The following is a 267,285-nucleotide window of genomic DNA, read 5'->3' on the forward strand; positions in this document are numbered from 1 at the left end:
GGCCAGGCCAAGAGCCCTCAGTTCTCCTTTGGCCAGCCCAGCCCAGGTTTCCGGCCCTTCCCCCTGCTTCATCATTCATGTTCCAGTGGGGCTGAGGGAGGTGTTGGGAAGGTAAGAAGCTGTCTAGCTGCCAGGCTTGTGGGTGCTACCAGCTGAGCATGGGGTCCCCGGTCTAGTCCTTGGCTGGGCTTTCATTGCAGTATCTTCAGACAGGTCGGGATGAGGGATGGGGCTTTGCTCTTGGGAGGCTGCCCTCCCTCTGTGGCATCCAGGAGCTGCTGCAGGTAACAGGAGGTGCCGAGCAGTACGTGGCCTGTGGCCTGCATGCTGAAGAGGGCCCAGCGGAGAGCTTCTCTGGGTGGGATGAGAAGGCACTAGGGTCAAAACACAAAGAAAGCCCCTTCCTGCTTCCCCTAAATGCCTGCTCCCCCACGCTGCGTTCATAACTTCATAAACTGTAGAGTGATGTGCAAACAGAACAGATGCTGCCCTCCCTCAGCAAATAGGACAGGGTCTACAGTGTTACCTGCAATCGTACCTTAACTGAGACGTCCACAACCTCCCTCTTCTCGTGCAAAATTCAAGCTCATTTAACAAGGCCTTTTATTTTTCTAATGCTACTTTGGGCCAGCCAGACTGATCTCTGTCACATGACTCTGCCCTTCACAACCTCTGCTCTAGACAGAAGTGTTTCCAAGTCATTTGTAGTCTAGCTAATTTTCAGAGTGCTGGACGTGAAGATCTCCGTGTCTGGTGTTGCAGTGTACTGAGGACAGAACTCCAGTCAGACAGGCCTGAGTTCTAATTCAGTTTCATTAGCTGTGGCAACCTTGGCAAACCTCTATAGCTCTGAGCTTCGGCACCCTCATCTGTAAAATGAGATCATACCATTTTGATCCCACACAGGGTTAGGAAGATGAAATAACATAAATCACTTAACATAGGACCTGATATGTAGAAGAGAAGGGGAAACGTAGGATCAAGACTAGCTGGTTGAATGCTTCACTACTTTAACCAAATTCTTATCCAGATCTGTTTGAAAGAGATAGGTGAGGCTCACTAGGGGTGTCTAGTCCTAGGGGGGATCAGGGAGAAGAAAACAAAAGGAAAATAAATTCTTTCTGGCTGATATTAAAACTTGTCTTCTATTAACCTTCATTCAGTAAAGGAACTTATATTATGGCTGAGGTGGAGGAGGGCAGAAAGACAATTAGAATCATAAACATCTGTACATGAAAATACTTAAAAAATTTAAAGGTGAAACCTGAGAAGTATACCCATTTCTCAAATTAGAGAACTGAGGCTTCAAACCAGCTGTCTGGACATAAATAGGAATGAAATTCTGACACATGCTACAATATGGATGAACTTTGAAAACATTATGCTAAGTGAAATAAGCCAGACACAGAAGGGCAAGCATTATATGATTATACTTACATGAGTTGCCTAGAATAGGAAAATTAACAGAGACAGGAAGTAGAACAGAGGTTAGCAGGGCTGGGGGAAGCGGGTGTGGAGAGTTAGTGTTTAATGGGTACAGAGTTACAGTTAGGGATGATGAAAAAGTTCTGGAAATAGAGGCACAAGTAACTGTTGCACAACACTGTGAATGTACTTAATGTCACTGAATTTTATACTTAAAAAAAAAGTGGTTAAAATGGTAAATTTTATGGTATGTGTATTTTACCACCATTAAAGAAAAAACACTTGCTGATGCCCCTAAGTCATTCCACTGATTCCAGCTTGCTGTTGTTTTTTGTTTTTCTTTTGGGACCAATATGCCTACTGTGTTTAGCTCTGAGGGTCCCACTTCCCCTAGATGGACTGAGTTTAAAGGCTGAAACTTCTTGCTCTAGATTTTGCAATCTGCAAACTGCTGGCAGCAAGCCCAGATCAAGAGAGGTATAAGATATGGTATAAGAGGAAAATGGAACTTCTTGCCATAGAACGAGGCTCAAGCCTGCCGCTCAGTGTTATCTCTGGCAGGCAGAACCACACGGCCTCAGGTCCCTCATCTGCAGACTGGGAATGCAGAGAATAAACTCGGAAAGCCAAGAAGGTCTGGTATGCTCTAGCTACATACGTTCTGGCAGAACTCTGGAAGGAGTAGGATTTCTCAGAAGCCCCTGAGAATGAGGATCATATGTATCTTCATTCATTGTACAATTATCTGAATTATTGCTACGTACCAGCATTCACCAAGGTATTGGAGGCAACAGCAATTCTTGCCCTCATGGAGCTTGTTCTGACATCTTATTTATCTCTGTGTCTCTAGCTCATAGCATAGGGCCAGGACACAGAGAGTGCTCAGTAAACACTAAATGAAGCAACTGGGGAGGAGTAGCGTCTGTCAGAAGTAACTGGCAAGAGGCCAGCTTTGTGGTTTTCGACTATTTAGATGCCTCTGCCTCAGTGGCTACATCCGCCTAATGAGGTAAGAATTCTCTAGAGCACCACTGGAATAGCTGAATTTGGAAACCACTACCATAACAGTACTTGTCTTATGATTAAACATATTCCCATGCTTCCTGTGATACTTGATTAGACTTTCAAAAGTAAAGTAAAAAGTTTCTTTTAAAGTTCATTAGATGATACAAATGACTATTGTCCATAGACATACAAATTAATTCCGTTCTATGGAAGGACAGTTATTTCATCCCTCCCACCCCCATGGAAAAATCCAATTTTGTATTTATAAATAGCTCAGCATTCTTGTTGGATCTATGTATGGGTGGGATTTTGAACTGATTGTAACTTCTTGCTGGTTCTCTCACTAGTTGAGTTCAATAAAATTTTTGACACATGTTCATTTTTCAAAAGATTAGAAGACTACTTAGGAAAACTTGCTACTTTAGGTGAAAAATAATTAGTTGTTATAGTGGAAGGTAATTAGAAAAGCTAAATGTATCCAGGTTCCACCAGCAGGAGTATATGTATCCCTTTGGCATATACTACTATAAACTAAAGCATGAATTCAGCCATAAAGTCCTAGACAAATGCTAATTGTCATGCTTTTTCAGCATCAACACCAGGCCCAGGCTCCGAGAAGTCTGAGGTGCATGGGGGAAGATAGGGCCTCTCCCATTGCTGTGTACCCAGCCTGTACCCAGCTAATCCCAATTCACTTACTTCATGACGCGTCTGGCCCCGTAGCAGCGCAGATCATAGGAAAGGGAATATGTGCCATAGAGAGTCGCCTTCACGTTCAGGCAACCAATGAAGTCCTGTGGGTTCACCTTGTACAGGTCGAAGGTTACTTGGGCCACATCGATCTTCTTGGCAGGCTTACGGGAGAGGGACAGTTGGTACCTAGTGCCCTGCATCAAGACAAGCATGTGGTTGGCACCCCTCAAGGATTTCTCCTAAGCTCCCAGTATTCTCCCTGACAGGTGGGACGTCACCTGCTCTGATGGGGGCTGCCATTTCTGCCCCTTATTGAGGACCATGAACACGGTGTCATCTGCCAGGGATTGGAAATACTCTTCTGTCTCTACAGTTGTGCCATCTTCCTCCAGCACCAGGAAGAAAGGCTTGTCTGCCAGCATCAGGGTATCCTGGACCTGGAGAATAAGGTAAGTGATGCTTCTGCCATCACATGTAGCCACAGAGCTGGTATGGGGAAGACCCACATCACACACCTCAGCTGGCACACCTCACACACACACTAGTGGGCCGGGATTTATGGGATGGGACGGGAACCCAGGGCTCTTGCTGTGGGATCACCATCCAAAGAACCTATATTATGGTATCCCTTGTTATCTGACTTCATGGTTAATATTCTAGAATAGTGCTGTCCAATAAAAATATAATGGGAGGGACTTCTCTGGTGGTCCAGTGGTAAAGAATCCGCCTTGCAATGCAGGGGATGCGGGTTCGATCCCTGGTCAGAGAACTAAGATCCCACATGCCACGGGGCAACTAAGCCCACGTGCCACAACTATTGAGCTCGTGCACCTCAACTAGAGCCCGCATGCTGCAGACTATAGAGCCCACACACCCTGGAGCCCGCACGCCACAACTAGAGAAGAGAAAACCCGCATGCCACAACTAGAGAGAAGCCCACGCACCACAATGAAAGATCCCTCATGCCTCAACGAAGATCCCGCGGGCCACAACTAAGACCCGACACAGCCAAAAAACAAAAAATAAATCTTAAAAAAGTATAATGGGAGTCACACATGTAATTTTTAATTGCGATATAATTCACATGCCATAAAATTCACTCTTTTAAAGTACACAATCCAGTGGTTTTTAGCATATTCACAAAGTTGTGCAACTACCACAACCATATAATTTCAAAACATTTTCAACCCCATTTTTACCCCAAAGAGAAACCTAGCCCCATTAGCTGTCACTCCTCATTTCCTAGCCCTTGGCAACCTCTCCTCTTCTGTCCATCTCTGTGGATCTGTCTATTCTGGACATTTCATATAAGTGGAATCATACAATGTGTGGTCTCTTTAGACTGGCTTCTTTCACTTAACAAGTTTTCAAGGTTCATCTATGTTGCAGCATGATTCTTTACTTTTTTATGGCTGAATAATATTCTACTAAATAGATATACCACATTTTTAATCCATTCTTCAATTGATGGACATGTGGGTTGTTTCTATTTTTTGAGTATTATGAATAATGCTGCTATGCACATTCATGTACAAATTTTTGTGTGACATGTCTTTTCAATTTTCCTGGATATATACCTAGGATTGGAATTGCTGAGTCATATAATAACTCTATGTTTACTCTTCTTAAGGAAATACCAAACTGTTTTCTGAAGCTGTTGCATGATTTTACATTCGCAACAGCAATTTCTCTACATCCTCACCAACACTTGTCAGTCTGTCTTTTATTTTAGCCATTCTAGCGGTATGGAGTGTTTTTGATTTGCATTTCCCTAATGACTAAGGATGCTGAGCATCTTTTCATGTGTTATCAGCCATTTGTACATCTTCTTTGGAGAAACATCTACTCAGATTCTTTGCCCATTTTCAACTGGATCGTCTTTTTATTGAGTTTTAAGAGTTCTTTATATATTCTTGATACTAGACCCTTATCAGATATGTGATTTGCAAATATTTTCTCCCATTCTGTGGGTTATCTTTTCATTTTTTTTGATAGTGTCCTTTGATGCACAGAAGTTTTTAATGTAGATAAAGTCCAACTTTTTTCCCTTTGGTTACTTGTGCTTTGGTGCCATATCTAAGAAACCAAGGTTATGAACACTTATACCTATGTTTTCTTCTAAGGGTTTTATAGTTTTAGCTCTACATTTAGATCTTTGATCTGCTTTGAATTAATTTTATATGTAGTATGAGGGAGGGATCCAACTTCATTCTTTTGCATTTGGATAGCCCATTGTCTCAGGAATATTTGTTGAAAAGACTATTCTTTCTCCATTGAATAGTCTTGGCATCCTGTTAAAAATCAATTGACCACAGATACATGGATTTATTTCTGGACTCTCAGTTTTATTCAGTTGATGTATGTATTATGATGTATGTATTATGGGCTGAATGGTATCCCCCCAAAATTCATATGTTGAAGTCCTAATCCCAGTACCTCAGAATGTGACTATATTTGGAGATAGTCTTTAAAGAAGTAATTATATTAAAATTAGGGCATTAGAGTGGGCCATAATCCACTATGACTTGTAAGAAGAAAAGGTGTCTTTATAAGAAGGAAAGATGGGCTTCCCTGGTGGCGCAGTGGTTGAGAATCCGCCTGCCAATGCAGGGGACACGGGTTCGAGCCCTGGTCTGGGAAGATCCCACATGCCGCGGAGCAACTAGGCCCGTGCGCCACAACTACTGAGCCTGTGCATCTGGAGCCTGTGCTCCGCAACAAGAGAGGCCGCAATAGTGAGAGGCCCACGCACTGCGATGAAGAGTGGACCCCGCTTGCCGCAACTGGAGAAAGCCCTCGCACAGAAACGAAGACCCAACACAGCCAAAAATAAATAAATAAATTAATTAAAAAAAAAAAAGAAGAAGGAAAGATTAGGACAAGTTACTCCCAACCAAGTGTAGGGGGAGCATGGAAATGGGGAAGGGTGTCATTCTTGCCCAATGTTACTACCACCCACAAGAGCTGTGTGTCCTTGGTTTCCTCTCTGGAAGCTTACCTGATCAATAATTTTTACTTTTTTTTTTGACCGTGCCGAGGGACATGCGGGATCCTAGTTCCCTAACCAGGGATTGAACCTGTGCCCCCTGCATTGGAGCAGGAAGTCTTAACCACTGGACCACCAGGGAAGTCCCACCTAATCAAAAGTTTGAAGAAAGTCTTCCACAGCTGTTAACAAAGCTTTGCGTGGAAGGTCAATGTAGGAGACAGATTGAAGGAGAATTGCCCTGCATGAAGGTAAGGGAAGGAGATAGGGAAGGGAATCTCTAAAATCTTGCACAATACCCCAACTTCTGGGCACTTCTACAAGTTTAAGTACTACTGGAAAAGGGAACCTAAGGGTCCCTCCAGTAAGAAAAATAGACTCCAAAAATACCACTGACCTATTGTTAGTATCAGACGGTAATGTACTGCCCTCCCCCTGTCAACAGACAGACAGGACTCCAGGTGGGCACTACAAGCCCACTGGAGTGCCATTAGAAAGGAAATCTTTTCACCATCTAAGCCATGAACTCCACCCCTGCTGAGCCCCTGGCTCATGATGCAGAGGCAGCTGTTGGGGCCGGCTCTCAGCCAAGGTCCCCAAAGAGGGCTGTGCAGAGACAGGCCCATTCCTACCTTGAGGCGGAGGTCCTCAAGGCTGTGTGTCATGATGCCCTTCCGCACACTCCGGTCAGCACTGCTTACTCTGCAGGGCCGGGCCCTGGGGGCCTCCGGGCTGGGCTCTGACAGCAGCTTCTGGGTCACCACCGAGGTGCTGACTGCCACGTATCTGGAGGCCATATGGAGCATCAGAATGAGCTGTCTGATGCCTCCCAGCCCTCAGCGCACAGCAGGGTAACTTACTCTCCTAATCCTCCAGGCTGAGCTCATCATATTCCTCCTCCCCTACCACCCACCAGACCTGCTCTAGATAGTCTTCCTCAAAAGCCTGCTGGATTGCTGCATCTTTTTTTTTTTTTTTTTTAAATATTTATTTATTTATTTATTTTGGCTGTGCCAGGTCTTAGTTGCGGCACGCGGGATCTTTAGTTGCAGCATGCGGACTTCTTAGTTTTGGCATGTATGTGGCATCTAGTTCCCCGACCAGGTATTGAACCCATGCCCCCTGCATTGGGAGCGCGGAGTCTTACCCACTGGACCACCAGGGAAGTCTCTGGATCAGTGCATCTTAAACTTTAGTGGACACATCAGTCCCCTGGTGATCTTGTTAAAATGCAGGTTCTGATTCAGAAGGTCTGGGTAGGTTCTGAGATTTTATGTATGTAATGAGTTCCCAAGTGATATTGACACTGCTGGGTTTCAGACCGTGACAAGTAGCCAATGATAGAAGACTACCCCACATTTGCCCAATTACCACTTTCCTCCTCTCTTAGCCTCATTCTTCTCACCTGTAATGTGAGACAAAGTGGCAAAGCTGAGGTCAATATAAGACAGTTTTGAACTCAGATACACGCTGTAGAACAAAAGGAGTGCAGTGAACCTAGATTTTGGAGTCAGGCAGACCCAAGTTCGAATCCTGGCTCCACTACCCATTTGCTAGGTGACTGAGAGAGCCCACCCTGTGCCTCTGTTTCCCCATCTATTAATTTGGCATAATAATCCCCACTTCCCAAAGTTGTGGTGAGGTTTAAATGAGATCAATAATGAAAGCATCAAGCAGTATCTACCTCTTTCTACTCAATGTGTGATATGGGGGACTTGGGGTGGGGAGAGACAGCAGCATTAATATCTCCTGGGGGCTTGTGGGAGGGGCAAATCTTGGGTCCCACTCCAGACCTCCTGAATCAGCACCTGCATTTGAACAAGACGCCCAGGTGACTTATGTGCCCATCAAAGTTCAAGAAGGTCTGCCCTACAGCTCACAGTAGCTCCCCTTCCCTTGCATGCTTGGCTCTCCTCACCTGGAGAGGGACCTGGGGTAGAGAAGGCTGAGGGACTTCATGGCGTACTCCATCCTCGTCAGCTGGACAGTGTTGGGCCTGGGAAGGAAGCAGAGACAGCTCCTTAGGTGGGGATGGGAGGGTTCCCTCTCTCTTGTCTTTTGACACAGAGCAACCCAACCTCCATCCATCAAGCCTCTGCTCTGGTCTCCTCTAGCAACTCACACACACACCTCCCCCAGCCCTACCCCTGTCCCACCCATGTATGCCACCGTGACCAAGCTGGAGACCCCCTTAGTGCCCAGGCTCAGCCCTGCTCCGCAGCCGCTCCTCCCTCCCCGGCACCACTCACTCCATGTTTCTCTGACCCTGGCTCTGGTCACACTGATCAGGGTTCACAAGTCGGGACTGAAGAGGCCCTGCCTGGTTAGTTCCTGTCCTGGGGGCAGAGTCCACTTTACGCTGGCAGGAGGCGAGTCACACCACCTTGCACTGCTGGGGACCTTCCCTGACCTGTTACTCAGAGACCTCCCAGGCCAGGCAACCCAGCCTAAGCCTGCTCTCTCCAGTGGGTCCTTGAGCAATCTGAACCCCTCCTGAGGGTTCCTGCTGGCCAGAGACTCTCTACCATGATGGAACCGTTCTATATCCGTTCTCTCCAATACTGGAGCTGCTAGCCCCACACGGCGATTGAGCACTTGAAGTGTGGCAGTACAACTGAGGAGCTGGATTTTTATTTTTATTGAATGTTAACTAACTTAAATGTACACAGCCACTGTGGCTCAAGGCTGCTGGCAGCCATCTGGGCACTAGCCGACGGCCCTGGGCTGACCTGCCCGCCCTTCTCTCCTGAGCCTGCTCGATAAAGCTCCTGCAGGCTCCAAGCCCTCCTGCAGGCAGTTCCTCCGCCTGTAATGCCTCCCTTGGCCCAGGGCTAAATGTTTGCAGCCCTGAAGCCCGAGTTTCACTGTTTTCCACGGCTCGGAAAGCCTTCTTAGACGGCTCACGGAATTTCCCCTTCATCTTTGCCCTTCCTTCTTCCTAGCCAAGTGGGCCTCAGTGTCTGCTTCTGCCATAGCAGCCCCGCTCCTTGGGTGCCCCGCCCTGAGATGTTCTCCCTTTCCCAGCCCCCATGCAGACAGGGCCTGCCTCAGAGCCAGGGGCTCAAGGAGTGCATGCAACGAAGTCCCCTCCCCAGTCTTTCCTTCTGACAATGCAGGGGACGCCCCAGGCCAGCCTGTCTGTGAAAGCCCTCTCCCCCACTTAGCACTACCCACATCAGCTTGCTTCAGCCTCCCTCCTCACTCCCAATCGCAAAACTCCACCCAGCCCCACCTCACCGGTTCTCTAGGAGCCAGAACCAAACCAAAACAAAAAACCCAGAATAAGAAACTCCTTACCTCCTAACCTTCCAATACTGCCCTGCTCAGCCCAGCCCTCCCTCCATTTTATTTCCTGCTCCCAGGGCAGCCCCTCCCCTGGCCTCCAGCCCCAGCTGGAAAAGAGCACAGGCACTGAGTGTGCAGCTCTCACCCTTGGGATGTCAAGCCAGCCTCACTTCCAGAAAAAGCCAGAAAGGAGGGGTGGAGGCATGTTTCGAAAGATCTGGGGCAGGGTATGGCCCAGGACATGGTATTGGGCACAGAGGGCACAGGAAACAGGCAGGTGTGCATGGTGGTCCCAGCTCTACCCATGTTAGCTGTTGGAGTGTAGACAAGTTCCCTTAACCTCCTGAGCCCCAGTTTCTCTCACCTTTTCAACAGAGATAATGATTCCTGTCTTAATGATCCTGACCGAGGTAAGGATTTGTAATAATAAAAGTAAAGGGCTTTGCAACAGAGATACTTAATAGATAGAAACAAATATTGGTATTATTGATAATATAATTATTTAATAATAGCAGATAATTTAATAATAATAATAAAGACTAGCTGAAATGTGTAGTGGTTAAGAGTGTAAGATCTATGACCCAGCAGTTCTACATATACATAGTATTTGGAGTTATATATATATCTCCAAGGGAAATGAAAATCTATGTCAACACAAAAACTCATACACGAGAAAGTTCATAGTGTTATTCACAACCGGCAAAATGTAGAAACAACCCAAATGTTCGTCAATTGATGAATGGATAAAAAACTGTGGTATATCCATAAATGGAATATTATTTGTCAATCGAAAGGATCTATGCTACTACAGTACATGGACAAACGTTGAAAACATTATGCAAAGTGAAATCACAAGGGATTTATTATGCAAACATTATGCAAAGCCAGTCACAAGAGATCACATACATACTTGTATCATTCCACTTGTATGAAATGTCCAGAATAGACAAAACTATAAAGACAAAAAATTAATTAGTGGTTGTTTAGAGGGGCTGGAGAGTGGAAGGGGAATGGGGACTGCTAGTGGGCATGGGGTTTCTTTCAGGGGAGCCCAGAAAAAGTTCTAATCTAGTAATCTAAACACAATCTACTTTGATGATTGTGCTAAGCCTATTTGGAGGTTGTACAACCCTGCAAATATACTAAAACCATCGGATTGTACACCTAAGCGTGTGTGGTATATGGATTATATCTGCATAAAGCTGTTTTTAAAAAAAAGAGTTCAACCTCACCTTTCTTTTAGAGTTGGGTTTTTCACACTACTGCATCAGAATCACATGGAAGGCTTGTTAAAAATTAGCTTGCTGGCCTCCACCGCAGAGTTTCTGACTCAGTATGTCTGGGGTGGGGCCTAAGAAAGTGTATTTCTAAGAGTTTCCGAGCTGATGCTGACACTGTGGCTACTTAGGGACCCTATTTTGAAAACCAGCAGTCTAGCACTAGCTGTGTGATGTAACTCATCTAAGCTTCAGTTGGATCTAACAAATGGGCATTAAAAATAGTTCCTACCCCACTGGGTTGTCATGAAGATTAAATGAGATAATCGTGAAAAGTACTTGATATAAAGTTTAGTGCACCCATCAGGCTCAATAAATAGCTATAATCATCATCATCATCCTCCTCCTATTACTTATGTCTAAATCCTTCCCTATAAAAGCTTTCAGGCAACCATCATTCATTCACTCAACAAATACTTATTAGGCACTTACCGTGAGCCAGCCCTCCTAGGGTCTGAGAATACAGCAGGAAACAACACAGCCTTGTCCCACACTTCAAGGAGCTGACATTCCTGGAGGAAGGGGGAACTCAGACCATGAACAAATATGCAAATAATCAAGATAATTTCAGATAATGATGTTCTGGGAAGAAAACAACACAAGGTGATATGATAGCAAATGGCTGGAGAGCTAGATTGGCCTGTGGGCTTAAGAAAGGCCTCAGAGGTGAGCTTTCAGCTAAATCCTGACTGATGAGGAGTCAGTCTTTTCAAGACCTGGAGTGTCTTGGTCTGTTTGGGCTGCTATACAGAATACCATAAACTGGTGGCTAATAAGCAACTTATTTCTCATAGTTCTGGAGGCTGACAAGTCCAAGATCAAGGTGCTGGTAGTTCTGGTCTCTGGTGAAGACCTTCTTCCTGGTTCACAGAGAGTTGTCCTCTCTCTGTGTCCTCACCTGGTAGAAGGAGCAAGGGAGTCTCTTTGATAAGTACACTAATCCCGCCACCCCCAAATCCCACCTCCAAATATCATCACATTGGGGATTAGGTTTCAACATACAAATGGGGGCAAGGCGGGGGCGGACACAAACATTCAGTCTATAGTGTTCCACCCGGGACTGGAATCCAGTCTTTTGAAGTCCTGGGGCATTCAAGGTAAAGGAAACATCAGTGCAAAGGATTTGAGAAGAGAATGAGCAGGGTGAGGAGACAGGAACACAAATCACTAAACTTCAAGACAGACCAAGAGCCAGAAGAGAAGTACCAATACTTCAGGGAGGAAGTTCTGGGGAAAGGGTTGGGGCCCCTGCCTTGGACATTCATGCCTCAAATATTTATTGAACATCCAACATGTGCCTAGTGTCTCATGATAAGCCAATGGATGACTCAGAAGCAGTCTGACTCAGAAGCCCTGATGAACATCATGGAAATCACACACAGAAAAGAAAAGGATAAGCACAAGCTAAAGCCAGAGAGTGTCTGTGGGGGATGGAGGAATGCTTGGTGAACCTGAGGATTCTTCACAGTGCTTAGGAGAAGAGGATGGTTTTGGCTCATTCATAATTTATGTATTCAGCAAGCATTATTTATTTATTTATTTATTTATTTATTTATGGCTGCGTTGAGTCTTCGTTGCTGTGTGCGTGCTTTCTCTAGTTGCGGTGAGCAGGGGCTACTCTTCGTTGCGGTGCACGGACTTCTCATTGCGGTGGCTTCTCATGTTGTGGAGCACGGGCTCTAGGCACGCGAGCTTAGTAGTTGTGGCACACTGACTCAGTAGTTGTGGCTTGCGGGCTCTAGGGCACAGGCTCCGTAGTTGTGGCGCACGGGCTTAGTTGCTCCGCCGCATGTGGCGTCTTCCCGGACCAGGGATCGAACCCGTGTCCCCTGCAGGTGGATTCTTAACCACTGCGCCACCAGAGAAGTCCTGATGACTCGGTTCTTACCCCTCTCTTTGAGGCGCTCACCTCTGGTCTGGGAGGCAGATGTCTGAGCATGGTTCTCAAATGCTGAAATGCATAAAATCATTTGAGCACCTTGGAATAGAGACGGACTCTAGTTATGAAGCAAAATTGAGAAGCCAAAAAAGAAAAGACTATATATTCAACCTTACGAAAAAACTATTCTACATGTTAAAATTGTAACACCATGAGTAAATCAAAAGACGTACAATAAATAGGAAAAATATATGGCAACTAAAATTATAGACAAGAGGTCATCTCTCTCTCTCTCTCTCTCTGCCATCTGTATATAAATTAACAAGACCAACAATGCAGTAGAAAAATGGACAAAGGATACGAACACAGTTCAGGGAAATGAAATACAAATGACTCAAACATAAAAAGATACTTCAGTTTTTTCAGATAACAATTTTGAAATTTTCTTATTTTATGTATTTTTTTATTGTGGTAAAATGTACATAACATAAAATTAACGATCTTTAAGTACACAGTTCAGTGGCATGAAGTATATTCATACAGTTGTGCAACCATCATCACCACATTCCTTGGCAACCACTACTCTGCTTTCTGCCTCTACCTAATTTCTTTTTCTTTCATGGCCTTGACATTTCTTAAAAGTATATCCAGTTATTTTGTAGAACGTCCCTCAATTTGAGTTTATCTGTCACCTCTTCATGATTAGATTCAGGTTAAGTATTTTGGGCAAGAAAATCACCTCAGTGCTGCTGTGTCCTCAATATTAGCAGGAGGCATAAGGAGTCAGTTTGTCTCACTCCTGGGCAAGTTAACTTGATTACTTAGTTAACGGGGTGCGTGCCAGGTTTCTCCACTGTAAAGCTACCGTTTCTTCTTGCAAAGATTAATCCGTGGGGAGATATTTTGAGACTTTGAGTGTGAAAGATGCACGCTCTTGGGAAAGTCACAGATCCCTTCCAGGCATCAGTTTCTCCATCTGTGAAGTGGGAACAGAGACGTCTTAAACTCGAATTAGAGTTAAAGAAAGTGTAAGTGCTCGAGAGGGTGGAGTATCAGCTCCCGACCTTGGCAAAAAGAAAAACGTGCCAGAGCTTAATTTTCTGCGCGCTCCAAAGGCTGGGGAGAGACGGACAGCGCGGGGCCGAGAAGAAAAGCATGTGCGTATGTGTGCGCGTGCGCAGGGACGTGACTACAGAGTCGGTCCTCCGGAGACAGAGAGGCCGGAAGTTGTCCTCACAGAACCGCTCGGCTGTTGGGTGGGCGGAGCTGCGGCGGCGGCGTAGGGTTGGCAGGCATGTTGGCGCTCTAATCGCCGCAGCTGGTCGGCGTGAGGGGCTCCAGGGCTCTGGGCAGGGAAGATGGCGTCTCGGGCAGGCCCGCGAGCGGCCGGCACCGACGGCAGCGACTTTCAGCACCGGGAGCGCGTCGCCACGCACTACCAGATGAGGTATGAAGTGAGGCGAGGAGCTCGCAGGGCCTGGAACGCGACGCCGGCCCGGCCTCAGGGTCTTGCTCCCCAGCCCGTTCTCGCGCACCTGCCAAGTCCCCTCCTCCTGCGACGGCTCGGGGCCGGCCCCCAATCCCGGGAAGTCCCGTCGCTCCTGTGCGCTCCACCCCTTGATCCCGCTGTGCCTTGAGGGGTACGGCCCCGCCTGGGCTCCGGTGTCTCGGCGATGCTGGCCCCGCTCTCCGATCTCGGGAACCTGATTTCTAATTGAGCCTCAGTTTGCTTATCTGGCAAGGGAAAATTAATCTACCTTTTCGGTCTTGGTGATGAGTTAGTGAGCCAATAATCGCGTAAAGAGCGTAGCATAAGATCTAGCACGTAAGTCCGCCCAGTACGCGGTAGCTGTTATATTTTGGGTTGTTTTGGGGATTTGGACCTTGAAGTCCAGACTTTCTCTGCCTCAAATGAGTTTTATGAAACCCCCCACGTAAGGGATATTTCTACATTCGTTTATTCGTTCAACAAATATTTATTGAGCTTCTACCCATCAGGCATTGTGCTAGGCCCTGAGGATGGAATAGCGAAAGCAGCCCTGGTCTTTGTATTCATGTTATACCTTCAATAAAAAAGTTTATTGACAAACAAAACTGGTCCCTGCCTTCATGGAGCTTGAAGTCTACAAGTGACTGATTCCCCTCCTGCCCCACCTTTCTGCACTTTCTATAATGAATATTTTAAAAAATAAAAATTTTTTAGAGATTTTCTTTACTTAAATGCATTGAAATTTCCCAGAATCTTTTCCACGTCTTAATGACAAGCTCTTTGAAACCTCACTTTATTCTTGTCCTTAGACCCTTGTCTAAAGGACACCTCACAACTTAAAGCCAGTGTTTTCATGCCTGTCTAGAGCAGAAACTCTGCTCTATGAAGGTGTGAAGGGGATATATTTAGGGCCTGAGAGAATTCAAAGAATAAGAGAAAATATGCTTACTTTAGATGAAAAATGTACTCTAGCTGGAGAAGTACGGGCAGCCTGAGTTGGTTTCCTTGCTGCCAGTACCTCCTTCCATAGGCTATCCTCCTATGCTACAGTCAGAGTTCTCGTTCATTTTTTTTTTTTTTTTGGCCGCACCATGGGGCTTGCAGGACCTTAGTTCCCTGACCAGGGATTGAACCCGTGGCCTTGGCAGTTAAAGCCCAGATTTCTAACCACTGGACTGCCAGGGAATTCCCCAGAGTTCTCTTTCTAAACACAGCCCTGAGTTACTCTTCTGTCTTTAAAGTGACTCAGTGATAGTCCTTGCAACTTCATATCCTGCTACTCCCTTCTCCACCACAATGTAGTCCTTCCACACCCAACTGTTTGCTCTCCTGGAACACAAATGCTTATGCCTTTTTGCCTGCGTGCTGTTACCTCTGCTTGGAATGTCCATCTCCACCCACGTCTCAGAGCCTAGCTCAGGTAACACCCTTGTCCAGACAGCCTTCTCAGTCAACTCATCTCAATCAGAATTCATTACTCCTTCCTGTGATTTCGTATATTTTGCAACATAGATTTACTAGAGTTTTTCCAGTTCATTTTTTAATTAACTTTTTTCTTCCTATGTACCTTGTTCCCAGCCTCCAGGCAGGAACTATACCTTATTCACGTCTGTTTCCCAGTGTCCAGTATAGTTGCCTGACATGGAGTTGGTGGTCAGAAAATTTTGAATGAAAGGTACTTCTCCCTCTGCTCTGCCCCACAGTGTGACCCTCAAGTATGAAATCAAGAAGCTGATCTACGTGCATCTGGTCATATGGCTGCTGCTGGTTGCCAAGATGAGCGTGGGGCACCTGAGGCTCTTGTCGCATGATCAGGTGGCCATGCCCTATCAGTGGGAGTACCCCTATTTGCTGAGCATTGTGCCCTCCCTCTTGGGCCTCCTCTCCTTCCCCCGCAACAACATTAGCTACCTGGTGCTCTCCATGATCAGCATGGGGCTCTTTTCCATCGCTCCCCTCATATATGGCAGCATGGAGATGTTCCCTGCTGCACAGCAGCTCTACCGCCATGGCAAGGCCTACCGCTTCCTCTTTGGTTTCTCTGCCGTCTCCGTCATGTATCTGGTGTTGGTGCTGGTGGTCCAAGTGCATGCCTGGCAGTTATACTACAGCAAGAAGCTCCTAGACTCTTGGTTCACCAGCACACAGGAGAAGAAGCGTAAATGAAGCCTGCTTGATGAACTACTGTGTGAGGTGAAGCCTGGGCCTCCCATCCAGTGGAGTGAGAGGGTAGAGGAGCTGTTCTAAAACCTCCTTCGGTGACTTTGGCAGCTGCGATGTTGGCAACTAGTGCAAACTAGGCCCAAGTTCTGCAAAGCCCCTTCTGTTGCAATCAGCTGGTAGCAAAACTATGTTTAATTTACTCCTGGTTGGTGGAACTGGGTGATCAGCAGCTGTGAAACAAATTTCAGCTGGTTGAAGTTGAGATCCTTCTGAGTTTTTCATCCTTGCCTCTTGGTCATTGTCTCCGCTTCCATCCATCACCCCTTAGCCACCGAGACTGAAGGAGATAGGGAATAAATCACATTCTACTTCAATCTATGAGTCATGGGGCAGGAAACATTTGAGAGGCTGCTCCCCTTGCAGGCTGTGGTCTCTACTGTGAAACGTTTTAATTAAAAAACCTCAATAAAGTTACAACTGCCTTGTCCCCCCTGTGCTTTGTGTTCGGCATCTGATAGAGTGTGAAAAGTGTGTGTTTTTTTTGTTTTTTTGTTTTTAATTTTTATTTATTTATTTATTTTTGGCTGTGTTGGGTCTTTGTTTCTTGCGAGGGCTTTCTCTAGTTGCGGCAAACGGGGGCCACTCTTCATCGCGGTGCGCGGGCCTCTCACTATCGCAGCCTCTCTCGTTGCGGAGCACAGGCTCTAGACGCACAGGCTCAGTAGTTGTGGCTCACGGGCCCTAGTTGCTCCGCGGCATGTGGGATCTTCCCAGACCAGGGCTCGAACCCGTGTCCCCTGCATTAGCAGGCAGATTCTCAACCACTGTGCCACCAGGGAAGCCCTGAAAAGTGTGTTGTTTGAGCGGCCTTAGTCACTAGGAGGTACGTAGAGGCTCCCCGAGAAACCTGGCAGTGGCAGTGGGGAAGTGAACTGGACATAGGAAACTTAAGTCATAGTTGCAACCCTGCAGCTGACTGGCAGGAACTACTGTGGGCCATACATTTAACCTCCACCTCTCAAATGGCCCGTTCTCATTTATCCAGCTTGGGTTATGGGTTCGTCTTTTGGTTGGATATTCATGTTTATCATTCAGTGTTAACAGTGTTAGTTATGTGTCTAATACTGTTTTATGGTATCCAAAAGAATTTTAAAGTATCATGCATATAGAAAATTTGCAATCTAGGTGAAACGTAATATCCATGTGAAACAACTAATGAACACAGTATGTAATGATGTGGGGCAGAGAAGTTAAAAATAGAAGTGGGAAAGAGATCCGTGAACTAAAGGCCCTTTCACACATAAAAGTCTGACACAGTAAATATTTATTGCATGAAAGATGTGTGGCGCACATGTGCTTCCCTCGTGGCGCAGTGGTTAAGAATCCGCCTGCCAATGCAGGGGACATGGATTTGAGCCGGGTCCAAGAAGATCCCATGTGCCACGGAGCAACTAAGCGCGTGCGCTACAACTACTGAAGCCTGCGAGCCTAGAGCCCGTGTTCCGCAACAAGAGAAGCCACCGCAATGAGAAGCCCGCACACTACAACAAAGAGTAGCCCCCGCTCGCCACAACTAGAGAAAGCCTGCGCGCAGCAACGAAGACCCAACGCAGCCAAAAATAAATAAATAAATTTATTTAAAAAAAAAAAAAGATGTGTGTCCCTTTGCTCTTACCCACTTGACTTTATCGTGTCTGGATGATGCCCAGATCTCTAACTGTGGGTCTCTGCCCTTTCCAGAGTTATAGTCATTCTGTTCTATAAACATTAGGTATGGGGCTTCCCTGGTGGCGCAGTGGGTAAGAATCCGCCTGCCAATGCAGGAGACCTGGGTTCGAGCCCTGGTCCGGGAAGATCCCACATGCCACGGAGCAACTCAGCCCGTGCACCACCACAACTACTGAGCCTGCGCTCTAGAGCCCATGAGCCACAACTACTGAGCCAGCGAGCCACAACTACTGAGCCAGCGTGCCACAACTACTGAAACCCACACGCCTAGAGCCCATGCTCTGCAACAAGAGAAGCCACCACAATGAGAAGCCTGCACACCGCAACGAAGAGTAGCCCCTGCTCGCCGCAACTAGAGAAAAGCCCGCGTGCAGCAACGAAGGCCCAACACAGCCAAAAATAAATAAAAACAAAAACATTAGGTATGTACTCAGTCTCTATTAGGTACTGGCAGTACTTCTAGGTACACAACCTTTAGATGTCCTGATTATCATTTCAAACTCTGCATGTCCTAAACTTAACTCTTTGCCTTCTACCTCATATTCATTCCTCTTCCTGCATCCCTGTGTGCAAGTGAGTATAGCAAGAGTACAGCTCTGGATCATCATTAAGTCCCTACTATGTGCCATTATTTTTTTTCTTTTCTTTCTTTCTTTACTTTTGGCTGCGTTGGGTCTTTGTTGCTGCGCGCGGGCTTTCTCTAGTTGCGGTGAGCGGGGGCTGCTCTTTGTTGTGGTGCGCGGGCTTCTCATCGCGTTGGCTTCTCTTGTTGCGGAGCACGGGCTGCAGATGTGCCGGCTTCAGTAGTTGTAGTACGTGGGCTCAGTAGTTGTGGCTCGTGGGCTCTAGAGCACAGGCTCAGTAGTTGTGGCGCACGGGCTTAGTTGCTCCGCGGCATGTGGGATCTTCTTGGACCCGGGCTCAAATCCGTGTCCCCTGCATTGGCAGGCGGATTCTTAACCACTGCACCACCAGGGAAGCCCGATGTGCCATTATTTTTTGAACCACCAAAATTCCTTAATCCTTTTCAGGCATTTCCAAAGTGTGGTCCCAGTGCATCACTCCTGATTTATCTCCTGATACTGTCACTCACACACTGTCTCAGTCAGGAAAACCTCTTATGAATCCCCATATTGGTTCCCTGTTTTCCCAGTTTCCTTAAAAATTTTCCTTTTCTGCTTTTATACTTCTTTATTACTTATTTTTCAAGACCTAGTTTTATACGGTAATTCTGGAGCCTTCTGGCTACTTCACTTCAAGGAATGAGGGTTCTTCCTTTGAATTCACATGGCATTTTAATTTTATCTCTTCTACTGACAGAATTAACTAGTTTACATGTCTTTTCCTCACCCCTTGCTCTGTACCTAGTGTGCAGCATGCACCTTGAATTTATTGAATGAAGTAACTTGTGCTATTGTAGACTAAAGTCAGAGCAAACAACTAGAGTAAAGGGTAGGATTTGGATAGCAGAGAGGTGCAGATGGAAATGAGTGGGTAATGGAGTTATGTGCACCAGGCACAGATTGCTGATTTTTAAAGAACCGGGATGTAAATAATTATTAGTTAAAAAAAGAATTTAAAATTTATTTGATTACTAGATTGGTGCTTTACAGTCTTGTAGTGCTTTTCAAGACCCATTATGAAGGGGCTTCCCTGGTGGTGCAGTGGTTGAGCATCCGCCTGCCAATGCAGGGGACATGGGTTCGATCCCTAGTCTGGGAAGATCCCACATGCCACAGAGCAGCTAAGCCCGTGCGCTACAACTACTGAAACCCACGCGCCTAGAGCCCGTGCTCTGCAACAAGAGTAGCCACCACAACGAGAAGCCCGCGCACCACAACGAGGAGTAGTTCCCACTCGCCGCAACTAAAGAAAGCCCGCGCATAGCAACAAAGACCCAACGCAGCAAAAAATAAAAAGACCCATTATGAAAATTATTGTCAACACGAAAAGAGAGCCGTTTGGTTCATTTTAGTTTTCTGCTTGTTGGCTTGTTGGGATTCTGCTTTTTGGGCTTTCCAATCATTTTTTTCCCCCTTCCTCATGGTTGTAGTATTCCCTGAAGTAAACAAGATCCCCTTTGAAAGGGATCTTGATTTAGTGGGAAGAGCACTGTATTTGGATCAGAAGACAGGTTCAAGTACCAAGATCAGCCCTGCCAAATTCACAGGATTGTTTTGAAGATCAAATGAGGTAAAATCTTGTGAAGGTGCTTTAAGAACTCTAACACTATACAAATGTGAGGAATGGTTATTAATCCCTGATGTTTACAGAGCTAGAGGGTGTAGGCCTTGGAAGAACCCTTAGTGAGCATCTAGTCTATGGGAAAGGCAGCATGGTATAGTGGAAAGAACAGTTTTTGATATTACACTGACTCAGGTTAGAAATCTAGCCAGGCATTTTGCTACCTTTTGCCTTGAGCAAGATATTTGAGCTTCTGTTTTTGATCTAACATATGGGGATCATAGCATCTACCACCCAAGGTTGTTGTGAGGATTAAATAAAATAATGTATATAAACTGTATAGTACATAGTAGGTGCTTAATAAATATCAAAATCCTTTCCCTTGATGAGCAGTGTTGGTGTTCCCGTCTCAGATTGGGGGTCCCTTCCTCTTCTCTTAAGCATAACTTCTTGCATTGGTATTCTGGAGATTGATCCCTTCTGGAAGAGCAGGAATAAGAAAGGAACACTTTTGTACTCTTGGTTTTTGTTGGTCTAATTGGTTGGACCTTTTTGCCCAGGGTGCCCAAACAGTAGGCACAGTTGCCCCAACAGACCTTGGGAATCTGGCATTACAGGAAGAGCCTGGAGACGCTGCTGCATTGTCTGACCAGCGTCCATGCATGGGTAAGGCTTTGTCAGGAAGAATGGCTGCCCAAGGACCCCACAGTGTACTCTACCTGAGCACGCATAGGGGCCTGCCAAGATCTCCTGAGCGCCTGGCTTGCTCCCCACGTAAAGGTTATTGGAGAGTGAAGTCTGGATCAGCTCATTCAGACACAGACCACAGGTGAGATGGGCCTTGGCCACCTTCTAAAAGGACAGGACTGCTGTGCTGCAGGCCTGCCACATACCTCTGTTGCCTTTACTCCAGTTGGCCCCCTCCTATTCCAGCCACAGAAGTACTCCTCCCTTGTTGACACTTGCAAACAATCCCTACTGTTCTAGAAATCTGGTCACTGATAACTCACTCCCGTAAGACCTACTATCCTTTTTTCTTTCCAACTATTACAATTTCTCCCCCCCATGTTGTTAATCCTACCAACTCATCACATCGTTCCGTCTAGTACTTCTTTTTTTTTTTTTTAAAGCCCTTCATGACATCTATTTTTTTTAAAATTTATTTATTTGGTAGCACGGGGTCTTAGTTGCAGCAGGCGGGCTCCTTAGTTGTGGCATGAGAACTCTTAGTTACGGCATGCACGTGGGGATCTAGCTCCCTGACCAGGGATTGAACCCACGCCCCCTGCATTGGGAGCGCAGAGTCTTATCCACTGCACCACCAGGAAAGTCCCCTCAATCTAGTACTTCTGTGGACTACCGGGCCCAGAAACCACAGATCTCCCCAAGCAGTGTGTTCTGCCAGAAAGAGCTAGAAAGACACGGGGGTGAGTCTCAGCTTTCCATTTTGTGTTTGGACAAGTTACTTAATCTTCCTAGTGTTTCCAAGTCTGTAAGATGTTTAGTAAGACTGACCTCAAGGGTTGTAGTACCAATAATATGAGATAATGTGGGCAAAGCACACAGCCCAGAGCCTGATAGTAGGAGTTCAGCAAATTGTGATCTGACCCCCTCCCCCTTCCCCAGGGTGTGCTGGAATTCACCCACTGTGCTTTTTACTTTAAATCCTTTTCAGAACAGGCTCCACAATAAACTAGCAAAACATTAAAATACAGACCTCCTTTTCTCTCTCTTTCCCCCTTTCTTCTTTCTTCCTCTGCCTTTTCCATGGGGTCCTTTTCTTCCCTTTCTATTCTTTATTTCACGTGTGTATGTGTCTGTTATTTCTTTTCTGCTTCTCCTACCATATCTTAGCCAGGGTCAGGGAGCAATTAACCAAATATTTTCACTGTGAGAATCAAATCAGAAGATAAAAGGAGTCAAAAGAGAAAATATTCTAGAATGGAGCCAAGTTTCTCACTTCACACACCCAGCATTAGAAAACACATTATCGGTATAGATCTAAACCATTGTGGACTAGGTGAAATTTAGGGGGAAGACTCCCTAACCTGTCTTTAGTATGGCCAGACCACCCTTTTCTCCCTTCACATCTTGCTGATTTGTTTGCAGTGATGGACTTCAAGGCCAAAAGACAGAACTGTGTCAGGCAGGCCCTTTTGGGGTCCCAGGAGCAGAGGAGCAGTGGGAGGAGAGGCCATAAGGATGGTAGAAAGAGAAATGAACTGTGAGAGGATGGCAGAATTGGAGCTCTTTGGGCTAGAGACCTTGACCAAATCATTCTCCTTTCTGCTTCCTTATTTCTCTCTTTATGAAATGAATAATTCTGACTTACCTGTCTTGTAAGGTGGTTAGGAGGATCAAATATGAATGTGCTTATGAAATGTGAACTAGATAAACTGCTGCTTAGATGAAACATAATTTACATTTATTTAACTACAGAGCACCTATTTCACGACATCCATTGCTAGGCACTGGAAAAACATAAAGATAAGAAAGGGTCTTTCTAAGGAACTCAAAAGCTAGAGGGTATTTTTAGGATAATGGGTACAATGGGGTCTTTAGACAGTGGACCTGAAGACTTAAGAACTAGAATTGGCCTGAACATAGGTATGATCAAGCTACTGAAAGTGCAGAGGGATAATAACAGTCCCAAGATACCTTCACCCAGTAGGTGTGCCCCAAACTTTCTACGGTGTGTGTCACCAAGGTGAGGGCTGAAACAGTTGAAATGCTCCATGAGCAGGAGGAAGCCATGGGACGGCATGGAGGGTCCCCACAGAGAATGGAGCCTCATCAGCATCGGAAACCACAGGAAACCAGGTCAATGCATGGGGCCCACTCCCTCAGCTCCAGGGCTCAGCTATGCGACCTGGGGCTTCCTGAGCAGACTGTACTGATTAGTGGATCCTTGAAGCTGGAGGCCCTTTGGCAGAAGTGCTGGAACTGGCCAACGGGTAGAGAGAGAAAGCTGGACACTAGTCCTGAAAGTCAGCCAGGTGGGAGCCAGGATGCACAGGGGGACGTGTGAGGTTTACATGCATCCTGTAGCGCTCTTTTGTTCTGCCCAGCTCTAAGTGGTGCATCAGTCACCTCGGTCTCCAGCACCCACTGCAGAGAAGTGCTTGATAGCTCTGTCAGTCTTCTAAGTGAGAGGATGAAGCACGTGTCCAGGGGAGATTCAAGGCCAGGAGCAAGCTAAGGGGCGGGTCTGATCTGCAGGGTGTTGCAGGAGTAGGAGGAGTTAAGAAGTGGGTGCAGCCCGCCATCCAGCCCCCTAACCCTGTGCCGGCCTCTTTCCTGTTATTTCTCTGCCAGAGCAGGAGCCCCCTTGCCTTCCAGGTAGGGGAGTAGGGTTCTCTGGGGGGCAAGTGTCCTTCAGTCCCTCCACTTGGAGGAGGAGGAATGTGGCCTGGCCGGCTGGTTGGGATTGAGGAGGAGCTTTGGGGCAGGGCGGGGCAGGGGCAGGCTGAGGCAGGGCTCCTGCTGGCACTGCACTCCCTGCTGCTGCATGGCAAGGCCCTGCCACCCACCTTCAGGAGGTGCAGCCATGCTCTGGATACCCTGACCCCTCGGAAGCCCATGGGGAGCCCCGGACTGGCAGCCCTGCTCCTGCCTCTCCTCCAGCTGCTCGTTGGCCTGTCTGCCGCTGCTGGTGTTGGCTGCCCCTGCCTTCCCAGCTGGAGCACCGTCCGTCTGCTGGCCTCCCACGTGGTAAGGTGTGCCTGCTGCTGCGGGGTGGGGACACCCGGCTGGCACAGGCTGGTAAAGCTCCCCACTCTCCGCCTGTCCTTTCCTGCTACCCAAGTCCCTGAGCTCTGATGGCAGCCTCAGTGTGTTCTCTACACCGGCTTGAAGGGATAGTCGAGGTCCTGGTGCACTGAGGGCCTGGGCAGGGTGGAGCTGGGAAGAAAAGAGCCAGAGTGGATGGGCTCTTGGCTTATGCGGGCCTCGAAATTAGGTGATGTGAGGCAAAGACCCCAGGGAGAATGCTCCTCGTGGGAATACCTACTAATTACACTTCTGTCCTTTCTTTTCCCTACTGGGCCCTGTGCCTTCAGGATGACAGTTTCACTGGTGAGTCGCATTCCCTGCCCTGCTCCTCTTCCCCTTTCTTCCATTCTAATTTTTGGTTCTCAACCTGGGAAGTAGCATAGTATCAAAGAAAAAACACAAGGTGAGCCTGGATTTGCATTGTAATTCTGCCACATACTCCATGCATGGCTTCAGGCAGTGCACAGTTTCTGAGGGGTATAGCAGCACAGTAGAAATGATTATACAATGAAAACAGTTGTCCCTGAGCTGTGGGGAGGATTAAATGAGAGTCAGGTAAATCTCCAGGCACTCTCCCTTAATTGGTCCCTCACCAGTCAGTAATACAACAATGATCCTTCCTGTTTTATGGTACATTTTGTTATACTTTGTAAGGCATTTTCCCACGCATTATGTTACTTGATCTTGACAGCAGCTCCACTTTATGAATGATGAAGCTGAGACTTAGAGGAGTCTGTAAGGTCAGTCGGCCAGGATGTAAGTGGCAGAGCTCAGCCTCGAGTCCAACTTTCCTGAGGCAGGAGGGAACTCCTGGGACCTTACCATTTGATTTCCTTTTCATCTTTCACAGGAAGGTCCGCGCAGATTCCTCGCCATACCCGATGGGCCTTTACCCCCTCCCCAAAGCCTTGGTGTGCTTGGCTCTGCCACTGTCCCTGCTGTTGGTGCCTGCATCTGGTGTCAGATCCTTCGGGTATGAGAAACAGTCCTTTGGGCCATTCTTAGTGGAGATGGGAATTGGGGGAATTTGGGGGGGCCCCTAGGCTGACGTTAGTAAAACTTATCCTACTAGAAGAGATGTTTGTCCTGTTGTCAACCTCAGCAGAGACTTAGGCCCTCCTAAAATAGCATGCACCATGATTGATATTCGTGAGTTCAGTTGTATCATTTTGTGAAGGTGTTTCTCCGTTCAGCTGGTACCAATTCTTGGGATTAAAATGTTTTAGTTCTATGAGTTTACTATTTTTACCTTCTATCTGTAAAGTAAGATCTGTCTTATTCAACTCTACATTTTCATTGCCTAGCTCAGTGCCTGGGCACACTAAATGTCCACACACTGCTTAAGAATTGACAGTTTTTAATTGTTCACTGTTATAAATAATGCTACCATGAACATCTTTGTATATACATAGTTTTTCTCTACTTAAGAAGAGAAAAAGCTTTTTTGATTGTATCATAACTTAGGACTAAAGAAGTTTGCGATCATTACCTTCCCTGATCTAAAATGACTGACTGTCCAACACTGGGTCACATCTTCAGGTAGGGGAGGGGCCGTGAAGGGCTGGATAGTAAATGTATCATTCCCTGTGCAGGTCTTCAGTGGGGCTGGCTCCACCTCCTGGTGCAGAAATCCAAAAAGTCTTACAAGTTCCGGTTCTGTAGGAGGCACACGATGCCAGCATCTGCTCAGGTACTCTCCCTGCCAGTTCCAGCCCTGCCCTACACCCCACAGCCCTTCTCTTTCTGGCTTCTCATTCTGTTCTCCAGCCATAAAAGAGAGATGGAGAGAGTGGAGCTCAAGAAGACTATTCTGTCCATTACGCAGTTAGGGACACTGAGCCTTAAAGGTTGAGCAGCTCGCCTGTGGTGCCCTGGATTCCAGAGACAGGAATAGAAGCCAGAGTTCCTGATTCCTGGCCTGAGGCCAGCCCAGCCTTGCTCTCTGCCTGCAGAGGAAGCTGCTAAGTAGCCGTTGCCTGTCTGAGAAGGGCCATCACATCTCCGTCCCCTCCCCAGACACCTCCCACAAGGGGCTGCGTTCCAAAAGAACCCAATCTGCAGATCCAGAGAAAGGGGACGTTCTCTCCAAACGTGGCTCACAAAGGCTTGGAGGTAGGCACATCGTGTGACTGGAGATGGTGGAGCCAAGTAGTGGTACCTGTGCTGAGGCCAAAAGACAAGGCCACCAAATCCCCCTTCTCCCCAGGGCCTGAGTTCTCCTTTGACTTGCTGCCTGAGGCACGGGTTATTCAAGTGACCGTTCCTCCAGGCCCTGAGGTCAGTGTGCGTCTTTGCCACCAGTGGGCACTGGAGTGTGAGGAGCTGAGCCGTCCCTTTGATGCCCAGGTATGGAGGGCCATCTGCCTGTAAAAGCCAAATCACACAGGGCTGGAGTGAAAGGACCTACCCATTATACAGATGGGGAGACTGAGTCCCAGAGAGAGGTGGTGATTATCCAAGACTTCCTTACAAGTCTGAAGTGCCTAGCATGAAGACTTCTTTGGTCTAGGCAGAGAACGCAGGGGGCCTTGTCTCCTGGCAGGAGAGGAAGGAAAGGGCAGGCAGAGACCTGGGGCAGCCATGAATGCCTAGCAGAGAAATGGATATGGCACTTACCCCCAGTGAGAGGACCCTCAGTGAGATTCAGGTTGCATTAAGAGGACTTTTCAGTTCCCCCAAGAAGCTGTTCTCCTGAGAAAATAACAAAATGGTCACATCTGTCTTGGTACCCTTCCATCTCCCTCTCTTTTGTCACTGCTCCTCAGAGAATGAGATGTCCCCTATTCTTCCAGCCTAGGCCCTGACACTCCACCTCAACCTCCAGTTGTCACGGATGCCCTTGTATACAGTTGGTTCCATTTGAAGGGACTGTTGCTGTGCCCGAGTCCCTCAGTTCTCCACATTTAAAATGGCGATGATGCCTCCCAAGATCACCATGATGCTAGGCTAGCATTTAATTAATTGAGTTGGTGCTTCTAGCACCTAGCACCCTCCCTGGCATATAGTAGGGGCTCAATAAATATATATTCCTTTCCCCATCTCCTCCCCACCCCCCACATTCCATATATTGAGACACCTAGAGCAGATGGTCAGATTACAGGGCAGAGACCCCCTGAGAAGAAATTTCTCAGAGAAAGAAATGTCTCAGATAAGAGGAAAGGTAGGGTGTGTGGTGACCAAGGTCCCAGTTTTCTCCTGCTGTTTTCCAGGGTGCCTCTGCTCTTTCTCAAGCCCCTCTTCTTCTCTTCCTTTGCTGCTTTGTCCACAGAAAATTGTGTCTGGGGGCTGCACTGTAGACCTGCCTTATGAATTCCTTCTGCCCTGTCTGTGCATCGAGGTGAGCAGAGGGGAAGGTGTGGGTGGTCCATAGCTTCACTCCTAGGCCACCCAGATAACACCACTGGCCAAGCATATCTCCACTAAGTCAGGTTTGAAAAGGGCTGGTGTTAACGAGATGCTAGGGAAGACTGGTGCCAGCCTGACAGTGAGCCATACACAGAGCCAGGGATGGAGGTGTCCTGCTGACCATGGCACATTCCTGGGGGTGAGTCCAACCTCAGCCCCACCCAAACCCAGCTTGCCGTTGTCGAGACCCAGCCTCAGCCCACAGAGGCAGAATAGACAGCTGCCTTCACTGGGTGTTCTGAGCTGTCACAGTGGGGGCTCGTGGCCACTGCAAGGCTCCATATGGCCCCAGAAGTCTCATCCCCACTAGCCCTGCATGGAAGTCCTCCTCCTCTCCTTGTAAGACCGAGGTGCCTAGCATTAAGACTCCTTTGGACTAGACGGGAAAGGCGGGGGCCTTGTCACCCAGGAGGAGACAAAAGGGAGGGCGCAGGCAGAGACCTGGAGCGGGGAGCACCTGCCGGGGGATAACACTGGGTGTTGGCCTTTCAGAGGGAGGGGCCCTATGGGGCACTCGGCACCTTAGGAATCGCTGAGAGTGGAGGCCAGGGAAGGCAAAAGTTGAGGAATGTGGACCTCATGATTTGCCTCTTTGTGGGAATACGTTCTCCTCTCCGGGAGAAGAGGATTCAGCCCCTTACTCGCTGATCTTGCTCCTATAGTCTGGGTTCCTCCCTGAGTGCCACATGCCACCCACCATGGCCCACACCCCACACTTCTTCCCCTCCTCGGTGCCCTGCCAGCTCAGGCAGCTTGCATCTGGGCAAGGTCAAGCCAGAATGAGTTTCAAGTCTGAGTGATGTAAGGAAAGCCATTCCTCTGACCCTTCTTCCCTGCTCCCCTGTCCCCACAGGTGTCCTACCTGCAAGAGGACACCGTGAGGCACAAAAAATGTCCCTTCCAGAGCTGGCCTAAAGCCTGTGAGTGCTGCTCATGTGACTCTTGTGCACGCACAGCTTCTCTCTGTCTCTCTCTCCCCCACAGACGTACAGGTACATGCACGTACACACACACGCACTTGCACACCCTCTACACCTGTGTTGGAGCAAGTCCCCAGAAGGCATGCAGGCACTTTCTCTGGGGTCAGTGGGGGCAAGTCATGGGCTACCATGTCTACCAATCAGCCTGCCAATAAATCAGAGCATTGAACATTGTACTAGCACTGTTCAGAAATATCAGAAATATCCACCCCAGGAGGTAATGTCCTGAGAAGGTGGACCAGAGGACCTGGGCTCACATCCCAGCTCTGCCACTTATTCTTCTCTGAGCCTCAGTTTCCTCATCTGTAAACTAATGATACTTGCCCTGCCTCACTTTCCAACTCCTTATGAGGCTGGAATTCAATATTATATGTGAAAGTGACTGGTGACATCTATGTATACTGTTGAGCCCAAATTGCAGAGACAGGATGCTCAAACATGACAAACGAATAGCACAAAGCATCCTATGGTCCAGGGCAGGGTTGTAATTAAGGAATAGGCTGTAGGGCGTGAACTCAGGGGAGGGAGAAGCCCATGACGGCTGTCCGTGAGTAGAAAAGGTCTCCTAAAGGGAGTGACATCTGAGCTGGGCTCAGAAAATGTGCAGGATTTAGAAAGGAGAGGAGGGAGGGGAAAGCATTCCTGACTCTGAGAGGAACATAAGCAAAGATATGAAGATTTCAAGTTTGGGGAGCAGCAAGGAGTTGGCCAGAATGGAGGTGCAGGAAGGAGAGGAGACAGCTAAATAGAAGAGGTAACAGGAGGGGCAGGAGGAGGCATGCTCATTTAGCAGGCACCTAGGCAGACCAGGGCTGTGCCAGGCTCCTTCACAAATATCATCTCCCGATGCTCTGGGGATAGGGCTCAGGCCTCCTGGGCCTCACTCTCTGCCCCTGCTGCCTGCCCAGATGGCTCGGACTTCTGGGAGTCGGTGAACTTTACTGACCACAGCCAGCACAGTCAGATGATCATGGCCCTGACACTCCGCTGCCCACTGAAGCTGGACGCCTCCCTCTGCCAGAGGCGGGGCTGGCATACCCTTTGCGAAGACGTCCCCAATGCCACGGCTCGAGAGTCAGAGGGGGTGAGATGGCCTCCCTAGGACCTGGGTGGGCAGGGCTGGGGCCCAGGGCCCTGCTCCCTAACTCCCTTCTCCCACCACAGTGGTATGTCTTGGAGAAGGTGGACTTGCACCCCCAGCTCTGCTTCAAGGTACAAGCATGGGCAACAGGGGAGGGGGAAGGGTGTGCATGGTGCCTGGAGCTTGCTGACTTGCCATTCTTGGATTTCTCAGTTCTCTTTTGGAAACAGCAGCCACGTTGAATGCCCCCACCAGACATTCGGTGAGCCAATAAGTGACCCTGGCTGGGACCCCTTCCCACCATTTCACCCTCATGCAACTGCGGCAAAGCCAAACTCTGTCCCTGCCCTGACTTCTCTGTCAACTGCAGCCCGGCTCCTATCACCTCCCACAAAGCATCATCTATTACATGATGCCCTTTCCTACCCCCTGGCAGCCCCATCTTGGAACGTGAGCATGGATACCCAGGCCCAGCAGCTGGTCCTTCACTTCTCCTCAAGGATGCCCGCCACCTTCAGTGCTGCCTGGAGCCACTCAGGCTTGGGGCAGGACAGCATGGTGCCCCCTGTGTACAGCGTCAGCCAGGTATGGCCTAGCCAGGGCTTGGCCCCCTCTAGAACCTGTTGATTAGAGCACAGCAGGTGGAGGCAAGCAAATCTCTTACGTCTGGTTATTTATTTACTTGACCAGCCTTTGTTCAGCTGCCTCCTCTGCCAGTCAGTGGGGTCTTTGATGGAGCAGTTTCTAATCCTTTTTTTTGTTTATAAATTTATTATTATTATTTTTGGCTGTGTTGGGTCTTCGTTGCTGTGCGCGGGTTTTCTCTAGTTGCGGCGAGTGGGCTCAATAGTTGTGGCTCACGGGCTCAGTAGTTGTGGCTCACAGGCTTAGTTGCTCCGCAGCATGTGGGATCTTCCCGGACCAGAACTCGAACCCGTGTTCCCTACATTGGCAGGCGGATTCTTAACCACTGCGCCACCAGGGAAGTCCCTCTAATCCTTTTCGATTTTGAACCTACAGGGATAAACAGAGACAAGAGACTGGCCCTCCCACTCCCAGCTGTTCTCTGGCCCACTCGAACTCCCACCACATTTTATATTGATGCCCTCTCTTGAACCAGCTGTCCTCTACCACTACTCTCCTGCCTTCCTCCACAAGGCTCCTGGCAGAAGTTCTCTATCTTTGGGAGGCAGAGCCCCAGGAAGCTGAAGTGCTCTTAGCAGAATACTGTAAACTACTGACAGATTTAACTCTATCATGTGAACTAAAAACAGTTTGACTAGCAGACTCTCTTCTGTGTATCTGACATAAAAACCACCATCAAATATATCCGCAAAACCACAGCACCAAGCTGACTAAGCATAGCTAGCTTGTTTCAGTTCTTTCTTACTTACATGCAGCTTGTTTATTTGTTTTGTATTCTGTGAGGGCTCCCAAGCCTACAGGTGGTAGCAAATGCTTAAGATTTAAGACGAAACCATGCTTAAGATTTACGACAAAGTCATGTGGGATAACTTAAAATTGAGAGCTAAATCCATGGACTCATTTATTTTTGTGAGCTGGGAACGTCATTGAGTTTAACCATGATTTGAGAGCCACTGCATCAGCACCTGCTCACAGCTGGCTGGAGAATGGGGTCTGGGGCAGGGCTGGGGTATGGGGTACGTGGTGGAGGGTGTTCCCAAAGGGTGGAGACTGATCAACTCTCTAACCAGCACCCAGAGCACAGGGTGAAGGCACATCCTGCCTGTAGACAGATGGCAATCAGTTCAGCATGCATTTATTGAGTGCCTACTCTGTTCCCACTCTGTATTAGGCCCTGGGAGACACAAGAAAAGTATATAACACAGTCTGCCCCTAAGGAGTCCATAATGTAATAACAGCTACTACTACTAAATGAATACACATTGCACTGTGTATTTTTTAATATTTATTTATTTATTTATTTTGGCTGTGCCGTGTCTTAGTTGCGGCACATGGGATCTTTTAGTTGCAGCATGCGGACTTCTTAGTTGCGGCCTGTGGACTCTTAGTTGCGGCATGCAGACTTTTAGTTGCCTGCATGCAGGATCTAGTTTCCTGACTAGGGATAGAACCCGGGCCGCCTGCATTGGGAGCGTGGAGTCTTACCCACTGGACCACCAGGGAAGTCCCTGTACTTTGTATTATAAAGGGGGTTCACCTGCATATTCCCATTTGATGCTTTAAGTAACCCAGTAAAACAAGGATTATTATCTATCATACACAAATGAAGAAACTGAGGCTCAAGGAGAAAGGAAGTCTATCTCCATGCAAAGATCCCACAGCTAGGAACCACAAAGGCAATAGTTAAGCCTGACTTTGTTAGCTGTGGTCTCCAGACTCTACAACTTACGTTCTTTCCAATGGACAAGCTGCCCCTTCAGGTGCGTAGGACAGAGAAGGGAGGCAGCATATAATTAGCCTCCTGGTCTGTGAGCTGCTGGAGGACAGAGACAATGTCCATGCCCGCCTTGTCTCCTCAGGGGCTGGCACAGAGTAGGCAACCCAGAGTATGTTTGTTGACGAGTGCCTGACTGCCTGACTAATGTTTATCTGTGCAGCAGTTCAGATCTGGGAACGATCAGCGGGATCTGGGAATGAAGCGTGGGAAGGCTTCTTGTCAGGGGTGGCACTTGGCCCTAAGCCTGGGTAGGGTTTGGGTAGGGGTGGTGGGTAGAAAGGAGGAACACAGCAACGGGCAAAGACTCAGGGGCTGGACAGAGCCAGATCTGCCTCTATGGGGACAGTCATTCTGCTCTTTTTTCCCACAGACTCAGGGCTCAAGCTCAGTGACACTAGACCTCATCGTTCCCTTCCTGAGACCAGGGGGCTGTGTCCTGGTAAGGAATCCTGCCCTCACTCTGCATATACTCCCCTGTCATCTATACCACAGGTGACACATGGGGCAAATCCAGTCCATAAAAATGTTTGATTTGGCCAGCACGGTGTTCAAAATTGGAATTAGTTGCCACCACTTAAATATTGGGAGATGTCACATTTTAAAAAGCTGATTTCTGGCATCTCTTGAAAAAAATCAGAAAACCTGGTGCTTTGTTTCCACATTCAGGCATGGTGATCATGGGCTGGAGCTCAGTGGTGTCTGATTACTTCAGTCAGGGCCTGTGCCTTCCACGTCCTCATGGATGCTCTGGTTAACTTAGCGTTTACTTTTTTTTTTTTTTTTTTGATGTGGACCATTTTTAAAGTCTTTATTGAATTTGTTACAATATTGCTCCTGTTTTATGTTTTGGTTTTTTTGGTCCTGAGGCATGTGGAATCTTAGCTCACTGACCAGGATTGAACCCGCACCCCCTGCATTGGAAGGCAAAGTCTTAACCACTGGACCGCCAGGGAAGCCCCTGGATTTACTTTCTGAGTTTGCCACTCTTGACCTTGTTCTGTGCCCAGCCAGAGCTGGACCAGACACAAACCCTGTGCTGGAGGAATTCCCTATCCAGGGGGATTCCCCTTCACTATCCCCATGCCTTATTCAACTTCCCCTGGGAGGAGGGTTTACCCTGGCTTACAGGGGTTGGGGGGCTCTGTGCCCTCAGGTGTGGAGGTCAGATGTCCAGTTTGCCTGGAAGCACCTCCTGTGTCCGGATGGTGAGTTCTTGGGAGGGGGAGGGGAAGTGAGAGGGAGGTTGGGCACTGAGGAGCCGGGCTTGGCCTCACCCTGCTTGACTCAGTCTCTCATAGGCTCCTGGGGCTCTTGATCCTGGCGCTGCTGGCCTTCACCACCCTACTGGGTGTTGTTCTGGTGCTCACCTGCCAGCACCCACTGTCAGGTAAGCTCACTGGGGGTAACCTGGGGATTCAGACTTGCTTGGCTCCTAGGCCAGTTGCCCCCATCCCTCCCCCGCCCAGGCTCCCTTCCGAAAGAGCCTTGTCCCTGCCGCTGCGCCCAGCTCTCTTACCCAAGGCGGTGAGCCTCAGGCCCCCTAGTGGACAGGAATGGTTAAGGCAGGGCAAAGGTCCTGCAGGTGGTTCACTGCACCAGTCTGTAGGCCAGATGCTAGTGGGGCGGAAATCCAGCCTGCGCTGCACCTGGCGCCCTAGCCGTCTCCTCTTCCTGGGCACCTTTATCTAATTAGCCCAAAGGCGCCCTATAGGCCTGTAGGCTAAAGCTGCCTTGGGTACCCATCCCCAGCGCAGAGGAAGAAAGGGGGGTGGTGGAGTTAACCCTATCATGTAGCCCTGAGGCCTGGGAGGAAAGGGCTGGGCTGTCCCTTAGCCCCCCACCCTGTTCATCTGTTGCTTCCACCCCCAGGCCCAGGTCGAGCGCGGCCGGTACTGCTCCTGCACGTGGCGGACTCCGAGGCGCAGCGGCGCCTGGTGGGAGCGCTGGCTGAACTGCTGCGGGCCGCGCTGGGCGGCGGGCGCGACGTGATCGTGGACCTGTGGGAGGGCACGCGGGTGGCGCGCGTGGGCCCGCTGCCGTGGCTCTGGGCGGCACGGGCGCGCGTGGCGCGGGAGCGGGGCACCGTGCTGCTGCTGTGGAGCTGCGCCAGCCCGAGCCCCGCCGGCGGCCCGGATGCCCGCGCCGCGCCCCTGCGCGCCCTGCTCCGCGCCGCCCCGCGCCCGCTGCCGCTGCTCGCTTACTTCAGTCGCCTCTGCGCCAAAGGCGACATTCCTCCGCCCCTGCGCGCCCTGCCCCGCTACCGCCTGCTGCAAGACCTGCCGCGCCTGCTGCGGGCGCTGGACGCGCGGACTTCGACCCAAGCCACCAGCTGGGGCCGCCTGGCGGCCCGGCCGTGCCTGCGGGGTCGCGTGGAGCTGTGCCGCCAGCTGGAACGCGAGGCCGCCAAACTTGCCGATCAAGGCTGAGCAGAGCTCACCGCAGTCCGATGTCTGTGGCCGCAGGCCTAGGGACACTGGCTGGAAGCCCCGAATGAGGCTTCTACCCTGGAATCGTTGGATGCCTCCTAGGGGCGACTGGCCGCAGAGCCTTACGCTGCCTCCCAGCCCGGGAGCAGGGCGTCACACTCACTGTCCCCGCCCGTTCCCCACGTTCCCCCAGGGTCCAGTCTCTTCCTCATGCTTGTGCTTGAGGGTGCTCTCCCTCCGAACCCCCAGCGAGAGTCTCTCTCCTGAGAACGCCTCTGACCTCAGTGCTGTTGTGAGTCGGGGATCGTCCCACTTCCTCTCTCCGAAATTCCAGAGAACAGTCTGCACGTGCTCCAGTCCAGGCCAGAGGGGTTGGGACAGGGGTTGGGGAGGCAGGAGCTCTGGCAGCTCTGAGTGGGAGGCGGCTGCAGAGGGGGTGGGGGGACAGAAAACCCCTTTGGGAGCCAGGGATCCCCCTTTTCCAGACCGGGACCCTGCCCAGAGTGGGAGGAAGGGAGGGAGGGAGGGCTCTGGACCCAGGGAAGGAGGCTTTCGCCCTGGGTGACGGGGGCAAAGGTGGGACAGTGGAGACTGAGATAGAGGAAGTTGAATAAAGGTGAACATGATGGATAAACTAAGAAACACAAGTTGCTTTTTCAGTGTGCCCAGGGTGCTGAGTTGGGGGAAGGGTCAGCAAGACGCTGCCTGGCGGTTGTTATGCATCATTTTCTGGGCCCAAATCCACATCCATGTCTGTCATATTCTCACAAGCACTGTCTCCCTGGAAATTTCCTTGATCTTCACTGTGATTCTTCAGAGAGAAGAAAGGAAAACACAGGTTCAGAAAGGTGGTGTGGGTCCACAGTCACGCAGCCAGCCCATGGCAACAGCACAAATAGGACCCTGTCTTCCTGGCGCTGGGTCCTGGGTCCCATCACCCCCTACCCCTCACTTGAGCATAGGCCGGGAAGTGGTGAAAAGCTCACGTTATGGTGCCCCTTGTCCCTGTCTTTAGAGATCCTGTCCTACAATGAGGCCCAAGGGGAATGTCTGAAGGGACCTGGGGTGGCCAGTAAGAGGGTCCCCGTGGACACCAAGATCCCAGAGTCACATGGGAAGTGCAAATGCCCCAGGATTGCCTAGGGCCTTGGTTGTCTCGATGGAGCCTTCCTCCTTAGGGACGCCCAGAGTGAGTAAGAGCTCCCTTACTCAGCCTTTAGGCCACCGCCCTCTCCAGGGGCCCCTCCCAGCCAGGTGTCAGCAGAGAAGGAGGAGGAGGGGAAGAGGAGGAGAGGAAAAGAGGGAGGGAGTGAGGCCACCACTCCAGTCCAGGCTGCTGGCTCCCAGGCCTGGTGTTGGTGGGAGGGACCTGTCGGGGCGGGAACAGCCGGCTGCCTGCCCGGAGCCAAAACGAAAGCACTCTGGCAGGGACTGGACGGGAGTCAGGGCTCCTGGGAGAGGGCGTGCGCAAGCGGCCCAGCGCCGGGACCCCGAGACTGGGGAGGGATTCCGGCCCCTCCTGCCCGCAGGCACGCAGCTGAGTGGGAGAAGAGGTGTGGTGTCAGCCCCCCTTCGGGGGGGGGGGCAGGACAGGGCCTCAGGCCTGGGTGCTGCCTGGCACCTGGAAGATGCCTGTGCCCTGGTTCTTTCTGTCCTTGGCACTGGGCCGAAACCCTGTGGTCCTCTCTCTAGAGAGGGTTGTGGGGCCTCAGGACACTGCCCGCTGTTCTCCGGTGAGTCTGGGGCCCCAGGAGTGTTGAGGAAGGCTCAGGGCTCGGACTGCGGCCATTGAGGCCCTAGCCTGGCTCCTGCTGCTGCCATCACTGTCAGAACTGCCCTGGCTGGTCTGTCGGGTGCTGATGGGGTAAGAGAAGAATGGGGAGGGGGCAAGAGCTCGGCCTGAGCTCTTCTGGGAGGGACTTGGAAAAGGGAGCCCTAGAAAGAGGTAGGCGGGTGGGGGGGGGCCTCAGGAAAAGATGGTTAGATTTGGACGCATAAACTCTAACTTGTCTTTACCTCCTTCCCAGGGCCTTTCCTGCCACCTCTGGGGTAAGCAGCCCTACTTTTAGAGAGGAAAGATCTTCCCAGGTGGGCAGAAGGGAGGGGGGCTGTTCTGTCCCATGCCCTCACCACCTTCCCTCAGCCCAGGAAGAGCCCAAAGCTCCTTGGCCCTCTGAGGGTGTCAGGTGCAACCAGATTCTGGGTCTGAGAAGCTTCAGCTCCCACCCCACCCTTCACACACAGATGGTGACGTGCTCTGCCTGCCTGGGAGCCTCGTGTCTGCCCCGGGCCCCATGCTGGTGCCCACACGCCTGCAGACAGAGCTGGTGCTAAGGTGCTACAAGGAGACCGACTGTGACCTCTGTGTGCGTGTGGCCGTCCACTTGGCTGTGCATGGTGAGCCTGTCATCCCATGACTGGGCATGGGTGCATGTGAGTGTGTCTGGAGTGGGCACGAAGACCAGGGAGGGTGTCTGTCAGGAAGCACGGGGCATCCTCAGTATTCTCCTGGAGGACACTGGCCAACGGAACCCCCAGGTCAGACTGGTCTCCCCGCCCACACCCCCGGCCCCAAGCCTGGCCTCTGCTTCCTAGCACTGAGCTTCCTGGAAGGAACCCAAAGCCAGAGCTGGGGCTAGATCTGAGCCTTGCTCTCGGGTCATTCCAGGGTACTGGGAAGAGCCTGAAGATGAAGAGAAGTTTGGAATTGCAGAGGACCCAGAGATGGAGGAGCCTAGGAACGGTGAGGAGAAGCCGGCTGGCCCAACTGCCCCCCGCCAGAGCCTTGCCCAGGGCCCCTGAGCCTGACCGACCCCCTGCCCTGTTGCTCACAGCCTCTCTCCAGGCCCACGTCGTGCTCTCCTTCCAGGCCTACCCTACTGCCCGCTGCGTCCTACTGGAGGTGCAAGTGCCTGCTGCCCTCGTGCAGCCTGGTCAGTCTGTGGTACGCAAAATAATAATGAATTTATGAAGTGCTTTCACATGCATTATCTCTTTAGGTCCTGATTCTGGCAGGGCTGTGAGCAAGTCCTTTCAGTCCTTTATGCCTCAGTTTGTAAAGTGGGAAAAAGAACAGTCCTACCTCGGGAGTTCCCTGGCGGTCCAGTGGTTGGAATTCTGTGCTTTCACTGCCGAGGGCCTGGGTTCGATCCTTGGTTGGGGAACTAAGATCCCACAGGCCACCCGGTGCGGCCAAAAAAAAAAAGAATAGTCCTACCTCATATAGCTGTTGTGAGAATAAAATGAGTTGATATGTATAAAACACCTGGTATAATACCCAACACGGAAGAGTCTCAGAAAGTTTAATTTTTCCTTTCTTTTGTAATCCTCAAAACTACCCCCATGAACTAGACATTATTATTGCCCTCATACTCCAGATAGAGAAGCTGAGGCTTGCAGAGGGGAGGTCTGTGGGCTGAATCCACTCTTCCGGATTCCCTGCCATACTGTCCATGTCTGCCCCACATATACCATGTCTGTCCCCCTGCGGAGCTTCTCCCAGCCTCAGAGGGCTGCTCATGGTTGGGATATATATCTCCACTTGGGCCAGGTCACTCAAACTTTGACTTCCCTCCTGTCCCCAGCCCCCAGTCTATATCGTCTTACCTGGAAAATAATGGGAGATCACCTGCTGGTCCCCCTCACAGGGCAATCATGAGGCCCACTGAGGCACTGGGAGTGAGAACGACTTCTGTGGGAAGGGCGTCCCACATTTGTGCTGGGGTCTGGGGTCTCTGATCACCTTAGCTTTGGCACGTGACCTGGAACAGCAGGGATGAGGCAAGGACTAATAGAGTGAGGGCACTTATCCTGGCCCTGCTGCCACCCCTCCTGAGGGCGTGTGCTTTAGAACTGGAGGCCTTTGAGGACACGTTCATGGCAGAATTGGAGGCCATACAGTATGAATAGTCATTGGTTGGGAATAGGGCAGAGGGTGAGTGGAGCAGACCATGGAGAGGAGCCTCAATTTTGAGCCCTATACCACCAGCCTTCCGCCACCCTCTCCTCACAGGGCTCTGTAGTATTTGACTGCTTCGAGGCTGCCCTGGGGGCTGAGGTGCGAATCTGGTCCTACACTCAGCCCCAGTACCAGAAGGAACTCAATCTCACACAGCAGCTGCCTGGTAAGTGGCCCCAGAGCCTGAGGGGCCCCAAGTGCTGGCCCCTTAGTCTCTCTCCCCACCAGCCACTGCCCTTCTGCTTTCACCCCCTTTCTCGTCCCGGCCTCTCTCAGGGACTCTCACTCCCAGCCACCCATAGTCAGTCCCTCATGCCTCCTCTCCCCAGGTGACATTGCTTCCCAGTGCCTGGGGAAGGTGCTTTGGGCACTGGAATAGATATGGGTGGTATTGAGGGCACAGGGAGCCCTTCCCCGGGCTCCCCATGGGTCGGATTGCCCCCGTTCTTTCTTTGCCCCCAACCCCACTAGAGACTTTTCTGTGATCTCTCCCCAGACTGCAGGGGTCTCGAAGTCCGGGACAGCATTCAGAGCTGCTGGGGTAGGAGCTAGGGCCAGCAGGGCTGGGAGGAGGGTGGGGGTGGATCTGGAGTGTGAGGGACCCTTGGACTGAACTTCAGGTCTGGCTGCCACATCCCAGAGGCTCACAGAGCTCATTTATTCATTCATTCATTTATCACAAAAGAACTGCGGTAGCTCTTACTCAGTGCCAGGCATTTAGAATATAAAGATGAATCTCTCACTTCTTAGAACAAATATTTATTAGTACCAGGAACATCTAGTGGCCCAAAACATTGTCAAGATTACGGTGCACCCCGCCCCCATATATTAAAATAAAAATAATATTAAGTCATAAAATAAGGGCTAAGAAACTCAAGGTTCTGATGATTTTTCTCATGCACTATTTGGACCTTGTTTTGTTCATTTTTTTGTTTTGTATTTTCTTTTTTATCATGGTATAACATACATACAGAAAAGTGTGTAAAGTGCACCAATTTTAATGTCCAGTTCAATTAATTTTTACATATGTATACACTTGCATAACTACCAGCCACATCGAGATAGAAACACTGTGATGCTTTTGAACTCAAATGATTTCAACTTCATTTTCTATTTGGGTTCTTAAACTTAAGCTTGATGCCTCTTTGGTAATTCATTAAAGACTACTCAGAACCAGAGGTTTGAGGATACAGATACACATCATGGATTTCATGTCTTTATTCGTTTGGTAGACACTGATTCACTTATTCAGCAGATATTTATTGAGTCATTACCCTGCTCAAGGAATAGCCGTAGGCACTGGAGACAAACCAATTAAAAAAAAAAAAAAACTGACAAAAATCCCTGCCTTCACAGAGCTGACGTTCTAGCTGGGAGTCAGGGTCAGGGTGGGGGTGATGGAGGACACAATAAACACATGGAGATGTGAAATATGCGATAAGTTAGATGGTTATTAGTGCTATGGAGAAATTTCAGGGAAGGGGGATAGAGAGGTTGGGAGTTGGAGTGGTCAGTGAGCAAAAGACCTGAAGGAGGTGAGGGAGGAGCCATGGGGTATCTGAGGGAAGAGGGTTCCATGTGAAGGGAATAGCCAGTGCAAAGGGCCTGAGGCAGGAATGTGTCTAGTGTGTTTAAGTATTAGTAAGGAGGACAGTGTGTCTGCAGCAGGTTAATTAAGAACAAGAGTGCTAGGAAATGAGGTTAGAGTGTTCACAGCAGCCATACTGGGGAGGGACTTGCAAGCCACTGTAATGACTCTGGCTTTTACTCTGGGGTGATGTGGGGGCCATCAGAAGGTTCTGAGCAGAGGAGAATGATTTATTTTACAGTGGTTACAGGTACTTCTGGCTGCAGAGGGAGAAGCAAGGAGAAGAGCCCTCTCCAGACCCCATACTGGGGCCTACATGGGTTCAGTCCTGGGCTGTGGCTGAAGTCTGGTCTGACATGGAGACACAGGCTCTGCCCTCCAGGGGCCTCCTAGTCTAAGGGCTTTGAAGGAAACTCCAAAGGGGCAGTGGGTGGGTGTGACCCAGGCTTGGGTGTACAGAAGAGGTGAAGGAAGTCTCTCTCTTTGTTTCCTCCACAGCCCTGCCAGGGCTCAACGTGTCTGCAGATGGCGACGACGTGCGCCTGGTGCTGGACGTCCCTGAGGAGATGCGCTTTGGCCTCTCCCTGTACTGGAACCAGGTCCCGGGCCCTGCAAAACCCTGGTGGCACAGAAACCTGGTGAGGCCTCCCCCTCCCCAAGTCCATTCCCACTGCAGGCCGACGCCTGTGCTAAAGTTGCAAGTGCATTATCATAGGGCACCTTTGAAAAGGACACAGCCACCCACACCCAAAGCAAGGAACATTGGTGGGGGAACGGCTGCCTGCCCGGTGTCCTTAACTTTGGCTTCCAGCCTTCCTCTTCCTCATCTTCTTCAACTTCTCTCCTTCTGCTTGTCCCACAGACTGGGCCGCAGAACATTACCTTGAACCACACAGACCTGGTTCCCTGCCTCTGTATTCAGGTAGGAGCAGAGTCCAGCTGGGTGCCCGGGGACGGGGATTAGGGAACTGGTGAGACGGTTGGCCCTCACCTTCCTGGTCTCCCCACCCTCCACACTCCTCTTTGAGGTGGAAACTATGGCTCCCTAGGGGGACTGGCCCTCCCTTGCCCTTTGCTGTCCTATGTTTTCTGCTTGTACATGCCCTGAATGCTCTTCCTGATCCTCTATCCACAGCACTTCTACTTGTGCTTCATGGCCCCCTTCAGATGTCATCTCCCCCTTGAAGCCTTCCACTACTCCTCCAATTCCCTCTTTGTGCTCCCCTGGAGAGTAGAGCGTGCGCCGTGAACTCAGACTTATTTGAATCCTGACTTGCCATTTGCTAGCTGTGTGACCTTGGACAAGTCACTTCACCTCTCTGAGCCTGTTTCCTGTCAGTAAAATGAGAATAAACAGTACCAGTCTCACAGGGCTGTTATAAGGAAGTGTGCCACTTCCAGCTTATATATGTTATAATAATATATTCTCCCTCTGATTATACATTTAATTGGTCATCAGGTCCCATCTGTTTTACCTCTGACATTAATGTCTCTCATTCCCACCACCTGAAATGCCCTCACTTCTTTTCCATACATCCCAATCCTTCCAGTCACCTCTTTCCCAAAGCTTTTGCCCAACCTCCTGGCCTCTTCTATCTCCAAATCTTCTTGCATTTCTGTCTTTTCTTTTCTATTTATCATTTATCACTTGTTTTCTTATTTGGGCACCTGTCTCTTCTTGCATACCACAAATCCTCAATAAATGAGTGATTGATTTATTAATTTGTATACATGTCGTATCCTTACTACAACTGTGAATTTGTAATTTCCTTGAAGGCAAGGAAATGATATCTATTCAAATTTAGTAATTTCTCCAAGCCTTGCATAATAACCGGTATGTAGTGGGTGCTAATTAAGTTTGTTAAGTGAATGAATGAATGAATGAGTGAAACTCTACTGCCTAGCACAGTGATAGGACATATAACAGACACTCATGAAATGTTTGCTGTGATATAAATGTCCTCACTGCCAAGCCCAATGCCTGCTATGTAGTAGGTGCTCTTATACATTTGTTGTATAAATTAATATATTATCTCTAGTGCTTAGAACAGGGCTAAGCCAAGAATGGGTGCACTTAAAAAGTCTATTGGGGACTTCCCTGGTGGCACAGTGGTTAAGAATCTGCCTGCCAATGCAGGGGACATGGGTTCAATCTCTGGTCCGGGAAGATCCCATATGCCGCGGAGCAACTAAGCCCGTGCTCCACAACTACTGAGCCCGCGCTCTAGAGCCCGCGAGCCGCAGCTACTGAAGCCTGTGCACCTAGAGCCTGTGCTCGGCAACAAGAGAAGCCACCGCAACGAGAAGCCCGTGCACCACAATGAAGAGTTGCCCCTGCTCGCCTCACCTAAAGAAAGCCCGCACGCAACAATGAAGAATCAACGCAATCAAAAAAAAAAAAAATTCTATTGGAAGAAAAAATGGAGAATAAATGGACGTGTCCTTAACGCTGTGCTGAGAACCTGTGCTAAGTAGGTTCTCACAAAGTGATTGTGGATTTAATTGTTAAAAGTCCCTATGCCTACCATAGTGCTAAGACACATAGTAAGTACTCATTAAAAATTTGTAGAGTGAAGATGTTGCCAGATGTTGGCATAGGGTTTGCTGGAAGAATAAATGTGTGCAATTCTAGGGCCTTGTAGAGGGCAAAAAGACTTGGGCATATGTTGGTGAAATACATCCTCCTTCCATATCCAGTATCCCAGAGGGATTAGTTCCAGGACCTCTGTGGATACCAAAATGTGCAGATGCTCAAGTCCTTTATATAATATAAAATGGTGTAGTATTTACACATAACCTACTCACATACTCCTGTATACTTGAAATCATTTCTAGATTGCTTATAATACCTAATACAATGTAAATGCTATGTAAACAGTTTCCTGCAGGCAAATCCAAGTTTTGCTTTTTGCAACTTTCTGGAATCTTTTTCCCCTGGGATATTTTTGATCCGAGGATGCGGAACAGCGAATTGGAGGGCCAAGGAGCGCTGACTGTGTGGGCTGAGTGAATGCAACCCCAGGGCTTAGCAGCGTGCTGGCTGGGTTGAACTGACCTGTGGAGCCCCGTTTCCTTTCTAGGTGTGGCCTCTGGAGCCCGACTCTGTCAGGACCAGCATCTGCCCCTTTAGGGAGGGTGAGTGGACCGGCCCTGCCAGGGCGGGAGCGGTGCGGGCGGGACCTGCCGGCACGCAGTAACCAGACCCTCTCCCTGCAGACCCCCGTGCACACCGGAACCTTTGGCGTGCCGCCCGGCTGCAGCTGCTGCCCCCGCGGGCCTGGCGGCTGGACGCGCCGTGCTCACTACCCGCTGAGGCCACACTGTGCTGGCAGGCACCGGATGGGGGCCCCTGCCAGCCGCTGGTCCCACCGCTGCCCCGAGAGAATGTCACTGTGAACGTAAGCGAGGCGGCAGGAGGTTCCCGGGGTTGGGGAAGGAAGGGGAACCTAGGGGCCGAAATTTAATGACCCCACCCATTACCCTCTTTCCACAGAAGGCTCTTGAGTTCCCATTGCTGAAGGGCCACCCCAACATCTGTGTTCAGGCAAGAAAGGGGCGCCAGAGAGCCGGGCTTGGGGTCAGGACCTCCGCGGACTCCCAGACAGTCACTGTCTTCTGAATCCACTTTTTCCTTGGGTCCCTGGAGCAAAGTGGTTACCAGCTTCCTCTTTAGGAGTTCCACTATTTACTTCACCAGTGCCTGGCGTGGGACCCTGGGCACCTCACCTTTCTGAGCATCAGTCTCCTCATCTGTTTAATGGGGATGATAATAGTAACTATTGAATACTTCATAGAGTGGTTATGAAGATTAAACAAGTGCTTCACCTTAGCAACGGGCACAAACTAAATTCTCAATAAATGTTAACTGCTTTGATTATTGCTATAATTATCCTATTTCTCTACCTGTAGAAATCGGTTGCTTTATAATTTCAAAGGGTAGTTATAAAAATATTAATTCCAGATTTATTGAGCTATTATGTTTCAGGCACTGTTTTAGGCTCTTGGAATAGATATGTCAGTGAATAAAACCAATAAATGTTCCCACCCTTAAAGAGTTCATGTTGTAATGGAAAAAGGCAGACAATAGGCATAATAAGTAAATTATACAGTATGTTAAAATTGTATATAAATACTATAGGAAAAGGTGGGAAAGGATAAAGGAGGGTTGGAGTTGCAATTTCAAGAGGGGCAGTCAGATGAGGCCTCTTTGAGAAGGTGGTTAGGTGAGAAGGGAGTGTATAAAGTGTTCTGTCAGAACTGAAAATAGTTAATTTATGGCCGTAAGCCCCTTTAGCACAGATGACCTCACAAGGCTGAGGCTGAGAAAGATGGAGTGATTCCTAATTACTCAGCCTTGAACCCAGATCTGCCTAAGGTCAGGTCCAGAGTCCAGACCCCGCCCCCCAACCCGACAGGCCTCCCCTTGTCTGTCCCTTCCCTTCTGGTTTTTCTGGCCTCCGCTTTTGCTTTTCCTTGTGCCCCTAACCCTGGCCCCTTCTGAGCAGGTGAGCACCTGGGAGAAGCAGGAGCTACAAGAGTGCTTGTGGGCTGGTGAGTGGGACCTGGGGGAGGCTGGGGCAGGGCCACTGCAATAGGGGTGGACCCTGGAAGTGCCAGCTCCTGGGGGTGAAAGTCAGGCATGGGGCAGGGGAGTGGCAGCCCTCAACCAGGTTGGGTCTCACTCAGAGTGGGCTCTCACCCTTTCCAGACTCCCTGGGGCCCCTCAAGGATGACATGCTGCTGGTGGAGACACGAGGCCCCCAGGACAACAGATCACTCTGCGCCTTGGAATCCAGTGGCTGCACTCCACTGCTTAGCAGGGCGTCCACGGTGAGGGATGGGGTACCCTCCTTCATGTCCCTTTCCAGCTCCACTTCAAACCTGGCCTCTAATTTTCACTATTCAATTTCCCCCTCCTCTGTGCCAGGCCCTGTGCTGGTCTCTGGGAATGTAGGGGTAACTCAGACCTGGGCCTTGTTCTCAGTGACCTCTCAAAAGTCTCCCAGACCCTCCCCCCTACTATTCTGCCCAGCTGTAGCCTGGTGGCCTCCTAGGTGTGGTGCCTCTAGGTGACAGCACCCATCCCTTGGCTTGGCAGAGGGCAGCTCGTCTTGGAGGACCGTTACTACAAGATGTGCAGTCAGGCCAGTGTCTTCAGGTGAGTAGGTGGCAGGAGGGCCCTCCCCAATGTCCAAAGGCAACAGGCCTCAAACCCTGTCTTCAACCTCTTCTACCTCTTCCAGTGCCTAGCAGGAAAACTGTCACTCTTCAGGGGCAGGGGCCTCCTCGTTGTCCCTCTAGCATCCACCCACCATCTGTGTGTGCTTATTTTGTGTCCAGCCCCAGGGAAGCTAAGAGTTGAAGAAGCATAGTTCCTGCCCCCAAGTTGCTCATGGCTGGAGAAACCAGCAAAGAGATAACCATTGGGTTAAGACAGCTAATAACCAATGTGCTAAGCTTTGGGTTCCAGGGAGAGCTTCAAGGAAGGGTCTTTTTATGTGGGCCCAGTCTGGCACCAGTAGGAAGGTACAGTCCAGGAAAAAGACACAGCATAAGCAAAGGCAGAGCAGCTTGTGGCTGCTGTGTGTGTGTGTGTGAAATATGCATAGCTGAGGCTGGAAATATGGGACCAGACTTGATGGGTCTTGAACACCAAGCTGGGGGCTCTGGATTTGGTTTTGTTTGTGTCTTACAGCTGTGGGACGATGACCTGGGAGCACTATGGGCCTGCCCCATGGAAAAGTGTGAGTATTACAAGAACTGCCCTTCTTCTCTGTATGAGGAGCTGGGATCTTGACAGGGACCATTCCTGGGGGGAGCATACACAATGGCCTTAGCCTTTCAATCAGAGGGTCATTCCTTCATTAATTCAAACACCACAAGGGGCGCTTGCAGGGATCCCAGCATCACCAAAGAGACATATTCCCTGTCCCCATGCCAGCCACAGAAGCTAGAAAGACATTAGCTAAACAGTCATTTAGGAAGTGTGGGCTATTGAAGCATTCACTATAAAGTAAAAGTGTCCAAAGCCCTGAATGCATATAATGGGGACCTGACTTAGTTCAGGGGAAAGGTTGAAGGTGAACTCTGAAGGCTGAGCTAGATGAAGGGGGAAGAGATGCATTTTTGTGAAGACTCTGGGGTGCTTTTTTGAGGAACTCCAAGGTAGCCAGTGTGGCTGGAGGGTCTTGAGAGATAGGCCTCTGTCATGAGATTAGGATGCAAGGGCCATGTAGGGCCTTGGGAGCCGATGTAAGCAATTTGGATTTTATGTTAAGAGTAGCAGGAGCTTCCCAAAAGGCTATAATCAAATTTGTATTTTTTTTTAATAAATTTATCTATTTTTTATTTATTTATTTTTGGCTGCATTGCGTCTTTGTTGCTGCTGTGTGCGGGATTTCTCAGTTGTGGCCAGCGGGGGCTACTCTTCGTTGAGGTGGGTGGGCTTCTTATTGCGGTGGCTTCTCTTGTTGCAGAGCACGGGCTCTAGGAGCGAGGGCTTCAGTAGTTGTGGCATGCAGGCTCAGTAGTTGTGGCTTGTGGGCTCTAGAGCACAGGCTCAGTACTTGTGGCGCACGGGCTTAGTTGCTCCGCGGCATGTGGGATCTTCCCGGACCAGGGCTCGAACCCGTGTCCCCTGCATTGGCTGGTGGATTCTTAACCACTGCCACCAGAGAAGCCCCCAAATTTGTATTTTAAAAAGATCTCTGGGGGGACTTCCCTGGTGGCACAGTGGTTAAGAATCCGCCAGCCAATGCAGGGGACACGGGTTCGAGCCCTGGTCCGGGAAGATCCCACATGCCGCGGAGCAACTAAGCCCGTGCGCCACAAGTACTGAGCCTGCACAACTACTGAAGCCCGCGCACGTAGAGCCCATCCTCCGCAACAAGAGAAGCCACCGCAATGAGAAGCTCGCACACCGCAATGAAGAGTAGCCCCCTGCTCGCCGCAACTAGAGAAAGCCCGCATGCAGCAACAAAGGCCCAATGCAGCCAAAAATAAATAAATAAATAAATACATTTATTTAAAAAAAAAAAATCTCTGGGGCTGCCATGTTGTAATGAATTAGAGGCAAAAAAGAGTCAGGAACACCAGTTAGAAGACTGTTGCAGTCATCCAAGAGTGAGGTCAAGAGTCCAACAACCCTAGGCTTAGGGGGCAATAATCTTTTTTTAAAAAACATTTATTTATTTATTTATGTGTTTGGCTGCGCTGGGTCTTAGTTGTGGCACATGGGATCTTCACTGCGGCATGCGGGATCTTTAGTTGCAGAATGTGAACTCTTAGTTGGGCATGTGGGATCTAGTTTCCTGACCAGGGATCCAAGCCAGGCCCCCTGCAGTGGGATCACGGTGCCTTAGCCACTGGACCACAAGGGAAGTCCCTTAGGGGTCAATAATCTTAGCTGACATTTGAGCACTTACTATGCCCAGCACTCTGTTCAGTGCTTTATGTGTATTAATACATATAGTCCTCACAGCAATCCTGTGAAGTAGATACTATTGTTATCCCAATTTTACAGAGGTGAACTGAGGCAGAAGGGGAAGTCACTTATCCGAGGTCACCCAAGTAAATGGATCTATGTTCATACACTGACCCTGTGAGCTGTGGACTTCGGGCAAATCTCTTCATTTCTCTGAGCCTCGTTTTTCTCCTTCGTGAAGTGGGGGTCTCTAACAAGCCTGTCTTCTCCCCTGGGTCTCCTAGACATCCACCGGCGCTGGGCCCTGGTCTGGCTGGCCTGCTTACTCTTGGCCGCTGTGCTTTTCCTTCTCCTCCTCCTCAAAAAGAACCACGTGAAAGGTGAGCGCTTCCCGGCTCCCCATTCCCCAGTGGACCTGGGAGCTGGCCAGGAGAAGGCGGCGGCTGGGCTCACCGGCTGCCTCCGCTCCTCTCCCCTCACAGGGTGGCTGAGGCTCTTGAAGGAGGACGTCCGCGCGGGGGGTGAGTGTGAGCCAGCTCCGGGCGGGGGGCGGCCCCCAGAGGGCCGGGCCTCAGGCCAGCTCACATCTCCGCTCCTGCTCTGTTCTTTCCCACAGCGGCCGCCAGGAGCCGCGCGGCTCTGCTCCTCTACTCCGCCGACGACGCTGGCTTCGAGCGCCTGGTGGGCGCCCTGGCTTCGGCGCTGTTCCAGCTGCCGCTGCGCGTGGCCGTGGACCTGTGGAGCCGCCGCGCACTGAGTGCGCAGGGGCCCCTGGCCTGGTTCCACGCGCAGCGGCGCCAGACCCTGCAGGAGGGCGGCGTGGTGGTCCTGCTCTTCTCGCCCGGGGCCGTGGCGCTGTGCCGCGAATGGCTGCAGGACGCGACGTCGGCGGCCGGGGCTCACGGCCCGCACGACGCCTTCGCCGCCTCGCTCAGCTGCTTGCTGCCAGACTTCTTGCAGGGTCGGGCGCCCGGCCGCTACGTCGGGGCCTACTTCGACAGACTGCTGTCCCCGGACGCCGTGCCCGCCCTGTTCCGCAGCGTGCCGGTCTTCTCACTGCCCTCACAGCTGCCCGACTTCCTGGGGACCCTGCAGGGGCCCGCAGCCCCCCGCCCCTGGCGGCTCGCGGAGAGAGCGGAGCAGGTATCCCGGGCCCTGCAGCCCGCCCTGGACAGCTGCTTCCGGGCCCCGGGGACGGGACGCGGGATGGGGCCTGAGGCAGAGAACAGGACTTGAATAAAGGCAGACGCTATTTTTCTACCCGTGTCTCCCACGTGTGTCTCAGTGACCCAGCCGCTGGGCCGAACTGTCCCCCGTATCCGCTATCCCCGCGCCCCTTTAACACCCGGACAGGTGCAGGACGGCGACGCCTCTGGTTGGCTGGCGTGGGGTGACGCAATGGCACATGGCCCGCTACCATTGGCTGTGGCGCGGGCTCCGCCCCCTGGACTGCAGAGCCGGCGGAGGGCGCACGTCTTACGCAGCCGGCGGTAGCAGCGGCGTTGAGGAGCTTGGGCTTGTGGCGTCCGCGGGCTGGGTGGGTTCTCTCTTCCTCCCCCGCGGCCTACGTGGTTCTGGATCCTTCCTTGCCCGCTCGGGGGCCGTGCGTTTGCAGTCTGCAGACCCCGAACCTGACCCCTTCTCTTCATATCCGGATCCGGGCTCCTCCCCCCCTCCCCCAGACCGGGGTTCCGGACTCCTCCCCCCAAGACCGTCCATCCGACGTCTTCTCCCGCAATATTTAGGAATCTGATCCATTCTCCCTAATTCCGCTGATCCAGCCCCTAAGAACCATATCCCGACCCTAAAACAATGGGCTGACTCCTACTCCCTTGCCGAGGATCCAGGCCACCTCCCCCGCGGTGACGAGGATAACTTGTTCCCGTCCAGGAATTGCAGAATAGGCTCCTTTCCCCAACTATCTCCCCTCCCTCTGCCTTACCCCAGTCTAGACCTTCTTTTCTTATAACACAGATCTGGACTCCCAGACCCGCGGCACCTCAGAACCCACGCTTTTCTTTCCCACTTGGCTCCTCCAGCGAACCCTCCCCATGTCCTCTGTCTACAGGTCCCCAGCCTGGGAAAAGATGGCCCCACGGGCCCCGAGGGGCCTAGCCCCAGCTCTGCTCTGGGGCCTGAGCCTCTTCCTTGGCCTCCCAGGACCGGTCTGGGTCCAGCTTTCTCCGCCTCCCAAGTCTTCTTCCCCCACTGAGCCCCATCCATGTCACACCTGCCGGGGACTGGTCGACAGTTTCAACAAGGTGGGTGCACCAGCAGTGTAAGAGGAGGGGGCTAGCTACTATAGCACAGGGGTTGAGAGCTGGGAGCTCTGGCATACAAGTCTGCATAGACTCAAGTGTCCCAGCTTGGTTACTTACTGGTTGTATGGCCTTGGGTAGGTGCCTCTCTGTGCCTCAGTTTACTGGTCAGTGAAATATAAGTGCTGGAATGTGCCAGACACTGTACTTAGCTATTACTAGTTTTCTCCATTTCCAGGGCCTGGAGAGAACCATCCGGGATAACTTTGGAGGTGGAAACACTGCCTGGGAGGAAGAGAAGTTGTCCAAATACAAAGACAGGTAAGGAAGGGGCTGGAGGGGTGGATTTGTATATCTAACATCCCAATCTGTGTTCTGCTGGTGGAAGCCTAGAGACACTTGGGGAGCACTTATTCAACAAATGTTACTGAATACCTATAGGACAGCACTAAACAAGCCAAGCAGAATTCTTTGTTCAAGAAGCTTCTATTCTAGTAGAGGAAACAGTGAATAAGTAAGTAAATAATGTCTTATCAGGTGAAGAACAGTAAAGCAGAATGGTGGGAGGCATGGCATTCAAGGTATGACATTCGAACAGAGACCTGAGGTGCAGAAGCAAACTGTGCGACAGTCGGGGAAGGGTTTTGGACAGAGCGGGACTGAGCTTGGTGTATTTGAGAAGGGGCTGGCTTTGGAGTGGGCAGAAGGGAGAGTGGTGAAGGTGAAGGCAGAGAGCATTGAAGGCCACAGAAAGGCATTCAGATTTCATTCTGAGTGTAGCGGGAAGTCGTTGGAAGGTTTGGAGCAGGAAAGTGATGTGGTATTATTTATACCTATAAAAGGTCACTTACACTAACAGACTATAGGGGGCCAAGGTGGAGGAGCAGGAAGACCAGTTGGGAGGCTAGTGCACAGTCTAGGCATGACAGTAGTGGTGGACCTGGTGAGAAGGGGTCAGATTCTGGGTATATTTTGCAGATAGACTGATAGGACATGATGATGGAATCATTATGGGGTGTGAGAGAAAAAGTAGAATAAAAGGTGCTCACTAGGTTTTGGGCCTGAGCAACTGGGTGAATCATGGGACTGTCTTCTGAGATGGGAGAAACGGGTCTGGGGGGGCCTGGAATCAGACGTTCTCATTGAACATGTTGGGCTGAGATGTCTGTTAAACAGTCAAGTAGAGTTAGATTTAGGAGTCAGGAGTTCAGGGTAGAAGTAGGGCTGGAAACATGAATTTGACAGTTATCAGCGTATAGTCAGTGTATAAAGCCAGGGGAGAAGATGAGATTTTATTGAGAGGAGAGGCCTGAGTCCTAGGCCCTCTAGCTTTTCAAAGTCAAACTGGGGAGAAAGAGGCCTGATTCCTAGGCCTCTAGCTTTTCAAAGTCAAACTGGGGAGAAAGAGGCCTGATTCCTAGGCCTCTAGCTTTTCAAAGTCAAACTGGAATTAGACCAGCTTGTCATTTCTGACCCTTTGTACCTTAGGGTCACCTCTCTGATCCTCAATTTCCTTATCTGTAAAACGGGATTATTAATGCCAATCCTATTTCATAGGATTGTGGTAAGGATTAAACTATGATACATACTAGAAATAAAAGTTTTGTTATTACATAACACTGGTCATTTTCCTTTCCCTCAATGGGGCTCAGTTGCCTCATTTGGGAATGAGGGGATTGACCAAAATAACCCTAAGGGCACTTATAGCTCTATAGTGGTTACTGTTTTTTTGTTTTGTTTTAAATAACCTCCTATATGCCAGGCACTGTGCCAGACCCTTTAAATATATAATATAATACATTTTATGTGTAAATGTATTTTTAAAAATTTTTTTATTGTAGTAGAATGCAATACCATAAAATTTACCATTAGAGACATTTAGTATATTCAGGTTTTGCAACTATTGCCATTATCTAGTTCCAGACTGATTTCATCCCCCCAAAAAGAAACTCCATCCCTATTGAGCAGTCACTCCTCATTCTCCCTCCTGCCAGCCCTTAGCAACCACTAATCTGTTTTCCATCTCTATGGATTTGCTGATTCTGTTGGAATCATACAATATGGCCTTTTATGTCCGGCTTCTTTCACTTAGCATAATGTTTTCAAGGTTCATCCATCTTGTAACAAATATCAGTACTTCATTCCTTTTTAAGGCTTAGTAATATTCCATTGTATGAATAGATCACATTTGTTTGTCCGTTTATCAGTTGATGGACATTTGGGTTGTTTCTACCATTTGGCTACTGTGTATAGTATTGCTATGAACATTTGTGTACAAGTTTGAACACCTGTTTTGCATTTTCTCGGGTATGTATCCAGGAGTGGAATTACTGAGTCATGTGGTGATTCCATGTTTAATTTACGGAGGAACTGCCAAAATGTTTTCATTCCCACCTGCAATGTAGGAGGGTTCCAGTTTCTCCACATCCTTGCTAACACTTGTTATATGATATATTTTTAACCACATCTACCCAGCAGGGGTATTATATTCTGTTGTACAGATGCAGGGACTGAGCTATCTTCCAGCCAACCTACAGGAGAGCCATTGTCCCCATTTTACAGATGAGAAAACACATTCAGGAGAGGTTAAGTTCCTTGCCCAAGGTCACACCAGTAGATTGGAACCCAGGTCTCCCCAAACCAATACCCCTTCCATTGTGGCCTCTGGCCTTTGACATTATCTGGCACGAGGTGGGGAGGGGGGAGATTGTAAGGAGGGTGGTGGGTGGGCTGGAGTGTGTTCCTACCACCCATCCCTGTCTGGTCAGTGAGACCCGCCTGGTAGAGGTGCTCGAGGGCGTGTGCAGCAAGTCGGACTTCGAGTGCCACCGCCTGCTGGAGCTGAGTGAGGAGCTGGTGGAGAGCTGGTGGTTTCACAAGTGAGTAGCGGGGGCCTTCCTGGGAGGGGCTCAGGCAGGGCCGGCTGGTAAGGCAGAGGGTGGCGAGCTAGGGGCTGTGTCCTCATTCAGCGCCTTCCTCCAAACCCAGGTGTGCTGAGGACTTGTTGGGGGGCCCAGGCTCTCACGCTGAGCTGCAGACTGCCCCTCTGTCGGACGGGGAAAGGGCAGCCTTATGGGTCTTACGCCCAAGATGGGCTGTATCACAGATCCTGTGGGAGGTTGCGGGAGACGGCAGCACCTCTGACACTGTCTCAGCCCCCTCACCATCCCTCCGCCTCAGGCAGCAGGAAGCCCCAGACCTCTTCCAGTGGCTCTGCTCAGATTCCCTGAAGCTCTGCTGCCCCTCAGGCACCTTTGGGCCCTCCTGCCTTCGTGAGTTTTTCAAGTTCCTCTTGGGGGATGGAAGGGGACTGCTGGGGCCAGGGATCCAGTCCTGGCTCGGCCCCTGGCTGGCTGTGTGAGCTCAGGCTGCTCATATCACTTCTCTGGACCTCTGTTCTCGCCTGCCTCACAGGGCTGGTGAGATGAACAAATCCATGGGGAACGGCTCTGAAAAAGGATACGGGGTTAGAATGAGTCAGATGCGGCCGTGGTTTCTGTCATGTATTTAAGAAATGCGCCCCCCCACCAGGCATTTCCCATGTCTGGACTAAGGTGACCTTCCTAGGGACGGGCAAGTGCTGCTGAAGGCCCTGTTGTCACCACCTTTTTCTACACACAGTCCTGAGGCAGGAGCTGAACTTAACTACCAGCCCCTTATAGAAAAATCTCTCTCAAAGCTGCAGATATAAAGAGTTAGCAACAAAGATGGTCAATTCAGTTTTTATAAAACAAAAGATTTGTAAATAACCTAACTGTTCCACAATGGGGTGTTGGTTAAGTAAATTTCATACAGTTTTATGACAAAATATTATGATGTCGTTAAAATTGTTTTCTCTCCAAAAATGCTTACTAATATGGGGAAAATGTTCTCTACGTACAAGGTTGTATTTACGATCCCACCCGGTTTGGTGTCTGCCCACAGCCTGTCCTGGGGGTGCGGAGCGGCCCTGCGGTGGCTACGGGCAGTGTGAAGGGGAAGGAACTCGAGGGGGCAGCGGGCACTGTGACTGCCAAGCCGGCTATGGGGGTGAGGCCTGTGGCCAGTGTGGCCTCGGCTACTTTGAGGCGGAGCGCAATGCCAGCCATCTGGTATGTTCTGGTAGGTAGCCAAGAGGCGTGGCTTTGGGCAGGGGCGTGTGGGGTACCTGCCTGCCCACCCTCATACTTCCCCCATTCCACCCAGCTTGTTTTGGCCCCTGTGCCCTCTGCTCAGGACCTGAGGAATCAAACTGTTTACAGTGCAAGAAGGGCTGGGCCCTGCATCACCTCAAGTGTGTAGGTGAGTGGGACCCTGCCCTAGGTCTGGAGGGGTGGGCAGGGTCTTGGGCTTGGTCCCCCATCAACACACACATCTCTGGGCTAGACCAGTCCAGTCCCCATCTGCATAGAGATATCAACCTGGCTGGGAAGGCAGAAAAGTAACCAGGTGCTTACAGTATAGACTGATCGTTTTACAGTGAGAAATGTCTCTCTTCCAATTCAGTGGTAGTGGGGAATCAGGGAAGCCTTCTTGGAGGAGGTGTCACTTGGGTCAAGTCTCGAAAATTGAAGAAGGGTTAACCCAGGGAATGAGCATACTGAACTTGGGGTCTGGAAACCTGTGTTCGAGACGAGGGTAAAGGCTAAGCTGCTGTAACAGAAAGATCCCCAAAGACTGTGGCTTAATGAATTTAGAGGTTTATTTTCATCTCATATCACAGTCTGGAAGCCAGTGGTCCAGACTGGCAGAAAAACTCTGCTTGTCGTAGTCATTAAAGACCTAGATTCATTCTGTCTTACTGGGCAGTCATCCCCTTGGGTGTTGAGGCTGGATCACGGGCACCTCTATGTATCATGACCTGGTATTCAGGAAGTGCGAAAGAGAAGAAAGTGCACGGAGGATCCAAGTCTGTTGTATTAAGGCCAAGTGAAAAGTGGAGCACATCACTTCTGTTTACAACATGTTGGCCAGAACTGAATCACAAGGCCACACTTAGCTGCAAGGCAGATTGAAAAACACAGTCTCTAGCTGGACAGCCCTGAGTCCAGCTGCACCTCTGCATGTGTGCTGGTGGACAGCCTGCAGTCTCAGACACACTGTTTAAGCTTGGGCAGGTCCATTCCCAACAGCCCTGGCCTCAGCTTCCCTGTTAGTGAAATAGGGATTGAAATCCCCACCCTGCCGGCCTCTTTGCAGACATTGATGAGTGTGGCACAGAGCGAGCCAGCTGTGGAGCCGACCAGTTCTGCGTGAACACGGAGGGCTCCTATGAGTGCCGAGGTAAGTGTCTGCTCCTGCGGGGGAGGGGTGTGGGGAGGGTAGGAGGAACTGCTCCATGCCTTTCCCCAAAAACTGCCGCGTTCCCAGGTGCCGGCACCACCCCCCCACCCCGCCCTAGGCCTTTTCTGGAGCAGGGCTTCCCCCAGGCCTGTGGGCAGCTCGCACCCTTGTCTGTCCTCTCCCTTCTCCAGACTGTGCCAAGGCCTGCCTGGGCTGCATGGGGGCAGGGCCTGGCCGCTGTAAGAAGTGTAGCCCTGGCTACCAGCAGGTGGGCTCCAAGTGTCTCGGTGAGTGTCCTGCCACCTGGGAGCACCTTGTCCACCACGAATTGACAGGGGCCGTAATATGGACGGGGTGTGGGAAGGAAGGGTGGAATGTTGCCTGGGTCAGCACAGAGCGCGTGTCAGGATGTGAGTGAGACCGGAGTCAGGGGTGCTGCCTGTGGGACCCTGGCGGTTAGGGCTCTGACCTCTCCTTGGCCTCCGTCAAGACGTGGACGAGTGTGAGATGGCGGTGTGTCCAGGAGAGAACGAGCAATGCGAGAACACCGAGGGCAGTTACCGCTGTGTCTGTGCCGAGGGCTACAAACAGATTGAGGGCATCTGTGTGAAGGAGCAGATCCCAGGTGAGCCCCAGCTCGGCCCCAGAAACCTGGGGAGGGGAGGTCCTCATCCAGGGGGAGGGCAGGCAAACCCCTCCTTCAGGCAGCTGCAGGCCCTGGCCCACCTGCACTGCCACCCAGCCCTCATGAGGCTGCTCTGCGACCCGAACCCCACCTCTGACCCCCTGGGTGGCTTCACACCTCCCAGGGTAGAAAGGAAATCGGACTTGGCGTCAAATCATTCTGTGCCCCCCGAGCCTCTTTGTCATCTGCCCTTGCCCCGCCTGAGGACTGTTGTAGGCCGTGGGGGTGATGAGACGAAGGACAATCACAGTGATGACGATAGTGACCACTTCCACAGTTCCTGTGTGTCACACACTGTTCCAGGCATATTGCATGTATTAACTTATTTCACCCCTAAAACAAATCCAGTGCTGTAGCTATTATTCTCATCCCCATCTTGCATAGTGGAAGCAGGGACACAGAGAGATGAAAAAACTTGTCCAGGGCCCCATGGCAAGCAGGTGGCAGAGCTGGGCGTCACATCCAGGCACTGTGGCTCTGGAGCGGGGCTAGTACACATGCTCTGACCCAACTCTCCCGCGTGGCCTTGGGCAAACCTCTTCACCTCTCTGCGCCTCAGTTTCCCATCTAGTAAGACAGGGATAATAAATGCCCGTCTTGGAGTTGTTCTCAGCAGTAAATGACACTGTGTGCTGGCATGCCAGGCAGGCGTGTGGCAGTGATGATCAGGTGTGTGGGAGGCTCCGGGAACAGGGGATGAGTGACGGGCGCTTCTCTTGCCCAGAGTCAGCAGGCTTCTTCTCGGAGATGACAGAGGACGAGCTGGTGGTGCTGCAGCAGATGTTCTTCGGTGTCATCATCTGTGCACTGGCCACGCTGGCTGCCAAGGGTGACTTGGTCTTCACCGCCATCTTCATTGGGGCTGTGGCAGCCATGACCGGCTACTGGTTGTCAGAGCGCAGTGACCGTGTGCTGGAGGGCTTCATCAAGGGCAGATAATCCCTGCCACACCTGCAGCATCTCCTCCTGCCCAGGCTGACCCCAAGGTCGGGACTCTCCCACCTGGACACTTGAGGCACTTGCTTTCCTTGTGAGAGTGCGGTAAGCGCCCTCTACCCTCCTTATGGAGCAGCCCAGACACCTGGGCCTGGGCAGGTGCGGCCCTTGGGTGAAAAAGTAGCCCTATAGGTGGGTGCCGCGAGATCTTGGCCTTGGGGCACTGGTCAGCCTTCACAGTGTTGTGAATTTTTTTAAAAAGTGTCTCCTCGTTGTGGCTGCTAGTGAGCTTTGGCCCCTACCCAGGATGGGGGGGGGCGCATCCCTTCACAACCCCCTCCTGCCAGCTGCATGCTGTCAGCTCCTGTTCTGTCCTCACCCCCTTGCCCCTCAGCCACTGATTTATTTATTCATCTCAGGAAATAAAGAAAGGTCTTGGAAAATGGAGAAGCTTGTCTTACTACCTGCCCCCACCCACCGTGGGTTGGCCTAAGCTACTGAGAGCCCCTCCACCCTTGGGGAAGTTTCCTAAAACCCTGGGAAACTGAGGGCCATCCTGATGGAGGAGCAGCAGGAGGACAAAGGAGAGGGTTGGCCCTGAAGTAGTGTTAAGAGAAGGGAGATGGAGGAACCAGGCTTAGGAGTGGAACTTTCTCAGTTCAGTACCAGCTATCACTTGCCAAAGGACCCTGACAAATGACTTTCATCTCTGAACTTCACTCTTCTCATCTATAAAATGGGCATGATAACGCTTCCCACTCAGGCTTACTGTGAGAATTAAGGTGATGGATGTGAAAAGCTGAAGACAGTGTACAGCAGATAGATGTTCCATGAAATATTGATAGCCATTATTTCTAAAGCCTCCAAGGGCTGAGGGCCCTTTCCTTTGGAAGTCCTCCCCTCCGCAATAAACACAGGACTTAGAATCACTGGGGGTGGGTATCTCCTCTAAACAGGATCCTGGCATGGCTGGAGGGAGGCTTGAGCCAAGTCCTAAGGGTTTATTTCTTTGGCACAAAGAGGACAGTCTGGACAGTCGAGCCTCATCTTCACACTGGAGAGTCTGGATGGGATGTTAGGGCATTTGGACCCTGTTCCCCATTCCCAAATACGTGCATGTCCACCCTGTATTCTGCATAAGTCACGGCCTCTGTGCAAAATACCCGCTAAAAAATAGAGATATTTTAAAAAACAAAAATCTGGGGGTGGGGGTGGGTTCGTGTCCGGCTGTCTCCGGAGGCTGCAATCAGTTGGGGCCCAGGAATACTCCCGGAATGTTTTTCAAATGCTCAGCATCCCAGAAGGTCATGCCGCGGTAGGGCCATCGAGGGCGGGGCCCTGGTCCTGAGTTTCTGGACCCCCTCAGAGCTCGATGGTGTCACTGGAGGCGCTGCGGGAGTCCCCGGGCTTGCAGCGAGGCTGGATCCCATTCTGGGGCTCCCCGGGCCGGGCGGGACCCGGGGCAGGAGCTGGGGCAGACAGTAGCTGCACCGTGCTGGGCAGCTCATCCAGGGGCAGACTGTCCATCGACGACAGCCCGTGGCGCCAGGGGTTCCAGCTGATCTTGAGCGAGCCCCGTGAGAAGCTGTCCACGGAGCTGCCGGAAGCCGCCCCGACAGGCTCGTCCACTACATGTGGTGGGACCGGGCCGCGCACGCGCACGTCGCTGAGCGACCGGCTGCGGCCGCGGAGGAGCGAAGAACCTGCGCCATCCAGCTCGGCGTCGGGGTGGCTGCCCCGGCGCGGCCGCAGCGCGCCCCCGGGCGGCGGGGAGGCCAGGCCACGGAGGCCGCAGCGCCGGAAGATGCTGTCTCGCACCAAGTGCTCTCGGAAGAGCGCGGCGTCGATGCTGCGGCTCAGGTTGATGGGTGATGGCGGCCGCAGGTCCAGCTCGCTCATCGATGGCGCCGGCCCCATGCTGCTGCGGGACGGTCCCGGGCCACCCAGGGGACCGCGGCCCAGCGACGCAGCCGAACCCCAGGCGCCTGAACTGGGCGTGGCTGGAGGCCCACCCTCCGCCGGGTTGCGCATGAGGCTCTTGCTAATGTCCAGGGTACCTGCGCCGACGCTGCTGGGCCCCGCGTAGCAGTTGTTGGGCCTCTCGGGCACCTCGCTCTTGCCGGAGGGCGTAGGGCACGCCAGGCGCAGCAGCTTAGCCCAGCAGGCGTGCTCTGTGGGCGGCCTGGGCCGCGCGGCGGCCAGAGCGGCCAGCGCCAGGGTGAGCGCCCACGTCAGCTCCAGCAGGCGCAGCCAGAAGTGGACGCCCCACCAGGCCCACGAGAAGTGGCCCACCCGGCCGGGGCCCGGGTACAGCCAGAGCGCGGCCGCCAGCTGCAAGCCACTGGCCAGCAGCCCCAGCGCGCCCGCCACGGCCAGCAGCCTGGGGCCCGGGCTGGCATCCCAGCCCCTCGGCCCGTCCAGCAGGCGGCGACGGCACAGGCAGAGCGTGCCCAGAGCCACGGACGCGCCCCAGGCGCACGATAAGCCCTGAGCCAGGAGGTTGAGCGCAGGCCTCGCCGACAGCAGGTCTGTGGCGAGCAGCCCCAAGCCGTGCGCCAACGCCAGCGCTCCCAGGAGGAGCGGGTTCTGCAGCTGCCGTGGCAGCCCCGCGCCCAGGCCGAGCAGGGTCAGGGCCGCCAGCGCGGTGAGTAGCAAGGGAAAGGGCAGATTGTAGAGCACCAGGCCGGCGCGTAAACCCAGCCGTGCCTGCGAGCCATAGGGGTCGGTGAGCATGTAGGCAGACCGCAGCCCCGACGCCACCAGCACCAGCACCGCCGCCACCAGTGCCAACCGGGGCCCCGCAGGGGCGGCTGCCAGCGAGGCCAGTGCCAACAACGCAGGCAGCAGGAAGAGCACCCCGACCCCGTAGACGTGCAGCTCCCAGGAGAAGCTCAGCACCCGCCGCAGGGGACCCCAGCGCAGGGGAGGTGAGGTGGCGTTGGCAGGGGGGCTGGAGGCTGGGACTGATGCCGTGGAGCTGGCGGAGGGCTCCGGAGGGGGTGGCTGGCCCAGGGCACGCTGCGTGGTGACTCGAATGAGGCCCCGGCGTGACGTCGAGGGGGCCTGGACAGGGGGCGCTGGGGGGTGGCTTTGGGGACGCCCCGGCCACTCCTCGGCTTCATCTGCAACAATAACAATATTAAAATAGCCCTCTGAAAAGTACTTTTGATTTTCCATCATCCTCCGGTGTGGTGAGCAAGTTACTTAACTTTTCTAAGCACATCTGTAAAATGGGGATGGTAATAGCACCCCTCTTCACTGGGTTGTGGTGAGGATTAAATGTTTAGCACAGTCCCCAACACCCAATAAGTGTTAAATGGATGTGACCTATCATTTTTTTTTAACATGCCACCTGCTCTCAACGGGGACTGCATATTAGAATCACCTGGAGATCAACTCAGTCAGAATTCCTTGTGTTGGGGCCTGGGCACTGGAATTTTTTAAAAGCTCCTCTGGTGAACTGTGGGACTTGGAGAATCACTGCACTAAATATACCCATGTATACTTAAGAATTTATATTTAAGAATTTTCTAGCCCTCAGAGTGCAAATGACTTCTCCCAGAGTACCCAGTGAGTAGTAGTTTATTATCCTAAGTTGTTTGAAGTTGTTGGCCATTTCCTTTAAGGAGGTGTTTGTCCCCATTCACTCCCCACCCCTCGCTTATATACCTCACACAAGTTCTTAGGTATTCGAGTACCCGATCTCCCCAACCCCCGAGCCATGCCCTCACCTGGCTGCAGGGCTCCCACAGGGCTCTCTGTTCCGTTTGTAGTTGGGCCAGGGTCCGAAGGGCCAGGGATGAGGGACTTGGGGGTACCTGGGGCCTCCACTGCTCCTCTCACACGCTGGGGGGAGATGGGGTCTGCTCCATTCATTGCTGCTATCTCTGAAATAACAAAAGCAGTCATTGCTTTGCCTGACCCTCCAGCGTTCCCCAAAATCTAATCCCCCAGGAGGGAGGCACAATCACCCTCATTTGCCAGAATGAGGAAAGCAGGACCCAGAGGGACCAGAGGTCACACAGAAACTGGGGCATCCAGCTGCCCTGGAACACTGCCCGTCCCAGCCCTGCTCAGCACCCTCACTTTGATACCCACCTGGCTTGGGCTGCCCATTAGGAGTCTCTGAGGCTGGGGGACCTGAGGGCTGGGGTCCTGATGAGCCCCTAACATCAGGGAGGTCAGTCTGTTTGGGTGAGGGACTTGGAATACTGACTTCCCAGTTCTCCCCACCTCCAGCCTTCTTGGGGAGCTCCATGGGCAGCTCCTCAGCAGGAGGAAGGCTTCTGGCCAATGCCAGGTCTGGCTGGGACCCAGGCTCCTGAGAGGATGCCGCCTCAGCTGGTGATACTGAGCCAACATCAGGAGCTGCTGGATCCTGCTGGGTGAAGAGGGGGCCTTGAGCTGCCTCCTGGAAGTCCTCCTCACTCCCACCCTGTTCTTTCAGCCCTGGCCTCATGATAGTGCCTGGGTGTGGCGCAAGAGTGTGGGGAGGGCCCTTGTGGTCCCAGGGGGATGTCTCTGAGACCCCGATCTTGGCTTTGGCCACAAGACCCTCATCTCTAGGTGGTCGCTGTCCCACTTGGCTTCCAGGCTGCCCTGGGATGGGAGGAACCGTGGCTAGCCCGAGTTGGAGTCTGGGAGTTGTGGGGGTGAAAGTGAGATGGGGGGTGCCCACTGGATAGGGGGCTGGTGCCTCTTGCTCCACAGACTCCTGTGATTCAGGAGGTCCTGTCCAGCCCTGAAAAACTGGCCCTCGAGCCACCTGGAGGTCATCAGTTACTGGGAGTCCTTCTCTCTGCGCCCCATGGGCTGCTTTAGGTCCATGCAGGGCTGGGCCAAGGGAGTCTGTGGGCCTCTCAGGCATCTCCTCAGCAGGGACCTGGGGGACATTGGAGTTCCAGGGGCTCTCATCTCTGGGCTTCTCCCAGAAGAAGTCAAAGGCCTGGGGCTCTGTGCCAACAGGGCCCTTGGGGTGGGCTCCTGGGATCAAGTGTGGTTCCAAGTCCTCAAGTGGCCTGGGAAGGCCCCGGCCCAGGGCAGAGCCAGCCCGCAGGGACAGCAGCAGCAACAGCAGCAGGCGGCCATACACACAGCCCCAGGGGCTGGGAGCCATGGTCCGCTCTGATGCCTGGGCCTGGAGCCCTCAGCTTCCAGTCTTCACGGGATGAGCCTAAAAAAAGGAGAGGGGGATGGCATAAGATGGGTCTCCCATGGCTGCCCCAAAGAGGCTGGTGGGAAAGAAAGGAAGAATCCTCCTCTACCCGCCCCTTCCTCTTCAACCTCTTCATGCTGCCCAGAGTGACCTTTTAAAACTGCATCTCTGGTCATGCCACTTGCCCTAATTCAAAACCTTCAATGGCTCCCCATCGCCCTCAGGAGAGAATATAAGCTCCTCTCCTGGCCTTCCAAGGCCACACCAGGATGCTCACCTATCCCTCAACACCCACGGAACTGCCTGACGCCCCATGCCTTTGCTCCTGCTCTTCCCTCAGGCTGGAATGCCCTCTCCCTTCTCCTTCACTTGCTGAAATCCTATTCTTTTTTTTTTTTTTTTTAATCCTATTCTTGAGGGCCCAGGTCAAATATCAGAGAGGTGGAGAGGGAGAGAAATACTACGCCCGTGCCTTTGAGGAGGGACCTGGGTTTCAATCCCAGTTTCACCATTTCCTGGGTGAGTTACTTTTCCCCTCTGCATCATGGTTTTCCCATCAGTAAAATGGGTATAATAATAGTACCTAACTCAAAGGGGCTCTTATAAGACATAACAAAACACAGGATGGACCAGTCCCATAATTGGAGCTTAATAAGCATTAGAGCCCTTTTACTTTTCCTTTTGTCCAGAAAGCTTTCTTTCCCACCAGCCCCCTTAACTATGTCAGCAAATAATTGGAGGACATACTATGTGCCAAACCTTGGGGATAAAACAGTGAACAAGATTGACAAGATGCCTGGCCTCATGGAGCTGGTGTTCTAGGTAAGAGACAGACAATGAATAATTTTAAATAAGGTGAGCTATGGAGAACATAAAACAGGGTTAAGAGATAGAAGGGGGGGGCTACTTTACACAGGAGTGCTAGAAAGGCCACTCAGGTGACATTTAAGCTAAATGCTGCGTGGGAAGAAGGAGTCAGCCATTTGATGATATCCAGAAAAAGCATCTGGAGGAGGGAACAGAAAGTGCAAAGGCCCTTCAGCAGGAATGAGGAGCACAGCAGATGCAGGAGAAAGGAGCAGAGGGAGATGAAATCAGGAAGGTGGGGCTTTCTCAAAAGCCACGACAAGGCACCTGCATTTTATTCTAAGTGTCCCAGGAAGCCAATGGAGATGTTAAGCATGGGAGTCATGAGATCTGAGAAGTGTCTTAAAAGGGGGAGAGAGGCCAGTGCAGAAATCCAGGTAGGATATGATGGTGGCTTGTTTCAGCTTGAGTATTTCTTTCCCTGACACTCCCTCCACCCCTTCCTGTCACACCAGTCACATAGTATAATAATCTCCTATCTCCCCCACCCTCCTGGGGCTTCTCAAGGGCTGTGTCTGCGTCTTTTATTTCTTGTCTCCAGCCACTGCATATGCCTGGCCCAGGTGGATATTCCTTTATGGTGCCGCTTCCTGAGAGTCCCTAATGGAGCCGGGAGGCAAGACGGGACCCCATGGCCAGGAGAGGGGGCCCAGGAGAGGGGCCAGGGGCTGTGAGAGCCAGTGCCCGGGTGTGTTTATGGGCAGAGGCCCTGTTCCCTTCCCCTCTGGGGAACAGTTGTGCTCAAAGATCCTTGGTGGCTCACAGACACCTGGAGAAGCCAAAGAAAACTCCAGGCGCTCTCCCCAGGGAAGTGTCCAGGTTCACCAAAGCTTGTGGGTAATTTCAGGGGGAATCAAAGACCCCTTAAACCCATTCCCCAATCTGCCTCATTAGTTCATTTCTCAAACATTCACCGAGCTCATGCTCTGCTCCTGGCCCAGGCTAGGTGCTGGGGACCCAAAGAGAAGCCTCAGTTCCAGTGTGGGGAGTGGTGGTGAGCTGAGGGGGAAGGACTGGAAGGGCCCTGACACAGGCACTAGTTAATAATAGTACTTCTGTGTTGAGCTCTTGCCCACTTAGGCTCCTGTGCTAAGCTTAGCTGCGTGTCCTCGATTTTATCCACCCCTCCCAAAACAAGCTGGTGTGGGTATACCCATTTCATAGGGGAAGAAAGCAAGGTTCAGAGAGGTTGAGCAACTCGCCCAAGGTCACACAGGCTGCAAATGGCCATACTAGGGGCTGTGAAACCCGCATTGGCTCATTTTACACAGGGGGTCCGAAAAGCTTTGCAGAGGAGGAGACAGCAGAGTTGGGCCTTCAGTGATAAGCATCTACCATCTGCTCACCACCCGCAATCCAAGAGATGTAGTCACCTCCGGATGAGGAGGGGGCTGCACAGTCCTGGTTTCCTGCTGCTGAAGAGGTTTTTTGTGTGTGTGTGTGTGGGGGGGGGTGTTCTCGCTCCCTCAGGGACTGGGAAGAGGCCGGCCTGGGGGCAGGGTGAGGGCCGCCGCAGGGCAGCCTCCAGGAGCTGGTCCATCTCGGGTTACCTCTCCTTTTCCTCCGTCTCCTCTCCCCTGGCTCCGCGCCTTCCCGCAGTGTCCTGGGTGGGGGGTGCGCGCTGGTGCAGGCCCTGCCACTCGCACCTGAGAGGGGGGCTACAGGCCATGCTCCCTGCCTGGGCCCCGCCATCGCCCCCTCCCTAGTCCAGCTCCTCACCTGGGCGCCGAGCTGGCAGCCCCCGCGTTCACCTTGCGCACGTCCCTGAAGCCGCTTGCTGCGCCGCATCCTCCGAGATGCTCAGACTTGGCTAACAGAGCCCGGCGCTGCCGATGGCGGAGCCCGCCCACAGGAGCGCCATCCTCGCTTAACCCTTTCCCCTTAGGGATGGGTTCTTCTCCCAGTGCTGACCTCCCCTCTCTGAGGGATTCTCAGGGCTAAGAAGGGAACTGAGGTCACCTTCGAGGGCTGTAGAAATCACTTCCGCAGCATCCCCGAAAACGGGGCAGCCAATCTCTGCTTGCATACCTCCTGGGACGGGGAGCTCACTTCCTTAATGTCTCTAGACCTATATCCTTATAGGGCTACATACATACTACATACGGACCTACAGGTAAATCCTACCTACAGCTTGATGTGTATCCTTCAGCTTTTTCAAGGCACAGCCATATATACTTCTTAAATAGAAAAGAGATCATACTGTACATGTCGTTCTGTAACTTGCCTTTTTCCCCTTCACTTTGCAATATAACCTGGCACATTTTCCATGTACATTTCTACAGATCCATCTCATTTCTTGTATTCAGTGTTGAGAACTGCAGCATATGATCAGCCTGTCATTTTTATTTATCTGGTTCCTGAGGTTGGACATGTAGATTGTTTCTAGCCTTTTGCTAGCAGGAATAATGAGGCAAGGACATTCTTGCATAGACATCTTTGTGCACATGCACTAGTGTACCTATCAGATAACTTCCTCCCTGAGGCATGGTTAGGTCAGTGGGTCTGCACATTTTCAGGTCTGTCTGTCAAAATGCTCCAGGTCCCTCTTTGGACAGCTCCTGATGTACTAAATTTCCACCATTAGGTTCAACACATTAAGAGGAATCCACACAAGGAATACATGTGGTCATTAAATATGATGTAGAATCTTTAATGGCATAGAGACATGTCCAGAGTAGATTGTTATTTATTTATTTAAATTTCAGTCATTTGAATTATAAAAGTAATATGTGCTGATTGTCCCAATTCAAGCAACATAGAAATGTTCAAAGAACACATGAACTGTCTTATCCTTGGTCTCTCCAACTCTGCCCCCCAGATATACCCATTGTTAACACCATTCTGTTTTCTTTGCATCATATAAAATATATATGTGCATGCATTTCTACAAAAATAGGATCATACTATGCCTATTATTCTATAAGTTTGTTTTGCCTTAAGCAGATATATGTTGGAAACATTTTGAAGGCGATACATACTAGCTCCACCCTTTCTTTCAATTAGCTGCACAGCTTTGTATGATGTGGATGTACCGTTAGTTTCGCAGACGTTCCCAGTATTCCCCTACTGATAAGTAATCAGGTGGTTGACAGCTTTTTTTTTTTTTCTCCTAGAAACAATACTGCAGTAAGCATCCTTACATGCTAATATATACATCATTATATGCTGATACTCTAAATTCTCTCAGATAAGTATTTGTGTGATCCCATTTTTGTTAATATCTGTCAGTCAATCAATCAATCATCTATCCTATCCCTAAATATTAGAAGGTAAATAGTGGGTGATGCGATTTTTATCTAATTTTGCTTTTCTGTTTACCAATGTTTGATACAATCATGTATTTCTTTTGTGATCAGAGATAAGAATGATAAATATCATTTTAAAAAGAAAGAAAGAAGATCCTTCCTAGGTTTGAGCTGAAATCTCCCTCCCAGTGTTTTCCTACCTGCGTCTCTCACAGAAGAGCAATGCTCAGCCATTAGATGTGTCTGACATGTTGCAGTTTGAAGGGTGTTCAGTCCCTAGTAGCTGATAAACGGTGGAGCCTGAATCCAGCTTCTCTGACTCTGGGAGAGGGTTCAGGCTTTTCCCATTTCACCATATCATCTGACCAGCTTTACTGTTTTTCTTGTGGGAACCCCTTCAGGATTGTAAAGTCATCTCTCATTTCTCTAGAATTTTCTCCTTCCAGGCCAAATGCTCCCAGTTCTTTTAGTCTTTCCTCGAAGGACAGGGTTCTGGGATTTCACCATTGTGACATCTCTCCTCTGTTTCCTTTTTACCAGGTCAACGATGTCCTCTTTAAAGTATAACTCTTGGAACTGAACCCAGTTGAGAATACAGCTGAACTTTCACCTCCCCTTTCCTAGAGTCTACTCCTCTATTAATATGACCTCACCCTAAAGTAATGTTTCTGGCAGCCACATCACTTTATTGTCCAATATTGACTAGGTCTTCCTCATCTCGTTGTGTGCATTTGGTCTCTTGACCCTCACTGTAGGATGCTACATTTATTTGTTGTTTATTTTATCTTGTTAGATCTAGCCAGTTGTTCTGATCTTGTGGGAAGTTATCTAGATCCTGATTCTCTATGTAATAGATAATTGGCATTTTTTGGCATTGTCCAAGATCTCTCTTCCTGACGGTATCCTAATTTCCTTTGAGGAACCTCTGTCTTTTCCCCTGTGGGCAGTCTTGGTGGGAGGACAGTTCCAGGGGCCCACTACAGAAGCTGCGGGGTCCAGGTCCCTCTTCTCAGTGCCTCCTGTGAACTCTCTAATGAGTCTCCTTAGAGATGTCGAGATTCCCTCAGCAGGCTTGGAGCTGGCTTGGTTCCCTTCCTCAGTTTCCCCCGAGGAGGGCAGTGTGTGTGTGCGTGGACCACCCATTCATGCCCCTGCAGAGTCTCACTGCCTTGACAGTGCCCAGCCCCCCAATCCACGCAGGATCATTTGGCTGCACCCTGGATGACTCTTTGGAGCCAGGAGCCCCAATCCCATTGTGTTTCCAAACCATGGATTGGTAGGGCTTTTGAGATCACACACAAAGGCAAGGGATATTATGATCCCTTTGGCCAGAGGCCAAGATGAAAGCTGATCCAGTGGAAAGAGGAGACTGACTGAGGGTGGAGGTGAATGTAAGTGGGGAGCGTGGGGTGCCAGGTGTAGGTGGGGAATATCCTGTCTCTCAAAGGAGCTCCTAGCATCATCCTGGAGACTCTGGGACAGCAATGATTCCAAGCTTATGGGGGATGGTCAGTAGCTCTGTTTACCAAGTGCTTAGTCTGCCAGGAGCTGTGCTGCACACCGTACATGCATTATTCTTTTTAATTCCTGACAGCAACCCTATATATTATTATGCTCTCTATTTTACAGCCAGCAAGTCCAGGCTCAGAGAGGTGAAGTAATTTGTCCAAGGACACACAGCAAATAAGAAGCCAAACCATAAGAGCCAGTGATCTTAAGAGTGATGACACCATCCTGCCCCTCTGGAGGCATCTCGGAGATAGAAGGGGAGATGAAAATCCCAGGCCTTCCAGGTGGCTCCAACTGTGCTAGGAGTTTGAGTCTGAAAATAGGCCTCCATCTGGGATCTCTGTTGAAAGGACAGCAGACCACCAGCATTGGGAGTTGTTGGGAGCTCCTACCCTAGAGTACCTTGGAAGCTCCCAAGGAAAGGGAGAGAGAAGGAAAAGGCAAAGGTGAGTGACAGCAATGAAGTCTCCTGCTTAGACAGGACAATTGGCTGGCATTTCTGTTCTGGCCGGTAGCTCTGGCGGGCAGGAGCAGAGAAACAAAAGGCAGCACGGGGGTGGTGAGGTGGCGGGTGCGGTGGGGCGTGGGCGAGATGCTGCCGCCTGGAGGACGTTCTTTGCGTTCTGCCCGCTGTCCTATCTCTGAGGGCAGGAACAATTACACTCTTTCACTCAACTGGCCAAATTAAGCCTCAAGGGTTCCTGCAGTCTTAACTCATTCCTTCTCAGATTTTAGCCTCCATGGATACCAACTAAACGAACCCAGTCTTTTAGAAAGACATTTTTTGTTGTTGTTAATAAGTCTGATAATCCGGTACACACTTTAAAATCAACTGTTCCTTATTTCATTCCCTCTCACTCCCAATTCCCTTCAACTCTTTCTGGTATTTCTGATTATTCCTTCTGGTTTTTATATGTGTTTTCTAAGGGTCAGATTTATACTGCTAATGTTAATTTTTTTTTTTCAGTTTTAGATTCTACCTATTGACTACTACAAAGGAACGTGAAGATTTAGCTCTCATATTGCCTTCCACATTTTTCTGCGCCGCTTTTGTTTATATCATAAGTCTGCATTTACAATACGAGAAGCACGAAACAACTTATTCAGGCTGAGTCAAGAGTGTACTGTGATTATAATTCCTTTGCTAGATGTTCTGTTTTTCCTGGGGTAAGTGTTGCTTGGTTTTTTACTTGCTTAATTTTCTACTCATCTATCACTAATTCATCTATCTATCATTAATTCCCCTTAATCTTTCCTTGAAGCGAAAAATAATCTAAAGATTTGGCTTCCCATCCAGATAAGAATACTTTCAAAGAGACTCACAGACTTCTATAAAAAATACGTGGTTTCTTCAACAAATAGACAGCTTGAAAAAAAGCAGGGGGAGGGGAAAATGTTATAAAAGAGACTTAAGAGACATAGCAGTCAAGTGCCACGTGTGGGCCTTGTTGGGCTCCTCATCCAAACAAACCAACTGCACAGAGGCGTTTTAAGATAACTGGGGGTAGTCTGAACATTGATTGGTCCTTAGCACAGACTAAAGAATAAACCTGTTTGGACTAGGTGAATAATGGCATAGCGGGTCATGTTTTAAAAATTCCTTATCTGTTAGAGCTACTTACTAAAATGTTTATGTGTGAAATGATATCGTATCTAAGATTTACTTTTAAAACACTCCAGGCAAAAAAGCGGGTTTGGAAGATACATGAAATACTGGCAAAATGTTGAGAATTATTCATTATCAGTGGAGGGAGATGGGTACGTCCTTATACTATCCTCTCTACTCTTGTGTATGGTTGGAATTTTCCATAATAAAAACTTTTAAATGAAAAAGAAATTCACAAAGAAATGGAAGAAAGGAAAAGATTGCACAGGGTTGGCTGTGCATTTTGTGAGCTGGTTGCAGAAATAAAAACATTTTATGTATTGGGTACTAGCCCGCTTTGGAGGGGCAGGGATACAGAACTCAGGTTTCTGAAGCCCACTGACCTTCCCAGGCTGCCCCAGAGCCCGGGAGATGGGGAGGTGGGACCAGGGTCAGCAGGAGGGGTGGCAGGGCGGGGGGGTTAAAGCACAGGAGAGGCTCAGGGACATGCTGGCAGACCCCTGACACCCCTCTGCACCCAGCAGTCGCAGATCTCTCCTCGATGCCCTCCTTCTGCAGCCTGGGTAGTCTACAAGAGCCTCTCGTAGCCATGACCATGAGAGATCTTGATGTCAGCTGCCAAGGGCTTATGATCCCCCTCTCCTGCTTAACAGTGATGTAATTCACATAACATAAAATTCACCTATTTAAGGTGTACTATTCAGTGGGTTTTATTATATTCACAAAGTTGTGCAGCTATCATCACAATTTTATTTTTTATTTATTTCATTTTTAAAATAAATTTATTTATTTATTTATTTATTTATTTATTTATTTTTGGCTGTGTTGGGTCTGCGTTGCTGCGCGTGGGTTTTCTCTAGTTGTGGCGAGCGGGGGCTACTCTTTGTGGCGGTGAGAGGGCCTCTCATTGCGGTGGCTTCTCTTTGTTGCAGAGCACAGGCTCTAGGTGTGTGGGCTTCATTAGTTGTGGCATGCAGGCTCAGCAGTTGTGGCTCACAGGCTCTAGAGCACAGGCTCAGTAGTTGTGGTGCACGGGCTCTAAAACGCAGGCTCAGTAGTTGTGGCACCTGGTCTTAGTTGCTCCGCGGCATGGGGGATCTTCCCAGACCAGGGCTTGAAGCCATGTCCCCTGCATTGGCAGGTGGATTCTTAACCACTGCGCCACCAGGGAAGTCCCTATCACCACAATTTTAGAACATTTTCTTTTTTATTATATTTTTTATTATTGGAGTATAATTGATTTACCATGTTGTGTTAGTTTCAGGTGTACAGCACAGTGATTCAGATATATATATATATATATATATATATATATATATATATATATATATATATATATATATACACACACACACATATATTCTTTTTCAGATTCTTTTCCCTTACAGGTTATTATAAAGTATTGAGTATAGTTCCCTGTTCTATACAGTAGGTCCTTGTTGGTTATCTGTTTTGTATATAGTAGTGTGTATACGTTAATCCCAAACTCCTAATTTATCCCCCACTCCTTTCCCCTTTGGTAACCATAAGCTTGTTTTCTATGTCTGTAGGTCTATTTGTGTTTTGTGAATAAGTGCATTTGTACCTTTTAAAAAATTTATTGATTGATTGCCGTGCCATGCAGCCTGCGGGATCTTAGTTTCCTGACCAGGGATAGAACCCATGCGCCCTCCATTGGGAGCACAGAATCTTAACCACTGGACCACCAGAGAAGTCCCTGTACCTTTTTTTTTTTTAGATTCCACATATAAGTAATAGCATATATTTGTCTTTCTCTTATCTGGCTTACTTCACTTAGTACTGTATGATAATCTCTAGGTCCATCCATGTTGCTGCAAATGGCATTATTTCATTCTTTCTTCATGGCTGAGTAATATTCCATTATATATATATAACACATCTTTTTTATCCATTCATCTGTCGATGGACATTTAGGTTGCTTCCATGTCTTGGCTATTGTAAATAGTGCTGCAGTGAACATTGGGGTACATGTATTTTTTGTGAATTATAGTTTTTTCCGGGTATATACCCAGGACTGTGATTGCAGGATCATATGGTGGCTCTGTTTTTAGTTTTTAAGGAACCTCCATACTGTTCTCCATAGTGGTTATACCAATTTACATTCCCACCAGAACATTTTCATTACCCCCAAAAGAAACCTGTACCCATTAGCAATCACTCCCCATTTTCCTCCTCGCCAGCCCTGGCAACCACTAATCTATCTTTTGACCCTATGGATTTGCCCATTCTGGACATTTCATAAAAAATAGGATCATATATGTGATCTTTTGTGATTGTCTTCTTCATTTAGTTCCACACTTCATCGCATCATAGGTTGTATCAGAACTTCATTCTTTTCATTACTGAATAATATTCCATTGTATGGATATACCATATTTTATATATCTATTCATCAGTTGATGGACATTTGGGTTGTTTCCACTTTTTGGCTATTGTGAATTATGCTGCTGTGAGCCACAATGTACACGTTTTTGTGTGGACATACGTTCTCATTTCTCTTGGGATATCTGTCTAGGAGTGGATCATATGGAAACTTTGTTTAAGCTTTTGAGGAACTGCCAGACTGTTTTCCAAAGTGGCTGCAGATCTCCTTTTGGCAGATGGGGAGACTGAGGCCCAGAGAGGGGAAGTGTCTTATGCAAAGCCACACACTGAATCAGAGCAAGAAAGGAGGAGCTAATCATCTAAATGGCCTCAATTCCACCCCACTCTGACCTCACTACCGTCTCACTCTCCACTTCTACCCCATCCATTCCTTTCCCTGCTCAGTAGCAAATCCTTTCCCATCAGTCCCTCCCAAAGGCTCCTGAAGCCACATCAAGATCAAGTTCGTGTCTGAGGGGTGACTTACAGGCTCTCTGCCATCTGGTCTTGCCTTTGCTTCATCACGTCTTTTTTTTTTTTTTTTAAATGCAGCTTTATTGAGATATAATTCAAATGCCTTACTATTCATTTAAAGTAACCCAGCGCTCATTACATCTTTTTATTCTCTACACTTCAGGGTCACCGAAGTCTTGTTTCGGTTTCGTGAAAACACCACCACCTCAGCTCTTGGGACCTTGCATACACTGTTCCGTCTGCCTGGGATAATCTTCCCTTATATCTTCCCCTGGCTCTGTATCTAATTCCTTGTAATCCTTCACATCTTGAGATGATACTTTGCTGGGAAGCCTTCCCTGGCCTCCCAGGTTGGATGACTTGCAGGACATTCCCACAGCCTCCCTCGGATTATCCCTGTCACGACATGTGACACAGTTTTCTGAGCTCTTAAGGTCTGGAGTGTGGCTTGCTTGTGTGCACAGTTTTGGGCAGATGGTCAATGAATGTCTTGTTTAGTGAACAGGAAGATCTGAAAATATCTAGCATGGCACTGGGCATGTTGCAGAAATCCAGTAAATATTTGCAGACTTCATGGCCTACTAGGATAGGGCAGTACCTCCTTTGGGGAACATTCCAGGTAATTAAAGGGTAAAACATGATTGTTTTTTCTTTCCTGGTACCCATGCCACCTTCTTCTGGCAGCAACTCCCCTATTTTCCTTTAGGGAATCATCCTTATCCCATTTTCATTCCTTATAGTTTAGGTAGGGCTAAGCATTTCCTGGAATGTGTACATGACCCAAATCAAGTAGCCTGACTTTTACTGGAATTTTAAGGGGTGCTTTTCACTGGGGTTACTAAGCTGGTGTCTCCCTGAGAAGACAAACTACCTGATAGTAGAAAAAGGCAGACCTGAGAAAGCAACCAAGTCTTGATGATATCAGTGAGGCCCTGGCTACAGTGAAGACACTGACCATTGAACATTTTAGTTACTGAACCAACTTACATTCCTTTAAAAAAAATTGCTTAAGCCAGATTGAGTTCTGTTTCTATCACTTGCAACTGCAGTATTCCTCACACAGTTAGTAATCCCCCGTGTCTCACACATACACCCATGCCCATCACACTCCTTATAGACCAGAGGAACCATACTGACTTTTGCCTCTAAGTGCAGGTTTACCTACTGTCCTCAAATCTAAGTCATCATTATTTTTCTGAGTTGTGTTGTGCAACTGACCGTCAATGTTTAGCCTTCCACGCAAGGTGCCTTCCATACCACGACCAGTAAGTGGACATTTCAGGTTGTCCTAAATGGTTTCAGGTGCTAAGTCCAGGTTTGTGGAAAAGGTAGAACGCTCATCTAGCAGTCTGACCCAAATTAAACTCCAAGAAGCACACATGATAAAGACTGTTCCCTGAACTTGTGAGCTGGTTCTGGGAAGAGCCTGCTAAAACAAACTTGGCTTTTCCCTTTGACTTGCTGGTGCCAAGGAAATGTGCATTTACCACTGTGATGGGTCAGAAAAGTCTCACACATTTTACCCACCTAACTTTGCTACAGGGAAAAGGACAAACTGTGTGTGGATCAAGAGGCAGACTGAAATGCTCTGAGGATGCCTTGTAGGAAAGAGGGTGACATCACTCAATCACCAGTTACTGTTTCCATTCCTGCCCTACCTGGACCTTTTGGTATATATCATACAACTCCCCACTTTGTCAGGGAGCAGTGAATTGTAGACATTTTAATCTGAAGGCCTTTGCTGGTTCTGTTCCCTCTGCTTGGGATGCCCTTCTACACTGCAGAACTCTTTCAAGGCCCAGGTCAAAGGTTAGCTCTCCTGGGAACCCTTGCTCCTTTAATATTTTATTTTAGCAGCTCTTTTAAATATTAGCATTTCTTACCTTGGGTCAGTGGGTCACTATGAATAGGCTTTGGAAAGTCTATTAGTGCTCCTGGGGTTACCCGAGAGGTCTGTGTGTCTGTGCCCATGTGTGTTACTCAGGAGGGGAGGGTCAGAACTTCCATCAGATTCTCAAAGAGGTCCTGTGACCCAGTGAATGATTAAGAACCACCAATTTCTTATGTGTCTCTCTTATGAGTTCCTGAGGGCAAGAGTTACGTCTTTTTCCATCTTAGACTCTCCAGCACTGGTCCATGATAGACACTGATAACTGCTGGCAGAAGGCTGTTAGTGACCCACAGAGGCAACATTTTTACAGGCAAAGAAAAGAAAACAGGATGGTTTAATTTGTAGAGTTGAGTTGTTTGTTTTTGATTATAGCGTTCAGCATGTAAATTACATTCACCTCGTGGTACAGAAATGGCCCTCTGCCACTTCCCTGGGACGGTTAATCCAGGCAGAATTATTCCTGGGCAACCCTTACCTATGTGTCTGCCAGCAATCACCCTCTCTCCCTTCTTTTTTTTTTTATTTTTTATTTTTCTTCCCCTCTCCCTTCTTACAACCATATGTAAGCTCTCTCTCATCCAGAATAACTTGGACATGGGGTCTGTCGTTCAACAGAGTAGCCATATACAGTACAGCACCACTGATTTGTCAACGGATTTGATATATTCTGAACTCCAGATCAAGACCTTGCATTACTTAACTGTTGAAGTCTTTGAGGATCCCAAAGGCACTTGAGAATCTGGCAGTGTCTCAGGGTCACCAATTTTCACTGGACAGTATTAAGACATAGAGAAGGTTTGCTAAGTCTGTCCTGGCCCTGGGTATTCACTCTGAAAAGTTTGTTTGAATAAGGTTTTAACATATTGGCTCTTCATGTCATTCTGCAGGCGCAAAATGAACAACACAGAGTTTCATCCATTGGTCCTAAATTTTCGGTAATGAAAATGTATTATTTGCATAAGGAAAGTTATAAAAATACTAACAAAAAATTAAAGGTAAAACGCGGGGTGTTTGGATCCCAAGAAAACAGGTGTTTACTATGGTTTAGAAGTCAGAGTGACTGTACATAATCATTAGGTTTAATTGACAACACTTTTTCTGAAATTCCTGAATTTTTGCTAAGTTTTATATATTATCACTAGCTTGAGTTTCTCCCCCTCTCTTACTTTTATTACTAGAGTCACCAGAAGGAAAACTTTAAACATTTCAAAACTCGTTGTTTCTGGGCAAGTCACCCAGCACACACTCCTCCTGTTTCTTCTGGTTTCAAACATAAAGGCGAACCTGGCTCAGACAAGAACAATCCTTGCTGCACACCCGCCAGCTCACGCATCCCCCTTTTTATTCCGAGAGGCTCCAGCTCAAACAAACGTTACAAGGTTAAGCGCTACTCTGAGTTCCTGACACAGCTGACCCCTGCTTGGTCTTCAAAAAATAGAGGTCTGTAATTCCTTTTTGAACATGCCTTCGAAGTGGAGGTCTTTGGCCATGAGCTCCTCTTCGACATCATCTAGTGCCCACTGGTGATCCGTCAGCTCCAAAGCTTCCCACTCTGTCTGCAGAGGAAGAGAATGTGGGGGCAGGGAGAGAAGGGCTGTTATAAGAGCAGCGCTGACTTGCTTGGGCCAGGAGCTGGGTTCAGCTATGTACATGTGAAGCTCACTCAATCCTATGAGGTAGGTGCTGCTCTCCCCTTACCCACCCCCCTGCCCCCAAGTTACAGACTAGGAGACTAGGCTAAGAAAGAAAAAATTTGTTCAAAGTCATTGGAGCTGGCAACTAATTACATTTCTCAAGTATTCTATTAATGCTGACTACTTTCGCCTTTAGTAGGTTTTTAAAAAATGTTGTATGAAACTTAATGTGCAATACAAATGTTAGCTCATGGGTGTGGGTTTTTAAATATATAATTTAGGCCGTAAAATTCACCCCTTTAATATGTGCAATTTACTGGTTTTTAGTATATTCACAAAGATGTGCAACCATCACCACTACCTAATTCCAGAACACTTTCGTCACTGCAAAAACAACTCCATGTCAAACAGGAAACACTCCCCACTATCCCCTCCCCCAACCACTGGCAACTACTACTTTACTTTCTGTATCTTTTTTTTTTTTTTTTCCGCTTTGTTGGAGCTTCGTTGCTGCGCGGGCTTTCTGTAGTTGCAGCGAGCGGGGGCCACTCTTCCTTGTGGTGCGCAGGCTTCTCATTGCGGTGGCTTCTCTTGCTGCGGAGCACGGGCTCTAGGCACGCGGGCTTCAGTAGTTGTGGCTTGAGAGCTCTAGAGCACAGGCTCAGTAGTTGTGGCTCATGGGCTTAGTTGCTCCGCAGCATGTGGGATCTTCCTGGACCAGGGATCAAACCCTTGTCCCCTGAATTGGCAGGCGGATTCTTAACCACTGCACCACCCGGGAAGTCCCTGAACATTCTTGTACTAAGTTTTTGTGTGAACATGTGTTTTCAATTCTCTTGGGTACTTAGCTAAGAGTAGAACTGCTGGGTCATATATGGTAACTGTGTTTAACTCTTTGAGGAAAGGCTAAAAACTGTGTTCCGAAGTGGCTGCACAATCACCAGCAGGTATGAGGGTTCCAATTTCTTTGTATCTTTGTCAACACTTATTATCCATCTTTGTATCTTATTGTGGTTTTGACTTGCATTTCCCCGATGACTAATGATGTTGGGCATCTTTTCATGAGCTTAGCTTATTGGGTATTTGTGTATCTTCTTTGCAGAAATGTTTATTCATGTCTTTTGCCCATTTTTACTGGATCATCTTTTTATTGTTGAGTTCTAAGAGTTCTTTATTCTGAATACTGGACCCTTATCAGATATATGATTTGCAGACATTTTCTCTGATTCTCTGGGTTGTCTTTTCACTTTCTTAATAGTGTCTTTAGAAGCACAGTCTTCATTTTGACAAAGTTCCACTTTATTTTTCCTTTTGCTGCTAATACTTTTGATGTCATATCTAAGAAATCATTGCCTAATCCAAGGTCACAAACATTTACACCTACGTTTTCTTTTAAGAGCTTTACAATTTTAGCTCTTATAGTTAAGTCTTTGACCCATTTAAAAACTTTTATTCAAAAAAATTTTTTTTATTGTGGTAAAATATATATACAAAATTTGCCACTTTTAGCCACTGTTAAGTATACAATTTAGTGGCATTTATTAGGTTCACAATGCTGTGCAACCATCACCACTATCTATTTCCAAATTTTTCATCCCCTGAAACAGAAACTCTGTACCCAGTAAGCAATAAGAATCTTTTCTCCCCCACTGAATTCTCTTGGCAGCTTTGTCAAAAGTCATTTGATCTAAATGTATGGATTTATTTCTGAACTCTCAATTCTATTCTGTTGATCTGGATGTCTGTGCATATGCCACTCCCACACAGTCTTGATTACTGTAGCTCAGAAGTAGGTTTTCAGATCAGGAAGTATGAGTCTTCCAACTTTGTTATTATTCAACACTGTTTTGCCTGTTCTGGGGCCCTTTCATCTCCATATGAACTTCTGGATTAGCCTGCCAATTTCTGCAAGACAGGTTGGTGGAATTTTGATAGGGATTATGTTGAATCTGTAGATCAACAGATCTAGATTGCCATCTTGATAATATTAAGTCAAGATAATATGTACATGGATATATTTCCATTTATTTAGGTCTTCTTTAGTTTCTTTCAGCAGTATTTTACAATTATCAGTGTACAAGTCTTGCGTGTTTTAAATTTCTTCGTATTTTATTCTTTTTGATACTATTGTAAGTGGAATTGGGTTTTTAAATTTTTTTTTAATTGAAGTATAGTTGATTTACAATGTTGTACCAATCTCTGCTATACAGAAAAGTGTATCAGTTATACGCATATAGACATTATTTTTTTACATTCTTTTCCATTATGGTTTGGAATTGTTTTCTTAATTTCAATTTTTCAGATTCTTTATTACCAGTGTGTAGAACAACGACTGCTTTCTGAATATTGATCTTGTATCCTAAAACCTTGCTGAACTTATTACGTGTAATAGTTTTTTTGTGGATTCCTTACGATATTCTATATACGAGACCATGTTATTTGCAAACAAAGATAGTTTTACTTCTTCCTTTCTAATCTAGATGCCTTTTCTTTCTTTTTCTTGCCTAACTGTCCAGGCTAGAACATCTAGTACAATGTTGAGTAGAAGTGGTGAGAGTGGACATCCTTGTCTTGTTCCTAACCCTAGGGGAAAAGCTTTCAGTATGAGTATGGATGTTAGTTGTGGGTCTTTCATAGATATCTTGCATCAAGATGAGCAAATTCCCCTGTATTTATAGTTTTTATCATGAAAAATTAGTGAGAGTTTGCTGTACAAAAATTATATTGGACTTTACAAATTCCAGAATCATTTCGTGAAAGGCTGTAAGTAATTTAGATTTTTTTTTTTTTTGGCTGTGCTGCGTGGCCTGTGGGATGTTAGTTCCTTGGCCAGGGATTGAGCCCAGGCCCTCAGCAGTCAGAGCGTGGAGTCCTAATCACTGGACCGCCAGGGAATTCCCAATTTAGATTTTATTGAATGAAATTTATATCATGGTCCAAAAAAGTTCAAAATATTCCAAATGTTTACTTGGTACCTCTGATTGGGCTGTTTTGTTTTTTTTTAAAATTTATTTATTTATTTATTTATTTATTTTTGGCTGCGTTGGTTCTTCGTTGATGCACACGGGCTTTCTCTAGTTGCGGCGAGCGGGGCTACTCTTCGTTGCAGTGCGCGGGCTTCTCATTGCGGTGGCTTCTCTTGTTGCAGAGCATGGGCTCTAGAGCACAGGCTCAGTAATTGTGGCCCACGGGCTTAGTTGCTCCGCGGCATGTGGGATCTTCCTGGACCAGGGCTCGAACCCATGTCCCTTGCATTGGCAGGCGGATTCTTAGCCACTGTGCCACCAGGGAAGTCCTGGGCTGTTTTTATAACTTCATTTACAGTGTGGATTAAACTGGGTGAGCATTTAAAAACCAGTAAAAGTACCAAGAATCTCTAATTTACTTAACAGATGATTCTGTCTCTGGAATAAGAGCCATGTAAATGGAAATACATTTTTGCTAAATTTAAAGGATGGAACCACACATACTACACTCACTTCAGGAAATTCATCTTTAAAAGTAACTCTGGTAACACCTTTCCGAGCTTCAGTGAAGCTCGGAGGAGAAGTGAGTGTACCTTAAAAGCTTTGTTGGTGTCTGCAGGCATGGCCATGGCTGCTCCAGTCATCTGTTCCTGCATCATCCGTGATTGGTCAGCAGCTGCAGCGTAAGACACATCCGCGTGAGTGCCAGGGCGCAGAGAGCACCCAGGACCCTCGGAGAAGGACGGTCCTTACACAGCACTTACAGATGCTTGGTAGTGGGTTAGAGAACCATATGACAGTTCACTGGCCCTGTCACGCACTATGTGAAAGCACTTTACCTCTTCTGAAAAATGGACATGATAATAGCAGGAGAAGGAAGATAACTAAAGGAAGTGCTAAACTTTATTTCAAATTTAAATAACACTAACAACAGCCATCAGTTACTGAGCAACTCCTACATGCCAGGTACTTCACTAAGTACTTTATGTGTCTACCTCATCTACTCCTAACAACAAACCCAGAAGTCAATCATTAAGGTCCCTATTTTACAGATAGGCAAACAGAGGACTGGAGTGCTTAAGTAACTTGCCCAAGGTCCCAGCTTGGCAGAGAGAGCCAGGATTGATACCAGCAGGAACTCTAGTCAATGAGTAAACTGATCAAACCCAGCCTTCTTTCAGCTTCAGGTTTACAGGCTTGTATTGCTGGAGCTGGATCCCTCACAGGAGGGCATCAGACCCTGGGCAACTAAATACTGTCCCCATGATTACCAAGGAGAATTCAGATCTTCAGTCTGACCCTGGGGTTTTTAAGACTCAGAATACCTCAGAAACTTATGAATATGTTTAAGGAATGAAGCACTGTATTTGACTGTGTTCACAAACAGCATAGACTACATGATCATTCTGGCCCTGGCGTGAATGACTCATCTATTGAAGTATTTGCTTCTTACCATTATCTTGGCCCAAAATCAGAGAGTAAATGCTCCGAAGCCCAAAGACATTGAGGAAATACCAGGATGCAGAACTCACCCTAGGAAGCAAAAGTGAAACAATGTAGGTAAGTTATTTCAGAATTAACCTAGTTCACACACTTTTCTACCATCCAAAGTTGTTCAGAGTATGTAAAGGAATCACCTGGGGCAGGCTGTAGTCATCCAAAGCACAACCAAAGAAGAAACACAAGTTGTGAAGGCCATGTTGCAAATAGTTATAGCTCTCTGCAGGCGAACAGCTGAGCACTGGATTTGGACAGACTTGGGGGTCAAATCTCAATTCCTCCACTCACTTCCCAGAGTTGCCATGAGAATAAAATAAGGTAATATACGGAGGCAAACTGCTCCTTCCGGCTATGTGATAAATTCTTTGGCATTCAGTAGCAGGAACTGAACTCACAACTGGTGTGCTTCATTTTATCAGGGAATGCAAGCTTTGTTTAATTTTTCCTTCATACATAATGGGTTTTCAAACCATTTATTATTTGTAATCATAAAAACAACACACACTTGTTATATATAATAAATGCCAACAATACTAAAGTACATAAAATATAAATAGAAAGAGGCCTCCTGTCCTGAATTCCATTCTCTAGAAGGAATCACAAGTGTTGGTGGGCTTCATACTGAAGACTGTAGCAACTGGGAAAGCCATTCCAAGTTTTGAACTATTATCATCAAAGCCCTCCTTAGCTTAGGTTTCCCACCTTACCCCAATAAAGTTAATATGCTCGCATATAATAAAAACTAAAGAGTATAAGAAATGATACAGAGATGGAAAGAACCCACACTTCATTCCAATACTTGGGTCACACCTATCTGTACATAATGTTGCAGGTTGGTAAGCTAGTTTATAGCCGGTTCTAGGCTCCTTTGTCCACACGAGTATGTCAGATGCTGAGAAAAGATAAAAAAGCTTTTCTCCAGCCCATGAAGTTTTTGTTTAGCCCACATGAGACTGGAAGGTCAAGGTTTAATAGAGTCATGCTACTCATATTAAGTATAGCTTTTCTCCTCTGGGGGAAGGGCACATAGCCAAGACTCTCCCAGCACCGGGTCTATCTTGCCCCTCCCAAGCAACCAGAGACTGCTCTGCTCCAACTGGGGAGTGAATCAAGATCAGCACTGGTTACCCCCCGTTGCCCATTCTCCTCCTTCTCCTACTGTTTGGCTTCCTTTAGATGCTAGTCTTTGGGAAGCCATAGACAAAATAATCTGGAGAGACCACATGAAGAAGCACTACTGCATTCCAGAGGCTGTAGCAGTGTTCTAAGAGCTCTTCAGATTTTGGGTTTTATTACTCTGCTATAAAAAACAGAATGGTAAGACACGAGTGTTGGATTTGGACAGGTTTGTGGTCAAATCTCAATGTCTCCAATTACTTCATAGGGTTTCCATATATTATAAAATAATATATGGAAAATCCTTAGAACGGTGACTGGTACCAATGAAAAGGATTAATGTTGTTATTAGCAGTAATGTATTTTGGAAAAAAGAATACCAACATCGACTTCCATAAGCTCCAGGATATGTATTGCTAAAAAGTCTGCATTGGCCAGAGTTCCTGGCTTTATCTTTTAAATTTCTTGGGGTGGACACATCTGCTCTTGGACTCCTCAGCCCCAAGATGCTAGGGAAAAAGAGGCTGATACAGGGCTTCCCTGGTGGCGCAGTGGTTAAGAATCCGCCTGCCAATGCAGGGGACACGGGTTTGAGCCCTGGTCCGGGAAGATCCCACATGCCATGGAGCAACTGAGCCCATGCGCCACAACTACTGAGCCTGTGCTCTAGAGCCCGCGAGCCACAGCTACTGAGCCCGTGTGCCACAACTACGGAAGCCCGCGCACCTAGAGCCCATGCTCCGCAACAAGAGAAGCCATCGCAATGAGAAGGCCTCGCACTGCAATGAAGAGTAGCCCCCACTCGCCACAACTAGAGAAAGCCCGCGTGCAGCAACGAAGACTCAACACAGCCAAAAATAAAATTAATTAATTAATTAATTCAAGAGGCTGACACATTCTCTCCTTTTGCAAGACTCATTTAAAAGTTGCCATAATCCACCTGTGGCATTCTGAGTGGAGTTTCAATGAGAAAAACTCCAAAAACCTATTCCAGTGAAGCAGGCAAACTGGAAATCCTGTTCTTTAAGAGATCCCTGTTTTAGATTTTGGTTGGTGTTTTTATTAAATAGAAGAAAGTCCTTACCAGGAGGCATCTAATGTGAGTAGTTCAATTCCTTGCTGTAGCATAGGCTTAAAACGGAGGGTCAGTGGAAACGGGACCTTGGCTGCAGAGAAGAAAGAAAAAATTCAGAATCACTCCCAGCTTCCTTTGTAGAACAGTGTAAGTGTGATGCACATATTATTTCCCTGAGGAGGTGGGAAATCTGTACCATACAGTGTTTAGAAAATGATTTCTACAAGGAGATGTTTGTCACCTTCTGAAGAATTAACAGTCAAATGTCACTCTGCTCTAGTTCCTTGAATAACACCAGCTTCTCAAGTGCTTAAGAAGCAGGGGCTCAAACTGAGCTGTGTCCCAAAATCTGGAAAAGAAACTTGCACTGATCTGTTAAGCCCAAAGTGGAATACATACACACAACGAACTACATTACTGAGAAACCTAGTTCATTTAAATCAAAGCAGCTTACAAACAAATTGACCAACAACTCACCCCAACACCTAGAAAATGAAGTCAAGACAGAAATAGGCTTCCCTTTCTCCTACTCACTAGAATACCAAACTAGTTTCGGATATAAACTAGCAATCCACTTGTTTGAGTCCCTATTAGTAAAAAAGCAACCACATCATGAATTTATGATCATTTTGGGATAAAAGCCATAAAATCAGAGCATATTAAATTTTTTTGTTCAAAGACTTATCAGTTTCCATTAGAGAACATAGGACCCGTGATAGTAGTGTCTCAGCAGCCCTTGGATTTCTGAACAGGGTCATGGGAAGGGATCACAGATTAAGTAAACCTGAAGTCTTCTGGGTCTATAACTTACTTGTGACAAAGCCTGAAAACGTCATGTTGATCCATCCACCAATAAGAATCATAGGGAGGACATTTGTGACATTGCCTTTCATCATGTCTGTGAGCATAGTGGGATCTAAGACAAAACACAAGAAACCAATACCTGTTACCACTGTTGGCAGGGACTTACTCCTGTTTTCTGTAAGTTTTTAATTTATTTGATAATTAAAGTAATACAAGCTCATTGTAAAAAATTCAAACGACATAGAAACACAGGATGCAGACAGTTCCTCTGAGCCTACTCTCTGAACACTTTTAACTGTTTGTTTTATCTCCTTCCATCTTTATATATCTATAAAAACATACATATGCACTTATACATGAATATACACACAATAGTTTCTCTCTCTCTCTATATATATATACATATAAAGGGATACTATGCTTACTATTCTGCTACTTTTTTTGTTTGTTTTGTTTTTTGACTGTGTTGGGTCTTCGTTGCTGCGTGCAGGCTTTCTCTAGTTGAGGTAAGCAGGGGCTACTCTTTGTTGTGGTGCATGGGCTTCTCATTGCGGTGGCTTCTCTAGTTGCGGAGCATGGGCTCTAGGTGCGCGGGCTTCAGTAGTTGTGGCACATTGGGCTCAGTAGTTGTGGCTCGCAGGCTCTAGAGTGCAGGCTCAGTAGTTGTGGCGCATGGGCTTAGTTGCTCCATGGCATGTGGGATCTTCCCGGACCAGGGCTCGAACCCGTGTCCCCTGCATTGGCAGGTGGATTCTTAACCACTGTGCCACCAAGGAAGTCCCTATTCTGCTCTTTGATTTTAAAAAGTTAACATATTGGGAATGGTGTTTCCACATTGGTATAATATCTCTCATTATTTTTAATGTCTGCATGGGAGTCCACTGTGTGGTCACTCATCACTTCTGGGTAGGCCTATAGATTGTTTTTTTGTTTGTTTGTTTGGTTTTTTGGCCAATAAACAGTGTTACCAACAACTTCCTTGTACATAAGTCTGCATGTTTATGTAAGTGTTTCTGTAAGAGAAACTCTTAGAAGAATTTCTGGGCCAAGGGATTTACCATTTAAAACTGACTTTCAACAACAGTGAGAGGGCCTAACTTCCCATGACCTTGACAGTAGCAGTTTTGGTCAAGCTTTTCAATCTTTGCCAGTTTAATGGGCTATAAACGACATCTTGTTTTAATTTGCATTCCACTGATTTTAGTGATGTCAAGTATCTTTTCATATACTTATTGGTCTTTTTTTCTTGTAGGTTTTCTAAAAGACTTATTAAAATCAATTCCAGTATCTTCTGTCTAGGTTTAAAATAACTGGTTATCTCACCTAAAGAAATAGGTACTGAAATGAGTGGATAGGCAACACTGAATAATAAGTTATTTTGTTTTACTTTAAAGATGCTGTATTTTTCACATGACTGGGATCAGAGAAAGTAAGAAATCTGTTAGAGGAAAAACTGTAGGATGGGCCAAGCAATCATGCCTGACAGAGAAATAGATGGTCTAGGGAAGCAGTCAGGCAGAATCTGGAGGTCATCTGTCAGCAGTAGGACCCAGGCACTGGATGGGACCTGGGACTGGAATGCTCTCCAGCTGTGCTCCTCAGAGCCCCGGTTCCTGAGGAACAGCAAAGGGGAGAGACCCGGGGACAATGGCTCTAGTCCCCACCGCCTCGGCTGAGAGCTCTTTTTTTAATCCACTTTATACATTGGGGTTCCCTGAAGATTTATTTGAAAAAGAGAACCCCACTTCTGTAGATCCCTGTATCCGATGATCCCTAAGGTCCCTTAGATTACTGTCTTGTAAAATTTAAATTTCAAATAAAATGACATCCTCCCTGCCCATCCCCCCAATAATGATAAAAGTCTTCCTTAAAGATGAGAGAAGGGAATAAACATACCAGTCATAGGAGAAGGAGGAACAACCTTCCTTTTAGTTTTTTTGAAAAATCCATCCTCTGGGTTGTTGAAGTAATATTTTCGTGTCAGGAAAGACTAGTAGAAAAAAGAACTTTTTAAGTCTTAAAACTGTGACATAGCACATTGTCAAATTATGCCCCCAAGGTTTAGTCAGAAGGCCCTTGGAATATGCTGTTACACTCAGAGCTGGCAGCCTACTTGGCAGCTGACCTGACACTTTAGCTGAGTCACATTTAAAAACAATTTCCCAAGAAGGGCAAGGTCACAATGACAGCAAACACCACCAGGACACAGCTTAATTACCGACTTGCCCGCCTTCAGCTTTCCCCAAAGAATCCCCTTATAAAACATTCAGATATCTACTGCCCTCAACAGTGAATCGCGGAGCTTTTACTCATTTATGAGTACCTGTTTGGGAATGTATTTTCCATTTTCCCTGAGGACTCTGCTTCGAATTAGGACTTGACTGAAAAATACAACCAAGACAATGAGATTTTTAAAAGCGAAACACTAGAAGAAAATGAGAGAATAAAGTAGAACACCTATTTAAACACAAGACAGGGCCTATTTGGCAATAGCTCTGTGCGGAAACTTTTCAAAATACAGTGTCCTTAAAACCAGTAGAACATATTTAACCCAACAATGAGCTTTCCAAAAGAGCATTTTTCAGACGTGACTGTTCCTGAACAAAGATTTCTGAGGAAGGCACATTTGGAACATTACGCTCAGCTTTTTCTTACTTTATAATGAGCTAAGAAGGAACTTTCTCTGAGTGAAAAGAGTAGCAGTTGGATGCTACTCAGAAGACCTGGGGCCAGGAGGAGGGAGGAAGGGTGAGGATAAACGAAGGAAGTTTTTAAACCCGATAGAGAAGTGAGTACAAGACTTGACACGGTTGTTACCTGACAGACAACAAATAGAAATTGTACTCAGGACTCAGGATGTTAGTAAGCTTTCAATAAATACTTATTGAATTAATAAATGAAATTATCTGATACTTGAACATAATTGATCATTACAGATAACAAAGTGTAATACCACAAGTAGGCAGTGCGAAGATACAAACATCAAACAGAAGAGATAAAAATGTTAATTTTTTCTAGATTTTCAAAGGTTGTTTTAATGAGCGGAATAAAAAACCTCCTTAAGTTAATGGAAATCCTTCTTGAAAAGTGAAAAAAACTGTATACAGAAATGAACACAAGAAAACTGTGCTTGGTTTTCTGTCTACTCCTCAATGTAGACCACCTGCTCTAAGCAGTCAGCCGGTACGCTTAGGGTCCCGCTGTCACCTTATGCATATTCCAGCTTCTCCATGTGCTGGGATTGCTCTAGTGCCCCCTCCCTCACCAATTCTACCTCATCATGCTCCAACACCCTTTTCAAATCCCACCTTCTCCATAGAACGCTTTTTTTTTTTAAATTAATTTATTTATTTTTGGCTGAGCTGGGTCTTTGTTGCTGCGTGGGGTTTCTCTAGTTGCGGCACAGGCTCGGTAGCTGTGGCACCCGGGCTCAGCTGCTCCACGGAATGTGGGATCCTCCCGGACTAGGGCCCGAACCCGCGCCCCCCGCATTGGCAGGCGAATTCCCAACCACTGCACTACCAGGGAAGTCCCAGAACTCTTTTTTTAATTGAAGTATAGTTGATTTACAATATTGCATTAGTTTCAGGTATACAACATAGTGATTCAGTTTTTTTTTTTTGCATATTATTTTCCATTATAGGTTATTACAAGATATTAGATATAATTCCCTGTGTTATACAGTAAATCCTTGTTGCTTATCTATTTTAGGTACAGTAGTTTGTATCTGTTAATCCCATACTTGTAATTTGTTCCTCCCCGCCTCCTGGTGCCCTTCGGTAACTGTAAGTTTGGTTTCTATGTCTGTGAGTCTGTTTTTGTTTTCTATATAGATTCATTTGTATTATATTTTAGATTTCACATGTAAGTGATATAGTGTTTCTCTTCGTCTGGCTTATTTCACTAAGCATAATATTCTCTAGGTCCATCCATGTTGCTGCAAATGGCAACATTTCATTCCTTTTTATGGCTGAGTAATATTCCATGGAACTCTTTTTGATGCCCAGTGGCCTCATGGAATTCTCTCTGGTCCTCCTCCTCTTGACCTCATTATACTGTACAGCTGACTGCTCTATACACAAGCCTACAGAGGTGACAGGTGATATGTTTCGTTCCCTGGGAGCTAGTCTAAAGCTATTCACGGACTTCCCTGGTGGTGCAGTGGTTAAGAATCCGCCTGCCAATGAAGGGGACACGGGTTCAAGCCCTGGTCCAGGAAGATCCCACATGCCGCGGAGCAACTAAGCCCGTGAGCCACAACTACTGAGCCTGCGCTCTAGAGGCCATGAGCCACAACTACTGAGCCCACGCGTCACAACTACTGAAGCCCATGCACCTAGAGCCCATGCTTCGCAAGAAGAGAAGCCATCGCAATGAGAAGCCCACACACTGCAATGAAGAGTAGCCCCCACTCGCCACAAGCAGAGAAAGTCCACGCGCAGCAACAAAGACCGAATGCAGCCAAAAATAAATTAAAAAAAATAATAAAGACATCTTTTTAAAAAATAAATAAATAAAGCTGTTCACAATGTGGCCTATGTACCAACACTGGTCTGTGACGAGGTAAGAATAGTCACTGAGAGTGAGGGTTTAGAAACCTTTATAGTAAATTGACATTGTCACAACATCCAAATATGTGATCAAAAAATTTTACAAAAGCACCAGTCTGAGATAAATTGGAAATTGAAAAACCAAAAAAATTGGTCCTTTACCACTGACAGTTTAAGCAGCACTGGGTCTCCAATAATGGGTAAGAATTTAAGCTCTGGTGTGGGACAGATGCGTTGAAGTCTTTGCTCTGCCACTTGTTAATTATGTGATCTTGGATGAGTCATTTAAATTCCCTACGCCTCCATTCATATTGTGTATAATAACAGATTTATTCTCATTGAAGAAATACTTCTTGAGCTTCTGAGTGCCATGTTAGGTGACATGAACAACAGTGATCAAAAAGCAAGTATCTCAAGAAAATTAAAGTTTAGTGGGGGAGAAAAACATTAATCAAATAACCACAGGAATAAATGTGAAATTCATCTGTTATGTCCTAGGAAGGAGAGATGAATGGGGGATGCGACTGAGTCTAGTAAGTCGAGGTCTTGGAGAAAGCTTTGCTGAGGCGGTATGATTACGTTGAAATCTTAAGGATGAGTAGAGATTACCTTGGCCACGTGCTGGAGGGAACAGCTTGGGCAAAAGCTGTGAGGGAGGAGTAAGCACTATGTCTCTGAGGACCTGAGAAAAGGCCATATGGCTGGAAGAAAGAGGACTACAGAAATGTGGTGAGACAAGGCTTGAGAGGTTGGCAAGAGCCAGACTATGCAAGGCCATGTGAATCCCAACGCTTTTTAAAAATTTGTGGTGAAAAACATGTAACAAAATTTACCATCTTAACCACATTTAAGCACACAGTTCAGTAGTGTTAAGTACATTCACATTGTTGTGAAATAGATCTCCAGAACTTTTTCATCCTGCAAACCTGAAACTCTTCCCATTGCACAGTAACTCCCCCATTCCCCCTCTCCCAGCTCCTGGTAACCACCATTCTATCAATATTTTCTGTGAATTTGACTACTTTAGATACTTCACATAAGTGGAATCATACAAATACTGTCTTTTTGGGTCTGGTTTCTTTTACTTAATGTCCTTAAGGTTTATCTATGTTGTACCATGTGACATGATTCCTTTCTTTTTAAGGGTTCTACTGTATTTTAGTCTTTATCTTAAAAGCAAAACGGGGAGGAAAGGAAACCCCTGCTGGTGGGAATGTAAATTGGTACAACCTTTATGGAAAATAGTATGGAGGTTCCACAAAAAATTAAAAATAGAATAGAATCACATTAAAAAATATATATATATATATTTGCATCCCCATGTTCATTGCAGTATGAATCACAATAGCCCAGATATAGAAACAACCTTGAAAGGATAAAGACAACATGATATATATGTAGACACACACACACACACACTGGAATATTATTCAGCCATGAAAAAGAAGGAAACCCCTCATTTGCAACAACATGGATGAACCATGAACACATTATACTAAATGAAATGAGCCAGACACAAAAGGACAAATACTGTATGATTCCACTTGTATGAAGTACCTAGAGATAGAAAGTAGAATGGTGGGTCCCAGGGGCTGAGGGAGAAGGAAATGAGTTATTATTTAATAGGCCCAGAGTTTCTGTTAGGGATGAGGAAAATATTCTGGAAGTGGATGGTGGTGACAGTTGCACAACAATGTGAATGTACTTAATGTCATTGAACTGTATACTTAAAAACAGTCAAAATGGAAAATTTTATGTTATGTGTGTTTTACCACATTTTTTTTTAAAGAGCAAAAAGGAAATACTGAAGGACTTTAAGCTGAATTCTTCCCATATATTATGTCATTTAAAGTGATTACCACTGTACCGGCATATCCTAAGCACTAAGTTAATGGTATCTCCTATTTTCCTTGTGCATGTTTTATCACTTGGACTGAAACTCCCTGAGAGTAGGATCTTGACCTTGTCATATTTTGTACCCCAGAGCATACAGCACAGTGCAGGGCACATGGGTGGTCATCAAGAAAACCTTGTTCACTATAGATAATTCAGGACTTCCACAGGCTGAACAGAAATTCGGCTAGGTCTCTATACTGCTGAGCAATTTTGCAGAAGTGGGGTTGAGAATTTTGACCTTGAGGCATTTAAACCCTGAAGCAAGGCAAACTTAAATTATCCTATACATTCTAAACACTCAGTTTCTCTAAGGTCTGCAAATTCTACAAGAAATTTTTAATTTTGCGTTTTCATTTCCATTAATATCTAAAACTAAGTCCTTGTACTGGTTATAAAGGTAAATTTCTGTTTTGCAGTGGTAACTTGCAACTGAAAAACATTTTCTTAAGATAAAACTCTAGTTTTTGTTTTTTTTCCTTTCCGAAGAGTCAGTGTGTTCTTCAATCTTGAGAACCACTTTTTACATACATTCTATTCCCAAATATGGTCTAATATTTTTTTATCTGTGTATTTTTCAGTTTTGGTTTAACACATTTTAGAAAAATTTTAGTAACTTTTGAGGCAGTAAAACTTAATTTATGAAACCAAATGTCCCATTTTGTGATCATTCAGGCTCATGGAAACTTATACTGCATCTAGAGAAATGTTTTACAGACATCATCTAAAATTTAATCCCCACGCCTGCTCTATGAGGCATGTCCTGGTATCATCGTCCTTTTGCAGATGAAGAAAGTGAAACACAGGGGTAACTCAGCCAAGGACAGTCAGCTAGAGGGGGCGCGATGTGAACCCGGGCAAACTGACATAACCCCTGCACTTTCTTGCCCAAGGTCACGAGAGAGTGAGATCGCCGGAGAGGGGAGGGAGCTGACCTGTCGGAGACTTGTTCCTGGGTGAGCTTCTTGTCGCTCTGCAGCAGGATGGACACGTAGTGGCGAATCATGCCCACGAAGAAGGTGATGATAACGATAGGCAGGACCACCCAGAGGCGGATGTTGGAGTCGAGCAGCAGCTCCGGCCCTGCCATCTTCACAGAGAGCCGGCTCCCGGCCAGCTGTAGCCGGGTCGATCTTCACCGGGGCGCAGGTCTGCTCGTCGAGTTCGCCTCCGGGCCTTCTCACGCCCCTCAGCCAGGCGAGCCCGGAACCCCACCTCAGCCTCTGCCCTTGCGCCCTGCCCCACGCCGGGCCGCGCGGCCGCCGGCTTCCGGCGGGGAAGTTTGACGTCACGGCGAGGCGCGCTTCGACGGCGTCCGTGTGGCGTTGCGCCGCGCGGGAAAGTCGAAAAGGATGAGCAACAACGGCTTCTCGGCGGGTGAGTGGAGCAGCGGTCGTCTCCTCTAGAGGCTCCGCGTCTCTGCGGCCGGTCTCTAGGCCCCGGCAGAGCCCGGCCTTTTCATCTGGGGCTCCGCGCCCCGAACCTCAGCTTCCTCAACTGTCTTGTCATGGGATAATCCTCCCAGGTACCTCCTTGCGTCATTAAAATGACGAAGTGAGGAGGGACTTGACCCCTGCTCCCTCCCCGGAGGACCTGGTCCGGGCAGCCCGTCCGGTCTCCCCGGCTTTCAGGCTTCTGTGGAAGCGGGACCGGTTAGCACGTTACGGGCGTGTGCCCTGAAGTCAGGAGGCCGTGACTTGCCTTAGTTTTTCCATCGACAGAATGGCTGGTAATGGTTATAAGTAGTAAACGAGGCAACGGATAAAGAAAACGCTTAGCATGACGCTTGGTACATAGTAAATGGTAAATATTATTGGAAGGCACTGTTATAATCAAGAGTAAGTGTAGGTGGTAGTTAAGAGGCAGATCCTGGAGCCGGATTGCTAAATTGGAATCCCAGCTCTGCCACTGAATGTGAGAATAATGGTAGCTACCTCAAAAAGTTTTGTGAGGAATAAATGAAGTATCAAATGTAAAGCACTTAAAATAGTTTTTATTAGCCGTTAGTATTTACCTGCCTGCCAGCCATTCTCATTTAGCGAATATTCTTGGAAATTTTTTTTATGTCAGGTACCGTGCTGGGCACTAGGAATACCTGAAATAAAGGACACTGGGTTCCTGCTCTCAAAGAGCCCCACAGTCTAGTGCATTGTAAGGGCTCCTACATATACTCTGGAGCAGGGAAGCTGGAGTAGTAATCTCCCTTGGGGATAGGAGGAAGATGACATTTGACTGAGTCTTTAAGGAGGAGGAGTAATTTCCAGGCGGATAAGAGCATTTCAGGTGAAAACAACACCTTATGCAAAAGCACTGAAACCAGGAAGGTTCTAGTTTACAAAATTGAACTCCCTGTGGTTCAGGCCCTCCCCTACCTCTGCAGGCTCATTTCTCACTCTACATTCTCCCTGTTTCAGTGTTGAGTTTTTCCCTGCCTGGACCACTCTTCTCATACCTCTTCTGCTGGCTAACTCTTATTTCAACCCTCAGGTCTCTGCTTAAAAATCACTTTCTCAAAGAGATGATCCCTGAGAAATTGTCCCTGCTTTTCTTCATCACCACCAACTAGACTAGATTTCCTCATAGCACCCTGCACTTTTCTTTTATAACTACATCAGGACTACTTGGTACTATATAGTAAACTCCCTGAGGACAGGGGTTGTATGTGGTTCACTTGTTGTAACCCCAGCACCTAGCACAGTCCCTAGCATGTAGTATTGGGTTAATGAGTTAAAGGAGCAGTAGATTGGGGCTAGATGATGAAGGATCTTAAATGTCAGAGAACTGTGGGTTTTATCTTTCAGCAAGAGGGAAACGGTCTGGCTAAAGAGGCAATTAGGTAAACAAGTCTTGAAAACAAGGCAGTTTTGACCAGACAGAGGAGTTGAAATTTTCTCAGCACCTGGATTTAGATAGCATTATTGTAAAGTCTTCGGTTTTGGATAGTTTTCTTTGAGCTAATAGCTTTAACTTCTCAGAATTCAGCTTCTAACAGGTAATTTCTGTTCTCTGATTTGCTCTGCAAAGTAATTTAACTGAAGAAGGCTTTGGTCAAAATGGTTTCCAAAAGAAGACTCCCAACATCTGAGGATAGAGGGAGCCTGACAGAAGATGCCTCTAGTAAGTGTCTAGTCATTTGTTGCTTTATTTCCTGTAGCACATGTGTGAGGCACTAAAAGGGTTATAAAGTTCCTGCTTTCAGGTGCTGGAGTCACCAAGGCTTAATGGATGGGGCACACAGAATCTAGTATCAGGAGATTTGGAATGAAATTTCTGCCTCTAATTGCATGTATGACTTTGGGCATGCCCATAGTCAGTGAGTTTCAGTCTCCACATACGTAGGAGGAATCTACATACATAAGAGCTTAACTATTGTACATCCTTTAGGTGCTGGGGCACAAAGATACGACATAGTCTATACCCTTTATTTTTTATTTTTATTGTTTTTAAAGGATCTCTGGATTGGGTTGTATTTTAAACAAGCTCCCCCACTTCCCACCACTTTTTAAAAAATATTTATTATTATTTTTTTATTTTTGGCTGCATTGGGTCTTAGTTTTGGTACGCGGGCTCTTCGTTGCAGCATGTGGGATCCTCCTCTGCTGTGTGAGGGCTTCTCTCTAGTTGCGGCATGTGGGCTTAGTAGTTGCGGTGCATGGGATTAGTTGCCCTTTGGTATGTGGGATCTTAGTTCTCTGACCACGGATCGAACCCTTGTCCCCTGCACGGGGAGGCAGATTCTTAACCACTGGACCGCCACGGAAGTCCCTTCCCTTTAAAAATCTTATGTCCCCTTTCCTGCCTTAAAAATGATGATCTAGGGCTTCCCTGGTGGCGCAGTGGTTGAGAATCTGCCTGCTAATGCAGGAGACACGGGTTCGAGCCCTGGTCTGGGGAAGATCCCACATGCCGCGGAGCAACTAGGCCCGTGAGCCACAACTACTGAGCCTGCGCATCTGGAGCCTGTGCTCCGCAATAAGAGAGGCCACGACAGTGAAAGGCCTGCACACCGCGATGAAGAGTGGCCCCCACTTGCCACAACTAGAGAAAGCCCTCGCACAGAAATGAAGACCCAACACAGCCATAAATAAATAAATTTAAAAATAAAAAAAAAAATAAAAATAAAAAATAAAAAAAAAATGATGATCTAGATAAATGCTATGATGGTGATGTATAAAGGAAAAGCATCATATCAAAGCAAGCACACCAGAGGCAAAGTAAGAGTACAGAATCTGTCCATATGAGAATGCAGTTGACAGAAGCCCTAAGAGTTCCAATGAGATGCGGTTGATAGTCTTTCATTCATCACACTCATCCACTCTATTAAGGCAATTCTAACGTTGCTTCATTAAGGGAGAAGAGTAGATAATCATACTTAACTTCAGGTACCTTTTCGTTTTTGTTTGCTTATTTTTTATTATTTCTTATGGGTTGAAAGCCTTGGGATGAAATCAGTCTGGGGTTTGTACTCAAAGATATGATGTAGGAGAACCTGCTGCATTCTTTCTACCTCTGTATCCTGATCGTTGGTTCTCAAACTTTGGTGTGCGTCAGGATTGTTACCTGGAGAGCGTATTAATAATTCAGATTCCCATGCTCCATCCCTGACATTTTGATTCTGTAGCTCCGGGACATGACCTAAGAATATGCTTTTAGTAAGCTTCCCAGTGATTCCAACACAGTGGTTTGTAGACCACATGAGACACCCTGACTGCTTTAGAATTTGGCTGGAAAACACTTCTCTGGTCATTCTTGTTAGAGGTGGCACATTTTGAATTCTTCAAATGAAAACTCAGTAGGTGAAAATAATTCGATTTGTTGATTGTTCTATTTGTTTGTTTGCAAGCCATTATTGCTGACCCTTGTTAGAGATAAAATTGCACAGCAGCATCAGTTCCAGTATAGTTCTTCAGGAACCCATCACCTTTCCTCTTAGGGTTATTGTTCTAGGGTTTACATTTTAACCTTTGCTTTACTATTTGTCACATTCTTGAAAATTTTGTCTACTTTCAGAAGCCAGGAAACAGCCACTTTCCAAAAAGACAAAGAAATCTCATGTTCATAATGAAGTTGAAGAAAATGACAGTGTCTTTGTGAAGCTTCTTAAGACATCAGGAATTACTCTTAAAACAGGAGAGAGTCAGAATCAACTAGGTAATATTTTAATCAAAATCTTTTGTCTGGGTATAGTGAAAGGGCTCAGAACTTAATCATGGATTTTCTAGAGAGGCAATGAAGATTAGAAATGGGGACACCATCTGTCTTAAGATAAGGATGAAACTGAAATTGCTTTTTAGAGAATGTTGTTATTCTCTTTGGTCCTGATTAATGCATGTTAAGTAAAGTATGTCTAATCCTTTTTTTTTTTTTTTAAAGGAAGAATGTTATGTACTAGTATTACTTTATGTTTTTTTGTGAAAAAATAAATTAATACCTAGAGAGCAATTAGATCTGTGTCAGAATAATTTCAGAAGAAAATTTATAAAGCCACCTAAGGCCCTACTTTGGGGGCATAGATTATTCCATCCAGCTAAGGTTTTGGCTTTTTTTTTTTTTTTTTTTAAGAATACTTAGTAGCTATCCTTTGTAAAAGCTAATTCTGTTTTGCAGTGGGTTTATAAGATTTGGCTCTGAAATTAGGTTGGAAATATCTTTATTGGTTTTATCAGACAGGAACCTAGGTCTTAGGAAAGTAAAACTCTGGTAGGAAGTGTTAAAGACACTGGGGACCAACTAGTTTTCTTTCCTCATAGCTGTGGATCAAATCGTTTTCCAAAAGAAGCTCTTTCAGACTCTGAGGAAACATCCTTCTTATCCCAAAGTATGTATTTTCTCCCTAGTATTTTTGTTTTTGCCAGCAGTACTCTGGAATTGGGAGTTTAAAGACACTAGCATAAAGTTGAATAGGCTTGAATGATTTTAGCTAATCGACAGCAAATGTTAAACTAAAAATCTTACTCTTTTTTATTTTTTTTTAATGTCACTAAGATAGTAGAAGAATTCGTTAGTGGCCTGGAGTCTTACATTGAGGACCAAGACAGTTTCAGGAACTGCCTTTTGTCTTGTGAACGTCTGCAGGATGAGGAGGCCAGGTGTGGAGACAAAGCACTGGACTGTTGCTGAAATTTAGTCTGTTACACTTAACTGGATTGGGAGGTGGGGTTGGGGCAGAATGTGGTTTTTTGGAATTTTAGTTTTGATTTATAGCTCTCTTTTCCTCAAAGTTTTAACCTAACCTTTAAATTATTAAGTTTATGATAACAAGACTAAGAACCAGAATGTTTTCTAGAATGTGTCTCACCTGTGTTGATACAGTTTCAATTCTACTTGTCTGTGACTTAAAAGCTATCTTCTCATGTTCTGTATTTCTTATCTAACAGGATAGTTTCTCCTTAAAAATTACATAGTTAACCAATTTTATGGAGAAAGGATAATAAAAACATTAAAACAAGAAAAACAAAATAGAAAACCAATCTCTCCTTTTTTTTTTTTTTTTACAGCATGGGCACATCTTACTGTAAGAGCCTCATTAAATTGCTTCTGGGGATTGACATATTACAGGTGAGACTGTGCCACTTTTTCTGTGAACATTTAATGGATGTGATTTGTGGTGTATGCCCAAGTGTAAGTGGCTGGAGCACAGGGCAGAGCAGGGTTAATGGGAGAGTTTGGGTTTGCAACAGTTTACCACAGCCCTGTTGCTGACATGAATCTTGTAGGGCAATATCTTTGTCTTTGGACTGAGCTGATTAACCCAATACATCTTGAAGCCTCATTTATCCTGGCGGCCTCTGATTCCTGTTTTGTAAAGCTTCATCCTGTGTGCTCTGAGTACCTTGTATATCTCTGCCATATTCACATCTGCATCATCTCCCATTTAGCTTCGTATTTGCTTATTAACTAGATCTTTCCCTTTTCCTCCTCCTTTCTCTCTTAATTTATTGATTAGACAATCAGTGAGATGTTTTAAACATCTCAAATTATAGAAATGTATATACAATGAAAAGTCTCCCTCCCACCCTGTCCTTCATTTTTCCTCTTTTCTTCTCTCGCACTGTTAATCTTCCCACTCTCTTTTCCTTTACGTTGGAAATCTTGAATATACTTTAGTTAGCTTAAATCTAAGAGCTCTCTTGTTCCTCCAAAGAGAAATCTTTTCTTGCAAACTATTTGATAATCTGTTAAAGCCTGCATATCATGGGTTAACAATTGTCATCATAATTAATAATGTTTTTGATTATCCGATTATTTTAATGTTGCCTTGATAGCCATTTTGTAATTTTTCAGAGGACAGATTATTGATAAATCTTTGTATTCCAACAGGTTATATTCAAAATACAGGCAGCATTCATGTGGACATACTTTTTTATTTTTACATCTTTATTGGAGTATAATTGCTTTACAATGTTGTGTTAGTTTCTGCTGTATAACAAAGTGAATCAGCTATATGTGTATATATATCCCCATAACCCCTCCCTCTTGAGCCTCCCTCCCACTCTTCCCTATCCCATCCCTCTAGGTGGTCACAAAGCACCTAGCTGATCTCCCTGTGCTATGCAGCTGCTTCCCACTAGCTATCTATTTTACGTTTGGTTGTATATATAAGTACATGCCACTCTCTCACTTCGTCGCAGCTTACCCTTCCCCCTCCCTGTGTCCTCACGTACATTCTCTACGTCTGTGTCTTTATTCCTGTCCTGCCACTAGGTACATTAGAACCATATATATATTTTTTAGATTCCATATATATGTGTTAGCATACAGTATTTGTTTTTCTCTTTCTGACTGACTTCACTATGAATGACAGACTCTAGGTCCATCCACCTCACTACAAATAACTCAATTTTGTTTTTTTATGCCTGATGAGTATTCCATTGTATATATGTGCCACATCTTCTTTATCCATTCATCTGTCAGTGGACATTTAGGTTGCTTCCATGTCCTGGCTATTGTAAATAGTGCTTCAGTGAACATTGTGGTACATATATCTTTTTTAATTATGGTTTTCTCAGAGTATATGCCCAGTAGTGGGATTGCTGGGTCATATGGTAGTTCTATTTTTAGTTTTTTAAGGAACCTCCATACTGTTCTCTATAGTGGCTGTATCAATTTACATTCCCGCCAGGTGGACATTCTTATAATGAGAATTTCAATTATAGCAGGGTTTTTCCTCCAAGAACTCTCGTTGGAGAGAATTACAGCTAATTATACATTTCTGTTGTACATTTCGAGACAATCTCCTAACTCCCTATGTCTTCTTTTTTAGCCTGCCATTATCAAAATCTTATTTGAAAAGTTGCCAGAATTTCTTTTCAAAAAGTAAGTGGAGTTACTCTGGAATGCTCAAAGTACCCTGGTGTACTTATGTTTCTCTCTGAAAAGGTTGCTCTGAAGCACATTGGTATGTCTGAAGATCGTATTTGTTATGACTCCAGATTCTTAAATGACTACTCAAGTTTTACCGGGGTGACTTTCTTTGAAATTTTATCTATTTATATGTCCATGTATTCCTAGAAGGATACACAATAAACTGGTAATAGTGGTTGTCTCCCAGGAGTGGAGCCAGTTGGCTGGAGTTATATATTCTCTGAATACCTTTTACCTTTTCAATTTTTTTTTTTTTTTATTAATTAATTTATTTATTTTTGGCTGTGTTGGGTCTTCGTTTCTGTGCGAGGGCTTTCTCTAGTTGCGGCGAGCGGGGGCCACTCTTCATCGCGGTGCGCGGGCCTCTCACTATCGTGGCCTCTTTTGTTGCGGAGCACAGGCTCCAGACGTGCAGGCTCAGTAGTTGTGGCTCACGGGCCTAGTTGCTCTGCGGCATGTAGGATCTTCCCAGACCAGGGCTCGAACCCGTGTCCCCTGCATTAGCAGGCAGATTCTCAACCACTGCGCCACCAGGGAAGCCCTACCTTTTCAATTTTATACTTCATGTGTGCTACCATTTTTTAAAATTTACTTTAAGGGAATTTCCAGGCGGTCCAGTGGTCAGGATTCTGGGCTTTCACTCTCTTGGGGCCTGGGTTTGATCCTTGGTCGGGGGAACTAAGATCCTGCAAGCCGCGTGGTGTGGCCCAAAAAAAAATTCTTTTTTACTTTGAAAAATAACTAAGGGACTTCCCTGGTGGCACAGTGGTTAAGAATCTGCCTGCCAATGCAGGGGACGCGGGTTCGAGCCCTGGTCCGAGAAGATCCCACATGCCACAGAGCAACTAAGCCCGTGCGCCACAACTACTGAGCCTGCACTCTAGAGCCCGCCAGCCACAACGACTGAGCCCACTTGCCACAACTACTGAAGCCCGCGCACCTAGAGCCCGTGCTCCACAACAAGAGAAGCCACTGCAATGATAAGCCCGCGCACCACAATGAAGAGTAGCCCCCACTCGCCATAACTAGAGAAAGCCTGTGCACAGCAACGAAGACTCAATGCAGCCAAAAATAAAAATGAATAAATAAATTTACTTAAAAATAGTAATAATAAAAAAATAACTAAGAGAAAAAAAGAACAGCCTAACAGAAAAGTAGATAAAGGTCATGAATAGACAATTCACGGAGAAGAAATATAAGAGCATTAAACACTTTTTTTTAATGCTCAAGTTCATTAATAATCAAAGACAACAATTTCAGACAGTAAATAGATTTTTTTCCTTCTCAAAGGATCTCCCTTGTTGAGTGCGATGAACAGGCATGCTCATGTATCACTGGTAAACATATAAAGCAATGTAATTACTCTGAAGGGCAGTAGGTTGTGTGTATCAAAACCTAAGATTTTGCATACCCTTAAATGTTCAGCCATGCCTCCAAATTTATCCTAAGGCAATACCTCTGAATGAAAACAGTAATGAATAATATTACCATTTAAAGTAACAAAAATTGTAAACTGAGATATTCAACTATAGGAGATTGGTTAAGTAAATTAGGTATATCCACATAATGGAATATCATGTGGACATTAAAAATTATAAAGAGGATTATTTAATACCATGCATTAATTGAAAAAAAGGCTACAAATCAGTATTTACAGTTCCACTCAGTATTTTGTTTAAAAAAGGTACATACATACACATTTACATAGATAAATATACACATGTCTATCAATGGTGGACCTCTCTGGGTGAGAGGATTTAGGTAATTTTTATTTCCTCCTTTTTAATATGTGCTGCTTCTGGGTCTTGTATGTAACAATAGTAAACTTGAAGATTTATCTTTAGAGATTCATGGTTTGCCTGAATGGCTTGCACTGTGCTTTGTGTCCTGGCTAAGTCTTTTTTAGCAGTTAAATTTGTCTATAGTAAACAAAGACTGAGAATGCTGTCAAGAAGTGCTGGAGGTGGTCCAAAAGTTAGATATAGGAGGCTGGGAAGAAGGCAGAGACTGTCATTTTAGGGGAAATAATACTGGGAAATTATTTATAATAATTTATTATGAAGATTAATGAATAATAATTAATGATTATTAATAAATATTGTTATATTAATGATAATACTAATACTGAGCCAACGTCTCTTCATCCTTAAATGGTTTTTAGTACTTTGACATAGTCTAAATCTGACCTGTTTCCATAGTGGTAAAAATTACTTGCATCTTTTGGTACTTACCACATTGATGTAATTAGTTTTTTACCTTTTATTTTATTTATTTAGTTTTAAAATTTATTTTATTTATTTTTAAAATTTATTTTGGCTGCTTTGGGCCTTGTGCGCAGGCTTTCTCTAGTTGCCGCGAGCAGGGGCTACTCTTTGTTGCGGTGTGTGGGCTTATTGCGGTGTCTTCTCTTACTGCGGAGCACGGGCCCTAGGCGCGTGGGCTCAGTAGTTGTGGCTCGCAGGCTCTAGAGCACAGGCTCAGTAGTTGTGGCACATGGGCTTAGTTGCTTTGCGGCATGTGGGACCTTCCCGGGCCATGGCTCGAACCCGTGTCCCCTGCATTGGCAGGGGGATTCTTAACCACTGCACCACCAGGGAAGTCCCAGTTGTTTACCTTTAAAAACAATTTATCTTACTCAATTTGTTAAAGTTTGTTACCTTTATTTTTTTAAATTGTTCATATATTTTAAAAGATACTCTCCAGACCTTTCTTCCCCTCTCTAAACCCTCCCCAGATATAGCCACTAACAGTTTAGTGCGTCTTCTTCCAGACATCTTTCTCAACATACATAAGCATATGTCTCATGCTTTTTTTTGTATTACCTGTGTGTTTAGCACAGTGTGCAACGCATGGTAAGTGTTTAGTAAATGTTAACTGAATGGCTGAAAATGTTACATGCAGTATTAATGCTTGCTGCTGTGTAAGTCAGAAAGGCTACGTTCCTGACTTCTCATCCATCCTGACATTCAGCGTGAACAGTGATGGACTCAACATGCCTCGACTCATCATCAATCAACTGAAGTGGCTTGACAGAGTTGTGGATAGTAAGGTAAGCTGGGGACTTTTTCTGTCTCTTGGATTTATAGAGAGTATGTTTTCCACACTTAACAACCAAACTTTTGGCATTTGCATGGTATTTTTTCCTTTCTAAACAAAAAATTCATATTTTTCTATCCATTATCTTTTTTAGCTTTAATAATTTGAAAACCATGGTTATTTCACCCATTAAATTTCTCTAAAATAAGAAATGTATCTAATTATGATGACTGGATGTCATTTATTAAATAAATTAAATATTTGGAAGGAATTCATTAACTTCTCAAAGTACAGAGATTATTATTATGTTTTATTTCTCAAAAGCAATGAGATCCGAAACCATCCTACTTCACTGCAAATGTGTTATTTTAATTACATATTGAGGAAAATTTCTTAGGGATTATGTTACTTGTTACTAAGCACCTTGGTAAAGTTGAATCTGTTTTGAGCCTATTGCTTAAGGCCCATTTCTTTTCAGAGTTCTTAAATCATTCTGCTAATTTTTGTCAGACATTCAAAGGCTCAATCTTTATTTGGAAGAACATGAGTTTTGGAATCTCATCTGGGCTGGAATTTTGGGTCTGCCACTTATTAATTGTGTATCCTTGAGCAACACATATCCCTACATTTTAAAAGTGGGAATACAGTTGTGAAGATTAAGTGAAATAAAGACAGTAGAAAAGGGAAAAAAAAAAAGCAAAAGAACCCCCAATTGTTGGACTTCCCTGGCAGTCCAGTGGTTAAGACTCTGCACTCTCCCTGCCAGGGGCCCGGGTCCAGTCCCTGGTCGGGGAACTAATATCTCACAAGCTGCTTGGTGCAGCCAAAAAATTAAAAAAAAAAAAAAAAAAAAGGTATTAAATAATATGCCATCCAGCCTATTTTTTTCTATGTACCATCTCATGTGTGAAAATCTCTGGGTCACTCACCTCTGATTTTAGGCTTTGAGCTTGAGTGTGTGTGTAGTTGTCGTATTGTACACAAAATAATTCTAGCTCTACATTTCATGAGTAGGAAGTCTTTCTCTATTCTGGGTAGTGTTACAATTCTAATAGTCTCCTCCACTGCAGGATCTCACCACCAAGATCATGCAGCTGATCAGTATTGCTCCAGTGTACCTGCAGCATGACTTTGTCACCAGCCTACCTGAGATCCTAGGGGATTCCCAGCATGCTGATGTGGGGAAAGAACTCAGGTGGGTAAGCACCTCGTTGGCATCTTGAGCAAGACTTCACTTTGGGAGCCTTATCACTGCAGTATAAAAAGAGTAGTAATAATGTGTTTCTTTTATTATAAAAGAGGATGATACCCATCTTTCTAGGGTATGGAATTTGACTTGCTTTTCTAATAATGAGTGCTTTTTTTTTTTTTTGGCTGCGTTGTGTCTTTGTTGCTGCGCGTGGGCTTTCTCTAGTTGCAGTGAGCGGGGGCTACTCTTCGTTGCGGTGCACGGGCTTCTCATTACGGTGGCTTCTCTTGTTGCTGAGCACAGGCTCTAGGCGCGCAGGCTTCAGTAGTTGCAGCACAAAGGCTCAGTAGTTGTGGCACGTGGGCCCTAGAGTGCACAGGTTTCAGTAGTTGTGGTGCGTGGGCTCAGTAGTTGCAGCATGTGGGCTTAGTGGCTCCGTGACATGGGATCTTCCTGGACCAGTGATCGAACCCTTGTCCCCTGCATTGGCAGGCGGATTCTTAACAACTGCGCCACCAGGGAAGTCCCTGGTTTTTAAAATTAATTAATTATTTTTGGCTGTGTTGCGTCTTCGTTGCAGTGCGTGGGCTTCTCATTGTAGTGGCTTCTCTTCCTGCGGAGCACAGGCTCTAGGTGTGCGGGCTTTAGTAGTTGTGGCACGCGAGCTCAGTAATTGTGGCTTGCGGGCTTTAGAGCGCAGGCTCAGTAGTTGTGGCGCACAGGCTTAGTTGCTCCGTGGCATGTGGGATCTTCCCGGATCAGGGCTCGAACCCGTGTCCCCTACAATGGCAGGCGGATTCTTAACCACTGTGCCACCAGGGAAGCCCCAATGAGTGTATATTTGAGTAGATCTGTATACTTTCTTTCTTTTCTAATAATGAGTATATATTTGAGTAGACCCGTGTATGTGTCATGAATATGAAGTCTGGCTTAGGATTAGGTGTGTAAATTTGGTCTGCAGAGACATAAACATTATTCCTTTGTTCTGTTAACATTTTCTCTATCCAAGGGTGTCCTCAATCATGACTGCACATCCACATAGTTTGTGGAGCTTATTAAACATCAACTTCTTTGGTCCCTAAATGATTCATTCTAATGCACATTGCTGTGTCAGATCTATTGCAGACATCCATTGCTTACTAACATTTATGTGAAAAATACTAATTGATAGGGCAATAATGAACAAGAGGAGAACAATATCACTACATAATTTTACTTCTGTTTTAATGCAACCACGTATTTATCCTAGAAGTAGTTAAAAACTTCCAATTTGTTATACCTCCTTTTCTATAGTTGTCTGTAAAGCTGTCTCCAAAAATGTCCAGTGATTTCTTGCTTTTGTGCTTTTGGGCAGGATGCTCCTTCTGTGTATAGCACTGTATACCCCACTTTGCCTGCTTGTCCTTTTGTATAACCTTCTCTTAGGATCCATCACTGTCCTTCTCTACTGTGTGCTACTGTAGCACCCTACACGTACGTCTATTATGTTTATCACACTTCCTTGTAATTGTGGTAGGTTTTCTTTTTCCTTTTCTCAGGAAGGATATATACCAAACTCAGTAGTGGTTTCCTCTGAGTAGTGGGGATGATGAGGTAGGGCTTCTTGTTTCTGCTTTGTTTATTGTTTGAATTTTTCAAAATGAGCATGTATTTTTTTTTAAATCAAGAGAATGTTAATGAAACATACTATAAATAGAATTTAATTGAAACTAAGTATATCCTCTCTTCCTCTACCTTGAGTGATTTTCCCGTCATTATTTGCCCAGCTCTGTTAAAATTTGCACACCTTCTCTCTTTCTACTATTCACAGTGACCTTCTAACAGAGAATACTCTGCTCACTGTCCCAATCCTGGATGTCCTCTCTAGCCTCCGACTTGAGCCGAAGCTCCTGACTAAGGTAGGGAGAACTCTGCTCTCCAGAAAGAGCGCCAGCTTGCTCGCTTCCCAGAACCAATGTCAGTCAGTCATTGCCTTGGACCAATCGCATATAATGAAAATTTCATTTTGAAACAATGCTGAATGACGTTTGCTCTCTTTTTTCTTTTCAGTGAATTTCATATGCCATACTATGATAGACTAACTGCTCATTTTTAATCAGTATGTTTTAGTGGAAATCTTCTGTATTGCCTGTATAGTTACAAACTGCTCCCATAGGAATAACAACTTTTTATGCCTTCCTCTAACCAGTGGAAAATTCAGGCTCCAAAATTAAGAGAAGAAGACTTTCACGTTTATCACCTGTCTGTTTTTGAAGAAGCTGTAGCGTTAACAATTGAAAGCTTGTAATTTGGAAAAAAAATAAAATGAGACGTTTTTCTTCCAAAATTAAAAGTGAGAAAACTGAGTGAGAGAAATAATTTTTCTAATTTTACCTAACGAGTCAGTACTAGATTGAGGCATTAACATGAAAATATGTAAGGTTTTTGTGCTTTTTATGTTTAGGTCCGCAAGTTAGTGATGGGTAAGCTGTCATCTGTCATGTTGGACGATTTACCTATGATCATCAAGTTCATTCTTCATTCCATAACAGCCACGGATGCACTTGAGGTACCCTACTGTTTCCCAACAAACACTGTAGGCAGCTAGATCCTAGCGGGTACGGGGGTAGCAGTGGTGCCCTTGTGAGACTCAGAAGTCAAAAAAAGACTAACCTTGAGGAAGATACATCAAGATAAATCATTTAAATTAATCGGTTCTAATTGCTCGTCTCCGTCCCGAAACTAATTGATAATGCTGATTAATCCAGCAGGGGAGAGAATGGAGCTACTAGCCAGACTTGTTGTTCTGTATAAGCTGCTACAGGTTATATTTGCTATTTCAGTGTAATGCCTGAAGGAATTCTGAAATTTTAAAGAGCATGACAGGGACTTCCCTGGTGGTCCAGTGGTTATGAATCCACCTTCCAATGCAGGGGACGCAGGTTCAATCCCTGTTGGGGGAACTAAGATCCCACGTGCCACGGGGCAGCTAAGCCCATGTGCCACAACTACTGAGCCCATGCACCACAACTAGAAAGCCCATGTGCTGGAACTGCAGAGCCCGAGTGCCACAACTACAGAGCCCATGCGCTCTGGAGCCCGAGCACCACAGCTAGAGAGAAGCCCGCACGCCACAACGAAAGATCCCACGTGCTGCAACAAAAGATCCCGCGTACCACAACTAAGACCTGATGCAGCCAAAAATAATAAATAAATAAATATTTTAAAAAACAATAAAGTAAAGAACATGGCATACTATACTCACATTAGCTATTTTCATCAGCTGCCTTTTTCAAAATGCCTTGTTTAACAATACATTTAATTAGTTAAGTAAGTAAAACACTTTATTTTATTTATTTTTGTCTGTGTCAGGTCTTAGTTGCAGCACATAGGATCTTTCGTTGTGGCACGTGGGCTCTTCTCTTGGGGCACGTGGGCTTCTCTGTGGTTCTGATGCACGGGCTCCAGGGTGTGTGGTCTCAGTAGTTGCGGCGCACAGGCTTAGTTGCCCCGTGACATGTGGGATCTTACTTCCCCGACCAGGGATCAGACCTGTGTCCCCTGCAATGGAAGGCGGATTCTCAACCACTGGATCACCAGGGAAGTCCCAACAATACATTTAATTTAATACTTCTTCCTCAGTCTTTCAGGAGAAAGTTATGGTTTTTCTATTGAAAGAATAGATTGTGCCTATCTGCTATGAATGAGCAGAACACATAGCTAATATTTATTTGCCATAGGTAATTTCTGAGCTTCGGGAGAATTTGGATCTGCAGCATTGTATTTTGCCATCATGGTTGCAGGCTTCTCAAAGCAAGTTGAAAAATAAAGGACAAACGAGGTATAAACTCATGGACAGTTATCACCCTTTTTCTCACATAGGCAAGGAAAGTTTTCTGACATTTATCCTGAAGCCAGGACAGAAGATCTTAATACTTAACAACTACAAATAGTGGTAGTAGTATTACAATCATGTACTACTATACAGTTTTTCAAATCATATTTCTATGTGTAAGTATCTGTATGTGTGTATATGTGTGTGTGTGTGTGTGTGTGTGTGTGTATTCCCTTTGCTCTGCAGATCAATTCCAGATAGACTGCAGTACAGTTTTACTAGCCATTGTGCACATCAAGTTGTGACTTGTTTTAAGGCACATGGCTAGCAAGCAGGAACCCAGATCTTACAGGTTCCTCTCTGGTAAGTGGAAGAATGATTTTTTTTTCCCTCTGCTACTTGTAGTTCTTCAGGAAATCAAGAAAACAGCGGTCAAGACTGTGTTATTCTTCTCTTTGACGTAATAAAATCAGCTGTTAGATATGAGAAAATCGTTTCAGAAGCCTGGATTAAGGTGAGTGAGATCTTTAAACATTGAGGAAGAAATGGGTGGCAATCAGTGACAGATGTGTAAGTAAAGATAGGTTGAAATAAAAGTCTTAAAAGTCAGTCAAGTAGAAATAATAGATGATGGTTGCCAGATGGGCAGATTGGTTCTCAGATAAGAGAACAGAGCATGCTGAATAAGGCGAAAAGTGTTCTTATGTGTTGTAATATTTTTGTAACCCTTGTTTTTGCAGGCAATTGAAAACACCACCTCAGTGTCGGAACACAAGGTAATGTTCATGTACTATGAATTTTAAGTATTGCAGATGTAAAATTAGTGATATTTGCTGGCTTTCCTTCCTGCTGTTTTCTCTGGCTCCTTCCAGTCATCCCTTCTGTGACTTTCGTAGCTGCTCTAATAAACATTAGCTGCCTGAGGAAGATGGTCTGAAGGGGTGACTTGCCAGATGGTCTTTATTCTGGCAGTAAAATGAAATAAAATATCCATAAGGGGAAATAGTAACATTCCACACAGGCATAGTGAGTTGCAGTCAAAGAAGCTGAGTCCCCCTCCCATGAGGAGGTGAGGACTAGAGTCACCTGGGTCATGAGTTAGGTATTCAGGCCCCTCTGTCTGTCTGATTGCCCTTCCTCCCACCACATGGAATTGTCAAGATAGTGGCATTTCATGTTTCACTTTCCTTTACCTGACAGAACTGAATCAAATAGTCCATCTACTCTCAGGGCAGTGGTACTGAATCTGTCTTAAATCTGGAGATACTTTCTTCAGTCAAGAAGACAGATGATTGAATTTCTTGTGTACTGATTGGTTCCCTTTAAGGATTTTCTTTAGTTGGAATCTCTTGTTTTGTAGAGTTTTGTTAGTTGGATTATCCAGTTGTTGGATGACTATTTTGAAAGCTGCTGTGATACTGAATAAAACAATGAAAAACTCAATAATTTTTTGTGGTTGCCACGTTGTGGGTGGGTAGGGAATCAGAATATCCAAGACAACGGTTTTATTATTGCATAACCCTTGACCTCCTGCATAGCTGTTTTTACACATTTCTGATCATTGTATAAATATAATTTTGTATTCTGGATTTTTTTTCTCTTCACATTGTGTCATAAACATTTTGCACGCTTCTGCATTGTATTTATTGTCTTTTTTTTTTTTCGGCTGTGCCACGCCACATGCAGGATCTTCCCCAACCAGGGATTGAACCCATGCCCCCAGATTGGGAGCATGGAGTCTTAACCACTGGACCGCGAGGACAGTCCTTTTATTGTCATTTTTAATAACTGTATTCTGTTCTGCTATAATCTGTCACGATTTTGGTGTCTGAGTTGGGCCTTCAGTGAAGGGATGTCTCAAGTAATTTATTCTTTTTGCTTTTATTAATTAGAGCATCTAACATTTATTAAAATATCTTTTCTCATTAATTGAGATATTGACATTTTATGTTAGTTTCAGGTGTACAATGTAATGATCTGTTACTTGTATATATCGCAAAATGATCACCGCAATAAGTCGTTAATGTCCATCACCATACATAGCTACCGTTTTTTTTACTTGTGATGAGAACTTTTAAGGTCTACTCTCTTAGTAACTTTCAAATGTGCAATACAGTATTATTAACTGTATTCACCATGCTGTACATTACACCCCCATGACTTATTTATTTTATAACTGAAATTTGTACCTTTTGGCCCCCTTTACCAACTCCCTACCAACTCCCTACCCCTACCTCTGGCAACCACCAATCTGTTCTCTGTATTTGTGAGTTCATTTTTGTTTGTTTTATTTTTTAGATTCCACATATAATTGAAATCATACACTATTTGTCTTTCTCTGTCTGACTTATTTCACTTAGCATAATGCCTTCAGGGTTCATCCATGTTGTTGCCAATAGCAAGATTCGTTCTTTTTTATGGTTGAATAATCTAGAGAGAATGTGTGTGTTTATATCACATTTTCTTTATCCATTCCATCAGTGGACACTTGGGTTGTTTCCATGTCTTGGCTATTGTAAATAATGCTCTAATGAACATGGGGTGCAGATATCTTTGCGAATTAGTGTTTTTTGTTTTCTTCAGATACGTAGCCGGAAGTGGAATTGCTGGATCTATAGTAATTCTATTTTTATTTTTTTGAGGAACCACCATACCGTTTTCCATAGTGGTTGCATCAACTTACATTTCCATCAACAGTGCACAAGGGTTCCCTCTTCTCTACATCCTTGCCAACATATGTTATTTTTTGTCCTTTTGATGATAGCCGTCCTAACAGGTGCAAAGTGGTATCTCATTGTGGTTTTGATTTGCGTTTCCCTGATGATTAGTGATGTTGAACGTCATCACGTGGAGGTTGGCTATCTCTATGTCTTCTTTGGAAAAATTTCTATTCAGATTCCCTGTCCATCTTTTAATTGGATTGTTTGTTTTTTTGCTTTTGAGTTGTGTGAGTTCCAAGTAATTTGTGTTTTTCTGTTTTGTCCTGCTTGACTTTTTAACTTCTCTGTCTGTCTCTCTCTTTTTTTAAAAATATTTTTCTGTTACTTGGCAGCTGTAACTCTATTTATTTATTTGGCTATGTCAGGTCTTAGTTGCGGCGTGCAGCATCTTTTGTTGTGTCGTGCGGTCTTCTCTCTAGTTTTGGCACACAGGCTCAGCAGCTGCAGCCCTTGGGCTCTCTAGTTGTGGTGTGCAGGCTTAGTAGTTGTGGCGCATGGGCTCTAGAGCGCATTGGGCTCAGTACTTGGCGGCATGCGGGCTTAGTTGCCCTGTGGCATATGGGATCTTAGTTCCCCGACCACAGATCGAACCTGCATCCCCTGCATTGGACGGCAGATTCTTAACCACTGGACCACCAGGGAAGTCCCTCTTTTTTTAATTTTTAAACATAAGTAATACAAGCTAATTGGGGAGAAAAAAACCCCACAAGTAATCTAAATATGTGTAAAATAAAGTTTACCTCCACTCTCTGTGCCACTCTTCATGGATAATCATTCTTCCAGATTTTTTCCTATTCATATACAAGTTGTATGTGTGTGCAAGTGCAGGCACACTCACTCTTATACATATTTGTACTTGTATATTGTTTTTACAAAAATAGAATTACTATGATTATTGCAGTTTGCTTTCTTTTGCTTCACAATATGTTGTGAATGTCTTTGTCAAAAAATATAGCCTATCTCATTTTTTAAAATATTTCTTTATTTTTTAATTTAAAAAAATATTTTTTGGGGGCGCACCACACGGCATGTGAGATCTGTTTCCTTACCCGCGCCCCCTGTATTGGAAGCGTGGAATCTTAACCGCTGGACCGCCAGGGAAGTCTCTAGCCTATGTCTCTCTCTCTCTCTCTCTCTCTCTTTTTTAAATAAATAATTAAATAAATAAATTTATTTAATTATTTATTCTTGCCTGCAATGGGTCTTTGTTGTGGTGCGTGGGCTTCTCATTGCGGTGGCTTCTCTTGTTGCGGAGCATAGGTTCTAGGTGCGTGGGCTTCAGCAGTTGTGGTGCACGGGCTTAGTTGCTCTGCAGCATGTGGGATCTTCCCAGACCAGGGCTCAAACCCATGTCCCCTGCATTGGCAGGCTGATTCTTAACCACTGCGCCACCAGGGAAGTCCCCTATCTCATTTTTAATGGCCATATAATGTGCTGAAAATGACCATCATAATTTATATAACCTTTTTCATTTTGACAGACATTTACAGACTCTCCAACTTTTCACAAAGTAATTTTCCTAATAATAATGAAAATTTATACTGAAGTTGGCAAGTGACTTAATCTTTTTTCCCATAATAAATGTGAAGCTAGTCAAAGTTATTTCTGTAATAATACTACTTTTGCTTGTATTCCAATATTTTTTTAAAAGGTACCAGTGGTTAATAGTTGTGGCACTTTATTTCTCTAAAAAATATTTCTGGGTTTTTTGAAAACATAGGTGCTCCCATGAGAGGATGTTGAGCAAATGAGTATTCTTTGTTTTAATGGGAAAAAGTTGAGAGCTGCTGTTTTGTTGTAGTAAATGTACTGATTTATTAAACTGTTTTCGTGTTGTTGCATATTTATTGACAGCAGATTCTTGACCTGGCAATGCTCTTCATCATCTATAGCACCAACACTCAGACAAAGAAGTACATTGAGAGGGTGCTAAGAAATAAGATTCGATCAGGCTGCTTTGAAGAACAGCTGCTACAGAGTACATTCTATGTTCATTACGTGGTAAGTGTCAGAGAATCAGGCAGCATTAGTCTTAAAATTTTAGAGAGGTCGTTTTAACCTTTCCTACCCAGTATGGGAATCATGACACCACCAGCTTTGCTGGGTGTAGATGTTTGTCAGGGAGCTCAGTATATTTCAAAACATAGTAGGATTATTACTTACCTTGACTGAGACATTATGATGTTAATCAAATCAAACTAATATCGGTTTTCATCTTTTTAGCAAAAAAGTCACAAAATTGGTTTATGTTGAACTTACTAGACTCAAACCCCAAATTCTTTTTTTATAGGAAATATTGCAATTCAGGTCTTCTAATGACATACTTATATAACTTTATTTTTAACCTAGAATAGAAAACTTTTACAGCTCCCTTATAAAATGTCATCTTATTAGTTTCAGCCCATTGTTCAAGCCCATTGAGACTTCTGAATCTTAATTTTATGTTAATCATTTTAATTGTCTAGCTCTCTATGATCTGCAACTTTGATAAACTTGCCTTCTGTATCCTGTTTTAAGTAGTTTCTAAAAACCCCTGAGTATAACAGGATCAGAGGAATGGTAATAGAGACATAATTTTGTATCTATTGAACCATCACGATTTAGCCATTCAACACTATGACCCTGAGATGATCATTCCTGTTGAAATATAAACCATTTGAATTGGAATTTTATAATCTAGGAATGGTGTTTTCCAGGTGAATATTCAGGATATTAATAGTGTATATACCTTCTTAGAAAACTGGGTGAACCAGAGGTTTAGGACCTGAGTTAGGAACTAATGAGAATATGTAGCTGCGTCTTAAGACTTTATATTTATGGGCTTCCCTCCCTGGTGGCACAGTGGTTAAGGATCCGCTTGCCAATGCAGGGGACATGGGTTTGAGCCCTGGTCCGGGAAGATCCCACATGCCACGGAGCAACTAAGCCCATGTGCCGCAACTACGGAGCCTGTGCTCTAGAACCAGCAAGCCACAGCTACTGAAGCCCTCGTGCCTAGAGCCCGAGCTCCACAACAAGAGAAGCCACCACAATGAGAAGCCTGCGCACTGCAACGAAGAGTAGCATCCACTCGCTGCAACTAGAGAAAACCTGTGCGCAGCAACAAAGACCCAGTGCAGCCATAAATACATACATACATACATAAATAGACTTTATATTTAGGAATGGATTTAAAGTTTGTATTATTTTATCTTACAGTTCTTTGCTTATTTCTGCTATGATACATGTTTTGGGCTATAATTTTGCATAGGGCAGAAACCATATATAATTTTTTATTGCATTTTCCTCAGTAAAGCATTATACCAATTTTAGTGCTTAATTTAAGATTTTTTTAAAAATTGTGATGATATCAGTAAAGAAACTGGACTTAATAACTGATTATTTATTCTGGTTCCATTAATGTCCACCTACTACCTTCTTGGTAGGACATGATCAGTTCTCCTCTTGATGTTCTTTAAAAGAAATCAGTTTAATTAGCATTGAACCTTATAGACTGATTTCAAATCATAACCAAGGCAGAGGAGACCTGCTATATCCCCAGGGAGGCAGTATGATTAAGTGAGGAAATTGGGATTTAGAAGATCTAGATTCTAGTTCCAAACTGGGCAGATAGGAACAGATTACCAGCTATTAGGCTTGTGGTTTAACTTCCTTGAGCTTACAGGTCAATTCTTATCCGTATGTTGAATCTCACTGATCCTGAGAGAAACTCAGAATGGTGAAGGATTATTCTGAGTAAAACAAAGATTAAGGTTCCTTAAGTTAAAATGAGAATTGGGGAGAACTCTGACATCTTAAAAGGGTTAGCAATAGCAACTCTAGATGCTATAACTAAGTTTCTCCCACAGCTTCATTTCTCTCTACTCTTCCCTCCTCAAGGTTCTTAAGGATATTTGTCCATCCATTTTGTCACTGGCGCAGAGTTTGTTGCACTCCCTAGACCAGAGCATAATTTTGTTTGGCAGTCTCGTATACAAATATGCATTTATCTTTTTTGACGCTTACTGCCAGCAGGTATGTTGAAATGTTTATTTTGGGAAGGAGGGAACAAGGAAAAGGAAAGAAATGCAATTCCAGGTGACTTGCATGTGATCTGATGTTTTTATTTCTTCTTGTTTGGAAGGCATTGAAGGAGAAAGAACTCTGAACTGGGAGTTGGGAAAACTTAGTTCTAGTCCTAGTCTCAAAATGAAGAGATTGGACTTGAAGATCTAACTCTGTGTTTTGAGCTTTAAAATTCTCTGAGTCTAAAATAAGGTCCAGCTCCAGTCTGCTTCAAACAAACATTGGCTTAAAGGGCTGGGGTTATCATGCAATTTTCACAGTACAGTAATGGCAGTTTTAAACTTAGGTCTAAATAATCAACTGCCAGTTGATCCTGGAGTTGTTCTCTAGAAAAAAGTGTGGTGGAAAAGAAATGAAGGAGAAATGCCTGAGGGCCTAACCCTGTTCCCATGAACACGAGACACCAAATTTAGTAGCACATATCCAGTCAGGGAGGGCTGTACTTATGGAAAGTGATTATGAAAACAAAGAACAAAGTGTCTTATTTTGTATTGTTTATATATGCTATACCTTTATTAACAACATTAAAGCACATTTGAATGGAACTTTTAAAAATGAAGACAAAATTTTTAAAATTTAAAACAGAACTATTGACTCAGCTGGCATGAGATAGCTGCTGCACTTGAGAAAACCATGTGACTCAGTGTGGAGCAGCAGTATAAAGGAAAGGGAGAATGACATCTAAAACTTTTGGGGGGAACCATCTTAATGTCTTAGAGACAACATCATGACCCATGTTTACTTGAAACATACAAGTCTAACTTGTAAAAACTTTTAGCTCCTTGAGTGCCACCTTTTCAGTAAATTTCAATAGATTAAGTACAACCACAACTTAATGGGTAATATTTAACCCATATGAGAAAAAGAAAAAGACTACGCCAGGGAGCAAAATCAGGAGGGTTTAGACAGTGCTCACTGGTAAATTATGGGAAATAAATGAAGACTGGATGGTAGTGTTGTTAGAGTGACATAATCCTAAACCTCCTGAATCTAACGTTAATGAAAACTAGTTAATAGAATTAGACAATGGGATTGGGTGGGTTGGGATTTTAACCAAGTTGAGATTGGAATGGCCTCTGGCATGAACCTCTTTTAGATGACCATACCGTATTTTAGCTTCACACTGTCCTGTTCACTCTTCTCTGTATAGGAAGTGATTGGTGCCCTCGTGACCCATATCTGCAGTGGGAACGAAGCTGAAGCTGATACTGCATTGGATGTCCTCCTAGAGTTGGTAGTTCTAAACCCATCTGCTATGAGGCTGAATGCTGTCTTTGTGAAGGTATCTAGTCCTACCATTGACGTACTGAATCATTTTTCTTTCTTGCATATGTTTGAGAGGTACCTGATACCTGTTAGTTAACAGCAATTTATTTTGTACTCTAGATATTGAGCACTATAATTGGTAGAAGCAGGTGATATGGAGGTGAGGGTGATGGGGCAAATAATAGAAAAAATAACTCATCTATCTATTAATTCATTCAGTGAATACTTGTTTTTACCTAACTGTGTGCCAGGTTCTATTCTGGGTGCTGTGGATATAAAAGTTAGTCTTTGCCTTTGATGATAGAAAGTAAGACACGTAAGTAAGTCACTGTAAATACGTGATGAATTCTCTAATAACGTGCTATAGATACACCAGAGCAGGAATAATTAACTGGGGAAGTCTTCAAAGAAGAGATAACATTGGAGTGATTCTTGAAGGATAGAGATTTGACAAGAAAAAGTAAGGGAAGTACATCTAGGCAGAGAACAGTTTAAACAGAAGCAAATTGGCACCACCCACGTCCATGGTGTGCCTGAGGGATGACAGGTAGATTAGCATGGTTGGCGGATAGGATAAGGTGAGCGGTGGTGGGAGGTGAGGACATAGGACAGGGCCAGATTATGAAGGATCTTAAATACTATGCTAAAGAGTTGCAACTTTATTTTATGGACAGGAGGGAGCTTGTTACAGGTTTGTTTGGTTTTTTTTCCCAATTCATTTATTTATTTATTTTTAGTGCGTTGGGTCTTCGTTGCTGCACGCGGGCTTTCTCTACTCTTCATTGCTGTGTGTGGGCTTCTCATTGTGGTGGCTTCTCTTGTTGTGGAACACGGGCTCTAGGTGTGCGGGCTTCAGTAGTTGTGGCTCGTGGGCTCTAGAGCGCACGCTCAGTAGTTGTGGCGCACGGGCTTAGTTGCTCTGTGGCATGTGGGATCTTTCCCGACCAGGGATCGAACCCGTGTCCCCTGCATTGGCAGATGAATTCTTAACCACTGCCCCACCAGGGAAGTCCCTTGTTACAGGTTTTTAATGAGAGTTTGACATAATCAAGTCTGGGCTTTGAAAGATAACTATGTAGGCCCTGTTAGCCCCATTTTACAGATGAGAAAACTGAGGCTTTGCCCAAGGTCAAAAAGTAAGTAGCTCCCCTGTGACTCTTTCCATATCTGTAGAGGATGAATAAGTAATTCATGGGGTAGAAGCTGAGAAATAAGGTCAGAGACATAACTTTTGGCAGAATATTGTTTTCACTAAGAAAAAGGGAAGTGTGGAGAAAAAGAATAGGGGGAACTAGGAAGAGGTATGTTAGCATGGCTAAGCAGAACATCAACCCTTTGGGCTCTGAGCATAGTTTTAGAGAACTGGAGCTTTTGTTTAACAGATGCCTGGCTATCTGTGTGTGCCTCTTACGAGGATTTTAATTTTTTTATTTAAAGTAAAAAAATGTTACCTGCTAATCTCATCATTGGCATTTTTTTTCTCCCAGGGCATTCTAGACTATCTGGATAATATGTCACCCCAGCAAATACGAAAACTCTTCTATATTCTCAGCACACTGGCATTTAGCAAACAGCATGAAGCCAGCAGTCACATCCAGGTAAGAGGCAGTGTGTTGAGAAAGAATCTTTTAAACCTCTTCAACTGAAATTTGCTGAACAAAATTACTGCAGCCTGTGTAGTGGTAGAAATAGAGTACATAGCTGTAGTCCTAGCATTTGTTTATTTTCTTACTACAAACATTAGGTGTCTACTGTGTGCCAAGCACTGAGATGATAGGTATATATTAGACCTTCTGCCCTCAAGGAACTTAGTCCGTTAGGGTGAAAATGAGTCTGTAATCCGCTAATTATGAAACTGAGTAAGAAAAGCCACTCAGGTACTGTACTGAGTGCCACGGGGACACAGGGAATTCCCTTGTTCCCTAAGGAACATCTCCATCTAATGTGAACTCCATCTGGGCCTGCTCTCATTTGTGGGCATCATTCACTGAAAAAGCCAGGCAAAGGAACTAAAGATTAGGTTGGAATCATAACTCATAGCTCTTTTGTGTCTTTAGTGCCACCTTGTGGCAGTAATCCATACTGGCCTGTGACTTTGAACAACCAGCACTTTTTTTTTTTAACGAAAATTAATTGGCTGGGTAATATACACGCATGGTACAAAATTCAAAAGGTATAGAAAGGTAGTGAAAGATGTCTCCTCCCTCTCAGTCCTCTAGGCATCTGGTTCTCTAAAGGCAATCGCTGTTATTAGCTTATGGCTTTCTGAGATGTTCTGAGAATTAACAAATTTGTATTTACTTGTATACCTATATTTCACACCTTACCCTCTTGTTCTGTGTCTTGCTTGTTTCATTTAGCAGTATAGTTTGACGATTTCTTCATGGCAGTAATAATAGAGCTACATCATTATTTTATTTTATTTTAATTAATTTATTTATTTATGGCTGCATTGGGTCTTCGTTGCTGCATGCAGGCTTTCTCTAGTTGTGGCAAGCGGGGGCTACTCTTAGTTGCAGTGCGCAGGCTTCTCAGGGCAGTGGCATCTCTTGTTGTGGAGCACGGGCTCTAGGCGCACGGCTTCTGTAGTTGTGGCACATGGACTCAGTAGTTGTGGCGCACGGGCTTAGTTGCTCCACGGCATGTGGGATCTTCCTGGACCAGGGCTCAAACCTGTGTCCCCTGCCTTGGCAGGTGGATTCTTAACCACTGTGCCACCAGGGAAGCCCTATTTTATTTTTTAATTGTGGTAAAATATACGTAAGATAAATTTTACTATTTGAACCAATTTTAAGTGTACAACTCAGTGGCATTAAGTACATTGACAGTGTTGGGCAACCACCACCACTATCCATCTCCAGAACTTTTTTATCATCCCGAACAGAAACTCTGTCCCCATTAAGCAATAACTCCCCATTTCCCTTTCTCTACACCCTGGTAACCTCTAACATACTTCTGTGAATTTGCATCGTCTAGGTACTGCATTTAAATAGAGTCGTACAATATTTATCCTTTTGTGTCTGGCTTATTTCACTTAGCATAATGTGTTCACGGTTCCTCCATGTTGTAGGATATCTCAGGACTTTATTCCTTTTTATGGCTGATAGTGTTCCATTGTATGTATAGACTGCAATTAGTTCATCCATTCACCCACTGATGGGTATTGGCTTTTTTCCATCTTTTGGCTATTGTGAATAATGCTGCTATGGACATTGATGTACAGGTATCTCTTTGAGTCCATGTTTTCACTTCTCTTGGGTATATACCTAGGAGTGGAATTTCTGAGTCATGTGATGATTCTGTGTTTAACATTTTGAGGAACCACCAAACTGTTTTCCACAGTGGGTGCACCATTTTACTTTCCCATGAACAGTAGAGGGTTCCAATTTTTCCACATCCTCACCAACACTTATTTTCTATTTTTTATGTTTAACTATCCTACCATTTGAAAAGTGGTATCTCATTGTGGTTTTGATTTCCATTTCCCAGATGACTAATGATGTTGAACATCTTGTTGTGTGCTTATTGGTCCTTGTATATCTTCTTTGGAAAAAGTCTATTCAAGTCCTTTGCTCACTTTTTAAATGGATTATTTTTTGTTGTTGTTGACGTGTAAGAGTTCTTTATATACTCTGGATATTAATCCCTTATCAGATACATGATTTGCAAATTTTTTCCTCCCGTTCTGTGGATTGTCTTTTAGTCTTGACAGTGTTCTTTGATGTAGTTTTGGTGAAGTCCAACTAATCTATTTTTTTTCTTTTGTTACTGGTGCTTTTGGTGTCATACTTTAAAAAAATTGCCGAATTTGAAGTCATGAAAAATCTCCCCTATGATTTCTTCTCAGAGTTTTAGTTTTAGCTCTTAAATTTAAATCATTGATTCACTTTGAGTTAATTTTTAAATATGGTGTAAGGTAAGGGTTCAACTTCATTTTTTTTAAACAAACGAGTTTTTATTTAATTAATTAATTAATTTATTTATTTTGGTTGTGCCGGGTCTTAGTTGCGGCACACGGGATCCTCGTTGCGGCATGCTGGATCCTTAGTTGTGGCATGTGGACTTCTTAGTTGCAGCATGAGGACTTCTCAGTTGCAGCATGAGGACTCTTAGTTTCAGCATACGAACTCCTAGTTGCAGCATGCATGCGGGATCCAGTTCCCTGACCAGTGATCGAACCTGGGCCCCCTGCATTGGAAACGCAGAGTCTTACCCACCGGCCCACCAGGGAAGTCCCTTAACTTCATTTTTGTGTGTGTGGGTATCCAGTTTTTTCTAGTACCTTTTATTGAAAAGGCTCTTTTTCCATTGAGTGGTCTGGGCACCTTTGTGGACAATCAATTGACCATATGTGTGAGGGTTTATTTCTAGGATCTATTCTATCTGTGGGTCTAAATGTGTGTCCTTATGCCGTTAGCACACTCTTTTGATTACTGTAACTTTGTAGTACTTTTGAAATTGGGAAGTGTGAGCCCTCCAAATTTGTTCTTTTTCAATATTGTTTTGTTTTTTGTTTTTTAAAGATTTATTGATTGATTGATTGATTGCTATGTTGGGTCTTCGTTTCTGTGCTAGGGCTTTCTCTAGTTGCGGCAAGCGGGGGCCACTCTTCATCGCGGTGCGCGGGCCTCTCACTGTCGTGGCCTCTCTTGTTGCGGAGCACAGGCTCCAGACGCGCAGGCTCAGTAGTTGTGGCTCATGGGCCTAGTTGCTCCGCGGCATGTGGGATCTTCCCAGACCAGGGCTCGAACCCGTGTCCCCTGCATTAGCAGGCAGATTCTCAACCACTGCGCCACCAGGGAAGCCCTTGTTTTTGTTTTTTTTTAAATTCTATTTTTTTAATTTATTTTTTGGCTGTGTTGGGTCTTCGTTGCTGCGTGTGAGCTTTCTCTAGTTGCAGCGAGCGGGGGCTACTCTTTTTTGCAGTGTGCGGGCTTCTCATTGCGGTGGCTTCTCTTACTGTGGCTCTAGGTGTGTGGGCTTCAGTAGTTGTGGCTTGCACGCTCCAAAGCGCAGGCTCAGTAGTTGTGGCGCATGGGCTTAGTTGCTCCACGGCATGTGGGATCTTCCCGGACCAGGGATCAAACCCATGTCCCCTGCATTGGCAGGTGGATTCTTAACCACTGCGCCACCAGGGAAGTCCCTCGCGATAGTTTTGGCTATTTGGGGTCCCTTGAAATTCCATATGAATTTTAGTATGGGTTTTTCTGTTTCTGTAAAAAATGCTGTTGTTATTTTAATAAGGATTACATTGAATGAGCATATTATCATCTTAACAATGTTCAGTCTTCCAGTCCATGAACATGGGATACCTTTCCATTTATTTAGGTCTTCTTTAATTTCTTTCAGCAATGTTACGCAGCTTTTAATGTATAAGTCTTTTGCCTCCTTGGTTAAATTTATTCCTAAGTACTTTTTTCTGTTTGATTACTTCTGCCTGATCAGCCAACAACATTATGATAATTCACATTATCCATATCAAGCAACGGTATCAATAATAGCTGTTATTATTGAATGTCTACCATATGTTGGGCCCTGTTCTTGGAATTTTTCGTAATTTGTCTCTGATCCTTGAAAAACCTTCCCCATTTTATAGATGAAAAAAATCGAGACTCAGAAAGATGAAATGACTCACCAAAGACCACACAGTTAGTAAATGACAGAACCCTTGCTATTCTAGGTTTTTTGGCTCTAATACTTGTAGGCTCTTTTGCTGTACCATTCCAACATCTTCATCTTTATCATTGTTTCCTTGTAGGATGACATGCACCTGGTGATACGAAAACAGCTCTCTAGCACCATGTTCAAGTACAAGCTCATTGGTATTATTGGTGCTGTCACTATGGCTGGCATCATAGCGGCAGACAGGTATGCATGGAAATTCTGATTTCTGTGGCTCATGGTCAGTTAATCAAGTTGCTGTCTTACAAAATAAATTGTTACATTGTGTAGACATCATTGTAACAGAAGACATTAAAACCATAATAAGAGAAGTGAGCAAATGTTTGTTGCCACTTTTCCATGTTGCAGCATGTGGGATCTTTCGTTGCAGCATGTGGGATCTTTCATTGCGGTGCGTGAACTCTTCGTTGCAGCGCGTGGGCCTCTCTCTAGTTGTGGTGCGTGGGCTACAGAATGCGCGGGCTCTCTAGTTGTGGTGCACGGGCTCCAGAGCGTGCATGCTCAGTAGTTGCAGCATGTGGGCTCTCTGGTTGTGGCGCATGGGCTCTAGAGCTCACGGGCTTAGTTGCCCTGCGGCATTTGGGATCCTAGTTCTCCAACCAGGAATCAAACCCCGTCCCCTGCATTGGAAGGCGGATTCTTAATCACTGGACCACCAGGGACGTCCCCCATGTTCCTTCTAATCTTGACTGTATATACTACATATAATTTTTACAGAATTGTGATCACAGTCATTACATTCTGATGGTTTAAAACTAGGGATTGCTAAGAAATTAAGTTCTAGGAATGTTTCTAAAAAAGGGAAACCCTGATCTTCCTGGGATGCATTCTTCTGCATCTGCTCCAGTCCTGGGCACTAGACAGTACAGGTTTCTTCACTGCTGTGTTATTCCTGTCTGGAACACCATGTTTGGTATAAATAAAGTCTTCCTGTGGATTTTTCCCCCTTTGCACTTTGATGCCACAATTGTAACACCTAAAAGAAGCTTGGGGCTTGATTAGTTGTTACCATTGCAAAATGAGATTGGAATTTAGTTCATGCTTCTTGGAAATGATTTGTCATGAATTCCTGGGACCTCAGGAAACATCCTTAGAGTCAGCATTAGCAATCCGTAGAGGCTGCATAGTATACTGGTTAAAAGTTCATTCTCTGGAGCCTTACTGCTTGCCTGGGGTGAAATACTGGCTCCGTTGTTTATTAGTTGAATGATCTTGGGTAAGTTACTTTACCTCTCTGTGCCTTTGTATTCTCACATCTGTGAAATAAAGATATTAATAGTATTTACTTCATAGAGTTGTTGAGAGCATTAAATAGTTAGAACAATGCCGAGTGCTTGCCCTTATGATTTTTACTAATTTAATGTACCCTTAAAAAAATCTAAGATAACCATCGTTTGCTCTAATCCACATTTTGTATGGTCTGAATAAATACTTGGGGACTTGCTTGGTGGTCCAGTGGTTAAGACTCCATGCTCCCAATGTAGGGGGCCTGGGTTCCATCCCTGGTCAGGGAACCAGATCCTGCATGCTGCATCAAAGACCCGGTGCAGCTAAATAAATAAATATTTTTAAAACAAACAAACAAACTTGTTTGTGCTTTCGTGCACTTTTATCTCCACCCCGATCCCAAGGAAGGCACATTTCTTAAATTTATTGCCGTTTGTTACAAAATATTACAAAAATGAGTCTAAAATAATGTTTTTAGAAGTAGATCTTCCAGTTTGACCCCAGGGAGAGGAGACCTCAGCAGTGAACAGTGTACACAGGTAAGTTCTTGTCGTGTAGTTGGATATGTTTATGAGTAACTGAGGAATTGCTTCTGGTCACTGTCACCTTGCCAGAAAGAAGACTTCTTTTTTCAAAATATGTTTTCCTGAACTCATAACTTTTGTAATTTGTACCACTCTTTTGGCCTTTAGAATCCACTCGCTTGGGTTGTATTTTAGTTCTGTATCTGTCTGATCTTCCTAATTAAATTGTAAATTCCTAGAGAGCAAAAAAGGTGGGTCATGTTTGAGAGTAGCAGATTGACTGGAGCATAGGGACAAGTAAGTGAGTAATTGGAGAGTTGGAGGTAAAGCTAGTTCGGAGATAGAAAACAGAGAGCTCTGAATGTGAATCAAGACATTTTGATTTAATTTTTACACAGAGGTAGTCCTTAAGGGTTTCTTAGCATAGAAATGGCATAATCCAAGCTTCGCTTTAGAGAAATTAATCAGGTTCATGTGTCTGATGGATTGGAAAAGAGATGAGATTCAAAAGAGATGGATTGGTCTGGAGGCCTAGGGAAAACCTCAGGTGAGAGGTGGTGATAAGAGCTTTGCCAGTGAAATCAGAAAGGGAAAAACTTACTACTGAATGGGGTGCATGGTGTTTAATTAGGAAGCATTGGCAGCCCAAGGGCTGGACCATTCTTTCTCTTCGACTGCTCCAGGTGACCTCCTTGCTACAGTTGGTTCATTCCTGCAGTGAGCAGTCTCCTCAGGCCTCTGCACTTTATTATGATGAATTTGCCAACCTGATCCAAGGCAGAAAGCTGGCTCCAAAAGTGCTGGTATGTCCAAGTATCTTTTCTTAAAGCAATGAAGCATGAGGGCTGCTTTACTATACATTCTTCAAACCCTTCTCTCTGTTGTGCTGCAAAAATAAAAAGAACTTCCTGTGAGCTCTCCCATATTCTAATTGGGAAGGCTGTTCTGACTCACTCGGCCCCAGGCCTCTCCTCTGAGGCCTCCTTCACATAATAAAAATAAGGGATGAGGAGGATGAACATGTGGTTAATGATGTTGTTGAAAGCCACCATCTATTCTGTGCCACGCACTGTGCTAAGCATGTTTCATGTATTATGTCTATTCCACATCACGATGAGGTATGTATTATTGTTATTTTCAGAAATGAGGAAACTGAGGCTTTAGCAAGGTTAATAGTTTATTTAGGGCTTTATAGCACATATACCCTGGTCTACACAGCCTTTTTTGTTTGTTTGCTTCCTGAAGGAATGGGCTGGGCAAACCATCTTTAATGATTTCCAGGATGCCTTTGTGGTGGACATCTGTGTTGTTCCAGAAGGGTAAGTACCGTTTACCCACTGACATGGTTGTACTGGTAAAGAAATTATGTCAGTTATGTCAGTTGCTGGTGCAAACCTCAGAATGTCTTGACCTCAGCCAAGTCTAGCCCACTCCCACAACTTCCCTCCTCCCAACCCCAGCACCCCAGCACCCCCAGCTCCAGGATTGCTAAAAGATTCCCCACTTGTTCTTTCTCCTCTTTCTCACTTCTCCTCATAACAGAGGAGATTAGTTTGTTCTAGTGGTTTCTCCCACAGACTTGCCATACCCTTGAATTGCGGTATCAGATTCTGGGTTCTCTCCACAGTGACTATCCATTTCCCGTGAAAGCTCTCTACGGACTAGAAGACTATGATAGTTGTGATGGGATTGCCATCAACCTCCTGCCACTGTTGTTCTCTCAGGACTTTGTGAAAGATGGGGGTAGACTGACTTCGCAGGAATCAGACCAAAAGTCAGTACACTTTTTCTTCTCTAAAACCTCTGTTGGTATTTTGAATGTTCATGGGGAATGCCGCAGTTCTTGCAGTCTCTTGAGAACTTGACTGAAAAGGATTTCTCCCAAGACAGGTGGTATATGGATGGGTTACTAAGAATGGGGCAGACTCCTTGTTTTCTCCCGGACCCTGGGTTTGGGATTTGCATTGAGTCATGACAGCCAACAGATATTCTGTGAGGCTGCTTTTGTTTTTGTTCCTTTTTCCCACCCATGAACGTGTTTGTCTATCTCTGCCACTCTTAACCCCTCCTTCCGTCTTATCTCCGCTTTCTCCTAACACATGGACATTCAGTCTACTTACCTCTGTCTTCCTCCAATTCAGTTCGTTATTTATTTGCTTAGCATCCATTACATTCCTTGTTATATGTTCTTAAAAGTAGACATTTATTTTGGGGAAACCTCCTTAATTATAAGGTTGGGCTCCCTATAAACATGGACTAATTGTCTATAAACTGTGGTCTAGAAATGGATTTTTCCTTCCCAGATTGGTTTCTCCGTTGTGCCTGGCTCCCTACTTCCGGTTACTGAGACTTTGTGTGGACAGACAACATAATGGAAACTTGGAGGAGATTGATGGTTTATTAGGTATAGGATGAAGTTATCAGATCCTTTCTTCTTTGTAACCTTTCTTTGGTAAACTCAGGGAAGGGGCAGACTGGTACATGTGTGTGTGGGAAGGAATTTTTTAACTTCACAGAGACTTTTAGATTATATTTGTTGACTGCTGCATGATATGGAAGTATTTTTGAGACTAATCAAAGCTTGACCTTCAAATACTAGTTACAGGGGAAAGTAAGTAACAGGAGAGCTAGCTCTAGGGGCAGCCTCCAGGTTCTGTTGACTTGAACTAAAGGGGATTAGAAATGTTTGTTCTTCTCTTTCAGACTGTCCTATATTCCTCACCGACCTGGAGCCTGGAGAGAGACTGGAGTCTATGTCTGTTAAAGAGCGTTCATTCATATGTTCACTTGTATTTCTTACTCTCAACTGGTTCCGAGAGGTGAGCAGAGTTGCTAGGACAATTCACTCACTGTCTGTAGTTTCTCTTGAAAGGAAACTGTTTTCTTGGTTCCACGAGGCTCCTTAAAAATTCTTCACCAACCACTAACCCCTGTGTGTTTCTGCAGAGGTTGTATCCTACCCTTCCCTCATCATATGCACCTCCTGATGCAGCGAAATCAAAATACTTAGAATTCACTTACTGTTGCCCATGCTTTACTACCTCCAAGCCTTTTCACGGTAATCTACTTCTGCCTGGAATAACTTCATCTTCACCACTGTGAAAATACTGTCCCTCCTTACATCGGTATGCACTTAATGTTTCGATTTAGTGAGATCAAGTGAATGATCGTTTTCACTTTCCTTCAGAATATGTTTGTGCTTAATGAAATGCACAATTATAATGAAATATAATGAAAATGAAATGCAGAAAATGATGGTAACATCTTACATCTATATCACACTTCCTTTCTCATGCATATTATTTCTGAGAATGTTTATTCACTTGAAAGATCTCTTATCCTGACAACTGTATTATGATGTAGGCAGGATGGGTATTATTATCCTCGTTTTACACATATGGAATTGCAGGTACAGAGAGTTCAAAGTCATTAAAATTTACCAAACACACGTGCCAAATGCTGGGCTAGTTTCTTTATTCACACTTAATCCATACGACTGCATTCCAATTTTATAGCTGAAGAAATAAAAGCTCAGAAAGGTTAAAGACTTGGCCAAGGTCACACAACTAGTAAGTAGCACACTAGGATCTGTTTCACCGAAGTGTGTTCTTTCTAGCTATTGTGCTGTTCCACCTTGTTACTTAACTAGAAATAAGTAGAACCAGGATTAGAAGTTAGATCTCCTCTATTGGCCCAGGGCTTTTTTCTTTACAGCGCCTTGCTGAAAACACTTTGACATTTCTCACTAGACTCACAGATCCTGTCACCAAACAACTCTTTTAGCTCTTGCTGAATAACACAAACAAGATTAAAATCTGAACAGTTCACAGTGTGAGAATATAATTTTTACTTCCACAGGTTGTAAATGCCTTCTGTCGGCAAACGTCGCCTGAGATGAAGGTGAAGGTGCTCACCCGGTTAAAGCACATTGTAGAGCTGCAGCAACTCCTGGAAAAGCACTTGGCAGGTGAGGGAAGGGTCCTGTATTGTAGCCCTGCTGGGCAGTGGTGAAGAGATAGCAGAGTTAGCTTTTAAGCCAGACTCAACGATAGCTGCTCTCTACTCGTGGGGCAAGAAAATGGTTGCTCAACAAAAATTTTTTAAAATGAGTACATCGGACTTCCCTGGTGGTGCAGTGGTTAAGAATCCACCTGCCAACGCAGGGGACATGGGTTCGAGCCCTGGTCCAGGAAGATCCCACATGCCACGGAGCAACTAAGCCCATGCGCCACAACTACTGAGCCTGTGCTCTAGAGCCCGTGAGCCACAACTGCTGAGCCTGCGTGCCACAACTACTGAAGCCCACGCCTAGAGCCCATGCTCCGCAACAAGAGAAGCCACCACAATGAGAAGCCCACGCACCGCAACGAAGAGTAGCCCCTGCTCACCGCAACTAGAGAAAGCCCGCGTGCAGCAACAAAGACCCAACACAACCAAAAATAAATAAATAAATAAATAAAATTTAAAAAAAATAAGAATATATCCATTTTCCTCCCATTGTTATCTCCAGGAAACGTTGGTGTTTAATACAAGATATAAAACATTGGTTGGGCTTTTTGTAAATTACATTGCTTCTTTGGATGTCAAACTTCCAATGCCCTTTGCCTTCTTGAACATCATTATGAACCAGGAATACAGCTGAGAGGCCTCTTAATACCTTCTGGCCATTAAGAAAACTTGTCATTTTAGAGTGCTAGCTTTGGGACTTCCCTGGTGGTCCAGTGGGTAAGACTCCCCGCTCCCAATGCAGGGGGCCTGGATTTGATTCCTGGTCGGGGAACTAGATCCCACATGCATGCCGCAGCTAAGAAGCCCGCATGACACAAATAGGAGGTCCGCTTGCTGCAACGAAGATCCTGTGTGCTGCAACTATGACCCGGCGCAGCCAAAAATAATTAATAAAAATAAAGTGCTAGCTTGATTCTCTGGGGAAAACATGGAGCCTCCCTCAGGCCCTCATCTAAATAATTGTGTGTAAAACAAACTGCTACGTGACCAAATATTGTTAATATCTTTAGATTTTAATTGTAAATTTATTTTTAGTTCTTACCTGCTTGGATGTTTTATATTGTTATAATGGTTTTACGTTGATTGATCATAATCAATTAATATGATATTCCTGTAAGTTATCTTTGGCTGTTTTACTGTGCCCAAATGATTAACGTCAGATGACCTGAATGTGTCTTGCAGGCAGTCAGCCATGCTTGGTAGTTCTGGAAACTAGTTTTTAGCTAATCGGGTGATTAGCATTCAAGTCTAGTAGTGGTATATGGTTGGTATACATTGAGCTTCCTGCTGTTTGTTTCAGTCACTCCAGACTATGTTCCTCCGCTTGCAAACTTTGACTTGGAAACTTCAGAAGTAACACCTCATACCAGTGCTGCTGTTTCAGCAAAAATCAGAATACAAGGAAATTTAGGTGAGTATGCTCTTTTCTTCTTATTCTGTGTCTCCCTATGTGCCATGTTGAATTGACTTAGAGGTTATGTGCATCAAGGCATCAGTAATTGGAGAGATTATATAATTGAACCCTTTCTTTGGCATGGTTATCAATGAACTATAATTTAAGGTTATAAAATTACCTCCTGTCTCTAGGTAGTCTTCAGCAGGTTGTTTCTTGAAGGCAGTGATATTTAGTAAACATGATTGTTGATTGAGTCACTTTTCTCTTCTTGAAACATAAGGAGGAAGGAAACGAAAAGCAGATGGCAGCAAAACATCCTCCCCTGACCCAATTTCAAAGGAGGATAATTCAGAATGCGACCCTGCACCATCTAATAGGAGCCCGCTGGAAAAGGTATTGGAATGACTGGTATCTATGAAGGTGTGTGGCAGCCCGGTGAGATTAACGAAGGGCCAGCATTATCCTATGCATTTTACAGAGAGAAAGATTAGGGACAAGAGAGGTGACCAAACTCTCCTAGGCCTTGGAGTGACCCTCTCAGTAGCAGAGTTTGGGTTAGACTCCGAACATTTATCACTACCACACACTGTTTTTCTAATTATTTTCTTGATTGTATTAGTCCCTTTTTTGCACCCCAGGAATACTTTGAATTCTCTCTTGTAGCAATAAGCAAATTCTGTCTTTGTATGTAGTTCAAGATATACTTCTTTTAGCCTCTTTCCTCTTCCGATCCCAGATTATCTACTTCTCAATGAATTGAGATAACATGAGATGCTTAGTACAGTTTCTTAATACAGATACTTAACAAACAGTAGGTCCTTTTCCTGTAATTGTACCACCCACAGGGTAGGTTTGTGAAATTGCCTAAACCACATGGATCCCAATTATTTCTGTTTTTTAGGTACTGTTTATTGAGAATTTATGTGTAACTCCTCTAATCTTCCTAAAAACTCAAGCTTAGTATTGATATTTACATTTAATAGAGAGGAAACTAAGATCCAGAGAGGATAGGTGACTTGTGCTAAGTTACACAGTTAATAAGTGCTTGAGCAAGGATTTGAAGCCAAATCTTTCTGGCCCCTAAGCTCATAGTTTTCTGTACCACACCATAGTGCCTTGATTTGTCTAATAGTTCATCCCTAAGTGGAAACCAACTGAGTATCGATGTGTGACCTATATCCCAATATTACAATAGGTGATCTGTTTCAGGAATATTTAAGGACTTTGGTAAAAGTTGGTAAAAGGATGTGATGAACTGTAACTTTTTACATAAAATAAATGCACAATTGCATTTTGAAATCTTCATTTAAAATTAGATTAATATAGAAGCCTTATTCTATTGGTTTCTGGTACTTTCTTCCCAGGAGTTCAGAGGGAAAGAAGAAAAGACATCAGTATCGTTACAGAATTACCACGCTTTTTTCCGAGAACTGGACCTTGAGGTCTTCTCTATTCTGCATTGTGGGCTCATGGCCAAGTTCATCTTAGATACTGAAATGCACACTGAAGTAAGTGACAGAGCTGAGATCCCAGAACTTAATCTTATTTCAGAAAGTTCCTCAGCTCTATTCCTATTTCCAAAAGAAAACCATGACCCTGGGAGAAGTTGGACTCTGGCTTCCAAAGCCTTTATATGTGCAAGTGTGGATGAATAATCATCCTCATCATCTTGATGTTTATAAATCTAAGTTTTTTTATAGTGCATTAGGCATTACAAAAGCTCATGCTAATGATGTGATCCTTACTTTACGTTACTAATAATAACCTATTTAGATTACTTTTGTGGAGCAACACTGTTCTGATTTATAGTTACACAATGCTCTTTTCACTTTTTCATGACATTTGTTCAGTATCCATGAGATGTTTGTTGAGGCCTTTTTTGTTTTTGACGCAAATCTAGATATTGGCAATTCAGTACTACATAAGCATGATGCTTGCCTTCAGATAGCTTATAATCTAATAAAAGAAGGAGACAGCTAGCAGTACGTGCTATATTGATGGTCTGAACCAAGTACCAGTGAAACTCTGAGGAGAGAATGGTATTTATAATGAAGTTGGAAGTAGAAGACATTTACACAGAGAAGGTACCTTTTGGTATGGGGTTTCACCAGAGAGTAGAGTTTTTCCAGGTTAAAAAAATTTTCTTGAGAAATAGCATGGATTTTTACCAAAGATTTTTCAAGAATGTAAGCTCCTTCAAAATAGAGTATTTTTTTTTTCAGTCTTTCTACGTCAGCTTGTACTTGGAGATTCTCCATAGTTGTATGTTGAGTGAAAAGTTTGAAGTGAGACTGTATTTGACTCATTCTACTTATGGTAGTGTAATATAGTTATAAGGATCCTACCCAGACTTAATAGTAGCAAAACATTAGGTGAAAGAAAATATGAAAGAATTAATGAACAGAGAAAAGCAAAATTCCCTTTAATTAGTCATTTTTTTATCCCAAGGTACTTAGGAAATGCATCACGGGTCCATAGCTGGAAGGATACACCAGAGGCATTTATTTCTAGAGCAAAAGTGTGTCTTCTAAAACTATACTGCCAGGACTTCCCTGGTGGTCCAGTGGGTGGGACTCCGTGCTCCCAATGCAGGGGACTGGGGTTCGGTCCCTGGTCAGGGAACTGGGTCCCACATGCCGCAACTAAGACCTGGCGCAGCCAAAATTTAAAAATAAATAAATAAATAAAACTATCCTGCCTCATTCCCATTTAATAATTTTAAATTTTGTTTTGCTTAAGAAGTGCATGACTTTTTGATTTGTTGACAGAGCACTACAGCCATTTATATGACGTGGGGCAGAATTTCCCCCTTTTTTGGTAATGGTCAGATTCTTCACCCATTGTAAAGAGTAAACATGAAATATGTCCCCCAGAAAGATGGCTAGGACACGCTGGGAATTGCTCTTTCCTTCCTCCGTGTGATAGGCTACAGAAGTTGTGCAGCTTCAGCCCCCTGAGCTGCTTTTCTTGCTGGAAGATCTCGCCCAGAAGCTGGAGAACATGCTAACACCTTCTGTGACCAGGAGATTCCCCTTCCTCAAGGTTAGTACAGGCAGGAGCACAGGCCCTGGCCTCTGGATTTGGAAACAAGGAGGTCTTAGTAGTGAGTAAGTTGTCACTTTCTCTGGTATTGTTTTTGGGTAGCATGGTGGTAACCCCGTTGCCAGCCCACGTTCACCTTGCTTTAGAAAGGAACTCTGAAACAGAGAAAACAAAAAAGCCACCCAAAACAGAAAATGTATTTCTAAATGCTCTGAGCATTCCTGAATCCTGTTCTTTGCTTGGGTTTTGGTTTTAACACCCTCCCAAACTAAGCCCTTGCCCAAGCCTCAGCATAGTAGTCAGTTGTCTAGAGAAGTCCAGAATCTCCAGTGTGTATCTAATGGACAAATGCACGTAGCCTCTGGGGAAGCAGTGAGATGATACAAACGACAAAATGTGCAAGTTTTAGGTGTAAACGTTTAAAATGAGTATATCTAGTTACTTGATCCTTTCTTCGTATACTTACTATTTTTTGTACATTTTTATCAGCCTAAATGATTTCTGTTTTCGTGTGAGTTTTATCTCATTAGTAATTTTGGGTCTATACTTCTCAAACACTGTACTCTATAAAAGCCAATCTCTTGGTTATTTGAAGATTGAGTGAGTTCCCTCTGTCAAAATATATCCCTAATTTCTTCTGTCCATTCTACCTGGTAGCACAAGGTTTGATTAAACTCTATAATAAACTCTTAGTTTCAGAGAAGCTATCCAACAGTTCCTTCCCTCGTAACTCTGAATTTATTATAGAGCAAAGGAAACCGGAATATTGGATTCTCACATCTCCACCAGAGATCTGCCTCAGAAATCGCTCATAGTGTTGTTCAACTGCTGAGCCCCATGTGTAACCATCTGGAGAACATTCACAACTATTTTCAGGTCAGAAGCCTATCTTATCATTATAGAGACTTAGAAATCGCTTAATGAACAAGAGATTTCATTTTTGGCTGAGAAATATTGAAGGAGAATGAGGGCAATTGCTGAAGCAACAGTCTTAAAAGCATTTTTCTCTTGTAGTGCTTAACTGCTAAGAATCATGGTGTAGTTGATGGACCAGGAATTAAAGGTCAAGAGTACCACATAATGTCTTCCTGCTATCAGAGGCTACTGCAGATTTTACATGGTCTTTTTGCTTGGTGAGTATGTGGCAAGTACAGTAGGTAGAGATAATCAAGTATGTCCTTGCTTCTACTTGACAGTCACCAAGGCACTGACGTATAGAAAAGAAGGAAAGGGCTCCAAAATTTTATGTAAATATGATGCTTATTCTTTCTGGAGTGTTTTTTTTTTTTTTTAATTTTTTAAAATTAATTAATTAATTAATTAATTTTTTTTTTTTTTTTTTTTTGCTGTGTTGGGTCTTCGTTTCTGTGCGAGGGCTCTCTCTAGTTGCGGCGAGCAGGGGCCACTCTTCATCGCAGTGCGCGGGCCTCTCACTATTGCGGCCTCTCTTGTTGCGGAGCACAGGCTCCAGACGCGCAGGCTCAGTAGTTGTGGCTCACGGGCCTAGTTGCTCCGCGGCATGTGAGATCTTCCCAGACCAGGGCTTGAACCCGTGTCCCCTGCATTGGCAGGCAGATTCTCAACCACTGCGCCACCAGGGAAGCCCTCTGGAGTGTTTTTGTCTGCATCATTTCATTTGGTCTTGCACGCTCTGTGTCTTATGGAGTCACTATTATTAACTCATCTGAAAATCAGATGACTTGCTCTTGGCTAACCTGTAACAAATCTGGCCGTCTGATTCTTAGTGAGTTTGCTGTGGCAACCTCTCCCTAATAGCACCAGAGAGACTGTCAGTTAAGAAGTTGTTTTTAAACAAGTTGTAGATAAATTCCAGATTATGAGGTAAAGAGCTGAAGGCTGTGTAAGCTGGGGTGTTTAGGGATGCCTTCATGAAATCATGGGACTTCACGGGGCCCTTGGAGGGTAGATGGCTTTTTGGGAGGTAAAGGAAGAAACTGGAAAGCATGGCATGGACAAAAGTAGAAACGAGGGAGGTGTGTCCTTTAAATGCTTTTGTTCCTCAGGGCTGGGTCCTGGCCTCTCTGTTCTCATTATACAGGTTTCCTGGGCAGTCTCACCCAAGCTTAAATTCGTGCTAAAATTTAACTTCTGAGCTACCGGCATTTACCTCCAACTGCCTGCTCAGCACCCCGTTATAGATATGTCATTGACACCTCAGACTCATCACATCCAAAACAAGTGTTTCATCCTTCCCACCGCTCCTTCTGCTTTCCCTGGCTAGATAGATGGCACCACCAGTTGTTGAGCCAGAAACCAGGAGTTATTCTTTGTTCCTTCCTCTACTGTCTACCCTTTCTCTCTCACACATCTGATCACAGAATCCTGCTGAGTTTGTCTTCTAGATAACACCTAAATGACCACCTGTCCTCTCCTCCTCCACTGCTTCCAAACTTCTGTCGTCTCTCACCAGGACTGGATTAGTTTCACAGTTGGTCTCTCTGCCTCCAGCTGTCCTCTTTCGGTCCCTTCTTCACACAGCAGTTAAAGCGATCTTCCCAACACAAACCCGATCTTATCCTAGCGCGACTTTGGCTTCTGATTGCCGTTAGAGTTCTCTTGAGTTCAAACTCTTTTACCCAGCTTCTAAGGCCTTTTATTATCTGACTCCTGCTGTTCTACTCACTGTCTTGCACTCTGCCCTCCAGCGGTACTGAATTAATTTCAGCACCCTGTATAGCTTTTACCTGGAAGGCTCCACACATACCCATCCTTCTACCAGGATCCTCACCCTCCTTGATCCCCAGTCTTTTCTGACTCATCCTGGAGATCTGGATTTAAACTGTACTTCCTCAGGGGCATCTTCCTTCACCCCCTAGGCCAGGTAAGTCTCCTTTCTGCCTCTCTTATCCCCACTTCTTTCCTAATACTCTTAAGATAAAACTGATCACATTTTATTATAATTACTTGTTGATCTGTCTTCCCTGCTGGACTGTGAGCTCCATGAAGGCAGAGACCAGCCATTGTCATATCCTCAGTACTTAAAAACAGTGCCTGGGCTTCCCTGGTGGCGCAGTGGTTGAGAATCTGCCTGCTAATGCAGGGGACATGGGTTCGAGCCCTGGTCTGGGAAGATCCCACATGCCGCGGAGCAACTGGGCCCGTGAGCCACAACTACTGAGCCTGTGCGTCTGGAGCCTGTGCTCCGCAACAAGAGAGGCCACGATAGCGAGAGGCCCGCGCACCGCGATGAAGAGTGGCCCCCGCTTGCCGCAACTAGAGGAAGCCCTCGCACAGAAACGAAGACCCAAAACAGCCAAAAAATAAATAAATAAATAAATAATTTTTAAAAAAAAAACAAAAAACAGTGCCTGACAAAGGATTTGAACAGATGCTGAAACAAGGAGATAAATGGATGGCAAATAAACACACGCAAAGATATTCAGCAGTATTAGTCGTTAAGGAAATGCAAGTAAAAATCACAGAATGGCTAAATTAAAAAGATTTACCTCGCCAACTGTTGGCGAGGATGTAGAGTAACTGGAACTCTCACATGCTGCTGGTGCGACTGTACAATGGTACACCCACTTTTGAAAACTGTTTGGCAGTTCCTTAAAAAGTTAGATATACACCTACCATGCAACCCAGCCATTTCATTCCTAGTATTTATCCGAGAGAAATGAAAACATGTGTCTACACAAAGGCTTGTGAATGAATGTTTATTACAGCTTTATTTGTAATAGCCCCAAATTGGAAACAATTCAAATGTCCATCGAATAGTGAACAGATAAACAAATTGTGGTATGTGGATGTGGTAGAATACTACATTGCAACAACATGGATGAAAAAAGAATTATAGTGAAGAAAAACCAAGACCGTAAGAGTATGTAGTATTTGATTCTATTTATATAAAATTCTAGAAGAAGCATATAATCTTGTAGTGACAGAAAACAGTTCAGTGGTTGCCTCGCATTGGGCGGGAGGATGGAAGGAGGGATGGATTACAAAGGAATACGAGGAAACTTTTGGGGGTAATAGATATGTTTATTATTTTCAGCGCGGTGGTGGTTTCATGGGTTTATATATAAGTCAGCTGATCAAATTCAGCATTTTAAATACATGCATTTTATTGTATGTCAATTATACTTTAATAAAGCCATCCCCACCTCCCACCTCCCCCCCGAAAAACCTGCAGCCCATAAGAGGCCCTCAGAATTCATTTGTGGAAAAGAAGAGAGGCTACCACTGGTGATGTGGAAATGTTTCTAGAGGAGTGAAAGATCTAGGGGGTCAGATTGTGCTGGGCCTTGAAGGTATTTGAAGAAGGCAGAAGAATTTGAATGCTGTCCAGGGAAGCAATTTTGGAGTTTTATGATCACAGCCATGATATAGTGAAAGCAGTGTTTTACGAAAATCCTTTTGGCAGCAGCATTCAGGACAAAGGGATTGGAAAGGCAACCAAAAAGACCAGTCAAAAGATGTTGACATGATCTGTGCATGGGATGATGATAAGGGCCTGGTCTAGAGTGATGGCCTTGGCTTGGAAAGGAAGGGACAATAGGAAAGATAATCTGAAGATAGAATTGTCAAGACTTGACTTAATACAGAAGAAGGAATAAGTTCTTTGCTGAACATCTACTATGGATTAGACATTGATTTAAGCAATTTCACAAAATTATTCCTGTTTTTTTGGAGAAGACTATAGTTATCTCTAAAATGTACAGAATGAAGGAGAGCTTTGTTTCCCTTGAAAATAATCCTAGGAGGACTGTTAGGTCCTTAAGGAAAGACTTTTTCAGGTGCACTTCAACTTCTAGTCTGATACTCACAGCTGTGACTGAATTTATTAGCACTTGAGTACTTTAAGCACTTAAGTTCTCCTTTTTCTTCTGTTTTATCGATGGTACAGACTGGAGGCCAGGATCCTCACCTGCTGTCCACGTAATCTTCCTGAAACTGAGCTAAACTACCTTTCCTTGACTTTCCCTTAGGAACGGATTTTTTCAACCTGAACATACTAATTTACTGTACTCAGCCCTTGAGGTCCTTACTAACCGACTGAAGCCGGGAGAGCCTGACCAAGCCTTGGAGGAGCTGCTTAGGTGGGTCAGACCACATATCCCTGAGTGTTGTCCCAAGAAACTCCTAGGAATAAGATTGGCAAGACTTCTTGGAGATAACTTGGTATTTTCAGTGACTTTTCCTCATTTATGTGAGCTTTCTCATCTGTGTATTCAGATATATCCTGAAGCATTAGAAACTGTTGAATTAATCAAACTAAATCTTTATGCACCCTTCATCCTGTAAAGTTCGCCTTTTCAGGTAAGGTAATGTTGATGAAAGCACTGGCCATCTGTAGTCAACTCTTGATTATCCAGGGACCTACTCTGTCTCCTAGTAGGGTTGGGTAATTAGGTAGCAGTTAGTTACCACTGATTACCTGTCCATTTCCCTCATCTTGGGAGAAGAGGAGCCTAGGCTGAGGGCACAGGAGGTGAGAAGGAGCTCTAAGGGGCACAGCTTCCAACCTCTACCCCAGCTTCAACCAGAGCACCTTGGTCTTTCCCTTACCTCTCCTGATAGCCTAGGCCATCACTGGGTCCACAGTCAGTGCTTGTCATTCCTGCCTATAGAGCCTTATTTCATTTTCAATACAGTACTTTTAAATTTGTTTGACTTCCTTCCCACCAATCAATCAGGAGTTGACTCTAGTTTTATTTCACCTACGGTTTTGGATTAATTGTGACTCCTCATCTGCCATTACTTCAGAGCATTGAAAGCTAGCCATTTTCAGTACATTTATTAGAAGCTCTGCTTTCTCTGCCTTATCATTTCCTTTCACTTTGTCCCTATGAACCCAGAATTTAAACATTATTCTCAGTGTGTTGCCTAATGCCTTAAAAAGCAAATAATTTATTCTACACTGAGAATAATGTAATCAGCATGGCCTATGCTAGCACTTGGGTATCTTGGCATACATGACCTCTTCAAGGCCAGCATTCCATCCACTGGGCTCTGGCCTCCATGCCCTAACTTTCTTTATACAAAGTTATAGTCTCTATAAGGTCTTGAAAGAAGGTTCTACTAAAGCCCCTGCAAATGAGGAGGATTCTGATTAGACCATCAAACATTTAAGCGGACTTAGATAACTCATGGATTTAGACACATCTGTAACACTTGTGGTGTTGTTTTTTATTTTTTTTCTTGTCTCCTTACAGCCAGAGCTTCCATTACTTGCAGAATTTCCATCTCAGCATTCCCAGTTTCCAGTGTGCTCTTTATCTCATCAGACTTTTGATGGTCATTTTGGAGAAATCTACAGCTCCTACTCAGAACAAAGGAAAAATTGGTGATGGGCCATATCCTCTTTTTTCTTTCATGAATAGGCTTGTAAACTTAGGGCTTCCTAGGACCTTGTAAATTTTGTAAGCAAATCTGTCCATAACTCTAGATGTGCTCTCTTGCTATACCAAGAAGGACATTTTTCCAGAAGGAGCTATGTCTGATCTTTGCTGACATTGATTGGACTGAGTGTGGTTAGTTCAGTTGGCTAGATTTTGTTTGGCTTTTGTTTATTTATGTCCTTTTTTTTTTTTTTTTTTCCCTTAAGTATCTGAGACATTTGACTGAAAGACATAAACCATGAAGTTAATAAAATGGGAGAGAGAGGAGAAATCAGAATTAAGTGTAAAGAAAGGTCTGGCCCCATCCCTGATCTTTTTCTTTCTTTCTTTCCTCCTTTTATTTTTTTTAAATTTTTATTTATTTATTTTTGGCTGCGTCGGGTCTTCGTTGCGGCACACAGGATCTTTCGTTGCAGCGCGTGGGCTTCTCTCTAGTTGTGGCACGAGGCCTTTTCTCTAGTTGTGGTGCGCGGGCTTAGTTGCCCCGCGGCATGTGGGATCTTAGTTCCCCGACCAGGGATCGAACTGGTGTCCCCTGCATTGCAAGACGGATTCTTAATCGCTGGACCACCAGGGAAGTCCCCCTGATCTTTTTCTTTAACTATCTTTTGACGTAGCTCTTGGAATGCATCTCACTGATACAACTTAATTGGCAGCACAGACAGAAAGCAAGGAGAACATGCAAAACAAACCTTTATTATTCCCTGTTGTTTAAAAGGGGAGGGTTTGGTATGAATCTAGGAAGCAGCCACTGCTTGTTGGCCTGCCAAGGAGGAGCTGAGATGGACTTCCCACTGCCCAGCAGCATTCCTTTTCTCTGTGTGTCTGTGTGGTTCATGTTTGTGTCAAGACAGGGTAAGAGGGTGGGACATGTTGAGTCTTAGAGAAATGGGTTTATTTCTGGTAGAAGAACCAGTAGAGCAGGAACTCATGACACCTTTTTTTCAAATTGTCTGTTAGCCCAGGAACGTCATAGTAAATATAAAAGAATAATCCTTTTGGTCAATAATCATCCCCAAAAGCCTGCAAAACAAGAGTGAAGTTCATTTTCCATGAATGAGATGTCTGCCTTGTTTCTCCAACAGCTTCCCTGGCCAGACAGTTCCTTTGTCGGGTGTGGCCAAGTGGGGAGAAAGAGAAGAGCGGCATTCCTAATGACCAGCTCGAGGCTTTGCTTAGGTGAGAGGCTCAGTTTCTGTCCACAAGCCAAATAGCCTTCCATTTTGCCACTGTTCAGATCCCTTGTCTGGTCAAAAACTGAGAAATTACCTTGGTTAGGAGTAACTTGGAAGCAGTGAAGTAGGTTTGAAATTAACATAATTTGGAATATGTGGATTGTCAGATCTTCTCGTTCTGTTTTATACTGTCAGCTAGTTCTTTATTAAATCAAATCATAGAGGAAGTGGGGGAGTCTGCTGTTGTATCCTGCCTTGTTAACCAATGAGTCAGATATTTATTATTGCCTACCGTATCCAAGACACAGCCATCACTTCCAAGGTGTCTAACTGTATTTCCAACTGAGACATCATTTCCTTTACCTCCTGACAAGTATTTGGAATCCTTATTAAAAATAAGTATTGGGAGTTCCCTGGCGGTCCAGTGGTTAAGACTAGGCGCATTCACTTCTATGGCCCCAGGTTCAATCCCTGGTTGGGGAACTAAGATCCCACAAGTGGTGCAGCCAAAAAATAAAAAATAAAATAACATAAAATAAATGCTAATAGTTGTCTCAAAGCTTAGTACCTGGTAATGTCTTAAGAAAGAAATCTTGATTTAGGAATTCTGTAACATGCGTTCATACTCCTATGGCTGTCAATGCAGCATCTACCTGGAGCACACAGACGGTGTTCTGAAGGCCATAGAGGAGATCGCTGGTGTTGGTGTCCCGGAACTGATCAACTCTCCTAAAGAGGCATCTTCCTCCACATTCCCTACACTGACCAGGTAAAGGAGTACTGTCCTCTTGTCCTCTCCCTAAGTTAGAATCACACTGTCTAATGTATGTAGTTTCCAAATAACTACCTTACTCTTCATCTAGTTCTGATACAGAGGGTAGGTACAATCATTCATTCAACACACGCAGTGTCTACTGTGCATTCTCTCCAAGCGGCTCTTAGCCAGCCCATGTGAAAGGACCTTACTGAGGAATGAATTTTTCAGTAGTTACAGTCTTCAGCGGCATTGGATATTTAATCACCAGGCTTCTATCAGTGCTTTCATCCTTTAAATGTGAAATTACTTTTCCAGTATTTTAGCCATCTTTGAAGGATACAATGATTGTTGTATCTAACCATATATGTCTCACATAATGGGTTTTGTGTCTCATAATATCAATGGTTATCTGACACTTGTATGGTCTTCACAGTTTATAACACACTCTTACATCGCTTCTCTCATTTGATCCTTTTGATGAATCTGTGAGGTAGGTATCATTACCCCTGTTTCACTGATGAGAAAAATGAGTGTTAGGGGGCTTGCTCAATTGATTCAGGCAATAAAGTAAATATGGAACTAGGAACTTAAACTCAGATCTTCTCACCACTACTTCCCTGCTCTTTACCACTACACTCACCCTTCATGAAGTTAATCCCCTTATTTCACAGACCATCTTCTCGGCTCATTTCTAAATCCTTCTCACTCTTGTGTCCTCTGAGGGTGGACCCTAGTGAAAGGACATTCAGAGAGGTGGGGAAGGAAATAACTTTTGGCACTTTGTTTCTGAGCAGTGCATCATTGTGTGGGCATCATGCTTTTCTCTTCTAGGCACACGTTTGTCATTTTCTTCCGTGTGATGATGGCTGAACTAGAGAAGACAGTGAAAGGTCTTCAGGCTGGAACAGCAGCAGACTCGGAGCGGGTAAGTCAGATATTCCCACCCCAAGAAGTAGACTCTGGATTACTTGGAAGCTGCTGATTCTTCTACTCCTTGGGTCCAGAATTTTCTCCTAAGCTATTTCCTTCAAGTTACTAAGATCCAGGATATTTTTTTCAAAGAGCTTCTGGTTTAATTTCCTTTCCCTCTGGTTGGAAGTGAGGATTGGGCTCTGTTTTACCTGGCTACTTCCCAGGGGACTTGGGACTCCATAGACCTAGTCTGGAAAAAAATATCTTTGGTTGCAGCCTCATGTACCCGGCTGCAACTTGTGATCTGGCATGAGGTGAGCAGGCCTGTTTGAGATGCTGTGGTAGCCTGGGCCTTGGTAGCCTGCTAACCAGAACCGAGCTAGCCTGCTAGGAGATAGGGCTTGCATAGGGAATCAGAGAAGCCACAGGGAGCTGATGGCCCAGAGGTATGTTGCAGAGGCTTTTTCCTACTTGGAAATTATTGAAGAGAAGTCCTCTTTTTAGAAAGTCTCTATAAGATACCCTAATGTTACCACATATATGCAGGCCTCAGAACCATCTTGTGGGTGCACTGGTTGCCACATCTCTGTAGGAGGATAATTGGCTTAAATCTCTGTATAACTGTGTAGTTCAAGAACCATATATTAGTAGGAGTACAGTAAGAGAAGTATTTGGCTGTGATTCAGAGGTGTCTGTATATTTGGCTGCCTCCAGATTCATGAAGAGAAGCTCCTCTACTGGAACATGGCTGTTCGAGACTTCAGTATCCTCATCAACCTGATAAAGGTGAGTATGGAGGCTCCTTATCTCATGTCACTGGCTAATTGCAGGAACCACCAAGGGGCCTGGCTTCCAAAATGGACCCTCCCGCTCCTCTCCCCAGCCTCCCTTGGGGACCTGCTTCCCCCATCTTCCTCCCTATGCCCCGCCCACCCTGGATAACCCCTTCCCCTCTTCCTGGGCAGTGTCTTTTCCTTCTCTGCCTCCCTCCTTCCCATCTGTGCCACAGCACTTACTATTTAATGGGTCCTTCCCCGTGTCATCCCCACCACCACCCCGCCGTGGGTCTGAGCACATTCCCCACTGTGTCCCTCTTCCAACCTGAGTGCCTTCTTTATCCCTCACACATACTCTGTGCTCTCCCCCACTCCATGATTTTGCTCAGACTGTTCCTCCAGCTTAGAATGTTGCTCTCTCTCCTTTCTGCCTCATCTACTCTTTCTTCAGGCTTCCGATCAAGGTTTGGGGCCTCTGCAATGCCATCTTCTTAACATTCCCAGTTGGAATCAATTCCTTGTTCCTCTATGCTCCCCTCTTCCTTTTCTTGAACTTCAGTTACAGGGATTACTTCGTTCTGCTTTGTAATTGATTTGTTGACATGTTGGCCTGCTTTCTTCATTTTAGACGTCTCTGCAGCACTCAGAGCTGTGCTTTGCGTGGTGGGGAGGAGGCTGGGGTGCTCAGAGGAGCAGACTTCAGCTTTGGTTTCTTGTCCTTCATCTCTCCAGGTGTTTGATAGCCGTCCTGTTCTGCATGTATGTTTGAAGGTGAGACCAGCCCTCTTTAGTGTTTATTCCTCCTGTGAGTTAGCTGAGTGGAATTGCTTTATACCTTGCCCAAAAGCCAGTCTCCAGAATCTGTGCTATCAGGTAGTCTAGAAAAGACCATGGATATGTTTTTCCACACTAGTTGGATGACAAGAGAAACCAATTTTCCTATGAGTTTGAAAACTTAGTCTTAGAAATAGGATGAGTGGCTTCAGGAGCAGTAGTCACTCCCTGCCATTCCTTCCCAGGCAACAGAAAGGAAGGAGGAGTGGGTGATTGGTCTTTTTAAAGCCCATGTGTGGCCTTATCAATGTGGGAGCTGGTGTTCTGGTATCTGCTGAACTCCTCTGCCGGGGGATATCCCAGATTAGCCCTAGATTTGATGGTAAACCCATCAAATCTTTGATAGCTTAAGAGCTAAAGAACACTATAGGGAGACTGCTTCTAGCCCCACTCTTGACAGTTCCTTCTAGCAGATGGTGCCCCATTCTCATTATCTTCTGGCTTCTCTCTTCCTCTTTACTCGCTCCACCCTGGTGCCATTATGGGCGATGGGTGAGAAGGGGGAGTCATTTACCTGATTGGTAAATTGGGCAAGTGGTCATGTGCTTTCTCAGCTCTACCCAGTTCTTTCCTCTTGAGAGTAAGGTGTCCTCGGGGAGCTGGGGTTCCCCTCTGTTCCTCTGTGCCCTCATTCTCAAGCTGAGCAACACCCCTGTGAATTGACTGTGTCTGGGGTAGGTAAGTCTGCCTAATTCTGGGGCTTAGTTAGCAGGCTCATTTAGCTTTTGCATTAAGCTACATTCTCCAAATTAACCTTTTGGACCCTTTCCAATTTATTTTTTATATATAAAAATAAGAAAAGAAACCCCCTGGTCTGGGAAATGTTATGCTGCCTTAGGCAGGGGCCTTTCAGGTAAAAGACCTCAGCTAGAGGTCATCACCAATGTATCTCTTCTCTTCTTCAGTACGGGCGTCTCTTTGTGGAAGCATTTCTGAAGCAGTGTATGCCTCTCCTAGACTTCAGTTTTAGAAAACATCGGGTAAGAACTGAGAACAGAGAGCAAAGACATGCTCTGTACAGTTGTTCAGATGATACGTCCACGGGGATTCCTGGGCTGGCATGGTGGGGGTGGTCCCCTTGCCCAGGTTCTGGGCCACAGATCTGCTTAGGTACTTCTTGTCACTTCACCTATCCCCAGAGATGCCCATGTAGGACTGAATATTCCGTAGTACATCCGCTTTCCTACTTCTCCTCCAGATTTGAGGATGGTTGTTCTTTTTAGCTTGATTTTATTGTGCTGCTGCAGTCCCAGGACCTCACATATTAGTGTGTCATTTGCTTATTCCTGTGTGCTTCTCTAAGTCTGGTCTTGGGAATTTAAAAACAAAAACAAACGAAAAAAACCTCATTTGTGTCATAAACTCTTGTTATAACGGACAGTCTTGAGAGTTTTTTACCCAAGTGGGATCCAAGACTAGAGTAGTGAAATAAGAATAGAAACAGGGACTCCCCTGGCAGTCCAGTGGTGAAGACTCTGCGCTTCCACTGTAGGGGGTGCAGGTTCCATCCCTGGTCGGGGAACTAAGGTCCCGCGTGCCCCACAGTGCAGCCAAAAATTTTAATTTAAAAATAAAAAGAACAGAAACAGAGATGATTACTTCTTACACATACTTAGCAAGTTGAACTTTGCAAAACACTCTCACAATATTTGGCTGGTCCCTCATAACTCAGAAAGATAAAGGGGAGGATAGCCAGTGATCACTCCTCCTCCTATTTGAGGGCCAAATTAAGCCAAATTTTGCTAGGCCAAATTGTCTAGCATAATATTGAAAAATTGTGAATCACTATGTTGTACACCTGAAACTTACATAATATTGTAAGTCAACTATACCTCAATTTTAAAAAAAGAAGAGATGATTATCCATATACAGCTGGAACCTGCAGGTCTGATCCTCTTTGGAACCCTTGGTTGCAAGAATATCTTGCATATAAAATGAAATGAGAACGTTTCATATGGCACTTACGAATGTTGTTGGTTATAGGAAGATGTTCTGAGTTTACTGGAAACCTTCCAGTTGAATACAAGGCTGCTTCATCACCTGTGTGGGCATTCCAAGGTAAGATGGAAAGCAGGTCACACCACCAGCCCACCTGTTGGTTTAATCTGTGGTTGTGATTTTGGAGATCCATGGGCTCCAGTGCCTTCGTCCTTTTTTACCCCTCTGAAGCCTTTATTTCTGGGACTATGTCTGTCCAAAGGCAGTTTATTCAGAGTGGTCAAATCCTCAGTTGCTGGCAGAGATTGGGTAATCATCTAGAGGGGAATTTCTGCATCTGAAATTTGACTCAAACTCCATAGCCCTGTTTCCTCCAGGAGCTCTTCTTTGGTGAGAGAATGTTGGTGGATGTGTAACTGCTACAAAGTACTCTGGGCAGTAGGAATATTATGTAAGTGATGACTCTGCTGGAGACAAGAGGTAGTTCTAAAAGCAGCTGTTTTTCGAGCTTTTCAGCTGTACTATTTACTTGTCAAGGAACACATCTGTCTCTGTGAGAACATTTTAGCATTAAAGGACTTTTCCACTTGAAGCCTGGAGTTGAGCCAGTCATTTTTTGTGTGAAGGAACACAGAACCATGGAGTTTTGCAGTCACTGGCAAGCCCAGTTCCTGTTGTTCAGTTCCTCCCCTGGTTCTGACTTTTTAAGGTGCTGAACAGTGGAATTTTATAAGGACTCCTGCAGCTAAACAGGGATACTCTCTGTTGTTTAGTATCAGTAGAATATACATTCAAGAATATTTTATGTAAATTCATTGATAATTGATCAATAAGAGGTTATGAAGAGGAACCGTGAGGTGTTGGTGGTATGTCTTCTAGGCTCTTTTAGCTTGAAGGACAGCTGCCATTCTCTTCGGGATACTCTGCCGGACTACTGCTCTTTGATGGAACATGTCTCTGGCCTGTACTGGCAGGGCATATGGTCTTGTTCAGTGTTCAAGGTGTCAGGAATTCAAAAGTTTCTGTATAGGAAATGTGAAAGCATGATGATTAAACCCAGATGAGTTGGATGCATTTGTTTCCATTCAGATTCACCAGGACACGAAACTCACCAGACATGTGCCTTTGCTCAAAAAGACCCTGGAGCTGTTAGTTTGCAGAGTGAAAGCCATGCTCATCCTCAACAATTGCAGAGAGGCTTTTTGGCTGGGCAATCTCAAAAACCGGGACTTGCAGGTAAGCCTGGGATCCCGCCAGTAATAATCTCCTACTCCCTTTCTTTGTGAGAGCATTGGAAAGTATCTAAGGGAGGTCACCTAAGCCCCACTCTCTCAATACTCAGAACTGCTTTTCTCAAATCTGTGACTGTTGAGCTCTTAACATTAGGGTACATTGCCTTTGGGCCCTGGTTGCAGGTTGCACTCCTCATCCCAGGCAGCGAAGGCACCAAAACATACCATTGATATAAACAAGGCCTCAGACATAGAGGAGCAGATCAGGAAAACCTCTTTCCATAGCTAGAGGGATACCTTTAAGCCCTACTGTGGGTAGATTTAGAATATTTTTGTATATGGAAAAACTGTGTTTAGTTATTTTTGGTTTTTCCCCCTAAAACCAGTCTGTCTTGTTCCTGAAATTATTCTCTGGCTAATTTTAACAAATGAGCATTTCTTAGTTCTTTCAATTGTCTGACTGACTGGCTGAAATCTTGTGTTGCTTATACTACTACTTTGGAGTTACAGCATTTTTCAAATACAGTCCAAACCCTCCTCATTCATGCTTACAACATCTGAGTTTTAAAATCTTATATATGAAAAGAATAGCTCCCCAGAGAATTAGCTTCCTTTCTTCACATCCATTCTTGTTTCCATGAGAAAATTGAAGCTCAGCAAAGTTAAGTAACTTATCATTCAGCCATAGGTGAGTGGAGCAAGGGTTTGAGTCCAAACAGTCCTGATCCAGGTTTGATGTTCTTAAACCATTTTAGTATACCATCCTTTAGCCTCTACATGGCCATTTGTGATTGGTGTGTTGGTGTTCATGCTCACATACCTTAAGGTATTTGGGAAACTTTAGAACCATATTCAGCATTACCTGAAAGAGTCACCAATACAGTCTGGCCTTGTAAAACTAGTATGATATTAGAATACAAAGATGAACCATTTGTAAAACTACATATTGTATCAGAGCCACAAGCATCTTAGAAATCTTGGGTTGATTATCACTTCTCTAGATGCTGGATCACAGGTTGGTGTCCATGTTTGACCATATTTGAATGACTGAATATCTTTCTTTGCCTTGTCTATAAACTAAGCCTTTCTCCCCTTGAGACCCCAAATGTGATCATTATAACCCACTGTTTGTCCTGGCCCATTCACATTCAGGGTGAAGAGATTATATCCCAGAATTCCCAGGAGAGCGCAGCAGATGAGAGTGAGGATGATGCGTCATCCCAGGTCTCCAAGAGCAAAGGAACAGAGGTATGTCTGTAAAAGGCACCAGAGTGGCATTGATGGTAGAGAGTGCAGAACTTTCCCTGCTTGATTTTATAATCAGATACTTCTACGCCCATCTCCATTCCCTCCAAAAAAGCTTCTGTGCTTATGTAAATTCTGGGGGGGCCAGAAAAAAAAAAAAACCCACACAATATTATAATCACTCAATATTTTAATCACAACTTGAGTATCTGGAGTTGTTTGTAGCATATGTTATAGAGTTGAAAATTCCTTTCCATTATAGCCTCCTGAATTCATACGAAACCATTTTAGAGGGGAGATAAGAAGAGGTCAAAGTGTTCTCTAAGTGTTGAGAAGAATGAGTTAAACCATTTAAACATGTGTTTGAATATCTAAAATAGAAATGTGAAAGCTAAAGCACAGAATCAAAAGCTGCTACCACTGAGGACTAAAGTAAGAGTAGGAGCCCTTATGCTCTTTTGGGCTACTACCAATGCTTTTGAGACTTTAAAGAAAACTAAAGAAAAATGTATATATTTATAAAAGTTTGTTACAATTCAGGTGGGTTATAGATACAGAGAAGCTGAGATTTAAGAACCGCTGCTGTGGATACAATTTGTAATGCAATTTGAGGCTGATGTGTAAGGATCATTTAGTATGAAAAATTCTTTTATTACATGGTCCTCTGTTTTATTTGTATAGAATATCTCCACCTTGTTCTCATAAAAAAGTTTTATGGCTTTTTTTCCCCCTATAAATTTATTTATTTATTTATTTTTGGCTGTGTTGGGTCTTTGTTGCTGCATGCGGGCTTTCGCTAGTTGCTGCGAACGGGGCCTACTCTTTGTTGCGGAGCACGGGCTTCAGTAGTTGCGGCACGAGGGCTTAGTTGCTCCACGGCATGTGGGATCTTCCCAGACCAGGGCTCGAATCCGTGTCCCCTGCATTGGCAGGTGGATTCTTAACCACTGCGCCACCAGGGGAGTCCCCATAAAAAAGTTTTGAGGCAGACGATATCCTATTAGTTTGGTGCTTTGTCATAAGCAAGCCTCCCAGATTAGATTTTACAAACCAGAGAGAATGTTACTCTGGATTCCTATTGGATTTTGAATTTAACTAACATTTCATTCTATATTGAATGCCCATTTTGTTCCTATGTCACACACATGCAGTAGAGCTGGAGGGCCGTGGCTTATTTACAAATCATGCATATTTGGTTGGGTTGCAGAATGGCATAAGTCAGTATCAAAATGGCTCCCTCCATCGTCTTGGCTTAGAGGCCATGATACCAAAATGGGGGAGCCTCTGATTCATTCTCAAAAGAATGGTTTAAAACCTATCATTGGTTTTAACAACGATACAATACAGTCATGTATGCTGTGGGAGCAGTGTTGCAAGTCATGGCGTCGCCCGGATGACCTAAAATATTTAATTATCCTTTGCCTCTTAGGACAGTGGAGAAGATGAAGCAAGTGATGGAGCAAAGGAGCAAGAGAGTGATGAGAGTGATGATGACTGATTAGACCACAGAAAGATTACTCCCTCCCCATCTCTGCCAGCTGCTTACCCTTTTGTGTTCAGGGTTTCACATCTGCTCTCTGCCTTTCTAACTGGAAGCATCCTATTTTGTCCTTAAAGAAGGGGCTTTATTGAATCAACTTAATTGTGGATTTCACAGGTTGTCTACCAACATCAAAGACCGTGGCTCAGAATTCGAATGTAGTGTTACTTACCAATTTAGGCAAACATGGCAGTGCTGTGCTGCAGAGTAGTCATGATTCTGAGCTTCAGGAGCTAGTTTTGAAACTCTGGATTTATTCTAGAATTTAGGCTTGTACCAGTTTTACAAATAAATTCTGTTTTAAGTTCTGCCTCAGCTACCTCATTCCTCTTTTCGAATTTCCTTCATAGATGGAACTGAATTGGTGTTTGTGCAGAGAAATAATGGAGACTGGTACAACACATCAGTTCTACCAATTACAATCATATGTTCGCTATTACAAGGATCCTCTTACTTGAGATGAGAAGATATTTGTGATCTTTTTTGGAGGAGTGACGAACTTCTTTTAATGCCCAAAGAAAGTCGAATGTTTGGCTGCTTTTTAAATTTTTGGTGGTCATGTAGATATGATAAAGGAGAAAAAGGCAGCATCAAATTCATGTTAACTTTGCATATGTAATTTTTATTTTATTTCCACATTATTCTGAGTTATACCTATAATCTAGTTACAACAGTGCTATAAAATTACTTGTAGTTTATTAAAAATAGAACATTAGGAGTACATTTCAGCTAAAATGGGGAACTCTCATGTCTTCTGCCAGAAAGCCCAGTTTCAGTGCTGCTACCAAGTTCTTTTTTGCCAGGCTGTAAATATTAATTAATATTTGTTTTATTTCTACTCACTTTTGTACTCTCTGGTAGTATTAGGGTGTGGCTGGTTAGGTTTTTATGTTGTCTTTTTGGTGGGGGAGGTTCTTTGTTTTTGTTTTTTTAAATTAATCGTTGACCCACATATAGATTTTTGACCCCTTCATCCTCATGTACATAGAAATCCATAATCTCCTTCCTTGACACTCTTTGTTTCCCCAACTCATTGTGGTCTTCAGTGTTGAAAAGAGTTCACAGTAGGCTCATTGGTTTATGTGGTTTGTTTAATGGTTCTTTATCACATGTACATGTCAATGCTAGTTTGACTCTAAATGGTTGTTCGGCTTTACAATGGAAATGTTCTCCCTTGCTCTGTTACTGGCCCATTTTTGGACGGGAAGAGAGGAGGGGGGCTCCGGATTGTCACTGCTTGACTGAAAAGCAAGATGGCTGGGGCAAACACAGTTTCCTTTACACGGAAAAGTCTGTGTAAGCTTCAGGCACATAGCAGAAGGCGTGGTGTGAGGAATGGGGATCAGATGGGGACACTTTACTTGGAGTGTTGCAAGGCAAAGGTGCACTTCTTGTACGTCGCATACAGCAAGAGGATGGAGCGCAGCATCTGTTTGCACATGGTCACTGTCATCTGAATCTGAGGCTCCTTAAGTCCAGTGGGCCACTGGTGCTCCCGGCTGATGATTTTGCAAAAGGCTGACTTGTCTGAAACTCTGAAGGTCCCGGTCCACTTTGGCGGCTGAGCCGTGATGACCCTGCCAAAGACAGAATCCACTCCATTGAGGCAGACAGGCTGGGGCTTCCTGACCAGCCCTTTCTTGTTGTTCATGGTTCGGAGCTCTGACGTGCGGCAGGGCAACTTGGGACTCACCCCAGTCTCCAGGAATGGACTGTCTAGAACTAGAGTGACCTCTTGGAAGCACAGCTGCACTTCAAGATCAGAAGGGGTGTGGGGGAAGCAGGGGCAAGCCCTAAAGGGGTGCTTGGAAGAAGGTGTAGGTGTTGTATGCCGCAGCCATTGGAAGCTCTCATCCAGTGGGGTCCATGGTGACCAGAGCTGGTATCCTGCCATTGACAGTCCTAGAGGAGAGGAATCAGAACATGGAATTTTCCTAGCATGCTTTTGGCAAGGGCATGGCTGTTTAAATTCACATCTCTGTCTCATTATTGACTTTAACTTACTCTGTAGTTCTCATGAAAAGATTCCAGTAGATGTTAGGATACTAGTAATTCTATAAAGGGCAGTAGAGGATAGTGACAAGTATTGAATCTGGCAACTGCTGTGTGTACTTTATTAAACCTTATCACAAGCCTCTGAAGGTAGGTTTTTACCCATTTTACAGATGAGGAAATAGATTTGTCCAAAATGGAGCGTCCCTGTTCAGCATTAGGATCTGTGCTGTGTTGACAACTGCTGAAGTCAGAATCTATGCCTCTCAGGTGGCAGAAGCTGCTGGCATTTCATGATGAGACATTATTTGTGGATGGATGCTCAGAAAGGTGTGTCTTGCCAAATATTTGTGACTCTAAATCCCATGTATTTATACCGTTGGTTCTCAAAGTATGATTCTGGGACTAGAACCATGACAGTCATCTGGGAATGTGGCAGAAATGCAGATTCTTGGGCCCTACCTGAGACCTATAGAATCAGAAACTCTGGGGGGAAGGGCCCTGCATTCTGCATTTAAACAAACCCTCCAGGGGAGTCTGATGTACCTTGTAGTTTGAGAACTTCTTATGCTGTTCCTTTAAGGAACTTCAGCTTTTACTATTCTTAATTATGGAGACAGTTTGCTCTTGGCCCTAAAAACCTCTTTTCTGACACAAGGGAGCAGCTCTCTCAGGGCCCTGAGGTACTTATATACCACCTCAGAGGAATTATACCAGGCTGGGAGGGAAAAAAGTTCCAAAGGCCAGTCTTTTAAAGTTTTTAAAAGATTTTTCTGGTTCTTCTATGTGTGTTTTGTTTTTGTTTTTTTCTTATCTATGAAAGACCCACTGGTTAAGGACTTGATTTTTTTCCCCCCCTTTGGAGATAAAGGAAAGGGCTGGGAGGATGTTGCTAACTCAAAATTTATCCAAGTAGAATTCGGACTTTCCGTTTTTCTACTTTAAAATTGCCAGTATATAAAGGATTTCACTGAATTCAAGAGAAGCTAACATTTTTTGAGCACCTACCTGTTATGTTAAGGGGCATAGCATATCCCTTTTCTTTCCAGTCAAGTGTATTTCTCTGCCCCTTCTCTAGTCTCCTTCAAAGGTAGCAGCAGATCTGATCCCATCCCATCCAGTAATTGCCCAGGAAATACTGTGAAAAGTTTGACACCTCCACCATAGTTTGTGAGACAGTAAGTTTCATTTTTAAAGGGAATTGTTAGTGACCTTTCATACCAGAAGACCTGCCCCTGACAGTGGTTAGTAGAAAGGAGACTTGTTGATTTCCTCCAACTGGTATGTTTCTCCTGATCTATGCAGGCCCTTGTGCATACTGTTCAAATATCTGGGCTGCCTTCTGATGAGAAATTGACACCCAAGGGATAGTTATCTATTCCAAACAGCCTGTGGAAGGCTTCTGGTGCTTGATATTATGACCCTAGGAGCATACATCCAGGATCAGGGCTGCTGTGGTACACCACCAAGGCAAGGTGCGGGTGGAGGGCGTTAACGCCTCTGAGCATATGACCAAAAAAAGAAAAATCCCAGGAGCCTTTCCTCGCTTGTCTCGTAAGAGGAAATAGGGCCAGAGGGAAAAGGCTTTATCACATGTCCAGCCTAAATATTTGGCAGAACCAACATGGGATGAAAGAGGGCCTCTGACCCCAGGTCTTTCCACCACTTTCACACAGCGTTCAAATAAAGATAGTTCGCCCCCCACGCCTACCACCCAGAAGTCACCGTCATCCACTCCAGGAGGGGTTGAATCTAGGAAGTCTGTTCAAGCTGCTCTGATAGCTCCCAGATAGGGAACACCTGGTTCTAGCCCAAAAGGCTTCCCCTTCGTACCATTCCTCCCATGCCAAGGAACCCAGTCCCTCCATTTCCCCACCTGGGAAAGGGGAAGGCAGCGTCAAAGTGCAGCTGAGGTCCTCTTGAACTGTGAACTGCGATCCCGATCCCGAGGGGCTGGAGCTGCCCTGAGTGAGGGAGGCTCCCCCTCCCAGCCGGAAGAGGGGCTTGTCCCCCGGGGGCCCGGCCCCTACCCGGGGCGGGGGCCAGACGGCTCTGGCCGAGGCAGAGGTGGCAGTGGGAGCCCGGTCCCGGTCCCACCATCCGGGCTGGGGGCTCACCTGCTGAACTCCGCGGGCCGCACGCTCCAGAGTGGCGGCCGCTGTTCCCGGGCCGCATCTTTTCTCCACCCGGCGCCTGGCAACCGCCTTTGTGACCCAGGACCGCGGGGGAGCCCGAGCCGCAGGGGAGTGGGGGAGGGGGCCTCGAGGCGCCCCAGCTAGGAACCCCCACCTGATTGGAACACCTGGTCCAGGACTCAGCCTTCAGGAGCGCTGTTTGGAATCCCCGTCCTCTCTGTTCCCCTCCATCTCCTCCCCGCCTCGCCCCAGCGGTGTGCCTTTGATCTGGTCAGAGAGCACAACGCGCCCACTTCAAAGACTGTGGCCAGGAACCTGCATAAATGTCCCGGGAGCTGTAGTTAGTGTTAAAATGTAAGCTCTACTCTTTAAACCCTGTTCTGGGTATTCGGGCTGAGTTACCCAGAATTCTGAAGGCCTTTGTTGCTGCGTTGAAATGATCCCAATGCAGGGGCACAGAATTTATACGTGCTCGCCTGTCAAGAGCAAACAAAGATATGTGTCTCCTTGACTTCCCAACCAAAAACTTTGCTTTCTGTTAAACCTCAAGAAGGAAGATTCTGTCCCATTCTCACAAAGCTGAAAAACTGACACTTTCACCTTAGTAAAGGAGTGATCTGACTACTTTTAAACCCCACTGCAAACAACTACTCTGGAAGGCTGGGGGAAGAGAGGTCTACCCAGCTGACTCCTATATCCGCAGTGCCTATCACAGTGCCCGGCAGGGTGCAGTATTTGTAGGAGGAATTAACTAATGGCCCACCTGCCCTTCCCTTATATACCCAGAAATTGCCCTTGCACTTTGTGAACCGTAGAACACAGCACAAACAAGAGTGGTCACCTTTTGCCTGGCTCTTTGGGTGAAGCTGAAGGGGAAAGACTGGGGCCCAGGGATGGGGTCAGGCTGAGATCCTGGTTTGGAAGATGAGATAGTCTTGAGGGACTTGTCAAGAATTGTCAAATGTCCACTGTGTGTGTGTGTGTGTGTGTGTGTGTACATGCGTGTGTGCGTGCATGCGCGTGCATGTGTATCCATGTGGAAGGAGAGATGAGTGGAGAGAGTTGGAGGTGGAGAGAGGGGCAGAAAATGATGAGTCTTGGAAAAGACTAAAATGATTTTTTTTTTAATATTTATTTTGGCTGCACCGGGTCTTAGTTGCGGCACTCGGGATCTTCATTGCGGCATGCAGACTCTTAGTTGCAGCATGCATGCGTGATCTAGTTCCCCCACCAGGGATTGAACCCGGGCTCCCTGCATTGGGAGCGCAGAGTCTTACCCACTGAACCACCGGGGAAGTCCCCTGAGATGATTTTGAATTGCAACTTTTTTTCACCCAGTAAGTTTATTTTTATTTTCCTCTTGAATAAAAGAGACACTTGTTATTTAAAAAGCAAACAAAACAGTAGTTTTTATTGCACAGTTGTGTTTTTTAAATGAAAGTCTCCCAAAGCAGAATTGTATGATTAAGAATTGTTGGATAGAGAAGGCTTCATGCTGTTATGACAATCTGCACCACGGTCCTCTGTCTAATCTGCCCAACATTAAGGGATGTATTCCTGGAGGTACCATTTGCCATCACCTCCAAGTCTGATACTCCACCTCCATGGCTACCGTACATGTATAGAAAGCCAGAATCTCCCATACTTCATATTATTGATGATCTACAACATCAGTTTGGTCTGTATCATGCAACACAACATTGTGGTTGCACCATCCAGGGATTCTCGTGACAACAGCCGCATTTGCTCTGCTGAGAGCCCATATAATGTTTTTTACAGTAGCCAGCAACATTGCCACACTGCACACACTACACCTATAGCCATGCAAATAATGGTCCAAGTACACATGACTGCAAAGGCAACTCAAATGACCACACAATGCAATCAAAACATTTCTTCAAGAATTTGATTTCACGCTGATTGTTATACCTGGAGTCACTGACAAGATCCCCAAGTTCTGTGAAGCGTGTGACAGACTCAAGGACAGGGACCTGTCTCCCTTATGCTGAGGCATTCTATCACCCGGAAGCACTCCTTGCTGCACCAAGAGCATTCCTGAAGCTTGCCTGTGCAGCCCTGCATCACGCGTTGGGAACAAGTCCTACAATGAAGAACTACCACATTGGCAAACCCATAACTGGAGGACTGAATGGCAGAGAGCCTTCTGGATGCCTGGGTTTGATATTTAGGATCGATATTTATTATTATTTTAGAAACCATTTACATGAAAATGTAAGAGAGCTCAGATGGACTTTAACCTGTTCTCAGAGTGGTACAGTGAAAAGATAATGGAGTCTGGAATCAGCTGGTGAAGGTCCACTACTTAATTGGCTCTGTGACCCTGAACTTCAGTTCTCTCATCTGTAAAATGGGAAACCTCTTCCTCACTTCCTTCCACAGGGTTTGTGAGGATCCAGTGAGGTAACAGCTATTAAAGCAGCATTATAGGGGCTTCCCTGGTGGCGCAGTGGTTGAGAATCCGCCTGCCAATGCAGGGGACATGGGTTCGAGCCCTGGTCCGGGAAGATCCCACATGCAGCGGAGCAACTAAGCCCGTGCTCCACAACTACTGAGCCTTTGCTCTAGAGCCTGTGAGCCACAACTACTGAGCCCGCGTGCTGCAACTACTGAAGCCCGCGTGCCTAGAGCCCACGCTCTGCAACGAGAGAAGCCACCGCAATGAGAAGCCCATGCACCGCAAAGAAGAGTAAGCCCCCGCTCGCCACAACTAGAGAAAGCCTGCGTGAAGCAACGAAGACCCAACACAGCCAAAAATAAATTAAATAAATAAATTTATTTAAAAAAAAAAAAGCAGCATTATAGCTTATAAGATCTTCTACCAGAGTACAGGACTGTTAGTAATGTTTTCTTCCCAGCTACTGATAGAAGAAATCTGACTCTTCAACATCACTTTTTAAAAAATAAAAGGCATTTACCATACAAACCAGATTGTAAATATTCCCTGAAACAAAAATAAAATTCCCCATAATTCCACTACCTTAACAAACCAGGTATTGACATTTTTTGGTATATCCTTCTTGTCCTCGAGCAGACATAATTTTTGCATAGTTGCAATTTAAAAAAACACATGCATTTTGTTTTCCCTTTCATTTATCATCTCTGTTGTGTTGCCACAGTTTTTCATAATTAGCATGTATATGACTGCATAATATTGCTCTAAGTGGCCATACCAATGTTTAGTCATTCCCCAACCGTTGAGATTTATATTTTAAAAACACGTAATGCCTCAAAGAACACCTTTGTGCATAAAGTGTTTTTTCTTTTTCAATAATTTTGTTAATACCTAGGTTAAAAAGTTTGAAAATTTTTACAGCTCTTGATAACAATTTACAAATTTCCTTCTGAAGGATTTGTGCCAGTTTACAGTGTGAGCAGCTATTTACCAGTTTACCAATTTCCCCTCAGCCTCTTCAACACTGAGTATTATCGTTAAAAAAAAAAATAACGTTTTGTTCATTTGATAATTGTAAGGTGGGACATCATGTTGTGTTGTTAAAAGGCATTTTAAAAATGATTTGCATCTAATGTGGTTTAATTGGCTATGCCCAGCTTATTGTGGACACAGACCGCAAGCTTAGTTTGGAGCACCGGAGGGAAGGGGTGATGTGGGCCCATGCTCCCCCGTCAACGGGCGTAACCGCCAGAGACAGAGGTGGTGGTGGCGGTGGCGCGGGGGATGGGGGGGGGGGGGGGCGGGGTGGTTGGACTTTGGCGCGTGCGCACTCCATTCTTCTCCCCGGCCTGGAGGCGACGGTCTTCAGGGGCGTGGGAGCAGCGCGAAGAGGCCAGTGAGGACGTGACAATGCGCAGGCGCACCACAAGGCCCGTGGATTCGTGGGTGCCCCGGGACCGGTGTGGGCTGGCTGCGCAGGCGCACCACAATGCCCGTGGATTCGTGGGTGCCCCGTGACCGGTGTGGGCTGGCGGCGCAGGCGCACTGACGGCCTGGAGGGTCGAGGCGCCTGCGCAGTCGCGCTTCCTTAGGCTGCAGCAATGGCGGGGCAAGAGGATCCAGTGCAGCGGGAGATTCACCAGGACTGGGCGAACCGGGAGTACATTGAGGTCATCACCAGCAGCATCAAGAAAATCGCAGACTTTCTCAACTCGTTCGGTCAGCGGGCGAGCAGGGGGAGGCTGGGAGGAGGGAGGCCCGCTGAGGGAGGGCGCTGAGAAGCTTTGAAGGGGACTCGGGGAGCCTTGGGCTCCTGCTGGTTTTCGCTTCCTCCTTCAGGCCGCACCTTCCCCCTCTCGCCCTGACCCCCGGCCTCCACTGGGCAGTCCCTGTGGGGTGTTCCTGCCCCACGCTGAGCTCATCGGCTTCCTTGCCTTCACCCCGGATCCATTAACAAGTCTTTCCTTTTCCCGGACACGTCAGGCAGCCCCATCCATCGTCTGCTTCCTTTCTTCTCTTCAGTCGCCTCCCTTCTTCCTCTGTGCTTCGCTTCCAGTCCCCACTTGGCGCTCGGAACGCTGCATGGCTGTGTCACTGCTTGGTAAAGACCCTAGACGGTTGCCCATTTCCTTCCGGATCGAGTCGAAACCCTTGAGCTCCGAGCCTCTTAGTCGCCCCTCCGGCCCCTCCTGTGGGTTCCTTCCTGTCTCCGCGCGCGCTGTGCTGAGTGGCAGCAGATGAAGGCAGACTACGGTCCACATCGCGTCAGGCCGTGGACATCTTTGCATTGCTAGTCTCTAGCCGACAGTGGGTGTTCTGTCTGCTTCTAGTAAAATCTTTCCTAGGCCTGCTCGTGACAGTTTTAAATTCTCTCCATATTGTTCTTCTGGACGGCAGGCCCCTGGCAGAGACCTCCTACCTCATGTTCTCCAAGTGTTTCTTTGAGAGAACTGAGCGCTGGGTAGACTTTCTATGTCATCACAGTGTGGGGATGACGTCTAGTGATCTTTTTCCAACTGGTGTGCTTCTGGTCCCCTCTTTCAGCAACATTAAGCGATTAAGATTAAGGAGGGGACACCGACGTATTAAAAAAGATTTCAAAAGGAATTATTTTCTAGCTAGAGAACTGACAAGTCCTAAGGAGTATAAAGGTGACAGGGCAAGAGTCTTGTCAGAAAGCATCAGCAAGAGAAACTAGAGCTGAGTACAAGACTCTCTCTCAGGTTCTGTGGGGGACACAGAATAAGAACCATTTCCTGCATTTAAAGAATTTCTGCCTTGAAGATGAAATAAGGACAACTTCAGAACAAAGCAGAACATTGCTTTTGTCTTAATATATTCACATACAGTGTGACTTGGTGTGATGGATTTCCTCACTCAGGGAATGAGGGTGAAGGTAGTGTTAATGAGAGATGAGAATAGTATAAATTATACGTCAGTGATACAAATTCACACATATAACTTAGTATAGAGGTTGTAGTAGGGAATGGTAGTCAAGAAGTCATAGATCTCATGTATCCTGAAATTATTTTTTAAGTTCTATGCAAACTATTTTGATGTTAGTTCTCGTAATTGTCTCTCCTGCTTCCTTAGAGAGCTAAACAATTATGGGGGGTTCTTTAGGGCATTCTTTACTCATAACATTACCTCAGAAGCAGAGCCAGATAAGAGAAAACAAAATGTTCCATGCTCCAGGAGGGATGGAGTGATGACAGGATCACAGCTTTGACACTTTGGCTTAGTCTGGGGAGGCAGTGGAAAGTAGTTGGAGAGATAACTGACGTGGAGAGTTTTTACTTTTAAAACCAGAAGCAAAAGGCTTCATTTATCTGGTAGGAGTTAGTATCTGATATATAGACACAGAATATCCAAACAGAGTATTAAGAATGTCAGTTCAGTAAACAAAGCATCTAAAATAACAAGTTAAACTGGTGCTGTTGTTCAAAATTTAAAAGTGATCTAGCATCTCACTTCCCCCAGTTTGGATCCAGATAATGTAATAACTTCGTTTCTGAGCACAGAATCATATTAATAAGCATATAATAAACATACATTTATGTCTGACATAAAACTTCTTGACATATTACTGAAGTTTTAGTGGGTGAGTCTTGGAACTAACCGAAAATTGAAGAGTTTGAGCTTAGGATTGCGGAGGAGAAATGTCTCTTTTCTTGCTGTATAAGCAAGGAAATACCTGTTGTGATATTTTAGCAATTGCGTGTGAGTTCCATTTTATGATCAGATAGAGAATAAAGACTTTTTTTTTTTTTTTCTTCAAAATTTCCAGCAAGTCCTAGACCAAGGAAATAGACGCATAGGATTCCGTTCTTCAGGAGCTGGAAGAAATGGCTTCCCATGGCTTAGGCCATTATTCTCCTTTAAGGTGAGGGTAATGGCCTAATGTTTGGAGTAATTACGAGGTGGTTTTTGAAGATTTTAGAAAGTGGATATAGTCCTTTTAAAGACAAGAACAATTAATTACAAGTAAGAACAGTTAGGAAGCACGATTAAAAGTTAAAGCAATTTGTCTTAGCAGTTAGGTATACCTGAGGCAAGTTCCTGAAGATTGACGATATCACGATACAAGAGTTTAGACAAAGACCACCAGGCTGGGAAACTGGATAAATCATAAGGATAGACTTGAGTGTGTTGTCTTGGCATTGGATGACTCAGGATGAGTGAGTGTGGGATGTATTTTCCCTTTCTAAGCCCTTAGCATGACTCCTCAGTTCTGACGTTTATCTGGGGGGGCTTTGTATTGTGTTTATAATGTGATTTGGTGGTGCAAAGATTTAGCAGGTGTTTACTTTGAGGAGGCATCTATAGCTTTTTGAAAATGGCAGCAGACCTATAATTCTCACCCTGACCACAGAGAGGTTGTATAGGGCATGTGCTTTGGGGAGGGAACTGTTTTTCCAGGATACCTAATGATTCTGAACAGCTTTTACCCTGTGATTCCAGCTGGTGTGAGTAGAATTTTGATCTCTTTGTGGTTTACCCTTTCAGCGTTGGAGGACCACCTGAACCTGAAGACACACAGATCATGATGGAGCACTAACATCCTAACACTGGGCCTATTCTGTACTTTGAATTGATGAAGTTTCTAAAAATAGATTGTTACAGATGATAGCTTTTTATTTTTACACCTTTTTTTCTGACTCTAAAGCTAATATGTTCAGAGAAATGTAACAAAAAAAAAAAAATAGAGAATGAGGCTACTTTTACATCTCAATTCTTATACTTAGCCAACAAATACAGCTTGCCTCTTGTGACTCCAGCTGTGTGTCAGATGCTCTGAGAAAGGGATAAATAAGAATAAATGGACATAGCCACTCCTAGGAAGTTTATAATTTTGTTGGAGAAATAAGACCGTAAGAGAAAGACAGTGTTGATTTTTGTAGGCTAAGGTTACATGCAGTCAGAGTTCAGAGAAGTTGTCTGGTAACTGGCGTTTGTTAGCGGTGGTAATGTATGCACACCATCGAGCGCCCTGATGAGGACAACTGGCTTTTTCTATTACAGTCTGGTGATAATGTACATATAAATGCACTGTGGTTTCAAATTTGTCCAGCTGCCGCATGGTTTCCCAGCGTTTTGTTTGAATCGGTATGTATTTAATGGGATCTGAAATATGACTGAAGTTTCTAGAGTTCAACATTTTAAATTTTCAGCAGTGCTTATCCATGCAGGCCAGTAACATAGTGCTGTTCTTGGATTCTGATTCGTCACCAGATTGACAGAGCTAGAACAGAACAGCCATCCAGGAAGGAACCCTCCCGCTCACCACCCTGCCCCTTCATTTTGGCAGACGTTTTTATGGGAAAAGACAGATTGTCGGTGATAACATTCACGCTCTTACTGAATAGCATACACGATGTGCCTTTGAGTTTCTAAAAACCAGGCTGAAAAGAGATTAGGTCCTGTTGGGCAGTCCTAGCAGTGGCAGTGTATCCGGGAAAAGGAGGGTGCTGAGGTGCTTCTACTCAAGCTTGACCTGGGAATTAGAAGCAGCAGCACTAGCAGATTAAAAACAAAAACAAAAAAACAAGGTTAAAAAGAAGAGTGAACAATGTCTGGAATAGGCAAATCCTTACAGAAGAGGGAGAATTATATCCATTCAGCAAAGACCTCTCAGAGGTCCACTTTGAACTGACTTGAAGGAGAATGTTTAAAAGGGCAAGATGAGTAAGATTTGGACTTGATGAAATGAAAGTCAAGGCAAGATCAGGGTGTGCAAGATTTGTTAAATTGGGTGCTGAAGCGCTTTTGCATAACATCCAGGGAAGAGATGAAAAGGAGGGGTGTGAGCTAAGTGTTAGATCACTGGGTGGGAGAGTGTCTCGGAGAGCGGATATTTTAAACTTCAGAAGTGAGGATTATTGAGAGATGCCTGAAGAACAGTTCTGGGAGGAGTATGGGAGTAATTAGCATGCCTGGAAACCTTTTTCTCCCGGATGTTGAGAACAGTTGGAGGAAGAGTAGCCAAGTGATTTGTGTCAGAGAAGTTTGCAGGGGGAAAGGTATTTTAGGGCAAATCTAGGTTTCCTTTTGGGTGAGGTGGTAAAAGAGATTGGAAAAGGTAGGGGAAGAAAAGGAATTTTTTGCAGATGAAAGGTGGGATCCACAGGGTATTTGATGTTCTCCAATTTTTCTCTTGTTCTGCGAGGCCTGTGCAGGTGCTGATGGGACATCAGGCGCCCTTAGAGCAGCAGCAGTGAGCTGGCTTCCATGAGCTCAGAAACAACACACCTTCCCTCCTCCTCAGGGTCTGCTGCTTCCTTGGCCTCTGCTTTTCTTCCCTGTTGAGATTATTTTCTTCCTCTTGTCATTTCCCCTCTCTTGAAACTCTTGGTTTGCCCGTTAGCAAATGGCCATCTGTACAGCCTTGCTGTATTAGTTTTCTCTTTTCTATTGCTGCCATAACAGATTACCACAAATATAGCGGCTTAAACCACATACTTTATTATCTGACAGTTGTGTAGATCAGAAGTCCAACACTGGTTCACTGGGCTGAAATCACAGTGTCAGCAGAGCTGGAGGCTCTAGAAGAGGAGCTGCTTCCTTGCCCGTAGGTTGTTGGCAGAATTCAGTTTCTTGCAGCTGTAAGACTAAGGTCCCTGTTTCCTTGCTGGCTGTCAGCGAAGGACCACGCCCAGCTTCTCAAGGTCACTTGCATCCCTTGGTTTATGGCCACCTCCCTCCATCTTCAAAGCCAACAGTGGCAGGTTGAGTCCCTCTCACACTTCGAATCTCTTCTTCCACCTTTCTTCTGCCTTTCTCTTTTCCATTTATGGATTTGTGATTAGATGGGGCCCATCTGGATAATCCAAGATCTCAAGGTCCTTAACTTCAATCACATGTGCAAAGTCCCTTTGCCTGTAGGATACATATTCACAGGTTCTGGGGATTAGAGCGTGGACATCTTGCGGGGGGCAGGGCGGCATTATTCTCTGCCTGCCACATTTGGTAGGAAGTTAGTCAGATCCTCTCTAAGCAGCTGTGCTCCTAAGATACTTCTCACCTTATCCTCCCACTGCCTTGTTTTGCCCACTCGCTCTTCTTATCTGTGCTCTGCATGATATATCATTCCTCCTCTTCATCTTAGGGGCTGTGTGTGTGTTTGTGTCTGGAATGGCATTAATCCTGAACGTCAGTCTTCTTTTACCAGATATGTCTTGTCGTTCAAGACTCGCAACACTAAACGAGAAATTGACAGCTCTTGAACGGAGAATAGAGTACATTGAAGCAAGGGTGAGTATGACGGGCAAGGGCCTTCCTCATGAGGCAGGCATGGCTGTGCAAGAGAGAATGCACATTTCCACTTGTTGCTGAAAAAACCTGGAAGCAGAAACAGGCTTAGAGAAGTTAACTACCTTGCCTGAATTTAAACCAGCTTTCTGGGACTCTGGAGCTGTCATCTTTTCTACCACTCCCAACTACCTAGGATAGGAAATAAGATTTTTTTTTTTAGACCCCTCTAATGCTTTTGAACTTATCTGATTGTCAATTTTCCTTTGACAGGTGACAAAAGGTGAGACCCTCACCTAGAACTGTGCCATGCTGCTGCTGGGAAGTTGCTTTTACAGAACGCAGACCCTCGTGGGAAAGGCCCCAGCAGCCTTCAGCTCCTTCCTCTCTCCTTAAAGAGCAACAGGGCTTATTCTTGTTTTTCTTTTTTTCAAAAATGTGGCCTTTGGGCTCTGCCATGTACACCCAGCAGTGTGATGTGGCGTGTGGGGAGGAGTCCAGGGGAACTCTCAGAAACAACATTAGGCATTTTACTTCTTCAGTGACACTTTGTAGCACTACTTGTCAACATGTTTGAGGCGCTAAGAGCCAAAAGCTGGGACTCCGTCAAGGTCCTCCCCACCTCTCTCTTTCTCTCTCTCTCAGCCTTTCCTTGCAGCTCTCATTGCCTCTGCATTGATTCTATAAACGGTCTTTGTCTCCTCCCCACCTTTGGCCGGGGGTCAGAAGCAGTCCTGGCTGAGGTGCCCTGGCGAGGTGGCTGCCAGACAATGTTGTTGCTAACCCACCAGTTTCTTGTCCTTTTGGGGAGGTCAAGTCCAGGCCCCCACTTGGCTTGAAAAGGGACATTTTCAGAGTTTTCTTTCTCTCACTTGGGGTGTCTTTATCTCTCATATTTCCCTAATAAACTCCTCAACTTTATCTGACTGCTGTGATTGTGGTGGGGAGAGGAGCTAGAGATGGGGCTCACATATTCCACAGAAATCTGATGTGTGGGATTCTTATTCTAACAGCAAACTTTCAGATGTAGCTGTTTGGTCAAACCCTAGGTGGCTTGCCAGCTGGAGCCCCCATATTTGGACTTTGCGCTAATTCATCCTGGGAACCGTTTGGTCATTCAGTGGACATTTACCAAGTACTTAGTATGTAGGCACTTTATGCTCCAATAAAATATACAGTGTTGAATCAGGCGTGATGCTTACAGTCTATTGAAATACCAGCATCTACACAATTTAACGGCAATCCAGGGCAGACTATTAGTTTTATAAGGTACAAGCTAAATGTCTACTTCTTTTTGAAAAGCAAATCATTTAAACAGAAGAGTCTAAAACTTTTCATTCTAGCATCAAAGCCTGCTATAAACTTGTGCCAACCCACTCCTAAAGGCTTAACCCCCATTTAGAATTTTCACTTTAGTCATGTAGAAGTCATTTCTCCCTATTCAAATCTTACTTGCCACTCAAGGTCTAGCTTAAGCTGAACCTCCTCCATAAAGTTTTCCTAACTTTACTTTTCATTCAGTACTGCCCTGTTCCTTTTCTCGGTCCCTCCCATCCTGCCATGCTAATACTGCACTTCAGCCCTGGGTTTGATCTTGTTCTCTGCCTTAGTGTCTGCATCGTACAGTATACATCAGTGCCTTTGCCTGTGTTGCTCAGCTGGGTACCTTGCAAAAGGCAGGTAGTCAGTAAATAGCAATTGAACTGACTGGGCAGAGCTCAAGCTGCTTTGCATTGTCACATCTGAGCTTAGATCCGTGCTTAGACCTTTGGAAGACCATTTTAAGTAGTACCTTAATTTAAAAATGTGGTATTACAATGGAGGCAATACTGACCTCCTTTACTTTGGTAAGTGCTGTTTTTCAACATTATTGAGCTCATCTGAGGTGATTTAACAGTCGCTTGAGTTCATTATTCATAATATCTTCCCTATCCTTTCTGAGATAAATAAGTACTTGTAAAGTTCAAGTTTTAGATTATCTGGTGCTCTGCAGTCAGTTTAACAGATACTTACTAAGTTCCTACTATGTGTGAGGACTATAACAAGATAGTAATAGAGGCAAAAGTGATGATAATCTATAGAAGCCGGAAAAACCCTTCCTTAGATGACGTGAAAATGATAAATTTTTTTATGGTCCTATAGACATTCTGTTAATTTGTTGATATCAAAGTAATATTTCTAAAAAAGTTAGTGCCCTAAATACCATGTTGCTAGTGGTAAGCTGCTGGTTGTAAGGAGAGCAACTGGCATGGGAACCAGTGAGCCTTACCTCCTCCAGTAGAGGTAACAACTCCTGCTTACCTGGCACTTTGAGGTGTCAGAGTGCTTTCCTGTGTAACTGTCAATACCCCCTTTATAAAATGACCCTCAGCTCGCTCACGGATATGTAACTAGTATTGTCTGTAACTTATTGAGTGTTAACCACACGCTAGATGTGCTAAGTGCTTTGTGTACTCTATTTCATTTAGTCCTCAAGCCCTAAGAAGTAGGCGTTCTTACCTCCATGCAGTTCTTTAGAGAGGCTGAAACTTGTCCAGAGTCATACAAAGTAAGCAAAGGTGCTGGACTTTGGACCTAGACCTGCCTGCCTCAGGCTGCTCTAACCGTTCCACTCCCGAGTGTGGTATAACCACATCTAAAACTTCCTTTCTCATTCATACTTCAGTGCTATTAGATAATTTTTTTTTATATAAATTTATTTTATATATTTTATTTTTGGCAGTGTTAGATCTTCGTTGCTGCACGCGGGCTTTCTCTAGTTGCGGCGAGCAGGGCCTACTCTTCGTTGTGGTGCGCAGGCTTCTCATTGCGGTGGCTTCTCTTGCTGTGGAGCACGGGCTCTAGGTGAGCAGGCTTCAGTAGTTGCAGCACGTGGGCTCAGTAGTTGTGGCTCTCAGGCGCAGGCTCAGTAGTTGTGGCGCATGGGCTTAGTTGCTCTGCAGCATGTGGGATCTTCCGGGACCAGGGCTCAAACCCATGTCCCCTGCATTGGCAGGCGGATTCTTTTTTTTTTTAACATCTTTATTGGAGTATAATTGCTTTACAATGGTGTGTTAGTTTCTGCTTTATAACAAAGTGAATCAGCTATACATACACATATATCCCCATATCTCTTCTCTCTTGTGTCTCCCTCCCTCCCACCCTCCCTATCTCACCCCTCTAGGTGGTCACAAAGCACCAAGCTGATCTCCCTGTGCTATGCGGCTGCTTCCCACTGGCTGTGTTTTACGTTTGGTAGTGTATATATGTCCATGCCACTTTCTCACTTCGTCCCAGCTTACCCTTCCCCCTCCCTGTGTCCTCAAGTCCATTCTCTAGTAGGTCTGCGTCTTTATTCCCATCTTGCCCCTAGGTTCTTCATGACTTTTTTTTTTTTAGATTCCATATATATGTGTTAGCATATGGTATTTGTTTTTCTCTTTCTGACTTACTTCACTCTGTATGACAGACTCTAGGTCCATCCACCTCACTACAAATAACTCAATTTCGTTTCTTTTTAAGGCTGAGTAATATTCCATTGTATATATGTGCCACATCTTCTTTATCCATTCATCTGTTGATAGACACTTAGGTTGCTTCCATGTCCTGGCTATTGTAAATAGAGCTGCAGTGAACATTGTGGTACATGACTCTTTTTGAATTATGGTTTTCTCAGGGTATATGCCCAGTAGTGGGATTGCTGGCTCGTATGGTAGTTCTATTTTTAGTTTTTTAAGGAACCTCCATACTGTTCTCCATAGTGGCTCTATCAATTTACATTCCCACCAACAGTGCAAGAGTGTTCCCTTTTCTCCACACCCTCTCCAGCATTTATTGTTTGTAGATTTTTTGATGATGGCCATTCTGACTGGTGTGAGGTGATACCTCATTGTAGTTTTGATTTGCGTTTCTCTCATGATTAGTGATGTTGAGCATCCTTTCATGTGTTTGTTGGCAATCTGTATATCTTCTTTGGAGAAATGTCTATTTAGGTCTTCTGCCCATTTTTGGATTGGGTTGTTTGTTTTTTTGATATTGAGCTGCATGAGCTGCTTGTAAATTTTGGAGATTAATCCTTTGTCATTTCTTCATTTGCAAATATTTTCTCCCATTCTGAGTGTTGTCTTTTCATCTTGTTTATGGTTTCCTTTGCTGTGCAAAAGCTTTTAAGCTTCATTAGGTCCCATTTGTTTATTTTTGTTTTTATTTCCATTTCTCTAGGAGGTGGGTCAAAAAGGATCTTGCTGTGATTTATGTCATAGAGTGTTCTGCCTATGTTTTCCTCTGAGAGTTTTATAGTGTCTGGCCTTACATTTAGGTCTTTAATCCATTTTGAGTTTATTTTTATGTATGGTATTAGGAAATGTTCTAATTTCATTCTTTTACATGTAGCTGTCCAGTTTTCCCAGCACCACTTACTGAAGAGGCTGTCTTTTCTCCATTGTATATTCTTGCCTCCTTTATCAAAGATAAGGTGACCATATGTGCATGGGTTTATCTCTGGGCTTTCTATCCTGTTCCATTGATCTATATTTCTGTTTTTGTGCCAGTACCATACTGTCTTGATTACTGTAGCTTTGTAGTATAGTCTGAAGTCAGGGAGCCTGATTCCTCCAGCTCCATTTTTCTTTCTTAAGATTGCTTTGGCTATTCGGGGTCTTTTGTGTTTCCATACAAATTGTGCAATTTTTTGTTCTAGTTCTGTGAAAAATGCCATTGGTAGTTTGATAGGGATTGCATTGAATCTGTAGATTGCTTTGGGTAGTAGAGTCATTTTCACAATGTTGATTCTTCCAATCCAAGAACATGGTATATGTCTCCATCTATTTGTATCATCTTTAATTTCTTTCATCAGTGTCTTATAATCTTCTGCATACATATCTTTTGTCTCCTTAGGTAGGTTGGCAGGCAGATTCTTAACCACTGCGCCACCAGGAAAGCCCCATTAGATAATTTTTAAGCTGTTACATACTCACATTAGTCTTACCTGCCTCTTCACCATCCTTCCTTTGGTAAAGAAGGCTTCAGGGGTTTTCCTGGCTGTGTCTGGCAAACACTGTTTGCATTGATGTCTGTGTTGTCAAGTTTCACTTCTTCCAGCTTCCTTTCTCTAAAGACTGAATTGTGTGTTGTATTTTCTGGAAGTCTTGCCTAAGGAATTTAATCAACTCTGGCACTTTCCCTAGCTGTCTCTGGGTTTCCCTCTTTTGAAAGACCTTATTTGGTCAGGCCTCAGAAACTGGGATTTTATTCTCAAGTTATACACGTCTTTGCACATAGGTCATTTCGGTCCATAAACATTGTTATGCTAAACCACCGTTTATTTTGTCCCCAGTGTGTCACTTCAACTTATGTACTTAGAGTTCTGTTATACTAACATTTCACCCTCACCGATGATGATAAAGTTATACTTTACATTTTAATCTGTGTTTACTAAATCGTTCAGTTTTTAAAATTTAAACATCTGTTTTATCCTTTTATAATAAAATTAAGATGTTGCCAGGATAGCTGTTTTGATTTGAACCATAAGGAGACTAGGAGTTCAGAGAGGTTAAATACTATACCCAGCTTTTCTGAATCCAGATTGTTCTCAGTCACCTCACCATCATGAATAAAAATTGTCCTGGATAAAAGAACTATCAAAACTCAACAGTAAGAAAACAAGCTAATAAAGAAATGGACAAAAGATTTGAACTGATACTTCAAAGACAAAAGGATGGCAAACAAGCTCATGAAATGACGTTCAACATTGTTAGTCATTAGGAAATAAAAATTAAAACCTCATCAAGATACCACCATACGCAATCTATTAGAATGGCTAAAATTTTTCAAAAAGAACAAAATCCTGATAATAATAAGTGCAGGCAAGGATGTGGAGCGACTAGAACACTCATACATTGCTGGTAGGAATGCAAAATGATATGACTACTCTGGGAAGACAGTTTAGCAATTTCTCACGAAATTAAACATGCACTTACTGTATGTCTCAGCAATCTCATCCCTAGAAGAGTCTCACCTAAGAGAAGTGAAAGCTTATGGACGCATACACACAAAACCTGTATGCAGATGCTTATAGGAGTTTTATTCATGATTGCTCAATGTCGCTTAACTGGTGAGTGCATAGTGGCATACCACTTGGTGATGGAAAGAAATAAACTTGATACATTCTACAACATGGATGAATCTCAAATGCACCATGCTAAGTGAAAAGCCAGACTCAAAATGCTACATGCTGTGTGATCCCATTATATGACATTATAGAAAAGGCAGAACTATAGGCACGGAGGACTGATGGGTCAGTGGTTGCCAAGACTTAAGCCTGGGGGTAGGGTTTCATCACATTCTCTTTGGGGGGTGGGAGAGGGTGGATTGTTCTGTATTTTGATTGTCGTGATGGTTATATGACTGCATTTTGTCAAAACACACCTCTATCCACCAAAAAGAGTGAACTCTGGAAATTTAAAATAAATTTAGAAAAAAAAAAGCCTGGTTAGATACACATCTAACTCATGGTAGTTATTGCCTTTGAGGAGGAAGGAGGGAAATGGGACCAGGGTGGAAGTCAAAAGGTATTTTAGCCTCATCATTTATGTTGTCTTAACTTTAAAAAGTAAATAAATGACAATGTGTTGTTTATTTTATATGGTACCATTGTCAGTGTTTGCTTTATTATTGTACATCTTTGTATTTTTTGATTGGTCAAAGTATAAACAAGGCGAAATATATCCTAAAAGAAAACTTTTTTAAAAAAATTTATTTATTTATTGGCTGCATTGCGTCTTCGTTACTGCACACGGGCTTTCTCTAGTTGTGGCGAGCATGGGCTACTCTTCGTTGTGGTGCACGTGCTTCTCATTGTGGTGTCTTCTCTTGTTGCGGATTATGGGCTCTAGGCACGCAGGCTTCAGTAGTTGTGGCTCGCGGGCTCTAGAGCGCAGGCTCCGTAGTTGTGGCGCACAGGCTTAGTTGCTCCGCAGCATGTGGGATCTTCCGGGACCAGGGATGGAACCCTTGTCCCCTGCATTGGCAGGTGGATTCTTAACCACTGCGCCACCAGGGAAGTCCCCTAAAAGAAAATTTTGAAAAGGCAGCAAAGTAGAAGGGAAAAAAAAATCACCAGTTGTTTTAAAACACTTGGGTACATTTTCTTCTTTTTCTCTCTAGTTGTTTGGTTTTCAATAGTGGAAAATGTACTCTAAGAACAATATAGCCTGTAGCTTTACTTTTACTTAGAGTACCCTAAATATGTTTTCCTTCCTCTTAAATGATCTTTGTAAACATTTGCAGTGATACAATGTCACTGTTAAGGCCTGCGGTTATCTCAGCAACTGCTTTCATTTTAGGGATGTAGACATTTCTGTCATATTAAACTGGTATGTTTCACCTCACTATCCTGGGAGTAAGGGTATATTTGCATGAATCCTGAGAATTATGATGTCTCTGAGCCATTGGGATTTGATTAACAGAAAGTCCTGTCTTTCTCAGGTTTCCCTCCACAAATATTTCCACATTAATGTTCGATAAACCTGGCGGTCTGTGTCACTCCTGGTCACTTAATCCTGCTAGAGGCCATTAGGATGTGCCATCTCTTTGTATAATGTGCTGTCAAGGACAGCCCAGAGGAGAATTACCTAGGTTCAGGGTGTTAGTTCCTTTGTAGATTTGTCAGACTCCTTAGATTCACTCATACCATCATTTTCTCAAAGGCACCAGATGATGAGCCTCTCTAATCCAGCACTCTCCTCTGACCACCCCCCTTATACCCTTATAACCCCTTCAGTTTCCTTAGCTGTAAAGTGGAGATAATGACATGGCTTTCATGAATGTGGAATGCTTAGTAGAGTGCCTTGCATTTGATAGATTTATTCTTTCTCCTTGAAGTTCATCTTTGACTAAAATGAAGCCCTCTGAACTCTATTTCTGAGCTTCTCCAAGTAGAGTCTGTTTCAGGTCACTGAAATTTAATTACAGGGACTCATGTACCATCTTTCTTCAGGTTTACCTAGCACCATGTGTCTCTCCTTTGTTGCACTAGTGGTAACTGCAACTTTGTTTTTATTTGTGTGATGATTATGGGACCCTCATTGAAGTGCTGTGGAGGCATGACTTATCTGCAGTATTCTCAACACTTAGCACAGCACCTGGTACCTAGTAGGCCCTCAGATATTCTCAGAATGAAGGAAGAAATGAGTGTTTAAACTTTGTAGTTTTAATCCTTCATAAATAAACATCTCATTTCTCAAATTTTTACCATAGCGCTTTGCACATAGTAGGTCTGGTTATTTTTTCCTCTTCATGGCTCCTAAGAATTGATTTAGGTCTATTATATCTCAATAAAAGCTGGGGGAGGATTGATTTAGTTGTTTTCATTATAAAGGTAATAAAACTATATTCTAGAAAATGGGGTTGGCTGAGGAAATAATGACATTTTACCTAAATGTCATCACACTATGCATATAATTTGATAGCTCTTTCCCCCTTTTATTTCATTTTCCCTCAGTAAGTTTTCCCTATTTTTAATGGTGTTGCCATTCTCCAGTGTAGTTTGTGGAGAAGAGTTTGCTTTCATGTCAGGCAACCAAAGAAACTGAAAAAGAGGTTGCTCAGATGGGTGAAAATCATAAACCTAAACCCCTTTACTTGTGGATTTGACTGAGAACAACTGTCCAGGAGTGCAGCCAAAAACAAAAACAGAAAAGCCTATTTGCTCCCTTCTCCCTGCTATTTCTTTTAAATGTTAGGGCCATAGTGCTGGTGTGTGGGCATAAGCATGTGTGCCTTCTTGGCCTGGGCCACCAGGTGAGTTTTCAGTAAGTGGTAGGACTGTAGGAGTCCTGGGCTTGGAGGCCGTGAGTTTAGTCAATGAGAAGCAAACTGGATAGGGGAATCAGTGCCTGCTGTGGGGTCTGCCTAGTCTCCCGATGGGCATGACGCCTGATCTGACACCCAGGCTAGATATTTGTATGATGGGAGTTGGGAAGGGAGAACTCTTAGACTTTATTCAAAGTTCATCTCAGACGTTAATCCCTCCTGGGGTTAATGAAGATTTACCTGATTCTTTTCAGATCAGCTAGTCACCTTCCACTTGCTCTTTTACTGGTATAACCAATAATAAAACTACATGTCCTACGTCAACCACAATAAAAAGAACAAAACAGTCTACATGTCCTGTGCTTTCCCAGTAGCCCAGTAGCATTTTGAGGGTAGAGACAGTGTTTTTAACTCATCTTTATAAATAGTAACTGCTGCTATTTGCAGAGTGCTTGCTATGTGCTAGGCACTGAACACTTTTCCATTTAATCCACACTCCTATGACATAGGTACTTCTTAAAAATGCCAGTTTCAAAGATGAGCAATTAAAGGCTCAGAGACATCTCGTATCTGAAGCTAAACCTGGAATGAAAACCCAGGTGGGTGTGAATTTCAGAGGGCACACAGACTGAATTGTGAAAGTTTATTCCCTCTTCAGTTTCCTTTAATCTTTCTGATTATGTCCAGGGGGAAGGAAGTTGGTTTGACAACTAACACTCCTTATCTAACATTTAACACTTGGCTGACTTTTGAACCAACAGAACGCAGGCTCAGAGCCTTTACAGAGAATAAAGTTTAGTAACTGTTGTTTTGTTTTCTTTAACTTAGTTCCACTGTATTCTATGGCAAATGATAAAGAATTTCCATTGATGGTAGTGATATAAAATTTCTTCTCAAATGTGTTTAATTGCTTGCGTATGCATAGAATAACTTTGAAAGGAAGGACAAAAAAACATGATACCTGTTGCCTCCAGGGACTCTTTCTAGGTGGCTGGGGGGACTGGGAAAATTTCACTTTATCCTACTTTTCTGTACAAAACTCAAATTTTGTGACCCAAAATGGAGACAAAACAAACTTGATCAATGAGAAAATTAGTAAATAAATAATAGCGCAGAAGGTAGGGAGAATATGGCAAAAACCATGAAGGGCTTAAGACAATGAATGAAACTAAAGAAACGCTGTGTCAGAAACGTACGAAAGGTACGAGAATCCAATTTACAGGGGAAACCCTGGGACAGGACGGCCTATCGCCACCGCCCGCTTCCGTGAAAGCAGGACCCTCAGTCCTCAGGGGATCCATTTGCGCATGCGCACGGCATCAAGCCGGCCATCTTCCAGGCTATAATCCATCCCCCGCCGAGAGCGCGCGAAAACTGCACGCACGCCTGCCGGGGACGCGCACGCACGTCCCGCCCCGCCCCGCCCCGCTCAGCCAGCGAATCCCGAAGCGGCGAGGCCCGGGTAGTTTTGGCTTCGGGAGGTAATTCCCCGGAGGGCGGGGAACGCGGAAGAGGCAGAGGCGGGCGCGGAGGAGGCGGGCGCGGAGGAGGCGGGCGCGGAGGAGGCGGGCGCGGAGGAGGCGGGCGCGGAGGAGGCGGGCGCGGAGGAGGCGGGCGCGGAGGAGGCGGGCGCGGAGGAGGCGGGCGCGGAGGCGTTCGGCCCGGAAGAGTCCCGCCCGGAGGAGCCCGGCTCCCAGCAGGAGATGGAGGCTGGGCGGCCGCGGCCGATTCTGCGCTCAGTGAACACTCGCGAGCCGTCCCAGGTCATCTTCTGCAACCGCAGCCCGCGCGTGGTGCTGCCCGTGTGGCTCAACTTCGACGGCGAGCCGCAGCCCTACCCGACGCTGCCCCCCGGCACGGGCCGCCGCATCCATAGCTACCGAGGTAGGCGGGCCGGGGTCGCCCAGTCGCGCCCGGCCGCGCCGCCCCCCTGTCCTGGCCGCAACGAGCCCGGTGCTGAGCTGTGCCCAGCGCGCTGCCCAGCGCTCTAGGCCTGATAACAACGATAACGGTGGCTCGATCTCACCGAATTCCCGCCCCATCCGGGGAGGCAGTTGCTGTTGTCATTATTATTCCCATTTTACACTCGAGGAACTGACGCCCCAGAGAGGTTGTGACAGATCCAAGTAGACGCAGCTAGTGACAGAGTATTCTTCTTTTAAGAGTGCATAATTTGCATTTGATGATCGACCCCACGTGTATTCCATCCCTCACGCCCATTTGTTCAGTCCGTGAATGGGAGAATCCCACATTCTCTGATGTGCCCAGTGGGCCACGTCCGCGTAGGGTCCCTGCCTTCATGGAGATCGCGGTCCAGTGGGGGAGACGAGACAAATGCATAAGTAGTTAAGAACAAGCCAGTGTCATAGTTGCTACCATAGGAACGGAGCACAGCACGGCACCTGCTCAGTGAAAGGGAGGGGTGTGTGCTTTGAGTTGGAACTTCCCAGAGAAGAAAGGGAATCCTGCAGGATGAATGGGATCTTACTAACCCAAGACAGGAGTGGAGAGCTGTGGGCAGAGTGAACAGCATGGGCTAACACCTGGAGCCTGGGAAAGGGGAGAGGGTATGGAATGGTGGGAGAGGAAGTCTGAAAGGTGATCTTACCCCTAGGGAAATGGGGGCCATTGAAAGTTTTTAAGCAGGGAAATGACATTGCCTGATTTAATACTGAAAAGCTTACCCAGGTTGCAAAGTGGTTTGGAGGGGGTAGAGTACTGGTAGCAGTTAGGAAACTGTTGTAATAACCCAGGTTGGAGCTGTCTAGGCCTTACTGCATAAAGTGGCAGTCATCTTCCCTTGGTTTTCAAGAAGAGAAGTTAATGCTTGCTAAATTTTCACTACCTTCCTCGGAGGATCCTAATGGATCTTTTTTCCTTGAGGGTGGCATACTCAATAATGCTCTTCAAACTTTTACACCGAAGTTCTGCTAATATTAAATGAGGAAGAACACAATTCTTCCAGGCATTTACATTTCTGTAGTCTTCTATTTTATCTAGGAAATTGTGTGAATTTTGTCTTCTTCTCCAAAATTTATCTGTGCCTGATTTAATATAAACATTAAAAAAAATTACCACGTGAATGTACTTAATGTTATCGATACTAAACTGTACACTTAAAAATGGTTAATAGTCAATTTTATGTTATATATATGTTACTACAAGAAAAAAAAATTACTTCCTACTTTACATTTCTTAAATTTTCCCACCAAATCTTCAAGTAAATTTATGCCCCAGGAACACATGCTGTTTTTATTCTGAGGCAACCTCCTCCCTCCTTAAACAGAATCTTAGCCCTGGGATTTTGTCTCCTTCCAAGTGCCCCTCTCACTCTCTCTCTTTTTTTTTTTTTTTTTTTGCATAAGATGTGTTTAAATTATACCTTAAATTCAGGTATAATTTACATAGAGTAAAATACAAATATCTTAGGGTTTGATGGGTTTTGACAACACCTAGATCAAGTTACAGATTAGAATATTTTCGTCACCCCAGAAAGTTCTCTCCTACCCCTTTTCACTCTTCTGATTTTTCACACCATTGACTAATTTTATCTCTTTCTACAGAATGTACCCTTTTCTGTCTGGCTTTTTTCTTTCAACGTGATGTTTTTGTATCTTCTTGTTTTTGAGAAGCACAGTTCTGAGGAGTTGGTGACCTTTTCTCTCCTTTTAGTTTGCAGCCTTTGGTGTGATTTGCAATTCCCATACTTTGCTTTTGCATCAAGATAGCAGAAAGGGCCTGGGTTTTGGAGCCTCGCTCGAATACTTGCCCTTCTCCTTACTGTCCCTGTTGCTTTGAGCAAGTCACTTGGCATTTTCAGACCTTTTTTTCTCATCTTTACCTGGATCTTTTGTGAGGACTAAATAAAATAACATTATTGGAATGGCTTTGTATGGTATTTAAGCAGAATGAGAGGCAGCTATTTTCAGTGTCAGAGTGAGGAGATGAAGGAAACAGGTGTGTGGCTCCTTAACCTTTGCTTGTCTTAACAGGTCATCTTTGGCTCTTCCGAGATGCTGGGACATCTGATGGGCTTCTAGTTAACCAGACTGAGCTGTTTGTGCCGTCTCTCAATGTTGATGGACAGCCTATTTTTGCAAACATCACACTGCCAGGTACTGATGTTCCCTCTTACTTTTTAAAAAGATAGGCTGCTGTACTAAGTAGAGGATAGGCCACTCGAAGGAGCCCAGTCATTAGTGATTTCTGCCTGATGCTGGGCAAGGTATCCAACCTTTCTGTGTCCCATTCTCTACCGTGAATAAAGTGGAAGTAATTTACTTGTATGCTGTATGTTGAACGAAGATGTCGTGCTATCTCAGAAGCTCTTCGGGCTGGTCAAGGGTGGGCTAAATTAAAATACTTGATTGTAGAATTATGAATGCATTTTGTTTCGCTGGCCCTGGAGCAGAATGATGCCCCGGAGTCTCAGGAGAAAAAAAAGGTGTAGAGAATGAGATATCATGGCTTATTTATTGACTTCTAGTGTTGTATCTTTCGATGTAATTGAACCCAGTCAAGGTCACTGTGTCAATCAGGGGTTTTAAGAAGAATCACCAAATTGAACATTAGCTTCATAGCTTACCACTTGTTTAAAACTCAAGTGATTTTATTAGGTTGAACCCTTAGAAACTGATGATCTGTTGGGTTAAAAAAACCCAAATACCTGCAGCTTCAGACGAGTATGTGTATGTAGGGTTCAAACTAGTATGTGTATTTAGATCCTGCTTTAAGGCAGTGGGTATACAGAAGTGAGCACTGGTAAGTTAAATGTAGGAAATTTTGCCTTAAAGGAGACCTTCAAAGAGTAAGTTCCCCAGTAAGTTTAAAATAGGATTTGAGTTCCCCCAAAATCCAGTTACACACTTCTTTGGTTCTCTATTGCTGTGTGACAGCTACCCCCAACCTAACAACAACCGTTTTATCTGTTTATAATTCTGCAGCCGGGACAGGCAGCTGGGGCAGGCAGCTGGGGCAGAGCTCAGCTCGGTGGTTATTCTGCTCACTGGTGATCACTGCCTTCTGCTGGCAGGTTGGCTGGGGCCTGGGCCTCTCTCCCGTGTCATCTCAGGGCCTGGCCCTCTTTGTATGGTCTCTCCTGCTGGGTAGCTCAGGGCTCCTGAGAGTGTAAAAGCGAACGTTGCCAGTGCTTCTTAAGGCTGAGACCCAGAATCGCCACAGCGTCACTGTGCCCACATTCAGTTAGCTAAAGCACATCCCAGGCCCAGACCACTCTCGAGGAAAGTTCCTACACAAGGTCATGAATACTGTGAGTTGTCTGTTGTGGCCATCACATTACACTCCGCCACAACCCATGTACTCACTTTTTTTGTCCAAAGCGAGGTCCAGCTGTTGCAAATGTAATTGCCACGGTTGGCAAAGCCTCTCACTCAGCCCTTGTCCTCAGGCCTGAGTCTGCTGCTGAGAGTCGGTTTTCTGCCCTTACAGTGTACACCCTGAAAGAGCGGTGCCTCCAGGTTGTGCGAAGCCTAGTCAAGCCTGAGGATTACAGGAGACTGGACATCGCGAGATCCCTCTACGAAGATTTGGAAGACCAACCAAATGTGTGGAAGGACCTGGAGCGGTTGACCCAGGAGCATATTGAAAATCAGCGGATGGCAGAGGAGACTGAAGATTTTAATTGAAATTTACAGTCCTGGGTCTCGGCTTTTGACAGTCCTGACAAGTCTTGATCTAGATCTAGGACTGGTCACTTTTTCTCAGCTTCAAAGTGTCTCATTCTTGGAGTCAAAAAGCTCCATTGCTTAAAAGAAAGTTAACTGACCTCACTGCTGGGCACTGGGATGTTTAAGGGCAAATATCACAAAAGGTAATTTAATGCCTGTCCCTTCTAGAAGTATTTATCAAGGGAAAGTAGTTGCATTTTTGCCTCCTAGTGAGTCAGGAAAGTTTCTGTGTAAGGACTTTTGTGTAAGTAATTCAGTGAGAATTGTAGCTTATTCTTGAGTTGTAGGAAAGCAGTGGCGTCTGCTTTTCATTCCTGTATTTTGGTTGGTGATGTGCCCGTGTCCCGCACTGAGAGACCAAGGTGTCCTTGGGGCAGGGGCATAGCCATCGGCTCTTTGAGACTCCAGTGCCTCGCACGTTATGAGCCTTCCCTCAGTGTTTGTTGAATGAACAAACCAGTGGCTACTTTGGTAGAAAGTGTTAGAGGTTTTCACCCTTTTTTTTGAGGGCGGGTGGTAGTGGGGACCTTAAAGTATACACAGTAAACAAATGTTTTAAAGGGCATCAATTTTATAGAAAGCAGTTTTTATAATTTTCTAAATTGTGGCTTTTCTCTGCCCACTGTTGTCACAGGGCTGTTTTATTTCTGTTTCTAAGCCAGGATTAGCTTTCTACAGTTCTTATTGATGATAGCTTTTTCGAAACTTGCCATCTGCACAGAAGATAGGAGAAAATAGCCATCCCCTTGTTTAATCATAGTATTAAAGAGCTACTCCTGTACTATAAATAGGTTTTTACCAAATGTGGGTACTTCTGTTCGTTTTTGTAAATCCATGACATTTTTGTTCGATTCAGCAGTTTTTCATCAGGCAGGATCTGGCGACACTTTGCACCTGGCTGGAGGAGAGGACAAAGCCCTCCAGCCTCTCGGAAGTTACTGCTAACACACCGTGGATTCAGAGGGTAGCCTGGAATGTTTTCTAATTTTATACACGTACAGATCCTTTCCTATAGGCTGTACTTAAATTCATTAACTCAAATTCATTACTTCTATCAGGACTCCTTTTTTGGTAGCTAATTGTTAAAAAAACCAAAAAACAAAAAAACTCCCCAGTAGAGAAAGTGTTGGAAGAGACAGAAAAGTAAAGGAAGAGAAAAGATCCAATTAGGTATACTACTTAAATACAACCACTAACTTAACATTTTGAACTTTTAGCCTTTTTTTGGCTTGGTTTTACGTAGTTGAGATCATACTGAATATAAAATTTTGTATTCTACTTTCTCATTTAACTTTATAACTTACATATTTTTCCATGGTATTATAAGCTCTTCATAGACATGAGTGCAGCCTTCCTTTTATAAATAATGTTGGCATATTTCTGGGCATCTTTATTAGTTCCTTTGAGCACAGTTCCTGTGCTCATGATATCAGAGTGAAGTGAATGAATCAGACACCGTACAGTTTTCCCACCTAATCTTATTCTCCTCTCTCAACATTCAGCAAATAAGTGGGCTTTTTTTTTTTTTTTCTCTAGCCTGTTGTGGTACTCATTCAGTGACACACCTATAATTTTTTATCTAATTTTTTTGTCGAATTGTTGGGTAGGGAAGAAGAAATGCTGGTATAGAAGGCAGCCATATGATCTCGAAAGTGGGATAGGATGGGAGATTTAAGGAAGGCTGCTGGTGCTCGATTAGTTCAGTGTTGGTTTTATTATTTTTTTAAACCTGTCTTTGTGTCAAAATGAGATTTCATGTTCCTGTCAAAACTTGCAATTTGAGTACTGTGTTTTTTGTGTTGTCCAAGGAAGACTGAAAACCTATAGCATGTATGTACTCATTTGAAATCTTATGAATGTATTAAATGTGTTACTTTTAAGAGACTGTGATCTTATCTATTTTGAGTTTTAAAAAAAAAGCTTTTTTGGATACATTAAATGGTGCTAAGTAAAGGAAATAGGTAAGGTATGGTGGTGTCATTTGCCAGGCTCTTCTCTCTTGGAGAGGTGTGAAGGCCATGCTTGCTTAAAGGTTTAAGGGGGGCGGGGTGGAGTGGGGGAGGGGGGGGAGGTGAATGGATAAAGGCAAGAAGCCTGCTTTCATTCTCAGTCCCTTCTCTTTCCAGCACTGGATTTTGTTTTAAACTTTGTTTCTTTTAGCTTTATTTTTCTTGTAAAAATGAAATATCACTGTAAAAAATTTAAGCTCTACAGAAAAGTATGAAGAAGAAAAGCATTCAAATTTGGAACACAGGTGGTTTTTTGTTTTTTTTTTCATGAAAATAGAACCAACCGTAACAGACACCTCATACAGGTGGCAACTAAGTATTTGAAAAGATGCTCCACATTATATATCATCAGGGAACTGCAAATTAAAACAACAGTGAGATACTACTACACACCTATTAGAATGGCCAAAAAAAAAAAAGAATGGCCAAAATCCAGAACACTGACAATACCAAATGCCGGTGAGGATGTGGCGCAACGGGAACTCTCATTCATTGCTAATGGGAATGGAAAATGGTGCAGCACTTTGGAAGACAGTTTGGTGGTTTCTTACAAAACGTATTCTTATTGTACGATCCAGTAATTGTGCTCCTTAGTATTTACTCAAAGGAGTTGAAAACTTATGTCCAAAAACTTGCACATGGATGTTTACAGCAGCTTCGTTCATAATTGCCAAAACTTGGAAGCAACCAAGATGTCCTTCAGTAGTTGAATGAACACAAAAACTGTGATATAATGGAATAACTGTAATACAATGGAATATTATTCAGCACTAAGATGAAGTGAGCTGTTAACCGTGAAAAGACACGGAGGAAATTTAAATGCATATTACTAAGTGAAAGTAGACAGCCTGCCAATGCAGGGGACACAGGTTCGAGCCTTGGTCCAGGAAGATCCCAATGCCACGGAGCAACTGAGCCCGTGCGCCACAACTACTGAGCCTGCAATCTAGAGCCCACGAGCCGCAACTCCTGAGTCCACATGCTACAGTTACTGAAGCCCGTGTACCTAGAGCCCGTGCTCTGCAAAGAGAAGCCACCGCAATGAGAAGCCCACGCACCGCAACAAAGAGTAGCCCCTGCTCACCGCAACTAGAGAAAGCCCGTGCACAGCAACGAAGACCCAACGCAGCCAAAAATAAATACATAAATACATAAATAAATAAAAAATTTAAAAAATACTGTCTTTGTTAAAAATAAATAAATGATAAATAAAAAAGGGTTGGGGGAGAGGGAGGGATGAATAGGTAGAGCACAGAGAATTTTTTAGAGCAGAGAATCTATTCTGTCTGATGTTATAATAGTGGATATATATCATTATAAATTTGTCCAAACCCACAGAATGTACACCACCAAGAGTGAACCCTAAGGTAAACTGTAGACTTGGGGTGATAATGATGTATCAATGTAGGTCCAACAATTGTAACAAATGTACCACCCTGGCAGGGGCAGGTGTTAATAATGGAAGGGAGACTTTGTGGGGGGGCAGGAGGTATATAGGAAATCCTGTACCTTCCTCTCAATTATGCTGTGAACATAAAACTGCTCTAGAAAACAGTCTATTAAAAAAAAAGTGGTTAATATCTCACCAGGACTTATATTGAGAATGTGATAAAAAAAAACAACAGGGCACTTAGCTCACTAAGGACATGAAATAGATACCAGCGTTCTGCATTCTTGAAATAGGAACACCAGCGAACTTTTCAGATACTTTCATGTTAGGTTTCTGTATCCCATTCTTAGCACCTCAGCCCTACTCTATGCTAGTCACTGGGCTGCCTGATACCCTTTCACCGTTTCCCCATTCTGTCAGCACACCTAAGCTCCCTGCCCCAACAGAACATTTTCCTGGGGACTTTCCCCCATCACCACACATACCCAGTAATCCATTGGCAGATCACAGAAGAATGAAATATACTTGTGGTGATAACTGAAAGGGGCAATAGTACCAGATAGGTAAATGAGAGAGAAACCCACAAAACTAGTTTCAGAATTTGGAACATGAAACCTCAGGAGAGTACGAGTTGGCTTAACATACACTGAATGGCAATACGCTCTCTCCATATTCAGGTAGAACACACAGAAGATTGTTTTGTTCCACTTGGGAGAAGTTGAGTCCTTGAGGACTGGGCTGGCCCTGCAAATGTTTCTGAAAAACCCAGAGGAAATCATAGCGAACCATTTTATCCTCAGATAAACTGAAGGAGAGTTAATTGGGCAAAGGATAGCCTAGCTGCAGTTTGCTAGGGAGGACATGACATTCTTCACCTGGAGGAGGGTGATCAGATACCCCGGTCCAATGCAGGAATACTGAGAACTCATGCTGCAGTTATCCAGTGCTCAGAAGCGTCAGGTGGGAACTAAAGGGGAGGGTTATTCTAGCAGGTCTGGATTACCCTGTCCTGTAGCAACCGCAGAGAGTGGGGGGAATTTGGAGGGGGGTCTGGTGTGTCCTCGGGGTAGCAGTTTTCCAACTATTGATTTATGGTTTTCCTTGATAGACTTTAGGACTGCCCTACCCTTCCTGTAGATGAGAAAGCAGACCCCTCTGGAACGGACCCCAATACTGGAAATAAATGTACATTAATAGGAAGTTGGCCAAATAAAGTATGGTGCTCCTGAATAAACTATTAAAAAGGAAAAGGTAGATGCTTATTTAAGGACATGAAAAACTATTTATTATTAAATATTATTATTTACAGAAAATGAAATGTTTTAAAATTTTTTATATTAAAAATTAATTTTATAGAGGTCTAAAAATATGTGAAAGTATATACAGCAAAGTATTAATAATGGTGGCTCATCCAGGATGAAATTATGGGAAGGTGTTCATTCTCTTTCTCTGTCTCTCTCTCTCTGAGATAATTGAGATAATGGAATAGATATAGATATAGATATAGATATAGCTATATCTTTGCCCCAGTTCCTGGCACAGAGCTCCTAGAACCCTTTTAAATTCCTAAGTGATAAGACCACTAGGAGCATCTTTTGTTCTAACGAGAGGACTCTGGGTGGGCTCCTGGATGACTCCGGGATGGGGTCTGGTCAGCAGAAAAGCCAAGCCATCATTAGAAGCTTGGAATTTTCAGCCCGCCTCACCCTTCTCTAGAGAGGGGAGAGGGGCTGAAAATGAGGTTAATAATTGATCATGCCTACTTGTGGGAGCTTCCATAAACTCCCAAAGTAGGGGGTTCAGAGATCTTCCAGGGGGACAAACACACCCACACTGGAAAGGTGATGCACCCCAACTCCACTGGGACCGAAGCTCCTGTGCCCAGGACCCTCGAAGATCTCACCCTATATTTCTCTTTATCTGGGTGTTCATCTGTATCCTTTGTCATATCCTTTAATAAACTGGTAAGTGTGTTTCCATGAGTTCTGTGAGCCACTTTAGCAACTTAATTGAACTTGAGGAGGGGTCCTGGGAACCTCTGATTTGTAGCCAAGTTGGACGGAAGTTATGGGTAACCCGGGGACCTACTACTTGGGACTGGCATCTGAAGGGGGGTTGGGGGCAGTCTTGCGGAACTGAGCCCTTAACCTGTGGGATTTGACACTATCTCCAGGTAGATAGTGTTAGAATTAAGTTTAATTGTAGGACACCCAGCTGGTGTCACAGAGAATTGCTTGTTGTGGGGAAACTACCCCCTCTCCTCCATTTGGTGACCAGAAGTGTCAGAAGTGACGTGTTGTGTGTAATAGTGTCACCGAACGAAACTTGGGTCTGCTTGACCCGTGCAGTAAAGCCAATCTACTGATGCCCGCTTGTGGTGAAGGCGAGTGCAGCGTTTATTGCAGGGCGCCAAGCAAGGAGTCCAGGTGGCTAGTGCTCAAAAAACCTGAACTCCCCGAAGGCTTTTGGGAAAAGGTTTTTAAAGACAGTGTGAGGCAGGGGGTGTTGTGGGGTGTGTGGTCAGCTAGTGGACACTCTTCTGATTGGTTGGGGATGAGATAATTGGGAGTCAACAACATCAACCTTCTGGTCCCAACTGGTCTGGGGTCTACATGCTTGTGGGCAGCGTAAGGTTAACTTCTTCCACCCGGTGGGGGTTTTAGTATCTGCAAAACAGTTCAAAGAATTTGGCTCAGAATATTACCTATAGCCCTTGAGGAGGAGCTAAAAGTCCTCAACTTTGTTTAATGGCTAAACTGTTATTGTTTTGTCATGCTTGACTGTTTCCCTTTCTTTCTGCATTTTCTCACGTTGCTGATTAAATTCACTCTTTGGAACTCGAGGAAGGCCTAGGGGGCTAAAGGTTTTCTACAGACAAAAGATAGGCAGAGGACGCTGGGGGTGGCAGGGGTGCGGGGTGTCTGTTCTGGGAAGGCCCCATAGGGTCCTGCTGGGTTACAAAGGTAAGGAGAAACACAGAAGGGGGAACTGGCTTTCCCCCTCTACAGGAGGAAGAAAGGCTAGGACTGGGTTTTTTCTTTTTTTGATGTGCACCATCCTTCGAGTCTCTACTGAATTTGCCACAATGCTGCCTCTGCTCTATGTCTTGGTTTTTTGGCCACGAGGCATGCGGGATCTCAGCTCCCCGACCAGGGATCTAACCCACACCCCCTGCTTTGGAAGGCCAAGTCCCAACCACTGGACCGCCAGGGAAGTCCCTGGGTTTTTTCTTAATTCACTCCTTTTTTCAGACAGTGATCATGTACTATCAGAAAAACCAATAAAGTTATTTTTATTAGAAAAGAAAAAATATGTGCAAAGTACACAGAAAAGCCTTACTGTGGTTATTTCCTTTTCATCAGCCTTCCTTCGTGCCCATCTTCCTGATGTCACATGGGTCCTCAACTCTGCTGGCACATAAGTAGAACTACCCGGGAAGCTTTTTGAAATGCTACCGCCTGAATCCCAGCCCAGAACAATCATGCCTGGATCTCTGGATGGAGGTAGGGCTGGGCCTGTAGAGTCTTTTTAAAGCTCCCAGATGATTGATTCTAAGGTGTAGCAGGGATTGCAAACCTCTGATTGTAATTTCAAGGGAATTAAACATGAATAGGTCAAAATGGCACACTATATCACTAATTACATTCGGCCTCAATAACTGTTTCTAACTGATCCTGGTGTGGAGGCTGTTGGTCATGGAAAAGTGAATTAGGAGAAGATGTGTGCAGGATCACAGGAAATTTTTCAGGGTGAGGTGATATAATAGGGCACAAAGAGCCCTCCCTTTGGAATCAGACTTGGGTTGAATCTTGTCACTTGGCCAGTTTAGCTTGGACAAGTTGCAATTGACGTGAGCCTCAGTTTCCCCATCTGTAGAATGGGAATGATAAACCTACCCTGTAGGGTCATTGTGGGGATCCCAGATAATATGTGTTAAATGCCTGGTACTCGATAGGTGGTGAGTGGCAACTCTGTTAATTAGTGATAGCAAAGACCTTACTTTGAAGAACATATTCTAAAGAATGGGGACAAAGACGTGTGCCTAAGATGGCCTGCTTAGGCCCAGAACTACTCAATCGTCTTTGCAGGAAAGAATCCTAGGACTCAGGTTGAAAGCCCTGGAGCTGGGCAAGAAGGAACCCTGCAACCAGGGACGGAGGAGGCGGCAGAGAGAGAGGGGCTGCCCGGCCTGCCTGTCTCCTGGACGGGCCAAGGCTGTTGCGAACCTTCTGTGGTTATAAAGCCTCACCAAGGGGAAGAGGCCCCCTGGCCCTAGGGGAAAAGCACTACAAGGGACAGCTGCTCTGTGCTTGCAGCAGAGGGGGAAAGCAGGCCGGGACTCTGCAAATAGAGGAGAGAAAAAGGAGGACCCTTATCCTCCTTTGCCCCTTGCACCTGGGATGTAGGTGTTTTTTCCACTCGGCCTCCGTCAGACCATTCCTGGAGCTCTTCTACCTCAAATTCCTCCTTCAACCACTGCTGCAACACGAGACTTCCCCTGAAAAGCAGTCTTGGAGCGCTGGAATGCACCCCATGTCAAACACCAAGGAGGTGCACTCACATAATAGTGATTCCTTATGGGGCTCAGCACTTTGCAGTTTACCCCGAGCATTTTGGGGTCTGTTTAAACTTCACAGAAATCCTTCGAAGTGGGTGGAGCAGGATACCCAATTTACAAAAGAAAAAACTGCAAACTGGCTCAAGGATGAAGAGCCAGAGACAGTGACTGAACTAGGACCCAAATCCTGATAGGACCCCAAGGCCGGTGGGCGCTTTTTCAATATTATCAATGGCGACTACCATTTTTGGATCGCATTCTCTGTGCAAGGAAGACCCTGTCTAAAACGATTTAATCAATATATGAGCGATTGTTTATAAACTAATCTGTTTATAATTGTGTAAATTGATTTAACCCACTTTCTTCGCTCACAGCTGTAAGCAGGAGGAATGATTAGTCCCACTTTAAAGATGTGGAAAGCGAGGCTCGAGAAGTGAAATGAGTTGTCCAGGGTTGCAAAACATGTTGGTAGCAGAGCTGGGGCTTGTTCTCAGGGCTGCTCACTTTCCTTTTAGTTTCCTTCTTCTTTCCATAGCTGATGTTTGCAGCTGCAAAGTGGTGCTCTAGTTGCTTATGTGCCTTAGATGATACTGCCTAACTTCTTGGAACCCATTTACTTCTGTGTAAAAGCATAGGCTTATGAGAGTTACATAAAATGATTTATGCAAAGCACATTGTAGGTATAGATAAACGGTAGTTATTGCAATAACGAGGCAGCTTGTGGCTAGTGGTCAGACTGATTGGGTTCAAATCCCAGCTTTGCCACTTTGTACCTGTATGATTTTAGGCAAGTTATTTGACTTCTCTGTACCTCAGTTTCCTCATCTGTAGAGTGGGGGTAACACATAAGGTCATTGTGAGGAGTAAGTAAAACAACCCTGGTGAAGTTTGCCCATCATAAATACTTAATAAATACTAGTGATTATGTTCTCCTTCTACCCTATTCAATAATTCACTTTGCCCCCCAGTTCCTCTTACCGTATTCTGCTTTGCCCCAATAATATTTATCACCTACTAAGACAATGAATAATGCAATTAGCTACTCCTACTCTCTTTTACTATACTCTATTTTTATTCCCAAACATTACCTATCACCTTCTACAGTGCTAAATTATTTACTTATTTAGCACTTTTACTGCTTATTGTGTGTCTTCCTGCAGGGCAGGGATTTTGTCCTTTTTTCTTTTTTTTTTAAAGGAATTCCTTTATTTTTATTATTTATTTATTTATTTATTTTTGGCTGTGTTGGGTCTTCGTTTCTGTGCAAGAGCTTTCTCTAGTTGCGGCAAGCGGGGGCCACTCTTCATCGCGGTGCACGGGCCTCTCACTATCGCGGCCTCTCTTGTTGCGGAGCACAAGCTCCAGACACGCAAGCTCAGTAGTTGTGGCTCACGGGCCTAGTTGCTCCGCGGCATGTGGGATCTTCCCAGACCAGGGCTCGAACCCGTGTCCCCTGCATTGGCAGGCAGATTCTCAACCACTGCGCCACCAGGGAAGCCCTGTCCTTTTTTCTTCAGAGGGAACCCCAGCACCTAGAACAGTCCCTGGCACATAGTAGCTGCTCAATAAATATTAGCCCTTAAAATCAGTCTAGGGACTTCCCTGGTGGCTCAGTGGTTAAGAATCTGCCCGCCAATGTAGGGGACATGGATTCGAGCCCTGGTCCGGGAAGATCCCACATGCTGCGGAGCAACTAAGCCCGTGAGCCACAACTACTGAGCCCGCTGGCCTAGAGCCCATGCTCTGCATCAAGAGAAGCCACCCCAGTGAGAAGCCCACGCACTGCAATGAAGAGTAGCCCCTGATTGTAGCAGCTAGAGAAAGCCCGCGTGCAGCAACGAAGACCCAATGCAGCCAAAAAAAAAATAAATACATAAAATTTATAAAAAAAAAATCACAGTCTATCCTGACTACCCTATTTAATACAGTCCTCCCCCTGCTCACTCTGAACTCCTCATTCCTGTTTTTCTTTCCTTCCCCCATCCCCTGCCATAGCATTTTCACCTTTTAGCATTTCATGTAACTTACCTATTCAATACTGTTATTATTTGTTGCTCGTTTCCTCCCCCACTCCCACCCCCGCCTAGATTGTAAGTCCCATGAAAACAAGGACTTTGGTAAGTTTTCTCCACTTATGCATCTCCAGCACCTCGAACATTGCCCCACATATAGCAGGTAATTAATAGACTAGCTCTTGAAGGAATCATATGTGGCAGAGGGCCAAAAGCCCTGGAGGTGGAGTCAGAAGGTCTCTTGGGACTGCCGCTGAATTCCCGTGTGGCCTTGCACGTGTTCCCTCGCTCCTCTGGGCCTGTTTCCCCTCCCGGCGGCTCTGACCCTCTTGGTTTCGCAGCCGCTGGTCCAGCCGGCCGGGAGGCGTCGCGCCCCCGGTGGCCGCTGGGGGGCAGTCGAGCCCAAGCCCAGCCCCGCCCACTTCCCGGGCGGCACGCGCTGGGTGGGCCCACCGGCCAGCCGGTAAAGAAGCAGAGTCCTGCCGCGTAGGACTCAGTTGTCCGCGCCGCCTGCCCGCCGGCCCTCGGAGCACGGCCATGTCCTGCTACATCTACCAGCTGCCCTCCTGGGTGCTGGACGACCTGTGCCGCAACATGGACGCGCTAAGCGAGTGGGACTGGATGCAGTTCGGTGAGTGGGCACCCCTCCGACCCCGCTAAACCCCCTCCCCGCCTGTTTACGCGGGTCCTGATTCTAGGGGCTCTCTGTGCTGCCATCCTGGACCCGGGCCTCGCTGTGTGCCCTCGGGCAGGCGCTGCCCCCTCTCTGTGGTCATTTGGAAGGTGTTAGGTGATCTCGGAGGATTTCTGCTGTTACTCAGTCTGTCGCTAACTAATGACTGTCTCGACTTCGCTGTTACAGTAAAGCCGAAAATGATCGCTCTTAGCAGTGATTAGTGCTTACTGTGTGCCCGGCCCTGATGTAAGCACCTGACACCGATTATCTCATTTAATTCCCACGACGGCCTGTAAAGTGCCTATTTCTCTTACCCCATCTTACAGACGACGAAACGGCTTTAAAGGTAGAGTTACTTTGGGGGGCCAGGGTATGGCGTTGCTAAGTGGCGTACTGGGCTCTGAACCCCGGCGGCTGGCCCCGCCAGGACATCGTAACTCCTTGGTGTATTTTGTTTGTTTGTGCCTGGTGATTGGCTGAGGGCTTGGCATCCTGGGGGAGGCTGCGTGTGTGGTCCTCAGGCGCCTTCCAGGCTCCACCACATCCAGCTGGTGACTTTGGGCAAGTTGCTTAACCTCTCTGAGTCTCAGCTTCTTAATCTGTAAACTGGAGGTGGTTATGAGGAATGAAATTGTATAAAAAGCACTTGACACCTATGTGTCAGAGGTTCTTGTAAGTATTAAGGAAGTGTTAACAATTATTCTCAGGTTCATGTTTTAAGTCAATGTGACTGGTGCCACTTTATTTTTAAAGTAATATCTATATTTTCTTTAAAATTGAGATTATGCTATATACCATTCATACAAAGGGAATATAATATTTATGTACAGTGGAAAGAATAATAATAAAATGAACATGTATGTTTTTATCCATCCAGTTTGAGGAAATAATATATATTTTAACCTAGTAGTTCTCAACCAGGGGCGACGTTGCCCCCTTAGGGAATATTTGCCGATGTCTGGAGACATTTTTGGTTGTCGTAACTTGGGGGATGTAGTGAGTAGAGGCCAGGGATGCTGCCAAACGTCCTGCAATGCACAGAACAGCCCCCTCCACAAAGAACTATCCAGCCTAAAGTGTCAGTAGTGCTGAGGTTCAGAAATCCTGTTTTAAACCAGTCACAAAAATAATACACTTATTGCAAAATACTGTGGGACAAAGAACTATCCAGCCTAAAGTGTCAGTAGTGCTGAGGTTCAGAAATCCTGTTTTAAACCAGTCACAAAAATAATACACTTATTGCAAAATACTGTGGGAAATAAAGAGTAGCTCAAACTCCACCACTCAGGGATACCATTCTTTTTTTTTTTTTTAATTTGGAGGGAGTATTTTTTTTTAAATTAATTAATTAATTTATTTTTGGCTATGTTGGATCTTTGTTGCTGCGCGCGGGCTTTCTCTAGTTGCGGCGAGCAGGGGCTGCTCTTAGTTGCGGTGCGCGGGCTTCTCATTGCGGAGGCTTCTCTTGTTGCGGAGCATGGGCTGTAGGTGCGCGGGCTTCCGTAGTTGTGGGACGTGGGCTCAGTAGTTGTGGCTTGCGGGCTCTAGAGCTCAGGCTCAGTAGTTGTGGCGCACGGGCTTAGTTGCTCCGTGGCATGTGGGATCTTCCCGGGCCAGGGCTCGAACCTGTGTCCCTTGCATTGATTGGTAGGCAGATTCTTAACCACTGTGCCACCAGGGAAGCCCAAGGATACCATTTTTTTTTTTTTTCCACATCTTTATTGGAGTATAAATGCTTTACAATGTTGTGTTAGTTTCTGCTGTACAAGAAAGTGAATCAGCTCTATGTGTATATATATCCCCATAAGGGATACCATTCTTACCATTTGGATGCCAATAGTAATAATAACAACAGCAGCCGCTAACGTGTATTGGCTTCTCACTATGTGCCAGCCGAGTGCTGGGTGTCTTATGCTTTCTAGTCTTTTTTACTAACCATATTTATTTATGTATATACGTTTTCCAAAAATCGTATCATTTTGTACATTCTACTAGCCTGCTTTTTTCACTTAAACTATATCACAATGATTTTTTCTTGCCAAGCAGTATTCTTTAGCAACATGGATTTAGGCTTTTACTTTCAGTGTGTATTTTTATTAACTTTTTTGTGGAAAAAAATAACAGATGTACTAGGTTAAATGGTGTAAATCACGCCCCTGGGACAGAGGGGAAAGTAAATATCTTTCCCCTCCCTGCTCCTCGGCCTCCCCACAGAGGCTGTCCCTGGTAACAAGTCAGGGCACCTCTGAGAATGTCTGTCACCATCTGATTTTCTAGACTGCACTGTGTCCCTTTGCTCAGATGATCTGTGATTTAACTACTTCGACTGTTTCCTGGGCAGTGGACAAACACTTTGTGTAAGAGACTCTCTCTAGTGTTTTCCATGTTGGCCTCAATTGTGAAGGCCACAACAACTTCTGTTTCTAGGATATTGTTGCTATTTTAGAAGGCACACCTATGGCTTTCTTTTTTTTTTTTACTAAAATTTAAAAAATTAAAGTATAGTTGATTTACAATGTTGTATTAATTTCTGCTGTACAGCAAAGTGATTCAGTTATACATATATATATATACACACACATTCTTTTTAAAAATTCTTTTCCATTATGGTTTATCACAGGATATTGAATATAGTTCCCTGTGCTATACAGTAGGACCTTGTTGTTTATCCATTCTGTCAATATATATATTAGTTTGAATCTGCTAATCCCAAACTCCCAATCCATCCCTCCCCCACACCCCCTCCCCCTTGGCAACCACTAGTCTGTTCTCTGTTTATGACTTTCTTTAAAAAACAGCTTGATTAAGGTATAATTCACCTACCATGCAATTCACCCATTTAAAGTGTACAATTCAGTGGCATCTAGTATATGCAGAGTTGTGCATCCGTCTCCAAATCAATCTTAGAACATTTTCATTACCCCAGAAAGAAGCCCTGTACCCCTCAGCTGTCTCCCCCAGCACTCTCACACACATCGCCCATTTCCCCCCAGCTTTAGGCATTGCCTATTCTGGACATTTCATATAAATGGAATAAATCATACAATATGTAGTCCTTTGTGACTGACTTATTTAGCATGTTTCCAAGGTTCATCCATGTCATAGCGTGTATCAGTGCTTAATTTCTTATTTTTTTAAGATTTATTTATTATTTATTTTATTTATTTTTTGGCCACGTTGGGTCTTAGTTGTGGCACGTGGGATCTTTCGTTGCGGCACACGGGCTTCTCTCTAGCTGTGGTGTGTGGGGTTTTCTCTTCTCTAGTTGTGGCGCGCAGGCTCCAGGGCACGTGGGCTGTGTAGTTTTGCGGCAAGCAGGCTCTCTAGTTGAGGCGCGCGAGCTCAGTAGTTGTGGTGCACCGGCTTAGTTGCCCCGAGGCATGTGGGAATCTTAGTTCCCTGACCAGGGGTCGAACCTGCGTCCCCTGTATTGCAAGGCAGATTCTTTCCCACTGGACCACCAGGAAAGTCCCAATTTCTTTTTATTTATTCCTGAATAACATTCCATCGTATGGATGTACTGCATTTTATTTATTCTTCTGTCAGTTGATGGACATTTGGGTTCTTTCCACTTTTTGGCTATTATGGATAACGCTCCTGTGTACACTTTGTGTACGTCTTTGTGTGCCTTTATGTTTTCATTTCCCTTGGGTTGATACCTAGGAGGGGAATTACTGAGTCATAGGGTAACTCTATGTTTAACGTTTTGAGGAAGTGTCAGACTGTTTTTGCAAATGCGAGTACCATTTTACATTCCCACCAGCAATGTGTGAGGGTCCCAATTTCTCCACGTCCCCTCCCCCCAACACTTGTCATCGTCTGTCTTTCTGAGTTTGTAGCCATCTGAGCAGGTGAGAAGTGGTTTCTTGCTGTGTTTATCTATTTATTTATTTAGGTTGCGTCGGGTCTTAGATGCAGGCACACAGGTTCTTCGTTGAGGCAAGCAGGATCTTTTCATGGTGGCGTGCGGGCTCTTCGCTGTGGCACTCGGGCTTCTCTCTAGTTGTGGCATGCAGGTTTTCTCTCTCTAGTTGTGGTGCACAGGCTGCAGGGCATGTGGGCTCTGTAGTTGTGGCATGCGGGCTTAGCTGCCCCGCGGCATGTGGGATCTTAGTTCCCTGACCAGGGATCAAACCTGTGTCCCCTGCATTGGAAGGCGGATTCTTTACCACTGGACCACCAGGGAAGTGCCTCTTGCTCTGGTTTTGCTTAGCATTTCTGTAATGACTAATGATGTTGGGCGTCTCTTCATGTGCATTTGTACATCCTCTGAGAATACCTCTGACTCCTTAGGGCTTGGAGACACCAGAATTGCTCAGGGTCCTCAGGAGCTGCCCACTGTGATTTAGGTTATAATCCAAATTCCTCACCAGGCCTGCCCAGTCTGGCACAGTCTGAGCGCCAGTGACTTTTGACCTCCTCTCCTCCAACACCCTCTCATGCCCACCCTGCTCCAGCCACACTGGCCTCCTTGGTCCAGACTCAGGGCCTTTGTACTTGCTGTTTCCTCTGTCTGGGACATTCTTCGCCCTGTCCTCCACATGGCTAGCTTTCTAGTCTCTGTTAGTTTCCTCTTGCTGCTGTAACAAATTACCACAAATTTGATAGTTTAAAAACAGCCATTATTGTGTTACAGTTCTGGAGGTCAGAAGTCCTAAAATCAAGGCGTTGGCAGGGCAGCTGTCCTTCTGGAGGCTCTAGGGGAGAATCCATTTCCTTGCCTTCACTGGCTTCTAGAGGCTGCCTGCATCCCTTGGCCTGTGGCCCCTCCTCTACTTTCAAAGACAACTGGGTAGCATCTTCAAATCTCTTTCTCTGACCTCTGCTTCTGTCATAATCTTCTCTGAATCGGACACTCCTGCCTTCCTCTGATAAGGACCCCTGGGCTCAGTCAGATAATCCAGGATAATCTCATCTCAAAATCTTTAACTTAATGCCCTCTGCAAAGTCCCTTTTGTCATGTAAGGTACCATATTCACAGGTTTTGGGGTTTAGGACACTGACATCTTTGGGGGCCATAGTCTTTCATTTCTCAGTTCATATGTCACCTTGTTTGAGAGGCCGACCCTGTCCCCCTTTCCTCTTTATCTTATCAACATGTTTTATTTTCTTCATTCCTCTTAACATGCTTTGACCTTGTTCCTTATTGGTTTATGTCTGTCTCTCCCTGTAGAATGTCGGCGCCATGAGGGCAGGGACATCACCCACCTAGTTTGCTCCTGTATTCCCAGTGTCTGGGGCAGTGCCCGGCCAGTGGGCAGACGCTCAGTGCCACTTGAATGAATGATGGGCTGAAGGATGTGGGAACGGTGGGGACACGGGATGGCCTGGAGCCCATGCTTGGCCAGCTCTCCGTGCTGGGTCACAGGTCACTGGGCTGGGAGCCAGCCGTGCCCCCCAGGTAGCAGCTCCTTGGCAAGTCACAGCACTCCATGGTTTTCTGTTCCGCACAGTAAGCGACTGTGACTGTCCTTCCGGTCCTAAAGAGTCTCGGTTTCTGCGAGTCTTTTTTTTTTTTTTGAGGTTGAAAAATCCTACTGCATATTCCACAATTTATTCTTTTTTTTTTAAATGACATTCTAGTTTTTGACTATTACAGATAATGTGCATCATTTTAGAAGAGATCATCCCTTGGGGCTGATTGTGATACTGGGGAGTGGAGGTGGAAAAATCCGTGAAGTGATTCAGAAAACCACACAGCCACAGATACGCACACTCTTTGGATTTGACAACTTTGGCAGATAATGTGGCTGCCTCCTGCTCATTCTCCTATGATTGTGGCTGCGTTCACTTTTGCCCTTGGGGGAAACCAGGCTGCTCACAGCTTCACTCACCCCAGGTGTATTCCGAGGGACCCTGGGGCAGGGCTTCCTCTGTTGGACGGCTCTCCATCTTGCTGTCTCATGCACGTGCCAGCCTTTGTGCACAGGCCCGCTTTGTCCCTGCCCAGCTATGTGCTTCGGGCGAGTGACTGCCTCTCTCTGAGCCTTTAGTTTCCTCATCTGTAAAATGAGGATGAGTTGCTGAGAGGCTTAAGGGACAAGACACTTTCCCCTTCCCTCAACCAGGAAAGAGTCTGGTTAGTCCGGACAAAGGGCATTTCACTCGAGGGTGAGGGCGGATCACTTCAGGAGGCCGTGCCGTCTCTGTTCCAGAGGGCTTTGAAGATGGGCAAGGTTGTCTACTGCGTCCTGCAGGATTCAGGAAGTCAGACCAGGAGGTCTGGGGATGGTCACCACGTAGTGTTAACCATTGGGGATAAAAGCAGGTTTTCATAGAGTGCAGATGGCTTAACAGCTGCAGTGAACATTTATATCACATACATATTATTCTATACATATAACTAATCTAATCCTCACAACAACCTCTGAGGCAGGTGCTGTTGTTTTCCTCATTTGCAAATGAGGAAACTGAGGCACGGCGAGAAGTGAAGGGCCTTCCCCAAGCACGTGGGAAGTAAGTAGCAGAGAGAAGATTTGAACCCAGGACTCAGAATCCAGAGTCTGGGCCCTGAACCCACCACTGTACCATCCTGCTGACATAAGCATGTATTTTTATATCTAATAGAAAAGTCTGGAAGATTAGAAGCAAGAGTATAACCGGTGCTTTTCTTGGGGTCTTCCAAGTGGGATGATCACGGGGGCTTTGATTTTCTCCCGTTTTCCAAATGTTCCGTAACGACCAGGTATTACTGGTGTGTGTTGGGCAAAGAGCCATGAACTCAGCAGGGCGCTCGACAGTGACTCATCCCTGAGACCTCTATCTTGTCTTGACCCTGTTTCAAGGGTCTTGTTAAATGCTGACAGGTCAACACCATAAGAGATGCCACTTTCACGGAGCTACAACGTCCGCATTGCAAGGCGCCTCTGGGTTTAATTCTTCTTCCTCCTGCGTTGCCTGTGAGGAAAGTGCAGCCCACGGACGTGAGGGCTGGGCTTGGCTTCTGCTGCCGCAGTGGAGCCCCAGGGGCGGCCCTGGGCTTCTGTTCTTCCCATGACACCACGCTGCCTCGGAGAGTGGGAGGTGAGCCCACGAACAGAGCTCGTGTGCAGGGAGGGCTGGGGGGAAGGGGTTCCTTCCTCTTCCCTCTACGCTTTTTTCTCTCTGCTGCTGGAGGCAGCCCCTGACCCTGCTGACATCACTTCCCATGGACCAGGAATCTGGCCTGGGGTTTCCAGTGACTAAAGTTACAACTCAAGAACTTTCCATCCCTAACAGGGCACTTCTCCCAGAGGCTTTCTCTCTGTGGGAGGCTGTCACAACCTTCCCCATTCCTCCAGAGGGACAGGGACTGTACAATATGACCGCGTCCCTCCCTGGCTCTGAGGTCTTCCGTGGTGTCCTGGTGTCCGTGGCTCTTAGGGTCAGGTTCAAACTGTAGCCTGGCCTTCCGAGCCCCTTCATTACGTAGGCGTGGTCTCTTGTCTTCCTCTTCCCCGCTCAGTTCACTTATGTTTGTATTTTTCAAACAGAAAAGCTCCTTGGGCTTCTGGTTGACTCACCACTGTATCTCTAGAGCTTGTCACAGGCCTGGAGCTCAATAATATTTTGTTGAATGAATGTATGATGTGATGTTCACGTAGATATCTGCTCCACGATTTCTGAAATCCTGGGACTGAAGTCCGATTATTTTAGTCCTGGTTTAGGGGAATAAAAAATGCCTCCCTCAGTTCAGGAAACTCAGCAGAATACTATGTGACCGTTCAAAAATTCCATGTATGAAGAGCTTGTACCAACTTGGAAGGTGCTTATGGTATAATGTTAGTAAATAAGGCCTGGATGCACAGTCTTACTTACAGCCCGGCAGTAACTGCATCCAGAAGCACACCTGTGCGTGTGGTGGGGAGACTTTTGGAAAGGGAAAGTACCCTAGTGGGATGCTGTGTAATTTATTAGCTTTTTTCCCCTGCATTTTTCCAAGTTTTCTTTAATGAGCAACCATTTTATAATAAAAAATGAAAAGAAGGAATGCATTAGTTTTAGTATTGCGGACAGTAGCCCCCTGCAAATTGTACAGTGCTTCAGAGTTGGCAAAGTGCTTTTAGATCCATAGCTCTCTTGCTCCTTCTAGCAGTTCTGTGAGGATGGTGGGCTGTGGATTCATTCATTCACTCATTCATTCATTCATTCAGTTCCCCCTGCCAGGGCTGGGACTTAGAGATGAGGAGAATGGGATGCCCAAGGCAAAATGATAGGAGGCACCTACTCTCTGGCTGCTTCAGGTGCAGGACCAGCCCCGAGAATGAGCACCTCCTTAAAATTTGCCCCTAGGGTGCCTCCTCTGCCTCACTTTGGTCCTGGCCCTGCCCCCACTCTGTGCCAGGCACTTTTCTCTGTTCTGAGGATCTAACAGTGAACGGAACAGAGAAAACTCTCTGCCTACACGAGGCTTCTGTTTGGAAGGGAAGTTCTCTATTACAGTTGAGGAAACCGAGGCTCCCATCCCACTGGGGAAGTGACTTGCACGTAGCAAATAAGCAGCTAAACCTCAAGGCCCCTGGCCCTCTCGTCCACTGGTCTTTCTCCTAAGTCTTGTGTGGCAACCAAGTTGACATTTACCTTCAAGTGTGAGTGTGCTGGTCCCCGCGGGCACTGAATGACTTGGGCCGCCTGTGGACCCCAGCTCCTGGTGGAGTTTCAGGTAGGATGGGGCCAGGCGGCTTTGTGGTGGACAGAGCTGGGCCAGCATGGTGACCCTCTGGTGGAGGGGCTGCCCTTCTGGCTCTAAGCATCCCTTCTTGCTTGCCTTCCAGCCTCCTATGTGATCACAGACCTGACCCAGCTGCGGAAGATCAAGTCCATGGAGCGGGCGCAGGGTGTGAGCATCACGCGCGAGCTGCTGTGGTGGTGGAGCATGCGGCAGGCCACCGTCCAGCAGCTGCTGGACCTCCTGTGCCATCTAGAGCTCTACCGCGCCGCCCAGATCATCCTCAACTGTGAGTTACCAAGGCCCCCTCGCAGCCAGCGTGAGCTGTGCCCTCTCACCTTAAAACCTTTCTTGGGGTTTCCCTGGCGGTCCAGTGGTTAAGACTCCACACTTCCACTGCAGGGGGCATGGGTTTGGTCCCTGGTCGGGGAACTAAGATCCTGTATGCTGCTTGGCACGGCCAAAATGTAAAAATAAATGAATAAATAAAATTAGAAAACCTTTCTTAATCTTAAAAAAATTTGAATGAAAGAGTTTACCATCCAAGTAAGAAATTAGTAACGGTGGTCACCCCTGGGGAGAGGAATCGGGTGGCCAGGGAACCAGGTGTTGGAGAGAGACTTTATTGTCAGTCTTTTTGCACCTTTAAAATTTTTGTTCTCTGTTCCAAAAATAAATAAATAGAAATTTAAAAATAGCTATAACATAAAAATTCAAGAAAGTCTACAGTAAAAATTATTTACGTCCTCATCCTGTTTCCCAATTTGGCATCCCAAGAAGTAACCACTAGTCACAATTTCTTATCTACCTTCCTACAGATTTTCTAGGCAAATGTATGTATGTGTCTACAACACTTTTTAATACAGACAGTAGAGAGAATACCATGCACTTGGCGATCCCCTTTATTTTCACCTAGCAGCCGATCTTGCAGATTGTTTCATATTGAGACATTCTTTCAACAGCCGCATTGTATTCCTTTGACAGATGTACCATGATTTATTGATAGGTGTTCAGGTTGCTTCCATCAGTTGCCTCTTGTGTACAGTGTTGGGATGTGCACCCCATTTGCACACATGTGAATCTCGCGTGGGATGACTTTCCAATATTGGAATGGCTGGGCTGAAGGTTTGTGTATTTTAAGTTTTGATTGATATCAATACCAGTATTACCAAATTGTCCTCCTACAGGAGAATACAACCATGGTGGGAATGTATTTAGCAGGTAATAAATAATACCTCCCTACCTTGCAGGGTGTCTGTGAAATTGAAGAAATAGAACATGTCAAGGGCCTGGTGTTCAGCCAGTGCTCAGCAGAGGCAGGGGGATGAGGGGCTGATTATCTCCACCTGGGCCCCCCGCCATGTCCCCAAAGAGACCCCTTCAGTGTGGGACAGTGAGCCAGACTTCTCACAGGTACTCACTGAGCCCCTGGCCAGTGCCTGGTGCTGTCCGAGGTCCTGGAATACAGGTGGGCAAAGCGATAGGTCCTCTGCCCTCGTGGAGAGCATAGTCATGAGGAGACAGTCAGTAGACAGGAAAACAAGTAAAAATAATGAGATGGAGTGACAAGGTAGGGGAGCCTTCTAGAACACGATTGTCATGGAAGGCCAGTCTGAGGAGGTGAAGTTGGAGGAATGGAAAGAAGACAGCCACGTGAAGAGCTGGAGTAAGAAAGCCCAGCGGAGAGGGGACAAAGGCCCTTGTGCAAAGGCCTGGGGTGTTGCAGGAACTAGCATAGAGCTGGTGTAGGAGGTAGAGAGCAGGGCATTCAGAGCCCCAGAGGCCTGTGGAAGACGCTGTGGGCCCTGGAGCTGTCCTGGCTGGGGTTCCTGAGCTGGGAATAACCTGGCTGAACCAACAGACCTCAGTTCGGCACCTGCCTGACTAAATCAGGGAGGGCTTCCAGGAGGAGGAGTGGGGGCTTAGAGACCTCCACCCTCAGAGATAAATCAGGAGACACCAGGGTGGCCTTACAGGTGGAGACCTGCTCAGACCCATGCCACATCGGTTGGTTGGTGCGACCAATGCCTATCCTGTGTAGCTGCTTGCAGACCCCTCTCTGGCTTGTCTGCATCCCCAGAACCTGGCACGTGGTAGCACTGATTATTGAGTAGATGTGCCTTCACATACTTTTCATGTTTTGAGAGAATTAGTGATAAGCTCTTTTTTTTTAAATTTATTTTTAATTTATTTTATTTTTGGCTGCGTTGGGTCTTCGTTGCTGTGCGCAGGCTTCCTCTGGTTGTGGTGAGCGGGGGCTACTCTTCGTTGTGGTGCGCGGGCTTCTCGTTGCGGTGGCTTCTCTTGTTGCGGAGCGTGGGCCTCAGTAGTTGTGGCTTGTGGGCTCAGTAGTTGTGGCGCGCGGGTTCTAGAGCGCAGGCTCAGTAGTTGTGGCGCACGGGCTTAGTTGCTCTGCGGCATGTGGGATCTTCCTGGACCAGGGCTCGAACCCGTGTCCCCTGCGCTGGCAGGCGGATTCTTAACCACTGCGCCACCAGGGAAGTCCAGTGATAAACACTTAATGGGTTCAAAAAGAAGTGAGGAAATTCATGCGCACCCAAGGATGCCGGGGAGAGAGAGAGAGAGAGAGAGAGGGAGAGAGGGAGAGAGGGAGAGAGGTAGGTGTGGAGAGGGGGGGCTGCAGAGGGGGAGCGGGAAAGCCCCTGGGTCAGGTACAGTCAGAATGGAGGGACCAGGCCTCCTGCTCAGGCCACTTTGGGGAGGGGGATGCCGGTTTTGTTTCTGCAGGGCACTGGGATGCTGCAGGGGTGTCCCGAGGCCTGTGGGCGGAGACGTACTGGGGATTGAGACACAGGCCTCTCACTGGACACACCAACTTGCCACTGACGTCAGAATCTGGCTGTTGACTAATCTCGAACATATTCTTAACGATTTGAGGTCAGCACACAATATAGTGCCAGATTCAAAGAAACACACTCATTGCAGCGTGACACTCTGTTTGAAGCTGACACTGACTGGGCACTTCTGAGGCACCAGGCGCTGAGCGTGGCTCCTCCCAGCAGCCCCTCGAGGTGGGCGATCTAAGGAGCCCCTTCTCCCCCCGAGGACATGGAGGTCAGGAACGGCTCAGAGCCTCCCCCAAGGGCACAGGTCTGGTCACACCCAGGCGCGTTTGGATCAGAGCCCTCATTCTTAGCTTCTCTCATGGGAACTTCACTGCACTCGGTGTTTGGGCTTCCAGGAAACAGTGATATTTGTCTGTCATCCTTTCTTCATACTTCTTAGAACTTTACTCAGTTCCCTGTTTTCCGGTTCCAACTTCCTCTGACCTCTCAGGGCTGTGAGAGTCCACCGGTGTTCCCCAATCCTCTTTTCTCTGCTGCTTAGCCTTGCTGATTAAAATTGCCTGAGGAAGAGAGGTTCAAGCCTGTCTCCCCATCCACTTTTGTTTTGGGAGTTCGGTTGTGTTGTCACTATTGCCTTCAGTCCTCAGGCAAGACACTTCCCCTTTCTGTATCTTGGGTTTTTTTGTTTGTTTGTTTGTTTGTTTTTCATTAGGGAGAAAAAGTGCCATAAATCTTGGTCACTTTTTGGAAGTGACTATTGAGGGCATGTGTGAAGCATATTAAGTTTCTGTTATTCCAACCGGTCAGTTTTCCCTTCCCTAATTGTAACATTAGTTAAACCTTATTATTTTGCATTTACTTGCTGAAGATTATTTATGAACTTGCTCAGTTGCCCCCAGCAGTTTGAGAACCTGACTTCTGCCCACCACTTCTTAGAGAGCTTTAAGAATAAGTTTGAATAAAACAGAGCTTGAAAACCAGATACCAAAAGTCCCAGAGACAAAGTGTTGTCCTCAGAGACTTATGACTCCAGGGAATATATTTGCATTTAGCAGAGGCCTTCCATAGGTTGTACGTGAACCGAAAGGTGGAGTGTGGGGTTCCCTGGGGGCCACATGTGTGTCCAGTCTCTTGAAATCACGTCCTGTGGGGCTGCTAGCCCCATTGTGTAGAGAGCTGGGTGTGTGGGTCTCTGTTCCTTGGTATCTTCTCAGCCTTAATTGCCAAGACCATTATTGTTCAATTGTCAAACATTAAATGTTATAAGAATTAGAATAAATTAGTGCAGAAGGCTTACCATTCCTTCTTCTGGCAAATCTGCTTGCCAGTGTCAACCATGTTTACTCTTTTAGCTGTTTCTTGGTGGCTTCCTGTATTAGCATCCCAGGTTCACTGCTGTTACTAAGGGTAGGCTGTAGTGACTTAAACGAGACAGACGTTTATTTCTCTCTCCTGTGACAGTCCAAGCTGCCCAGGGCTCATAGGGCAGCTGCCCAGTGTCAAGGACCAGTTTCTTTCGTTTTCATTGCTCTGCTGTCTGGGACAGCTGGCTGCCAGCTCATACCTGAGATGGCTACTCTGTGCCTCCACACGTGCCTTCCAGCCTACAAGAAGGGCACGGCCCCCTGGAAGCTGCAACATAACCTCCCTTCCCAGGCCGTTGGCCAGGACTGGTCACATGAACACGCCTAGTTGCGGGGGAGGCTGGGAAATGGAATCTGTAGCTGGGAGCCTGTGTGCACCGCTAAAGCGTCTGTTACTCTAGAAGAGGAGGGGATACGTGCTGGAGGGACCGCTGTCTTCCTGCAGCCCTCTGCTTTGGGCCACCCAGATATCCATGTGCACCCTCGGAGTGTCCTCTGGCACGGGGAGCGAGTCCTCTGTCTGGTCCATCTGGCAGCCCCTGTTCTTCTCCGTTGACCAGTGATCCTCACAGCGTGTTCCCTATGGCAGCCCCTGTTCTTCTCCGTTGACCAGTGACCCTCACAGCGTGTTCCCTATGGCAGCCCCTGTTCTTCTCCGTTGACCAGTGACCCTCACAGAGTGTTCCCTATGGCAGCCCCTGTTCTTCTCCGTTGACCAGTGACCCTCACAGCGTGTTCCCTATGGCAGCCCCTGTTCTTCTCCGTTGACCAGTGACCCTCACAGCGTGTTCCCTATGGCAGCCCCTGTTCTTCTCCGTTGACTAGTGACCCTCACAGAGTGTTCCCTATGGCAGCCCCTGTTCTTCTCCGTTGACCAGTGACCCTCACAGCGTGTTCCCTATGGCAGCCCCTGTTCTTCTCCGTTGACCAGTGACCCTCACAGCGTGTTCCCTATGGCAGCCCCTGTTCTTCTCAGCTGACCAGTGACCCTCACAGCGTGTTCCCTATGGCAGCCCCTGTTCTTCTCAGCTGACCAGTGACCCTCACAGCGTGTTCCCTATGGCAGCCCCTGTTCTTCTCCGTTGACCAGTGACCCTCACAGCGTGTTCCCTATGGCAGCCCCTGTTCTTCTCAGCTGACCAGTGACCCTCACAGCGTGTTCCCTATGGCAGCCCCTGTTCTTCTCCGTTGACCAGTGACCCTCACAGCGTGTTCCCTATGGCAGCCCCTGTTCTTCTCCGTTGACCAGTGACCCTCACAGCGTGTTCCCTATGGCAGCCCCTGTTCTTCTCAGCTGACCAGTGACCCTCACAGCGTGTTCCCTATGGCAGCCCCTGTTCTTCTCCGTTGACCAGTGACCCTCACAGCGTGTTCCCCAGACGTCTAAGCATCAGCATCCCCTGGGAACTTGTCAGAAACGCAGGTTCTCAGGCCTTACCTCAGCTGCCGATTCAGAAACTCCGGGGGTGGGGTCCTGAGTCTCCCTCCAGGGTATTCAGGTGCAGATAAAAGTTTAAGAACCGCTCATCCAGCACCTGGTTCTCTGACTTCTGGCTCTGTCTTGGGGGGTTGGGTAGGCGTTGGGGGAGCATGCCCGTGGCCTCAGCGGAAGTGGGAACTGGAGAGGCTGCCCTTACGGGTGGGCTGCACGGCTTTCACAGCCCACTTCCTGCTGGGGGAGGGGTTTGGGCGCCTGGGAGGAGCTGCGGCGTCAAATAATGGCCGGCTTTTGTCACACCAGGACTGTGGCTTCTTTGGCCGCACAGGTCTCTCAGAATGCTAGAAGCGTATGGTCTCTTGGCTTCTCATCAGTTCTCTGTGTGATAACCACAGCTGATGATCTAGCCTAGGTAGCTTAGTTCTTATCCCTGAAAGGTTTGTTCTTTCACTTGGTGGCCTGTGTGCTCGTCCTGCCCCCCTCTCCTCCTAATTGAAGGTGCATACCTGGAGCCTCCCTCGACGCCACCTGAAACAATAGTTTGGATGGGACAGAAGCACTCTTATTTTGACTCTTGTTTCTGGGCTCTGTGTCTGGCAGAGAGCCCCTCCTGAAGTTCATCAGTGGACTGAGAAAGGTGGAGTGGGGATTAGAAAGGTTGGGGCCATGGTATCACCTCCTGCTGGGGCTGACCCTTCAGGGCCCCTGACAAGGGGGTTCTTGGTCAACTTGGATTGTCCACTACAGGCCAAGAGTCTTCCTTTTCATCTCTGCTTGAACATGGTCTGGCTCCAGTGGAGTTCTTCTCCCTTTGTTGGAGGTCCCTAAAAGAGAAGCAACATACACCAACATTCAGAACATTTTCAACTTCTCCCCTTAGAGTTACAGGTGCTCTTAGCACATGGACTGCCTTCCGAGGGTCACAGGTGACGGTTTTGCTTTGGTATAAGAACGGTAATCAGCTTTCCAGTCTGCAATATCTGGGTCCTTGCCACCTGGAGCATTATTATATTGATTTGGCTCCGGTAAGAAAGGCCAAAACAACAATAGGTTAAACTAAAAGAGGGTTTCTTTCCACTAGTAGTGTGTGTGTCGGCAACCCAAAGCTGATAGGGTGGACCCACAGTGTCAGGGATTCAAGCTTTTTTTCTACCTTATTCTGCTGCCCTGCGCATGTGGCTTCCATCTTGTGGTTTGAGATACTCACTCCTGCTGTTCCTCTCTTTTCCACATTCCGGGCAGCAGGAAGGGGAGGGGATTTTCTTTCCATCTAAGGGTACAATCTGGAAGATGCGCTTTATCACTTCACTAAGTTCTATTAGCTAGAACTTAGTCACATGACCACAATTAGCTGCAAAGGGAGTCTGGCAGTAGCTAAAAAATGTGGTTTTTAGCAGCCATATGTCTAGCTAAAACTTCTAGAATGTAGGAAGACAAGGGGAATGGCTATTCTCTACCACATTTGTACCATCGCTAAGTAATGTGCTTCTCCTTTTCTTTTCATATATATCAATTTATATGTTATCCATTAACTTCCTAGACGAGGATTTGGCTCTACATACCTCCTCTCCCTCTTCAGCTCCTCTATGGGTCTGTAGGTCATTTTTCTAACTTTTAACGAATATCATTACATATGTAATTATTTTTCCATTAGCCCTAGGCAGTGCCTCTTGATGCTTCACTTTGTAAGGTGAAGCTTCGTTTACTTGCCCTCTCTTACCCTCCCCTGTCCACTTTCATCTCCCGACTTCTGGCAAAGACCAGTCATAAAGTGGTCTTCCATGGATGTCTTCACATCTCCAGGCTCTTCTGAGCCCACAGGGAAGAGCTGGGTCTTGGATGAAGCCCCAGTCTCTGGGTCAGGACAGGAAGAGGAATGCTGCCTTTGTGTCCTGATTGAAAAATGTTTTTTTGTGATGGGGAAAGTACTGTGTGCATAGGACGTCCGCAGGGCGAGTCATGGTGCAGAGTAGCATTTCCCAAATCACATGCCCCGGACATGTGCTCCAGCAAGTTACCCCATGCAACTAAAGGGTTCATGAATAACTAACCTTGGGAAGTCTGTATGCTTTATCAGTGCCCCCTACCTTTGGAGAGTCACAATGCACACCCAACGTTTTAAGGCTCTGATAAGTTCTAGAGCAAAGAAATCTACCTAGGTCAGTGTTTTCCATTTACATTTGACCACAGAGCCCCCTTTTCATTTGATACTTATTAATATTCCCATGGAACCAATACACTGTGGGAATCACTGCTCTGGTGAAATGGTGGCCATGGTGCAATTGCTGGGCATCCCAGGGGAGCCTCATTATAGAGAGTCTGGGGGATCAGGGGCAGCATTTGCATGGCCAGGTCAGCATTCAATGTCAGGAGAGTCTGACCCTGGGGCCTAGGGCCAACCATCACCCTGGGGCTTAAAACGTGAGAGTCCTACTCCTGAGGGGGACGTTTCCCGACCACCAGGCTTAGTTAGGGAGAGGGCTGTGAGCTAGGTAGGTGCTGGCATCTGCGGGGCTCAGGAGCTGGAATCAAGGCAGAGGCCGAGGTATCAGAACTGTGGCTTCCAGCCAGAGGCAGGTCGGCTGTCATCACGGCTGAGCTCCTGAGCTGATTAAACGCCACTGAGGCAGGCAGGGGACCTGAGCCTGCCGATGGCGGGGGTCCGATGGCTCTAACTCTGAGCATGGAGGCTCGAAACCAGGTGTGCCTGATTCGTGAGGTGACACTCTCCCTCGTTCCTCCCCATAGAGAGTTAGATACACAAAATCTGGACAAGAGAGTCAGTAGTGAACTGAGACATATTATCAAGTGCCTGCTGTGTGCTAGGCGCCGGGGACACAGCAGTGGAAATACAGACAAAGTCTCTGACCTCAAGGAGCTTACAGTTTAGTGTGGGAGACGGGTATGAACAGGATGATGGCATAGAGACGTGTACCCAACCACAGCAGGAGTGCTCAAAGAAGTGTAGGTCAGGTGGGTAGGTAGGTAGGAGGGTGGGAGAGGGGAAGGTTTGCTCTCACCTGGGGAAGCTTCCCCAAGGAACTGAAACTTGAGCCTCCATTCAAAGGACTGGCGGGCCGACCACACAGGCATATCCAGGCAGAGGTAACAGCACGTGCAAAGGCCCAGTGGTGGGAAGGAGCAGTGCTTGGGTGTGGTCAGGTCTACTTTCATCAGGAGTGTAGGGAAGGTTTTCGAGGGCTTCTACCTGGGAGTAACCCCGTTGCTCTGGCCACAGTGGGGAACAGGGGCCTGTGAGGTTCCAGGTGTCAACTGAGTAGGAAAGCAAGAAGCTTCTGGAACCTGAAGGGACTCCAAGGGAGGTGACCAAGGTTTCATCTTCCCATCTGCTGCTACCATCTTCCTGGGAGTTTCTTTCAAGTTTCCCAATTTTCACGCAGTCTCTTCTTGGTTGTGCAGCTTTCACAGTTTCTAACTTTTGGTTTGGCAGCTCAGCCAAAGTCATTTCCTTCCTGGAGCTGGGCTTTCACTGCATGGGGAATTTCTATCTGTTGCCTAAAGTGAAATGGAAGAGAACACACCCTTTCTCTCCCAAAGAGGCTGAGCTGTTGCAAGGGCCAGACAGGGCTCGTGTGTGTTCTCCTGGAAGTTTCCCCAACATCCGCCCCTTTCCTACCACTAGGGAACAAAAAAGCTTGGGAAGGACTCAGACCCTGGGGCCCCTGGAGACTTGCCCCTGGGCGTGGCACTGCACAGGGCCAAGACCCGCCCCCCCCCAAAGTCCTGGCCAGGAGTCACTGTTATCTGAATGCTAGTCATAACTTGTATTTAGCACCTAATATGTGCCAGGCAAGCATCTTATCTCACAAATCTCGCTATTCCCATTATACAGGTGAGGAAACTGAGGTGCAGGGATTAAGTAACTTGTCCAAAGCCACACAGCAAGTAAGCAATGGGCTGGGAAGGGATGCAGGTCTGCGTGACCTTAACCCCTGCTGGGGGAGGTCACTAGATGGCATCAAGTCTCTGAAAAATAGGCATAGACATTGCCCTGTCTGCTTTTCTCGTAAATGGGGGCGCTTCAGAACATAAGCGATGCGAGGCTCTTCTAACATCCTTGCTGTGTGGCTCAGGATGGTCTTCTGACTGTCCTTCTGTGCATTAGTTATTCCACTGGAAAAGAGCGAGGCTTTAATCACTGTGGGTTTCTTGGGAGTAAATGTGAGCATGGACAGAGGGGCTTGTGTGTGGTACCTCTAAACCAACCCCCAGTTTTTCAGAGAGGACGGGTGGGAGCTGGAGGGAGAGGAGCTGCGGTTTACTGAGCTCCCGCTCTGTGCAATGCGGTCGTAAGCAGCTCCTCTGGGTTACGAGCTTTGCACACATGTCGAGGTTACCCATTAATCAGGATGGGCTACGTTATGTTGCGGTCACAGATAAACCCAGAAATCTCAGTTGTTCAACACAGCAAAGAATCAATTTCTCCAAGTCCGGTGCTGGCTCCTGCCTTCTTGCACTCGGCAGGCCATTGGGAATGCACGGCTTCCAGGGTCACTGTGGAGGGGAAGAGACAGTTGGACGAGGCTCGCCAGCTCTTAATTGCTTTGTCCAGGAAGTGACAGTAGCATTTCCACTTAAAACCCATTGGCCAGAACCAGTCACGTGGCCCCAGCCTAACTGCAAGGGAGGCTGGGGTCTGAGAGGGAGCAAATGACTATTTGGTAAGCCGTGTCTCAGCTACTGGGTACCTCAGTTCAAAGGGGTTTATTTTAAGGTTCTACCTAACCATGGCCTACGAGATCTCACGTGGACTAACCCTTGCCCAGTTCTCTCACCTCATCTTGGCTACTTTCCCCCGCATTCATTCAGCTCAGCCACTAGGGTCATCCTTCATTTGAGGAGATGCACCAAACTGTTTTCTTCCTCAGGATTTTTGCATATGCTATTCCTTCTCCTTAGAATGCTGGTCCCTCCCCAGCTCCCTTGCATTCTTCCCGTGGCTCATCCCTCTCATCTTTTGGGTCTCTGCTTAAATGGCACCTGCGCACAGAAGTCTGCCCTGGGCATCCCATGTAAGTAAGTGTCAGGTACACCCCTCCCTTCCTCCGGTTTGTTGTCAGCATAGAACTCCTCCCAGTTTAAAATTAGGTATCTTTTAACTGTCATGTGAGTTTTGATAACATTCAGAGCCCCCAGTCCCCAACATAGTGAATAAATGAATAAGGATGGATGAGTCATTTTAGCAGCCGGTGAGCAGGTCCCATGGAGGAGCTGAGATAGGGCGATTAGGTCTTAAGACAGGTCATGCCCTCTTATTTGCCTGACTTCCCGTCTCGCTTGAGTTGGGGGTTTTGAGTGGTTTGTGTATGTGGACTTTGGATGCCCAGGAAGGTTGAGCCCAGGGATTGGGAGGGAAAGGAAAAGGAAAAGAGAGGGTCCAGAAAGCTCTTTTTGTCTTGATATGGCCAGCTGGCACCTAGGTTCTTTAGTTAGGGATGAATCACTTTCATTTGCTCTAGAAGGTATCTGTTTCAGCCACATGAGTCAGAATAAATGCAAAGAATAAAAACAGATATATAAATATTACCTCACTGTTTACTTTGAGGGCTGAGAAGAGTGGGGGGAATTCCAGACTGTGCTCACTGGGGAAAGACCTTGCCGGCAGCTGGAGTCCCCTCTGCTCAAGCGTGTGGCTCCCGGATTTGCCACTGCGTTAAATGTTCCCAGGCTGCCAGCCGGCGAGGAGAACCCAGGCCCCTCTGCCAAGGGCCCAGCACACATAAGCCTTTTGACCAAAGGAAGCGGGGCGTCAATAAACAAAATGTAAATAAGAGAACTATTTCAGGTTTCACTTTACTGAAGTATAACCTAGACAGGGCAACTGGGCTTTCTCCCCGGAGGTATCCTCTGAATTCAATAGGCCACACCTATGGGAAAGCACTTAGGACGAAAAACAAAGCCTGACCTAGACTCAGGGGTGATGATCCTAATGATAGTAAATTACAATAGTAGCTTTTAACTGTTGAGCACTGACTTATTTCATCATCTCTGGGGGTGCAGGGTACAGTTCCTCGTCCCACTTGTCGGATGAGACTTGGCGCGTTTCCCTTGCCCGTGAGCCTGGCTGCGGTGTGCATGGCGGGCTGGAAGCCCTGAGATCATCTTTGGGCTCCACAACACATGTGATTTGTGCTCATTAGAGAGAGTGGGGCATCTTGAAAATACAAAGCAGAGAGAAAAAGGAATCAGGCCCATCGTCCCCTGGGAACCGTGGAGAGAGCACAGAGAAATGCTTTTGCCCCCTTCCTCTGCCTCCTGGTGCCAGAAACTCAACCCTCATCCCTCCGGGTTAAGCCAGTCATTCTCAGCCTCACCTAGGGAACTTTCGAAAGCATCCAGACTCTGATTTAATTGATCTGAGAACCAATACATCAACCCCTTGGTGCCCACAGACACTGAAGCTGTTATTTCGAGCACTGGCATCCCCTCCCGTCCCTAGGGGCACTGGCAGGGAGAACTCCACGCCGCCTGTCCTCCTGTGTGTGACCAGGCTGGCTGCCAACGACACAGCAGGCGGAAGCAGGTCTAGCTGGGCTTCTGTATTACTCATCCCCACGGCCACTGCACCTTCAAGGCCCTGCCACTGCCCACTGAGAGTCATGTGTCCATTAGAGGGTATTTTTTCTTTTTTTTTTTTTTTTGGCTGCATTGGGTCTTCAGTTTTGCGCACGCATGGGCTTTCTCTAGTTGCAGGCAGCGGGGGCTACTCTTTGTTGTGGTGCGCGGACTTCTCGTTGCAGTGGCTTCTCTTGTTGCGGAGCAGGGGCTCTAGGCTCGCAGGCTTCAGTAGTTGTGGCACGTGGGCTCAGTAGTTGTGGCTCGCGGGTTCTAGAGCGCAGGCTCAGTAGTTGTGGTGCATGGGTTTAGTTGCTCCGCGGCATGTGGGATCTTCCTGGACCAGGGATCGAACCCGTGTTCCCTGCTTTGGCAGGTGGATTCTTAACCACTGCGCCACCAGGGAAGTCCCTGTTAGAGGGTTTAAACTGTTGGATACAGCCATCCACCCCATTTGCTTCCTTCAGAGACCCTAAGTTGGGATCAGAGGTTCTTTTGGGTAGGGAGAGAGGACAGAGGTCAGAGGATGACTATGTCACAGTTTGTGTCCTGGCCTTGGCCTTGGCCTTGGCCCAGCTGCTTTTTGTATCTGGTCCCACTGAGTCCTGGGACTGTTCTGGGACAGAGGGGTTATAATTATTCTGACTCCACAGAAGATGCAAATGAAGCTCAGAGGGTTAAGCAATCTGTCCTTGGGCGTACAGCTAGGATTAGAAAGGCTGGCTCTGGAAGCTTCCCCACACTTGCTCTCGCTTCTACTCTATGATCACAATTCTTATTTTTGGATCTCATGATCCTGCAGAATTAACTTTATGCATGGAATCTTTGTGAGAATGTAATTCCAGCGGAAAAAAGAGTGCTGTCCTGGAAGCATGAGGCTGCTCCCGTATATCAGTCATAGGAATAAATGATGTAACCGGCTTGCTTTTTGGTCTTGGCCTTGGCAGACAGGAAACTCACAGGAAACTCGTGAGATTTAAAGCTCGTCAGGACCCTTTTTCATGAACATTTTGTCCTCCTTTGCTCCATCCTGCCCTCGATGTTCTATTTTTATTTCAACGGCACTCTGGTTTATGTACCGGCCCAAAGGAGTGGTGTTGTATCCGCTCAGCTATCAGGGGTCAGCTTCCAGGCATTAAGGGCAGAAAAGCCAGTTTCTCCCTCTTCTGGGTTTGCTGTGGAAAAAGAGGCAAGCAAAGGCCTGCCCTGCGCCTTCCAGCTAAGATCGGGCACCAGCAACCTAAGAGTCAAAATGAAGATGTGTCCTGTTTATGCCTCTTATTTATTGTCTGCATCTGAAAACCCACAGAGGTCTGAAACGGGGATTTCACAGGAAACTGAAGCTTGTCATCTGATTGTTACTGCAGGCCTGACGTTGACCTCTGTGGCTGGGTGGGGCCCTCGTGTGTGACTAGGTGGGAAGGGGCGCTGCAGCAGAAATGCGCTGACAAGCTCCGTCTCTGGCTGGAGCCCCCGCCGGTGCCGGTGCCGATGCCTCAGGATTGTCCCCTCCTCGGGCGGGCATGTGCCCCAATCCCACATGTTTGCATGGACCACGGTGCCAGCTGTAGGCCCCTGCCTGTCACTGCAGACTCACCTTAGATTGAGTACATAATGAAGCCTTTTCTATCCCCTGTTGGTGGAGGCCAGGGAGGTCAGCCACAAATGGGTGGGTGGCTTTGGTATTCCTGCCACGTAAGTCTTGATGGAGAGGCAAAGATCTGTGCAGAAAGGGAAAGAAAAAAGGAATAGGACACTGAAGTTAGGTCAGGCCGGGACGGTCACCTTCACTTCCATTTGTCTGATGACGAAACAGGCTCAGCCGGGCCTTGCATGGGGGAAAGTGCTGCTTATTCTGGGGACGCAGGCAGTTGGGGTGCACGTGGCACCTTTAGAAGCTGATGCAGCCAGGAGCACCTCCTACTGTGGTGGGCTGTCTGGGGTCCCCTTCACCAGCAGGCCCGGCCTGCCTGACGGGAGGGGAGCTGGGGCCGCTTAGGGGTCACATCTGCCCTTGTGTCTCATACACAGATGTCATCATGAGGATGGCGTGGACGTGGCCCTTTGAGGTACACGGGTGGGACCCCAACTGAGGCAGTTGGTGGAGGGAGGGTGCGTCCAGGGGCCGTCTCCCCGGGCCAGAGAGGGGAGGGCAGGGGGGAAGAGGGCTCAGAGTGGCATGGGGGCCCCTTCCTCCTGGGGTCTTTGCTTCTGCCCTGGATCTGCTCACGAGTCAGCCTTCACTGCCAGTGACTCTCACCGGCAAAGCTGTCACTGCACGAGGGACGGTGTCACCCTGTGCCTGTGGAGAGCCGTGCATTACATGAGCAGAGATGCGGGAGTCTGTGCGTCCTGCCGGCAGGGCTGCCCTTGGGGAGGAGCCTCGCTTCTGGGATCCCGGTTTGGGCCAGAAGGGCCTCTCCCTGAGGCGATTGGGTTGGGGGCGTGTGGTGGCTGAGGACCCCAGGTGGGGAGAAACGAAGTGTGTGTCCTCCGGGGTCCCCACAGGGGACGTAAATCCTGCTCACAGCCATTGGTTCTGGGAGGGGACCCCGGCTCCCTGAGCTTCCGTTTCCCTCCTTGCTACCCCTAGGGTTGGGGTGAGGACACACACAGTGAAGGTGTCAAGGGCACGTCCTGGACAGTCAGCGGCAAAATCCAGGAGCGAGCGGGCCCTGCATCTGCTGCTCGCCTGCTTTCTGGCTACTCACCCTCTTTGGAAGACTCCGTTCTAGTCCCCGTTTGAGCAAGCTTGCTTACTGACTTTTTTCTTACGAAACAATTTACTGTGCAACTGATACATACATGATCATTGTTGAAAGATTCTGCCAAATGCAAATAACCCCCCCAACCCACAATTATACAATCCTTGATAATCACACCATCCAGAAATGTTCACACTTAGCATTTCCTGTATATTCTTCAGGTTCTTTTTCTCTTCATATGTAGATGTCTTCTATACTTTTACACATATTTTACCAAAAAAAAAAACCTGGGTAACACATTATATATCCTCTTTCATTGTCAGTCAACAATATATTGGTGGTTGCCAGAGGTGGAGCGGGGGCCCAAAATGGGTGAAGAGGGTCAAAAGGCAGAACTTCCGGTTACAAGATAAATTACGTACAGGGCATGTAATGTGCGGCATGGTGACTGTAGTTAACAATACTGTATTTCGCATAGTTGTAAGTTGCTAAGAGGGTAGACCTTAAAAGTTCTCATCACAAGAAAAAATTTGTAACTATGTGTGGTGATGGATGTTAACTAGACTTATTGTGGTGATCATTTCACAATACATACAAATATCAAATCATTATGATATATACCTGAAACTAATATAATGTTCTATGTCACTTATATCTCAATTAAAAAAATATATTGACACCTCTCCATGTCATGGATAGCCACATACATCTTTTTAGTTACGATTAAAGTGAAAAAATAAAAAACTCACACAGGTCAAAATATTTAAATGAATAAATTCATAGAGACAGAAGGTAGAATGGTGGTTGCCAGGGGCTGGAGGAGCGGGGAGTGGGAGTTACTGTTTAATGAGGGCAGAGTTTCAGTTTGGGAAGATGAAAAGGTTCTGGAGATGGATGATGGTGGTGGTTGTACAGTGGTGTGAATGCACGCAGTGCCACTGAACTGTAGACTTTGAAATGATTAAGATGATGAATTTCACGTTAAATGTATTTTACCACAATTTAAAAAAACAAATACAGTAAAACAACAAAAAAGCGTAAATGATTCAGAGTTGTGTTCAATGAAAACGGAAAGACTCCCGAACTACGCTCCTTACACCCACTCTGGGCTGTTTAAGAGGTGACCCGGTATATTAAAAATATGATAACAGTACCACCAATGAAGTTCCCATGTTTTGAGCTAATTGGTTAACATGTGCTCTCTCCCTTAGTCTCATGGAAGTTATCCAAAGCAAACACAGCTGGGAGGTGAGGGAGCTGGTGTCAGGCCAGAGCCTCGACTCTGAACAGCTAAGCTCTGCTACTTCTTTTATAAGATAGTTCCATTTGAAAGAACAGTATGTCAGCAAAGGAAACAAGGAAAAAGTCACCCACTGTCCCCCATTTGGCCTTCTGGTTACTTTTGTGCATTCCCTCTGGCCTTTCCTCACTTGCTCGTACCCTTTGTCCTGCTTTTCCTCAGTCGGGGCCCATCTGCAGAGGGGAGTAGGGATGCTGAGGACAGTGGCCATGTGAGTGGTTCTACCGGACGGATGACCGCGAAACCAGCCCCAGGTTTGAATCCCATCAGCTGTTTGACTTGGGACAAACCATTTTACCTGTCTGAGCCTCAATATGCTCAAAAATAAAATGCAGAGAATTCTGTTAACCATCAGAAGTTGTCAAGAAAATCAAATAAATCTGCGTCGTGCCATACACACTGTAGTGCCATTCGCTGAGGCGTTGCTAATATTGTTCTTGTCCCAAAGCTTGGATTTGAGAAGCTTGGTCCCGTGGTGACGATCGGTTTTGTTGAGAGAGAGAGACACACTGTTTACCTGTTGGAATAAGTGCTCCTGGAGACTCATAGGCTGGAGGTGTTTTGTCTCAGCCCCACCTGGTGCCCATGTGAGAGTGAGCAAGTGGGCTGGCCTTCCCTGGACTTCAGTGCCCTCTGTTTTTTCGGTTCTCAAACATGGGTCCACCTCTGACCACCAGGGCCTTGAATGCAGGGCTGTAGAATTTGGATTTGGTCTGGGAGGCAGTGGGGAGATAGGAGGATTCATGTGAAGAGTGTGTGCCTTATCCTGCCAGTGGGGAGTCATAAAGGCTTTAAGCAGGGAGGTGGTGAGGCCAGGTCTGTATTTTAGCAAGATGCGGCCTGGGGAGGGCTCTGGAGGCCACCGGAGCTGGAGGCCGGGACCATCCTGGAGAGAGGATGGCAGTGGTGGGGGGAAGGGAGAGGAAACAGGTTCACTCGGAGCAGGCTCTGTGGAAGCTGGTGGAGACACACCCTCTGGCACCTTTGGGGTTTTTCCCAATTCAATGCAAAGAGGAAGTGATTACTCTCAAAAAACAGGTGACCTCCACCCAGGCTCTTTCAGCCGGTCCTGCCTGCCCAGGCTGTGTGATCTCAGACAAGGCCCTTAACCTGCTCAGGCCTCAGGGTCCTCATCTCCACCAGGCTGCAGTGAAGGACCTTGTGAGGATTGCATGCGTGCAGAGCTGGGCCTGGCCGCGCATCGTGCATTGTCGGCTGGCAGTTGATGTGGCTGCTATTTTCAGGCTTCCCATCTCTAAAACAGGGAAGGATGCACACGTCTCCACTGCTCTTGGAAGGGAAAGCTGGAGGACTGCCAGTACTTTTATATTTAGGGGCTCGATTTAGGGACTCAGCTGGGTGGAGATCTTTGACTTCCCCACATGTTCAGGGAACCGTGTGGTCTGCAGAGGCCTTTCATGTCTGCACTCTCATTCCCCCCTCCCAACAGCCCTGTGAGGGAGGCAAGCAGATGTTATCATGATGATCATCTCTGTTTCATAGGTGAGGAAACAGGCTCAGAGAAGGAAAGTGACTTGTCTAAGGTCACACAGTGGGTAGGATTGGAAACCAGGTGTGTCTGAGAGAGTGTCTCAGCTGGACGATTGTCAGGTCCAAGAGCTACACCTTACACATGGGGAGGCCGAGGCCCAGAGGGGAAAACAACTCTCGGGGGCACATCGTGAACTTGAGGCGGAGCCAAGACTCTGATCCAGGTCTCTGACTTCTGGACCCAGCCTGTCGATGGCTAGCCCCCTTCATTGAATGATAATAGCTTTCTTTCTTCCCACCTCGTTTCAGGGAAATCAGTTCCTGAAATCAAGTCTTCCATCCCAGACTTCTTGGATACCGTGAAGCCAGGAAAGCCTTTGGCAGCTTCTGTAAGAAACGCTGAGGATGAACAAGAAACGGAGCAGCCCATGAGGCCAGCCACCTTTCCAGGCCCAGGTGATTTTAATTAAACTTAATTTTTTAATTTAAAGAAGATTTATTTAAGGAAATGTTTTATCTATAAAGATATTTAGCTCAGCATATAATAGCAAAAAATTGGAAACAACAAATATGCATGGCAAAATTAACCACAGATGGTGGTAACAATAAAATCCTGCTGGCAATGACATAGGTCTGTATACATACATGGAAATATGCTCACGATATACTGAGTTTAAAAAGTTAAAATGTCAGATGACAAAAGGATATATACCGTCTATTACCTTTTTTTTTTTTTGGTTTCTCTGCACGGCATGTGGGATCTTAGTTACCCGACCAGGGATTGAACCTGTGCCCCCTGCAGTGGAAACGTGGATTCCTAACCACTGGACCACAAGGGAATTCCCAGCGAGGTGTATTTTAATTATTATTATTAATTTTTTTTTTTTTGGCTGTGCTGCGCAGCTGGTGGGAATCTTAGTTCCCCAACCAGGGGTTGAACCCGTGCCCCCTGCAGTGGAAGCGCGGAGTCTTAACCACTGGACCGCCAGGGAAGTTGCCCATTTTTGTAAAAAGAAAAAAGAAACTCAGTAACTGGGGGCTTTCTATGTGCCAGACACTGTTCTAAGCCCTTCAAGAAGTTGAGCTATTTAACCCTCAACTAACTGTATGAGTTTGGTATTGTTTTTCTCCCCATTTCACAGATGAGGAAAATGAAGCACAGAGAGGTTAAACAGCCTGCCAAGGTCATACGTTACGGGGCCCAGGTATTTTACCTGTGGTTCCCCAAGCCCCCAGCACAGGCATCTGAGCCATGTGATTTGAACGCTTATGCCCTCAACCGCTGCACACACCCCTACCCCAAAGCCTCTCAGCCCACTTCAGCTTTGTCTCCATCCCCTTGTGCCCAGGGAAGGGCTCGGGGACAGTTTGCCAAATGATGGAAGGACTCAGCCAGCGGGTAACTTCCCGAGGGGTACCTGCTCCTCATGCCGTCCTCCCCACCTCTCCCCCGGAGCCCCGCCCACCTTCTGCTCTCCTGCAGCCTCATGAGTGGAAAGCCGGAGACCCCAAATCCATGAAACCTCCCAAATCCATTGATGTGGCTCCCAAAGCCAGGGTCAGCGTCGGCTGAGAGGCGCGTGCACGGGCTTTTGCATCAGGCAGACCCATATTTGAATTCCAACTCTGCCCTTTCCAGCAGGAGAATGACTTAGCCTCTCTGTACCTCGTTTTCTTCATCTATAAAATGCGCATAATAGTAGAATAATAATTCCTGACCACCTACATCATCGTGTGTGGTTAGCAATCACACACCTTGGTGTTGCCACCACGTAGGTGCTCATTAAACGTTAGCCGATATTAGGAACATTCCAGGCACCCCAGATAGGTTGAGTCTGGAAAGTTAATCCTAGACCAAGGAGTCTAAATTATTTCCTGTAGCTAAAGAGTTTAAAAAAAAAAAAAAAAAAGAGCAGAACTTTGATCAGCAATTAAAGATAAGGGGAAATGGTCCTAAAGCTAATATGATACTGATCGATGGCCAACGGAAAAGATAATAATAAAATAGGGAAATTCGAGGGGAGTGCTGGTGAAGCTGGAGGAGGTTACTGGTATAGCAGCTTCTTCAGAGGTTCCTTATCTAGGCTGCCATGAAAACAAGCATCATATGTCTCTGCCAGCCTTTGCACCTTCCGCTTTCTTTTTTTTTTTTTTTTTTTTTTATAAATTTATTTTTTGGCTGCACTGGGTCTTCGTTGCTGTGTGTGGGCTTTCTCCAGTTGTGGAGAGCGGGGGTTGCTCAGCAGTTGTGGAGCAGGGGCCCAGCTGCTCCGCAGCATGTGGGATCTTCCCGGGGCCAGGGCTCAAACCCGTGTCCCCCGCATTGGCAGGCAGACTCTCAACCACTGCGCCACCAGGGAAGTCCCCCTTCCGCTTTCTTGAATGGCACTTGGGAGGACGTGTGCCCAGACAGGTCAGGACGATAAATAGAATCTGTAGACAGAGACAGGAAGTTGATTGTCTATCTTTGCCCAAACTAAAAATAAGGGCATCATCATTAATTTCATCAGATAACCCAAAGCCAGTCTTTTCTTGGGAAAACCCAAGGTTCCATTGGGCCCAAAATTCCAGCTGATTATCTCGTAGGAGTGGAGAACGTGGAGGCAGAGGTGGCTGGGGAGGAGGGCACAGACAGGTAGGAATGGTGCCGGCTGTCACTGAATCAGCCTGACCACCCAGGGAGGGGGCTCTTGATAGCTGGGGAAGGAGACATAGCCTGCCAAAGCTCCATGGCTGAGCAAGCGGTGGGACCGGGATTCAGCTCAGGTGAATTGTTCCAGAGCCCACGTCCTAATCTCCGTAGTGGGGAGAGACATGGAGAAGGAAAATACAGGAGCAGATGAGCCATGGACAGGTTCTAAGCACCTCCTTAAACAGATTCTCAAAGCTAGATTTCAGATAAAAGGGCTCTGAGTGGCTGAAATAACTGCCGCAAAGCCTTACCTATGGGAGAGGCCATCGTCTGTCCATCAGAATTGATTTAATCTACACATAGTTTTACCAGCCTTGGTACCCCACGTATACCAGAGACTGATCTTTGTGCTTTATGCCGTGTCTTTTAATCTGGACAAGAACTCTACAAAGAATGGACTCTTACTGTTTTTTTGTTTTTTTGTTTTTTTTCTACATCTGAGAAAACTAAAGAAATGAAGCACAACCCACCCAAGGTCAAATCTTTAGTAATGACTTGAGCCAGGACTTGAGCTCAGTTCTGTCTGCTGCCAAGAAAGAGATGGGGAAGCTGTAGAGGCCGACCCACTGCCAGCCACAGGGCAGGATCCAGAAAACCCCAAATGAGATACAGCACCATTGTGTGTTCTTTGTTCCTGCCTGCAGTGACGCAACTCAGCAGGACAAGATTTGGTGCATTCTGCTTGAGAAGGCAAACGTTTTAGAAAGATTTCTGTGGGAAATGGCACCATGAAGGGTTAACTCTTAGTGTTTTGGAAATGACATTTGTGTAGGCCACTGTCTTCCCTGGCCCAGGCCTTCCATGAGTGGAAGCAAGGGCTAGTTCTTATCTGATTTCTCAGCCTTGCGGTATTGGTTCAAATTCCACTCCCTCCCCCGCCCCCCCCTCCGCAAACCACAGGGATAAATAGACTCAACCACCCCTAGTAGCCCTCGTGTGTCACAAGAGCAGACCTCAGCGATCCCCCCACACTGAGAGGCCCGGTGCAGCCCCCAGAGCAAACCCCAGGCATCAATCAGACCAGAGAATCATGGCTGGGTGAGGCCAGCGCTGACCTTGGCCTAGCTGGGCAGTGCGAGAGGATGAGGGACCGTGTGTACAGCCTGCTCTGAGGTCAGCCCCGAGGCGGGGAGGGCAGATAGAGCAGAACTCCAGGAAAGAAGCAGGAGGGCAGTCAAGGTGGCCTGGAACAGCGGTTCCCAGAGTGTAGAGACTCTGTCCCCAGTGGTACATGGAACACGGGTGTTAGACAGAGAATATATCACATGCACAACAACTAGGGATTTCGAGGCTGAATATGTAATACGTGAACGGGAGTGGATTGAAAGAAAACATCAGGTAACTCATTGCGGAGCAGCACAGACACACGGCCATCGCCTAGGAGATGGATGACTGACCACAGTTTGGGTCACTCAGGCCAAGGGTCTCGAGCCGAGCCCAAGAGAAGGCAGGGCAAGGGCGGAGGCCTCCACCGCTGGAGCAGCAGTGGCCAGGAGCCTTACCGCAAGGCAGTCTCCCCTCCGCACCCAGTCACCAGGGGTGGGGAGTCGGGGTGGGAGCAGCCTTGGGAAGCGCGGCCCGGGTGCATGCGGATGTGCAGATGGGTTTAAGTGAACAGCTGGGCTCTGGCCGGTTACAGGGCTGCCAGCTGGTCTGTAGAACGTTGCTGGTTTTATTTATTTTGCTTTTTATTTTACCTTTTTGTTTTTTTAATTGAAGTATAGTTGATTTACAATGTTGTGTTGGTTTCAGGTATACAGCAAAGTGATTCAGTTATATATATATATATATATATATATATATATATATATATTCTTTTTCAGATTCTTTTCCCTACAGGTTATTACAAAATATTGAGTATAGTTCCCTGGGCTATACAGTAGATCCTTGTTGGTTATCTATTTTATATATAGTAGGGTGTATCTGTTAATCCCAAACTCCTAATTTATCTCTCCCTCACCCTTTCCCCTTTGGTAACCATAAGTTTGTTTTCTATGTCTGTGGATCTATTGCTGTTTTGTATGTAAGTTCATTTGTATCATTTTTTTTTAGATTCTACATGTAAGTGATATATGCTAATTGTCTGCCTGGCTTACTTCACTTAGTATGATAATCTCTAGGTCCATTCATGTTGCTGCAAATGGCATTATTTCATTTCTTTTAATGGCTGAGTAATATTCCGTTGTATAAATATGCCACATCTTCTTTATCCATTTATTCTGGTTTTATTTTTTCCTTTTTTTGCCAAAGGTTTAATTCCCATGTCTGAGCTATAGCTCTTACCCTGAAGCTCAGTTTATATATTTAAAAAATTTTTTTGGCTGCGTTGGGTCTTTGTTGCTGCCGGCGGGCTTTCTCTAGTTGCAGTGAGCGGGGGCTACTCTTCGTTGCGGTGCACGGGCTTCTCATTGCGGTGGCCTCTCTTGTTGCGGAGCTCTGGGCTCTAGGCACGTGGGCTTCAGTAGTTGTGGCATGTGGGCTCAGTAGTTGTGGCGCACTGGTTTAGTTGCTACGCGGCATGTGGGATCTTCCCAGATCAGAGATCGAACCCGTGTCCCCCTGCATTGACAGGCGGATTCTTAATCACTGCGCCACCAGGGAAGTCCAAAGGTCAGTTTAAGTTGTAGTGCACTGAGAGACAAAGAGGGTGTGTGTGAATGTGTGTGCGCACCTGTGTATTTTGGGGAGAGGTGTTTATTGTTAGTACCCCATTCTGGGGGTTGCTGGTGCAGTGTGGGTGTACCAGCATGGTACCTTCTCAAGTGTAGTCCTTTCAAATATCGCCAATGCTGGAAAATGTGGAAAAAAGAAAACAAACAAAAGACTCTAGAAGCAACAGACAGGGCAGGGAGAGAGGCTTAGGGTGGCCCCTCCTCTGAGAGGATGAAAGAGCCTCAGGCTTTCTATCAGGTGAGTTTTGTTTTATCAGCTGCCTTGGTTAATAGTTTTGGAAGGCTGATTCTAGTTTCACCATGGTGCTATTTTCAGTATTCTGAATTAATTTTTTTTATGGTCAAAGGTCCACATTAATAACTCCTTTCTTGATGAGGTAAGCCAGAAATACTTGAAACAGGTGGATTTGGCCAGCAACCCTCGGGTCAAAGTCAGTTTCCCTTGGACGGGCCGGCCCCCTGTTATTCAGAGGCCAGCCCTGCAGTAGAGCCACTTGGGTATTTCCAACAGTGACATCTGAAGCTTCAGGCTTCTGGTCAAGGTCCACTTTCATGTGGGTCAGCTACGTGGCCTGTCTTGTTCCCGGCCTGCACCTGCTCTGACCTGCAGACCCCAGACTGCCCCATTAGTCTTCAGATTAATCTTCACGTAGTGCCTGGTGAAGACATGTCACCCTCTTTAACCTGACTTGTCCCTGACCCTGAACTACTTACTCTTCAAGCCACCTCTCTTGTGAATCTTCTGCATTCACTAAGGGATTAAGAGCACAGACTCTGGAGCCACTGACTGGGTGCCCTTGGAAAGGTTGGGTCACCCCTCCGTGCCTTAGTTTCACCACCTGTAAAGAGTAGATGATACTGGCATCTGTCTCCTGGGGCTATTATGAGCGTGAAATGAGTTAGCTCAGGGAAGCATTGGGACTGCTGTCAGTGTTTGCTAACTAAGCGTGCCCGGAATGTTTACCACACGCCTGGGCTTTCCTGCTGCCACACCTCCTCGTGGGCCGGTTCCACGGCCTCGGTGCCCTCCCTACGTCATAGCTACTTGTTGCAAATGTTTTCCCCGTTTTGAGGCTCAGGTCAAGTGTTCCTTCCTCTGTGAAGCCCTCCTTGATCTCCCAACCCACTAAGGCAGGCTTCTCCGGCCTCTGCCCTGGGAGGTTGGTTATTGCCATTCCTGCTGCCATGGAGGTTTATGGAAGGCTGGCTCTGTAGCTAATGCACCTGTGTCCTTCTCTGCTGCTTTTGTGGGAGGTGGGACAGTGTAGGGGTTAGAAGGCCCAAGGATCTCCATTTAAAGGCTGACTCTGCCACTTACTCTCATCGTGGCCCTGGGCAAGTGGCCACCTCCAGTGCTTCCCTTTCTCCACCTGTCACACGGGGACTTTGTATAGGACCAACCCACAGGGCTGTCATAAGGCTTCCACGGGGTAACGCTCGAGCAGCGGGTAGGCTGACGCCTGTGGTGTCAGGAAATGGCAGCTGTCATCATTGACAGTAAATGTTTGTGGAGGGAATGAGAGACTGACTGGGTCTGGGGAACAGGCCGGGACCCGCCCCTCCTTCCTCCAGTGGCTGTGGCCTGACCCACCGTCCCTCCTTACCAGGGCCTGCTCCAGCCAGAGCCAGCCTCCCGGGCGCTGCTGAAGATGCCTCTCCTTTCGTAAAAACCGACCTGCCCGCCTCATCTGATTCAAAGGTAAATCCTCCACCCCCGAGCAGTAGCCCCCAGCTGTGACCCTCTCGCAAAAATGCAATGTGTTTATTCCTTGAGAACAGTTTGGGGGTTAGGGGTCAGGGTGAAGGGGAGAAACGAGGCCCATCGAATTACTCTGAGCTTCTAAGACTCTAAGTGCTGGCCCTCGATAAATCAGGCGTGGGGAGAGGGTGCACTCTAGTTTTTAATGAGCTTTTCCATTATTTGTATGTAAATGAGAGCTGATAATTGACATCTGCCTCCTCCCAAAATATCTTGGTTGCAGTAGTCAAAATGCCTCTCCTTCAACCTTTTTTCAACACAAAATATATCGGAGTTACCCTGAATTTTTAATGATTTGGGTCCAGGGTCACAAGTGACTTCTGTGAATCTTAAGCATTTTTGCCTTTCTAGGCCCTTTCTTTCATTTAAAAATATCACTTAAAATTACATTTTACGACTGCAACAGTATAAAGATGAACATAATCCAAGTTGGATTAAAAATTAAAACATTTTCTTCAACTTGAAAAGTTCATTTTTGTTCATCAGACTTCGAAAGAAATTACATTAAGATGTTTTCGTGGGCCCCTAAAAGTGTCTTGGGCAGAGTGCCTGGCGGGGAAGCCAGTGCTACGTGGGTCTGGTTAGTGGAGCTCTTCCATAAAAGGGACTGTCACTTAAGCAGGCTTATTTATTTTTTAATAATTAATCATTTTCAAAGATGATTTAGTAATTAGAAGAATGATCATGGTATAACGTTTAGAGAAAACACTGGAAATCAAAACGGTGGGTGCGGCATGGTCCCAATTTTTAAAAATAAATTCTCGTGTATCTAACTGGCAAGAATTACACTAAACTTTAATAGCAGTTAAGTGGATAATGAGATCATGTATAATTAGCCCCCCCTCTAATTATCTAAAACTGTTTATAAGAGCACATATAACTTAAAAAAATGGAAGTTTATGTACAGCTATTTTTAAGAAGAAAAGGGATTGATGCAGAGCTGCTTTTCTTCGGCTTACACAGGTTATGTGAACCTGTGTCCTGCTTCCCGGCATGTATACCGTGTGCAGGACCGGGGGCACAAGCCCAGCCATTGACCAGCTGTGTAAACTCACTTCAGTTCTTTGACCCCCTTGGTGCTCACCTTTGTAAACTGGGAAAAAAAAAAAAAAAAGGAAACCTCCACCGTGGGCCGGGAATACTCACATTTTAGTTAATCTTCAAAATTACCCTCCAGGGTATTATGGTTATCTTTATTTTTGCTGATGAGGAAATGAAGGCTCAGAGAGGTTAAGTAACTTGTCCAAGGTCACGGAGCAAGTTAGAAGCAGAGCTGGAATCTGTCCTTTTTGCCATCCCTCCTCACTGGATGAGATGATCCCCTTCACCCCTCAGCTCTGCTGTTCTAAGAGTCCCTGAGGTAGTAGGGAAAATAGTATTTTCCATATTAATTCCATATTAATCTCAGTCTCTTCTCTCTGAATTCCCAGGATTTTAGCACCTCCATTCCTAAGCAGGAGACACTTTTGAGCCTAGCTGATGACAGCCTTTTCTGGAGCGAGGTGGACGTGGTCCAGGCAACTGATAACTTCAACCCAAACCACAAAATCGGTGAGGGGACCTTTGCTGACATCTACCGAGGGCAAAGGCTCGGCACTCCATTCGTCTTCAAGAAGCTCAGAGAGGTGGGCACTTCTTGGTTTCCAGTAAGGGGTGGAGACTACATGGTGAGGCTAGATTTTCATGTTTCAGTGTCTTTTCCCACAGATGGCCTGTTCAGGTCCAGGATCAATTGAAAACTTCTTCCAGGCAGAGGTACAAATTTGTCGTAGGTAAGCCTCCCCTTTGGAAAATACTTTGATAGTGATGACCGCTAACCTGTATATAGTGCTTCCTATGTGGCAGGCACGTTTTAAGCATTCTCTTTATGTAAACTCATTTAATCCTCACAAGACCCCTGTAACATGGCTACTATTATCACATTATTTCACACATGGGCAAATTGAGGCACAGAGACGTTAAGTGTCTTGTCCAAGATCACACAGCTAGTAGGTGGCAGAGCTGGAATGTGGTTGGTTGGTCTGGCTCCACGGGCCATGCTTTTTCTCTGTAGCCACTGTGTGCATGGATTAGAATTAGAAAAGAACCTTGGCTCCCTTGGCTCAACTCCTTCCTTCCAGGGAGGCGGGGTGGATAATCTGTTTTTGTCCCATTTTTTGAGATGGACAGAAACTTACTGATTCCAACTCTAATGGCAAATGATGACCCACAGGCTCAATCTGGCCCAGCCTGTGTTTTTATGGTCTGAGAGCTAGGGATGGATTTTACGTTTTTAAAGGGTTGAACAGGGACTTCCCTGGTGGCACAGTGGTTGAGAATCCGCCTGCCAATGCAGGGGACACGGGTTTGAGCCCTGGTCCCGGAAGATCCCACATGCTGCCGAGCAACTAGGCCCGTATGTCACAACTACTGAGCCTGCGCTCTAGAGCCTGTGCTCTCGAGCCTGTGCTCCGCAACAAGAGAAGCCACTGCAGTGGGAAGCACGCGCACTGCAACAAAGAGTAGCCCCCGCTCACCACAACTAGGGAAAGCCTGCGCGCAGCAACGAAGACACAACGCAGCCAAAAATAAATTAATTTTTAGCAAAAAGGGTTGAACAAAATAAAAAGATTATTTCATGACCCATGAAAAGTATATGAAATTCAGATGTCAGTGTCTTTAATGAGGGTTTTATTGGAACCCAGCCACGCTCATTTATTTCTGTGTCGTCTGTGGCTGCTTTGCATGATCCTGCAGCAGAGGCCAGGTGGCCTGCAATGGCTAGTATTTACTTTATAGAGAACTTTTGCTTACCTCTGGTTTTGAGCAGTAAGGACCTTCAGAAGTCATTCTCAGGGGGCTTCCCTGGTGGCACAGTGGTTAAGAATCCGTCTGCCAATGCAGGGGACACAGGTTCGAGCCCTGGGCCGGGAAGATCCCACATGCTGCGGAGCAACTAAGCCCGTGCACCACAACTACTGAGCCTGTGCACCTAGAGCCTGTGCTCCGCAACAAGAGAAGCCACCACAATAAGAAGCCCATGCACCGCAACAAAGAGTAGCCCCCACTCGCCGCAATTAGAGAAAGCCCGCGTACAGCAGTGAAGGCCCACCGCAGCCAAAAATAAAATAAATTAAATAAATAAATTAAAAAAAAAAAAAAAAAAAAGAAGTCATCCTCGGACCTGGATTTTACAGATGAGGAAACTGAGGCTGGAGGAGTAAAGTGAGCCTCCCCATCACAGAGCTCGGTAGGGGGGACTGGGAAATAGAGGGGGAGGACATTTGGATACCTGGACACTTATCTTGGCTCTGCTGTCATTGCCTGGTGGATTGAACACGCACATACTGGAGCCCTGCAATGTGCTGGGCACCAGCTGTCATTCAGCCTGGCAAGTCACCGTCCGAGTTCCTCTGCCAGCGTGTAGCCTTGGGCAGTGTGTGATGACTGTGGAGTATTTTAAGAAATAAAGAAAAGTATAAAGAGGAAAATAGAAATCACCGATTTTCCATAGCACCTATAAGTAACTACTGCGGTATTCAGATTTTGATATATTTTCTTTAATCCTTTCTCTCTTCATACATATGCATGACTACACACGCACGCACGCGCGTGCACACGCACATATATACACACATACTTATCCACACACACACACACACTTAATGGAAACGGGAAATCTGATTCCCTTTCCACCTTGGCGTAGTGCCTTCCTGGAGTCGGTAGTCACTCCTTCATTCATTGATTTGGCAAACGTGAGTCATCAGTCAGGGCCTTTCTTTGTTCTAGGGAGTGCAGACATGAAGAATACACAGCCCCTGCCTTGGGGAAGTTTATGGTCCAGTGGGGAGAGTGAAGTGTAAATAAGTCTACTGAGTGTGAAAATTGTGCAGTAGGATGGCCTGGGGGGAGTGGAGGGGGGCCAAGGGATCAGGCAGGAGGCCGTTGCAACAGTGCTGGGGAGAGTTCATTGGGGTCAGACCCAAGGCAGAGGAGGGGAGAATGAAGGGGGTGTATTGGACGCTATTTATGACAGTGAGTGGTGACTAATTAGATGGGGGAGGTAAGGAGGTTTCTAGGAAACTGGATGGATGGTGGTGCCCTTGCTTGAGAAAATAACTGTGGGCAGAGAAGCAGGTTTGGAACTTGTTGAGTCTAGGTTGTTCACCTGGAACATTGGGACGCAATTTGACAGTCAGTTCTGGTGTGTGGGATGTGCCTGGAGATGAGAGATTTGGGGGCGTTCCTCAGAGAGGTGAGAGATTCCTGGTGGAGAAGCTTATAAAACAAGATAATGAGCCCAACCAGGGAGATTCAAATTTCAGGGGAAGGCAAAGGAGGAGGGTCTTAGTGGAAAAGGCCAAGAAAGAGCAGTCAGAGAGGTAGGAGGAGGGTCAAGAGGGAACAGTGACTTGGAACCCACCAGAAGAGGATTTCGGGGAAGAACCCGAGTCCTGGGAGTCAAACAGACCTGCTATCTGGTCCTGGCTTCAGTGTTTGCTAGTTGTGACCTTGGGCAAGTTCCTTAACCTCTAAGCCTCTGTTTCTGGAAGATGGGTGGTTAGGGTGTCATGTACTTTGAGTTACTTGATTTTAAGCTCCTTGAGGGCATGCAGTTGTCATCTCTGCCCTGTTGCTGGGCTCTCAGGGTTTAGAGCATTTAGTACCTGGGAGGTTACTGGTGGCCTCAGGGGGTGGAGAGGGCAGAAGAGGTTTAGGAGGTAGGAAATGGAGCAGTCTTTGATTATTCTTTCTGTCTGCCTCCTCATCCCTGTACTGATGTCTGATTTCAGATGCTGCCACCCCAATGTCTTACCTCTGCTGGGCCTCTGCACTGGAAAACAGTTTTACAGCTTGATTTACCCGTACATGGCAAATGGTTCTTTACAGGACAGACTCCAGGGTCAGGTAAGGGGCTCGGTCATGGTCAAAGAACAGGATTAGGCAGTACCCAGTTGGAGAATCAAGGGTTGAGGACTTTTAGGAGACCAGAGGGGAAAGGGGCCTTCGAGAGACCCTTCGAGAAGAGAAGGTGGGCCAAGATAGATAAGATGTGGCTAAACATCTTCAGGTAAAAACCTATTTAAAACGTTTTTTGACAAGAGGCATTTAAGTCAAGAGCAAGACAAAGGTACCCCATAGTGCTATATTATTCAACATTGTTCTGAAGGTACTAGCCAATGCAATAGGACAAGAAGAAGAATTAACAGAGTATGGAAAGTGGAGGCAAATTTTTATTAAAAAATGCTATTCTAATTAATTCCTATTTGCTCGTGAATTTATGGAATAAATTTCTGGAAAGATACAAGAAACTGGTACCTTGACTGCCTCTGGGGAGAACTATGTAGATGGAGCATAGGTTGGGAGAGAAACTTTTACTCCACACCCTTTTGACCTTTTGCAGGTCATACTATATGAGTGCTGTATCTATTAAAATTACCATTTTTAAGACAAGCCTCCTTCCCATAAAATCCTCAAACAGAGGGTAAAAAGTCATTCTGCAACAGAATTATTGCTTCCCTTGGCAGGGACCAGACAAAGCAGTTATTCATGGTATAATAATGATTGGTAGCTTTGCTGAACTCTCACTGTGTGCAAGACACCTTGGTAATGGTATAATGGTATAATAATGATTATACATGGTATAATAATGATTGGTAGCTTTGCTGAACTCTCACTGTGTGCAAGACACCTTGGTAATGGCTTTACACATCTCCTTTGGACCTTGCCACAGCCCTGGAGGTTTCCCCCATTTTCAAAAAGAGGAGTCTCTGGCACAGAGAGGCAAAGTGACTTACCCAAAGGAACACAGCTGACACGTATCAGGGCTAGAGTTTAAACTGGGTTTGTGTGGCTCCAGATTCCAGAGTTTTTTAGAAGAAATCCATTAGCAAGGCCAGTTCTTAGAGGATGTGGGACCTAAGAGACGACCTAAAAAATAAGAGGTGATTTTGCTTGGACATTCAGTGGCAGGTAGGGGAAGGTAGGGGACTTTAGACCACCGATAATCCCCATCAGCTCTTGTGAGATCTCCCCAAATACTTATAAAATCAGCCCATGTGCTTGGTGTGCCAACACAAGCTCCCTAGCTCCTCTCCCAACCAGCCCCTCCTAGAGAAGAATTCCAGAGCTGCCACATGATAGTCATGATAAAAATAACTTCTGTTTTTTGAGCACCCACTGTGTAACAGGCACTGTGCTAGGGGCATACCATTCACTCCTTCGAATCCTTACAACAACCCTAAAGCGTAGGGATTAACATTTCTATTTTATATCTGAAGAAGCAGAGGCTCAGAGACGTTGAGTGTCTTTTCCGAAGTCACACAGCTAGTGCATGTCTGAGCTGGGATTTATACCTAGATGTGTCTGATGTCAAAACCGGTACCCTGCCAGTAAACCATGCTGGCCGAGCCCTGTTGCAGAGGACATGAGGGCTGGAGGAGAGACAGGAGCCGAGGACCCTGCCATTGGGACTTTACAAAGGCATATGTGTGAGTGTTTTCTCCTCCTTTTCTTTCTCTTAGGGTGGCTCGGACCCCCTCCCCTGGCCCCAGCGTGTCATCATCTGCTCAGGGCTGCTTCATGCCGTGGAGCATCTGCATGGCCTGGAGATCATCCATGGCAACGTCAAGAGGTGAGAGGGGTGGGCTGGGCCCCGCCTAGGGCTGGGCTACAGGGATGAGATGGCGCACACTCCTGGGTCCCATTCCTCTCCCTCTGTCTCTCTTCTCTTTCACTTTCTCTCCCTTCCTTGCCTCTCTTGGGGCTCTTCTTTCTTTGTTATACCCTTGAACATCAGTGTTTCTGGGTTGTACTCTGTCTCTAATTGCTGTCAGCATGAACTGCCTGTCTCCACGTTTGTCTTTCCCTAACAAGGGTATTTCCCCCAAAAGCTTGTTGGTATTTCCCCAACAAACCCTCCACTCCCCTGCTGTATTTCACTTCCCCTCCAGCAGCTGGTCTGGATCAGGTCCTTGAGCTGTGGGCCATGTCTGCCAGGCTCCCTGGGCTTTGGAGCTCCTTGCTCAGGGTCTTTGCGGAGACCTGTTCTTTTTTTTTTTTTTAATTAATTAATTAATTTTTGGCTGCGTTGGGTCTTCGTTGCTGCACGCGGGCTTTCTCTGGTTGCGGCGAGCGGGGGCTACTCTTTGTTGCGGTGCGCGGGCTTCTCGTTGTGGTGGCTTCTCTTGTTGCGGAGCACGGGCTCTAGGAGCGAGGGCTTCAGTAGTTGTAGCATGCAGGCTCAGTAGTTGTGGCTCGTGGGCTCAGTAGTTGTCGCTTGCGGGCTCTAGAGCACAGGCTCAGTGGTTGTGGCTCACGGGCTCAGTTGCTCTGCGGCATGTGGGATCTTCCCGGACCAGGGCTCGAACCCGTGTCCCCTGCATTGGCAGGCGGATTCTTAACCACTGCGCCACCAGGGAAGTCCTGGAGACCCATTCTTGCTTGTGCATCTGTTGTCACAGATACTGTGATGCAAGTTAGGTGTGTACCCCAGCATATCAGTAACGTGCTCCCAACACTGGAAGCACAGAGAGGGATTCCAGAAGATCTGGCAAAACTGACCTCGAAACCGTAGAATTCATACTTCCCCAAAGTTCTCTCCCCATTTGGCAAGTGGAAGCCCTTTCCTCTTTTCTCCCCCCTGATTTTTACTTGATTGCACAAACAATTGTAATAGCAAGAAAGGAAATGAAAGGGCAAGTGGTCATCCTGGCCCTGCTGCCCTCCCTCACCAGCTGGCCGCCATTTTTCTGGGTTTTTTCCAGCCCCTGCCCACGCAGACATCTCAGCCCTAAGATAGCACCGTTACCTGTTTACCAATTCATATTCTCTTTTTCCCCATGATTTAAACACGGTAAACGTTTCCCCACATTGCCTGTCATCATTTTTCATGACTTCTTAGTCTTTCATTGAAGATATTTGCCCATAATTTACATAACAACTCCTAATAGTGGATATTGGAATTGGCGTCTACTTTTTATGACAAAACCAAAGGCTTTATTGAAAGGGGGCGCTTGAGCGGAGAGCAGCAGGGTAAGGGAACCTAGGAGAACTGCTCTCTGTGTCTACTTTTTAAAAACCATTTGGGGTTAGTTTGAATATTTCTATACTTGAAGCTTAGTTTTTAAAAATTTTTAATTTTTCCTTTGGAGTACTTTCTGAGAGTGTTCATTCCCACGGTCCAAGAATATTTTTATTGCTCTTCTTATTCCCCATGATCTGGGCGGGTTCAGTCCCAAAGGATGCTGACATTTAGACTTGAGTCAGCTGGGCCAGAGCTGGGGTTTGGAGCAGCTTCTGAAGAGATGGAGGCGGCACAGCCTCTGGGCTTGGCAGGCTGAGGTTGATCCGGGCTGACATCCATGGGGATCAGGATGGCTGCACCTCTCTGGCCACCAAATGCCATTTCTGGGGCAGCAGGACTAATCTTAGCTTCATCCCCATTTGCTGGTGGAGGTGGGCTCCCAATCCCCATCCCCCATCAGGACTGACTTATAAACTTGTTGAGGGTCTTTAGTGACCCTAACTTGCTGGCACTGCTCACTACTAAGCTGTTTTCTGAAAGGATCTCCATGGCAACCTCTTCTTGTCTACCTCAAACAAGAGGGTTCTCTCTGCCTTCTTTCCCACAGCTCCAATGTTTTGCTAGACCAAAACTTCACCCCCAAGCTGGCTCATTCGATGGCTCACTGGTGTCCTGTCAACAAAAAGTCAAAATACACTGCGATGAAGACCTGCCTTTTCCAGGCCTCCGCTGCATATCTTCCAGAAGATTTCATCAGGGTGGGACAGCTGACAAAGCGAGTGGATATATTCGGCTGTGGAGTAGTAAGCGCTTCCTTCTCTGTTCAGATCTGGGCCTGTACACATTTGCCCTTCCCATGGCTCCTTTGTAAGCAAATAATAGAGGCTCTTAGAAATGTTCCACCAAGTACAGCAGGGGTTGGCAAACTATGGCACACAGGTCAGAACCAGCCCAATGGCCTATTTTCTATGGCCTATAATTAAGACTAGTTTTTACATTTATAAAAGATTGAATAATAACAGCAACAACAACAATCAAAAGAATATGTGACAGAGATTGTTTGTGGCTCACAAAGCCTAAAATATTTACTATCTAGCCTGTTACAGAAAAAGTCTGCCAACCCTTGAAGTAAAGGCCCCTGCCCCATGAGTGTCCAGATTCCTATAGGCTACAGATACCTCCTGACTTCCCTGATTCGCATCCAGCCAGCCATCTAATTATCTATCCAATTGTCTGTTCTTGTTTGTTCATCCGTCTGTTTTGTCCATCTGTCCATCCATCCATCAGTCCAGTTATTATCCAACCATTCATCCAACAGCTACCCATCCATTCAGTATCTATCTACCCATCCAACCTCTGTCCTTGTCACCACTGCTGTCCATCAGTACTGTGTGTCAGGCACTCGAAATGTAAATGTAACTAAAACACAATCCCTCCCCCAGGAGTTCATGGTCTGAGTGTAGCAGTCTCCAAAGAACACCAATTCCCTGAGATCTCAATAGGTTTGATGTGTTTAAAGGGTTTTGATGTGTTTAAATAGGTTTGAGAAATGCTGGGTTGAGCAAGGTTAAGCAGGAAAAAAAAAAAGTTACCACAAAATTAACAAGAGCCTTTCATATGGTAAATAGCCTTTAATCTGGTAATTGTGAATTCACCACCACCCAGCAATGGTATGCAGTGTTTCCCAAATTCCCTTGACTATGGAACCTTGTTTTCTTAGTATCTCTAAGCATCAGAGACCCATGGATCCCAGTCTGGGAAATGCTGGCTGAGAAAAGTGACGGTCGCTGGCTGACCTCTGCCAGGAGCCAATAGCTGCATCTTGGACCTTGCCTTCTCTCTTCCTCTCCAGCCTTAAACTCTACACTGCCTCTCTTTGACCACAGTCTGTCCATCTGCCTCTCTCACTAATGCCCGTCCTCTGAACCACTTTCTGCCCTCAGCCCAGCCTCCACATACCAGATTCTGCTTCCCTCTGTCTCTCAGCCCATCGGCCCTTCTGGTTTACTTGTCCCCAAATTCCCTCCCGCCTCCCCCTCCTCGCCCCCATCAGCCCCACTGCGAGGGGCTCAGTGAAGCTCAGCAGGGCCAGCCCAAGCTCCTGCTCCTTTAAGAACCAGTGGAACTGAACCCCAAGGCTGCCAGGCACTTATAGGGTAGAGCTTAAGAGCATGGGTTTGAGTCCCAGCTCAGTAACTTTCAGCTGTGTGATCTAGGGTGTCACCTGTAACTCTGGGCCTCAGTTTTGTCCTCTGGAAAATGGGGGTATTCATACATATGGAGATTAATAAGATAACATGTATAAACTGGTTAGCAGAGTATGTTGCATAGGTCAACATGATTATTATTATTGTGGTTATCGTTATTATTCCTACCTTCGCACCCTCACTCCTGATTTCTGTTTACTCTTGACTTTTTAACTCAGCTCCTAATGTAACAATTGACTTTCCTATTCACTCATTCTTTCATTCAGTGAGTGCCTACTGGCTCCCTTCAGTCTTTTTCTCAGCGCTACCACTGATGGATGGTATGATTTTGAACTTTGGTTCTTGTTGTGGGGAACACTGCATTTCTCTGTGTGTTTTTTTTCTTAATTAATTTATTCATTGGGGTTGATTTACCCCAATGTAAAAGTATAGTTGATTTACAGCGTTATGGTCATTTCTGCTGTACAGCACAGTGACTCAGTTATACACATATATACATTCTTTTTTATATTCTTTTCCATTGTGGTTTATCCCAGAATATTGAATATAGTTCTCCGTGCTGTACCGTAGTAGGTCAGTGTTCTTTTTGATGAGTGCTAAGTAACCTCTGTAAAAGGCCCGGCACAGGGCCTGCCATGTGGAAGAGGCAGAGGAAATGTTTGTCTACTTATTTCCTCTTATTCTTCCCTCCTGCCTTGGCCGGACCCCAGCCGGAGTCCCTTTTCCATGGGCTCCTCCGCCAGCTGCAGGGGTGCCCTCTGCTGCCCCCTCCTGGCCACTTCCAGTCTGTTAGTAACCCTGCAGGCCCTTTCCGGGTGGAGGAGTTCTTGGCAGTAATGTGACCTTATTCTGACTTTGAGAGAAGTTGTGTTAGGGAGATTTGACACTAAGATGGAGTACCCACTGCCTCATATTTACAACCACTAGATCACCATGTACTGCATAAGGACACAGGCTCAGATGCGGCATGCGGGATCTTAGTTCCCTGACCAGGGATCGAACCCTCACCCCCCTGCAGTGGAAGCGCTGAGTCTTAACCACTGGACCGCCAGGGAAGTCCTCAGATTTTAGTTTCTTGCCCAAATATCACCAAAGCATGTAAGGAACAGAGTCAGAATTTGAACCCAGGCCTGTCTGACTCTGGACCCCTTAGCCAGTGTGCTGTTATCTCTGCTGAATTTCTGTTCAAAGCAGGTTTCCTATTTATTAAGATACAAATCACAGTTTTGTCAATTTTGTGGTGGCTTACACTGGCTCAGGGCTGTGCTCCTTTCTTAAATGGATGTATTAATGAACAAATAATGTAAATAAAGGCCTGTGGATGAAACGTGCTATGGATATTGCCGAGATTTTCTGTCTAGAATAGGTGTCTGCACATGGATTCCTCCTTTTCTTGAGATTGACATAGCAGTGCCTGCTTACCATTTCTGATGGGTTTTAAATGAAAATATCTTTAGTATATATAGTGTGTGTATGTATACGTATGTGTGTATACAGATAGATGTATATATGTATATCTATATAGAGAGAGGTGTGTGTGTGTGTGTGTGTATCTATCTATCTATCTGATGGTAATACACACACATTTGGTTTTCATCCTCCCTACCTTGCTATCAGTTAACTTAAACCTTCTCCTAGTAGCTGGGTGGTGTGTTTATTAGTTGGAGGAGGTGTTTAGTGATAATCCCACGTTCCAGATTTTGGGCGAGTGTCTGTGCTGGCAGATGGCAGAGCCAGGCCTGGAGCTCAGAATTTGTTCCTGAGAAGAAACTTCTTTCTTGGCCAGAAGCTCCTGTGTGAACTTGTGCCTGTGTGTGTGACCCGTGCTAACTCTGTGTTCTCACAGGTGTTAGCTGAGGTCCTCACTGGCATCCCTGCGATGGACAAGGACCGGAGCCCAGTTTACTTGGTAAGGGAACCAGTCACTTCTTTCTCACAGCTATGAGGGGTCAAGGGATGGGGAGGGCAGGGGCCTCCACTGTACCCATTTTACAGATGCTAACGAGGCCTCAGTCCAGGGTTTGATTTGTACCTGTGCAAAGTAGCTGTAACCTTCCCCCCCTCACCATCCAGGCAACAATTACTTTTTCATGATAAGAAAGTTTAGAATGTTTAGGGGAAATCCATGTCTTCTCTCTGCATGTCAGGCAATCATATAGAGTTTGTCTTTATTTTTTTAATTTTTTGGCCGCGTCATGCAGCATGTGGGATCTTAGTTCCCCAACCAGGGATCGAACCCATGCCCCCTACAGCGGAAGCCCGGAGTCTTAACCGCTGGACCTCCAGGGAAGTCCTAGGGTTTGTCTTTAAATTGGTGAAAGTTAATTTCAGCCCTTTTAGGTTTCTATAATAAAAACAATAATTTCCATTTTGTAGGTTTATAAGAACTGTCATTCAAATATACGTGTGCATGTGTATAGTGTCATTTCAAAAATATAACAACACGGCCCAACTCTGTGTTTGGCACTTTACATGTATTATCTTTCTAAGTCATCTCAATCCCCATGAGATTGATAAAGTCATTTTGTTCACCTACAGGTGAGGAGAGCAGGCTCTGAGGTTTGCTTGAGATCTCAGCTTTACTAAGTATCAGAGTTGAGATTCTGAGTCACATCTGCTGGACTGCAGATCCTGAGTTCTTAACCCCAACGCTCTCCTGACTGTTTAATTCTCATGACAGTCCAACCATATGGATTTATCATCATTATTACCATCCCCATTTTACAGATGAGAAAACTAAGGCCAAGGTGAAGAGACTTATCTTATGACCCCCAGCGAGATGGTGGACCTGGGATTTGAACCCATGTTTTCTGCAGAGCCCTGACCCCTGTGCAAGCCCTAATCCTCTTCACTAATTTGAGAGGGGAGCACTTTTCTGACTTGATGTTGAGGCCGTTGGAGCAGCTGGCTTTTTTGTGACTAGGCTCCAAAGGCATCCCCTTCACCCTGGGGTGGGAAGCTGAAGACCTCCCCTATACGCAGCCAGTCACGACCTGTCCCTTTGCTGAATTCCCAGAACTCTGCCCCTTTTGGGCACCAGGCCCCCGGTACTGCAGAGAGGTCGGTTTGGTCAGCTCAGATGTGGTTTGGGGCAGTTTGGGACAATTTCTCATATTCTGACAGTTTTCTTCAGATGTATTACCCAGCACTCCTGTGGGGCTCCCTGGGTGAATGTCACAGGGGAAGCAGCCTTTGGAGACACTTAGGTGAAACTTTCCAGAAGGCTTTTTTGGTAAATGGTTTCTAAAAACATGGAGGAAATAATTTTTTTAAATCTAGTTTCTTTCTCTTCTTCTGGACCCAAGTAGGGTCTCCCATCATCCCTTGTTGTGGTACTTATAATTCATTGTGCAAATAATTAAAATTCGAGTCAGAGATGAAAGCTGCAGCCGAGTGTGGTCCAGGGTGGGAGGAGCCGGCCTCTCCTCCACGCTCGGGAGTGTTCATGGCTGCAGTGTTTCTAGAGGCCATTGGGTGGTTTCCATCAAAATCCTCTGATGCAGCAATTTTATTTGTACGCTAGGGAAACGCATACAAGTAAGGAAAGACAGAGGGACGAAGCTGTTCGTTGTAGCACTAGTTATGGTAGTGAAGCATTGCTAACAAGTGAAATACCTATCAATTGGGAGACGGTTAAAAAAGTGACGATATGATCGTACACACCATGGAATACCATGAAGTTATTTATAAAAAAAGCTTTATGAGTATGTTTGTAAATACTTATAATGAGGATAAAGTGTATAATATGATAAATGTTGACATTGGTGTTTATCTTTGAAATCGTCACCAAATCAAGATAATGAGCATGCCCACTACCCCAGAAGTTACCTTTTCTCATTTGTCACCCTCCTGTCACCCCTCCCCACCCTGCCATCCCCCGCAGCCATTGGTCTGCTTTCTGTCACTGTACAACTGTACAAAAGTTTCTGTTTTCTGGAGTTTCCTGTAAAGGAAACCGTAGAGAGTGTGTGTGCCCTTTTATTGTCTGGCCTTCCCCACTCAGCATAGTTTTTGTGAGATGCACCCATGCTCTGTGTGTGTGTGTTGGGAGTTCATTTCTTTAGATGCCAAATGGTGCTCTAGTGTGTGGATGTGCCCCCATTTGTCCATTCACCTGTTGACGACGTGTAGGGTGTTTCCAGCGTTTGACCAGTACAAATAAAGCTGCTGGTACCTTTGTGTGGGGATCTCAGTGTGGACGTATGCACTTATTTCTGTCAAGGTGTAATTCACACTTTTGAGGTACACAAAAATGGTATGAGTTTTGACAAATGTAGACGGTCGGGTAACCACCACCACAATCAAGATATGGAATATTTATTTCATTCCAGAAAATTCCCTCACGTCCCTTTATAGTCAGTCCCCTTTCCCCCCTTCCAGCCCCTGGCAACTCCTGATCTAGTTTCTGTCTGTGTAGTTCTGTCTCTTCTGGAGCGTCATGTAAGTGGAATCATAGAGCGTGTGCCTGTTCGTCTCGCGCTCCTTCCACTTAGCGTGCTGCCTTTGAGATTCATCCATGTTGTATGTATCAGTGGTTGATTCCTTGTACTGCTGGGGAATACTCCGTTGTATGGATGTCCGACCATTTGTTTACCCGTTGATCAGTTTCTAGATATCTGGGTTGTTTCCACGTTTTGGCAATTCTTAATAAAGCTGACATAAACATTCTTATTTTAGAAAAAACAAAACAAGAAAGACATATATGTTCTGACAGGGAGATATCTGCAAGTGAGAAAAAAGCAAGTTCAAAACAGTATATATAGTGTGATCCCGTCTTTGGTGATAAATAGATGAATGAATTTACAAATTGTAGCTTATATTTTCTTATTTATCTGGGGCTAATAATAGTACCTACCTGATAGGGTTTAGTGAAGATTAAATAATATGTGAAGTACCTAAAACAGTGACTAGAACATAGTAAGCACTCTGTGTGGTAGCTATTATTATTACTACTCTTATTTTAATAGCTCGTAGGAGATTGCTTGCAATTATTATAATTATTGTATATAACTAAAGTGATTATAACTGTGGACTTTTATAGCAGAAACTCTAGAAAAATATAATCCAGACTATTAGCAAGGGTTGCCTTTGGAGAGTTGAAATAAGGGGAAGGGTTAACTTTTGCCCTAAAACTTCAACTGCTTCTATTTTAGTTTTTAACAACAAAAAAAAAAGTTTTTAATAATATTGTTGATTTTGAATAATTTCTCTTTAATTAAAATGTTTAATTCAAGTAATCTGCATACTTGGCTTAGAAAACGTAACAGCACCTAGCAACTACTCCAGGCCTCTTTCCCTGGCCTGCCCTCAGGGACGCCCACTTCCTTAAAAAGCCCTTTTTATTATGGACAATTTCAAACATACACAAAAGTCAAGGAAAGAATATAAGGAATCTCCATTCATCCATCCCATCAGTTATCAACAGCATGCTTTTCTTATTTCTTTTGCATCCCCCAAACCACTTTTGTCTGTGTATTTTCAAGCAAATCCCAGATATTGTTATTTCACCCATAGAATTTAGTTTTCTTAATTACTTATTATCATTTAATACCCATTTCATATTTAGATGTCCCAAATTGTCTCAAAAATTGCTTTTTAAAGTTGGTTCATTTGAAACCAGATGCAAGCAAGGTGACGTGTTTCTGAAGACTTTGGTTCTCTCACTGCGCCCCTCCCCCCCTTTCTTTCTGCCTGGCATTGCATTTTTGCATAAAGTGGGTCACTTCTGTGGTAGACTCACGTGCTGGAGTTTTCTGATTGCATCTTGTTGTATCCTTAACTTGTTTCTCTGTTCCCCCTGTTTCCTGTGCCCTGGTTGTCAGCCCTTGAGACTTGATTAGAATCATGGTCTAGGTGGTTCTGTGTACTTTATTTTGTATCACAGCCTGAGGAGTGTGGCAGACTGCCCTCCTTTTAGTACTAAGCTTCATCAGGGTTCAGGTGGAGTTGCTGAGTCCCTCCATTACTGAGTTCCCCGTCACTCTGCCTCCGAGTGTTCTTGATGGAGGACGGCATCTCGTGATGGCCGTTACTGGGTGAGACCCAGGATTTCATGGGCGGTAGTCAAGTGGGGAGCGTCTTCTTACACCGTTCTTTCAGGGCAATCACTACGCACAGTTTCTCATTTGTTTCAGATGGTGGTAACCTCCATATCCGTAAATAATACGCTTCTATTCTTATTTACAGATTTGTCAACTTTAAATACCATTACACTTTTAAAATAAATTTTATTTATTTATTTATTTATTTTTGGCTGCGTTGGGTCTTCTTTGCTGCATGTGGGTTTTCTCTAGTTGCAGTGAGCAGGGGCTACTCTTAGTTGCGGTGCCCGGGCTTCTCATTGCGGTGGCTTCTCTTGTTGCAGAGCACGGCCTCTAGGCATGCAGGCTTCAGTAGTTGTGACATGCGGGCTCAGTAGGTGTGGCTCATAGGCTCTAGAGTGCAGGCTCAGTAGTTGTGGCGCACGGGCTTAGTTGCTCCGCGGCACGTGGGATCTTCCCGGACCAGGGCTCGAACCCGTGTCCCCTGCATTGGCAGGCGGATTCTTAACCACTGTGCCACCAGGGATGTCCCACCATTACACTTTTTAAAAAGATAAACATTTAAAAAGGCAGAGCTCACATGAAAGAATTGTGCAAAAGGGCATTTAAAAATGAACCCCTTGCCAGTTTTAGGTTTTCAGTCTCCAGGTATTGAATTACTGATGGTGTCAGGTGTCTAGGTATTTTTTGGATCCTTAGACAGCCCATTTTCTCAATTGGGAAACTGAGGCAGAGTGGGGACTATTTTGTTTTGTTTTTGAAGCAAATATCACAACCCATGTCTGATAATCTCTGATAATATTTTACTCTGAATTATAACTGTATTTGTATACAAAGCTGTATGGAGCAATAAAAATTTAGTTTTACATTTAATGAATCACTTCTATTAAAAATAATAAAATTACACAAAAAAGAAGAAACTTAACCAGAAAATAAATTAGCTTGTACAATATGTGAAAACATTTGTGAGGAACTTACTCTCTGCCAGGTACTGTTCTTGGTGTTGGGGATACAAAGTTAAAGTTCCTGCCCTCCTGGAGCTTTCATTCTTTTTTTAAAATTTTATTTATTTATTTATTTATTTATTTATTTATTTATTTATGTATGGCTGTGTTGGGTCTTCGTTTCTGTGCGAGGGCTTTCTCTAGTTGCGGCAAGCTGGGGCCACTCATCATCGCGGTGCACGGGCCTCTCACTATCGCGGCCTCTCTTGTTGCGGAGCACAGGCTCCAGACGCGCAGGCTCAATAATTGTGGCTCACGGGCCCAGCTGCTCCGCGGCATGTGGGATCCTCCCAGACCAGGACTCGAACCCGTGTCCCGTGCATTGGCAGGCAGATTCTCAACCACTGCGCCACCCGGGAAGCCCTGGAGCTTTCATTCTAGGGGAGGAGAACAAAGGATATTTAAGTAAATGAAAATATGTGTAATTCCAGGCCAGTGGTAAGTGCTATGAAGAAATGTGAAGTAACGTTAGGGGACAGAGTGAAAGAGTTGGGGGAGGGCTGTTTTAGGTTAGGGAAAGCTTCTTGGTGTAGGTAACACCAGAGCAGAGACCCAAATGAAGGGAGGGACCAGGACATGATAAAGCTCAAGGGAGGGGCATTCTAGACAGAGGGAAGAACAAGTGCAAAGGCCCTGAGGCAGGATGAGCTTAGGGGCTTCCAAGATAGAAGGAGGAGACAGAGTGGCTGAGTACAGTGAGCTAGAAGGACAGAGGGAGGAGAGGAGATGGGATAGGTCTGCAGGGGCCAGATTGTCACAAAATCTGGGTTTTCTGAAGGCCGTAGTTAACAGATGGGGACGAATTATAGGAGGTCAGGAACTGTTGATGTTAAAAACAAACACACAGGGCTTTCCTGGTAGCGCAGTGGTTAAGAATCCACCTGCCAACGCAGGGGACACGTATTTGAGCCCTGGTCCGGGAAGATCCCACATGCCGCGGAGCAACTAAGCCCATGCGCCACAACTACTGAGCCTGCGCTGTAGAGCCCGCGAGCCCAACTACTGAAGCCCGTGCTCCTAGAGCCCATGCTCCGCAACAAGAGAAGCCACCGCAGTGAGAAGCCCACACAAGACAAGGAATAGAAGCCCCCGCTCGCCGCAACTAGAGAAAGCCCGCACGCAGCAACGAAGACCCAACGCAGCCAAAAATAAATAAATAAAATAAGTAAATTTATTAAAAACACACACACACACACAAAAAACCCTTTTATTTTTCCAAATATAAATGCAAAACAGGCTTGTAGAACATTTAGTAAATACAGGACAATATAGAAAAGAAAATAGAAATCATTCTTGGAGATGACTACTGTTAATATTTTACACCCTGCCCCCTGGTATTTATTCTGTGCATGTATATATACATACAGTTTATACTATTTATATTTAAATATATATTTATATTTTATATTATTTATAACATGGATTTTCAATTTTTGCATTTTATATAGCATGAAGTATTATACAATATTTTTATGTAATGCATGTAGCATATAACATATAAAGTGTATTGAAATATTTCTGTATAAATATTTTATATAGTTATTTAAAGTATTATATATTATATATTTGTACGTTATATATAGTTATATAAAATGTTTTATATAGTTATATGTGTAACCATATAAAATACTGTATATTCATGAAATATCATTACAAATATGTATATATATAAAACATATTGTTTAAAGTATACAATATTTTATATATAAATATGTATATATGTAGAATATGCATGGAAAATTTATATATAAATGTTACAGTGTTTACATAAATATACCACAAACATAAAAAAATACATATGTTTCATATTTTTTTAACATCTCATATGTTAATATATGATAGATTAATGCACTATATACTATATCAATCAGTATTATACATAATTATATTACATATTAATTTCCTATATTTAATATATTTAATCAGTACAAGTAATATATTTGTAACCTATTTATATAAGTAGGTTTATATTTATGTAAGTTGCAAATAAGTAAATATATACATGTGCAATGTAATATGTAACATACAATTTGTACTCTACAAATATACTTATATAGTAATATATTTATTATTATTTATACAGCATATCTTCTGTTTTAGGAATAGTTCAGATTTCTGCTTTCTAAGTAGCATAAAATGTTGTAACATGTAAATACAAAATTTAAAATATAAAAATATACATAATATTATATATAGTACATCTCCTATTAAATATACATGGGTCAGAATCCTACATCCTAAAATGTTTATTTTATATCATGAGAGATTTTTCCTGTAAATGTTAATAAGATGAATTATTGGTGTAAGTAAAGTGCTCAGCACGTAGTAAGTACTATATAAATGATAGCTATTATTACTATTTATTATTATCACTAATAGACTATTGAATGTTGATTCTGTGTCAAGTATCACACTTTATCACACTTTATGCTTTAGATGCACTATGTCATTTAATTTTTGTGTTAGTCCTATTATCCCCATTTTCCTGATGAAGCAACCGAAGGCCTAGAAAGGTTAAGCCCCTGCCTGACGGGGCTTACGAGTGTGGTATGGAATGCCCTGTACGTGGGGGGAATTTAACAATTCTCCACTTCTTGGCTGTTTTACTTGTTCCTGGGATCCTTGCAATTATTTTTGACAACACTGTTGGGTTTCTGAGCGTTGCCGCTCTGGTGCAATCCTGGAGGCGGGTGGGGCACGGGTGGTTAGAATCCACACCCCTGCAGCTCACACGGGGGTGTTTCCACTCTTCTTCCCACAGAAGGATTTACTCCTCAGTGAAATTCCCAGCAGCACCACATGGCTCTGCTCCAGGAAGACAGGTGTGGAGAAAGTGATGGCCAAGGAGATCTGCCAGAAGTACCTGGAGAAAAGAGCAGGGAGGCTGCCGGAGGCCTGCGCCGAGGCCTTGGCCACGGCCGCCTGCCTCTGCCTGCGGAGGCGCAGCGCCAGCCTGGCGGAGGTGAGCCTAACGTTCAGCCTTCCCCCAGCGATGAGCCCTGTCCTGCGTCCGCAGGGCCTCACTTCCCCGGCTGCATGAGTCTGCTTTACCAGGGGCTCTGTCACGATCCCTTTACCGATGCCTTTACCGAGAAGTGATTTCATACATCAGGGCCATATTTGTTTGCAAACAGCAGTATCTGCTGGAGCTCACAGCAGCCAAACTGGAGTCTGGTCCTGAGGGTGCCCAGGACCACACCCTCGGATATAACAGAAGTCCGTCTGCTTTCTCTGAACCGGCTTTATTCCTCCTCCTCTCTGTGGGCGCCTTCTCATTCCCTCCATCCTCTTGGTCAGGGGATACAGCCGTATTCATTTACATGTCATAGTTCTGTCTTCACTGAGCGGCCCAATTCCAACCTCTTAGTGAGAGAAACTGATTGGCTTAGCTAGGGTCAGGTGTCTACCTGTTGGCCAATCAGGTAAGGTGGGGGGGTCCAGTATATAAACCCGGTGGCCAGGGGGTCAAGCCTGGAAGGTGGAAGGGCCAGGTTCCAGAGAAGGGGATCATTCCTTAGCCCATGGACTAGGCAGACATCAACCACCACAGAGGATAAAATATTTTCCTATGGACACGATATGTAGAGGGGGTTTCCATGGTAACAAGTGTATATTTGGGCACCAAATTTACTAGGCCTTTCTAAGGACAAAATAACTGCCTGAGAGGGCTCATAGACATCATCCCACAGAGTGATTTTCAAGTGGTGTCTGACAGAGAGGGGCTCCTTGGGAGTACCTTTCGGCAGGAAGAGAGCTGTGGATGGCTGCAGGCCCCACCCATGACTCGAACCAGACATCCACTATCACTTCTCATAATTGTATTGGGTTCTCAGTATTTTATTTGAGGAAAGGCTTTAGTAGCTGAAAAAAAAAATCTTCAAACACCAGTGCTATAGCCCAAGCCTCCCCTTTTACAGATGGAGATGTCAAGGCCGAGAGAAGGGGAGATGAGGCCAGAGGGAGTTTCTATCAGAGCCCTCTGGACTCCTGGCTCAGCCCCAGGTCTACCCTCTTGCACCAGGATGTGGCAGGAGCTAGAGACCAAGTCACTGCTCTCAGCCTAGGCTGTGCTCCAGCTGCTCGAGTGCCGCAGTGTTCAGTCACTCATTCAGCAGTGGTGTGCTGGGCCCTGGGGATATATCGGGGAACAAGGCAGGCCCAGTTCCACTTTCCTGGAGTTCAGAGACATTGTTCAGTAACCATCTGGTGAGCGCTGGTGTAGCATATTACGGGGGCCTCGCCCAGGACTTTCCCAAGGAAGTGATGTGTGACCAGATGAAGAGCAATCGAAGCAGAAGGAACAATTTATGCAAATAGCCTGAGTTGAGAGAGAGCCTAGCAAGGTCAAGGGCCTGGAATAAGGTCAGAGTGGCTAGAACATAGAGTACCTGGGGCAGAGTGGCTTGTAATGAGGCTGCTGGGGAAGGAGGAGCCCGACGAGAGGGCTTTGCAGCCACAGTCAGGATTTTGAGGAAGTCACTGGGGGAATTAAGCAGGGGCAGGACATAATCAGACTTATGTTTTAAAAAGATCTCTCTCCTTCAACCACTTATTCTTTCATTCCTTCATTCATTTTATTGTTTTGTTCAGTGTATCAGTTAAAGTACATTCAAAGAAGCTGCTATAATGAGGAGACTCCAAGTGCGATAAAAGTTTATTCTCTTTAGCTCAACAGTTTGAATGTAGGCAGTCCAGAGCTGATGTGGCAGTGCCGCAGTATTGGGGATTTGGGCTTCTGTATTGTTGCTCTTGCTACCCTTATCATGTGATTTCCACTTCAGAATCCAAGAAGGCTGCTCTAGCTCAGGCCATCACATCTGCATTCCAGCCACTGAAAGGGGGTTAAAAAGGAGAACATACACCCTTCCTCGTAAGGGTGTGACCTGGAAATGCACATATCACTTTTTCTCCCATAGGTCAGAACCTAGGCCAGAACCTAGTTATGTAGTTTTGTAGTTTTTAGCTTGGCAAGTATTTATTGGGCATATATTGTGAAGATTTATCTCAAAAGGTGACATTTGAACTGGGCCTTGAAGCATGAGGGAGCATTTGCTATGTGGAATAAAGGGGATAGGGCACTTTCATATACAAAGAGGAATGAAAATGGTCATTGTCCCCAGTATTTCACAACCAAGCTAGGAAGATGACAGATCAGTGGGGTCATGGCCTTGAAGACAAGCGGACTTTGATTTAGTGGTCAGCTCTGCCACTCACTGACTGGGTGACCTTAGGCAGGGAACTTAACCTCTCACCTCTCTGATCTTTTAATTTTTTATTTATGAAAACTCATTTACATTACGTGTCAAATGTGCTTTGTAAATTGCAAGGCACTGAGCAAATGAAATTTGTTATTTTTACTAAGGGTAGGTTTGTGTGCCATTTATGTGTGTGTGTGTGTGTGTGTGTGTGTGTGTGTGTGTGTGTGTAAAGAAGAAATATTCCTTCCCTGCCTGCTTCTAATTTTCCTAACCTCCCTAACCAGAAAAGCCCTCAAGGGCAATATCTATATTACTTAGGGCATTTCTAGTTGAAAGTGATAGAAACTCAACTCGAATTATTAGATTCGACCCACAGACACACACGTAAACACGTAACAGAGAAGGAAGCAGGGAGCCTATGAATGAGTGGATGAATGATTTATTGCTCATTTAACCAAACTGCAGGCAGGATAGGCGTTGCTGGGGCAGCTAGACCCAGGGTCTCAACCAGCAAAAGTACAAATATCTGTATCTCTGTGCCTGTGGTGCGTTTTTCTCTCTGTCTCTGTCTCTGTCTCTGTCTCTGTCTCTGTCTCTCTCTCTCTCTCTCTCTGTCTCTCTCGGCCTGGGAGACCTGGTAGATTTTTAATTTCAGGAAAAGTTCTCAGTGAGTGCCCTTGTCTCTCTTCCCAAAGGTGTGTGGCTCTGTGGCTGCTGTGGAAGAGCAGCTGAGAGGCCAGGAGACGTCGCTCCCTTGGAGTGGTCTTTCCGAGCACACAGGCTCTTCCTCCAATACTCCGGAAGAAACGGACGACGTGGACAATTCCAGCTTCGAAGCGTCCTGCTCCATGAGGGAGGCACCCTGGGCCGGGGCTGCTGCCTCGCGTCCCCCCCCAGCGGATGGAGAAAGCGAGCTGCCGGCTGGTGGGGCAGTGGAAGCTGACTCCTCCTCTGAGGCCCGCGCCAGTCCAGAACCTCCTCAGGATGGTAAGCGTGGGATCTGAGTCCTTATACACTCTCATTTATGTCCCCAACTCAGCCTATCATTTATTCCTTCTCTCCCTCATTCACGCGTTCATTTGATTATCCAGCTGTTCACCTGCCAGCTGGCCGCGCCAAGAGAGCCATCCTCCCTCTCCCCCGGCCCCCGAGGTCGAGTCCCTCACGCAGTCCTGTCCACTGACCTTAACATCCCTCGGCTCCATCTGCTTCCCTGCATTGCCCGTCCCCAGACCCCTACCCCTCATCTAAGCTACTCTCCTCTTGCTGGATGACCGCACAGCCTCCCTGTGGCCTCCCTGATCTGCTCGGGCCCCTCACCAGTTCTTCTTCCAGGGGCCAGCCGGAGTGGTTTTTAAAAACAACTCATGTCACCCCTCGTTTAAAGCCCTTCTGTGGTTCCCCATTGCACTTAGAGACCAAGTAAAAACTCTCCCTTGGGACCAGCGAAGCCCCTTGTGGTCTGTTGCCGGCCGCCTCTCCATCCTCACTTCACACCTTGCCAGCTGCTTCCAAAGGTAGCTTCTGTTTCTGACTCTGGGGTCCAAACACACCAGGTTTCCTTCTGAAATAAAAATTCGGAAGGCCTTTACAATTCAGCGTCCTCATCCCCTGGTACACGTGGCTCTGTGAATGTCTCAGCCTCTGACCTTTCCTGTTGTTCCTCCTCCCACATGGAGGTGAGAGGAAGAAGAGAGAGAGAGTGTAAGCTTCATTCTAACACTGCCCCCCACCCCTCAGGGGAGAAGCATGGAAGCCCCTCCTCTCTGAAAGGTGGGGGCAGGTGACAGGCCTTCCCTGAAAAGGCAGAAGCAATGATAGTGCTCATTCCACTCAGGGCCTGATGCAGAAGCCCGATTTAAGTGAAAAACTGTGACCAAGTCTGACTTTCTAAGAATTATAACAACTCTTTCCAAATACCTTTTGTTCAAGTTCTTTACTTTCCATTGAATGTCAGCTACAGAGACTTCGTGGAACATTGAGATCAATGAGGCCAAAAAGAAACTGATGGAGAATATCCGGCTCTACAAAGAAGAGAAACTGGATAGCATTGAGCTTTTTGGCCCCTGATGACTTGACCACAGCTGAGGACCCTCGTCCTCCATTGGAAAAATGAACGTCAATTCGAGAAAAAGATCTAAGGAAGAATCAAGATCTCCCAGGAAACACCAAACGTCAGCTTCCCTTGGGTGGCGGCAGAGACACTTCCATTTTACCAGAGTGAGTTAGGGGAGACGGGACCTCAGCTTTCAGAGACACAAAAATCCATGAAGTCCTCTTCCTTTCTGAGATTTGTCAATCAGAGCTCTGGGTTATCAGGAGACTGAAGGGGAAACCCTGATACAAGAGCCCAGGATGTGGGTGATTTTGTGGTTCCGGGGAGCGTGTGACGATAACCACCCCAATAGATGCCATTGCCTGGCTCTCACCCTCGACAACCGACTGAGCATTCTGAGCGCTGATGGCACTTTCCAAAGCTAACATCTCTGGGTAATATTTGCCACCAACTTGCCTGCAAACTTCCATGACCTTTACCTGAAAGACTTTCAACTTGTGTCCCATTTCGGTTCTTCACTCCCTCCTCAAGGTCTCAAGTTTTACGAATGCTAGACACCTGGCAGAAGGCTCTGGAGATTTTCTGCTTTCTCTTTCAGAAATCTTGCAACCCACAGATATTTATTTAATGCCCACTCTGCACCTTTATCCTCCCATCCCACTAACGCTAATATTTTAAATGGAGTTTTTATTTAGAGAATATGTATTATTTATGGCTGGATGAAGAGCCAGGAGAACTAGGTTCATGTTTGATTCTGCTGCTAGTTTAATTTCTGGAACCTCAGTTTCCTTGTAAGTAACATGCATTCATCCTCCCTCCCTGGGCTGTTGGGGAGGAACGGGTGAGACATGGCTACAGAAGTACTTTGAAAATGCACTTGTCCTGTTTTATTAAATAAATTTTTAAAAAGACATTAAGCGTTTATTTTTGTCATGTACCTAACATTTACTGCAGTGGGTATATTTCTGAAAAGTCACATTGCAAGTCTTTTTAAATTCAGCGTGTCCTATTTTTATTTTTTTATAAATTTATTTATTTTATTTATTGATTTTTGGCTGTGTTGGGTCTTCGTTGCTGCGTGTGGGATTTCTCTAGTTGGGGCGAGCGGCGGCTACTCTTCGTTGCGGTGAGCGGGCTTCTCATTGCGGTGGCTTCTCGTTGCGGAGCATGGGCTCTAGGCGCACGGGCTTCAGTAGTTGTGACTCGCAGGCTCTAGAGCGCAGGCTCAGTAGTTGTGGCGCATGGGCTTAGTTGCTCCACGGCATGTGGGATCTTTCCGGACCACGGATCGAACCCGTGTCCCCTGCATTGGCAGGTCGATTCTTAACCACTGTGCCACCAGGGAAGTCCCACCCTTGTCTTGAACTCTGGTGGCTGTGAGGATTCAACTAGAGTCCGTGTTACGTGCCCTGAACAGGACCTGGCATGTGGTAAGCACCTTAAAATTATGAGCAGTATGTTTCCAAAGCATTTTGAGCAATAGAGGACAGTTGCCAACTGGGTAATATTACCCAGACAGATTTGCATTTCCAGACCAGGGCTTCACAAATTTCTGAAGAGGTCAGAGAACCACTTTGAGAATCTATGAAAGCTTTGGATTTTCTTCCTCCAGCAAGCTGTAAATTCATACATACACAATTCTGTATATGAATTCCAGGGGTTCATGAGCACCAAGGTGTCTTTCCATGAATTCCTAGAGGTAAGGCCTGACTTTTTTTAAGTTAATATATGCACACAGCAACAAACAAACAAACAAAAAACCCAAACAGTACAAAAGATTACATGGGGGATTCCCCACTGGGACCTTAGTCCCTCATTTCTTCTCTTCAGAGGCAACGGGTGTTACTAGTTTGGGGATTCTTCCAGAGATGATAAAAAAAATTTTTTTTTTTAAATCTTTGTGCTCAACCTCATTAGTTATTAGGGAAATGAAAATCAAAACCACCATACAGAGAGACACCCCTGGGGGAAAAATATCTTCTAAAGAGATTTCTGAGAATGACTGGAAATTCCAATTAAAATGAGATAGATTTATCTTGACAAATATTGCAATACTAGCAACATTTCTCTGAATGTGGGTACTACTAAGAGCATTCCAGTGACTTTATCATGTATGTTAAAAATTAAACATTTGTCATGTGTTTTGTCATTTCTATCAGGTATTTAAAATAAATTTTATTAGGTATTAAAAAAAATCAAAACCACAATGAAATAACCACTCACACCTGCTTGGATGGCTGGAATAGAAAAGACAGACAAAAACAAGTGCTGGCAAGGATGTGGAGAAATTGGAACCCTCATACATTGCTGGTGGGATTGTAAAATGGCCAGCCACTTAGGAAAAGTTGGAAAGGTTAAACATAGTTTCCATATGACCCAGCAATTCCACTCTAGGTATCTACCTAAGAGAAATGAAAACATATTCATACAAAAACTTACACACCAGTGTTCATAGCAGCAATATTCATAATAGCCAAAAGGTAGAAACAACCCAAATGTCCATCAAAAGATGAAAAGTTAAACAGAATGTCGTATAGCCATACAATGGACTATTATTCAGCCATAAAAAATGAAGTACTGATACATGCTACAACATGGGCAAACTTGAAAAGATAATGCTAAGTAAAATAAGCCAATCATATATTGTATGATTCCATTTTTGTGAAATGTCCAGAACAGGCAAATCCATAGAGACAGAAATTAGAAGTGTGTGTGTGTGTGTGTGTGTGTGTGTGTGTGTGTGTGTGTGTGTGGAGGGGGAGTGGTTTGGGGAGGGAAGTGGTAATGATCACAAGATTTTAGGGTGATGCAAAGTTCTAAAATTAGATTATGGTGATGGTTGCACAACTCTAAATGTACTAAAAAAATCATAGAATTATATATCGGTGAACTTTATGGTATGTAAATTATATCTCAATAAAGTAGTTAGAAACACACAAATACAGAGCGGTTACTCTCAGGCATTTAAAAACATTTTATCTCGAGGCTCCACTCCTCTCTCATTTATTATTTTTTTGCTGTACACAGGGTATTTTCATTCATTCTGGAACCTGTGTTTTCTCACATCTTTTTTGGCCATTCTTCCTCAACAGTACTCTTGGAGCAGTTCATTCTTTTTGCCCGGTATTCCATTGTATGGTCCTTCTGTAATTTACGTAACTAGCTTCACTTGCCGGGTACTGAGATTGTTTCCATTCTTCCTGCTCCCAATGGTGCTGCCTTCCAAGGAGGTTTCACCAATACGGTGATGTATGGGAGTGCGTTTCCCCACATCCTCAGCTACGAAGAATGTTATCACTCTATTTGATCTTTGCTAACCTAATGGGTGAAAACATAATTTTATTTGTACTCTCTAAATGACAGAAATGGAGCCATTTTTTCATATGTTAAAATGAAATATAACAAATTTAGTGATTTGTTTTGTTCATCAGTTCATTTCCTTTGCCCACTGAAATATCTTATTGCCAGAGTTTTTACATAGTAGGGACATCAGCCCTTTGCCACGTGTTCCAAATATTTTTCCAAGTTTGTACCTTGTTTTTTAACTTTTATTTTTTTTTGCCAGAAGTATATTTTACATTTTTGTGTAGTCTTTTTTATTTTTCCCCCCGTAGTTTCTAATTTCTAATTCCAATTCTGTCATTTTCTGTGTTTTGTCACTTGGTCTCTGTAAATGGAGTGATGATGCTGGTGTGGGTTCGATGAGCGTATCTGGATCTGAAGGCGTCCTGCTAAGGGGGACAGCGCTGAGTGGCAGGGAGCAGCCCTCGGGAACCCGGCTCCCCTTGTTGTCCCCTACCCACACCAAGGGCAGGCCTGAGGAACTGCGGCCGGGCCTCAGCTTCGCGCTCTTCGAGCTAACGTGAGTGGCTCCGCCCCGTCTAGCTTCCGACCAATGGACGAGCTTCTTAAGGCGTAGGGTCCCGCCTCCAAACCTCCTGGCCAAAAGGAAAGCTCCGTCTTGCTTGGAGTCCCGCCCCTTGTCGATTTGACCAATGGGCGACCTCCCTTCAGTGCAGGACCCGCCTCCGCCGCCCGCCGCGCTGCAGACCTCACCGCTCATTCCGGTAGGCGGGCGTAGCGGAGGCCGGTGTGGTCGGAACCCGGGCGGAGGCAGGGCCGGCGCCGCAGGACTGAGGCGGACGGCAAGCGGGCGGCCAGGGCAGGGCGTCAGGCCGGTGCAGGCTGCGGGGCCGACGTCCGGGCCGCGGGAGCAGGGACGGAAGTTGGGGCGGGGCGGACCCGGGGGTGTTCTGAGGAGGCGGACTGGGGCGCCACGGGCTTCTGAGGGGCGGCTCGCCCCCTTCCGGCCCGGGGCTGGTCGGCGGGGCCGCGGGGGCAGGGCGGGCTGCGTGCCGGGTCTGGCCCTGCTCTGCGGCCCGCGCTCGGCGTTCCGGGCCTCCGGGCCGTGCGCCCGCCCAGGGGCTGCGGGTCTGGCCTCCAGGTGTGGCCCTAACAGCGCCCTGTAGCCTTCTGAAGCGCTGACATCTGCGAAGGGCTTTGTATTGTAAACTCAATCAGAGCGCGTCGTAGTCCCGGAAGCGCTTTGACATCCCCGAAGTAGCGCTGTGCAAACTGAAGCGCTTGGTAATCGCGGAAGCACGTTGTGGGCTCGGAAACCAAATCGAACGAAGCCTTTGGTAAATCCTGGGACCTTCTGGACTTCCCCGAAGCGCTTTGGAATCGCAGACATTCGAAGCGCTTTGACATCTCTGAAACCTTGAGCACTGTGATGGGCAGTGGAAAGAAGGGGGAAAGGTCAGTGAAGCCAGCCCCTGGCTCTCACCTACTGGCCTGCCCTCCCTCGGGGAGTCCCGGGATAGCGGGAGGCTGAGGAGGGGCAGCTATAGCAGGAGTGGTGGTGGATTCCCGGCTCCCTCTTCACCTTGCAGGTGCCCATGGCGTCGGAGAGGCGCAAGGTCAAGTACCACTGGAGCAGCCCTTCGGAGCGGAGTTCCCGCAAGCGCAGCTGCCTCCGGGAGCCCAGTGATGTGGCCCCCTCCAGCTGGCCAGCTCACAGCTCTGTGTCGCGTTCAGGAGGGGCCAGCAGCCCCAAGCGCATGAAAACCCAGAAGGAGCATGGTGTGTCCTGGGGCTCATCCCGCCGCAGAAGTTCCTCCTCCTCCTCCCATTCCTCTGGCCCAGGTGTGGGTGGGGCCGCCTCCAAAGGAGGCCTGATTCAGAGCTCAGGAGAGTTCCTTTCGTCAGGCGGATCCCCTCGGTGCCCTGCCAGACCTTCTTTAGAAGAAATGGCTTCTCTCGAGGAGGAAGCCTGCAGCCTTAAGGTAAGTGGCCCCAACGCCTTGCAAACGGTGGAGCCCTTTCCACTTGGCTTGAGATGTTGGAGATAGGAATTTTGGTGAAAGGATACTAAAAAAAAAAAGACCAGGTCTCTTAAGATCCCTGGAATCTCCCCAGGGGAGAGCAAACTGGAAGACGTCAGAGGATAGCCTGAAGGTCGGTGGAGAGGTAGTTTGCGAACTTGGCAGCATTTTGGAACTACTTTAAAATCCTTGAGCCTTCCTGCCACCCTGATGAGGTTATGCTGGGGTGTGGGCGGAGCTGCCAGGTGTATATAAGTATTCCTCAGATGCTTGTAACCCACAGTCAGTCAGGATGGAGGCTCGCTGCGCCGGGAGGTAGATGGCGTACCCTGGAGACACAGATGTATGTTATTTCGGTTGTAAATTTAGGGAATTGTGCCCTGTACTTAGAAGCACAGAACCAAGAAAAAGAATTTGGTTCTTGGTGTGGCTTTTCACCAAGGTTAGGGTTTCCAGCACGTTGAGGTTTTGCGTGGTGGGGTAGGGTTTATTTTGGAGGTTCAGCGTTTAGTTCCCCAGTGGGAACACACAGGAGGATTTCATAATACTGGGGGGCAGACTGAGGAGTGCTTCATGGAGGAGGTGCAGTTCATCCACTCATTTGTTTTATGTTAACTCTTATTTTTTAATTTTTAAAAATACTTATTTTTTTTTGGCTGCGTTGGGTCTTCCTTGCTGTGCGCCGGCTTTCTCTAGTTGCGGGAGGCGGGGCTACTCTTGGTTGTGGTGCACGTGCTTCTCATTGTGGTGGCTTCTCTTGTGGAGCTCGGGGCTCTAGGTGCGCGGGCTCAGTAGTTGTGGCGCATGGGCTTAGTTGCTCTCCGGCATGTGGGCTCTTCTTCCCAGACCAGGGATTGAACCCGTCTCCCTTGCATTGGCAGACGGATTCTTAACCACTGTGCCACCAGGGAAGCCCAATTTTATGTTAACTTTTTTTTTAAAAAAAAGATTAAGTTTACTCGGCACGTGCGAGTATGTGTGTGTGTATGTATGTGTGACAGAGTTGATCGTGAGTTTGGAAAGGTTCAGTCTCTTGCAGTCAGTCTGCTGCTTCCAGGTTAGAGAGAGGAAAGGAGCCCTAGTTTATGTTACTGGCTACTGTGTGAGCGTCATCCACCTCTTTAATCAGGTCTTGAACAAATATTTACCTAGGGCCTGGTTTGTGCCAGGCAGTGTTTCTAGTTGCCTGGGATTTGCTGTCTAGGTTTTGAAGGTCTGGGCCTTCAGAGGTGGGGAGGAGTTCTGTGTGTGAAGGAACGGAGGAAAAGTCTTACTTGGGTGAGATGGGCTGCCCCTAGATAAAGTTATCATTAAAAAACCCAAACGCAGCTGGAAGGAAAGTGGTTTGTCCTTAAGCCTTTGCTCAGTGGTTTCTTACGTGGAACTGAGAAGTGAGGCTGTATTTAGCTCTGTATCCTCGCCAGCAGGCTGTTGTTTTTAGGCGAAGTGCTCCAGGTGTTTTCAGTGTGGCTCTCACAGAACTCTTGTGGGCACACTGATTTTTTAAAAAAATTTAATGGTGAGCTGAAAAGCTTTGTCTTTGACATAAGAATACTGAATATGACTCAAATGTAAATCAGGTAAATATGAGGCTAATTTGATCTTGTCATTAATTCTTGCTGCAGCTTCAGTGGTTTTGGGTACAGGGTAAAACTGTCAGTTGATTAAAGGTAATGGCAATAACAAGATGAGGAGGCACGGAGGAATCTAGCTTAGTGTTTCAGGTGTGCTGCATCCTCCGCTGTCCTGTGGGGCTGGAACTGGAGAGTTGAGGGTGTGGCCTGTCTGCGGGGTGGTCTAATCCAATCATAGACACACTTTTCTCTCATTTAGGCCTAAAGGGCCTTGTTTTGCCACAGTTTAATGGTTAACCTTGGAGCGATGAGTAGTCTGGTCCTGTCTCAGAAGTCTTGCGTTTTGCTGATGCCTTGCTCTCAGTCATAAGCGCTTGAGTGAGGATTGTGTGCCGCACATTCTGTTGGATGGTGGAGCCATGAGGTGGCTTGTAAGGAGCTTCCAGTCCGGAGGGAGTGCTGCAGAAGTCCCAAGACTGCCTCACCAGGTGGTTTGGTGCAACAGAGATTCCGGAATGGAGGCTGGGGAGCTAGGTAGGGGGCAGCTTGCTGTACGGTGTTATGAGCTAAGGGAATTCGGATTTTTTTTTTTTTAATTTTTAATTTATTATTTATTTATTTTTTTTTATTTTTGGCTGCGTTGGGGCTTCGTTTCTGTGTGAGGGCTTTCTCCAGTTGCGGCGAGTGGGGGCCACTCTTCATCGTGGTGCGCGGGCCTCTCACTATCACGGCCTCTCTTGTTGCGGAGCAGAGGCTCCAGACGCCCAGGCTCAGCAGTTGTGGCTCATGGGCTCAGTTGCTCCGCGGCATGTGGGATCCTCCCGGACCAGGGCTCGAACCCGTGTCCCCTGCATTGGCAGGCGGACCCTCAACCCCTGCGCCACCAGGGAAGCCCGGGAATTCGGATTTTATTCCAAGCCATTAGCGAGCTCTATACAGGGCGAAGGCAGATTTGCACTTTTGGAAAATCACTCGTGTTGGATAGAATATGAGGATGTTGATGGGATCGATCCCAGTTGTCCTACTCTCGTACTGCTAAGGGCTCTCCTTAGAGAGTGTTAGTTTGAAAACAAGATACAGTACTTTACTCATATTTAAAAAAAATAACTAATTAATTAATTAAACATCCTTATTGGAGTATAATTACTTTACAGTGTTGTGTTAGTTCCTGGTGTATAACAAAGTGAATCAGCTATACGTATACAAATATCCCCATGTCACCTCCCTCTTGCTTCTCCCTCCCACCCTCCCTATACTTATCTTGATGAATTTGAAAATGCTTCTCTGACGTTCCCCTCTCTCTGCACCTCTTCCCCTCTTTTTCTGCAGTCATTTGCACACTTGTTTATCTAATAAGTCCAAAGTCCTGTCAGCAAGCACTGCTGAAGGGCATGCACAGAAACGGCCTGTTCTCCCCTTGGGTCCTCCTAAGGTCCCCTCACCACTCGCCTACCTTCTACCCACTCATCCACCTGCTCTTCTGCATTTGCTCTGTAAACATTGAGGGGTACACACTTACCTTCATGTGTCCCCCTCAACACAGAAGTCTCTGTGCCAGGTTATGGAATATTCTGAGGGGAAGATGTTTGTCGTAGTTCATTCTGGCTGCTGTAACAAAATGCCTCAGACTGAGTAGCTTATAAACCACAGAAATTTAATTCTTATAATTCTAAAGGCTGGAAGTCTGAGATCAGGGTGCCAGCTTGGTCAGCGAGGACTCTCTTCTGGGTCACAGTCTTCTCTTTGTGTCCTCCTCACATGGCAGGAGGGGGCAAGGAAGCTGTCTTGGGGCCCCTTGACTAGGGCACTAATCCCATCAATAAGGGCTCCACTTTGATGATCTAATCACTTCCCAAAGGACACACCTAATACCGTCACCTTGGGTGTCAGATTTCAACATATGAGTTTTGTGGGGAACACTTTCAGACCATAGCTAGACTGGGCATTTTGGAATCACTAGAGATTCCTGCTGGCCAGCCTCTCCTTGTTTGTGCCTTATTACCTCCAGGATAATTGCGAGGTTTTCTCAGATTCTAATGCTAGCTGATGATCTTGGTTTACTTTATAGAGAAGGTTAAATGTGTCTATCATGAGCATCTTCACCTACCTTAATTTTAGTTTTTAGTATGACATATCCAAATTTCTAATTCAATTTAGAGAAGGAAGAGTGGAAGGGAAAATTTAAGCTTTATGATGTGCTAGAGCTTGTCAAATATGAGTCTCAATATTTGACCTCTAGATGCTCACATAATCCTCAGTCTTGTGAGGTGGGCCTTGTTATCTTTTTTTTTTTTTTTTTGAGAAGTAAAATCATGGTTATGCTAAACCCTTGAGATTTTAATCTTTTTTGTTTGTTTTTTTATAGAAGTATAGTTGATGGCAGTGTGACCTTTACGTATTAGTTAACAAATACTTAGATATCAGTCAACACATATTTGAGCACCTGCTATGTGTAGGCCCTGGGAAGATGAGACTCAGAAAAGTTGAATGACTTGACCAAGGCCACACAGCTTGTACGGGGCAGAGCTGTGGTATAATCTCGGATGAGTCTGACTTCAAAGCTAGTGTTCTTTCTGCTGCTGCCCTCTGTGAGCATGTGTTCCTCCTGACCCAGTGTTAGGTGTGAGGGGTGGGGAGATGGAGAGGGCAGGATCCTTCCCTTGAGGAGCCCTCTGCAGGGTCACGCAGCCCAGACACGAGAGAGCATTGTGCGTCTTGGCTCTTGAGGGATGAAGCTTTCACGGGTGGTCCTGTGTCCTGCATCTTCACTCAGCGGGTGTCCAGTGCTTGGGTGGAAGGCTGTGCTGGGGCTGGAGGTGCAGAGAATAGGGCAGTTCATCACAGTGCAGTGTGTGGAGTGTTGTAACAGGGATATTTGAAGTACGAGGGGTCAGAGGACTGAGTGACTAACCCTCGGGAAAGTCCTCACAGAAGAGGTGTCATTTGAGTTCTGTTGATGGCCAAGGCAGAAGAAAGGACATTTCAGGCAACAGGAACAACGTATGTCCAAAAAGTGTCAGGAAATGCTGGTCTGACGCTTGGGGCACTGCTTGTTCCTGGGACCCTCCTTTCCCCCTTCTCCAGCGTTTTCCTCATTCCCAGAACACCTGGGTGTGTGGAGAAAGGCGGGAGGTGATGCTGGAAGGAAGGTTGGGGGCCAGCCTGGGGAGGAGGGCTTCCGGGGTCACACTCAGGAGTCTGGGATGTATCCTGCAGGCAGATGTAGAGCCGATGAAGGGTTTTTTTTTTTTTTTTTTTTTTAATTTATTTATTTTTGGCTGTGTTGGGTCTTTGTTTCTGTGCGAGGGCTTTCTCTAGTTGTGGCAAGTGGGGGCCACTCCTCATCGTGGTGCGCGGGCCTCTCACTATCGTGGCCTCTCTTGTTGCGGAGCACAGGCTCCAGACGCGCAGGCTCAGTAGTTGTGGCTCACGGGCCCAGTTGCTCCGCGGCACGTGGGATCCTCCCAGACCAGGGCTCGAACCCGTGTCCCCTGCATTGGCAGGCGGATTCTCAAGCACTGCGCCACCAGGGAAGCCCCCGATGAAGGGTTTTAAGCAGAGGTGTGACGTTGCCAGATTGTAGAACTCCTTGTGGCACCTGTAGAGAAAGGATGGGAGGAGGGGCAGGCTGGGAGCCCCTGAAATTGTTAACAGTGGCTGACAGTGCTGAGGGCTGGCATGACATCTCCACTGATGTCTCATTTGCCAAGTGCTTCATATAGGAAATCACCTTTCATAATGTGTCATTTTCCTTCCAGGTTGATTCCAAAGATAGTTCTCGTAACCCCATGGATTCTGAATTTGCAGCTGAAGCTGACGTTCAAAATGACATAATTGAGGAACCAAACAAGGTCCAGAAAAGGCAGAGGGATAGACTTCAAGACCAAGGCTCTACCATGATCTACCTAAAGGCCATCCAGGGCATCCTGGGAAAGTCGATGCCAAAAAGGAAGGGAGAGGCTGCCATGAAGGCAAAACCCAACACGGCAGAGCGTGCCAGCCGCGGAGAGGGGCCAGCCAGGAGTGTCACCATATGTGCTCCTCAGAAAGAGAAAACGTCTGCCCCAGAGGTCAGAGCGGAGGAGGAGAAGGCTGTGCCGGAGAAGAGCGGCTTCTGGGACAGGAGAGTGGTGATAGACCCTCAGGAGAAACCCAGCGAGGAGCCTCTGGGTGGCCGAAGGACAGTCATTGACAAGCGCTGTCCAGTCCTGGAGTTTTTGGATGACTCTGACTCGCATCTAAACGGCCAGAAAGTGAGTCAAGCTCATGCCAAGCATGGGGTTTTGAGTTCTGTTAAATGTATTTGGTCTTTTTAGTTTGTTCCTGAGTGTTACTCATTCAACACTGTACTTGACTTACCCAGGGCTCCAGGGAGCAAATTGTTGGTTCTCTTCTAACATAGCTTTCAGAGTTATTAAGAAACCTCAATTCAGTGCTGTTTTTGTTTTAGGATTTATATGTTTGTTAAGACATAGATTTGCCTGTGTAACAAAGGCCAAAATAACAGTGGCTTAAAGAAAACAGAAGTTTGCTTTAAGGAGGATGGCTCCACAGTGTGGGGGACTGGGGTGTCTTCTGCTCGATTCTCTGCTGCCCCTCAGCAGTTTCCATCTTGCGGTCTGAGCTACTGTGACCTGGCTCAGCACATTACATTGACATTCCAGCCGGGAGGAACAGGAGAAGAACATAGTACATTCCCTCCCTTTTAAGAGTTTGGCTCAGAAGCGGTCCCCATTGTATCTGCTCATATCTGTTGACAAGAATCTAGAAACCTGGCCAACACCTGCAAGAGAGTCTGGAAGATTCCAGACTAATTTCCATCTGGGAAGCTTTACATTCAGATAAACTTTTATTGCTGTAGAGGAAGGAGAGAGTGATACTGAATGATATTGGAGGGAAACTAACGGTTTTTAACACTGCTTATAATTTTGAGGGAAAAAACACTCCTCTGTTGTACGCATCTCCGCCCATCCTTCACTACCGCTGCTTGGAGGTAGCCCCTTTCGTCTCTTTTAACTCTCGCTTCTAGTACTTACCTCCATATTTCTAAGTAATTTTTCATTGTTTATTTTTTGAAAATGTGGACATCTGTGGACTTCCTACTCAGGAGATGAGAATTTAGTTCTCTACACTTCGACAGCACCCACGCCCATAAATGTATCCTCTCTCCCTTCCTGCAGCTCCCTGTATCATAATACCATTTTTAGCCAAATCTATTTGATTTATTATCACCATATTCATAGCTGAGTTACTTAGTATACTTTGATTACATTTCCTTTCTTAGAAAAGTTGATTTTCCTTGGAGTTCATCTTAGCTTGTTTTTTCCTTTAGTTTTCTCTGTTCCTGTGACTATGACTGTTTCATCTCCAAATTGCTAGTGCCGTAAAATTCTTTTCAATGTTGTCAAAATAAGTAATCTGTTCCCCGCCTTTTTTTTTTTTTCGAGGTTTAGCCCTTTTAATTGTTTCCTTAAGATTCCTTTTTTCCTCTGTCTCTTTTCATCTCTGCTTTCTTTATGAATAATTAAGGAGAGTGTATATAATGATAATATATACTCTTAAAATTTTTGACATACTTAATGTCTAAGAACACTGGCTTAGTCTTTTGAGTATTCCTTTTTTAGAACATCCTGTTCTTGTTTTGAGGTTAAATACCTTCTCTTGTTTCTCTGAGAATATGATTAAAGGTTTGTTTTGAAGTTTTCTTTCTGCACTTCTGTTTCCTTCTGATTTTTTTTTTTTTCCTAAATATTTTGGTTTCCGTCTTTTGTGATAGGGCTTTCCTCAGATGTTTTGGGTATCTGTTCATATTTTTAAAATGAAGCATTAAAAAGCCGATTGGAAGTTCTCAGTGCCTGGAAGGGCTTATTAACTGCTGCCTTGAACATAGGTGATAACCTGTGGACTCCCAGTTGGATCTGTAGCTTTTTCCTCAGAGGCTACAAGGGGTCCCTGGGACAAATCTTCCAGTGCTCTGCCCAGGAGCACACCTCTGGCTGCTAGTGTTTTAGGGGTCAGATTGAGGGAGGTGCCTGGGTTCTCACTGTCCAACACGTGATGGTCTCTCACCCTCAGCCATGTGTCTGTTGTCCCTGATTACTCCACAGTCTCCGTGGTTTAAGTTTTCCAAGTGTGAACCTTATCTTTTGCTGGGTGGGGAAGGGGCAGACCCATCTGTACAGGATGGGAGCAGGGATGTGGGGATCTAACTTCACAAATTCTCTTATTTTCATCTCCAGCTTCACCTTCATTTTGAGAGGTCTGGTACCTCCAATTCCTTAGTCTTCTGGGGTCCTGTAGTGTGATTCAGCATGTTTCTGGGTTTTTCTCATTGCGGGCTTAGGTTTTGGCCATCTGCAATCTGCTTATCCAGTAACTGTTCATCTATCTGCTTTCTAGCATCAAATTTTTATTTAATTTGCTTTGCTGTTTATTCTATATGCTTTCTCTTTGTAGGTTTATGCTTTTTCAAGTCCATTTCCTGTAATTTTAAGAGTTTTTGGGTGGGGAGGACAAAACCCACATGTGCTGTATTTAATTGGAAATCCCAAGAACAGTAGGTTTTGTAAACTACTTTTCCCACCAAATATATAATGTCTGTGTTTCCTGTCTAACATAGATCATTGTTTGGCTGCCTGGAATTCCATGGTATGGATGAACTTTCCAAACTTATATACCCAAACTCCTATTTGTCAAACTGGACATTTAGATTATCTGTTGGGTATCTATTTGGGGCAGCATGATATGGTAGGTCAACAGATGAGTGTTGGGATCAGACAGTTTGGGTTCAAATCCTGGCTCTGCCCCCCCTAAACTGCAGTCTTGAGAAAGTCACTTTACCTCTTGGAGCCCCAGTTTCTTCCTCTGTATAAAAGGCACGGTTCTTTAAATGTTATCACAGACTAATACAGGGATCAGCAAACTCTGTCTGTAAGGGGCCAGATAGTAAATATTTTAGGCTTTTTGAGCTTTTAAGGCCTCTGTTGCAACTATTAAACTGCGCTGTAGTAGCATGAAAGCAGCCATAGATAATATTTAAGTGAATGGGCCTGACTATATTCCAGTAAAACTTTATTTACACCAACAGGCAGTGCATTGGATTTGGCTTGTGGGTCACAATTTGCTGAACCCCGAATTAATACATGAAAATCCTTTGCTCAGTGCCTCGTGTATAGCAGACTCTCAATAAATGTAGCTTTAAATTTTACCATATGGGCTTGAACCTTAGGCAGTCTTGAGTATAGGTAATCTCCGGTTTTCCCAAAAAGGAAATCCAAAAACATTTTCCTGGCCAACTTGACAATCTAAAGCCTTTCAGGGTCTTAGATGACGTCATCATAAGTCTGTTTATCATATATATTTCTAGGTGCATGTGCATTTTTGAAGTCACTTTTTTCCCCACTCTGCCATTTTTCCTCCAGCCTCACATTTCATTAAATAATTTTGTTAAACCTTTTCACATGTTTCTCTGACATGGTCTTTGTTGTCACTGGAGTTACTTTTTGTGTTATGTAATGTGATTTCCTGAACTTCCCTGACGATAAGAATGAAAGAATCTGACTCAGGATGTCTGAGATGGGACTGGGGAATTGGTATTTTTTAACAGGTACTCTCGGATGATAGAGAAGTTTGTGAAGCAGTCAGAGGACATCTCTACCCTTCCATCTGAGTTGGAATTTTAACTGTTATTATTTCTATTTAAACTTCTTATTATGGGATATTTAAAACATTTATGAAAATTACCCACATACCCATCACTCATCTTCAATAAGTATTAACTCACTGCCAGTCTTGTTTTATCTCTGTGTCCCTTTTCTCTCCACAAATTATTTTGAAGCAAATCCCACCTACCGTATCATTTCATCCATAAATATTTCAGTGTGTATCTCTAAAATTAGATACAGGATCTTTAGGGAAAAAACAAGCATAACTACAGTTCTGATCTCTCCCTCTGCCCTCTCTCCCCTCCAATCCTTTTTTTATTTTTGGCCGCACCATGTGGGATTTGAGATCTTAGTTCCCTGACCAGGGATCTAACCCATGCCCCCTGCAGTGGAAGCATGGAGTCTTAACCACTGGACCACCAGGGAAGTCCCTCCCCACAATCCTTAATAGCATCAACTATCCAGTCAGTGATTAAATTTCCCTGTCTCGTGATTGTTTCAGTTTTTTTGAAACAGGATGTAAGAGTCATGTGTGTCAATTTCTAAATGTGTTAAGTCTCTTAGTCTCTGTAGATTCCTCCTCCCCTCCCCTCTGCAACCCTGTGTTATTTATTTGTTGTTAAAATAAATAAAAGGTGTCATTTGACTTGCAGAATTTCCTGCAGATGAGATCTTACTCATGCAATGTAGCACTTTTTGAATTTGTATTGGTCTGCCCGTGGAAATTCTATCCCACCTTGCAAATAGCTGTTCCCATTGCATTCAGTTTGTGTTGTTCAGTTTTTGGAGGTATATTTTTGGGAGCCCAATAGTGTAACCATGTCTAATTATTTTTTAGGTTACTTTTTTAGGAAATATATTTACACTGTTTAAAAATAAAAATGTTTTTAGTGAAAAGTAGCTTTCCAGCTGGCCCTGTGTTGCCCTATTCCTTCACCTGGATACCACTTTATACATATCTTAAGTGTTTTTCCAGTGTAATTTTATGCTTAACTTACCATACTGCTTTTTTAAAAGTTATCTTTAAAAAAAAGTAAAAACAATCTTGAAAAGCTTTGTTAAAAATGATGTCCAACACAGAACTGTGAGGTCATACCTGCAGGAATAATTATTAAGTCTGTTAACTATTTTTGCTTCCCATCTCCCCTCCTTTTTAAAAGAATGAGCTAAGGGAACCTCTTTAAACGTCTCAAATTAGCTTGATTGAGATTTGTTTGGGGTCATTTGTCTTTTTCAAATAAAAGAGTACATCTTGTAATAGAAGAGACTTTGTAGGGACTTGAATATAAAACAGACCCCTCAGAAAAGGGAGCATCATTTTGGGGAGAAACCCTTACCTTCCATATGGGCATTTTTTGTAATTTTAATCAGATTAACTTTTGGTTTTGAAAAAAATGGTGAATTATATATATATATATATTTTTGTGTGTGTGTGTGTGTGAATTATATTTTGAAGAACTAGATTGCAAACATGTTAATTATGTGTTAGTGTATGCGATAGACATTTTATTCACATGTGAACACATCGGGCACTTGGTGCTGGCACCTATGTGTGACTTCTCTAGCATGTGGTCGTGGGTACTCAGCCATCATATGGTGGTTGGCCTCTCCCAGAGGAGCAAGTGGAGAGAACCAGGGGAAATAGCAAGGCTGCTCTGACGTAGCCCTGGAAGCTGCAGTGTCCCTTTTGGTTCCATCAGTTACAATACAAGTTGGCCCAGGTTCAAGGAGAGGGGTCACAAACCCCATCTTACAGTGGAGAGTAGTATCAAAGAATTTGCAAACACATCTTGAAACTGCTACAACTGTGTGGTTGTGCGTTTTGAATGTGTGAGAGACCTGCTGTTAAGGATGAGATGCTGGGTGCTTCTTTTCTTTAAAACCCCCAATACACTGTGTGTTCTGGAGAGCAGTTTCTCCCAAGAGGGGTCTTCAGAAAGGGAATGTAGGCACAGCTTCCCTTTCAGGGATGGCATATGAGACCATGGGCACAAGTTTATTCCCTTTAGCTGATAGGACTGTTCCTAGTTGTAAGCTGACTTGCTTTCTGGGAATAATAAGGAAAACAGGTGACAGAGTGAGCAGAGGAGCCAATGCAAAGCCATCATCACGGCCAGAAAAGCAGCCAGGGCTTCTGTCCTGGAGGTGACTGAGCACGGGAGGCTGTCTTCACATAGGAAGAAGGCTAACCTGTTTCTTTTCTTTTCTGCAGCCTAAAGACCGGGAGGTGGTGATGGAGAGCAACTCTTCAGGAAGTGACTGGTCCGACGTGGACGAGATTTCCACAGTCAGATTCTCTCAGGAGGAGCCCGTATCCCTGAAACCCTCAGCGGTTCCAGAGCCTTCTCCCTTCCCCACGGATTACGTCATGTACCCGGCTCACTTGTACAGCAGTCCCTGGTGTGACTACGCCAGCTACTGGACCAGCGGTCCCAAGACCCCCGGCTACCACTCCGTGGGCAGTGGCGGCAGCGACACCGTGCAGGTGGAGAGGAGCGGCCGGGGCTCTTCCCCCCACTCAACGGTGAGCCCCCAGCACAACTCCAGAGAGCGCCAGGCCGCTGAGGAAGGCAGATCCCGGAAGTCGCGTTCATCTCGTTTCTCCAGAAGCTCGGAAGAAGAAGAGGTGAAGGAGAAAAGAACATTCCAGGAGGACGTGCCGCCACGTCCGTGTGGAGGACCCGCATCTAGCTCCCTGCCCAGGAGCCGTCGGGAGCCCAGGTTGGAGGGTTTCATCGACACCCATTGTCACTTGGACATGCTCTATTCCAAGCTGTCGTTCAAAGGGAGCTTCACAAAGTTCAGGAAAATTTACAGCAGCTCCTTCCCTAAGGAGTTTCAGGGCTGCATCTCCGACTTCTGCGATCCTCGCACACTGACAGATGGCCTCTGGGAGGACCTGTTGAAAGAGGATCTGGTGTGGGGGGCCTTTGGCTGTCACCCCCATTTTGCACGTTACTACAATGAGAGTCAAGAAAGAAATCTTCTGCAGGCCTTAAGGCACCCCAAGGCCGTGGCATTCGGGGAGATGGGCTTGGATTACTCTCACAAGTGCACCACGCCTGTCCCGGAGCAGCACAAGGTAATGTTGTCCTTAGTTTGCTGACAAACTTATTTATTTAGTTCCTTTTTTAGTTGTTGAAACACAAGCGTTGCTCTACCTTTGGAACTAAAGAGTTCAGAGTCTCTAAAAATATGATTGCTCTTAGCCAGACCCTGTAGATGTCATTGGTCAAATGCTTCACAAACTATTTCTTACCTTTCAGCTTCATTATGTAAGAGGAGGGGCTTAGGTGCTGAGTGACTTTTACAGCTAATGATACAAATGTCAAAACTTCCGTTCCTTCTTGGGAAGCAACATGTTGTGTTTGTTTAATTAAACAATATATTTTTATTCTGATTTTAAAGTTAGTGTGCCCATTTCAGAATATTTGAAAAATACACAAATGTGTAAAGATCATTTCCATTCCATCAGAGATAGTGACCATTACCATCATAAGACTTTTCCCTCCCAGCAGGCTGCATTTACTCTTGTGCTTCACCTGGCTTCCCGGGGAGGACAGATGCTCCAACCCAGACACAGTTCCTGTCCCCTAACAGTTCTTCCTTCTTAACGTTTTTGAAATTCAGATGTGTTTTAAAATGCATATTTTTAATGTTGCTGTCCCTTGGAGAACTGCAAGGGACAATTGGTGGTATGTCTTACAAGCACCTGTCATGGAATCAAGGAAATGTGTGTTGTATGCATGTGCTCTTTAGAAAAGAATTTAAGAAAGTTAAAAAGAGAAAGTTACAGATTTGAATGTTTTTTCCACTGTGAAAATGTTCTTGCTTCATTGAACGTGCTTTGAAAAATAGGCTTTTTAACAGCTATGTTATATTCCATCCCAAGGCTATAATAGTTTGAGTACTCAATAGTTTGAGTATAATAGTTTAAGTACTTGCGTACTCAAGGCTATAATAGTTTTAGTATTCAATAGTTTGAGCATAATAGTATTGAGTACTCACTACTCAATAGTTGAGTACTCAAGGAAGAATTTTTAGAAGCAAAAATTAAATGTTGGAATCAGAATCCCTTGCAACCTCTTGCCTCTGGAGGAGTTCAAGGAGGGTTGATGTGTTGGGGAGGGATCCCGCCGGCTGTAGGTACTGGAACTAGCTCGTCTTTAAAGTCCTTGGCAAGCATTCTATGCTGTTGGTTCCCAGGGTCACTTTGCTTTAGTTGAAAACACTGGTTAAAAGTGAGTTATATCAGAACTGGTATTGGCGCAGTGCCACTATTTTGAGAAGAGGCAGTATAAGTGGTGGACTTGAAAATGTCATTCTCAAGTGAATACCACCTGACTCAAATTACCAAAAGCGTCTTCTTATTTGATGTTAAAAATTCAAACACGAATGATATTGCACAATTGAAAAAGCTACTCGTGAAAACATAAAGTTTAAGATGAGGTAATTTCTTTATAATGAATTAGTATTTTTGTTCTTTTTTTTCTAAACCTGAACTTAGGAAGAATAAGAAGAAGGAGAGAAGAAGAGGAAAGAATAAGTTCTAGCCCTACTTTTTTCTTTAAAATTATTAGCAACAGGTGTATTTTACTACTAAAGACTTTTAAAGTAGCTAGAGTTTAAAAAAAAAAAAAAAAAGTAGTATATCTGTAGGTATTCACCTAGAAGGAGATCTGATTTTGGTTAAGTAAAGAAAGCAAGTTCCAGGAAATATGTATAGTATTTATTCTTTCCACAATTACTTGAGCACCTTCTGAGAGCCAGGCATTGTACAGACATATACATGGCAACTTTTTGCATAGGAAAAGGTGTGCAAGGTGATGGATTACCTCTTGGGAGTGGGAGTGGAGGCGGGGGCAGTGAAGGGGAGGACACTTAACTTGTAGTGGTGCTCCTGAGCCCAGCCCAGCCCTGCAGCCCCACGTGAGCATTGCCTAGGGGTGGCTGTGTGGACAGCCTGGGTTCAGATTTGCATTGTGGTGCTACAGTTTACCAGCTGCAAGTTACTTGACCTCATTTGGAGCCTCAGTTTCTTTGACTGCATGATGGGCTAACAGCAGTACCCATCTTAGGGTGCTTGTGAAGATTACATGTTATAATACACCTAAATAATAATACTACCTAGTAAGCACTCGGTAAGTGTTAGCTATTATTATGCATTATAGAGTTTAAAAGTAAAGAATTGAAGAAGACAGTGGGGGTTGTGCAGTGGACCGGCTGTTCTGGGGGGTAACAGACATCCAGAGTGGCCCTAACCCACAGGTGTTGCCACTCTGTCTTCTCCCAGGTGTTTGAGAGGCAGCTGCAGCTGGCCGTGTCTCTCAGGAAACCCTTGGTGATCCACTGCCGAGAAGCTGATGACGATCTGCTGAAAATCATGAAAAAATTTGTGCCTCCAGACTACAAGATTCACAGGTGAGAGTCTAGGACTTCAGCGGGCAAATGAAGTGAACATGTCCCTCCGTCTAGGACATTCGTGGGAAAACAAATTCAGTGAGGAGAGGATTGATGATGTTACGTCTTTACATAGAATCTTTTCTCAAGATTAACTGTCAGGTTGACCCATGTGAAATTTCTGATATTTGATCATTTTTTAACCTAAAAAACGGCAACTTCATATGGTTTGAGCTAATACCTTAAATCACTGTGACCCCCATCGCAGGAAGCAGGCTGTAGTGGAGGCTCGGTTCCCAGAACTGAGAGCTGTTGATCTTGGGAGAGGCTGCTGTGGGTCCAGTGACTGAGCACACGAGAACATTCCAGGGCACCTGAAAAGAAATTTTCTCTCCTACTTTGAATTTGAAAGCCCATCCCTCCCCACTTCCCCCACCCCCAGTTAAAGTCCAGGATGTATTTTCTCTAAATGGTATCTAGGGGTTCTCCAGTTTGGTAAACTCACCAACCTGCCCTGGTATGTCTGTCCTGGGCATGGGCTTGGCTTGGGGGGGCCCCTGGGGAGCAGTGGGAGACAGCCAGCTGGTGACTCTGCAGAGGGCGTGGGGCTGAGGTGGGCGCAGGGTGCCCTGGGAACCAGAGGAGGGGCCCTTAGCTGCCTCTGGCTACAAAGAGGTCAGGAGGTGATGCCCACTGGCACTTTCATGATGGGTAAGATGGGTTAACTAAAAAAACAGGGAGTCTAGAACCCAAGCCAGGTGGTGCCAGGTGGCTGAAGGGGTGAGGCTGTTAGGCCTCTAGACCATTGCCTTCCAGGCGCGCAGGCAGAGAGAGTGACGCCTCTGAGTGGAGCCAACACCAGAGGTGAGATGAGGCACAGTCACTCGGCCCTTCTGGGCTAATGTGTACTGTACTAAGAACGTGAACAGACACCAGGTTAAGAGAAGAATATTCACCTGTAGGCCACTCCCCAGTATTTTTATTGTTTGTTTCCTTCTGGTGCATTTGATTACATGGACGTAGTGTTTACCTACTCTAGTTTTGATCCAGATGGGCTGCCGTTTTTAATTCTGCTCCTGACTGTGTTGACTGTGAGTCCTTCCCTTGGATGCAGTCTTTCCATTTCTGAGAATTTACCCACCGAAAATAACTTAAAAGAGGTGAAATGTCCAGAGGGAGTTGGGGGCTTCTGCAGAGGGGATTATGAGAGAGCCCTGATCTGGAATTCTCCTCCTCGCAGGCATTGCTTCACCGGCAGCTACCCGGTCATTGAGCCCCTGTTGAAGTACTTTCCCAACATGTCCGTGGGCTTCACAGCAGTCCTGACCTACTCCTCTGCCTGGGAGGCCCGGGAATCTCTGAAACAGATCCCGCTGGAGAGGATCATCGTGGAAACTGATGCTCCCTATTTCCTGCCTCGACAGGTAAGGGTGTTTTCAAGCTGAGTTGAGGCACTGAGGAGAGAGGGTGGGAGGTGTGCAGTCCCCCTTGCAAGGCTGGCAGGACCAGAGCCACAGTACCTTTCCAGGTCCCACCCTTGGCCGTGTAGATGTCTCCTCTCTGTTGCTTTGCAGAACCAAAGTCTAGGGGGCTGAGAAGCTGAAGGGTAACCACTCTCTTCCAGGCAGTGCAAAGCCCTACCCTGTAGAGGGTAGTCCAAGGAAGCGTGGGACCCTGCTCACCCAGAGCCCCCCTGACTGGGACTCTCCCTGCACCTGCAGGTAAAGGGGTCTCTACACAGCTCCAAAGAGGCCCTGCTGGGGCAGGGCCGGGGAGGGAGTTGTGCGTGACAGCTCTGCACAGAAGGCACAACGATATCCTGAATGCTTGGTGTCTTCCAGGTTCCCAAGAGCCTTTGCCAGTACGCCCACCCAGGCCTGGCCTTGCACACGGTTCGAGAGATTGCCAGGGTCAAAGACCTGCCGCTCGCCCGCACCTTGGCCACCCTGCGTGAGAACACCTGCCGCCTCTACAGTCTTTAAGCAGAGGGTGCCGTCAGGAGTCTCCCAGAAAAGGTGATAAAAATCACATTACATAGTTTTTAAAAACCAGGACAAAAATGACTTTGGCTATAGTTTTTAAATGTAGAGCATGTAGACATAGGGTGAGCAATGAACCTGGTCTGTCTTGAGTGAACTCAAGTTTAACCTTCGTCCTTTTCTCTTCCCCGCCCTCCAGGATGACCAGTGGCCTGGCAGGAGAAAGGCCGTGTGAGCTCTGCCTGTGTGTCCCTGCTCGAGGATGTTTGAGAGCCCGCTGGGATGGAGGAAACCCGGACAGGACGTTTCCTGAGACCTCGTCGGAGGCTTCCGCTTCAGGCTGGTTGGGGGTGGGGCCGGCGTGCGGGGGGCTGGTGAGGGGCTCGGGCTGGCCTCCCGGCTGCAGTGCTCCAGGGCAGCCCGGGAAGAAGAGGAGGCTGATGTGAGGGCGCAGCGAGCTTGCCCGCCCAGTGCCTGTCTCCGCAGCTTGTGGTGCGAGCAGTCCGTGAATAAAGTCACACTGCTCCTCAGCGAAGTGCACGTAGGCGTGTAGCTTGGTTCCTGGTTCTCCACTGTCAACACGAACCCCCGGTGGGAGATCTCCTCTGGGGGACATTTGCCAGAGACCTGTGTTAGAGGCTGATGCTCCTGCGGCCAGAGAAGGCAGCCCCTCCCTTCCCCGGGTGACTCTTCAGTCTGGCTCTCACTGTTGCTGCGTCAGCTCCGAGTTGGCACTGGCGGAAGGACCTTGGCTGCTGGTCTCACTGGTTCCACTGCCATCAATATGGAGGGGCCAAAGGGGCGCTCACGGTCCAGGGCAAGTCCTGGCCGAGGAACATCTGGACAGACTGGGGGACTTGAGGAGGAGGAAACCTGCTTGAGGAAGATGACGCCGAGGAAGGTGATCCCACTTACCGAGGCCCCCAGGGCTGCAGCTCAGTTGTGTTAAACTGACAGGGTCCAGTCTGCAGCAGATGCTGTCTGCTAGTCTGCCGTCAGGGGGTCCCAGCTGCCCTGTGCTCCACTTTGCCCCCTTCTCCTGGAGCACTGGAGCAGAAATACTCCTTCTGTTTCATCTCATGTGACAGCCCCTTGTGTGCCCCATCCAGGTCGAGAGGTAAACCAATTTAATTTTCCAAAGCTCTGCTGGCGCTGCCCAGCCCTGTTCTATTGCCTATGCAGAACAAGAGGCCTGGTGTCCATGGATCTCCCGTTCCCCGTCTTGGGGCTCCCCCTTGCCTTGGCCTCTGCTGCGTCCTTTCTCCGTGGTGAAAGTGAGAGCCCCTTCTTGGACTTTGAACAGCCAGGTCATCTCAAGTTCTGAGCTGTGCTCTGCTCCCTGCTGGTGCCTTGTAAAGGTGTGTTCATTACAGGCCCTGGAAGGTTATGACGGTCAAGGGTTAAGTGTGAGGATGCTCTGCATTTGGGACAAAAGGATCCTTTTTTCCAATCTTCCTCAGTGCGACAGGCCACCCTGAGTCCCTTGTCTGTTTCTTGGAGGCCAGTAGCTGAAATCGTAAGATCCATCGCTTATGCTGGATGCCTCTAGGTGTTTGTGGAAGGTGCTTTTGAACCTTGTAACCTGCAAGGGAATGGACTTTGCATTTCATATGTGGTATTTCCCTCTTGCCCCGGTACCCAAGTTGCTGGCCTGGGAAGTAGGCCTTAATTCACTGTCGACCTTCCGTGGATCAGCTGTGCGTCATCTGTGCCGCAGATTTGGCAAATCCGGGGCCTTGTTCTCCTGCTTGGAAGATTTGGAGGACTAAGTATTTCACAGCGCTTTGTTGTCACCCAATGAACTGTCCCTTATCCATCTCCTTCACAACAAGGCCTGTACATCACAACTGCCTCCGAGGGAAACCAGCCGGGCCTGTGTTCAAGGACTAAGAGTGATAACTCAGTGGATGTCTCTGAGCCATTGCAGTCTCCCTGCCAAAGTAAAGCACAAGGTGCTATATACTTTTATCTCCAGGATTTAGGATTATCATTTCTGTTACTCAGTGAAACATTACCTGTGTGGGAGTGAAAGCTTGTTGGCATTGTTTTTGATTGGTTTTGGATGGCTGACTTGATTGTTTTTGCTGTGTTGCCGGAATGCCTCTGTATCTCTGCCCCCTCGCTCCCTTTGACCATCTCTTTCTGAAAATAAAGTGATGGATCTTCAGCCAACTCCCATGGTCTCCATGTTCGTTTATATTTCTCAGAGTGTTAACGATGGTTTAGTTGCTGACTGGCTTTGTAACCTAAGAATCCAAATGTCTGGAGACATTCACAAATATACCTGTGCCTCAGCAAAATTCAACTGGAAAGGGCTTCCCTGGTGGCACAGTGGTTAAGAATCCACCTGCCAATGCAGGAGACACGGGTTTGAACCCTGGTCCGGGAA

At 45.9% G+C, this 267,285-nt stretch overlaps 11 protein-coding genes and 1 long non-coding RNA gene across 54 annotated transcripts; 9 read left to right on the plus strand and 3 right to left on the minus strand.

Annotated features, from left to right (window-relative positions):
* Positions 1-361: 361 nt before the first annotated feature.
* Positions 362-34,846, plus strand: LOC309639010 (protein jagunal homolog 1). Of its 9 annotated transcripts, XM_082415664.1 has the most exons (20): positions 362-2,434; positions 3,390-3,572; positions 9,770-9,804; positions 22,858-22,934; positions 23,651-23,825; positions 24,736-24,858; positions 25,478-25,575; positions 25,838-25,997; positions 26,092-26,231; positions 27,154-27,222; positions 27,385-27,429; positions 28,144-28,210; positions 29,179-29,354; positions 29,435-29,482; positions 29,565-29,613; positions 29,788-29,936; positions 32,144-32,212; positions 32,927-32,978; positions 33,062-33,160; positions 33,643-34,846. In XM_082415664.1, the coding sequence occupies exons 1-20, from the start codon at positions 2,430-2,432 to the stop codon at positions 34,197-34,199; spliced, it is 2,376 nt and encodes a 791-aa protein (XP_082271790.1). In that variant the 5' UTR covers positions 362-2,429; the 3' UTR covers positions 34,200-34,846. The 9 variants fall into 9 exon arrangements, with proteins under 9 accessions (XP_082271790.1, XP_082271791.1, XP_082271794.1 ...); XM_082415665.1 differs by lacking the exon at positions 27,385-27,429; XM_082415666.1 differs by lacking the exons at positions 362-2,434; positions 3,390-3,572; positions 9,770-9,804 and adding an exon at positions 24,173-24,188 and having other exon boundaries at positions 22,847-23,825; positions 28,144-28,282.
* Positions 34,847-34,974: 128 nt separating this feature from the next.
* Positions 34,975-48,428, plus strand: IL17RC (interleukin 17 receptor C). 13 transcript variants are annotated; one of them, XM_082415683.1, is made up of 19 exons: positions 34,975-35,932; positions 36,227-36,248; positions 36,444-36,596; positions 36,868-36,942; positions 37,034-37,143; positions 38,212-38,323; positions 38,654-38,698; positions 40,244-40,383; positions 40,608-40,667; positions 42,826-42,880; positions 42,962-43,143; positions 43,239-43,322; positions 44,251-44,296; positions 44,454-44,575; positions 44,844-44,903; positions 45,441-45,489; positions 47,453-47,548; positions 47,651-47,689; positions 47,785-48,428. In XM_082415683.1, exons 1-19 carry the CDS (start codon positions 35,828-35,830, stop codon positions 48,402-48,404), a joined length of 2,175 nt encoding a protein of 724 aa, XP_082271809.1. In that variant the 5' UTR covers positions 34,975-35,827; the 3' UTR covers positions 48,405-48,428. The 13 variants fall into 13 exon arrangements, with proteins under 13 accessions (XP_082271809.1, XP_082271810.1, XP_082271811.1 ...); XM_082415684.1 differs by lacking the exon at positions 47,651-47,689 and having other exon boundaries at positions 35,629-35,932; positions 43,239-43,289; XM_082415685.1 differs by lacking the exon at positions 38,654-38,698 and having other exon boundaries at positions 35,629-35,932; positions 43,239-43,289.
* Positions 48,429-48,564: 136 nt separating this feature from the next.
* Positions 48,565-56,759, plus strand: CRELD1 (cysteine rich with EGF like domains 1). Of its 4 annotated transcripts, none has more exons than XM_082415752.1 (11): positions 48,565-48,705; positions 49,237-49,429; positions 49,665-49,747; positions 52,195-52,305; positions 52,415-52,698; positions 53,351-53,527; positions 53,612-53,707; positions 54,605-54,688; positions 54,880-54,975; positions 55,179-55,313; positions 56,098-56,759. In XM_082415752.1, exons 2-11 carry the CDS (start codon positions 49,256-49,258, stop codon positions 56,310-56,312), a joined length of 1,455 nt encoding a protein of 484 aa, XP_082271878.1. In that variant the 5' UTR covers positions 48,565-48,705; positions 49,237-49,255; the 3' UTR covers positions 56,313-56,759. The 4 variants fall into 4 exon arrangements, with proteins under 4 accessions (XP_082271878.1, XP_082271880.1, XP_082271881.1 ...); XM_082415754.1 differs by having other exon boundaries at positions 52,607-52,698; XM_082415755.1 differs by lacking the exon at positions 55,179-55,313 and having other exon boundaries at positions 52,607-52,698.
* Positions 56,760-57,295: 536 nt separating this feature from the next.
* Positions 57,296-67,197, minus strand: PRRT3 (proline rich transmembrane protein 3). Of its 2 annotated transcripts, none has more exons than XM_082415655.1 (4): positions 64,051-67,197; positions 60,408-61,482; positions 60,041-60,196; positions 57,296-59,431 (listed from the first exon to the last, which is right to left on the minus strand). In XM_082415655.1, exons 2-4 carry the CDS (start codon positions 61,423-61,425, stop codon positions 57,672-57,674), a joined length of 2,934 nt encoding a protein of 977 aa, XP_082271781.1. In that variant the 5' UTR covers positions 61,426-61,482; positions 64,051-67,197; the 3' UTR covers positions 57,296-57,671. The 2 variants fall into 2 exon arrangements, with proteins under 2 accessions (XP_082271781.1, XP_082271782.1); XM_082415656.1 differs by lacking the exon at positions 64,051-67,197 and adding an exon at positions 63,882-64,043.
* On the plus strand, positions 61,499-90,010 carry LOC309639053. Of its 3 annotated transcripts, none has more exons than XR_014251429.1 (4): positions 61,499-62,286; positions 67,206-67,531; positions 68,053-68,252; positions 89,873-90,010. It is a non-coding gene; the product is annotated as an uncharacterized lncRNA (long non-coding RNA). The 3 variants fall into 3 exon arrangements; XR_014251430.1 differs by lacking the exon at positions 89,873-90,010 and adding an exon at positions 63,603-63,754 and having other exon boundaries at positions 68,053-70,028; XR_014251431.1 differs by lacking the exon at positions 89,873-90,010 and having other exon boundaries at positions 68,053-70,028.
* Positions 74,452-90,237, minus strand: EMC3 (ER membrane protein complex subunit 3). The gene is made up of 8 exons (XM_082415794.1): positions 89,915-90,237; positions 84,860-84,917; positions 84,433-84,526; positions 82,544-82,648; positions 81,742-81,823; positions 79,495-79,574; positions 78,635-78,717; positions 74,452-74,997 (listed from the first exon to the last, which is right to left on the minus strand). Exons 1-8 carry the CDS (start codon positions 90,067-90,069, stop codon positions 74,869-74,871), a joined length of 786 nt encoding a protein of 261 aa, XP_082271920.1. The 5' UTR covers positions 90,070-90,237; the 3' UTR covers positions 74,452-74,868.
* FANCD2 (FA complementation group D2) lies at positions 90,190-146,392 on the plus strand. 12 transcript variants are annotated; one of them, XM_082415608.1, is made up of 44 exons: positions 90,219-90,356; positions 92,004-92,096; positions 93,990-94,130; positions 94,730-94,797; positions 94,965-95,068; positions 95,477-95,537; positions 97,243-97,295; positions 100,314-100,392; positions 101,450-101,574; positions 103,379-103,466; positions 104,012-104,116; positions 105,288-105,388; positions 105,788-105,896; positions 106,123-106,158; positions 109,957-110,103; positions 111,982-112,116; positions 113,318-113,449; positions 114,921-115,031; positions 119,192-119,301; positions 120,821-120,881; positions 121,550-121,669; positions 122,112-122,185; positions 122,494-122,640; positions 123,170-123,270; positions 123,570-123,685; positions 124,725-124,833; positions 126,175-126,285; positions 126,551-126,663; positions 127,635-127,778; positions 129,196-129,312; positions 130,060-130,188; positions 130,327-130,445; positions 134,262-134,372; positions 135,489-135,619; positions 136,760-136,853; positions 137,496-137,618; positions 138,438-138,531; positions 139,233-139,304; positions 140,027-140,065; positions 141,034-141,108; positions 142,112-142,186; positions 143,156-143,302; positions 144,451-144,546; positions 145,973-146,392. In XM_082415608.1, the coding sequence occupies exons 2-44, from the start codon at positions 92,033-92,035 to the stop codon at positions 146,039-146,041; spliced, it is 4,356 nt and encodes a 1,451-aa protein (XP_082271734.1). In that variant the 5' UTR covers positions 90,219-90,356; positions 92,004-92,032; the 3' UTR covers positions 146,042-146,392. The 12 variants fall into 12 exon arrangements, with proteins under 12 accessions (XP_082271742.1, XP_082271734.1, XP_082271741.1 ...); XM_082415615.1 differs by having other exon boundaries at positions 126,184-126,285; XM_082415613.1 differs by having other exon boundaries at positions 109,960-110,103.
* Positions 146,393-147,156: 764 nt separating this feature from the next.
* FANCD2OS (FANCD2 opposite strand) lies at positions 147,157-154,043 on the minus strand. Of its 4 annotated transcripts, XM_082415800.1 has the most exons (3): positions 150,613-154,043; positions 150,193-150,525; positions 147,157-147,985 (listed from the first exon to the last, which is right to left on the minus strand). In XM_082415800.1, exons 2-3 carry the CDS (start codon positions 150,248-150,250, stop codon positions 147,441-147,443), a joined length of 603 nt encoding a protein of 200 aa, XP_082271926.1. In that variant the 5' UTR covers positions 150,251-150,525; positions 150,613-154,043; the 3' UTR covers positions 147,157-147,440. The 4 variants fall into 4 exon arrangements, with proteins under 4 accessions (XP_082271926.1, XP_082271927.1, XP_082271925.1 ...); XM_082415801.1 differs by having other exon boundaries at positions 150,378-154,043; XM_082415799.1 differs by having other exon boundaries at positions 150,193-154,043.
* A 119-nt stretch (positions 154,044-154,162) lies between these two features.
* Positions 154,163-161,056, plus strand: BRK1 (BRICK1 subunit of SCAR/WAVE actin nucleating complex). Its single transcript, XM_082415823.1, has 3 exons — positions 154,163-154,342; positions 159,792-159,874; positions 160,145-161,056. The coding sequence occupies exons 1-3, from the start codon at positions 154,225-154,227 to the stop codon at positions 160,169-160,171; spliced, it is 228 nt and encodes a 75-aa protein (XP_082271949.1). The 5' UTR covers positions 154,163-154,224; the 3' UTR covers positions 160,172-161,056.
* A 9,178-nt stretch (positions 161,057-170,234) lies between these two features.
* VHL (von Hippel-Lindau tumor suppressor) lies at positions 170,235-176,232 on the plus strand. Its single transcript, XM_082415821.1, has 3 exons — positions 170,235-170,545; positions 172,654-172,776; positions 174,110-176,232. Exons 1-3 carry the CDS (start codon positions 170,365-170,367, stop codon positions 174,304-174,306), a joined length of 501 nt encoding a protein of 166 aa, XP_082271947.1. The 5' UTR covers positions 170,235-170,364; the 3' UTR covers positions 174,307-176,232.
* Positions 176,233-184,727: 8,495 nt separating this feature from the next.
* IRAK2 (interleukin 1 receptor associated kinase 2) lies at positions 184,728-243,866 on the plus strand. Its single transcript, XM_082415719.1, has 13 exons — positions 184,728-184,948; positions 193,747-193,929; positions 211,631-211,777; positions 218,293-218,384; positions 219,875-220,069; positions 220,152-220,216; positions 223,217-223,331; positions 224,948-225,057; positions 227,057-227,252; positions 230,503-230,565; positions 238,463-238,663; positions 241,595-241,886; positions 242,857-243,866. The coding sequence occupies exons 1-13, from the start codon at positions 184,855-184,857 to the stop codon at positions 242,967-242,969; spliced, it is 1,866 nt and encodes a 621-aa protein (XP_082271845.1). The 5' UTR covers positions 184,728-184,854; the 3' UTR covers positions 242,970-243,866.
* Positions 243,867-243,992: 126 nt separating this feature from the next.
* Positions 243,993-267,068, plus strand: TATDN2 (TatD DNase domain containing 2). Of its 3 annotated transcripts, none has more exons than XR_014251412.1 (8): positions 243,993-247,713; positions 247,848-248,240; positions 253,612-254,106; positions 259,730-260,599; positions 262,811-262,938; positions 264,158-264,341; positions 264,542-264,638; positions 264,759-264,881. XR_014251412.1 is itself a non-coding variant. In XM_082415680.1 (8 exons), the coding sequence occupies exons 2-7, from the start codon at positions 247,854-247,856 to the stop codon at positions 264,897-264,899; spliced, it is 2,205 nt and encodes a 734-aa protein (XP_082271806.1). In that variant the 5' UTR covers positions 243,993-247,713; positions 247,848-247,853; the 3' UTR covers positions 264,900-264,932; positions 265,096-267,068. The 3 variants fall into 3 exon arrangements, 2 of the variants coding, with proteins under 2 accessions (XP_082271806.1, XP_082271807.1); XM_082415680.1 differs by lacking the exon at positions 264,542-264,638 and adding an exon at positions 265,096-267,068 and having other exon boundaries at positions 264,759-264,932; XM_082415681.1 differs by lacking the exon at positions 264,542-264,638 and adding an exon at positions 265,096-267,068 and having other exon boundaries at positions 243,993-247,595; positions 264,759-264,932.
* Positions 267,069-267,285: the final 217 nt, after the last annotated feature.

The sequence above is a fragment of the Balaenoptera physalus genome (genome assembly GCF_965194825.1).
Source record: "Balaenoptera physalus genome assembly, chromosome: 11".
Taxonomy (NCBI): Eukaryota; Metazoa; Chordata; class Mammalia; order Artiodactyla; family Balaenopteridae; genus Balaenoptera; species Balaenoptera physalus.

Bases quoted from the DNA above. Each gene is read 5' to 3' on its own strand.
- BRK1 (XM_082415823.1), top strand. From the start codon at position 154,225: ATGGCGGGGCAAGAGGATCCAGTGCAGCGGGAGATTCACCAGGACTGG. The intron at 154,343-159,791 runs GTCAGCGGGCGA...TTCTTTTACCAG, and splicing joins AGACTTTCTCAACTCGTTCG to ATATGTCTTGTCGTTCAAGA. The intron at 159,875-160,144 runs GTGAGTATGACG...TTCCTTTGACAG, and splicing joins TAGAGTACATTGAAGCAAGG to GTGACAAAAGGTGAGACCCT.
- PRRT3 (XM_082415655.1), bottom strand. From the start codon at position 61,425: ATGGCTCCCAGCCCCTGGGGCTGTGTGTATGGCCGCCTGCTGCTGTTG. The intron at 60,197-60,407 runs GTGGGTATCAAA...TTGTTATTTCAG, and splicing joins TAATGGGCAGCCCAAGCCAG to AGATAGCAGCAATGAATGGA. The intron at 59,432-60,040 runs GTGAGGGCATGG...TTATTGTTGCAG, and splicing joins TGTGGGAGCCCTGCAGCCAG to ATGAAGCCGAGGAGTGGCCG.
- FANCD2OS (XM_082415800.1), bottom strand. From the start codon at position 150,250: ATGCGGCCCGGGAACAGCGGCCGCCACTCTGGAGCGTGCGGCCCGCGG. The intron at 147,986-150,192 runs GTGAGCCCCCAG...CCTCTCCTCTAG, and splicing joins CGGCCCGCGGAGTTCAGCAG to GACTGTCAATGGCAGGATAC.
- IRAK2 (XM_082415719.1), top strand. From the start codon at position 184,855: ATGTCCTGCTACATCTACCAGCTGCCCTCCTGGGTGCTGGACGACCTG. The intron at 220,217-223,216 runs GTAAGCCTCCCC...GTCTGATTTCAG, and splicing joins GAGGTACAAATTTGTCGTAG to ATGCTGCCACCCCAATGTCT. The intron at 225,058-227,056 runs GTGAGAGGGGTG...TCTTTCCCACAG, and splicing joins ATCCATGGCAACGTCAAGAG to CTCCAATGTTTTGCTAGACC.
- TATDN2 (XM_082415680.1), top strand. From the start codon at position 247,854: ATGGCGTCGGAGAGGCGCAAGGTCAAGTACCACTGGAGCAGCCCTTCG. The intron at 254,107-259,729 runs GTGAGTCAAGCT...TCTTTTCTGCAG, and splicing joins CGCATCTAAACGGCCAGAAA to CCTAAAGACCGGGAGGTGGT. The intron at 260,600-262,810 runs GTAATGTTGTCC...GTCTTCTCCCAG, and splicing joins CTGTCCCGGAGCAGCACAAG to GTGTTTGAGAGGCAGCTGCA.
- EMC3 (XM_082415794.1), bottom strand. From the start codon at position 90,069: ATGGCAGGGCCGGAGCTGCTGCTCGACTCCAACATCCGCCTCTGGGTG. The intron at 84,918-89,914 runs GTCAGCTCCCTC...TGTATTTTTCAG, and splicing joins CAGGAACAAGTCTCCGACAG to TCAAGTCCTAATTCGAAGCA. The intron at 74,998-78,634 runs GTACACTCACTT...CTTCCTCTGCAG, and splicing joins ACACCAACAAAGCTTTTAAG to ACAGAGTGGGAAGCTTTGGA.
- VHL (XM_082415821.1), top strand. From the start codon at position 170,365: ATGGAGGCTGGGCGGCCGCGGCCGATTCTGCGCTCAGTGAACACTCGC. The intron at 170,546-172,653 runs GTAGGCGGGCCG...TTGTCTTAACAG, and splicing joins CCGCATCCATAGCTACCGAG to GTCATCTTTGGCTCTTCCGA. The intron at 172,777-174,109 runs GTACTGATGTTC...CTGCCCTTACAG, and splicing joins TGCAAACATCACACTGCCAG to TGTACACCCTGAAAGAGCGG.
- CRELD1 (XM_082415752.1), top strand. From the start codon at position 49,256: ATGGCCCCACGGGCCCCGAGGGGCCTAGCCCCAGCTCTGCTCTGGGGC. The intron at 52,699-53,350 runs GTGAGTTTTTCA...GTCTGCCCACAG, and splicing joins CTTTGGGCCCTCCTGCCTTC to CCTGTCCTGGGGGTGCGGAG. The intron at 53,708-54,604 runs GTGAGTGGGACC...GCCTCTTTGCAG, and splicing joins GCATCACCTCAAGTGTGTAG to ACATTGATGAGTGTGGCACA.
- IL17RC (XM_082415683.1), top strand. From the start codon at position 35,828: ATGCCTGTGCCCTGGTTCTTTCTGTCCTTGGCACTGGGCCGAAACCCT. The intron at 42,881-42,961 runs GTGAGTGGACCG...CTCTCCCTGCAG, and splicing joins CATCTGCCCCTTTAGGGAGG to ACCCCCGTGCACACCGGAAC. The intron at 47,690-47,784 runs GTGAGTGTGAGC...TCTTTCCCACAG, and splicing joins GGAGGACGTCCGCGCGGGGG to CGGCCGCCAGGAGCCGCGCG.
- FANCD2 (XM_082415608.1), top strand. From the start codon at position 92,033: ATGGTTTCCAAAAGAAGACTCCCAACATCTGAGGATAGAGGGAGCCTG. The intron at 126,286-126,550 runs GTGAGTATGCTC...TTGAAACATAAG, and splicing joins CAGAATACAAGGAAATTTAG to GAGGAAGGAAACGAAAAGCA. The intron at 130,446-134,261 runs GTGAGTATGTGG...ACTTTCCCTTAG, and splicing joins TTACATGGTCTTTTTGCTTG to GAACGGATTTTTTCAACCTG.
- LOC309639010 (XM_082415664.1), top strand. The intron at 29,355-29,434 runs GTGAGATGGCCT...CTCCCACCACAG, and splicing joins CGGCTCGAGAGTCAGAGGGG to TGGTATGTCTTGGAGAAGGT. The intron at 29,483-29,564 runs GTACAAGCATGG...TGGATTTCTCAG, and splicing joins ACCCCCAGCTCTGCTTCAAG to TTCTCTTTTGGAAACAGCAG.